The 225,329-nt window shown below is 44.2% G+C and overlaps 3 protein-coding genes and 1 long non-coding RNA gene across 4 annotated transcripts; 2 read left to right on the top strand and 2 right to left on the bottom strand.

The window, feature by feature from the left end:
* Positions 1 to 6,757: 6,757 nt before the first annotated feature.
* On the top strand, positions 6,758 to 65,023 carry LCOR (ligand dependent nuclear receptor corepressor). The gene is made up of 7 exons (XM_081192256.1): positions 6,758 to 6,901; positions 31,263 to 31,328; positions 31,739 to 31,818; positions 44,507 to 44,639; positions 47,013 to 47,300; positions 52,125 to 52,218; positions 55,240 to 65,023. The coding sequence occupies exons 1-7, from the start codon at positions 6,805 to 6,807 to the stop codon at positions 56,207 to 56,209; spliced, it is 1,728 nt and encodes a 575-aa protein (XP_081048382.1). The 5' UTR covers positions 6,758 to 6,804; the 3' UTR covers positions 56,210 to 65,023.
* Positions 41,042 to 44,094, bottom strand: LOC308584822. The gene is made up of 3 exons (XR_014007037.1): positions 43,520 to 44,094; positions 42,618 to 43,188; positions 41,042 to 41,155 (listed from the first exon to the last, which is right to left on the bottom strand). It is a non-coding gene; the product is annotated as an uncharacterized lncRNA (long non-coding RNA).
* A 7,957-nt stretch (positions 65,024 to 72,980) lies between the features above and the next one.
* On the top strand, positions 72,981 to 91,042 carry LOC308586017 (uncharacterized protein). The gene is made up of 2 exons (XM_081192216.1): positions 72,981 to 73,046; positions 78,213 to 91,042. The coding sequence occupies exon 2, from the start codon at positions 78,265 to 78,267 to the stop codon at positions 82,873 to 82,875; it is 4,611 nt and encodes a 1,536-aa protein (XP_081048342.1). The 5' UTR covers positions 72,981 to 73,046; positions 78,213 to 78,264; the 3' UTR covers positions 82,876 to 91,042.
* Positions 91,043 to 92,857: 1,815 nt separating this feature from the next.
* Positions 92,858 to 210,099, bottom strand: SLIT1 (slit guidance ligand 1). The gene is made up of 37 exons (XM_081192217.1): positions 209,562 to 210,099; positions 185,755 to 185,826; positions 185,255 to 185,326; positions 183,577 to 183,648; positions 127,328 to 127,399; positions 126,820 to 126,891; positions 125,415 to 125,486; positions 124,255 to 124,418; positions 123,356 to 123,503; positions 122,398 to 122,469; positions 122,018 to 122,089; positions 121,225 to 121,296; positions 120,152 to 120,295; positions 119,454 to 119,617; positions 118,969 to 118,992; positions 118,162 to 118,306; positions 116,731 to 116,805; positions 115,872 to 116,015; positions 115,548 to 115,691; positions 114,918 to 115,084; positions 113,382 to 113,514; positions 112,705 to 112,773; positions 110,762 to 110,833; positions 109,277 to 109,348; positions 108,724 to 108,795; positions 107,374 to 107,537; positions 106,214 to 106,338; positions 105,481 to 105,578; positions 102,746 to 102,885; positions 101,736 to 101,829; positions 101,445 to 101,582; positions 99,339 to 99,576; positions 99,061 to 99,191; positions 98,636 to 98,790; positions 97,920 to 98,208; positions 96,958 to 97,169; positions 92,858 to 95,943 (listed from the first exon to the last, which is right to left on the bottom strand). The coding sequence occupies exons 1-37, from the start codon at positions 209,756 to 209,758 to the stop codon at positions 95,705 to 95,707; spliced, it is 4,605 nt and encodes a 1,534-aa protein (XP_081048343.1). The 5' UTR covers positions 209,759 to 210,099; the 3' UTR covers positions 92,858 to 95,704.
* Between the last annotated feature and the right edge of the window lie 15,230 nt (positions 210,100 to 225,329).

The raw sequence follows: 225,329 nt of genomic DNA, 5'->3' as shown, positions 1-225,329 counted from the left end.
TCAAGCCTCTCATTTACATGTCATCACAAATGCTGATTGAATAACCTGCATTTGAGCACTCAAGCTTTAAATAGGTTTTAGGCGATCCCTTGTTGCATGCTCTGTTGTGAAGCCGGCGTGGGCTCACCCTTTCTCACCCCACTCAGTGTTGGGCCCACTTCACCCTTGCTGCCATTATCACCAGCTGCTCCCTTGCCACAGAGAGGGCTGCCAAACAAGAAGGCGGCAGCTGCATCCTTCCGTCTAAGACAGAAGGAAAGGGCAAGACAGTGAGCCAGAGGCAGCAGTAGGTGCAGCAGGTGGCTTGGTAAGCCCTGCACCTCATAATCAATTACACGATGAAGTGTATGCACACTATCTGAATAGCAATGCCCAACAACTTTTTTGGGGGGATGGCAGCCCTCTCAAAGATTTTACTGGGGGGCAACGCCCCCTCAGCCCCTAGGGGTTGGCTCCTATGTTGACAGGTGCCCAACCATGCTAACCTGGGATGCTGAATTTAGCCACCCCAAATTGTATATTCATATCACTAGAAGGTTGCCCTGTGTGAAGTACATTCATACCTTGGGTTACAGACGCTTCAGGTTGCGTTGTTGTTTTTTTGGGTTACGGACTGCCGAAACCCAGAAGTACCAGAATGGGTTGCTTCCAGGTTTCAGTGGTCGTGCATGTGCAGAAGCGCTAAATCGTGCTTTGCGCATGCGCAGAAGCGCCGGATCGCAACCTGCACGTGCACAGACACGCCGCTGTGGGTTGCAGACACTGTGGGTTTCAAATGTGCATCCCGCACAGATCACATTTGCAACCCGAGCGTCCACTGTATATTAGACTGAAGCAATGTCTAGAATATCACTTTGGTTCAACATATTTTCATGTGTTGTATCCCTGTGCTCTTCAGTTCACAGCTCAGTACTTCCAAATAACTCAAGTGATCCCAAACCATAACATAAATACCAAAAGAATGACTTTATCTTTTCTGCTTTTAACAGTATTGAGGTCTGGTTGGGAAGTTTGGTTTGGGCATAACACTCTCCCAATATGGTGCCCAAGGAGTGTTTGTGTGTTCAGCATGAGCACTGCAAGCTGAAAATGAGCCTGTGGAACTCACTGCTACTGTTCCAACCATGATTGAGTGTATTCTGCTATTCTTACACTCATTGTTTTATTTATTTATTTATTTAAAACATTTTTATATCGCCTCCCATGAAGTTTTGAGGCGATGTTCAACAATATTAACATATCCATTCCAATACAGGACAAAAATGCAACTGAAGAACCAGAGCAGAGTTAAAATTATTCAAAAGACACCTAACATAATTGATGTGCACACTCATCTAAGCTCAGCGACAAAGTGGCTTCATGGTGCTACCTATGTGCTTATGTTTTAGAACTGCAGTACGGGCAACTCCCATTGATGCACATTCAATACATGTGCAACGGCACATGCATGCATCGCTGTGAACTTGGAAATGGCACAAAAGGGCAAAAATGGCCCTAAAAAGCATGTAAACTGCAAAACTGCACAAAACCAGTGCTTAGCAATCCCACAAGCCATTGCAAGTGCAGGAGCCCTTGCACCAACCTTTTGAGGCCTGTGGAGAGTTGGAGTTTGAGCAAGAAGGTTTGATGGGAGCGATTGTGGTGTTTGCATTGTTTTTCAATGGTGCTCCCAATATATGTGATTTCACTTAAATGTGCAGTGCCTCAAAACATAACCCTCGCGTAAATGGGGAGTTGCCAATACTCAGGTTTGCAGCAAAATTGTCCTCTGTTTGCTGTCATGGGGCACCACACTGAGGTGGTTATGCTCTTGAACTCAAATGTCAAAACCTTTGCTCACTTCTCCATTACTGGCTTTTTTGCTATGCTATTGGTATTTAATGAGGAGCAACAGATACCTTCAGCATGGTGTCCTAGATCTAGGGCACATGGGGAAGATGCTTTGATATTGCTGCCATTGGCCAGAGAACACAAGGCTATTGGAAGGTTATATCTTGTCCCTTCTGGGAAGACTAGTGGCAAGAAGGAAGACCTGACTGACCATGGTCACTTGGCAGAGAACAGAAGGGAGCTCGCTTCTTTCCTTTCTGCCAGAAGGAACTCTGCTCCATTTGTCCTTGAATGGCACAAGCAAGAGAATAGCATATTCAGCATGCCAATCATAGGAGCCCCAAACATCTAGTGAGCAACTTGGCTGGAGATGCCATTAAATATGAAGAGGAAGCAGAAGAAATTGGAGCTATAATACTGATGTGTATTTCTCACTTCCCCAGCTGTCAAAGGGTAATGTTATCAGGGTTTTAGCTTTCTTTTGCAGGGGAGACTGATGGTATTATTGTAATATTTGATATAGTTATGCAAGCAGTTACATGTGGAGGTAAGCAGTCTATATTCATAGAAGGCAGTAGATTCACTGTCCCACATCAACACCCCAGAGAGATGTGCCTCTACCCCCAAGGTGCTTTCCAGCCTCCAGTTAATCTCTCTTTCTTTGATTCCATCACTGTCTCATGCTCTGCCTCTTTCTTGCTGCTCTTTAAACCACAGCTTTCCCACCCACAAACTTTAAGACCCATGCTTAGCTGGGGAGGGATTAGTCATCCTCCAAAAACTGCTTTTAAAAAAATATATTGAGGGATGATCAAGAAACCATCCTCTAACCATTAGTTCTCCTTAGGGAAACATTGGTCACCATGCCTGAGCCATTAGTCAACAATCTACTTCACGAAATATATGTGTGGCATTGCTTTGCTGAAAATACGAAATACAATACTAAAATACAAAATAGAAATTAAAAAAATAAATAATAAATAAACAAACAACATCATTGTGGCACCTTGAAGACAAATTTATTATCACATAAAGTTTTGTGGACTAAAATCCACTTCATACAAAAATGTTCATATGGGTGAAATACTTAATATGGGTGCTGCCACTCTTTCTGGGTGACTGATAGCCACTGGATAAAGAAATGCAGACTACCTCAAGTATATTATTTGATATGAACTCTCTGCTCTCTTTAAACAGAGAGCATGTGAAAACCTGAAAAGCAAGTTTGGACATTACATTAATTTATTGAGTCTACAACACTGACCAAATTAAGGATGTTCATCTTAGGAGGGGCTCTACTTTGTCAGATTTGATGATGGAACAAATTTGGAAAGAGGTTTGAAGTAGTTCTCGGGCAGAGATCTTTCCTAACCCTTGATATATAATTTCGTTTATATTTGTAATTTCGTTGTCCCCGAAGGGGGCAATGACAATAAAGATATTATTATTATTATTATTATTATTATTATTATTATTATTATTATTATTAGAATGTGGGTTTTTAAAATGGAAGATGCCAATGATTAAACCTGGGATGTTCTACATACAAAAATGTCTTCAATCACTGAGATATGTCCCCTTTGCAATGGGGAAAGCCTATGTCATCTGATATGAAGTTAACAGATGCATTAACAATCCTAACCAATAATACAATCCTATGCATGCTTATGTGAAAGTAAGTTGCACTATGTTGAATGGGGGCTTCCTCCCTTGTGTGACTGCAGCCCTATTTTTTTTCTAGAACAGGGATCTGGGTTTTTTAATATGAAAGTTTATATTTTATCTTATGGTTATGAGGTACAATTTCAATTTGTGCAAAACAAAAATTGTTGCATCACCCTAACCATGACTGGGGAAGCTATGCTTCCCCGGGTATTGCTAAACTCAGACTTCCATCAGCCCCAGCCAGCACAGCCAATGTTCATAGGAGTTTTAGTCCAGCAGGATCTGGAGGGCCATAGCTTTCCCGTCCCTGCCCTACAACTTGCTTCTCAGAATTATGTGGTGATGTTGGTGGGGCAACCCAGCTAGATGGGTGGGGTATAAATAACAACAACAACAACAACAACAATAAATTATAGCAAATGATACTGTTCCTTCTGATACAAGTGTGCCAAAAATGGCAACTATCTTTATGGAAACTGAGATCAGGAGATGAAGGGAATTTGTATGCCACCTTTCAGGAAAACCCTCCTAAGGTTGTTCACATTAAAACAGAAAATAAAAACAGAAATACTGAATCAGTGCAGGACAAACTTGGTGAAACTGGATCTCCGTGTGTGGGTCCTTAAATACTTTAACTATACATTGTATGCACACAATTGGCCTCAGCTGCAAAGCCTTTCATGAACAGCAAGAGAAGCGTATTTCTACAACCTCAGCATAGAATACTAGAATTGAAGAGGGTGCTCTAGTCCAACCTCCTGCAGTGCAGGAATCTTTTAGCCCAACATGGAACCCACAACCCTGCAATTAAGAGCCTCATGATCTACTGAGTTATCTCAGCAGCCATCAACTTTCACGTAGCTTATGGCAGTATTATACAGTATTTGCTGGCTGACCAGTTTATTTGTTCAGTGGATTGTGAGTTCATAGGATGGGTAGGTAGGTAGTTAAAGTTAGGAGATGGTTGATAGTTGACTTGAGAACCTAGGTTTTTGCATGAGTAATCCACTGTCAGCACTTGGGAGAAGATGGCACTCCTCCAGCTAAGAAGACAGATATTTGTGCTTGAGTAAGTGAAAGAGATGCAGCAGAAAAATTAGCTTGGGGCTGCAATGCAATTGCTGCCTCAGGGGTTTCTCTGCTCTATGGGGAATCTTCTGCCTTATGTGTGTCTGTCTGCTACTTATGCTCTGCTTGTGTATTTGTAATTAAAGCACTATTTTGAAAACACCTTAGGTTTTTTTAGCTCTCTCTCTTCAAAAGGAACTAAATATGTTAGTGCTGTTCCTGGAATTCCTCACTACTCAGGAAAGTGGGAAATGTTTAAACAACAGGCTTTTGAACAAATGTATAGTGTGCAGACCAATATAAAAGGAGTGGGGCTAAAAATGTGAATGTGGTTCCTACATATCAGCTTTCTCAGTGGTGGGGAACCTCCAGCCCATGGACCTAATTATGCCTTCCAGGCCTCTATATTTGGTCCGAGTTGGTGACAGCAGTCACGAAATTAAAAGACGCCTGCTCCTTGGGAGAAAGGCGATGGCAAACCTAGACAACATCTTAAAAAGCAGAGACATCACCTTGCCAACAAAGGTCCGTATAGTAAAAGCCATGGTTTTCCCAGTAGTGATGTATGGAAGTGAGAGCTGGACCATAAAGAAGGCTGATCGCCGAAGAATTGATGCTTTTGAATTATGGTGCTGGAGGAGACTCTTGAGAGTCCCATGGACTGCAAGGAGATCAAACCTCTCCATTCTGAAGGAAATCAGCCCTGAGCGCTCACTGGAAGGACAGATCGTGAAGCTGAGGCTCCAATACTTTGGCCACCTCATGAGAAGAGAAGACTCCCTGGAAAAGACCCTGATGTTGGGAAAGATGGAGGGCACAAGGAGAAGGGGACGACAGAGAATGAGATGGTTGGATGGTGTTCTTGAAGCTACCAGCATGAGTTTGATCAAACTGCGGGAGGCAGTGGAGGACAGGAGTGCCTGGCGTGCTCTGGTCCATGGGGTCACGAAGAGTCGGACACGACTAAACGACTAAACAACAACATTTGGCCCAAACCATGCCCACCTGTCCATTTTCTGGTGTCCTATGTGGCTCAGGTAAACTTGGGGGGGGGGTCAAATTCAAAATGATTTTTTCTTTCCAGCTATTAGTAGTTTGGTGGGTGTGTGGCCTTTTCTGTTGCTGCAAAAAGAGCAGAATTATAGCTGGAAAGGAGGAAGCAGGATTACGAGTTTATTGGGTTTAAATGCGCAATGTCAGCATGGCATCGGTATGGTGAGTTTGTTGCCACAATAAACATGGTTCACAATGGTTAACGCTTTGAGAGATCGCTGCCGCAAGGGGATGTGAGAATATGAAAGACATTGTTGCTAAACCTGATGAAGACACCATGACAGACATCCGTGATATCCAAGAGAGATGTGATTTCCAGAGGCATCCTGCACCTAGCCATGACAGTTATGCTCCAACAACACTGGCACAGGCAGCATGCCTCTTTGTACCAGTTGCTGGGCATTGCAACTGGTGAGGATGCTGTGGGACTTAGGTCCCACTTGCAAGCTTATCATCAACATCTGGGAGAACAGGCTGCTGGGGTGGTAGGTTGGCCTTTGGTATGATCCAGCAGAGCTTTTTACACCATGGTTTTTGTTTTTACTAGGAATGCTGACTTTTACAGCTTTTTATAAAGGTGCTTGATATAAAACACAAATTCTTCTCATGTCAGATTTCTCTCTTTTAATAGCAGAACCACCGCCAGATTTACTCGGCGGCGGCGGCAAGTCTCTCCCCGGGTTTCACTAGGACGGACTCCCTGTGTTAAGTGCGATTAGGACGGCAGCCTAGATGTTGCCAACCCAAGCATTACTGCACGGAGGGCTGGATCCCGTGTTACTCATGCGTAGGGCAGACTCGCTGGCATCAGTGGGGTTGAAGACACAGCCATGGATACCCTGGATTCGCCCCGTGAACTAGGCTCCACGCGCACCTCCGCTCTCTGCTTCTCCTCGTTTCCTCTCTGCGCCCCCGGAGCCCAGGGGTCCCTCAGAGGATCTGGCGCGCGGACCAGGAGGAGCCCTTTCCCCCGGTTCCTGCTGCGCCTTCCACCGTTGCCATGGCCAACCGTCGGCGCCTCCCTGCCCCCCCCCCCCGCCGCATTTCCGCGCGCGGCCAGGTTTGGGCGGTAGCTGCGCCCGCGGTGGCCCCCCGCCTCCGCGTGGCCGTGCGCGATGACGTGCGCGTGACGCAAACGACGGGCGTGCCGGCGGCGGCGGCGGAGGCTCGGGGCCCCTCCCCCAGAAGATGGCGAGTCCGTGCGGGAGGCAGGAGTGCTCCATCGAGAGGCGCGGCTTCCGCCACCAGCTCGACTCGTGGCGACACCGGCTGCTGCGCTGTGTGGGTGAGGGACCATGGGGGGGCGGAGAGGGGAGCGGAGCCCGGGCGGGCGGGCGGACAGGCGGGCGGAGGGGAAGCGGACCGCTTGTGTGGAGACAACCCCCCCCCTTTTCACCTCCGCCCCACTTCCCCTCATCTCTCTCCACACAGTGAGGGGAAAGAGAGCGCTGAGCCCCTCCCCCACCCACTCCTCGGTTCGCCCGCCGGCTGGCCGCGCGCGCGCCCTCGCTCGCTCCCTCCCGCGCGGATTAGCCGCTCCACGCGCGCCTCACACCCCTCCCCCTTCCTCGCGCCTCACGGAGCAACCGCGGCCTAGGCTCCGCCCCGCCCACTCCGGCCTGGTCTCTCCTCTCCCTCCCTCCCCCGCCCCCTCTCGGGAAGGTGGGAGGACGGGGGAGAGAAGAGGGCCCTTTGTTTGGGGGAAGGGGGTGAGCTGGGCTGTGTCCGCCCGAATGGGTCAGGGAAGGAAGTGCTTCGGGTGGCCTCCTCCCCAACCCCCCTCGCCCGACTATATATTTATTTATATATATATTACGCCCCCCCCCTCTCCCGCCCCCGGTCAGAGGCTGATTCGGCTTGGGAAAGTTACCCTTGCTGGGGATGATGGCAGAGCAGGATTGTTCCGGGGTGACCACGCCCCTCTCCCATTTCCAGAATTTTGCACACAGGTCATTCTTGCTTCCCCGTCCGCCTAATCGGTTTGCTCCTTGCTTTCCTATGTTCAGCCACATTGTGTCCGTGTGGCCAAGGAGCTAGGATCCTGCTCCGTTTATCCCCTGGTGCTGAATTGTGTATAAGGATGTGTGTGTGTGTCGAAATATTATAGTCACCAATTTACCTTGCAGAATGTTCTCATATGTTAGGAAAAATATACCCTATTGCCATGATACCTCTTGTTGAAAAGGTAGTATTCCCCTAAATCTTTTGGATTGTGAAGATGACAGAATAACTTGCCTTGGAATCTTCATAAGCTGCTAGGGTTGAGAACCACTGTGCTAGGGAAAGCACATTTACTTTTTATAAAATATAGAAGCAGGTGAAAAGGTGCAGTTATGTGGAAGGGGATATTATTTATAATTCAGTCTTCACGTTGAACTGACAAAGCTCCTTTCATGTGAAATACAGGTTTATTTCAACATGTAAGAGTGTTTTCTGCTCATTTAAATGTTTTAAAAATCCCATGTGCTTTCTCCTTTGATTTATTTAGATAATAATACATCATTCCAACATGTTAAGACAGTAGCTTTGTTAATACACAGATATAGACTACATAATATTAAACTTACGATGCAGTCATGCATTCTTACTAGGAATTAATACCACCGTTTTCACTGAGGTTTATCCCTTAAATGTAACTTAGGGATAGCAGCTTTACTATTCTGAAACACTGAGTATTTACTGAGTAAAAAAGCAAGGGCAGTAGAAGCAGATCATTTTAAGTTGAACTCTAGTTTCCTAGACAGCAAAAGAAGGATGCTGATCATGTTAACTGTAATCCAGCAAGTCACCTTAAAATTCTGTAGCAGTGCCTGCTTTTCTTAATTGTAATTTAGCTTCCTTTACAACTCTTGCTTAAACAGTAGCCCCTTTTTAACTGTAGTTAGTAATTTCTCAATATTAACCTGTATAATAGAAAACACTGAAATTGTCTTTTTTAAAAAATAGAAACACTTTTTGTTGCACTAGTGCATGTATTAAATGGCATTCAGTACATTGTCATATTTGTTTAACTGTATCAAAAAATAGACCAGGGCTTGGGAGAGAACCACAAGCACATCTGAATGATGTCACTGGTTAGAAGGTGGTTCAGAGTTAACTGGTTGACTAAAAGAAGGAATGGCTTCTTGCCTTTTGGAAAAGCTTCAGCAGGTAATGCATTAGAATATTTCTTCAGGAGAAATATGTGCTGTGAGTGTGCTTGTTTGTATTAGCATCTATCAGTTAGGTGCCTGTCTCTGGAAGATCATTTTACTACTTCCTCTGCCTGATGGAACTGAACACAAATTTATTTTTCATTCTAGTATCTTTTTTATGTACTTGAATGGTGGTGTTAGTGTCCGAGTGTTAAAGTATACTAGAAGGTTAAAGGCTAGCAATCGTTGCACATATCTGCTCCAATTATTTCAGGTCATCAGTAACTTGAGTTGTTATGTATCCCTGTTAGTACTTGTGGACATTTGTTTGAAATTCTGTGATTTGCAGGGGAGATTGCTACTGATGTTTTACTCAAGATTGGTCAGAAATACTAAGGATATCTGCAAACTCAAAAAAATAATATCCAGTGGTAGTCATACTCAGAGTAGACCACTTAAGTATTTATTTCAGTGGGTCTACTCTGAGTATGACTTAATCAGATATCACAAAAAGGAAACATGTTGGAGCACTTCTGATATGTTGGAGCACTTCTGTTGCCGATTTGGAAAAAATGAGCATAGCATCTAGGGGGAACAATTCTTTTTGCTTCTCTCTCCACCCCTGTAGTCTTGGTATCTATGTGGGTGCACTTTCCCCCCTTTTGTGTAAACAGAAGATATGAAGGAAATGACTAAGCTGTGAAGGTTAATCACCTAGTTATCCAGATTATTTTTTGAGGTAAAGTACAAAAACATTTTAGAAGGTCCAAAGTATAATTGTGTTTGTAGCATTTTATCTTGATAGCATTGCACCTAACAGTTTGAACTTCAAATTGATCAGTTTTATGAGGTCTTAGCTTCATAAACTTCCAGGGTGCAATAAGTATTGGTGATATTTTCCCCTGATCTTTCTCTGGGAAAGTAAAATATTTGAGTTTATGAGTCCATTCCAAATAAAACTTTAGTGGGTGGGAGGATTGGTTTGGTTTGCATACAGGACTTTAGGTTTTGTCTCAGGTAACAGTACTGGGAAAGAGAACTACCTGTGGCTTCAGAGGCAAGGTTCCAGTTCCAATGGAAGACAGGTTGATTATGTGTGGCAGCTATAATTGGTCTGATCTGGGCCAATAAGTCCATAAGAAAACTGTTAATTTTATCTTGTGTTCATGGTCTTTGGTTAGGCCATATTGCAGTAACAACATTTTTAATAGAAGTCTTGGAGGAAGTATGGTGAAAGTCCAACTGGGATTTTTAAACATCTAAATCAGTGTTTGTGAACCAGGGCGGGAGGGAGGCATATGATGATCTTGAGTGGGGACAGAAGTGTTCCCAAAATATGTACAGTGTAAGTAAAAAAACAAAAACAAAATTTCAATCCATTTGACAATTAAAAAATAACAATGTAGGAGCCAGGTTTGAAGGGGGAGAGTGGGATTTTTATATTACTAAAAGGGGGCATGAGTTAAAAAAAGATTGAGAAACACTGATTTAAAGGCTTTGAATTTTACTAGAACAGAGTTGTTAAAAGTTAGCAAGTCAGTTGTTTTGATAGAACTATACTCTAATGAAGTTTAGCTGAGAGTATTAAAAATTGGAATGGAAATCTTTAGTTCTATTCTTACCAAAATATGCTTTAATTAAGTGAGCTCTCCTTATTGCTCAGGATGTGGAAGCAAATATATATTTTGCATTGTTAAAAATGAGGTCATTTGCCTGGATGCCAGGCCAGCGAGTTTAAGTTTGAAATGATAACCACTTGTCATTTTACAAGTTATCAGATATCTGTGCTCTATGTATTGTAATAAAAAGTGCTATAATTGGTGCCATGAAGGTTACATGCTAAGATAGCCAGATTTTCATCTTCATGTTGAAAGCTACACATCTGTGAAGTGATATGACTATTAGAGAGGATCACATACAAATAGTGTAGTGCTGAGTTGTAGTTTTGATTTGCATGTTTTAGAAATTAGGAGTGTGTTTTTCAGGGTTTGATATGAATCTCATTAATTTGGAATGCTCTGAGGGAATAATGGAAGTTTCAGATAGAGGCTTGATACTTAGGTCTACTTTCTAACACAGGGAACAAAGTCGACAAGCTTTATTTTTATGGTTGCTTTTGGTATTGATAAAAAGTAATTCACAAGATACCTTTGGTTACCTAATACCTGAATGTCCCTATAAGTGCTCCTTTGGAATTTATATGCACTAGACCTTCATGCAGGCATCATAGTGACACTCACACTTACCTGGCTCCAGATTCCAAAAGATGTAATTCTGTGAAGCTGAAGTATGATACTTAAAATTAGAAGCACAGTGAAGACAAGGAAAGATGTTCTGTCACTATTCTGGTAAATTTTAATAATCTGTCAGAAAAATAAAATCACGATTTTCTTCTGAATCTTAATGAAAGTGCATTATAATGTATGTTTTGTTTCCTGTCAATAGTGTACATGCCAATATTTTGTTCAACCTTCTCCCTTTCATAGGAGCGCCACTAATATACCCCTGAACCTACTTCATACACTTTCCTGAATAGTGAAGGAAAAATGACCCCATAAACCTTCAATGTTCCCATACGTTTCCTTTTTTGTAAATGCTATACCCTGCTGGATTTGGCTCTAAGCCTTTTAAAAATCATGAACATCATAGGAAACTAAAATTCATCATTATGTATGGCCTACATAATAGTAGCATTGTAGATTGTAAATCAAGTACCTCTGAACTTGGGAACATTGTGAGTGGGTGTGCAAGTATAGGTTGTTCAGTATTACATCTAGTTATCATTTTACAGTGTTAGATACTGTATAAAAGTTAAAATAAGGAATTGGTATTACTATAGATGCATACACTTACAAACCTTGAATAGCCTGATGGTTATTCTTCCCAAGATGTAAAACAGTCGTGCTTATTTCTTTGATCGTGACTAGAGAGGCTGTTTTCATTGACTTCTGTTTGTAGGCTTTTCTGGTTGTTCAGCATTAAATATGCAGGTAACTTGGGACTTGCAGAGCAGTGGAAAATGTTAAAACAACAAATCTTCAACAAAATGCACAACATTTAGAGGCCAACACATGCTCTAGCTACGGAGACCAGCGTTCTGTTCTCAAAATGTCTATGTGAAGGATCTATAAGTGATAACTGAGAAACAATTGAGCTCAGCTTTCATGTGTTATAAAAATAGAATATGCTTTTCATACACGACATACATATAACTGTTCTGTTCAGCCATCTCTACCTGTGTACAAAATACCTTCTAACACTGTCCTCTGATCTAAGATAGCCATGGTTAAGTAGCATATACAGATATTGAAATGTTTTCTTCTCATTGGGATCTTCTTTGACTAAAGAAGGAAACCCCTTTCTTTTGCATCTTTTGTGGTTTCTCAGACATGTGCTAAGAAGATATGGTATATGTTGCATTGTGCTTTGAACTTTGTCTAAATTATATAAAGTTAGTTACAGGATTTGTGTCTGTTATGAGAGCTCAGTGGGTGTTAAAAGTATGAAACCTAACTCTGAGGACCTTGCCATTATTAGTTCATACACTTATTCCAATTTTTCTTGGCCCAGAAAAAAAAGCTATGCACATTTAATAATGAGATTTTATAAACTATTCAGATTATGTACAAAAAGGTCCAAAACATGGTCAATGGTGCTTCTGGTTAATTCTTGCTTAATTCTTGACATTCTAGTATAGTAATAAGGCTTGGTTATTGTTTGTTTGTGTGTGTGTGTGCAGTTCTCTTTGGGAGAGAAAGAGCTGGGAGGGACTGTAGCATAGGGAAGATAAATTGCATAAATGTTCTGTTTCCTGATCATTGGAAATAAATTGAAGCTCTTCTTACTATTGCAATTATTCTGAAAATGCTTATTCAAAAATTTTCATCTTGAATCCCATGAGATTATATTGAGTGAAACAGTTACATTTCATTTTTCTTGTATTTAAGTACTGAACTTAATTTCTTATCTACATTAAGACCAACTTGGAAAAGTTGGTCCAATACTAATTGGCCAGAGTTCTGGGGGGGGGGAGGCAGCCAACCCTAATATAAATTGACCCTTTTGTTTCCTCCTTCAGTAATGTTCAAAGGAATAAACAACTGTAGAAATTCATTTTCGGGTTACGTTTTTAAAGGGGAATGTGCATCTCTTGCTTCCTTGCCACTGTTTTTGGGTATTTCCTTCCTAATCCCATTTCCTCCTTTAGACATCTAACTATTTCCCCTGCTTCATCTTCCATTCTCAGTTCTGAATCCTTTATTTCAATACTACATCATATGACTCTTTCCACCACCACATCTTCATGCCTAGCTTGCTGCATGCTGACCACTGGCAAAATCTCCCTCCTTCAGTGACTTTTAAAAATATATATAAGTGAAATTCTGGATTGACCTGAGGGTCAATCTTAAGGTCAAATTTACCACATAAACTTCTAAGTTCCTGGAATATGCTTTGCTGAGAATTAAACAATTGAAGTACAGTGGTGCCCCGCAAGACGAATGCCTCGCAAGACGAAAAACTCGCTAGACGAAAGGGTTTTGCATTTTTTGAGCTGCTTCGCAAGACGAATTTCCCTATGGGATTGCTTCGCAAGACGAAAACGTCTTGCAAGTTTGTTTCCTTTTTCTTAACACCGTTAATACAGTTGCGACTTGACTTCGAGGAGCAACTCATAGAACGCGGTGTGGTAGCCTTTTTTGAGGTTTTTGAAGACTTTGGTGATTTTTGAAGCTTTTCCAGAACTTTCCCGACACCGTGCTTCGCAAGACGAAAAATTCGCTAGACGAAAAAACTCGCGGAACGAATTAATTTCATCTTGCGAGGCACCACTGTATAGAATTTTATTTATTTCCTGTTGAAGCCAAACTTTCTTAAAAAAAGAAAAAGAAAAAAAGTTCCAGGGAAACAAAATAAATCAATATGTAGTACTGTATCATTGTCTAAGCTGGGGTAGACAGACGGTAATTCAGGATCTCTGGATGATTTTTGGTAGATCAGCAAGTATTTCTGACTCCCAGTTATTAAACAATGGCAACAAAACAACTTTCCCTACCAAAATTAGTCTGCTGAAATGAAGATTAATCAGGCTTGGACTGTTGTGTGAAAAGACACTAAACTCAATTTGTTGTGATCCTGAAAATGCTCAGAATATGCTCAAAGGCACTTTGTTCTTTAATTTTGTGTGCCTTGCACACGGCTCTGGTTGGTAGATCTCAGGACTCTAGTGAAAAAACACCAGTTGATAAGATCTGCCCACCCTGTTCTAATCTACTAGTCAGATAAGCAGTGTGTAAGAGTGAAGAAAGCTGATTGGTACAATGGCTTACAGCAAGTGACTCTAGCACAATGAGACAAGAGTGTCTTTAGTGTGGCTTGAAGGCACAGTGTTGTATCCAACAAAGTCCTTGCATGAGTAGAACAACTTCTGCCTTTGCAACAGAACTTCTCTCTCCCCTGCTTTCCACAAAGCAGATAAGGGTTGCATGGGGGGAGGTGAGGGAAGGGATTTTCTGTTGTGCCAGTGTTAGTCCTGCTTGCACACTGACTTCAGATACAGCACATCACTTTTTCTAACTTCTTGATCTCTTGCAGTCCCCTTTATCTACTTTTCATCCATTACAACTAATCCTCTGTTTCCTTTGAACATTTTTGTTGTGTGCTAGAATTTCATTACATGTCATTAGCACACTTTCCTGAAATGTGATGTGTTTTCCTTTGTATGTTCCTAAATTCATTTATATTTTTGTTCCTGCTAATGTTTGCAACATTACCCAGTGTAGTACCATCTGTGAATTTAACTAACATGCTGTTTACCCTTTCTTCCAGATCCCGTTTCTGATCCTACTTCCACATTTGGGAGTATGCAAGGGACAAAAACACCTCTTTGCGTAGCTTGACTGGATGCCCCAAGACTAGGATGTTAGTATATTTAAACCATTTTCCTTCCTTTGTTATGTTGCCAATAACTATTTGTACGTTGGTTGTTTGGCTATGATTGGCTATTGTGGCACTTTATAAATAGCAGTAGTAAAATAAGTTAACTTACAGAGCTTCTGTAAAGTTTGGCCAAGATGTTGAAAATGTGTGCCAAAAGCCTAGTGCCTAATTAATCCCAATATGATAGGTTCTTGGAAGCACTGACTACTGTCTGTTCCCTTTATCAAATGAGAGTTGAGAAAGCTCAGTATTTTTAACTAAAATAAAACCAAATGTACTTGGGGGTCTGATTTTAGGTGTCTGTTTCCCCAAAATGGAATAAAAACTTTGTGATTATGGTATTATAAGATAGTTTGCATTCAGGTGTTTTGTGCAAGATAATTTTAAATAGTGGCTATATGTTGAGCTGATTCTAGTCTGTAGAGACTTTAATATCTAAAACACAAAAATAATGGCATTGGTTTTTCCCATTATTTTTATTTGGTTCAGAATAGTCTGTGCTCCACAGTTTAATACCAGTCTTTCTCAGTAAAGTCTCCATCTTGAGTAGGAGAGCTGCAAATTGCATGAAATACATGACTTTGGTGTCTGCTTTATTTCTTTTTATTTTGTAATGTGAGGGATTGACTGAAAACTTAATAATTTGATGGGCATAGCTGAATCAGCCTAAGATGAAAACATGCTTCCCCTACCATATTCTAAATGCTATGCAAAGCAGTTTGTAAATGGTCAGATCCCTAGAACTTTCTCTTAACAGTAATGTTAGCTTTGTCAATAACTTTTCAGAAATATCTTTTGCTTCCCTTTGTTCAGTCTCCACATAAAGCATGAAATGAAAGAGAAAGCAAACATACATACAGGAAAACATAATAGAGGTGTCCTGCTATAACTGGAATCATAAGGGGCAGTGATAAGAATAAGTGAACAGGCAATGCAGTCAAAGGGGAAGTTCATTGGAGTGGGAGGGTGAAGGGGAAGCATGGGATGTGGTCCTTTTTGCCATTTGGCTGCTTGTCCAGGGGCAATTGCTACTTACCAACTTCCTATTCTTTGACACACCACTGGTCCATCTAGTTACCGGCAGAGGTTCTCCAACATCAAGCACTGATAGTTTTTCCTGTCTCTGCTGCCTGATATCTCTTAAGTGGAAATGACACGAATCTCTCATATATTTTGTTTGGAAGTGTTTAACAGGAGTGAATGAAATATTGTATGGGGTGAGTGGAAAAATGGTTAAGTTCAAGATGCAGAAATCTGTGGTGAGGAGGAATGAATGAACCAGTGGAGTATTTGAAAGTGGTTGAAAAAAGCAGAGAGTTGTGAATGGGTAAAGGAAAGAAGGAGATGGAAGGGTGATTGGGGAACAGTAGCATTGCAGTAAGATTGTGCATATCACTGCAGCAGATGAGAGGGGCTGTACGCTAAGGGAATAGAACCAGAAAGCAGTTTAGAGAAGATAGTTTTATAAAATGCCACACCATGCATAGAATAGTATTAATTAATGAATGAATTAATTAATTATATTTATATCCTACCTTTCCTCCAAAGAACACAAGGTGATGTACATGATTGTCTTCTTCCTTGTTTTATCCCCACAGCGACCATAGAAGGTAGGGAAGGATGAGAGACTGATTGGCCCAAGGTCACCCAGTGAGTTTATTGTAAATAAAGAGCAATGTGCAGTGATTAACTTGTGGTTTCAGTGGCAATTCTGGGGCACTTGGCATTCCTTCTCTGGAGCTCTGTGCCCTTTTCTGGTCAAAGCTGGAGCCACCAAGCCTAGATGGATTTAAAGGAGCAAGGCAGATCAGGTCCAGCCAAGGAGCAGAGTAGAATAGGATCTGAGGCAAATATCAGGGACAAAAGGGCTGAGAAAGTGAAGCCTCTTATACTTTGTGTGCCACAACAGTTTGGCCCCAATGAGCAGGGATAAGAGTGGGCTAGAATGATTTCTAGCATAATGCTCATGCAATTCACAGTTGTATTTGGCCTTGATTACAGAAGGGCTCCAAGCCCTTTCCAGAGCTGGCTCCATGCCTCAGTAACATTAATTTGGTTTGAATAGACACAATGCTTTCCTATATTGTGCCTGTTTAACATACATCTAAGCTCTGGTTGAATTACCACTGATTGTATTTTTTGCACCACATTGCCATTTAGCTCCCACTTTATATATTTATTTTCCCTAACCTTTGTGTATACACTAATATTTGCCAACTCAGATCTCACAATTATTCTTTTTAAGGTGCCACAGGACTCTGTTCTTCTTGGTGCAACAGACTAACACAGCTACCTCTCTGGAAAAATTAGTCCCTGGCATGTCTGTCAGTGAGGGTTTTGGGGTGGAAAGTTAGAGGAGGGGGGAAATCCTCTTATTTGCCTTGCTTTCTCCCTGCCCCCCCCCCCGTTTTCTTAGTAAATTAAGGTTTTAAATTATGTATGTGTGCTTGGGATAGGGCAGTAGGACAAGACAAGAGATGGCCACATCAGAATTTTCAGATCTCCTACCTTTGTGGAAAAAGCATTAGGATGCAAATGACCCTCCATCTCTTCCTCAACCCCCCAAACAAGTGGAAGCTGATGGTTTTCTTTGCAGGCTGCCAGGGAATGTTGGCAGCAGGGAGCAGCATGTATGCAAGAGCCCTTAGCCAGCTGGTGCTGGGAGTTAGGCTAAAGAGTTTTGGCAAATGGCCAGCTGCCTAGGGACCAAATATAGGGGAAATTGGATGTATACTCTCTGAGGCCAAGCTACCCTTCCAAACAAAGTGGGGCTGCTTCCTTGCAGCTTGAAGGATCACAAGATGGGGAAAGTAAATTAGCCTCCCAGAGCAAACTTTACTTGACCCCCCTCCCTTTCACATGTGATATGTTCATAGGTCTCTTCTTTTTTATATGAGTATTGAAGATTACTAATGTGAAGATAATACACAGGGCTGTGCAGGGGTAACTCTGGCTCAAAATTCATGTTGAGAATCTTGCCTTCCATTGTTTTGGGCTTTAAATTTTGGGCTTGAAAATAGATGTGCTTAGAAGTTGGTATGAAGTCCGGAGCCCTGTTTACGAACAGAGTTATACATTCTATTGTTGCAGCTTCACCCCATTTTTTCACATTTTAATACAAGATACTTTTATCTGGAGCTTCATTATATGTTAAGCAGGGCTGATGTGAGTAAAAAACTCAGGGGTAATAGTCAACTAAGTTTTACTTAAGAGTAGACACACTGAAATGAATGTACCTAATGAAGTAATGTTCATTAATATCGGTGGGTCTACTCAGAGTAGTTCAGGGTTCTTGTTCCCATGGGACAAGTATGAGAGCTCATCTCATACTGGGGTGCAAAGTACAACCAATCAAGCAGTGGGAATTATAATGTATAACCTCTTCCTGGATGTTGATTTACACTACTGACAAGAATGGCACATGCTAGATATTTTAAACTTCTCACTACACTGCATGCTGTGCCATCAGGCCAGAGTTCCTCTTTTTGTGTGTGTGTTATATTTTGCTACCCAGGGAAGGGAAGCCCTATATTTGTCTAGCGCAGGGATGATTTCTATGGATTAATAAATCCTTCCATGTGTGTGATTCCTTTGTTCCTGTTAAAATCACCATGTGTTAATAAGCTTTTAATTTGCACTTATCCTTGCTGACCATAAGAATGTCAGCAATATAAATGCATGTAAAGGCGTTCATTCTGGTAACTACACAAGAAAGTCCTGAATGACAAATTGCTGGCTGACTGAGAGAGATGCGCCCATTTGCTCTTTCATCCAATGCCACCAACTGTTTCCTATTCTTTTGCTGAGGCAGGTAGGGAGAAATGGTATCTGCTGCTTCAAGCAGAGCAGGATTCAGCTATTACTCTTGCATTGGCAAGTGTGGCACCACCCTCTAGCAAGCATGAGGAGTGGCCAGCTTTCCTCCCAACTTTGAAAACCAGGGAATGGGGAAGGATCATCCCAGAAATGTCCAGGCAATCTTTGCCCCCTTCACCTCTCTAAAGTTGGGAGGAAGGCTAGGGATGGTATTGAAGTTGTGTGATTCAAGCCTGTGCTAGAAATTCACCAGGCGCATTTTGTGACTGGTGCAGGTCCAATTGCGACCATGTGGAGATCTGTGGATGCCAGGTTGGCAACTTACATCTCCATCTGGCTTGCTCCTCCAGTTTTCTTGAGCAGGTAAGCAGAAGAGCTTATTTACTGCATTTATATCCCACCCTTTTCTCCAAAGACTACATGGTTCACCCTCCTCCTCAGTCAATCCCTACAATGACCCTGTGAGGTTAGGTTAAGAGGCTGTGACTTGTCCAAGGTCACCCAGTGAGCTTCATGACTGAGTGGGGATTTGAACTCTAATCTCCCAGGTCCACACTCTGACCGCTATACCATACTGGCTTCCTAGAGTACTTCTGCTATTGGGCTGCTGTATAAATTAAATTGGTAAATAAATATTGGGAAAGCAAAACAATTCTTAGAGAAGGATATTAAATATTTTCCTTGGATCTTGAATTTGTTTTATTCTGGATTGTTTTATTTGATGTTTTAATGAGTTGTAAACCACTTTGAGATTTTAAAAAAAAATCTCATATGTGTGGTATAGTGGTATAGAAATGTAGTATAGAAATGTGGTATAGAAATGAAGTTAACAACAACAAACACACGACCATAACCTAGGTTTAAAGTGCCTTTTGTCAATTGGCTTATATATCTGAGTTTCTAACACTTATCCAAGCCCCCTGGAGTTCTTGGTCCCAGAGGGACAAACCAGCAATACCTCTCCCTTCCTGCTTATGGACGTCTTGGGTGCTATTTGAAAGCAAGTGCTGTTGCCTTCACCAGCTGAATCCCACACATTCCTGCCTCTCTTTCCCACAAGATAAAGAGGCCTTTACAGTTGTTGCTTGGGAGACAGACCCGGAGCTCAGCTTCTGAGCAGCTGATAAAGCTGACATGATCCTAAGCACTCTTTTCTGCAAGAAAGAGGTGGTAGGGGTTCCAGCCACTGCTTGATGATGGTGGTCCCCTGCTGAGTAGTTTGCATGTTCCCTGAAGGAGAGGAAGGTGGGGATGTTTCTTGAGCCTTTGCTTGGTGGAAGGCCCAGAGCTCTCTCACTAAGCATTGGCTGAAATTCACAAGCTTCTGGCTTGCAGGAAAGGTTGGGCAGGGGGAGAACTTCTGTTGGTGTTGGGCAGAGGTACTTGCTTCTAACAAGCCAGCAGTGGGGAAGACCCTCACAATCACAATTTTTGGATTGGCTGACAGTACCAGCCCAGACAATTTAGAAGCCATTAGTCCTAAAAAGGCTGCTGTTACTTCTAGGAATGGATTTCACTGGTCAGTTCTTGCTATGGCTGTGCAGGAAGAAATTAGATTTCATTCTATTGGACCACTCTTAACTAATTTTAAATGAGAAGTAAAACTGTTATTATCCAGTGTAAAGAATATGCAGACTGCCAGCAGGGGTCTTAGGCAGAACAGCGCAGAACTAGTAAAAGAACTCTGCTGTGCATGGTGCTTTAGAAATTCTGGCTTCCATATTGTTGAATTCATAAGACTGCATTTGCTGTTGCATGTAAAGAGAATCAGACACTTGTAATAAAAAAAGTAAAATCCTTGACTGTGGCCTGTGAAGTTGTGTCTGGGCAGCAGAATAATCTCTTATTTAAGAATCTTTGTTTCTAGTCTAAATATTATTAAAGCAAATGGAGAAAAATGCAATATTCCTCTAATAATCCATTATGCTTTTTCTGTGAGCATGATGAAGGGACAGTAGTTATATCTTGTATGCTGAGTAGAAGAGGTTGTTGATTGGGTGTAGAAAGTGAGAGAAAAGCGTTTACAGTTAGGTAGATTAAAAGTCAAAAGTACATAAAGCCAAAGGATGTGTTGGTTTTTTGCTCCCCACCCCCTTCAAATCTAGAAGATTAAGACACAGTCTGCCAAAGCAATTACCACTTCATGTGAAGGTAAAGGCAACGATTACCTAGGATCTGCAGATTTGTTTCATCCATGTCAATTAGGTTTTTGCATAGGGATGTGCGGGTGATTACATGATGTCAGCAGAGAGCTGGGGTGGTATAGCGACTAAGAGACTGAGCTACAAATTAGGAAGCCCTTTATTCAAATCTTGAATTTTGATGGCTTTAGGCAAGTCACATTCTCTCAGCCTTAGCACCTAACCACAACATGGGGTAATAATGCTGTTTTACTATAAAAAATATCTGTATTCAAGGTGTGTATATAAAGATGAAACACTTTGAATGCTTTGCTATATAATATATTTTTAGAAGAGACTGAATGTTTTCAGTAAGAGGCTGAATGTGTTTCGCTTTTCTCATTCTCTCTTTCTTGTAATAAGGGAAGCTGAATTCTACAACTTCTATAAATTCTGAATATTCAGCAGATATGCATGATTCCTCTTACTGCACTTTGCATAATTCTGCAATTTTTACTCTCCTGCATAACTTACATTGTTTTTTGTTTGTCATGGAGAAGGCACAAAGCTTTACAGTGTGCTGAAGTGCTGTTCTCTTAACTACTGGAAATCATATTCTGCAATTCCTCTAGCTTACGACATTTCAACAAGCAACACCCACACATTTCCAAGCATATCTTTGCAACATTAATGCTTCTTTTTAAATAAAAAAAACTGTGTACATGTTCATCACATATGATTATTAATATGTATAACTTATGTTGCATATACTGAAGTGTGTGCATTTGGCACATGTAGCTGTGTACATAGGATTTATGTGCAATTTATGTGAAGGATGTTCTTAAAGTGAGAAGTCGATATGATCCTTAGAGGCTATACAACATCTATATTAGATGTTTGTCATTAATAGGATCTTAGTGAAGGTGGAAGTGATGCTGATGTGAATCTCTTGGAAGAATTCAAAGACACTCATGGAGTTAATGTAACTCATGTCCTGCCCTGAGGCCGAATGAATTAATTTACACAATTCCTGATAAACATCTATCCTGTTTTCACACAATCATTTATATGAAATCTTACCACTTGCTAAGGTCACATTCCTACATGTATTTATAATATATATGCATTACATATATACATTTTGGTGTTAAGTTCTTCATTTTGAATAATCTCTACAGAAATAACAAAGGCAGTTTATCTCTTGATGAACAGAGCCAAAAGTTACAAAATTGCTTTACCCAAAGGAGCCAACATATCTACATACTAAATTTGCAAGAACAGTGAAGTCAGACTTCAACAACTGTGGAACTATTAGATTTAAAAGATAGGCGCACTCTCATGTCAGGATTGTGTGTATCTGGGGCTGTGAGCACCCTTTCAAAGCGCTGTCTTTATTCACACTTGTATTCTGCTTTTGTTCCAAGGAACTCAGGATGACATACATGGTGGAATTATCCCAAACAACACTGTAAATGAGGTTAGGTTGCGAGTGAGCTTTATGACAGTGGGACCCATGTCTTTGGTCCAAAGCCAACCTGTGTCCACTACACTATGTTGGCAAGGCCCTGTCTCCCCCCATGTAATCAGTTGTTTTGATAATTACTGTATTTTTCCATTTATAAGATGCTCCCATGTATAAGATTCCCCCTATTTTGGGGGACCCCAAATTTAGAAAATGGACACCTGCACTATCCGTGTACAGTGGTGCCTCGCAAGACGAAATTAATTGGTTCCGCAAGTTTTTTCTTCTTGCGAGTTTTTCGTCTTGCGAAGCACGGTTTCCCATAGGAATGCATTGAAAATCAATTAATGCGTTCCTAGGGAAACCGCTTGCCAGGCTGGTGGTGCGGAGAAGGGCTTTTCTCCGCACCGCAAGCCTTCAGGACAGGTACGGGAACAGAGGGGAAGGCGCGCAGCGCTTTCCCTCTGTTCCCGGGGCTTGCGTGGGAGGAGGGTTTTTCCTCCCCATCGCAAACATTCAGAACAGCATTCTGAATGTTGGCGGTGGGAAGGAAAACCCTCCTCCCACCCCAAGTCTTCAGGAAAGCCATCCGATGCCGTGCGGCAGCATCGGAGCTTCGTTCCGATGCCGCGCGGCGGGAGGAGGCGTTCCCCCCCCGCCGCCCGGCATCGGAGCTTCGTTCCGATGCCGCGCTGCGGGAGGAGGCGTTCCCCCCCCCGCCGCCCGGCATCGGAGCTTCGTTCCGATGCCGCGCGGCGGGAGGAGGCGTTCCCCCCCCGCCGCCCGGCATCGGAGCTTCGTTCCGATGCCGCGCTGCGGGAGGAGGCGTTCCCCCCCCCCGCCGCCCGGCATCGGAGCTTCGTTCCGATGCCGCGCTGCGGGAGGAGGCGTTCCCCCCCCGCCGCCCGGCATCGGAGCTTCGTTCCGATGCCGCGCTGCGGGAGGAGGCGTTCCCCCCCCCGCCGCCCGGCATCGGAGCTTCGTTCCGATGCCGCGCGGCGGGAGGAGGCGTTCCCCCCCGCCGCCCGGCATCGGAGCTTCGTTCCGATGCCGCGCTGCGGGAGGAGGCGTTCCCCCCCCGCCGCCCGGCATCGGAGCTTCGTTCCGATGCCGCGCGGCGGGAGGAGGCGTTCCCCCCCCGCCGCCCGGCATCGGAGCTTCGTTCCGATGCCGCGCGGCGGGAGGAGGCGTTCCCCCCCCCGCCGCCCGGCATCGGAGCTTCGTTCCGATGCCGCGCAGCGGGCGGAGGTCCGAGGACAGTGGGGAAGACGCGCTGCGCTTCCCCGCTGTCCCGGAGATTTCCCTATGGGCTGTCGTCTTGCGAGGCAAGCCCATAGAGAAATTCGTTTTGCGAAGCGCCTCCAAAACGGAAAACCCTTTCGTCTAGCGGGTTTTCCGTCTTGCGAGGCGTTCGTCTTGCGGGGTACCACTGTATAAGACGCCCCCAGATTTTTAACCTTATTTTAAAGTAAAAAAACCCTACTTTTATACACGGAAAAGTACGGTACCTATGTGTGCTGGATTAGAATGTTGATTCCCTTGTATCCTATTTGCTAATACTGAAGTAAAAACTGAGGCCCCACCTCTTATACATGTCTTGTAGTGTACTTGCTGCTCCTAAGCAGCAAAGGAGAGTGGGAGTTGGTGCCAGCTGCAGGTGTTCTGTAGCTTTGTTGTTTTACCTCTTTCTTAGGTGTAGCATCTTTATATGTATGAAGTTGTGACTGGTATCCCACTTTATACATACTGTAAATCTTTTTGAAGCATACAACACAAACTTTGTAATAGTTTCTTATTGAGAATAACTAGAGTTTGACTACATATCCTGTCTAGATGCTTTGTTGGGCAGTAGTCATTGGAACATGTTTTGCAATTTCCCTTTAGATTAAAAGTTAGCAAGAGTATGCTTGGTCAGCTGGAGATAAATCCGTCTGCCGAAGGGAAAGCTTGCCACATTGACTGACTCCTCATTCCCCTAGCAAGCCTATGGTATCTCTCAATGCACCCTGACGCACTGCCGCCATCTATTAATGAGTGAAGTCTTGGCCTTTGGTTTGGTGAGTGCGTTGGACTGCCTGTGGAGTTGTTACTGGGTGGATTGTATTAAATTGCCTAAAGTACTGGGGAAGAACCACATGGCCTGTGTGGAGAATGCTTCACATACGCTCTACCCACTCAGTGCCACAGCTTTCTGTAACTTCATATATATGCAGTGATGGAGACCGAGCTGCTAGTAAATGATGAGAAACAGGATCTTGGGGTTGTGATGGAGAGCTTTGGGACCATCCAGTGTACTGCAGCTGTGAAAAAGGCAAATTCCGTGTTGGAGATCAGCAGGAAAGAGACAAAAATTAAAACCCCTTGTGATCTCGACGTGTCTGTACAAATCTATGGTGCAGCCATAGAGCTAGAACAACTCTTATGAGGACAAGTTTGAACGTTAGGTTCTGTTTAGTTTAGAAAAAAGGTGAGTTAGTGGGGGATGATAGAAGTGCATAATGTTATGCATGGTGTGGAAATTTTCTCTCTCATCATACTAGTACGAATTGCTACTAGTCCTGGTGGCTAAACATTACTTCCAGGATCAGAGGTGGCATGCCTTTGAATCCTAGTTGCTGAGAAATAACAATGAGAATGGGAATTGCTCTCACGTCCTGCTTTTGGCCTTCCCACAGGCACCTGGTTGGCCACCTTGGGAAACACTGTGGTAGCCTAGAAATACAGTTGATGTGGTCCAGCAGTGTTCTTATTTTCATGGTCTTCAGAAAATACATGAAAGGAAAGAACCTTTTCTACCCATTTGCATGTTAGTTCTTTGAATGTGAGTGTGTAAGTATATCAAAAATTTGTGAGTTTATTCCACTTGATACAGAAGACTGAGTAATCTGAGGCAAGTGAGAAGCAAGAATAGTAGCACAAAGCTCTTACTGCAACTTTGTAAGAACAATATTATAGCAGATTACTAGTTTGAGTCATATACCTAAAGGTGTTCTGTATTCTGTACAGTTTGAAAGAACCAATGATAAGTCCATTAATTTCTTGCAGCTGCCTTTGCCATCTACTCCACATCACTGAGAACACATTATGACACAACACGTTCTGAGAAGCAAACCTAGGCTCATATTCCCTGGCTTGGCTAGCATTCCAATCTTCACTTTTCTGGAAAGGAAACAGGCTGGCTTGGCTCACATGCAGTCTCTCATGTGAAACCCAGCGAAAAACAGTGTTTCTTGACAGACATTTGAGACTTCTTATATGAAGTTTGGAAGGAAAGGACTAAGCTGCTTGGTTTCTGCTCTTCGGTGGCTAGGGAACACTCCAGGAGGAGTAGAAGGGGTTCTAGGACTCAGAGAGAGGGCTTTCTGTCTAGTCTCTAAAGGGCTGTAATAGAGCATTTTATTCTGTGCCACAAAGTAATCCTATTTCCATTGTGAACTTGTGTAGGTACCCAGTCTCCCTCTTTTTATAGTGTTTGCTCATTACAGGTGACTAGACAAATGGCTATGTAAAGCCAGGGTATGCAATAAGAGATAACTGGCTAAGTAAAGCAATTGAGAGATATTTTAGGGTTTATGAGTCTTCAGTGTGATGAATTGGACTCAAAAGACCAGTGCCAGCCTAGATTCTGTGCTGAACTGTGTTGAGCTTAGAAGATGATAATGCAACACATTACACTAGGAAAAGCTAAAGGAACTGTGTTTGTTTTAGCCTACATGATGCAATGTGTGTGTGCATGTGTACATCAAAATTTTCCAAAAGATTTAATTATCAAAGAAGGGAAACAGGTCATTAAACCATTAGCCTAAAATACAAGGTTAGATAATAGGGGAAATGGCCAGTTTTCATATTCTAGGTGCATATATGCGCGCGCGCACCCCCACACCCCACAGTGAAATTTATTTACTACCAAATTTAACTATGCAAATTGTTTTAAGTTGTTTTTCAAAAACCAAGATCAATTTAGTTTGAAAAAAGAGCTGCTTAATGGGCTACCTTTGAAGGTGACCCGGAAACTACAACTAATCCAGAATGCGGCAGCTAGATTGGTGACTGGGAGTGGCTTCCAAGACCATATAACACCAGTCCTGAAAGACCTACATTGGCTCCCATTACATTTCTGAGCACAATTCAAAGTGTTGGTGCTGACCTTTAAAGCCCTAAACGGCTTTGGCCCAGTATACCTGAAGGAGCTTCTCTACCCCCATTGTTCTGCCCGGACACTGAGGTCCAGCGCCAAGGGCCTTCTGAGGGTTCCCTCACTGCAAGAAGCAAAGCTACAGGGAACCAGGCAGAGAGCCTTCTTGGTAGTGGTGCCCACCCTGTGGAACACCTTCCCATCGGATGTCAAAGAGATAAACAACTACCTGACATTTAGAAGACATCTGAAGGCAGCCCTGTTTAGGGAAGTTTTTAATTTGTGACATTTTAATGTATTTTTAGTCTTTGTTGGAAGCCGCCCAGAGTGGCTGGGTACAAATAAATTATTATTATTATTATTATTATTATCATTATCATCATTATTATTATTATTATTATTATTATTATTATTATTATATCCAAAGTGCAAGAAAATGTGTGTAGATGCATGTATCAAGATACAGTTTCCTTTCAAGCAACTCTTACAATAATCAATCCTTCTACAGTAGATAATCGCTAATTTCTTGTAGAGGAAACTTTTAGAAAATCCAGATACCCTTACTCATTTTTGTAGAAGGAAAACACCAGCAAGCCTGTTTTTCATTGTAAATGGCCTTCTCTTATTGCCAAGTCTTTTTACGTAAAATCAGTTGTGAAATGTTGTGAAAAATATCAAAATTGAAACATCCTGAGTCTCTTACAATTCCTGTGCTCTTATGCTTGTCACTGTTGTACAACTGCTTCTCTTCAGCAGCTGTAAATGATCAAACATGCATGTGAATGATGAAGGTATGAATCCAGGAATTTAACAGACAGCCATGTTAATTCTTTTCCTTTGAAATATAGAGAAAACATAATCTGTCAAATAGGGAAGGAAGGAAAATATCATTGGAGAAAGGAATGTTCTCTCCTATCTCCTAAGAGTGATTGAGACAAATCCTAGTAAAAACTAGCCAGGATCTCATTATTCAAGATCTTTTCAGGGTATTTGTTGCCGATACGTGCACATGCTTTTTCTGGACTCTTAAGTGATTGAAAGTAACAGGCAGGTCATATCCCTTCATTTCTGTGTTGCTTCTTGCTGCATGTTGTTTGCTGCTGCATTATGCCAAGTCCTTTAAAATAATTTTTGAATATATTCATTCTTGCCTTATTTGGCGTTTTTGGTGACAAGTGTTACATATAAGCTCTTCTACTGTTGCTATGCAACTGTTAAATCTAATATTTAATATTAATAAAAATCAAGTGGCATTACCATTGGTGAGAACAGTGAACAAGGTAGGATTCTATACTGTCCAGGCTGTGTAACCCACTTGGCAGACATTGTGAATTTTCTATTGCATTCATAGCAAACTCCATGGGACATGAATCATTGGTAATTACTATTACAGATATTGTAAGAGGTTTGGGTGTTTTTTTTAAAGCATTCGGCCTTGCACAGAACTAAACTGACTGTAATCTTAAGTAGTAACATTTAGATACTAACTACACATTACATGCTTTTGTATCCAAGCTTTCTGTCTACCCCACCCAGTTTTTCCAGTTTATATTCTTGAGAAATTAAAAACCTAGCAAAAGCTGCGGATTTCATGTATACATTTTCGAGGGGAGGGGAGTGCATGGATTTAGAAGAAAAACAAACATAAAGTGATATAGGAATATCTAATTTTCGATGGTCTGATACAGCATACCAACTAAAGCTTCTGATAGCAATGGTACAGAAAGAGATGTAGGAAAACAATAGATATCCCAGATAACGGATAAAATAACATCAGCAGAATACATTATCCATTTATCCTGTTAACATTACAATTATGGGGAAGGGAATGGTTTTAAAAAATATCCCTGGGTATATTTCAGCTTATCCCATTTTTATATTGCCTGCTATTCTATCAGGAAAAGAATCAGCAATATGAAGATAGAGAGGTTAAGGACCTATACAGGTTAGGAAACTAATATACCTGAACAAACAAAAAACCAGGATAGCCATTTAAATAACAATTGTAAAATATAAAGTAGCTGACTACAAATTAGTTTTACCTCTGACATTAAAGTAAGAGCAGATGCAATCAGACTTGTAATAGAATATTAACAACTACTAAGTATATAGGGATGGTTTCATATATAGAAGAATAGTAAAATAATCTACGACACAACAGAAGGTATAGTGGCTATAGGGAGAAAAGACATGGGGGATGAACTACAAGGAGAACAATGGGAATCTATGGACTAAAAGACCCTTTAAATCTGTGTCAACGAAGATTAGAATGCAGTCAAAATCACAGATGATATTTAACACCATTAGAAATACGCCACATATACAGTTTGCCAAGCCCTCAGTGTTACAGAGGATGCCTAGAAGTGGCAATGTTCTAACACATGTGATGGAAAAAAACAATTTCTGGCAATTTGAAAAACAATTTCTGGCATTTTTTTCCCTGTGTGTAAAAATATTAGGGCAATGCATAGATGTATGCCCAAACTACCATGTGATTTGAAGGGCAGAACAAAACTATGCGATACAAAGAAATGCTACTGTTTATCTCACCAGCAAGTTGTATATCATTGTGAGAAACTGGAAGACATAAGTAAATCTTGCTAGAACAATGGTATTGCAAGCTTTGGAAAGCAGGCTATTGGCAAAGCTAACAAAACCGTTGATTGAGGCAGGAAAATAAACAAAAATGATTTTATTGAATAGTGGAAGTATTTTATACTTTAGAGTAACATAGGACGTCACCATGGAATAATGAACAGGAACAAAATTACATGCGTGTATAAGTAGAACTTAATAATATTTGGCCTGCTTTGCATATAATGTAAAGCAATGCTTTGTTTAGCCTAGGTATGGTTTGTTGACATGGATGGCGCTGTGGTCTAAACCACTGAGCCTAGGGCTTGCTGATTGGAAGGTCGGCAGTTCAAATCCCCGCGATGGGTGAACGCTCATTGCTTGGTCCCAGCTCCTGCCAACCTAGCAGTTCGAAAGCACGTCAAAGTGCAAGTAGATAAATAGGTACCGTTCCGGCGGGAAGGTAAATGGCATTTCCATGCACTGCTCTGGTTTCGCCAGAAGCGGTTTAGTCATGCTAGCCACATGACCAGGAAAAACTGTCTGCGGACAAGCGTCAGCTCCCTCGGCCAGTAAAGTGAGTTGAGCGCCGCAACCCCAGAGTTGTTCGCGACTGGACTTAACTGTCAGGGGTCCTTTACCTTTACCTTTATGGTTTGCTGAACTTGCAGACCCAACCCAAGAGACTAACCATGGTTTCTTTTCGGGCTATGCTTTCATATTATGTCCATACTCTATAGCCTCACTTAACAATGCTTTGTTTTGCCACCCCACCTCACTCACCAAGTTACAAAGGCATGAGGCAAGAGCAGGTGGAGAAACAGGCCATGACTTGTTTGTTTATTGAGTTACAAATATTTATATAACATCTACATGTTACATGCATATGTGCAAGAGTGCCCCAACACTTTTTTCTTTAAAAATAAATAATTAGTTGCCATTTGCAGGAAGGGACGTTTCTCTGCTTGCCATTTCTGCATTTCACAGATTCTTCTCTGGCTTTTATTTTTTATAATAATAAAGCAAACGGTTCTCTGTTGCAAACATGTGCATAAGTCTTTTAGAATTGTATTTTAGAATTTTAACTTTTTCTTAGTAATGATGTTTCCCCAGACTTGACTGTGACTTATATTTCTGTCAGTTTTGCTTTGTAACTTTTAAAAGTTAGCAGAGTAACTGTAAGATAATGATGTCCAGCTGCATCCATTGTATTTTGGCTTATTGTGTGCTCATTGCATTACACACATGTATATTTATTACACTCCCTCCTTCTTTTCTCTGTATTTTTGTCTCTTCTGTGTTTGTGCTTCACCCTGGTAGATTTGTTGTTAGCTGATCAACATTGATCAAGAGATGTTTCTGTTAGCAGTTTCAATCCACAGTAGCAATTTTAACCTCTTACTAACGTTAAACGATAGAAGTATGTTTTAAGTTTTACATCTGATAGCTAATGACTGTAACACATCCAAATTTGCAATATGGTTCTTGTGTATACTTTATAAATGAAAGTACAACCACTGGGTTGTGAAGCTTGTTGGAGAGAGAGAGAGAGTCATGCATCTCTAAAGCAATTGCCCTATATTGCACTCTATTGTGGCTACAAAAATAGCTGTTGCATTGCTTTTTTCCAAGGCTTTCTTGAAAAAAAATCATTTTCTTTCTTGACTTCAAATATTGTAGGAAAAGTAGAAATTATACAAGTACAATACTGTTAAGTATATGTGGAGATTGTACTATAAAATCCCAAAAATGTGTCTTATTTTTCAGAGCAAACTCTGGCAGAATTAACAAATGTCTCCTAAAATGTCCCTGGTATATTTTCTAGAATGTGCCCCTTTCCTTATGGTATGGGTAACGGGTAGCTAGTTTGGCTATCTCTTTAGCTGCAAGCCATGATTTAGATTAACACTGAATTTACATTTACAAATAGTGGCAATAATTGGGTGGTGGTGGTAGAACCTTTTAGAACACAAACACTCTGCACTCTTTAAAAAGGCATAGAAAATTTTCTCTGTAATAAACAAGCTCATACACAATGCATGCACACTGTATTTTGCTGTTTCCTTTGCACCTTAGTGGCTTTCCTTTTTCTAAGAAATTCTAAGGCTTCAAGTTCAAAATCTTTGCTTAAAAATGTGATCTATAAGATGAGGCAAAAATACATATTTTTTATAACCTAAAAAGAGTGGTAGATTTTTGTGGAAAAATTAATTGCATTGATACACAATCATTTCCATTTTTTCTACCATATACTTCTTAATTATTAATATAGTTATTTAGTGTAACTGTTAAAGATAATATACATAAAGGCTCATTTCTCCTCCCCCAGTTTATTTGTCATGATTGACCAGGAGGCCTTGAGTTCATTGCATAAAAGAATGCTAGGAACGGATGAATAAAGAACCATTTTCAATATTCTGACAGTAACATATATTATAGAGAGCTAACTATTCTTTCTTTGCTTTTAGGATTTGAAAGTATTCTAGAAGGGCTGTTTGGACCTGAATTATTAAAAGATCTGAGTTTGTTTAAAGGTATTACATCTCCCCCCCCTTTTTTGCCTTGATCTGCATTTCTAATGACAAAATCAACCTCTGCTCTGCCTCTAGAAAATGTATGTTACCTTGGTGATTTGTGCTTTTTCCCTCCCCCCAGGCAATGCTCACAGTTAGTTTCATATTGGCTAAAATTACTAATGAGCATGCCTTCATCTCTGTATAACTGGCAGTGGTTTTGGTGTTGCTTAGGAAAATCAGCTTTGTGTGTAGGCAAATATTATACTTTTGTAACATTGTGGAATTAAAAGCATGACAAAATTCAAATTTATGTTTTCTGAATTTCACCAAGTGTCTTCTAAATCATGTAGTGAATTGGGAATGAGCTTTAGCCATAAGCAAGTTGTGGTCTTTATAGATATGAAGTAACGGCTTCTTCTTCTTCACAGACTTTGAGCCTGAAGGTGTTTCTGATTGGTCTTTTGATGAAAATTGTCTTTTCTGCTGTTTGAGACGAGAGAAAGTGAAGGTAACAATGCAAATATGCTCAGTCTTTTTAAAAAAAGGATTTGGGTTTTTATCTGGCTTTAGTTTGGCAAAATAGTAATGGGTAGAGGAACCTACACTTGCTTCCTTAAAGTAAAAGGACATCGAACAAAGGAAAAAGAAAAAGAAAATTGGGCAGTGGAGGTCTTTTTCTTTTACTCATTTCCTATTTAGAGGAATCTGTATTGTCAAGGGGTGCTTAAATTCTATGTTGTATGTGAAGGCAAATGGTACTCAATTCCTTCAGTGGTTGCCAACTGTGAGGTTCAGTCTATAGGAGCTACCTAGCATGTCACTTTGTCTGTGATTGCAATATAGAGTCATTTTTCCTATGTGCACTCTGTGGAGATCTATTGCTTCACTGCAATGAAGTTGTGCCATAAGAACAACAGAAAGCTATATCTGCCAGAATCTAACTTCATTGCTTGGTTGTGGTTCTTGTATAAGTATCTAGCATGCGGGTAGAGTTCAGTCTGATGGCAGCTGTTTCATTCTCCGCACACATTAATCCACAATTACCAATAGATATTATTAGCTTTGCACCTTCTTTTCTTGGCATAGTGGACTGTGTACTACATTCAGAAGCGTTTCTACTAATCTTTAAATAAGCTATGCACCTTTGTCAGTAAACTCAGGAGATACTGCAGTTACTTGCGGAGTCCAGTGTCTAGAGGAGCGACAAGTGCCTTGCTGTTTTTGGAAATATCTTCACGCTGTACACACCACCACTGTCCTTTTTTGTATCATTATTAAAGCGAGGAGAAGAAAGTATTTTGTAATCTAGGCAGATCAGAATGTGGACTGCTTGGAAAGCAGATGATAGTGACCCTAATTTTAAGTGTAGGAACAGCACTATGCTTATGGCCCTTCTCACCTCACTGCAAGTTCTCTACCTAATTCATTCTTGTTTCCATTCTGAATCCATATATGGCTATTATAGGATTAGGCGGCGCTTGAGCTGATGCATGTAGGGTACATATCCTTAAGCCTAGGGTCCAAAGTGTGCGGACTGTGGTGCCCTCAGACACTTCCTTGGTGCCTGCCAAGACCCGCTGCCCTGCCTAATATTTAATTTTAAAAAAACTGATAATTGTTTTGTTTGGGGGAAAGTTGCCTGCTTTTTCTTTGGCCTGCATTTTGTTTGTTTTGGTGTGTGTGTGTGTGTGTGTGTGTGTTTCTGTGTCCATGTAGGTGTGTTTGGCCTGTTTTTGGAGGGTCCTGGCCATTGCCTGTTCTTCTGTGAAATGGTCTTGGGGCTCATAAAGTTTGGAGACCCCTGATTTATGTCCTTATGCAGTGAATATTAATCTGTTTTCAGGACGATGGATATGAATTTGCAGTGTCCCTGTGGGTGGCGCTGTGGTGTAAACCACAAAGCCTAGGGCTTGCCGATCAGAAGGTCAGCAGCTCGAATCCCCGCGATGGGGTGAGCTCCCGTTGCTCGGTCCCTGCTCCTGCCAACCTAGCAGTTCAAAAGCATGTGCAATTAGATAAATAGTTACCGCTCTGGTGGGAAGGTAAACGGTGTTTCCGTGTGCTGCTCTGGTTTGCCAGAAGCGGCTTAGTCATGCTGGCCACATGACCCGGAAGCTGTACGCCGGTTCCCTCGGCCAGTAAAGCAAGATGAGCGCCGCAACCCCAGAGTCATCCGCAACTGAACCTAACAGTCAGGGGTCCCTTTACCTTTATCTTTACTCAGTCATGCTGATGGTATTGAACATTTTGCCTGTTAGCTCAGTTCTAAAGTTGCAGATTGTTTTTGTCCTGTGAAAAATGAATGCTAGATAAAATAAATTTAAGCTGGGTTGATATGTTACATGGCTAGTGTTACTATGCAGTTGCCATCCTAAGTTATGATTGCAATTCTCTTTTGAGCTTTGTTAAATGTATTTTCTCTCAGGTGATGGAGAGACAATTCAACAAGGCACTTAGAGACAAAAGCTCTAACAAGCATAACTTTAGGACAACATCCAATATATTCATCTGCTTGCAGAATAGGATTTCTGATTTCTTTTCTCCCCCTACTGCCTCTGTGTGCCCCCAGTATTTGCTCTGGAGAGTGTCTCAATCCTCTGAAACAGATTGGAGGTTTATAAGAGGTTGCAGGGGGAGGAGAGAAAGGAGAAGCCCTCTTGTGTGAGCACTGCATTGGATATCACTGTTAGATAATAAGACATTTGAGGAAAATCTGGAGGGATGAATGTCCTGATAAGAAAGGTGTTTCCCCCCCCAGAATATACATAAAAGAGTTTTAAAAATAGAAATATATTTGGTAGGAGCTCTATAATTAGTTTTGTATTTTAGATGAGCACAGAACACTTATTTTAAGGTAAACTGTCAGTGTAAATGTAACATTAAATATAATATGACTTTTGTTTTTCAAAAAGAAAACTTTTCCAATCTGCTTTATCCCATTTTTGGGCAAGGTTCTAGAGTGTGTGATGGCACCTCAGTTTGAGTGGAGGAGACAGATTAGCGATGCAACACTGGAAAAGGTACTATGATACATATATGGTGGAATTGTTTAAACATCAAACAGTTTTGGGAAACACTACATAACGAAATGAAAAAAATGTTCAGATATTCATTTAGGAAAACACCAGAAGGTTTTCTATTGGGAATAGTACCAGGAAGCCTAAAGGAAGAAGACAAGACCTTATATTTATAAGCAACAGTAGCCGCAAGGCTATTGATTGCGAAAAATTGGAAAAGTGGTATTGTACCGACAAAAATAGAGTGGCTTGCCAAATTATTGGAGTACTACAATATATCCTAAACAATGGGAGAAATTGGGAAGATCTCAAAAGAGAAGATAGACAGGGATTGGAAGGTGTTTAAAAGATACTTGCAAAACCATATCGAAAAATCAGAACTCCTATTAGAATAAACAAGTTCCGTTTCAAATACTGAAATATGGTAGATAACAATGTGTAATAGAAAAAGAAATATGAAATTAGGTTAAAGGTGTGTGAAAGAAAGTAATAGAAGTGGGAAGAAATTGCAACTGAGTAGATTGGAAGTCTAACACAAAGGTGGGGTGAGGGGTAGTGGATGGTGATGGGAAAAGGAATTATCTGTGGGAATGAGTGTAGGTATGTTTGAACGCTTTTAAGGATTGTATGAAATATATGCTTGTATATTTGTAATATATGTGTATTATTTTAACAATAAAATATAATTAAAAAAAAAAAAAGATCTGCCTTGCTGGGATGGGACTTGGAGGAACTCTTTAACAGCGGGTCCCTTCCTGGAGGGACAAACACAGAAGGTGGTGCTGGGGGACTTCTGTTTGATGTCTTGGCTGTTGACCTGCGGGGTTCCTCAGGGTTCTATCCTGTTATTTAACATTTACATGAAACTGCTGGGAGAGGTTTCTAGAGTTTGGGGGCTCGGTGTCACTAGTATGCTGACGACACCCAGGTCTATTTCTCCTTTCCATCTAAATCCAAGAAAGCTGCCTTGGTTCTCAAATGGTGCCTGTCATCAGTAATGGACTGGGTAACAGTGAACAAATTGAAACTGAAGACAGTAGTGGTCATTCAGAAGGCAGAACAGGGAATAGGGATTCAGGCTGTGCTGAATGGGGGTAACACTTCCTTGAAGACACAGGTTTGCAGTTTGGGTGTGCTCTTGAACTTAGCCCTGGGCCTGGATGCCCATGTCTCTGTGGGGGCAAGAAGTGCATTTGCACAGTTAAAGATTGTGTGCCAACTGTACCCCTTGATCACTGGCCACAGTGACATACTCCTTAGTTACATCCCATTTGGATTCCTGTAACACACTCTACACTTTGCAAAGTGCTCAGAAACTTCAACTGGCTCAAAGAGCTGCAGCCAGATTGGGGCCCAGGGTTGGTTATAGGAAGCATATGTCTCCCTTGCTATAACAGCTTTGCTGGCTACCAGTCTGTTTCCAGGCACAATTCAAAGTGCTGGTTACAACCTATAAAGCCCTACAGGGCCTAGGTCCAAGCTATCTGAAAGACCGTATTCCCTCATATGAACCTTCCTGGGTTCATATGAGAACTTCAGAGGAGGCTCTTCTCTCAGTTCTGCCAGCCTCACAGGTGCGCTTGGTAGGGAGCCTTCTCAGTGGCTGTTCCCAGAGTTTGGAATTCCCTCCTTAGAGAAGCTACATTGGCTCGCTCCTTGTTGTATTTCTGCCTGCAGGTGAAGAGTTCCTTGCTTCAACATGTTTTTGTGAACTGACTGTTTTAATGAAAGAGCTGATGCTGTGTTGTAATTATTGATATGATTTTAACAGATTCTATATATGTATATAGTTTTAATTCTATTGATGTTTCATTTTTTTAATGATTGTTATGTTTTTAGCAGTTCTTACTTTTATCTGTAAGCTGCCTTGAGTTCCGTCAGAGAAAAAGGCAGGGGATAAATCAATAAATACTAACATCAAGGTATCATTCTTTCTCTTTGTCAGATACAAAATATCAAAACTCTCAAAAATTTCTATTTGGCCTTAATTCCTTTTTATTATCTATATTCCTTTTACATATTTTATGGGGAAACTTGGTTTTTTTAAATTGGAATTTTATTTACAACATAACACAACCCCCCCCACCCCCACCCCACAGTGAACATAACATACAACAATACAAACAACCAAATAAAAGACTTTCTTTATCCTGTATCTGACCTCCTTATTTACTTCTTATAAATTGTGTCCTTTATGAATAATTATAAAGATTTTTCTAATTATAACTTAAATATCCACCAAGTCTCCTGCAGACATTAATCGAAACAAGTCCAGGTATGTATTTTAGGGCACTGTTTTGTGAAGTATTCTCTGCATTCCCCCCCCCCCATGCTTTTTGAAACTTGTCTAGTGTGATCTCTAATTGCCTCTGTTAATCTAGCCAGTTCAATATATTCTAAGTTTAACTTGCCATTCCTTTTTTGTTGGCACAGTTTCTTTTTTCCAGTTTTTAGCAATTAGGAACCTTGCCACTCCTGTGGCATCAAGGAATATTTTCTGATCATCTCTTGCTATGCCTGTGTCCGTTATCCCTAGTAGAAAATCTTCTGTATTTTTCATAAACATTTTGTTACGCTTATCATACACTGTGTTCCAGAAGCTTTTGATTTTTTTCACAGGTCCACCACACATGTATAAGTGTCCCCTCTGTTTTACCACACCTCCAGCACAGATTTGTTTTTGTCTTATACATTTTAGCTATTTTGGTAGGTGTTAAGAAACTTTGATGGCATGCATGAACTTGTGGTCTGTACTCCATGACCCTTTGTGCAGTTATGCCTGAGTCCACTGAGGGAAGTAGATCAGTCCCATGTCATTTTTAAGAAGCTGGATAGGGATCTGTGTGGAGTGCTCATTTTGATCCACAAGTGTCCAAGCTTAGCAGAAGTTTCCTTATTGCATATGTGGAACCTTTTTTGTACTCTTCCCTTCTCTTAGACAAGAGGCAATGATGATGCCTGTTTCACAGAGATTCTGTCATAGATCAGTGATAGGGTGTTAAGATTGTAACCAAAGTATCTGCATTGCAGATGGCTATGTTGTGCAATAATGGTGTTGCTTTGCATTGCTTTTATCATTTTTATTTATAGAAATATTTATATACTGCCAACTCATAAAATATCAAGGTGATGTACAACAGTATATACAATAAAACATAACATGCCATGAAAACTAACCCCCCCAATAGTAATTGTTAAAATGACTGGCTAATTAGGAAAGTTTAAATAACTTCATAAACCTGTCAGCATAAAAAGTTCTTCATGAGACACCCGAAAGTCATTAGCGTGGATACCTCATGAATCTGTGGTGGAAGAATATTCTACAGCATGGGCCTGGCAACACTAAATGCCCAACCTCTGGTTGAAGCCAGTTGGACCTCTGTAACTCAGGGAACAACTAATTGCTCCTCTGGATTATCTTTATGATTGAGTTTGGCTATAAGGGCTCAGGTGGTCCTTAAGGTATCCTGGACTCGAGTTGTTCATGGTTTTATATATTACCACAAGAGCCTGGAACCTGGTCCCAGTAGCAAATGGACAGCCAGTGCAGATAGTTTAGCAGAGTTCTTACATGCCATTGGCAGTTTGCCTGCACCAGCAGTCTAGCCAGTTAGTCATCCATGCCTTGTAGAATGGCATATTAGGTGTAGCTTCTGTGTATTACACTTGAGACTCTAGGATATTTAGGCTGTTCCTGGGAGTATATGGGTATGGTTTGCATAAGCTCATTCTTAGATGATGCTGGTGCCACTGATAATGTTTTTGTACAAGGTGCAGTATGCTGAATAGATTTCTTGCTGGCAACAGTTTCAGATGGTAAAGGATAGAGGTAGCAGAAAGGCAGTTTATTTGAGACAGTGGGGCAAGAGCAACATCCCAACCTCAACTCCTGAGCTTTGTCTTGTTGGCCCTGTTCCACTAATCATACAAGTGGACCACAAAATTTGGGTGCAATATTTTGTTTGTTCATGAGTTCATTGCCCAATAACATAGTTTCCAAGTGCAGTTATTGGTGTCCCCAACTGTGAAGTCCCACAGCGGATGGGGAAACTAGTTGGAGTGGTTGACAGTTCAGTGACCATTGTGGATGGAATGCGTCAGTGAATGCTCATATTCCCAGGTCATCTCTCGCTTTGTGTTCATTTTCCACCTCCCCCTGTATTTTCACTGTTGGCCATTCATTCTGTATTTTATGAGCCTACGATTTTAAGGTGTTTTAATGATTTAACTGCACACCACCATATTTTTAATGAGTTGGTAGATTATAAATAAAAATAATTATTTGGCTACATTCTAGAAGTTGGCACTTCTAGGTGAGGCGGGAATGAGGGGCCTGCCAGATCATCATGGCTGATGAGGAATGACTACTCATTGGGAAGATGTTAAACCCCATTATGGTGGCTATTGCAGCAAGGCAGTTAGTGCCTCAGATATCCCTTTGTGGGCACTGTTGCATACACATGATATGTGTGAAGTCTGCGGTGGTGCGCAGGAGAGGTGTTCCTGCGCTTGAACCACCTCCAATAGTGTCAAGTAAATGGATTAACTGCTTCAGCTCTCTCAGTTCTTCTGGTGGTTTCAAGTAGTGTGCAAAGGATTGCTTCTTCTCCAGGCTATCTTAGCTGTTTGTGTAGTACCAAGTAGGGAAGCATCCTAGCTATTGAACTATGTATGTTTTATTGTTCATTGATTGCTTGATTTTTAATTCATTTTATTGTGTTATACTCTGGTTTCAGATTATTTTATAAAGACCCATACATGCTCCTCTTGTCATTGTGGTCACCTTTTATTCTCCATCATTGAGGTGGGGTTTAGATGTTGGGAAATTTAATATTAGGGACTGTATGCATCTTTCCAGAGGAGCATATTGCACTGAAGTTACTTTTTATTTATTTAACATTTATTTTCAGTTTACTACAACAAAAGACTTCTAAGTGGTTTACAGTAGGCAGTCATAGTTTACTTTAGTCATGATTATTCTGCCGTGTATTTTCTGGTTGTGCTTATTATGCAAGAAAGGATAGTATAGAGTTGTTAGATCAAGCACTGCTAGTGCGCAGAGTGCTTGAAATCCAAGGCCTTGGTTGTTTGTGCTTGGCATTCCTTTAGTAGCTTCTCTTGGGGGCTTACCTGGGTATAAACATTTCTTGATCTTGGTGATGATCATTGGCCCATCCCTGTTCTGGGTGTATGTTAACACTTTGGTGTTAAACTGCCCTCCCCCTCCCTTGGTTACCAGTGCTGGTGCTTCGTGTTGCATCTTGTGTTTCAGCTTAAGAGTTGAAATTTCTGTTTGGCATTTGTGTCCAGAATCCTAATGCAAATCCTAGCATGGCTTGAGGGCACATGTTGCAACAGCCTTGCTGAAGCTAAAGTAGGATTGGTTCTGGCCAGTGCCTGATTGGGAAAGCACTTGGGAACCCTATCTATGCACTGTTGAATTGCCTTGTGGAAGAAAGTATGACATGAATAAATACTGTAGAATTCCTTCAGAAAGTCAGAACTCACAAATGTTCTATTTTTCTTTGTTTTCTGTAGCACTTTTTATCAGCACCCTGTTATCCTTGGGTTTGTGTACAGTACATTTTCACTAAAGTTTCGCATCGCCAAGTTCTTTCTTGTGATCCTACGTATTGTGGTTCTATAGGTCAAGAGTGGTGTAAGCCCTTGCTGTCATCTGGATACATGAGATATCCTTCACTGTTGTTTTTTTGTACCAAGGTTTGCTGGGGCTACATAATACCCTACCTAGCCTTAGTCTGAGGGTGGTTGATGTTTTAGAACTGCTGAGCATATTGTGTTTTGTGTTATTAGCCTATGTTTGACAGTGTGCTATACACCAGCACACAGGGTGGTTCATTCCTTGAAGACATTTGCTGCCTAACTGTAATTGATCCACTTCTTTATTCCTTCCTTACAATTGCTTTTCGATCCATTTTTGTCCTTCACCGCTATAACACCATATTCAGTTGGCATATGTGGACAGCAGCAACCCTATTCAATGAAGCCAGTGTTACTGAAAGTATTTTTTTAAAAGTGCCATGAGTTCTTTACTGATATATACTAACATTAGATACCTTGTTCTATGCAAGGTATTTTTTTACCTGTAAGGAAAGGATGGATTTTCAGACAAAGCAGAATAAAGTAGGGTCTTAAAATTCATGTGTTTCAAAAATTGAATCAAACAGGCAGCAAGGTAAACTAAATTGTGCCAAGAAAAAAATAAAATTATTTCGCCTTTATAAATTATGCATAGGTTGAAGAGCTTAAGCCATGCTGCTTATTTTGCATAATTCTGGCAAGGACTTATGTGGGATATTAAGGGTATAAGTTGCCTGAAGCACTTGGGAGAGTGCTTCTTAAGACATGCTAGACACTTTACCTCATACCCAACCTCTTAACGGGCACTGATCATATATTTTAAAGTCCTTTCTTTTTCTTTGTTCCCATTGTGTGTGTGTGTGTGTTTTGAAGGGCAATGTTTTGATGACTTTTTGGATTAAGAACCTAAAAATGGATCTGTCCATTCAGTTGTGCTCAGCATTCTGTTTCCAACAGTGGTGAATAATAACTAGAAAGCTCAGGAACAGAACAGAATGATAATGGGTGTCTCCTGTTGTTTCAGTTCTAGACTTTAATTCTGAAGGGTATGTTGCTTCTTGAACATGAGCATAACATTTAAGTACTGTGTCTAATACTCATTGATAGGTTTATATTTACTAGAATCCATCTTGTCTTATAGAAATTTCATGTTATTTATATATTGTGTGGGGTGAAATAATTATTTATGACAACCTACAAATGGAAAGAGGTGTTTTTCCCCCTCCACTTACCGTATTTTTCGCCCCATAAGACGCACCGGCCCATAAGACGCACCTAGATTTTAGGGGGGGAAATGAAGGAAAAAAATTTTATTTCCCCCCCAGGTGCGCTGCGCTACACCAGGAGCTTGGGGCGTGCGGAGCTCAGCGCGCCCCAAGCTTCTGCGTGCCGGCAAGGTCTCCGCTAGCGTGGGAGAGCCGGCGCCTCTCCCAGGGCTAGCGGACCCCTGCGCTAATCCAGAAGCTTGGGGCGTGCTGAGGTCAGCGCGCCCCAAGCTTCTGCATGCCGGCAAGCAGTCCGCTGCCGCCCCAAGCCTCCCGCACCCGGCGGGACCTCCTGCCGGGTGCGGGAGGCTTGGGGCGGCAGCGGACTGCTTGCCGGCATGCAGAAGCTTGGGGCGCGCTGACCTCAGCACGCCCCAAGCTTCTAGGTGCGCGCAAGCAGTCCGCTGCCGCCCCAAGCCTCCCGCACCCGGCGGGACCTCCTGCCGGGTGCGGGAGGCTTGGGGCGGCAGCGGACTGCTTGCCGGCATGCAGAAGCTTGGGGCGCGCTGACCTCAGCACGCCCCAAGCTTCTAGGTGCGCGCAAGCAGTCCGCTGCCGCCCCAAGCCTTGCGCACCCTGCCTTCAGGGCGCCCGACGCTCCGAGAAGCAGGCTGCTATCCGCAGCCTAGGCAACCCTGTGGGACCTCCCACAGGGCTGCCTGGGCTGCGGAATGGTTCCCGAAGCGTCGGGCGCTCTGCCTTCAGGGCGCTCGACGCTGCGAGAAGCAGGCTGCTATCCGCAGCCTAGGCAGCCCTGTGGGACCTCCCACAGGGCTGCCTGGGCTGCGGAATGGTTCCCGAAGCGTCGGGCGCTCTGCCTTCAGGGCGCTCGACGCTGCGAGAAGCAGGCTGCTATCCGCAGCCTAGGCAGCCCTGTGGGACCTCCCACAGGGCTGCCTGGGCGGCGGAATGGTTCCCGAAGCGTCGGGCGCTCTGCCTTCAGGGCGCTCGACGCTGCGAGAAGCAGGCTGCTATCCGCAGCCTAGGCAGCCCTGTGGGACCTCCCACAGGGCTGCCTGGGCGGCGGAATTGTTCCCGAAGCGTCGGGCGCTCTGCCTTCAGGGCGCCCGACGCTCCGAGAAGCAGGCTGCTATCCGCAGCCTAGGCAACCCTGCGGGACCTCCCACAGGGCTGCCTGGGCGGCGGAATTGTTCCCGAAGCGTCGGGCGCTCTGCCTTCAGGGCGCCCGACGCTCCGAGAAGCAGGCTGCTATCCGCAGCCTAGGCAACCCTGTGGGACCTCCCACAGGGCTTCCTGGGCGGCGGATATTTTCCTGAAGCCTGGAGAGCGAGAGGGGTCGGTGCGCACCGACCCCTCTCGCTCTTCAAGCTTCAGCGAAAGTCTGCATTCGCCCCATAAGACGCACCCAGATTTTCCCTTCATTTTTGGAGGGGAAAAAGTGCGTCTTATGGGGCGAAAAATACGGTATTTTGTTACATCAAACCTAGGGTGAGCACACCATCTTGTCATTCTCTTCACTATAGTACAAGAGAGACTACCGAGCATTTATTTTCATTTCCATCTATAACATTCAGAACTTTAGGAACTACTTACATGTGCTCCCATAGTTAAAGCAATATTTTAAAGGCTGTGACCTTCATTATCATTTTTGCACCTTTACTACTTCTGTGATACCTTTTGGAGATACTCACTTGCCAGTATGGTTTAACAGCTGCATAATGTCACTGGGTTGAGATGGTTAGACTATTGGAAAGAGTTGCGTATGGATAACATCAAACTACAATTTTTCTTTATTTTGGATCCAGCAGCAGATGTCCTCATCCTGCATAAATACCTACTGACTATTTTGGATAAGAATTAATCAACAGGGATTTAATGGAGACAGGGTGAAATTCCTGTTGAATGTAATCACACTCTTAAAGAACCTGGTTTGCTGCTTGGCAATATCTTTTGAATCCAGGTTTCTTCTTGGAAAGGCCAGGTGGCAACCATGGCCAGGAGTGCTATCTAGTGGTTGCATATGGAAAGTAGGAACTTTGTACAGTGGTGCCCCGCAAGACGAATGCCTCGCAAGACAAAAAACCCGCTAGACGAAAGGGTTTTCCATTTTTCAATGCGCTTCGCAAGACGAATTTCCCTATGGGCTTGCTTCGCAAGACGAAAACGTCTTGCGAGTCTTGCGATTTCTCCCCCCCCTTTCTAAGCCGCTAATAGCCTTTTAGCCACTAAGCCGCTAAGCCTTTAATAGCTGCTAAACCGCTAATAGCGCTAATTCGCTATTTCGCTAATAGGGTTGCTTCGCAAGACGAAAAAACCGCTAGACGAAGAGACTCGCGGAACGGATTATTTTCGTATTGCGAGGCACCACTGTAACTGTTTCCTGTATTAATGATTTTACAGACGGCTGTGCTTGATGTGGGATTTCTTTTAAGGAGGTCTATTTCAGATGTAAAGTTCCCAATTTCTTAAATAGGGGTAAGAGTATTAACAAACTGAATTTCATTGTGTGCTGATGACTGGGTTCTCAGACAGTCATTTTTTCATAAAATCTTGACTCTGGAGATTTAAGTTCAACTTTGACAGAAAATGGATAGGTTACCTACATGCCTAACTGGGCGTGTGATTTGACCTCAGTGTTGATCAGTTTCCTTAGCTACTTTGCATGTACTCTCCCTAAATATAGCTTATGAGTAGTGTGGTAGAGATTTTGATGGAAAGGGACTTTTAGGTGGGTGGGAGGAGAAAAATGAAGTAGTTTTTTTGGAGGGCATGAAAAAGTGGTAAAATTTTCAAGACTGGGGCGCAGAACTTAGTAGTAAAAGCAGCAGTGGCAACATAATCCCCCCACATATTTTCCTTGAACCAATTTTCCCCTGCCCCTTCACATAATGTAGAGTTGCAATCAGCAGCCAGGCAGGTTGCCATTCCTCCACACCCCCCCCCCCATGGCCTTGGTTGGAACAACCCTGTGTTTGATCAGTTTGGAGTGAAAATTTTGAGTACTTTTCCTTATATGGTAAATTTTATTAAATAATGAAAAGATGGTTCTGCCTTTCTTGTTTTGTATTTAATATTGTGACTTTGTAGTTGCATTCATCATTTAAGATGAATTAAGATCCTGAATATTTTTACTCAGATGTAGCTGCCACTGAGTTTAGTGGAAACTGCTTCTTAATAAATGTGCAGCCCTAAATGTTAAGCAGTGAGAGATGGCTGACAAATTCCGACATATATTCCAAATTGTATCAGATCAAACTGTATCACTGTCTTTACAGTGAGCAGTTTTTTTAAAGTCAGCATAAAAAAGAAGAGGTGTTTATATTTTTACATTTGTGTTAAATATTTTTCATAGGAACACTTAGTCAGTCTGGATGAGCCAGCTTTGGAAGTTGGGCACCAAGCTCTGCTTAGACAAGAGCAAGCGAAAATCATTCGGTTCGAGAGGCAAGCGGAAGAATTTATCCATGCAGTCTTTTATCGAAAAGGTTGGTCATGATGAAAGAATGAAATCAATACTCTAACTGGCTTGCATGCTTGGCTAACTGATCTTTTTAAAATACTTTTTTTGAGATAGCCATGTATTATTTCCATAGAATCTCAAGGTTTTTTGTCTGTACAAAGAATCTATAAAAGGACACTGGTTGACACCTTTAAATACAGTGGTACCCCGCAAGACGAACGCCTCGCAAGACAGAAAACCCGCTAGACGAAAGGGTTTTCCGTTTTGGAGGCGCTTCGCAAAACGAATTTCCCTATGGGCTTGCCTCGCAAGACGACAGCCCATAGGGAAATCTCCGGGACAGCGGGGAAGCGCAGCGCGTCTTCCCCACTGTCCTCGGACCTCCTCCCTCCGCGCGGCATCGGAACGAAGCTCCGATGCCGGGCGGGGGGGGGCGCCTCCTCCCGCCGCGCGGCATCGGAACAAAGCTCCGATGCCGGGCGGGGGGAACGCCTCCTCCCGCCGCGCGGCATCGGAACAAAGCTCCGATGCCGGGCGGGGGGGGGCGCCTCCTCCTCCCCCCCGCGCGGCATCGGAACGAAGCTCCGATGCCGGGCGGGGGGGGGAAGCCTCCTCCCCCCCCGCGCGGCATCGGAACGAAGCTCCGATGCCGGGCGGGGGGGGGGGGAAGCCTCCTCCCCCCCGCGCGGCATCGGAACGAAGCTCCGATGCCGGGCGGGGGGGGGGAACGCCTCCTCCCGGCGCGCGGCATCGGAACGAAGCTCCGATGCCGGGCGGGGGGGGAACGCCTCCTCCCGCCGCGCGGCATCGGATGGCTTTCCTGAAGACTTGGGGTGGGAGGAGGGTTTTCCTTCCCACCGCCAACATTCAGAATGCTGTTCTGAATGTTGGCGGTGGGGAGGAAAAACCCTCCTCCCACGCAAGCCCCGGGAACAGAGGGAAAGCGCTGCGCGCCTTCCCCTCTGTTCCCGTACCTGTCCTGAAGGCTTGTGGTGCGGAGAAAAGCCCTTCTCTGCACCGCCAGCCTGGCAAGCGGTTTCCCTAGGAACGCATTAATTGATTTTCAATGCATTCCTATGGGAAACCGTGCATCGCAAGACGAAAAAACCGCAAGACGAAGAGACTTGCGGAACGAATTAATTTCGTCTTGCGAGGCACCACTGTATATCTTGCACCCGACATGCTTCCCCAGCACTTCCCAGAGGCCCAACAATTACCTGGTTTTCAGGCATTCGTGAAGTGCTGCATACAGGGAAGAACAAGACTTTTGAACTATCTCCTGAGTGCTCTGACTCCTGTGGCCCAGTGTTGATGTATCAATCCGCTGGTGTTATTGTGATGTTAAATGATTGACATTTGGGCAATCCTACCCACCTGTTAGAAGTTGGCTCACAGAGTTGAGGGAAGATAAAGTTCTGTCCCACTGGGCCCGAAAGGCTCACCACCCTCTGGGTAGTTTGTGCTCTAAATTTTGTCTCCATGCAGCGGTGCCATGTGCTTTTTTTCTAGAAAAAGAGGTGCCATGAACACTTCTCTTTTTCTCTTATAATGGCAGACACACCCACCTGGAACTGAGTTCTGGTGCGTTCTAGCTGAAAAAAAAGCCCTGGTAGTGCCCAGCTGGACTGGTGGGAAGAGAAGAATTTTGGGGAGTTACTAATAATAGCATTTACACAGCAGAGTTTGTGTTCAAAGTACTGCACATATATTATCTCAGAACCAGTAAATAGGCAAATATTATATCCATGTGGTTGTGGGGAAGGTAAGAGGAATTGTGGATTTAAGATGGCGTGTCTAATTCTACCTAGAGACTTTTGACTAAGATGAGATTCACATTGATAATTTATTAGTTCGTTCTCTTTAGCTCAGCTTATTTTGGTTGGCAGATTATTGTAGACCTAGAATTCTATCTGGGGACATACATAGGGTCTCTGTCTTATGTTGGCAAAGGGCTGTTATACTGGAGGTGATTCTTTAAACCTCTGTACAAAGAAATACATGCTTAATTTGCCTCCCTCTTCCCATTTCAGCATTGAAGAAATTATTTCATTCTTGTGAATGTATTATATCATTTTTAATTCTCTGTGTTAAAAATTGGGCATTGTGATCTTAAGGAGCTGGTGCAGACATAGTGGCTCTTTTAAATGCAGTTAAGAGAGGGAGCTGTAGGGAATGGGTGCACAATTCTGTAAGTTGCTTCAGATTTTGAAGATGCAATTAAGAGAGCCCCTGATGTAAGATCTGTGCCTTTTTATTGTCTTGCACTTGCACGTTAAAATATTGTAGCTTTTTTTAATTAAAAAAACACACAACCCTCACTATCGGAAGTTGTCTTGCTTTAAAATTTGTTCTACATAAAACTTCCTTCTTATTTATTTTATTTTATTTTACCATTTAGACAGTCATAGGGTCTCTGACCCCAACATTCCCCTAGTGGCCCGTGAGATCATGCAGCGGATGATTCGACAGTTTGCTGCTGAATATACCTCAAAAACTAGCTCTACTCAGGACTCCAGCTCGCCCAATAGCACAAAGAACCAAAGCCTGCTGAAAGCATCTCTGGTAGCCTCATCCCCTGTGGGTGCAACGGCTCAAAATCCTGTGCTCAGCAAACTTCTCATGGCTGACCAGGACTCGCCCTTGGACCTCACTGTCAGAAAGTCTCAGTTGGATCCTAGCGAACAAGGTATGCCACATTTCTGTTCATAGCCCCTTGCAACCATTTGCAATTTGCTGGCCATTAATGACTAAGTAAATCATAGAACGGAAAGAAGAGAGGCATGGATTGATTAGTAGTGCATAAGGGAATGGAGAAAAGCTGTGCTGAAAATGGTGCGAAAGTGCTAACAGCTATATGCCCTCATTTTATTAAGCATATTCCAGATGGATGCTGGGTCTGCCAGAAAAGAAACTTACTCTCTGGGAAATTTACTTATGCTGAATTAATGGGTTTGATAGTGTACTTCCAGCCTCCATGTAGTGAATTGTGCCTGTAATCACACTTGGCAAGTATTTTGGCAATTTGCTCATAAGCAGAATGCCTGTAATTGGAGCTGAATACTCAAATTGTCTTACAGCAGCCGCTTAGTAAAGGCTGTTTTATTTACTTAAAATATAGTCCTTCATGTCAATTGTAACTTTCTTTGTGTGTTTATTTCTTTGTGTGTGACATCTTTTAAGTATGTGGTATCCTACATGTTGGGACGCGGGTGGCGCTATGGGTTAAACCACAGAGCCTAGGACTTGCCAATCAGAAAGTCGGCAGTTCGAATCCCCGCGATGGGGTGAGCTCCCGTTGCTCGGTCCCTGCTCCTGCCAACCTAGCAGTTCAAAAGCACGTCAAAGTGCAAGTAGATAATAGGTACTGCTCTGACGGGAAGGTAAACGGCATTTCCGTGCGCTGCTCTGGTTCGCCAGAAGCGGCTTAGTCATGCTGGCCACATGACCCGTAAGCTGTACGCCGGCTCCCTCGGCCAATAAAGCGAGATGAGGGCCGCAACCCCAGAGTTGGTCATGACTGGGCCTAATGGTCAGGGGTCCCTTTACCTTTACCCTACACATAAGAGTGTGTCTTCTGGTGAAGGGCTTTAAACAAGATCCACAGATTTTGACTGACCTTGGTAGCCAGGAACCAGTTGTGGTTATCACTGACCCTGTTCTCCACCTGTTCTTCTGACATGCAAAGGAGATTTGGTGCAGGGTCAGGACCTTGTGGCTTGTGTCATTCTGAGCCCCAGAAGCATTAGCACTTCTCACTGGTTCCAGGTGATTCTGAAGTCTAGGGCAAAGTCAAACAATAGACTTCACCTTTCCCCCAAGTTTCAGCCTTAGTTAAATTACTGTAACCGCCTCACCAGACTTTGGAAATACTGATGCTCCGTCCAGTGTCAGGTGAAATCAACGCTTTTTGGGTGTTCTAGAAGAAAGATGGAATTTTGTTCCTGACCTTCTGGAACACTTGGAAGCAGAGGAACTTCTCATTGATTCCAGATGTAGGTTTCCCACAGGCATCAGATTAGCCACTGTGAGAACAGGATGCTTGACTTAATGGGTCATTGACCTGATCCAGGAGGCTCTTACATTCTTCCAAAGTCCCGAACATCATCAGAGATGAGCCCCACCTTTCTCATCTTATGCTGGAGGTAGCAGGTGGTTGCCAGCATCTTAAGATATGGTAACTGCATTTGTCAACCTCTGATTGTGGTGCTTATGTTAAAAGAAAACCTTGGTGTTGACCAAGTGCTTTTGAAAGAGCAAATGCAAGGTTGAAGCAGTTGAATATTTTGTTCTTTTCCCTTGGAAGTGAACATATACACAGTACTTTTAATGGACCTGAAGAATTTTGCCCTTCATCTTACATTATAATGTATGTTTATTTTAATGCATTCTAGAGACAAGAGAAATCCATAAGCTATTGAAAGCAGTTGCCTGCCCTAAAGTTGGATTATTTTGTATGCCACTTGGACTTTGCTGAAAAGTCAATACATATGTGTTAGAAAATAAAGCACTTTAAAATATTATTGTCTAGCATTTTCTTTTTAGCTTTCTTAAAAACCTTAAGAAATTTTCACATACAGCTTAAGCAACTTGTCCATTTTCTAAATCATTACAGTTAGGTAATCTACAGTGGAATCTGATACATGTTTACTAAATAAAATCCCACTGTGTTCGATTGTGCTTTCTCCTAAGGGAGTGTGCATCCAATTCCCACTTTAAACCTGTAACTGCTTTGTTTTCATAGAAAGCTGAAAAATCCATTCATTCTTTCCATTCTGGTATTTCTTGAAAACGTAATTTGTTTGCCCACTTGCCTTTCTGGTCTCAAGGCTACATATACCTATTCCTGTAGCATTTCCTCATATAATTTACCAGAGAGAGTTCCACATATATACAGAATCCACTAGCTTTTAAACACTTTCTTAAGATATTGAACCAAAAACTTGACCCACTAGAAATAATGTCTAACCGACAAATACTGTTATTACTTAAGTCTTAATGTAATGCAAATTAGAATTAATCTTTGTCACAGGTTGATGTTGTTGAGTCACACTTAATTTCGTTAGCTACTGTAAGCCTCAAATCCTTGTAAGCATGCATAGCTGGCTATTCTCCACTTCTGCATGTTATTTCATATGTGTAAAACTTCACCTACACCAGACACAGATGAAAAGTGATAGTGAAAAGGATTGTGAATCTCTACCTTGGAAGTATAACATGGGTCTTCTAGTTGGTTTTCTCGCAGAACCAAAGAAGTATTTAATTGGACAAGGTGTAACGAAGTACTGCCCCATCTCTCTATTAATAAGTAGACCTTTTTCAGACCTTACTCTGGCCCCTTAAATTGCAAAAATACATGTTGAAAAACTAAATATTCTTTATTGTTAAACAGTATAGATGATCTTGAAATTTAGGTTTGCTTTAAATAACATTGCTTTGAATAATTGTGAACTTTTCCATTTCTGTGAGCCAAATAGTACATTTTACCATATAAAGGCATGGACAGCAAATATTAACAAACCTCATTAACTGTACTAATAATGTAGTTACAAACAGACTTGAAACAGTTCCAAAACTGTTTTGATGGAGGAGAGAACAGAAAGATTTAGATTCATAATAAAGTTCTGGATAAGAGTCTTAAAGGTGGTCTGTACAACCATAGCTTGTTACTTGTTTGCTAGAAAAGGAGACACTGTTTCACTGAGCTGCAGTTGCTAAAAAGTGAGTTCCTGTGTGCATTAGAAGTTGCTGTATACTCCATATGCTGGGAATGGAGTTGGATCCCTTGAGAGTTTAGGTGTTATATGAAACACAGCAATAATTCATTGAGAATCTACCCAGCTTATTAAGAAAAAGAAGAGAGAATCTATCCTGCTTGTAGGATGCGGGCATCTGTAAATTTACACGTTGGCAAATTGTCTGGTAACTACACTTTCCACCACTTACCCTTCCTCTTTCCCACTGGCTACCTCTTAAAAGTTGTTAGTAATAACAAGTAATAATAATAATAATAATAATAATAATAATAATAATAATAATAATAATAATAATAATTTATTATTCATACCCCGCCCATCTGGCTGGGCTTCCCCAGCCACTCTGGGCGGCGTCCAAAAGAATATTAAAATACTATAATACATCAAACATTAAAAGCTTCCCGAAACAGGGCTGCCTTCAGATGTCTTCTAAAAGCCTGGTAGTTGTTGTTCTCTTTGACATCTGGTGGGAGGGTGTTCCACAGGGAAGGCGCCACTACCGAGAAGGCCCTCTGCCTGGTTCCCTGTAACTTGGCTTCTCGCAGTGAGGGAACTGCCAGAAGGCCCTCGGTGCTGGACCTCAGTGTCCAGGTAGAACGATGGGGGTGGAGACGCTTGTTACCTTCCAGAATTGTGCAGCTTTTAAGAATGTTTATACTTAAGCTTCATGGGAGATAGGCAGTAAGTAGTCTTTGTGTAGAAAAAATGATTGCATCAAGCTTACTAGTTAGTCTTCCACTAATGGCTAACAATTAACTTATAAATGCAAAATATATTATTACATGACTTTTAAAAAATCCAGTCACATAACTTTCTAGCATCTTCTTTACTGCCTTGGAACATGCAAGGCTAGCATTGCTGAACTAGTTATCTCTGTTCTAACTGAATAGCTCATGGACTGAGTATCTGGACTGCAGCACTTTTTAAAAAGCAAGAATAGTGGTAGCCAAAGTGGTGCACTCCAGATATTGTGGGGTACAACTCTCATTACCCCAGCCAACATGGCCAGTGGTCAGGGATAATAGAAGTTGTAGTCTACAGCATTTGGAGAGTGCCCTGTAAGCTATCCCATTAAATTGTATTGTTTTTGCTAAATTTAAAGATGGAATATAAATATATTAAATAAAATGAAGTGTACCCAGAAAATACTTAATATGAAAGCTGCAGTTTGTTTGCAATAATAATTGTAAGGCAATAAATTCTCCACTCTTGCTCCTATTTGTAGTACCTGAATTAAACACTTGTTGAGTTTTCTTTTATGGGTACATGAACTTCGGTTCTGCTTGTTAAGATGTTTTTTTCTTTCCTGTTCTCCTTTGTGTCTTACTTGAAACTATCAATACATTGACTACATCTTAATGAATGTATGGTGGATAACAAGAAGTATACATGCTCAAAAAGAAGTAACTTGATCCACTTTTCAGACATTATGAAGTATATACAGAGAACTATGTTTTGAAATTAACTTGCATTCTATGCTCTCAGATATAATGTGTTCATACTGTTTAATCTACCATTAATATTTTATTGAATGAAAGTCATCATATCGATATGTCCTTAACAAAACAAAATAAAGAAAATAAAATAATGGCTGATATGTCAAGAGACTTTGGTTGAGGTTCAGTAGGAAGTTCCAAAGCAACCCAGGATTAACTGAGACAGCGTTTCAGCCATAAAAACTTACCAAGTTGTATGTTTGTGTGTGTTTAGTTTTATTAATTTCTTCCTATTCTCAAGTAATTCTCATGTCTCTGCAGACGGAGTACTTGATCTGTCCACTAAGAAAAGTCCATGTGCAGGCAGCGCCTCCTTGAGCCATTCACCTGGCTGCTCCGCTACTCCTGGGAATGGGTAAGGGAAATTATTAGTATTTTTAAGCTAAAACCCCCCTCAAGTTATTTGCATAACAACAAACTGAGGGTCAAATTCTTCCTTATTGCTTCCACAGACAGGGTTGATTTAACCCTTCAGAGTATAATTACATCTTGTTAAAACACCTTCTTCCAATCCTTAAATATGAAGTCAACTGAAAAATTAATTCCATTTCAGGAATACTTTGGTTTTGTACCTGATATATGAAATGTAGAGCTATGATCTTTCAACCTTTTAAAAATTTGACTATTTTGACTTTGTTCACATGCTCAGCCACACCTGTGCATTTGACTATGGGAGCATTGGGCCTATGAGGGGGCTAACAACTTGGCAGGGGTTATGTTGGGTGCCAGTTGTATGAACAACCATTTCCCCTTGAAGCTTATACAAATGACTACTGCAGTTTTCATGATTGTAGAGAGTCAAAAAGTTTTATCACAATGCAGTTTCAGTGGCTTCATGTATGGGGGTATCAGGTCATACAACCAGTGGCTGCACATGATCTTTGTTGGGTTGTGAACCTTTGGTAGTTCCATGCACATCCCACAGGTGATCACATGAGGCTTGATAAGTATCTGAACCCGATCTCAGCCTTTGATAGGATGGGATGATGGCTGCCTAGTTTGAATAGATCAGCAAACCAAACAGTGTTTCCTTTAGTAGTCAGAATGACTAGACAAGGCCACTAAAGTAAAGATAGTGGTTGAGCAAGAATTGTAAAATATTTGTTAGGATTTTTTTTTTTTTTTGTATAACCTACTATTATAGTACAGTGCTATAATTCCATTTGTTTTCTAATGGCTCATTAGATATATGACAGATTTGTAATTACTTACCTTGGAGCTGTTTCCAAGATGAATACTCAATAATTCAAACATTCCAAATACTATACTATTATTAGACTAGTAGACAGTTTCTGGGTGCAAATTTTTTTGGGTGAAGGTTATACAATCCCATCAACTTTGTATTTTTGTTGCATGTGCTGATAGGGAGAAGATACATGAGAATAAAGAAATTTGGGGTGATACTTTAAAATGCTGCGATAGAATACATTTTTTGTATAATTTTAAAGCTAATCAGCCTTTAGAATATTAAGCGGCTGAATATAGATGTGGAATTACATAATCTTCAAGTTGCTGGACTTCTAGTGATATAAAAATAACCATTGTTGACAGTCACTGACTTATAACTGCAAAAGAGACATTTAAATTCCTCACAACATGGATATATTACTTAACCCTGTATGTCAGAACTCTAAATACTGTCTTGTGAAGGAGAATATCAATTTCTGTTCCCTTTCTGAATATTCTAACAGGTTCTGTGCATTTAAAACAAAAAAGTGTTCCTACATGGCTGACTGAAAGCATCTTCAAGAGATCAGCATGTGTTTCTGCTTTGTACTGTTAAGTTAAATGCCAGTTAACTATTGCCCTTTGTCTTTCAAAGTGCTAGTTCAGGCTTCCTCAAACTCTGCCCTTCAGATGTTTTTGACCTACAACTCCCATGATCCCTAGCTAGCAGGACCAGTGTTCAGGGATGATAGGAATTGTAGTCTCAAAACATCTGGAGGGCCGAGTTTGAAGAAGCCTGCGCTAGTTAATCTTTATATCTGGACAGCGATTCACTGTTTTAGAACTAGCTGAAATATTCAATGCATGTTTAAAGTTCTGGTAGAAATTTATTATTTCCCTTGACACTGGGGTGGTTCTTGTTCAGAATTCATGTGGACTGTTCGTTACCAAATTAAGAATCTTCAAATTCTGAGCAATGTTTAATAGGCATTTGCTAAAGAATTAGGAAGTCCAAACTTGAATGTAAGTTCTTCCTTCTGCCTTGCTATGCATCCAAATCTTCTGTACGTTGTTGTTGTTGTCGTTGTCGTTATTGTTGTTGTTGATTAGATTTCTTACCTGCCCTTCATCATGAGGTCCTAGGGCAGGTTACAAAAATGTAAAAATACAATATTGAAATACAAATTACAGTAGAGAGAGTAAGGTGGGTCCTAAAATACATATCTCAGATGGCTAGGTTAAAGGGGTCTGTGAATATATAAAGGCTGTTTGCTAGATAGGATATACACAGTAATCATCTTAATGAGCAAAGTACCAAGAATGCATTGCATACTTTTTGTTCATATTATTTACAGGAATTGAAATAATTGTGTGCATAAAACAAGATTGATAGTCTGATTAGACTGTATATCATACTCTTTTTAAAAAATAGATTTAACCTGGATCTGTTTAATCAGTAAAGTTGGAAAGAGCGTAATAAATAATACATATGTGGCAAGAAAATATCCTGCTTCTTTACCTAGGCATGTGAAAAACAGAATCAAATTGATATTTATGTGACTTATGATTAATTTTAAAAGGAACTGGAGTCTGAATTTGTGCAACATTTTTATTTGAGAACCATTCCGTTTTTCTGTTCTAATGTTTAATGCAAAATAAGCAAACACCTTTGAGTTCTGCTGAGCGCTCTTGATGCTGAGCAGCAACTTTAGCATATATAGTGTTAATCCATGCCCTCCAGAGCTTTCAGCATTTTATAAAAAGTGCAGGTGGCTGGTGTGTGAGAGTATGCGTGTTGAATTTGCTGCATTTTGTCACTTGGCTTACTCTTTTATTACTGTACTTGTTTAGTGGTAACGTCACACTAGTAATACAGTCGTGAATAGACTCTAGCAAATGATTATTCCTTTCTAATCTATAATTAAGATGCTATTTTCAGACACTTGCGCGAAGCCTTTTCTGCTCCAAGATTTTGTGAACCCAACCAAAGACCAGCTGACAGGTTTCGTTTTTCTTTGCCCAAAAAGCTTCTCTTTATTTTTGAACAATTTTTTAAAAAACTGACTGCTGAGACTTAAAAAAATAAAAATAAAAACCCACAAAAGTGATGTTACCCAAGCAAGGTCTTCTAATAAAGGAGTGGCCCCCTCACCCATTCCTCCCTACCTGTGCAAGTCCTGCTCACATCAGTTTCCTTCCATCCAATTAGGCGACCTGGGAGACCCAGCCAGCACCATGCAGAGGGACTTCGGAGTGGTGATGGGGTGCCCCCGAGAAGTTGGCAGGATGGAACGAGGGAAGGGTCTGGCCACTCCACATCTCTCAAAGTTCCATTGGCTCGATCACTGCAGATAAGCGAAGAACTGCTGAGCAGAAACCAGCATGCTACAGCTGCCAGCCATGGGCCGTCTGGGCTGCAGAATCACGGACAGCACATGATACTATCCAGGGAGGCTTCTTGGGCAAAACCACACTACGAATTCAACTTCACCCGAATGAAATTCAGGGGAAACGGTGCACTCAGCAACATCAGTGACCTTCCTTTTCTTACAGAAAATTCAGCCTTTCAAAAAATGGCACTTCAAACTAAACAGGATGGGAAAAAGGACATGAGCCATTCAACTCCTGTGGATTTAAAGATACCACAAGTTCGAGGCATGGACCTTTCATGGGAGTCACGTTCTGGCGACCAGTATAGCTATAGCTCTTTGGTGATGGGTTCACAAACGGAGAGCGCGCTTAGTAAAAAGTTAAGGGCTATCCTTCCGAAACAAAACAGAAGGAGCTTGCTGGATCCCGGACCAGACTCCTGGGGCTCAGATGCTGAGCAATCTACCTCTGGACAGCCATATCCCACCTCTGATCAAGAGGGAGATCCTGGCTCTAAGCAACCTCGGAAGAAAAGAGGCAGATACAGACAGTACAACAGTGAGATATTGGAAGAAGCGATCTCTGTGGTGATGAGTGGGAAAATGAGCGTCTCCAAAGCTCAGAGTATTTATGGGATTCCCCATAGCACCCTGGAATATAAAGTGAAAGAGAGGCTGGGCACTTTGAAAAACCCTCCAAAGAAAAAAATGAAATTAATGCGGCCGGAGGGACAGGATGTCTCTGTAAAGCTTGAGATAGATCCCCAGGGAGAGGCAGCACAGAGTGCGAATGAGTCAAAGGATGATTAGGGATGTTGTAGAGTGCCAATTACATTATAAACTGGGTGAGCACTATGGCATTGTTCAACTCCTGCTGTATGTACCCAACTCCTCTTCAGTCACTGGGTGCAGGACATGCTCCTTTGCAGTTCAGCAAAGACTTGTGTGGACACAGGGGGAAAAGGGTGCTCTGAATGTTGCATATTTGTAAATTTTCTGGCCCGGAATGGCTTAGAGCCCTCTTTTGTGTTTTTGTTTTGTTTTGTTGTTGGGGGATATTTTTTTTTGGCCTTTTGCATGTTTCTCTAATATTCTATAGAGAATTGAGTTACCTCACAAAGAATGCAGACATGGAAGTGGACTGTTTGCCTCTTGAGCCTGCATGGACTTTCAGTTATTTTATTGGGTTTGCTTTCTTCATATGGCCTTTTAAAAAAAATCACTTTCTTGAGCTCTAGTACCAGACTTGTGAAACAAAAACTGGATAATTGCTTATAATTAGGCTTTCACAGTTTTTTTCTTCTTCGATCCAGTTGGCTTGAAAGAGAGTTTAACCTTTTTAAGTATGGCTAGTCATTTTGAATTCAGTGATTAGTGATTGGATTCCTAGTCAATTGGGTCTAATCGGAGCCATTTTGTTTTAAATTCAACTCCTCCTTTACTATTTGCAATCTGCTTAGTGCTCACCCGGCGGGGCGGGTGGGAGTGGGATGGGGGAACCTTACATACACTACCTTCAGAATGCTTTGGTTCATTCCTTTGGAACACTACCTTCACTGTAATTGTGTTTGCTCTTTTGCAAAGGCGAGAGAGTTCAGCTTGCCTGCTTGAGGATGTAGCCTTATCTCAACACTCCATTCAGGAGCATCAGGGTACATTGAATGATATACTAGGGTATTCCTCACTTTAACAAAATAATGGCTTTTTTGTGACCTACGTGCTTTTTAACAGACTGGATTCTGAGTTTGCTAAACTGTGCGTTTCCAACATCTCGTTTAAAGAACTCTCTTCTGGGAGTCAGGAATACATATAACAGCTTACTGTAATTTTGGGCAAAAAACAAACAAAAATCCTCATCAAACCAACTGATCTCTAAACATACAACCTCAATAGTCTGCCTAAATAGTCATGTAAATGAAGGATCTATGTTAATGTTCAGGGAAGAAATTTTTACAAATTTTAATAAAACCCATTATCAGATCACTCTGGTCTGACTTAGGCTGAGCATCTTATCTAGTTGTAACACTGTCAGGGTTGAACACCCAATGGGTGTTTCCTTTTTAAATACTACAGTTGCCAGTAGCAGGAAATGTGCTTGCATATCCTGAATTTCTGTTTTTATTTCATCCACTATTGATTTTAATAGGGGACTAGCACACACTCGCATAGGCAGATCACCACTAGCACTCCTAAATCCACAGTTCAGTCTTGTTAGTTGCAGAGGCATCTGAACACTCTTACATGTTAAGCTTTAAATAAAGCTTTCTGGACTTGCAGCTTCACTGAATCAGACTTAATGGTTCTTTGGGTAGAGAAACAATTTAATCTTAGCTGTGCAAAAGATTGGTAAGACTCCACTCTACTGCTTTGCACAACCAAAAGAGGCAATGGAATTTGTATGTGAGACATCATTTGAGCACTGTTCTTAATTAGTTATCCTGTGTTAATGACTGAAAGTGGATGCTAAGATTCATAGGAAGAAGGCCTAGATAGCCCCAGGGCTGCTGCTTGAATTTGGGGGCAATTAATTGAGTTGGCCTTCTTGATTGGTTGATTGCTTCCCAGTAACCCACTGTATTCAAAGGTTAGGCACACCATTGCTGTCGTGTTAAATATGCACTTCTCATTCTTGAGAGAGACTGGGCTTTTGGCCCAGATATGCTTTGTACTACTGTTCTTAGACTTTTCTTTTTGTTTTGGTAGCTTAATGTGTTTCCATACTCAAAAGCAGAGTTCCTTTAGCTATCTAGGTGTCATCTCAGTACAGAAACCTGTTTGAAGCTCCATAGTGGTGTAGAAACTCTGCAATATACTCCAGTTTTTCTGGAAATTGCAATAAAAATGCACTGTTTTAAATTTGTGGTTTCATCTGCTATTGAAAGTGTGGGAGAAGATTTGCTGCAAGCTAGAAGTGTAACACTTGCATAGAGTTTTACTGTCAGAGGTTTAACCTTTTGTGGCTGTTTTTATTTAAGTGATGTATGAGTTGAGTTCCGTAAAACCTTGTCATAGTGTATGTGGAGTGCTCATTTTACTTACCTAAATATTTTCTATGTGTATCATTAAGTGGATGACAATCGTGCAGCAGAAAAATGGTGTGCCTACCCTTTAATGCTGCAGTTTAGAAAGAGAACTACTTGTACGTCATTTCAGACCATAGGTTGAGAACTGTAAATAGATAGTGATAGTTGCGTATTCTTATTGCTTTGGTTAGAAAATGAATTAAACAACCAAACACTTAATTTTCTCAGATAAAAGTCCTGGGACCTGACGATTGTAAGATTCCTATCTGCAAAGCTTTGAAATATAACACTTAATATCTGTGATCACTTCCTATTCAGGTAAAAAAAAAATCCCAGAAGCTTTGGAACAACCATATTTCCTCAAAAGGTCTCTGCTTAAAAAAAGAAAAGGAAAAAGTAGGTTATTTTTAAAGCACTAATTGCATTACTTTCGTAATTGCAATATAAAATAGCCATTATTGTTTTGTGAAGCATGGTTGAAATTAGTTAGTTGTCCCTTTCTAAAATTTCAGAAGCCTCTCAAAAATAAACAAAAAGCTGCTGAATATTCAAAAGATATAAATATATCTATATTTTACCTTATTGTAGGTTTTGTAAACTTAGTCTGTAATATTCAGGTGCACCTTTTTAATGTTTAACTTTTGTTTAAGACTTCATCTCACCTGTTTTTGCCCAGGTGGCTCATCCTGTGACTGTATCTCACTCTAGATCCTAAGTGATTCACTGAAGTAAGACTGCTCTGACAGACGCCTTTGGTGCAGCTTTGAGTAGCATTTGGAAGCATCTTTGCTGTTAGGAAAAAATGAAATCAGTGTTTATCCATTAGCATGCTTAATTTTCTGCTGAACAGAAGTTTGCATGGCCAAAATCCTCAACTGACCATAGTTTGATGTGGGAAGATGTGGTTCGCTGCTGTCTTTGTAAGAGAAGCCTTGTTTTCTCCTGTTTTCCAGTAAATGGATGCTCATGTAACTTGCGCAAGACATAGGGCTTAGGCCTTGTTTTCCCTGTCGTTTTTGAGAGCATATTAAGGGGACAAGCCAAGTGCAATGCTCCAGAGATGGTGAAGTCTTTGGGAGGAAGAACTGGACATTTTGATCACATGTGTGTTAGATCCAGAACCAAAATTTGGTGGAATTATTGTGTATCTGTTGATGGTGTCATGTGCACCTGGATGACAGAATGAAACTGTGAACAGTATTTGTGGCAGCCTCTGCTTATACAGACCAGGTATCATGAAGGATAGGTTCTCCCTCTACTCCCAGCCTAGAAGACTAATGTTAGAGTGTGTTTGTGTAACGTTTAAAATCAAGTTCACTATTGTACTGGAATTTAGATGTTGCTTGGTGACCTTTTGCTACAGCAGGTTATACAGATGAGTAAGGCTTAGTGTTGTAGGGGTACAAGTGTGGAGTTAATTATTGTGCAGTTCTGTGGAGCGAGCCCAGTGTGTAGAAAATGTATCAGTTTTTACTTGGATCTGTAAAATATAAAAGCTCTTTCCTGGCGATCTGATACACTATTACCTCTGTCAGCCATTCTAGAACCTCATTTTCTGTGCCCCAGGCCTTTTTGTTTTCACTACAGCTATAAAGAATGGAAGTTGTAGGGTTTGGACTGTTGCCCTTACTATATATATATATACATATATATAATCTCCAAACTCCTGAGTTTATTAAAAGAATTGAAAGATAACTCCTCCAGGGGCACGAAGATCCTCTTCTTGCATTAGCCAAATGCCCCAAGAATATGCCCTTGCTTCTGTATGGCCCTAGGACTGCTCCATACTGCCTGCTGCTCTGCCTCCAAAGGAAAGGCCTAGTCTGAATGTTTTCTTAAATATTTTCTAATGCAAATCTGAAATAAATTTTCATTATCCTTTAAGAATGAGATGTACCTTATAAACATGGTAGTGGTTCAGGTCTGCTTTGTTTCCTGTGGCTTACCCCAAAGCATATTGACAAATGATGAGGCAGTTTGAACTATGATCTCAGATGACACCATGATTGCTCAGAAACTGTCAGGAATTATTTATGCATTTTTTTTAAAAAAAAATGTTTTCCCATGAAAACCTCCACACATTGGCTGTATTTGTGATCTCATTGACATCATGCTATTGATGTCTCATGGTAAGCTCCTTAGCAAGCCAAAAAAATGGAAAGGGAGTCAAATTTAATTGAGGTGTTGACAGGGAAAAGCAGATTCCACCCTCCATGTATAATAAATTTAGGATGAAATCTTCCTAAAGTCTCTGAGTGTCTCAGAGGTGATAAAGAGGATAAAGGCATGGGACCTGAGTGGGTTGGGGAAGCATTCCTAGCATCCCCCTTTCTTATCCAAAAGCACTTTGCTAGAACTCTAAAACAGAAACTTTTAAAAGTCTAGCTTTCAGCCCCATAGTGGAATGGTTCACATATTAGCCAAGGCTGCTTGAAGGACTTGGGCAGTCTTGAAAAGATAAACTTGACATAAAAATATTTTTTTCCATATGTTTTCAGGCAAAAAAATAGGTGCTTCTAGGAAGTTATAGGGTGTCCATTCTTTGTGGATCAGGCATGTTTTGCATTTCTCCCTCGCAGTTTCAGAAATGTAATTAAAAAAATCAACTTCCCTGCTGTCTGCAAATTACACATTTTGCAGTTGGCTTTTATAACACATGGGTGTCTAATGGCTTTCATAGTTGAATTTTAAAACACTGTGATTTAGCACCATTTTAACAAGTCTAGTCTCCTTCTAAATTCGCATGTTCTCTCCTTCTCTCCACACTTTCTACAGAAGGAGCTCAGAAACATTTGCTTTTGGTTTTAGTTAACTGTGGTATGTTTCATTCAAGCTAGGGTTTGTGGTTCAACACAGACTGGTTAGTTTAAAAATAAGCCACTTTCAAACCATGAGTTAAGTACCTGGCTTCGTGACGTTAGCCAAAGTTAGTGTTAGACAACAATCCCCAGTTAGGATGAAGCGGCACACCCTACTTAACTAAAAGCAAACCAAAGCTTTTAAATTCTTCCCTGCTGTGCAGCAGGAATGAGGAGAGGAAATACATGAGCCCGACAGGAGGTGAGGCTCATTCGCATAATACTAAACCATAGTTTAACATTATGCCCAAATATGGTCATTATATCTGTGCTTTCCAAGTTTTTTTGATAAGTGAACAGTTTGTTAAATTGTCGTGATATATACCAGGGTTGGCCAAATCTGGGCAGTTCAAGATTGTGAACAGAAAATCACTGATGGAGAATTTGGTGTACTAGAGATAGAGATTTTCTGTTCACTCCTTCCATCAAAAGCTTGCAGCTTCGCATTAGGTCCAAAGGAGACAAAGAGAAGAATGCAGTTGTAGATATTTGGGCCTCTGACATCGTGGGCTGATAGGCAGAAGGAAGGAGCTGCAGACTGACCAGGGTCTGGGCCTGATCTAGGGCTTGGAAGAGAGGGAAGGATTTAGAGATGTGCGTCTTTTGGCCCTTTAGCCTTATGGAGTTCTCAAATGTAGAACTTGGCAACTTCCTTGGAAATACACCATAGAATATCTAGTCATAAACTGAAATTTTGCAAGTGAGCAAGCTTTTGTTGAAGTCTAAAATTATGCAGATGCAGTTTAATTGGATGTAACAAGTATTGTAATGTTACTTTTTGCAAATTTGTGGATGAATCTATGTAGGCACCTAAAATAATCCACAGATGCACTCAAAATTCCAGAGAAATAAAAACTCAAGTTGTTGGCCACTGCAGCATCTTTCTGACAGATATCTAGATTTGATTTAGTCAGTTTGTATAAGTCAGTAATATTTTCAAGCCTGCAAAATTACCTGCAATTAGGTAATGGCCTGAAAACATTCATTATAAAATTCTCAAATTATTAACCTGATTGCACAATCCGTTTTTATTAATACAAAGTTTTTTTTAAAAAAGATCCTTAGAAGATTAGATGTTCCATCTCTCTATACAATAAATACATTGCGTCTTTGGTCGCTAGTTTATAAAAATCTGACTTAAGTATTTCCTCTCCCACTCTAAAATTGTGGACATGCCACTTCAGCCTCTAATGTACCTCACATTTGGTGCTACACTCATCAGACCTTTACAGACTTGATAGAAAGATAGATAGACCATTAAAGCACTTGTCTGACCTGTTGTTGTTGTTTTTTAAAAAAAAGACAGAAAAGGGACCTTTCAGCACTTTTACTGTTACAACTAGAGTCTTAATTTATCTGGTCTTCAGAGTCTAAGGTACTGTAAAAGTTTCAGTCCAGGAATTTTATAATGTTCAGGCAGCTTCTGGGTGTACTCACATGATATTTTAATTAAACATTTCAGTAGACCATTTCAGGGCTTTAAGGTTTGGGATCTAAATGGGGGAGGCTAGGTAAAGTTTCCCAAATGAAGAATAGTTTTAGACCATTGTGTAGTGCTCAGTTTGAAAGTATATCACTAGGAAAATGGGTAGGGATTCTCTCTCTCCCTTTTGTCTTCAGGGAATGAGCAGTATTTAGAATCTTTGGCTGAAATTCAAGCCTTTTTACCATGTAAATTTTTAATATAAATTCACTGACATGCTTTTTACATCAGAGGACTGAAAATGGATCTTAATGTTTAAGTTGTCGAATGGTATATTTCTTAAATGAAGGGGGAAATTAAAAAAAAAAAACTAACTAGATTAGCATACCAGCATTAGTGATCTTAAGGGATTTTAGTATGTAATAGGAAAGTCTTTGATTAAAAATCTAATCTTGAATTGCTAGTCTGTAACTAGGTGCATTCTACATTAGCAGGTGAAACTTCTTTACTTGTTGAGAGAGGGTAGATGGCGGCTGTCATATGCCCTAGCATCAGAAAAACAGATTACAGACTGCAGCCTCTCAGAGTCCCATTGGGTGGTTATATCCATGGGATTTTTGCTTACAGCAGCTTACTGCTGCTTAAACATGTATAAATATGTTTTGAGTGTTTGCTCATAACTCTTTCTAACCTCCACTTGTTAAATTGTCAAATGTTGGTATTTTATCAGTCCGCAGTGTAAGTTATAAACTAACGTGCTTAGGATTCCAGCTTGTACACACACTGTTTGAAAACCCTCAGGGACAGTTTACACACTACCCTCACTCAATTCAGGTACTTGTACACTATTCTTAAACCTAGCAGTGACTTGTATTTTGTTTTTGCTTTTCTTTTGATGTGCTAATAGCACATCCTTGATGAATGTCAACTTAAACTCAGTTCAGGTATCCAGGTATAACTCAGCCAAACGGATTTTAAAGCTGCATATTACTCTCCAGCACGCAGTGCCTCAGACACGTAGTGGCATTCTGTATATTCAGTTATTACTACTGAGCAAGATCGCATGGGGGTTCCTGATAATTATGTATTGTAAGAAATTTCTATCTATAGTATGTGTATTATGTTATATACATATATATTATATATGTAATCTTAAACGTATATATTTAAAAATGCCACTACCAAGCCAGCACAGCTAATGTCAAATACATTCCTGGCTGTCCCTGTAAATGGAACAGGGGCAGCTTCTCAGTACGGCTGTGGTTTCTCCTTCATCCCAGGTACTTCTAAACTTGAGCCCTGGCCCTTGGGTGTCTGACCTCTACATTCTAGTTATGCAATGTCTCTAGGAATTCTGTGCACTGGCCACTGTGATGGAAGCCAATGGGCCAGATGGGCTTGAGTTTATTAGTAACCCTTCTGCCAAAGTTGGTGTTTTATGGCAAGAGTGTAAAACTTTCAAATAATCAGCAGCAGCACATAGATTGTGGGAGCACATGATTGCGCCTACCTTTATGCTCCTTGTCGGGCGTGTCACCTCTTGTGCCGCGCACTAATTGTGAGTGTGTTGGCATTTCACGCCTGTAGTGGTGGGTCTGTTTGCTGAGCATGTGTGTAACACATTAAAATAAAGCCTGCTGCTCGCACCAGCATTAATTTCACCGTAACTGTGCGTCAGCAATGCCTCTGCTTTATTATTTGATGCTTTACACCTTAGAAAGTTCTATTTATGTAGAGTATGGAAAAATGGCATTTTTCACAGACCTCTAAAAGTACAAGTGTCATGGAAAAATAAAGCAGGAACCCCCTTTTTAATCTATGGACCTCATTTCAATATACTGTTTACAGTTTGACGGAATTGTATAATTTAATATTTCTCTTGTACTGTAGTTTGTATTTATTTACAGATTTTTTTTGTACTGTGTGATTTGAACTTTTTTGTTCCTTGCTATGATCAACATTTTATGTAGTAGAGCACTTATGATCACAAATTAAGGTTTTGGTTTGATTGCACTACATTTAATTTTTAATGCAGTTCTGATTTTTTGACTGGACTAAATAAGCTGTGTCTTAATGTATGTGATAAGTACTTATAAATTTTTAATTCACGTGGTCCACTTTTTTTTTTTTTTTGCATTGTATGTCAAAAGCGCTGATTCTCTCGTTGTGCATGTGTAAGGGTTTAACAGCCCTGTTGTATTCTTTGGCCATGTCATTTTGAAAACACATTCCCAGCTGTAACGTGTATGGTAGTTTTCACTGGATGCTAGACTTTTCAGAACCACTATTCTTCTAATAAATTTTGTTGTGAAAACTTGAATGGTTCAAAGCGCTGGTTTCTAAAGTGTCTTTTTAAAATATCTATGGTTCTGTTTCCTTGTGATGCTTTCTTTCAGTGGAGTACCAGGGTGGGTCGATATATGTTTATATATACAAATAAAGCTGTGTTTTGTATTTGAGTAGCAGAGCAGATGCTCATGAATGTAAAAATGTACTCTTGTCATGCAGTAACTACCTCTCAGCCACATTTTCAGTTCCCTCCTTTGGCCACCTTTTAATGATTAGCTGATGTGTAGGTTTATTATCTAGCAATATAGCACTATCCAATGACATAGTCCACTATTATGGTTTTGATTCATCTAAACTGTTATTGTATCAGTTTTAGTAGTTGAGTTAACTTTTTACATGAATTGATTAAATTGAATTGTTTTATCTTTTTTATTCTTAGCTCTTTTGAAGCTCCTATATAGAACTGGGATGCAAGATTTAAAAATAAATTGTACCAAATGAGGAAATGTCACCACAAGGTGTCTTTTACCTTTCACTTCCTTGTGGTTCTTCCGAATGCTCTTTTCAGTGTAGTGAGGTATCATTACTAGATACAGTATGTTTTCATTTTATCCGAGGTATGCTAAATCTCAGGCCTGCCACATGGGAGCATGTTCAGAAGAAATTAACACCATATGAAAATAATGTGTGAACTTGTGTTTGCTACATTCTTTCAAAAATGAATATCTGAATCTAACCACAGACACTGTGAAATATTGTAATTGTAATTGCTAAGAGCCTTTATATGGGCAAGACAAAAGTCTTGAGCAACACAGTACATGTCTGGATAAAAGGTTAATCCCTTTTGCATATGGCTTACGTGTAGCACAATGCTGCCACTAGGCATTGATTTGAAATCAGTGTTATAGGGCCTTTCTACATAGTCTGGTCTCCCCCAAGTCAGTCAAAGAAGTAGATCTATGGTTTTCGGCAGCTGCTGGTTAGAAGGCCATATTAGTGATGCCTGTACTTTTTATAAACAACCTTTCCACCATCCTATATTTCACTCACAATGATTCATTTACAGCACTTTCCTTCTAATCTCATATTCCTATTAATATGCACTCTTAACTACCTCAGCTGTGTAGTTTGCTGAGTTCTCAAGTCATTACATATGTGCAAGTTTTTGGGATCCTCCTTTGTCACACACTTTCCATCAGCAACAAACACAACCAAGGGCAAGGCTATGTGGACAGAAAAAGGCTTCATTTTCAACAACTCTCTTTAAATTCTATGGGCCATCATAAGTGGACTTTTAATCGACTAGTCCATTGTGAGAGGAGGGGAATTGCTTCCTCTGAGAAACTTAAGGCTGCAGTCCTAAGATTACTCCCTGAGAGTCAGCCCTGTTGAATTCAATAGGACCTACTCCTGATTAGACATGGTCAGTTGTACACTGTTATAGGGTCAAAAAGACTTGCCTCTGCCGGGTATCACATTTTCCATAGTGTAGCTGCATAGAGGCATAATGTTTCTGCATAACAATATTACTTATCCCAGCTTCCTACAGTTTCTTCTGTCTGTCCCTAATAGACACTTTGCAAATTATGAATTACTTGCAGAATGTTCATCATTATAGTGTGTTCTCTTGTACGTAGGCAGCAGCTGTATATTGCAACCCAGTGTCACCCACAATTCTGTATCAGTAGACACTAGGTTATTATTGTCAGGGGTGAAAGGTTTTGCCTGCACTGCAAAAGCTGGCTAGAAGTCTTAATGTTTTATTTCCCTCCTTCTCAATGAACATCCAATATTTACTTATATAGGAGAAATTAAAGGGAACTACTTGGGGCCCAATAGTGGCATGAGAGCTAAGCCTGCTGTTGCCTATCTATTCTTGACGGTGTTCCAGACTGTAGACCATTTAGTTTGTCTCACAAAATACAATGAAAGTCTTTTGAGAACTAAAGCTACCCCTCCTTCCCTTTGCCTGTCCCCATCCAGAGTTTTGTTCTCAATGTGACATTAGAATGCCACAGAATCTTGGGAATTGTGGTTTATATATAGGTGTTAAAGATCTGTCAAGTTGGAGTACAGTTCTTTCGCCGATATATTCCCCATATGCATTTACTACACACAGTCCTTTACTAATTCACCTCTCTCTCAAACCTTCGGTCCATCACAGATCCAATGTGGCGGTGTAAGTTGCTTTTGAAATTGTGCGGTCTGCCCTATTGCCCTAACTAAACATGGTGGCACCCCATGAATTTTTTTGGGGGGGAGGGGGAGTAAGGACATTCTTCCTTTTACCTAAACATTGCTCTTAACACCTTGAAGCATAGTATTCTTTTCTTCCCTTCCCAAACTTTGTTTTAGGAGAGGGATTGGAAACCTATTGATTCCTCTCTCACAGCCTTAGACTCTTTTCAGGAGGGTTGTCTGGGTAGGTTGTTTCCCAGATGCACAAGAACAAATGCACAAGAACTGGCAACAGCTCTACCTTTCAGCTAAATAACATGGGGTGCACTTGCTTCCTGGGAAGTTCTGACCAATTAGTGTTCAAGTAGGCTGACCTACTTTGGCAACAATCTGTGCTCTCAATTGCTGGATGAAATTCTGATCTTCTACCCATCTTTACTGCAGGAATAGTCTGAATTTTGGAAGCAAAAATATGCCAGTATGTGCTTTTGTATACACATCTGGGGAATGCCAGGCTTTCCATGTATATGGGCATCCATATAGGTAAAAGCTACTACAGTACAATTAAAGCCTTGGTGGGCCAGGTGTAATTAATTATCTATACACTGTATTTTAGCTAAGTAATCCATACTAGGAATAGGCAAATTTGTCTTTAATTTCTGTTGACAGAGAGACTGACTCAATCCATGGAAGGGTTTTGATTCAGCAGAGGGATCTTGCTGGTGGATGGGATGAACCAACTTTGCAGATTTCTCCATCACCTGGAGCTCCCAGTACCACTTCCCATGTTGTTCTGGAGTACCCACCAATACTCCGGCAGAGTGTAGGCAGTGGCACTGGGGGCTGCAGAGGGAGAGGGAATCTGCAGAAGTTACTCTGCTAGAGAAAGTGTTCTCTGATGTGGGACTCTGCTCAGAGGATGTGCATGTCAACAGGAGTGAAGTCTGGATTCATCCCTGTGTTAATTAGGCTGTTTTCTTTCAAGCTTATCGAATCGGCAGTGAACCCAGTTAGGAAGTGCGACTGAACCAAGAGATGTGGTGTACAATTCATCCTTTCTGTTTTGGTCAGTATAAGCAAGAAACATGTTTGCCTGCACAAACATCCTCCAACGTCCTTGGATCACCAAACAATTCATTTTTTAAAATTATTATTTGCAAATCAAATGGGATTTTGGAAAAAAAATAATCTTTGCCCAGTGGATTTCTGTTTGAATGACAACCTTCCAGTCCTTTCAATGTGGCAGCCCTCACGATAGGTTTAGCTGGAGGCGCTGACTGTAGCAGCCTGAATCTAAACACCTTTACTGGGAAGGAAGTCTGACTGAGTTTAGTGGGGTTTCACTTCCCAATATGTGTGCTGTTATTAGTGAGTCATGCGTGGGAGCAGTTGGTGCTGCTGGCTGCAGAACAAGCAGAGGAGCCATTTTCTTTAGTGATTCATATGCCACATAGGCTGAAGATTTGATGTTAGTATTAATAACTAGCCTGACAGCAGGCCTAGTACTACCTATGCCTGAAATGCCTGTATACGAGCCCAAATAATGTGATTTTGTTAAAAATGCTACTTATTTCTGCATAACAAGAGTAACTGGCAGCACTTCATTCTGTTCACTGTATTGCTAAGCTCTGTGTTTGCCTGTAGACTCCAGATATTTGATTCAACTAATTGGAAATATTTTAAGACCCAACAACAGCTCATTTCACTAGCAAAGCTTCCTGTGCTGTGGGTGAGGAGGGGGAAGAGCAATACAGGCAGTAGAAAATTCAGGTGGCTGTTATTTCAGGTAGCAAAATCCTTCCATCTGCTGCAAGGAGCATAATTTGCATTCAATTCATCGCACAGCAGTAGAGAAACTCTATATACTTCTTTCAACATAACATAATACAGGTGGTAAGTCAAGGCTGGATTTCCCTTCCTCACTGCCCTGTCAACTGAGGAGGGAGGGCTCTGCATGATTTTCATGCCATGCTGTTACCTTTGGCTAAGGCACCTTGCTGTGACTTTTCCCTTTCATTATATCTTTGTCTTTAATCCTTTAGTTTTACTCACATGCACACACACACAATCCTTTTGAAATAGCATTGTGAGGTTTCAGGCATGTAAATAAACTTTAACATCAAATTTACTCAGCAGCACAACACTGAAAATGGTGCTAATTTCCAGGCTGAGATTTGAATAGTGCATTTTTCTCTGAGAGAATTCAGTCAACTCTAGCATAGTCCTAGTAATAAGGATTCCATTAGCCCCTATTGGCACTGGTTTCAATTTGTGAAAGAAAGCAGAACTCTGTCCTGTTTGGTTCTGCTGCAGTCATGTCTACTGGTACTCTCATGGATGGATGGATGGATTCTTGCACTTCATCTAAGGTCCCAGGGTGAGTTAAAACATTTAAAACATATTAAAAACGGTTTAAGACAACTTAAAATGACAAAATAAGGTCCATCTTAAGATATACACCTCAAGTGTCAAAGGTCAGGGTAAAGAGGTGCCAGACACACCTCTGTGGGGAAGAAGTACTTAGGGGCCACCACAGAGAAGGTCCTTTCTGAGGCTGCTACACCGCCCACAAGTTGCTGCACCTGAGATGGTTTATAGCAGGGGTCAGCAAACTTTTTCAGCAGGGGGCCAGTCCACTGTCCCTCAGACTTGATGGGGGAATGATGCAAGAGCACCACGAGCCCCGGTGGCTGCTTACTTGTGTCTTGTGAGCGGCAGGGGCTGGCAGCGACGGGGGGACGATGAGCAGCGTGCCAAAGGGCTCCGGAGAGGGGCTGCTTAAAATGGCGGCTGCTCAAGCGCTGCTGCTGCTGGCACCAACAAAGCCCAAGCCCTTTTCTCCTCTAGGCAGGGTGGGGAGAAGCCAGGAGAAGGGAGGGAGGAGGCGCTGCCGGCGCTGCCCTGTGAGGGAGAGGGAAAGAACGCACGTGCTGGCAATCCATGCGGCGATTCCCAGACCATCTGCGGGCCGGATCCAGAAGGCAGTTGGGCCTGATCTGGCCCGCAGGCTTTAGTTGGCCTACCCATGGTCTATAGGGAATGAGGCAGTCTTTCAGAAAATTGGGGCCTGTGTCATTTACAGTTTTAAGCACGAACACATTGAATTGGGCCCAGAAATGAACTGGCAACCATGGTAGTGGTCTTAAGATCCTATTCTATGCAGAAGTAAGTAGATACTGGGGTTTGGGGGGGGGCTGTGGCTGTGTACAGTACAGGCAGCCCCCATTTACACACGTTCAATATGTGCACGACTGAGCATTGCGGCACACCCAGTAGTGACCCAGAAACACATATTTTTGCCACTTTGTCACCCCCTCAGTGATGACACTCAGGGCGGGCCACACCCACTGCACCCCCTTCCTGTGCCACTGCACTGATGGTGCCTTTTGTCTAGTGTGGGTAGCCTTAATCATGAGAGATAACTCAAGGCATTTGTAGGAGTCCTCAACTTTTATTTGTCAAAGGGCACATTTGGAAATTGAATAAACTGTTGTAGCCACTATAAAGTGCCAGTTTCACACAAGAAAAAACTGGAGATGCTGTGAATCCCCCTCCCAAAAACACAGACATAACACTGTACACCCCAAGCAAATAAAACACAGAAAAAAACACAGTCAACATTCTCCAAGAAGCTAAAAAACTAAATTTAAAAAAATTAAGAGGGCAGGAGGATTGGGGGGCACCAAGTCAGGTGCCTGAGAGTGCTGTATTGCCCATTGTTTTGCACTGAGAACCCCAGATTATACCCTTAGCTACTGTATAATTTTATTTATTTGTATTTCTTATCCGCTTTGTTTGCCATAGTTCTAGGCTGGGTTATAATAAGTAATATGAGGCTAGCATATAAATCTATATAAATAACAAATGCTTTACTCACATAACAGCAATTAATTGTTATCCATATATTTATCTTCTCTTAAAAACTTCTGTTTGCATAGGATACGGGCATCATGTGATGTTTTAAAGATGCTCATCCATTTTCTAATGATTGGTTGACATCCTCATCTGAAGTTTTTAAGATAACTCGTGGATTTGATGTATGAACTTGTGCTAAGCGAATGAATGGTATCTTCTGTTCATAGAGTGTAGTAAAATCGAGACTTATATAAATCTGTACAGTACTAACCTTTTAATGTAGTAGAGTTGGCCTTGGGTCAGCTAGCCCTCTGTAGCTTGTGGCTTCTATTCCTAGCTAGGGAGATCATTCTCAAAGCCCTGGAATTGTTAGATTAGAAGATTTTTGTTCTGGGCTTGAGTTTCATGTTTAAAGCCTTTCATCAGTTCATAAGTTTGCACGCTTTTATTTGTGTTTTTATTTATAAAGGTGGCCGTGGTGGCTGCCACGACGCCCAGCTGTTAAGTGAGTGAGTGATGTTTGTACTATCAGCGGCAGGAACACCATGCATTCACCCGGGGGGGGGGGGTGGAGAGGAAGAAAAGCTCCCCAATGTCCTTGATAATCAGAAAAATTAGCAAGGACCATTGTGAAAAGCCCTTGAAATGAAAGCAGTACGTGGGTTAATGTTTCAGCATGATAAATCTCCCCTGGTTTAAAAGGGATGGACTGAATGATAACGTTTTTCAATTAGCCACAAGAAGGTTGTTAGATGCGTCACAGCTGGTGATTAAAATGTTGTATGGGGGAAAGTGGGTGGGTGAGGGTGGGTGGGTGGGAAGGAGAGCAGAACGCTCTGGAAAGAAATAAAATGCACAGATCAGGTACCCTTGATATAGGTTGCAGAGGCTTCCTTACCTAACTTGATTGGATTCAGATAGTGAAGAAGGTTGCTTTAAAAAAATGTATAGTACTTCCAAAATTCCATACTCTGAAGGGCTAAAATTCTGCCTTGCTCTCCCATATAAAGTATATTAATCCAAAAGACATAATCAAAAACAAAGAAAATCAAGGGACTTGTAGGTTTGATTGCCTATGTATTTTGCTTTTTTTAGAATTGTGTACAAAATCTACCCCTCCTCTTTACAGGCCCCTTAATTCATAAACTATTTTTTTCTGGCTCAGATTTCCCTGTGTGTTCAGAGTAGACTAATTTCTGCCAACCACCCTGCATTTGGGTGACAAATGGGGGAAGCACGAGACTTGTTCCAGGTTATGGCCAATGCTTTTGTTGTTCTGATTCATAAACTAGCCAGCCTGAAACAACACAGGCAACACAAACTGGCCTTAGTTTTGTTTGTTTGTTGCATTTTCTACATGAAAAAAACACATTGATGGAAAATTTTATTCAGTTTGAAGTGGGTCTCCCCCTTTTTAAAAAATCATCAGCAAGAGATTCATTCAGGAATAAAGGACATTATTGGTGTTCTGAAAATGCATTTAAGGGTGAAACTAGTGTGTTTTTCTTCTTCTTCAGCCCATCCAGGTGTGGGCTGCAGTTTTTCAAACTAACCACCTGTGTTTTTTGGGTTGCTATGAGGAGGTCTGGACCACTGTTCATAAGGGGTGTTTCTGCACAGAGGCGATGTGTCACTTCTTCACTGACCTTTCTAAAGCCTCTGCAGCCCAGGCTCAAAACCATGCCCATCTTGTGACAAATTCAATCTGTTTCATGTTCTGACTGAGGTTTCTGTTGCCCTCTCAGTCTGAAGGGGAGAGGAAGTTCTGCTACAGCTGGGTGCTGGGACTTCTGCTGCTGATAATCTGTTTTGTGAGTTGGCTGCTGAAAAGCATAAGGGAGAGGGAGAGAACTGTCTCCCTCTTGATGTATAAAAAAAACCACAGGGCTGGGTTTTATAAGTTTATAGCTATGTCTTGTTTTTTTTACAGAGCTATAATCGTGGTGCTTAGAGTGATCTGAAAGGAACAGAAACACTTAGCCTTGAACTTTTGTTCTGCTGCTTCTTCTTGTGCCTTTGAGGTACAAAACATACCTGTAAACATATACTCTGTCAGACTGATTTACCAGGGGGCTAAATGGAGATGGAAAGGAAACTTGGGAGGCAGTGGGTGATTAATTGGGTCACACGCACCCCTCTTATTTGGATATACAGCAGCTCAGTTAGATGGATTCCAAACAGTCTGTTCTGTAGCTGGGGAAGATGCATCCGTTTTGGTCATATTAAGGAAGTGGGAAATAGGGGGGTGTTTTGTGTGTTAAGTTGAAGATTTTGGTGGTTATACAAATAGGGGCCAAACTGAATGGCCTGAACTTCAAAAACTACATTTCTCAGGTAAACCCTCCAAATCCCTACAAACTGAAGATTACTGTTGTTTGCTATTGTAGCTAATCTCCTGCCCCCACCCTAAAAATCACCAGCATTGCTCAGAAATTTTAAAATGTTTTTAGCAGCCTGTGCACATCCTTCAGAAGAAAACAAAACAACAACAACAAAAAAACAGACTGCATATGTGCATGTAGGGATTTGTGCACACATACTAATTGAGAACAGAACACCAGCCAGTGACAGCTCTGTGCAAATAGACATGTTTCAGCATCCAGCTATGCAAATAGCTGCACTGCAGAGCAAAATCTGAAAAGCATTAATTGTGGCACTGTGACTGTTGCATGGCAACAGTTGTGTTTGAACAAATGACAGCTACTGCCCCTTGATTTCTCTCTCTCGTACTTAGTGACAAACTGGAATAAGAAGCAATGATGGCTGCCCTGGGGAAAGCTGTGGCAGGTGCTATAAGAGCCCCAAAGTCAGGAGGCAGAGAGGTGAAATCTGTTGCGGGTGACCTCTAGGCTCTTAAAATTATGTGCACAACAGAAGAGGAACAGAGCTCCTTGATGAATTGGGGGGAGGGGGCTTTATAGGGGCTAAGATGTGTCAGATCAACAAGGTAAAGTAATAGAAAAGGATAGCAAAAATAAACCACCCTCAATTTCCAATGAAAGATGTGTTTATACTGGGATTTTTAAAAGTTAGTATTTTTAAAAATGTGCAGGAAAATCTATGCAAGCTGGAGGGTCTCAAGAGTTTTGGAAAAGTGGATCCTGCAAAGAGTTACTGGTACTTTATCTGCAAACAAGCATATGCAACAACCACCATTTTGGATGTTCTTTTGTTCTTACACAAATGGGAGTTCTTCTGCAGTGTGTGAGCTTAGCTGATCAAGATCCAGATTCGACATCCCTACATGCATCAAGGCTTGCCAGGCGACAACCATGTGAATCCTTTTGTTACTTTAATATTGCTGCAGCTCTGAAGGAGGATGCAGCTTCAGTTTCCACACTCACACTTCCCCCACCTGCTGCAGCCACAGAAACTCTTGTTTTGACACACAGCAGCTGGGGGTGGAGGGTGCGTAAGAGGCCCAGGAGGAGAAACAGGAAAAGCCACAGCTGAATCCTGTTTAATGGCTGTGGCTCTACCCAAGAGATGAGAAGGTTCTGCAGGTTGTGACCTAGCGGGGAACCCTACCTGTATCCTAATTGTTGCTAAGAAACCTTTTGACTGCAGTGTCTGGACCAGACTCAGTGAAATGTCATGAGTACATCCCTTGTTCATTTTAAAAACTAACTATTAAATGATCTTGAGGTGCTGTTAGACTGTTGCTATTTTCAGGTGGGGTTCAGTCACATACTGCCAAATCAAGGAGCACAAATGTGGTTGATTTGATGCTCTTGTACATCAAATTACTTAATCTTGTTTTTAAGTTGTATTTTAATCAATTGTTTTTACCTGGTGTTAACCACCCTGAATCTGGTCTTGGCTGGGGAGGGCAGGGTATAAATAAAATTTATTATTATTACATTATTATTATTATTATTATTATTATTATTATTATTATTATTATTATTAAATGTGTTTCCCATAAAACTAGACCTTTTGTGATGAGGAAAGTATTGTGAAAATGGGGGGGGGGTAACAATTGCTTGATGCAATATTGTGTAAACTCCCTTCAAACAAATCAGAATGATGTTGTCTAACCTCCTTGCAAGCCTTTTGCTAACAAAAAATAGGATGAATGCTCAATAAACAGGTCTAAGAAGTGACCTTAATAATAAGCACAGTTCACCTTTTATTTGGCCTCTTGAGACTGCAATCCTAAGCATACTTACTTGGAAGCAAGTTCCATTAAAATCAATGTGACTCAGTTAAATATGCTGGTGTGTTGGTCCTTTAAGTTTCCAGTATTCTTCTAGTTAATTTAACAAACGAAAGAAAGCCCAACAGTGATTGAACAGAACCCAGGGGAATGCTGTTGAGAAGCCATACTCTATCCAGGATCTTTATAGCCCAGTTTAAGTACTAAAATATGGCTGCTGTCCTGACAACTGCTCATGCTGGCTGAAGTTGATGGGAGTTATAGTTCAACAACAGGTACCACGTTGGCTACCCCTGCTTTGAACTGTGACAGGGTTTCAGTTAGGCCAAGGTTCTATCATTTTAGCTTACTGACGATAGTTGTTAAGTTTGCCCGACTTTCTCAAGGATAGTCAAATAACCGAATGGAAAGCTTGGTTTACATCATTAGTTCGGTCACTTTTTCCATTGATTCTTTCTCCAGTTTCTGTGGAACTGCTTGATTGACATTGTAATTGAATGTTGATTTGACATCTCAGTATAATTAGTAAACTAGATTGAAAAAAACCTGTTTTCTAGGATGATGTCCTATGCATGCATTTGAATATGTATTGGACTGAACAATTATATATTTACTTAAGATACTTCATACCATTCTGATTCAGAGATTGGCAAACACTGTTTATGAATGAGCTGGAAAGGAAGTTTCCATGGATTATGTGGGCTTGCAAATATTCAGATATGAGGTTTATGTACCCAACAATTAGAGCTCAGGTAAAGAGAAGCTACAAAATAAGAGTATAAGTTTCCACTTCAGGCAATCTGAGCTCTAGTTGTCTCATGTGGCAAACCTGTGTTTGGACTGTACCACTTCAGTAAATGGTTAGAGATTTAAAGTGATTGAATGTTTCTCCATTCAAAAGAAATACACATAGAAAACTAACATGTTAGAGAGAAAGGCAAGGATCCTTCTCCTAGCCATCTAGTTTTCTATGCATTTTTTTTAATGGAAGAGCATTCAATCTTGTTGAGCCCCTAACAGAAATCTGCAATGGTACAGCTGAGAAACAGGAGTATTCACTCATTTGTGAGAGATAGGCCTGAGCAATCCTGATAAGAAACTAATGTGAATGCTTTTTTGTTGGAATCAGTAGCCAGCTTCTAATAGTGGCTCCATTCAGACATGGTTTGGTACTATAGTCAAACCTCGGATCCTGAACACCTCCGTTTTGGAACGTTTTGGCTCCTGAACACCGAAAACCCAGAGGTAAATGCTCTGGGTTTTGAACATTTTTCGGAAGCCAAACATCTGATGTGGCTTCCGCTTGAGTGCAGGAAGCTCCTGCAACCAATCGGAAGCTGTGCCTTGGTTGTCGAATATTTCAGAAGCCAAATGGGCTTCTGGAACGGATTACATTCGACAAACGGGGTTTGACTGTATTTGAACAAGCTTTGTGTTCACACACAACTCTATTCCCTCCCATACTCAGGTTCAGTTAGTTTCCTTCTCTTTAGCACACACGATAGTCCATAGCTCTCCTCTGTTCAGATGCCATTTCATCAGAGCACAAACTATGGCTTCTGTGCTTGCTCTCCAAGATTGCACACTATGCTTCAAAACTTGTTTGTATTCCTGCTTGGAGAATAGGTGTGAACCACAGTTTGCCAGATTAGATGTGATGGCAAACTGTGATTTGTCCTAAAGAGGAAGTAACTAACTGAAGTGGGGCACAAGGAGGAGGAAAACATGAGCACAAGGCCTTGTCACCTAGCTTGCCATTAACATATGAACCGCTTCAGTAGTGCAGCTCCTGAGTTCAATAATGAGTGAGAGTGAATAATTTTTCATGCACTTCCCAAAGACGGAAAGGTTGATAGTTTTATTCAGTAGCTGTCAAGAGATAATGCTGCTCACTCTCTAGGATGATGTATCTTCTCTACCCGCAGCCTAGCCACTGGATTATATGTTATATATAAATCAGAACCTGGCTACCTACTTTAGGGGCAGGAGGGAAAAGATTGATAGGGATGTTTATTGATGCTTTGCTGTTCTCAAACACTCCAGCTGCCATCCCCCAGCCCCTTGCTGTCCTCAGGGCTGCCACATCCTTCCACACCTGTTGAGTTAATTATTATTCAAAACAGCTCTTTCAAATCTTCATGTTTATGGAATTGTGGTGGCTGATGCGGAGAGGGCAAATGCTATTGTCTATAGGTTGGCTATTCAGTCTAAGTATGCTAAGGATCTCATGTATATAGCTGTTATAAAGACTATTTATTGTTGGGTGTCTGTGTCTTCCTAAACTCCTGCCCCTGTGAAGCTGTTGAGGACTTTGGGAAGAGAATATTTATTTTACTTACAGAGATATTTGGCCTTCCCTTCGGCCAGATTCCCAGAGCAGTGATGGCAGTCTGTTCATTGCCTGAAATGGGGAAATGTCTGCAGGGAAATGGGGAATCTGGTACAGTCGTACCTTGGAAATCAAACGGAATCTCTTCTGGAAGTTTGTTCAACTTCCAAAACATTCAAAAACCAAAGTGTGGCTTCTGATTGGCTGCAGGAAGCTCCTGCAGCCAATCAGAAGCCGTGGAAGCCTCGTCGGACATTCAGGTTCCAAAAATAGTTTGCAAACCGGAACAGTCACTTCTGGGTTTGCGACATTCGGGAGCCGAAAACGTTTGACTCACAAGACGTTTGAAAGCCAAGGTATGACTGTAGTTGTTTTCCAGCTAGTTCAGATTAGTTTCCCCTAGAACCAATCTTTCTAAGGGACAAATGTGAAGGGATAAAGCAAGGTTTGTCCCAATAACTTTTCAGTGTTTAATGTATTGAGGACATAGGTGAGCCATGAGGAGGCAAGGGAGAAATGACAAACATAATCTTGAGCTTTTGCTTTAGTTGCCTGCTCATTTTAGGTAGACAATTGGAGCTGCCATCTTCGTAGAGCATGCAATGTAGGGGAGCAGAAAGGAGAGAGAGAGTTGTGAAGATTTGCAGTGTAAAGTGATTTGCTACCCAACTTTACTGATTCTTTCTCTCTCCCTCTCTCTAGTGAGGATGCTGCAGATTGTCTTGGCCAGCCGAAATCTCCGTTGGAAAAATTTATGGTCAGACTGTGCACGTACCATCAGAAGCACTTCGTCCGTGTCCTAAACGACATTTGCACTGAAGTACAGACAGGCTGTGAGGGACAGCAGTTACCTGGAGCAGAAAACATGGATGTGTCCACTTGTAGCTCTGGCTGCAGCCAGTATCGCACTGAGAACCAGGAGCTTGGAACTTCTTGCTCTGAATCAAAGCTCCCTTCTACCCTGGACACAGAGCAATCAGGATCTCATGGCTCTCTGCGCAAACTTTGCCATGCCCTGAAGCAGGCTGTGGATCTGAAATCTACAGATAGAAGGGAAAACTGCAGCCCAGTTGTCCGAAGAGACTTCCCTGAGCTTCCTAGCGTTAGAACAAGTTCTGCAAGTCCCAGGGACAGTCCCTCTCAAGGATACCTCACTGCCTCCAATTCCCATCACTCTGCTAAAAGTCTGGAAGGCCAAGCCCTTGGTAGTGACCAAGAGATGGGGGGTAGGAAAGGTGAGGATGACAAAGACCAGGTGCAAAATAGAGCTTTGCTGGGAGGCTACAATGCTGTGAAAGCAACAAACATACACATGAGTGAAGACGGTCTGGTGGGCTCCCAGAAGAACACTTTTAAAGCTTTCCCAGAGGAAACACGAGAGCCAGGCTTCACCACCAACTCCCCTAGGAGAGCAGACAAAGAGAATGCCTTGCAGTGCAGCTCCAAAGCCTCTTTGCACCCAGATACTGAAATGAATGACCAAGAAGCAAGACTGAAGGCAGAGAACCACCTCCAGGCTTCAGGGAAAAGCAAGGGGAGCTATAACATGCAACCTGTTGACAAGACCCATGTGGAGAATGCCAAGGACGGCTGGCTATCCAATAGCCCTGTGCCAGTGGTTCACCACAAAACCACCAATGGACACTCCAGGACCAAGAGTAACTCATCCTCCACCAAAAGCACACGTAAGAGCAAAAGGCCTTCAGGGTTGAGAATTAATGACTATGACAACCAATGCGATGTTGTTTATATCAGCCAGCCCATTACAGAGTGCCACTTTGAGAGCAAGAGGGTGGTCTCCTCTAGGAAGACGGCAAGGAAGAGCACTCGTGGATACTACTACAACGGTGAGTGCTGTGAGATTCCCACAGTTCGCACCTTGGCCAAGACTTCCCATGTACAGGAGAGTGAGAACACACTGGCGCCAAGGCCTGAGGTGCTGACAAGCCCTGGCCAGGGAGCTTCTCTTCCGAGTGATAGCTGCTTAGCAGCAGCCCAGGCCATGAGTGGCGATGGTGACAAAAGACCTGCTGTGGCCGTCCCACAAGGAGATGCCTCCAACAACAGTACTCAGGAGAGAGATGAGATGCGTCCGGCTGAGAAGGCCGCTCCTGAGGTAAGTTTTGTGAAGGAGAGAGAAGACAGTTCTGCTGAAGCATCCACAATTGCTCTCTCCCCGCCACCCAGCCTTGTTTTGCGTGTAGAGAAAGGCAGCCTGTCCAATTCTTCACTGCAGACCACTCTTCTCTCTCCCTGCCAACTGAGCAAAGGGGAGCCACAGGACGAGATGGACATGGACACTGTGCAGAAGGCTGGCAATGGCACAGACTCTTGTAAGAGTAGCAGACCCAATGAAGACAGTGGCAACACAGGAGAATCTGTGGTGTTGTCTGCTTCAGAGGTTGCCAGTGGTGAGGAAAGTGCCATGTTCTCAGAGACCGAGGCTACCCCTGAGCCTTCCATTCTTCCAGACCACTTGCCTCCTGACAGCATGGCCCTTCAGCCCCCTGAAGACCTTTCCCCTGGAATGGACTTGATGCCTCCACTGGAGGAGCCTGCCCCTGTTGAACACTTGCCACCATTTGTAGAACTACCTTCCGATGTGGAACCTCCACTTCTTTCCCCTATAGACCTGGCAGAACCTCCCGCCCTTGTCCGTCTGGAGCCTTCCATAGCCCTCCCTGGAGAACTCCCTCCTATCCCAGAGCGTATGTGTCCAGGGGAGCCTGTTGCCAGTTCAAGGTCAGTGTCTCCTGGCATTGTGGTGTCTGAGCCTCCTGCCCATATTGACCTAGAAGCTCCTTCAGGGGCTCCTTCTATAGAATCTCCAGTGGTGGGACCTGGCAAGTTAGATATGGAGCTCTCACAGCCACTTTCTGACTTGGATGCTGCAGAGCTCCCTGGCAGCTTGCAGGGTGCAGATGCACATGAAAGTATTAATACTCAAAATAGCATTGAAGGGATTCTGGACTCAGGTGGAATCCACTCTGGGGAAAGTGAGACTGTGTTGCCTGTTGCAGATAATGATGAAGATTGGGGAGAGGGAACAGTAAAAGATACAAGTGAAACAAGCAAGGTGGATGATGGAAAGGAACTTGATAGCGAAGCTCCAGCAGTGCCCCAAACATCAGAAGTGGACAACAAGGAGGGAGCTTTTTCCAAAACAAGCCCGGACAAAAAACGAAAGCGGGAGAAAAAACCTCAGGTTGTATCCGATCGCTGTCTTCGAAGCCAGCAATCCCTGTCATCTGCAGAGGATAGTCCTGAGCAATCAACTTCTTCCATGTCTCTACAGCTTCCTCAAGTTCAGATCAAGCTTTCTAAGAGCCCTGCTAAGCGTTTCAAGAGGGAGGTGCAACTTGATGGTACAGCATCGCTGTGTTTCCCAAATGACGGGTTCCATGAAACACTGCTAAACAACGTTGGGAATTCTTCTGAGCAGCAGCCAGGTGACAGAAATGACATCACAATGGGACAGGCCTCTCAGACACTGTTAGCGAAAAAGACCATAGTAGAGGAAGACCAGAATGGAGAAGGAAACAAGGAAAAGGCAGGGGCAATGCTTGAAATTTGCTTAGAGGGTGATTCTGCTAGGAGAAGTGTTCGTGTCTCAGCAGAGACCTATGACAAGGGTGAAAAGCAGTCAGATTTGACATCAGGCACTCCAGATAACTTTGACAGTATAATGGAGGTTACAGAGGAGTTTCACACCCAGCATGGGCCCAGTTCTGTTAGCAGGAGTGAAAGCAAGCTTGTACCACCAGAGAGATCGGTAAAATCTAAGAAGCCAGCTCTCCAGTTCTACAACCTGAGGCACACCCCTGCCCCAACCCCTGTGGCCACTGCCTCCAAAAACACTTCTGGAAAAGAAACCGTACAAGGAGATTCTAATGCTGTGACTATACAAGCAGGCTCTAATGTCACAGACCAAGAAAATGCACAGAGTGAAGACACCATTGGCTTCAGTAGCATGGAAGTGCTCTCTGACAACAAGCCCAGTTTTGTGGAATGGTGTGCTGAGGAAGAGAACCAAGAACTCATCACTAACTTTAACACTCAGTACATGAAGGTCCAGAAAGGGTGGATTCAGCTGGAGAAAGAGGCTCAGCCAGCTCCAAAGGTCAAGAATAAATCCGACAAACTGAAAGAGATCTGGAAAAGCAAGAAGAGGACCCGCAAATTAAAAGGGCCCACGGAAGGCCAGAAGCTCTCCCCAGTTCAGATGCTGTTCATGAAGGGGTTTGACATGTCCAACATCTGCAAGTGGTTTATGGAGACCACTGAAACCAAGTCTCTGGTCATTGTGAAGAAGATGAACACACGTCTCCCAGGGGACATCCCCCTCATCAAGCTTCCACTCCAGAAGGGCTGTTATTCCGGCAGCTACCCTAGCTCCCTTCAAGCTGAGCGCCTGAAGAAACACTTGAAGAAGTTTGCTGCTATGACCCCGGCCAAAAACACCATCAAGATTCAGAGGCTGTGGGCTAAGCTTCGAGAGGGCTCTGAGGACAAAGAGCCCGAGCAGGCTGCCAGTTCGAAGCAGACGCCTCCCTCCGAAGTAAGCGTGGAGCACAAAGCCGAAGCCAAGAGCGCCCAGCCTCCCAGCACGCCTGTGCAAACCAGCTCTCGCATCCTGAGGAAGTACTCCAACTTGCGAGGCAAACTCAACACCATACGCAAGGTGGCCAAGCAGGACAAGAACGACAGCGTGACCAAGCACCCCTCTGCTGAAAGCAAGCCGAGCGGCAAGAGCCTGTGCATTAAGCCCCTGGTGTCTCCGAAACTGGCCCAGCAGGTCCAAGCACCCCCACTTGCGACTAAGACAAGCCTGGTTGAAAGAGGAGGGAAGGGGCGAAAGGCGAAAGGCAAGGTACAGGAGGACACCTCATCCAAAGGCCACCTTCAGCAAACCAAGAAGAAGTCGCCGACCGAGAGCAGCAGGTCACAGAGGCTGTTGAGCACCTCGAGCAAAGAAAGGCTTCCTCTTAAGAAAGCCAGTAAACCGAAGCCTGCAGGGCCTCCTGCTACCAGGAAGCAGGCGGCTGCCGACAAGAGTCATAAGCCTGCGTCTGGGAACGAGAAGGCAAAGAAGCTGAATGACTTGCGACCTGGGAAAAGGAAGCCCCCCGTCCAGAAGGGGAAAGCCAAGGCCGGTCAAAAGGCAAGTCTGCCTCCCAAGCAGAAAGTGGTGCGAGACTCCAGCAGCCGGCCTCCCAAAGTGGCTGCCCAAAAGGCAAGCAGTGGCAAAGCCTTGACTAGGTCAATGAAGCGAATTCAGGAGAGCAGCACAGCCCAGGGCAAGAGGAAGCTGAGGGCAAGCAAAGACTCTTCACCCAGCAAACGCAGGTGTCTGGATGCAAAGTAACCGGCTGGGGTTGGGGGTGGGTAGGAGGTGGGTCATGGAAATCCTTCCTAATGCATTAAACAGACCCACTTCTGAACGTTGTGGGGAGGGATGCAAGTGTTTAGCCGAAGGCCAACCCCCCGCTCTCAGATGATGAGGAGCCCCCTAGCTGTCTTGCAGCCAGAAGGGGAAGCTATTATTCTCTGCCCTTGAGAAGGAAAGTTGCTGCTTCTGAAAGCTCCTGGAGTGGAACTAGGAGTTTGGCAGTTTCAGTTCGGAGTACAGTGCCTTATTTATCCTTTTAGGAACTGAATAAATTAATCTGTGTGATTTAAAGGCTGGCAGTTTATAGTTAACGCACAAGCACTTGAACTGTGATGGAAAGAGAACCAGCTTTCATGCACATCCCCTAGACCTTGGCAGCCCACCTGCTGGGGTTCACACAGGAGCATTTTCTTCCTTTTGTGCATTGTAGCATCCTGGCACTGTTTAAACCAAGCAGGGCATTATAAAGCCAAAACCCAAAGCATTTGCATCCTTTAATCCTGTCAGTCAGTCAGTCAGAATGGTGTGTGTTGTTGTTAAGGTATGAACAGTTGGACTGTCTTGTGTAACTGGGGCTTGGCTGTAATGTAGCCTTGCTCTCGTGTCAAAAAGATTCTGATTCCGAAGCGTCAGTGATTGGCAGCCATGCTAGGCCAACTTTGTACTTAGCCAAGAAAGGAACTGGACCGCTTGTTTGGATGGAGAGCCCTTCCCTATTAAGTACATGCACACTGCCTGCCACTTCTGACATGGTTGTTTACAGGCGGGCGCCTTCGGGCCCGTGTCCTCAAATGCAGCCTGGATGCATTTCAGAATGGTGGTCTTCTTGTCCATTTTATTGTGAGGCCTGAACACCCCTGAAATATGGGTACTTGAAAGCACATCTTAGCAGTGAAATAGACGGACAAAAAACCATTCCAAAGTGAAGCTTCCATGCATCTTGTGGGTCTGTAAAAAGTAATGTTGGAAAGCGCCCGTAGTCAGAGGTTCTTCTCTGCTGTAAACTTACATGATTTCTATGCAGTTGCTGCAAGTTCTTTTTTCATCTTTCCCTGTTTGCCGTATGTCAAAAAGATTTTTAAAATTATTGTTATTAAAATAAGAAGGAGGCAATGCTGGCTGCAGACAAGGAAGCAACTAGAAATATCTGGTCCTTTTGCAAGTGTGGTTTGGTTCCAGCTTAAGAGTAAGCAAGCTTCTCTCTCCCTTGCAAGGCCTCACCTTGCAAGTTTAATCAATGCATTATGTAAAGGTCAAGAAGTATCTGTCTTCAGACAAGGTATTTCTACGAACACCTATTAGAAAGGCAAACAGTCCCCTTCTCAGTGCAAACATTTGTTTTGGATCTGACAGCATTTGGAAGCAGCCTTTTTCTCAGAGGAAACTCCCTGCCCCTTGTACTTTGTGCTACCCATCTGCTGGGTGACAGACAGTGGTTGCTGCTACTCTGGGCTTGGAGAGAAAAGCAGCCTTTTATTTATTTCCATAGTTTTCCTTTAAATCACAACAAAGGCAGAGGTATTTGCTTAGAAACTTGTGCAAACTTCCTCTCGCTTGCTGTGCGTGGCACCCAGGAGCTTCCCGCGAAGGCCTTCGAATGGCTTGACCTTTCAGAATAGCTTTCCATGGATACCATCTGAGATCGACGTACTCAAACACATCTTTACACATTATTATATTAACTGGCTGGAACCAGTCTTTCCAGTTGGTGAGGGATTTGTAGAATAAAAGGAAAGGCAAACTCTTTAGGGAGCAAGAACAAGGCTTAGGTGCAAGGAAATTGGTTTTATTTCGTTTTTTTAAAGGAGGGAGGGTGCGTTAGCATTGGCACTCCTATACCAAAGCTCATTACTGCAGGCAGAACACAAATAACTAGCTGTATAATTTGTTCCATTGATCAAAGAGATTTGGGAGGCAGCGCCTGGAACTGCAAAGCCCTCCTGCTCACCTGCTTACCCAAGTCTGTGTCTTGAGAGGGTGCACTAAAGCTATAAGACACATCAGGGTGGACTCTTTTTGTATGAATACTTTTGAATCATTGATTTTTAACTTCTGTCTTTTGATGTAAATCATGCTGTATAAAATGAATTGTTGTAAGCATTAAGTCAGGCCTAGCATTCTCTGTAAAGATTGATACGTATTTGTCTGATTGCTATTTGAACTGCACATATAAAATGTGCTAGACATTCCACCAGGAGTATTAAAAGGTATTTAAGGAAGTGTGGTGCGTGAGTATGTATGTGTGAGTGAGAGGAAAGAGTGAGCGTGTCAGGTTTTTCACCTCTACTTTTCTCCAACTTCAAACGCCTCCATCCAGATAGGTGTAAAATCTTCCTGCTCCCTCAACCCAGGGCTGCTTCCTAACACACTGCTGGGTGGCCGAGCACCTTGTGGTACTTTTGGCTACTGATTCTGATCCCAACACTGCTAATAAAATATTTCTACACCTTTCTGCTTTCCCATTTCTTGTGTGGTCTGTAACTTAAGAGAATCCCTTTGTAAGCCCTCTGTAGCATTTGAGAGCTTCACAGTTGCCCCTCCCACCTTTTCTGCAAGGTTGCCTATGAGAAGTTGGAATACAGTGACCAGGCCTTGCAGTGTTTTGGTGAGGTCTGGAGAGAGTTTGGTCCAGTGGTTGATTTATCCCAGGTTCTAGCACCAGTGGCTTCTGGCAAGGCAAGGCAAGCCTTTGCCATGTAGACAATAGACTAGTGTAAGCTTGGGGGGGGGGGGGAGGAGAGAAGAGAAGTGAGCAAAGTAGTTTAAAGCAATTTAGAGTTGTTTTTTTAAAATAAATTCTGATGGTGATAGCTTAGTATGATTTATATTGAAGCAAAGCTACCTTCTGGTTGGGAGGCATTCTTCAGACTGTGCTCTGTGCATCAGTCCTTACGTCATGCAAGTGACACTATGTCACCAACATGCCAGGCTGGTATGCTGTCCACTAAGTAAGTTGCAAAGAGGCCATTTCCTCTCCCTTTGATGCCCTGTAACCCACTTTTGTGATAGTGAGAACTTGACTCTTAATTCTTCCAGTAGATATAACTTTGGAAACCAGCCTTCTTGGGTTGGGCTCTTCTCTTTGCAGGGGCTTAATTCCTGCACACTGTTTCCCATCCATCCACTTCTTCAGCATTTGTCTTTCTTTCTCTTTTCTTCTTTTGCAAGGAGTGTGTGTCATCTGTTAAATGCAATCTTGCTTTGTTGGTTTCTGCAGCAAAAATAGGTGCTCTTTCCAGAATCAATGGTTATCTGCAGTAGTACAGTTGCTATGGCCTGGTGATGTTATAAACTTGGTCTAACCTGTTACTGCTCTCTAGCAAAAGAATTGCGAGAGTAAGGGGAGAAGCCCTGGGTTGTGACTGTAATAGGCTTACTCAGTATAGTGACAACCTCTAACTGTGGCTCTGGTTCTGCTCCTCTCTACATGCTTGGCAGGTTCTACTGCTTAAGCATCTTGGGCCCCATTGCCAAAATGGTCTAAAGGCAGTGCTTTTTGTGGGGGTTAAAAATGAAGTATCATGTCTTGATAAAGGTGGGGTGGGTGTCAGCACAAGATGGCTGCCATGGGCAGCAAAAAAGAGGTGATACCAGTGAGTACTGTCGCAAAACCCCTGTTCACAAGTATAGTCAAAGTGGGATGGTTTGCACCTTCTTGTTTCCATGCTACCTGGGCATTCCTAGAAGCGAGTGGATGGCTTTGCTTATTGGATAAAACCAGCCTCTGTACTGTTTCTTTCCATCAGATGCAATGGACCATCATGAATCCTAGCCTCTCCTGTAGCACACACCGTGTTTGAAAAGAGACCCTCTTCCCCCCGATGGTATGGTGGAGAATTCCCCATAACTTGCCCTGTTGCTCATCTCTTTATATCTCATCTCCTTAAATCTGGCCCTTTGCCGTCCCTTCTTGTTGAGACAAACTAGACGTTCTTCACAAAAAGATCTTCCATTAGTTGTCTTCCATTTTCTCTCAACAGCCTTTTTCTTGGTCAAGTGTGCAGTGCTTTTCTTTCCCTGTGGTTGAGAGTATTACTACTTTCAGTAATTTTCAATGAAGGCTGTTATCTTGTATTTAAGGGAAAGCCCCAACTTCTGTGCACATTATTAAGGATTGATGGTGCAGGGCACACAATGCTTAGAGAAACTTTTGTAGCAACTTTAGCTCTGGACAGTTCCTCTGTCATAGCTTCTGGGTGGCTCCTGCAGGAATGCTATTTATGGCTCTTTCCTCCTGACATAATTACTGTCACTATGCATAGGGTTTTGCTTTGTAGTAGTAAGAATAATGATGATATCTCCCTTTTCCCATTCTATGTCTGGGGAATATTTAAGCTGCACAAAACTGTTACTGAGGCTTATCACTAATCATTTATTATTATTATTATTATTATTATGAGCTGCAACATCCTGGACAATTATTCCTATTCATCTTCTAAATCAGAAGCTGCTGAAAAGATCTTTTTCTCTCCAGAGTCATTTCCTTGTTCCATTTGTAGCCTCATGTGATAAGGCAGCCTTTGCCAGCCTGCTGCCCACCCAATTTTTTGGACTGCAGCTCCTATCTGCCCTAGCCAAAACATCTAGATGACACTAGCTTGGCAGAGGCTTTGATAAGACAGTCTTCTGCCTTTGTCCTCTTTAAAGGTGGTAGCCAGTACCTTGCTTCTCTTTTTGTTGCAGAAATCAGTGTTGGTACCACTCTTCCTCATCACCAGGAAGCACAGCAGAGCAATGGGGAATTAACTTGCGCCAAAGGGAAATGTAAAGTATTGGGCTGGATTCAACTATTGAGTCCCACAGCAGGAGCCAGCACAAGGTCTTCTGTGAGTGCAACAGGGCTTTTAGCCCCTCTCCTCCCTGCCTCCCAAATTGGCTCAGGGCTGTGTGTCAGGGTAATTGACAGCAAGCGGAGGAGGGAGAAGGGAGATTGTTCCTTCTGGAAAACTGAAATGCTTGTGTTGACAGAATAATCTCCTTAGTGCTACGTTGAATTCCTCCACAAATTGAAAAAGGACTTCATTAAATCTGTGAGTGCCTCTGAAAATGTTGCTATAAATATAACTCTCTTCACTCAGTTCCCACATGCCCACCAAATAGAAACAAATATGCAGATACGAGATATTTGATGATGCTATGCAATGGCCTACAAACCAGTGCCTCCCTAGTCTTTCACACATCCCACCTCTGTCCTTGCTTGGACTTCATCTGCCACTGCTCCCTTCCCTGCTACATGCACACCTGATCTAGCTCTGCCTAGCTCTTGAATTTCATGGAATGGCCCTATCTGGGCGAGGTCCCTGTGTTTCTGAAAGGTCCCATATATGATCATAGGGGGTTTTGAGGGGTTAAACTGCCTTGGGCCACTTCATGCATGCTATTTTCCTGCACAGAGATAATCTCCATGCGGCATCTTCCTGGCACAGATAATCTCAATGAAGAGACACTTGTATGTTCTTCCCTAAGCCTTCTTCTTGCTCTCCTGTTGCCAGTTAGTTTCTTTTGTATTTCCCCCCCCCCCCCAGCATTTAGCTAGGTTGCTGAAAAATTTCCTATCTAGTCTAAGATGAACTCAGGAGCTTTGGTTTGCAGGTATAGGAGACTCTGGCCTCTTCTTAAAAACCCTTCCCTCTTGAAGTGTCGCCCTAAGAATTGTTTCTCACAGAAATAGTGGAAATGAGTGGAGTCTGAATGGGTTTTGTTACCCGTGTGTGACCTTTTACCTAAGTGGGTCTTTTTACACTGTAATGCTTATCAAAGGTTTTTTAAGGATCTGCTTTTTGTGTGTGATTTTAAAATGCAATGTGAATATATACATATATGTATATGTGTGTTTATATATAAATATATATAGTAGGTGCTGTGTTAACATAGCATCCAGCTAGCGGTTGTAATGCTTTCCTAGGTGCAGGGTAATTGCTGCCTTTTCTTCCTGGGTGGTCACAAAAACTAGAAGAATACTGTAAATAGTTTTAAAATATTTATTTCCTGTACTTTGTGCTAATAAGTCTTGGGTGTGCTGTTGGTTTGCAATGTACCGGTTGTATGGTTTTTTGGGTGGGTGGGGGGTTCCTGCTGCAAAAATAATTGGACATTGGGGGGGCGGGGGAGAAGGACTGGCATCTGGCCTGGAGTTTATGCTGCAAAATCAAGGACTTAATTCCCATTGAAGCTGCATTTGGGCTATACCCAGAATAGACAAATGAATATTAATGACACTTACATAATTGAATACTCCATATTTAAAAGCCCTTTCACATAGAAAGCAAGCGGTCGGAGTGAATTGTTTTAGCCTGTCCTCCCCGATATGCTAGCTTTTGCATGTGGGAGAATGTTTTCATATGATAGAGTGTTCAATCATGTGAGCTCTCGCCTGCAATCCGAAGTGAAGCAGCCCAGGCCCTGGCTGATGACATTACTTAGAACACCGAGTAAAAGCATTACATGGGTTATCTAAAATCTCATTTTCTGTGGAAGCGAGTCAAAGTACAGTTCTGGGCAGCCCGCCTTGTCACGTGCATCTTTGGAGACAGTACATGTGAGCAATAAGAATTTTTAGTAATAATGTTTTCAGTGACAAATTAATATTTAAGTCCTTATGGGGATATTTGTGTAAATGTGTGTGCACATCTCATTGAAGACTGCCCTTCTTCACTGGCCTTGCCACATAGAGAAAGAGACATATTTTGCTTCAACATCTCTGCATGCTTATTCACCTGGGCAGGTGGACTCAGGGATACTGAATTAAGGGGAGCTCTTGCTGGGGATAGGATGGGAGAAATGCCAGTGGCATACATGGAGGAAGTGATGGTGCCCTCTAAGCATCATTTATAGCTAACTCTTGTAATCTAACCAGCACCTCTTGTGTTGTGTGTTTGATGTTTCCTGTGCTCACCCCCCCTTTTTTTAGATTAAGCCAATCATTCATCACTTCCCATGTTTCCAGCTGCTGTAAGAGTCCAGGGCCCCATTTTTTACTCTCTGTCTCCCTGAATTTATTTTATTATATTACTTTGGACCATTAAGTATTTCTATGCTCTCTGCTCCCTCCTGTGTTGTATTAGTCTTATTTTGAATGTCTCTTTTGTGATTATCTCATATTTTTTAAAGTTAGGCTTGTGTGGAAGTTCCTAAGGGTTTGTTTTTTCTTGTTTGTCTTGGCCATTCAGAATTCCCACCCATCACCCCTCTCTTCTTTCTATGGAAAACATGGCAATGCAGCTTCCTAATGTAGCTCCAGAAAACTTGTTGCTTTGCTTGCACCCTCCTTCTGCCATCTGAAAAGCTTCAGCCCTGCCTATATCCATTGTAAAAGTCCTCAATTCTCAGATGAAGTTGTTAAACGAGGTGGGGGGGGGTAGACTTGCAACCTTTCCACAAGGGCATTCTTGAAGTTTAGGATAACCTCCTGCCCAGTTGAATGAACCTCTATCAGTGTGTTGCACAGCACTCAACAAGACTGCAGGTGTGTTCTGCACTTCCTGTGTTGATTTATAGTCAGTTCATTTTTCACTCTGTGTTGCACAGATATTTTTACTTGCTGTGTCTAAGAGACTCCTACCTTCCCCATATGATGAACCAAATGTGTGTGTTGGGGGGGTCTGTTCTCTCTATTCCCCTTCCCTCAGGTCTGGTACTGTGCACATCACCCAAACCCAGTGTGTGATCATGAGTTGGGTATTTGAAGGCTTAAGTTGGAGCCTCATTCCCTTCAGGGCCCTGGGAAATGCTGTGACTTTAGAAGAAGAGCGTGTCTGCTGTGAATTGTTGGTAAAATGTGTCATTAGGTAATATTTATATACCTCACCTGAGTAACATTTGAAAATGTATATAAGAATAAAGGTTCTGTTCAGTGGCTTCCTACCCGTTTGACACACCTACAATACTTAGGGCTACTTTACCATGGAAATTGTATTAAATCTTTGCCATTACTTTTGTGACAGCTCCATGATTTTTCTGTGTGCTTTATTAACTCACCAGTGGAAGAGAACACATTCTTGTTACAGACTGTGGGGCTGCAGGTGAGGCTTAGACCTCTGCCTCTTTCCATGTTTCTTCTTCCTCTTTATGCATTGTGTATGTACTCTGCGTGCCCTAAGGAGTCTTACTTTATTGCCGCTTATTAAACATTTCTTTTATATCAGTATTGGTGTGGTGTGATATAGTTTGATGTGCAAAGACGAGACATGTTGATGAGCCATCTCAATTGCTGCTTTTTATCAGGACATATACACAATTGTGAAGGATGTCACCAAGCAATGAACTGTTGGAAGATGGAAAGATTGCCTTGTTAGCTACCACTCCCATGTGGGTGTTGTCTTTGACCTGGTCTACAGCAGGCTGGCTCTCCAAAAGAAACCAGAAAGTTTGGGTAGGCACTTCAGAGCCTGGTCATTGCCCCTAGCTTCAGCAGAGGTAGGCACTGCACTGCTTTTGACACCAGTCTTCCTCTCCTAGTTGACCCATTTCTCTGTGCTTGGCTCTTCGTGCTTAGGCTGGGTTTGATACCACATTGTCGGTGTGTGTGAGGAGGCGCTATTTTGGCACTATTGCCAGCCAGGTGTGGTTGCACCTAATTGCCACATAGTGGCTCTACAAGAGCAAAGGTGTAGCTCAATGTGTCCCACTTCTCCTGAGCAAGCTACTACCCAGCCTCTCATTTGTGAGGTACGGGAGAATTTGGATAAAATCAGTTGTTGGTGGCAGCAGCACCTAGAAGCTCAAGTACAAGTCTGAAACAGGTCCAGCTACCTCAGAAATAGAATACCAATCCCATGTCAGTGCCACACTTCCTCTTACATGCCCAAGGTCCAAGGGTTGTTTAAGCCTGTCAGAAGTGGGGCTTTAAAAACCCAGTCCTAATTTTTGCAAGTTAGTGGTTTGTTTTATGTCCAAGTGCTGCTTAAGGAGCAAAATTTGGTGTGTTTAAGCTGTGGACCAAGTACTTTCCTCGAGTACAGAACTGAAGGAGATGACTGCCCCCTTCTCAAGTGTGATTGTTGAAAAAAAGGAAAGTGCCATGACCTGTATTGAAGTGACCCTCTAATTTTCTTTTCTGAGAAAACTGAATAACAGCAGGTTTAATCTGGGCCATTGTTCTGGGAGAGGGAGACAAGCCTATTATATTTTTCTATGGGGAAAGAAAAGACCAGCCACGTGGCTAAATTAATGTCATGTTCACATGGATGACAACACTGGTAGTTTAAAAAAAAAACACAACTAAATCAATTCTGCTGTTTTTGTCCTTTAGGAGGGACAATTTTGAGTTCCCTCACTTGAGTCATCATAAACTCGGATCGTTAAAAGCGTGGCAAGAATCACAAACCTCAGTTACTAAAACCAATGATGCCGGTTTTCATCTGACAGAGAAGCACCTGCCAAGAACAGAGAAATGCTGTCTGACATCCTTACAGCATAGAAAAATACTATACCAAATACAAATATATTAATATATGTAAGAATCTAAGTATTATGTATAAAGACCTACTTCAGCTGTTAGCTTACAACAGGTGACAAAAGACATCATTTCACACAATTGCTGAGTACCCTTTCCATGAGCTGCCCCTGAAGGTTGCACCAATTGGGTTTTTGATGCTACCCTCCCTGTAGGCATCAAAACACTTTGTTCTGGTCACTGGGAGGTTCAAAGCCAGCAGTGAACAAGCAAAAGCTTGGTACAATCTTCATTCAAGTATGGTGATAAGTGGAAGGTGTTGCCACTTGGTTGAGATAACATTGCAAGTGTAAACTTACTTTGGTACATGACGGACAAAATGAACAGTGAACATCAAGCATTGCCCTCTGCAGCATATGGCTACCAAACAATACCCAATATAATCTACTTTATTACCAAAGTATGGACTGCAGTGGCAGGCACAGTTTTAAAAAAATCTGACATAAGATACTTTCCGTTTGATACGTGTAATGGCTATAATCGGAAATGTGAAGTCATAAGAAATTCCAAAAACCCTAATTAGTTTATTTTGTGTAATTGAACTTGTTTAGGAACCTTACAAATGGAAGTTTAAAAGCTGCACATTCTCAGTGTGAAGAAAAATACATTTAACATTCTTGAGGTTTCTATAATAAATAGAAATGAAAAATACTTAAGATGGCAAAACCAGAATATGAAAGAATGGCTGCAGATTTAAATGGCCCCACAGATCCTGTTATGTTAACAGAGTTTCATGCTGTACCTGTCTGCAAAAGTCACCAGTCAAGGCTTTTAGTACTAGCAAGGCAACTTATGCCCTGCTGTCATGTAGTTTCTGTCTCTTAACCTGCAGCAATGGAAGAGTTAGCAGGTTCTGCATGACTAGCACACGCAGAGATACAAGGTGGGAGCCCCTGTAGAAGCCCCTGCAACTAGCCATCCATTTGATTCTCTGCAGAAGCAAAGGATAGCCTCCTTGCTGCTGGTTTTACCCATAATATAGTGTATAGTTGAAAACCTGTGCTTCTAATAACCAATTGTTTTATACTAGGGGGTATCCCGAGATGCTACCCTTTTATTTCTCCCATATCCAATGTACCTCCTAGAAACCTGCAACCTTGAGATTACATATACCAGATGCTTCTAGGCAAGTAGCTCTACCTTTTAGGAGGGAAACTTCCCCCCACCATAGGAAACATGATCCATAAGTTTCAGGGAACAATCATCTGGCTGAGGTTGCCCTGGAAACAAGAACACATGTACAGCCAAGGCCTCCAGGCTTGTACCAGAGAGCACGTTGTTTCTCAGCAACTGGATTCTGGCATGACTACTGGGTGAAAATTCTGCATCCTGAGAATATCATCTCAAATTTTTTTTTGAACAAAGTTGTTTCAAGCCTTCAAGTGTCTCCTACACACTTTAAAGCCTCTGTCTGATGGAAATCTCAACAACCCAGGCTGGGTAAGTAGCATTTCCAGTGGTTGGGACATGGCAGCTTCTGTGTGCTATTTCTTTTCTCCTCCCAACCAAGAGAAGAAGAGCAAACTCTGTAAATAATATTCAGATTTGCTTAATTAACATAGTGCATATAGATCAGAGATATTAACTTTTCATGTGCAGAATTTGAAGGAATCTGGCTTGGTGTTTCTCACCCCACCCCACCCCACCCCCCAACTCTAATGGTTTTACTTCTAATTATTGGTCAGTAGCTAGTGGTGATAAGTGCAAACTACTTTTTCTCTGCAAGAATAAGTTAGATCAAAAGTGTCTTTGACCAATTTGCAGCTCTATTGTCCAGGGTCTAGCATAAAAACTCTATCAAACAGGGATTTGGAAACATAGCAAGAGAAGGTACTGTCAGCTTAGTTTATTTTAACTGCCTAGATCTTAAAGAGCCATCTTATTTCTTCTGTTGCTGTGGCCCAGGCCTAACCCCACCTGAGCAAATAATCTATAGCACTTGCTTTGGAAGCCTGTGCTTCAGCTTTTATTGCAGGCGGTGGCTGATATACCCAACCCCACAACCCATTACAAGAGGACAATGGTACTTTGTGGGTGGGCCTGGTGTATGAAGAGTAATGCTACAGTAAACTGAGTGCAAGAGACACATGCAATTCATTCCCCCCTCCCGTTCTAAAAGGCAGGTGAAAGTGAGCATGATGGGTATGAAAATGATTATTCTCAAGTTCACAGACGTTGGGTTGCAGAACAGGCACCACTCTGAAAATATCTAGACTTTTCATTACAGCAAACCAGATGGCATTTGGGCAGAAGACAGATTTTGTGGTGTAGAAAGGCAGTGATATAGGCAGAATCAGAGAAAACTACGTCTGTCCCTGTTGCTGCCCTCAAATCATGGAGATGGCTGGCTTTATAACTGGGGACATGAAAGTCTCCCTGTCCCATCCATCAGAGGTACAACAGGAAGACTGCTAGCCAAGGTTTCTCCAGCCCTCATGCAACAAGATCCTACACATGCTTATTTGGCAGTTAAGTCTCATTGTGTTCAATGGTGCTTACTCCCAGCTAAGTGAGTATAGGATTTCAAAATTAGGGAAGTGGCGGTAAGTCCTGTTAATGCTGGTGGATCATTCTACGTGGAGCAAGTGTGGCTCCTTTCTGCTATTAGTTGAGACCAGACTGCAGCTCCAAGGTTAAGCTGTTTTTAAATACCTTTACCTTGCAACCATCCGGTATAGGAGGCAACTGTTCATACAAACGCTTCCCATTCACCTAAGGGATTTTATCTTTGCTAATTCTGCAGCACACAATCCTCCTGCCTTTGCCCCGGGTGCTGCCTCTGCATTACTTGCAATTTAGTCCTATAAGCAGAAGATGAGGTTGCAATGAGCAGCCAGTAGGAATAGGAAAGGTGGGTATTCAACAAGAGAAAAAGCAAAACTGCCAAAAGAAAAGGGGGAAAAAAGACAGACATGGTGCAGGATAGCAGGGTCTAACACCAGGTAAAATGACAAGATATGAAATGGCAGGATCCCGTGTCTAGGCATGAGCTGTGGACATGGCCTCTCAGGGCACCACACTGGGCAAAACAAACAGGCATGGCCAGGCTTGCTAAGAATCCGTATTGTGCACAAGTAGTGGCCCCAGATAGAGTCTGTGCTGGATATAAATACATCTGTTGGGCTGGATTTCCCAGCAAAAGTCTTCTATCTACACCTTTGTCTGGTCCATCCAGAAGAGCCATTGTCACCATGCCGAAGGAGATGCTCCGTTGCCAAACTGAGAGCCCTGCCCCACCCCTCTTCCAAGCAGCAACAGGGGCAAGAGGAGATGGCAAGGGTGTTCCCAAGGCCTCTGTCAGGGCAGGCCTGGCCCACTTGTCTCTGGCTCCGGCCTGTCCCTTGCTGGAGGCTACATGCACTGGGAACAGCCGCATTTGCTGGGTTTTTCCACCTCCTCCACAAAGGAAGAGCCGTCGCTGCACTCAAAGGTGTATTTCCTGCGCTTGAGGCGCAGTCCTGCACAGCATCCTGGCCCTGGGCACGATCCCCGGCACTCCACCCAGGAGACAGGCCGGGTTGTCTGGCAAATGGCATAGCCTCGCTGGACCTGGTGGAAGTCTCGCACGGCCTCACCCCGACACTCCGACTCTAGGGAAAACATTAGGAAGAGGGAAGTCAGGCAAGGAGGCTCCTCTGAGAAAGCCTTCATTACACATTATGCTTGGGGTTCTGGTGAAGGTCAACTCAAAAAGCTGGGCATTATAGTATGTATAAGCATACTATGACGAATGATCTTGCCTTTTGAATGGTTAGCGACAGGTAGAAAAAATCTTATCTGTCCCTTATCTTGTTGGCTGGGGGTCCTGCAAAACTGGTCTTGCTTTTTGTCAATGGAAGGGGAGGACAGAGAGGCAGAACGGGGTGGGGGTGGGGAATCAAGAATTTGTGGCTCAGTTGCTCATGCTCCCTTACCAAAGTTGTGCCCATAGTGTCTGGAAGAAGAGTGCAACGGTATTGTACTGGGATGTACAACACTGGCTGTTCTGTGGAACCACGGAATTCCAAATTCCCATTTATAGCCGGTGCAACAGAAGGGATGGGGGTCTACAGTTGCTAGAAAACTTACTAGGGGAAGAGGCTAGGCAAGAAATAGCATCTAAGTACGCCCTGGCTGCGATGCGGGTGGTGCTGTGGGTTAAACCACAGAGCCTAGGACTTGCCGATCAGAAGGTCAGCGGTTCGAATTCCCGCGGCGGGGTGAGCTCCCGTTGCTCAGTCCCTGCTCCTGCCAACCTAGCAGTTCGAAAGCACGTCACTTCTGGCGGGAAGGTAAATGGCGTTTCCGTGCACTGCTCTGGTTCGCCAGAAGCGGCTTAGTCATGCTGGTCACATGACCTGGAACCTGTACACCGGTTCCCTCGGCCAATAAAGCGAGATGAGAGCCGCAACCCCAGAGTCGGTCACGACTGGACCTAATGGTCAGGGGTCCCTTTACCTTTACGCCCTGGCTGGGGTTTCCTCTGCCCACGGTGGGCATACCTAGCTTAACACAATACTGGCAGCTTAGGTAGAGGCCCAAGCGTCTTATCAGGCGAGGGCCCTCAGGGGTCCTTAGCTATGGAGCACGTGGGAATGTAAGGAAGAAAGGGAGATGTGCCTGACCTTGGTCACAGAGGTCGCCATCAAATCCCCCGTTGCATTCACAGAAGGCCTCGCCTGTGTCTGAGATCTGGCACTGACCATGAACACACTGCAAGCTCTTGCATGGGTTGTGGAGTTCCCCTTGCTGGTTGCACAAGGCTCCCTTGTAGCCATCCTGACACTGGCAACTATAGGAAAGGGCATCAAGGGGCATGCAGATTCCATGGATGCACCTGTAGAATGAGTGAAACATAAAGCTAAATATAGGTGAATTCAAAAGGTTGCAGTTAGGCCACCATCTTCTAGAAGCATCATTTAACATAGGAAGGACCTGCAAGATTCTCTGTGCACCTTGGCTTCTCCAACGTCATCTTAGGAATACAAAGAAGTGAGAGGGGAGAAGCGTTCTCACTGACTCCCCAACTTCCCTTATCCTCCATATATACAAATACAGCTTTATTGATGCTCCTTTAAAGGTGAAGGAGGAGTTGGTATATGGTATGTGCTGTTGTTCTTGAACGCTGTTCCCAAACCTATGCCCCTGTGCTGGGCTTTAGAGGCAACTAATTTCTGCTTTTGTTGCTACAATCATAAATGCCCTGCCTGCCCCGCCTCATCAGAGATGAATAGACAGGAGAGGCAAAATACTGCCCATCAGAGCCCACAAGATATGGATGCAATTCCAGTCACACTTAGGAACACAGGTCAGACTATGGGTGCATCTAGCCCAAAATTGTCTGCTCTGACAGGCAGTGGCTCTGTAGGGTCTCAGGCAGAGGTCGTTCCTGATCCTTTCAAAGTGGAAATGCTAGGGATTATGTGTGAAATGCTAGGGATTCTGTGTGCTTCTGTGTGAAAAGCACATGCTCCACCACTGAGCTGCAATCCCTCCCCACACGTTCTCCATCTTGCACACAGCACTGCAGTGAGAGAAGAAGCCCACAAGGAAAGGGTGGAGGGGGATTCTGCTGCTGTGTACTCACTTGTGGCCCTGGCAGGGGTTGCTAACGGGCTGGTCACAATGGGGCCCGACCCAGCCTGGATCACAGTGGCAAATGGGGCCATGAGGGGTGTTGGGTTGGCAAATGCCATGCAGGCAGTAGAGCTTGCGGCAAGGCTCACAGCCGGGCACCACCCCCGGCTTCATCTGCGTCTTAGTGAAGTCCTGCAGCTCGTTGTTGATGTAGAGGTTGCGGATGCAGCCATGGAAGCTGGAGCCATTCAGGATCTGCCAGAGGCGGAAGGCGGCAGAGTTCACATCCACGGGCATCCCTGCGGAGGGGAGAGCCAGAACAGCAAGGTAAGGGGCAGGAAGAGGAGGGAAGAGCAAGGTCCTGGGGGAAAGAGAGATGGTGCTGGTGGAAGGAAAAGAGCATTCCTTATTCTGGAATGCTGTGTGGAATGTTAAGAGCCACCTTCTTCCATTTCTCTCCCCTCTCCCACAGCGCCCGTCACTCCTCCTTAGTTTGGCACTTGGCTCTTAGTGCCCTGCAGTATCAGCTCAGACACCCCACCCTGGAGAGGAGAACAGAAACGTTCCTCTTGCATCATTATTATCCAATGGACGTGAGCTAAGAAGAGTGAAGGAGTTCTCCATTCAGTTAGTGCCCTCCAGGTGCAAGCATGCCTGATGACAGAGATACCAGCCTCTCTCACCCCCCTTCTCCCCAACTGGAATGGGCCCAAGTCACAGTCCTACCCCCAACATAGAGTGGAGCCTCAGAGTTCAGCGTGTGGGCCTTGCCAAAGCCGTCCATGGTCATGGGGTCTCCTCCATCGATGGAGAGGTTTACCATCCGCTCAAAGGTCACCAGCTCTACAGTGTGGAACTGCCCGTCATTGATGGTCTCTGCACTAGGGAGAGAAGGGAGGTGTGGGATGGGAAAGGCTGGTGGCACCCAACCTTTGGCCTGATATCGGGCATCCACAGCCATCTGCACCCATCCAGCATGGAAGTGCAGCACCCGCATCCGCTTTGCCTTGTGTTCCCTGTCACTTCTGCACTAACTCCCCACGATCCAGACCCCCAAACCCTTCCTTTTGCCTTCATGGTCAATGTGCAGCTTTGCTCAATGACTGAGGGTCACTCTGAGCTGGAAGGAGAAGCCAAAGGCAGAGGGCTACCTGTAAATGGCAGAGCTGGGGTAGGTGCCTGGATCATAGCTGACGCGCACATGGCCTTGGTACAGCTCCACCGCCATGTGGTCAGTGTCTCCATTATATAAGAGGATCCCATTGTCTTCAGCCGTGGAGACCTGCAGAGAACGAGGGAATGAACAAGCAAGGGGCAGAAACATTAATTCTACAATCCAACCAGTCCCACAAATGGCACGGATGAAGAGTGTGGGCAGATGCCCGCTCTTGGGGTGGCGGAGGAGGCAGCCTTGCTAATCAACACTTACCTGCAAAGTGATGTTGGCGCTGGGCCAGTTTTGCAGGTCAGTGAACTGGAGGTACGTGTCCCTGTCCACAAAGTTGACACTCAGCAGCTTCTCGCATTTGGGCCCCCCAAAGCCAGGAAGGCACTGGCATAAGGCACGACTGCCTAGCTCCACACAGTTGGCACCATTCTGGCATTCTGCCCTCTCGCATGGGCTGGGTTGGAGGGAGCCATGGGGTGGAATCTCACAGAGCTGGCCACTATGATAAGAGTGAGAACACAACAAGGCACAAATTGCAGGAGGCAACTTGGAGACAACACCACAGAGTCTTAGCAGGACCACAGCTGGACCCTGTGGCACTCATACAGTTTTAAGGCAGTGTGCCCTCTCCTCTGATTTTCCTCTTCCCAGAGGGTGAGTAAAATGTGCCTGGAATCACATGCATGTGTGTTGACCCATGATCTTTCCTGGTCCCTGTTTGTGCCTGCAGTAAAAGCACTCCAGTTCACTGCACTGGGGCATCAAGTGAATGGGCAAGGCAAGTACTCAAGTGACATACAAGTCACCACACCGCCCTGAATCCTAAGAGAAGACTGACACACTTTACTCAGTTTGCTTCTTCTGCTTCTTCATCAATAAAGACAACCAGAATATCTTTGGCCAGGGGTGTCGTTATGGGGTGGTCCAGGAGACAGGGCCAGCCCAATACATTTTAGCATCTGAGGTGAACCACAAAATGGTGTGCTCCCCCCGCAACCAGGGAAGAAAGGGTGAGTGAAGATCTACACCAGGAACATAGAGTCAACCTTACTGGACGGCTGAAGTGGGAATCAAAGGCCATTGGGGGGGCTCACTCTGAATCATGCCCAGAGGGCAGCCCCCACCATTTTCTCCCTAGTCACTGTAGAGGTGACATGGGGGGGGGCTGTTGAGGAAGTGGCAGATCTGCCCTCCAAGGAGTACACCACAGCTGTTGCTGCCACCACAGCATCCCTTTGAGGCTGAATCCACTGCCCTGTGGATCCTGCCACCTGAGGCATTTGCCTCATTTTGTCTCATGGGCAAGCTGGCCCTGCCACCCTCTTAATTTGCCCAGAGGCATTCTACATTTATGCAGGTTTATGTCATGGGCATGTGCCCCAAGTCTTTTAAGCTGACCTCAGCTGCAGGACACAGCTATGTTGCATATCTCTGTACATTACTTCCCTGTATACAGGAACTACTTTTGCCAGGATGTTCAGAACAACTTGTCTCAACTCCTTGGTGGGCAGAGCAATGCACACTAGGCATGTAACTCCTTGTGTGGTACAAAGTCCCAGCAAATGTGAGATGCATTCTTTTAATCTCATAAGCACAGTCAAACAACTCTGGAAACAGCCAGGCTCTTAAAACTACCGTATTTTTCGCCCTATAGGGCGCACCGGCCCATAGGGTGCACTTATTTTTTTGGGGGGGGGGAAATAAAGGGGGGAAAATATTTTTTTCCCCGAGCCCCAAAGAGCAAAGAAGCCATGACAGCGAGCGGGATGGCTCCCGCTAGCTGTCCTGGCTTTATTTTTAGCCTCGGGGCTAGGGGTCCGGGAGCAAAGGCGAGGTTGCGCAACCTCGCCATCGCTCCTGGAGCTTGCCGGGCTGGGGGTGGGGGAAGCCCGAGCTTCCCCCAACCCCAGCCCCCAGAACGGGTCCGGGAGTGACGGCGAGGTTGTGCTCAACCTTGCCATCGCTCCCGGAGCTTGCTGTCCGCAAGCCTTGGGAGCCCGGCGGGAACTCGCCGGGCTCCCAAGGCTTGTGGATAGCTTCCTGAAGCCTGGAGAGTGAGAGGGGTCAGTGCGCACCGACCCCTCTCACGCTCCAGGCTTCAGCGAAAGCCTGCATTCGCCCCATAGGACGCGCACATATTTCCCCTTCGTTTTTGGAGGGGGGAAAGTGCATCCTATAGGGAGAAAAATACGGTAATCATTCTTTGACACTTCGGGTAACAACTGATCACTCTTTTTGTTGTACCTCTTTCTCCCAGCCACCCTTGTGGAACTCTTCCAGTAGAGGGCAATCCCAGGTGTTGAGGTTTGCAGGTAGCTTAGAATGAGTTGAACTGGTAATATACTCCTGCCCATCTCACCACCTTACCTGTAGCCTCCAGTACAAAGGCAGGAATATCCATTTGGCTCATCAAAGCACTTGGCGTTGTTCTGGCAGCGATGGTCTAGGCAGTCGTCATAGTCTACACTGCAATTATCTCCCACAAAGCCGGGCATGCATTCACACCTGTAGGCAGGGACAGGAAGAAGCCACTCACTGGATGTAGCTGCATCCCTTTCCTATCCACTTTAGAAGTCTGTTGCAATTCCCCTGGTTTGCTGTAGGTTTAAATCTTCTGCTTCCCCCCATGCCACCAATGGTAGCTGCTAAATCACTCACTTGGGCCCATCAGGGGTAACCCTGCACACGGCATCATGCTGGCAGGGGCTAAGCTCCAGGGAGCAGACATCCATTAGCTGCTCACAGTAAGTCCCTGCAGGAAGGAGAGAAAAGTCGAGAGAAGCAGGCTCAGGCCTCATGTCCCATTCGGGCCCAGTCTGCATTTGGCTGAACCAGCTCCCCCAAGGAAAGGGCAGGGAAGGGAAGGGAATGAGGAAGAACAACCTTTGCTGTCCCATCACTTGCATCCGTGCAACAGAACCAACAACTTATGGGAGGGTTTCCATATCTGGACCCACAAAGTTATTGAGCTTTTCTTAGTTTGCCCAAAGTTGTTGAGCTTTTTGGGCAGATTCACATGACGTTTTTAAGCTAGTTTTTAAGAAAATCAGCAAAAACGTCCAGATTTTCCCAGACATCTTAGCAGGATGTACTACAATATTCCGGATATGTCCAGAAAATTCCAGACGTATGGCAACCCTATCTCATGGGCAGCCCGCTAGAAGCACTGTGAGATAAGGTATGGCAACCTTCCATTCATACAATAGATGCCAAACTACTTTGAGGGGTGGTTTTTCTTTTAACAATAAATTTTATGAAATAATTTAAAATAAAATATTTATAGTCTCATGCTTCAGCCCAGAATGCTGTTATTTGTATCTAACTCCCAAACCCATGACTCAATATTCAACCAGGGTATAGGTGGATCTCCTTCTGTTGTTCAGGGAAAGACACTATTGTTCACGGGCTAGATACTAACCTGGCAGGGAAGGGGAAACTACTACTTGGGAAGCTAGAGTTAGTTTAAAAAAATGCATTGGGTTATCTTCAGGTACTGGTGGAGGAGAGGTGCTACCACTAAACTAAAAAAAGTAAATCTTGGGCACTGGAGTCAGATCCTTAGGATAAACCTGCCTCTGGCACTGACCAGCTTAGAAGTTTGTGCTTTGCTACCTTAGCTCTCTTCTTCTCTTCAAGTGCATCCGCTTCCATTACAAGCCTGGCCCTACCTGTGAACAACGGAAGGCATAAGCATGTGTAATTGCTGGATCCATTAATGCATGTGGCACCGTTCTTGCAATTGTTATTGTTGCAGTTGTTGGTCCTTAGACTGCAGGTTGGACCTTCAAATCCATCCACACAGGAACACCTGTCAAAAGGGAAATGAGGGTTGTTTAACAAACGGAGAGGTTAGAAGCTGCTCACTTTGGGGCATTTCAGGGGTTTTGTGGGTGGTTTTTCTTTATCATTCTCAAAAAGAGCTCAAAGAAGAGTGAAAGGAAGTCAGGGCTTTGCCAGAAGAACATTCAATGCTTCACCAATGGTTCTGAATATTGCACTGTCTTGAACCTGAGGCACTTTCATCTCTGGTTGGTAGGATGTAGATGGATCCACTTTGGAGGCCACTCGGCATAGAAGGGGTTAAAGAGATTATTGTTTCCAGGAGAGTTCTGGGGCAGACACCCTTGGAGCATAGCTGTCAATGTTTCCCTTTTTAAAAGGGAAGTTCCCTTATTCCGAATAGGATTCCTCGCAAGAAAAGGGAAAAGTTGACAGCTATGACTTGGAGGGGCTTTAAGTTGAGTAGTGGAACAGGCAGGGGAAGGGAGGGGTTAAAGAAGAAGAAGAAAAGGGGACCCTTGGGATGGGCAAGAAAAAGACACAGATGTGAGAAGTCAGAGGATATTGCACTCAACATTAAATGTGCCTAAATGTTTAAGTATTGTCACTTAACTGTTTCTTGCTACTCAGCAGTGGTTTCGGGTGTGTTTACTGTATTTTTCTCTGGTTGTTGAATTTTTTTACATAAACCACCCTGAAATCCATTTTCATGAAGGGCAGTATACAACTATCTTAAATAAAAACGTAAACCAGCAAACAGGCAAATAAAATCAATTTTCAAAGCTATACCTATGGCTGCATTTGCATGCCCAAGCTAGATGAGTGTGTGTGCTGTATCTACAGTTCTATGTACATAATGCATGTGGTGCTGTGTATGCATGCATGTGCCTGGTTGTGTACTGCGTGGGTCTGAACTTGAGATTCATTTACGTGCACCATGTCACATCTGTGCACACATCAGGAAAGGGACGCATTGCATTCACATATATTTGCGTGTTGGGGGGGGTCTGTTGTACTAAAAGCACAGGTGAGTGTGTGCTGCATATGCTGTCATTTCCATTTATACTGCCTGTAGCCTATTTAGCTGGAAGAGGAAGCAGAGGTGGAAGAACTGATGACCTTTCGTCTCTGGCATACTGAATGGCTCTGCAGGCTGAGGGTCTTGATATCCTTTCCTAGAGGGCTCATCTCCCTGCCTACTACCTTTCCCCAAAGGCAGAATCTAGTCTGGCATGTGCAGGCAAACAGCTTTGTCAACCCCCAAAGGACATTATGTGCTGGCTTTGAAGATGCTGGGTTGTTATGGTGACGGGATGAGAGGCCATTTAGCATCTTGGCAATTTGGGTACACAGAAAGGGCTAGGGCCCCATTCTCTCTCTACTGCCTGTGGTTTATTTTCAGCCACTAATTATGGTCTGTTTCCCAGAAAGCCACCCACACTGTACTCTGGAGAGTGAAGTGGGGAGGAGCCCTGTGCGTTGAGGTCCAACTGCAAACCAGAGCTACAGCTCCCCAAGAGGCTGCATACGTCTTAAAAGGTTCCCCCTGCCGGGTCCCAACCCATTTTTACAGAAAGAAACTGACTACGGCTTCCAGGATTAGTGATTGTGGTGGTGGACAATCTTGGTGGAGGGTAAAGAGTGCCTTTTTGCACAGTATCAACAGAATGCTTCCCAAATCTTTTCCCCAAATCTGTTACAAAGCACCCCTAAAAACATCCAGCTTTTGTTATGATGGCCTGCACCTCAGAAGGACGTTGGTTTTAGTCTGGAGAGGCCTCAAGAGAGTCTCCATTACAGAAAGCCAAGCTCACATGTTCCAAGCAAGCTGAGCTGCAAAAGCCCCTGGCAAATTCATTGTCTCCTTTCACTGTAAATCTCTGCCATTCCTCCCTTATAATTTGTAAATTTAGAAGTAAACGAAAGAGCACCATAAACAAGGATATGGCCACCAAAATATCACTCTCACGATTACTAATCAAGAAGTTTTGATCGCCTGAGGCTCTTGTCTGCAGAGTCCAAAAGACACGTTAATCTCTTTTCTCCAACTCACATAAACAGCAGATTAAGATGCATTTGTAAGAAGCCATTTTGCAAACATCTTAGACACCATTTTAATTTCTTTACACTCATTCACTGCCAGGAAGACAGGTTTTGCCTTCTTTGCTTTTATGCTAATTTTTAAGCCCAAGGTAAGCATAAAAGGTGATGCTTTTTGCCTTACCAATTAGGAATCCCTTGGATATCAAAGAGACCTCATCTCTCTCTGCCCAGTAACATCCCTGTGGACTCCCACTTCTCCTCCTCCTCCTCCTCGCCCCTTTTTTTACTGCTGAAGAGGTGCTCTCATCTCCACCACATACCACCAAAGCCTCACAGAACAAGGTATGAAACTCTCTCAAGCCCATCAGCCGGTCAACCCCCACTCCCCTTCCCCCTATTTTCTCCTTTCAAGCCCCACCAGGTTCCTCTTTCTTAGGGAGACCTGCTGTCTTTATTCTCCTTGTCATGCCCCAAACTTTTCCTTTTGCTTTCTTCTAATTCTTGCCCTAAACTCTTCCCCAAAGTCGCTACCGAAATCTCTACCATTTCCCCCCATTTGAGAACCTGAGCAGCCACTCACGTGAAGCTGGCTTCACTGCCCTCGTGAGACAGGCAGGTCCCACCATTCTCACAGGGCCTGCTGGAGCAGCCATCCACAGAGAGTTCACAGTTTTGGCCCTGGAATAAGACAAGGAGAAGTAGCAGCCACAATACAAAGAACAAATGATAAAGCTCTGGCCAGGACGTGAGGTTTCTCAGTCTCAGGTCCTTGCTCATCAGCCATAAAAGAACAACAAAATAATAATAATAGGAATTTCTGCCTATAAATAATGCAGGCTGTCCTTTTTGGGATTGCTTGTTTTCGCCACCAGGATTTCCTTTATAGCTATTAGTCAAGAGTTGCCTTCCCAACCAAGCGTCCTCTGTAAGTTTTGAAGTTCAGTTTCCATCATGATCAGGGACAATGGACGCTCTAGATCAAAACATCTGGCGAACATTCAGATGAAACAGACAGTTCCACATTCCCCACTCCCACCCCCAGAAATAGTGGCAGCTCTAGGTCCAATCAGTAGGGACTGAGAGTGTATCTCGCCCATTCCTGATGGCAGTGATAAACTAGGCTGGTTGTCAAACTGGAGAATGGGTTCCTTCCACCATGTCTTGGTCCTTCTCTGAGCCTTTTTCTTTTGGTCGACACAAGCTGTCAGAAGCTATGGTCCCCAAAGCAGGGAGAAAGCCCAATCCTTCCCTTTGTCAATGATCCCTACACCCTCCCTAGTCACCCCTCTCCTCCCCCCCATCCCTCTTCTCACCTTGTAGCCACTGGGGCAGATACAGCGGTAGGAGTCCAAAGGGTCTTGTTGACAGGTGCCCCTATTTTGACAGGGACTGGAGAGGCAGGGGTTACACTTGGCCTGGATGATGAGGGGAGGAGGCCCTGCATAGATGAAAGAAACCAGACAACTAGGAATTGGGGTCAGAGCCAAATAATCACTGAACGGGAGGGAGGATTTCCACACATCCTCCTGTGAAGACTGTTCCCCTTCTTGGCCAGAATCTTTTGCAAGGCACTTGCCAGAAACATAGAGGAGATCGCAAACGGATTAATGGTGGAGCTGAATATATATTAACAGATGGAGGAGTTCTGAAAGGAGAGCCTGCCCACCCCACTCTGTGGCACAAAGCCAGGTTGTGCTTACTTATTTTTCTTCTTTAAATAGGAGGCCCTGTAGCTCAGCGCTGGGACACATGCGTTGCATGCAGAATTTCCTAGGTTCAATCCCTGGCTCCTCCAGTTTTTAAAAAGGGAGGGCTGGGTGGCAACTGATGGGAAAGACCTTTGGACGATGAACAAACAGCCCAATGGGGTTTGCCATATAGAGAGGCCCGGAACAGGCTGGAAGATGCGAACAGTTGGAGTGCTCCTATATAGACACTCTTACCACGTCAGCTAGGCTGGATTTGTCTCTAGTGACTTAGCTGGATGAGAAGGCTATGGAAGGAGGAGGCAACATAGCCTCCAGCCTGTGTCCTTCCTCCAGGTCTTCCTTCACCAAGACACTCATCTTACCTTCTCAACACTATGGACCAAACATGATAGGAGTAGCACATGTGTGGGCCAATGTGGTGAGACACAGAAGTTGCACAAGCCTCGCCACAGTTCCAATTACTAGCATAAAACCCTTCCTTTCATCTCCCCCCTCCTCACACATTAACAGCCCTCATGCTCCCTCACTATGTGCCTCATGCTCAACCAACAGGCCCAAGCCCTATAGTACTTGGAGTTACCCAAACTGTTTACCTGACCTGCCTTGGAGCTAAGGTGCCCCAACCTCGGTCCCAGTTTGGTTGGGAAAGGGAAGAGGGCCAAAGAGCAACTGGGCAGGGTAGGGTGGACTAGAAAGAGCCATTGTTTGGACAAAGCTGCTCTACAAAATGAATAAAGTATCCTATAAAGTATTTATTCACTTACCTAGGCACTCAAACTTCTTGGCAGGAGTGGTGAGCAGCAGTTTGCCCTCCATATCCGCAGGGCCAGCACAGCGGGCAATGCCAGGCTCCTTGTAGCCAGTTTTGACCCAGCCTGAGAGCCAGCGCATGTGGCAATCACAGTGCAGTGGGTTGGCACCGATGGCTCTGTAAAGCAGGGAGAACCAGAATCTCTACATAACTCCTTAAGGTCTGGAGGGGGGGGGCTGTCATTCATTGCATTTGATCTCTTTGGCTGCCTCTAGTGGCTGTGGAACTGATTAATAAGTAAGGTTTCTATTTTCAGACTCTGAAACTGCCCTCATAGAGCAACATAGCTGCAATCTGAGGTAGTCTCTCTCTTTCTTCATACTGTTCTTAAAGGTATGATTCACACATGCTGGCTTGCAACTTGCTATCTCAGTTCCTGACAACATCACTCAATAAGATGCAGCTAAATGTGCAAATTGCGGCCACCGTAATGCATGGTGTTGGTACCACTCATCACTTCAGGGTGCGGGTGCTGAGTGATGAACACACATAGAGGGAGTCCCTAGGGTTGCCGCCTTGCCTAGAGGTGCTGCTTATTAGCATATCTAAAATCTTTTCAGATGTATGTAAATTGAGAAACAATGAAGGCTGAAATTGCTCTGCAGGCTGAGGGTACTGCTAGGGGGAAAAACCCCAAACAAAAAACACACCCCAGTCTTCCCCTAAATGTACCTTTCCCCATCCTTCTCCTTAGACCCTAACCCAGGTAGAGTCTGTTGCAGTGCTTTATAGTTCTGAGCATTGGGGTGCTGGTCTACGTTGGTTTCTCCTGCATTATTCTGAAGTGCAGTAGAAGACAAGAGGCACAACACAACTTCCTCCCCAACTTCCTTCCCCCACCCCACCCACAGTCAACTGGGCATTAAGAGCCAGTACAGCCTGGTGTGTGTGTGTGTGCGCGCGCGCGCGCGCGCACACACATGCTAACTCCTTTGCCTTACTTAAGAGGTGCAAACTACAGGACTGCAAGCTTGGTTGCTGTCTCCTGATAAAAGGTGCCAGGAGGAACTTCAGCAACATTGCAAGAAAGCAGAACCAGACCAGTTCCTGCTGCTGTTCAGCATGCAGAGCACACAACGTCTGCCATCATGTCAGCCAAGGCAGCCATCACACCAAAATGAAAATAAGCTTTACCGCTGCCTAGCATCATTCTCTGACCTGGTGGATAAACAACGGGAAACAAAGGATGCTTTCTAGCTTTTGCCTTCCAAGTACTGTCCCACAGAGCATCATGTAGTAGTGCCAAGCTGGGATTCTCATGCAAGAGGAAAGAATGGGTGTTCAAACTGATGCAAATACTCACAGGTGAGATAGGGAGATGACATCAGCAAATATCCCCTCAGGAAGTGTAGCAATATCATTTCCATGGAGGGACCTGTGCACAAAACACAAGTAGCATTCTCAGTGTCCTGGACTGTGGGACCCACCTGTCTTACCTGTTTTGATGGACCCTTTAAGAAGGTTAGGGGAGCATGATCTGCCTAAAACCAGGGAAGTCAGTAATTGGGGTTTTTAGACTCCTCCCCCCTATACCATCTGCATCATATGTCAAGCACTGAATTATGAACACGCGGTCTTATGATACGACTGCCTCCTCTGTGCCCAGATGATGTGTAGCTGAGCCCTAACTAGCCAAACAAACAAGGAGAGCAAAGTGGATGTCCATATGACACATAACACACACAAACTAAGCAAATGGAGGGTCCCTCAGCCCATTGTTCTCCCTCCCCAACAATTGCCTGGCTGCTCACTTCTTAAAGTAACAGTTTCCCAGGAATTAGGCCAAAGTCAGACTCCAGTGAGGGGATTCTCCTTGAACTGGGGCAGAGGGGAATACAGGAATACAAGGCACCTACAGCAGCCGTAGTGAACGGAGACCCTCAAAGGCCAAGGGAGGGATACACTGCAGGGCATTGTAGCTGAGGATCCTGAGGGATGGTGGAGAAAAGGAAGAGTTTGAATCATCACACATTCCTAAAAAAACCCCAGCCCACATACTGTCTGATATCCCTCCCCCAGCCCCATATTAGTTAAAGGAAGGAAAGTTTATTCCCTCCTGCTCCCTGTGCCCATCAAAAACACTTCTCCTGCAGGTGGGGTGGGGGGTCTCCCTAAAATTGGACTCAGATCCTAAGGTAAGCTAATGCAAGAAAATTCACAGAAGGAAACCCTCCTGGCCTTTCCTCCTCCAGCAAACCTCTGTGCCCAAACCCCCATTGTTCAGGAGCCACCCCCACCAAGCCTACTGACAGGCTTTTTGCAGGGCACGGGGGAGGGGGGGGACGGACAGGAAATTTTCCTTCTGTGAAGTTCCCTAAGTTAGCACACCTTAGGAGCCAAGCCATTGTTTCTTTCAAGAGTCTCTAATGGGCAACTCACATAAACTGGGGCACAGTGTGTTCTTGGGGTATGGCTGGATTCCACTCAATGACGATGCTAACAACCCATGAAGTTCATACTCTCTCCAGATTGGTCAAGTAGTTGGCACGAGTCTAAAATTGCAACTTTGATGGCAACACAGAAAATAATAGGGTCTGCTGGCCAATGAAGGATTTTTACTTTCTACATTACTTCTATTCAACTCAGTTCAACTTTTTTTTTTTTTAAAAGGATAGGTGTCTTTCAGTTAAATAGCAGTGGCATTCTATTTACTGCTAAGATGATTTTAAATATATTACTCAAGAGATCAATCAACAATATGTGTCACCAGCTCCCTTTCAATTGGGATGACTGAAATCCCACTAAAATCCTGTAATTTCAAGGCTCTGGCTGCTAGAAAACAATTTAATTGTATTTATTGACTGAGGCGTTCAATCCTACATTTGTCTTTTAAATGAAAATAAGTTTCCAGCCTTTCTGGTTGACCCTTAAGCTTGGAACTCAGAAACTGAACACCACAGTCAATAGAACAGAAAGAAACCTCCTAACCTAACGTTAATGATGATGTAGCAGCTTTAGGATTTATAAGCTAATATCAGGATAGGAACAGACGAGTACATGTGTACGGGTCACATGGATTTAAGCAAATTCCAGATTATAAGTAGTTGTTGTCACAGAACACTTTGTAGACAAGAATGAACTGCAGTAGGCATGCATTCCTGTTTAGTTAGTTGGAACCAGCAACTGCCACCCCATCAATTGATGTTCTCTTTGGCTAGGCAGTAGACCCCAGGGATCAATGGCATTTCTACCCTGCTTTGCACAGTATAAGCCAGTATACTGTAACATCAGTCATTTAAAAAGGCATTTCTCTCCCTGTAGAGGAGGCCTCTTTTTGCTTGGAGGCAGTAGGACATCCTCCCTTTCTGATCTGCTATTCAAATGCTGTATTGGGCACTCACAGAGTGGTGAGCTGGCTCATATTGGTGAAGGATGAGTTGCTGAGAGAGCTGATCTTGTTGTTGCTCAGATCCCTGTAAGACAAAAGCACTGTGCAAGCTCACGTCACATTTAACTCTCTCTTCCTATAGAACAGACCCCCCAAGTATCCCTATTTTCCAGGGAAGTCCCTGATTTAGAGAAGCCATCCTGGTTTCTGATTTGATCCCAGAATGTCCTGCTTTTCCTTAGGATATCCCTATTTTCATTGGAGAAATGTTGGAGGGTATATGGAGTTATCCAACTCCCAAGCCACAGGAAGGCAATCCTGTACAGGGAAGATTTTTTTAAAAAATAATAATAATGTTTTATTATGATTTTATGTATGTTGGAAGCTGCCCAGAGTGCTGGGGCAACCCAATAAGATGTGTGGAGTAAAAATAGTAAAATAATCATTATGGAATGGGATGTCCTTATTTCCATTTGAGAAAATAGGGATGGAACAATTCTGTCCTTCCCAGATTTCTGCATTCAAACTCTACAGTCTTTTGCATATCTAAGGACACTCTCATGTGAACAGTGGCTCCACAGATTGAACATCCAGCAGATGCAGCACTGGTGGCACCTTCAAATCTGCCTTCTCCTTTGGCAACAGCTCTGGGCCGATGACTGCATGATGTCAGCTAATTCTTCTAAACTCTTCTCTGTCTGGTGCTGCTAGAAAGGAATCTTGATAAACTGTATCATGTAGGAAGAAGGAAATCTAGCAGTGCACATGCTCTGAAGGCCAGGGAAAGCCACAAGATGACCTGCAGAGCATGGAGTCAGTGTGCTTAAGACTTAGACTCAACTGCATTTCAACAGCCAGCAAATAAAATAAACTGTGAAGTTCCTTTGGAATTCCTTAGGCAGGCAATAAACAAACATTTGAGATGAAAAGTCAGTGAGGTGCGGTCAATGGGGAAGGGGAAAAGGCTATCATTCAGAAAATTCCAGGAACCACATATGAGAGAGATGCCAGAAGGGTAATCTACCTCTTTCGGAACTGAAATCAGTTCCTAAAGGACTCACAGTGCCTTAGCAGAAAAGCAAAGCTATTCTAATGCCCAGGGAAACCAAAGTAAATAGAGAGATGGATGAACTCCAAATCCCAAGTCAGATGGACTAGATGGTGTTTTTAGAATTATTTACTTCACCCAATAGCCTGAGCTGAGTTAACTGCATCTTGCTCAAGAGAATCCAGCTTTTTTAATTGTACAGCATTTGCATTTTAGCCTCTTTTGGGAATCTGACCCCATAACCAAGGTGGCTAAAATCTAAAAACATTTAATAGTTAATTTTCTTGCCTTACACCTCTCACCTCCTCTTCAGCTGTACAAGCTAATATGTTAAGCATAATTTTATGTAATTCAGAATGGGTCCTATGCCTCCCCTCAAATTCTCCCTTAGGCAAAAATTATTTCTTATCCTTCATGCTAGCCTCTTTGACCACCCTCTTGTTGTTGTTTTTCAGAAGCTTCTCTACTTCCATATCGCTCTATGGTATATGTGTGTTTTAACGAAAAGGCTTTTTTTTGCATTTTGATGGAAGAACCAGGTGGGAGATACAACATCTGGGTGCCACTCGGCCTTTCTGCACCTGCTTTATTCTCTTTATTCTGAAAACAGAATGGTCACCTGATTCCACAAAGATCTCCTGTGCCCCCAACCAGCTCCTCTGTACTAGTCAAAGGCTGATACCATGTAAGCCAAATCAATTGATCAGCGTTCACTGAGGTATGAGTTGCACCACTCCCCACCTAGGCCTGGTCTAAAAATTTCCACAGACATGCTGCACAAATGTCTGAGAAAAGGCCACAGCCCACAGCCCATCTCCTGCCTCTCTGAAAAAAGACTATGTCTCTGAAAAAAGACTATGGCAAGCTCTCGGGGACCCACGCGAGGCCACTTCTTCTCAGATACTTACACCAGCTGTAGGTAACGGAAGGTGGAGAGCTGTCCAGGAACCAGGGTGAATTGGTTGCCATCCAAGTAGCTGCAAGGACAATGAAGGATGCATCAGAGGTCACAGCAGCAATACAGGAGAGGACTGTTAAACTTCCAACAATGGTCTTCAAAGGACTCTAAACCTAGAAGCTATAACTAGTAATAAGCACTGTCCCTGCTCCTCTGTTAATGGTGCCTGCTAAGGGAGAACCATCTGAGTTATCTTGTACTTGCAAATGCCTGTGTTTCACACCCGTATTTCTAACAGGGTGGCATACGTGCTCTCCTAAATCTGAAACTATGTTTGTCTCAGGCTGCCTTGCTGTTTGATTCTAGGGTATCAACGCTGGATTCATTAACGCTGCAGAGTAATATAACAGCACTACAGGCCCCTTCCACCTGCCACAGAACTCATTCCCCTAAATAAAAAATCCCTTCAGAGTTCAGTGGCATCCAGTTTTGAACCCACAGAGAATGTGGCATGCACTGGATCAGTGTTTAGCTTTTGGGGATGATCTGCAGAACAGTGCAAGGTATAAAGCTGCATGCCCCTCACTAGGCTGTTCCCAGCCCCTTCATCCATGGGTGCGACTTGCCAGTTCCCACATTGCCCCTTCTTCCCGGATGCAGCGTCAGCAGAAGGGCAGCATTACTCACAGCTCTGTGACATTCTTGGGGATCCCTTTGGGGAGGGATTTCAGGTGCTTGTTGCTGCAGCGAACAACAGTGTCTAGGCAAGTGCACTCCTGGGGACACTGAGGGCGTGGGAAGCAGCTTGTCTCCTCCTGACCTGCCAAGGCACAAGCCAAAGGGTTCACAGTGGAAAGAGACGGCATGGTGATGGAATAGGAGATCTTGAAAGCAGACATTATCCTATGTTTCTCCAGGGAAATCTAGATTTCAGTCTGCCCTTATATCACCATTATAAAGTGTCCCACTTTATCAAAGGGCCAAAGGCATCAGCAGCAATTAGAACTGAGAATATTAATCAACTGGTGTGATTAATTCATTGCAAATAAAACGCAGCTCTTAATTGGAAAGGGTGTGAAAGGTCCCTTTGACATCTATGTCCTCCTATTGATTTACACAAGGGTTTCAATTCTCAGAAGCACATGGGAAAAGCTATGGAGCTGTTAATTCCCCCCCCCCCCGAACAGCAGCCACCCCTCCACACCCTGCATAGATGCACCATATCAGAAGCTGCTGTTTGGGCCAGGGCCAACGGCTTAAGATGATTTGCTAGACAGTTAATGATTTACCTATTTAGTAAAGTGACGCTGTGTTAAACATCTCCAAAAATATTTCCTGCATTAAGATACTGTACTTATTTATACTGAGTGGTTAAATAGCTGATTAAATTGCCTTGCTTTTAACCAATTAATTGACTTGGGGGGGGGAAGGAACCTTGAGACCACTCCTAACCACGGCGGCACAGCCCCTTACATAAGTGGGGACCTGCTGCATCCCTGACAAGATTTGTGCTATGTTTCAGTTTATGTCTAGTTTGAAGCTACCATGCAATACAAAAACTGCTAGGCATGTCCATGTAATTGCTGCTGAGCTTGACCATTGCCCATGCTGGGACAACAAAAAAGGCCATCCCAACTGAGGAAATAGTTTGAGAAGAAGAAGATTGCAAGGCATACATGCATGCATGCATACACACACACACAGCCCTAAATCTCCCACAACTTTTCAGAATGGGGCGACCACATCATTTCATTAGTGGCTGCAGCCTTCTTTGCCCTTTACAACAGCCTTTGGGTTCTTCCCACTTCAACTGATCTGTGTGAGGAAACTCATTTCCATGTGTGAACTGCCACTGCAAGATTTGAGGGCTGAGGCAGTTTACACACACTGTGCTGCCTGGGCTAATGGACATTCAGTGTTTTCAAAATCTGGCTTAATACATGGCACTCCCATTTTCCGTAATGACTTCCTGTGTGCCCTCTGTTGGTTTAAATTCATATTGCAACAACTCTGGACAGGGAAAAGGGATGGACATTTATGGCTTAATGGGAGTATCAACCTCGTTCAACCACAACAGCCTTCACAACTGGTCTGCTAGTGGAAACTCAAATAGGGCCTTATGCGGGTCTGTGGGAAGATACACCTGCTATACAATCATAGCCTCAGTTTGCTTAATTGCTCCCTCCCCATCCTCCTCATCCCCACCGAGAGCCTGTGAGTTACCTTCCTCACACCTGAAGTCGGGGAAGGCCACATCCTGCAGTGGGATTTGGCGTAGGAAATCCGGATTATTGCAGCGGGGGTTCCCAGTCACAATCTTCCTCCTACGAAGCCAGTCGCCTAACCAGGCCAGGCGGCAATTGCAGTTGAAGGGGTTAGCCAGCAGGTTCCTGGGCGGGAGGGGTACAGGAGGGAGATAAATAAACTGGGCAAACACAGGATAATCTAGCAAAGGCTTGTAGGCAGGTAGGGCTCAATCACCTTCTCCCTTTCAAGACCTAAAACATAGGCCAGACAGTCAATGTTTGCAGGAAGCTGATTTATTCTAAGCCAAACCCTCTGGTCTGCTTAGCTCAGTTTTGTCTACAATACTGGTAGCACCCCTCCAAAGTCTTAGGGACAGATTTTTCCCAATACTGCTACATAGGAGCGCTTTTGAGAGGCCAAGGATTAAAGTAGGGACCTGCTGTATAGAAAGTGTGGGTTCTACTCCTGAGCTATGGATCCTCCCTACAATCAAGGTGGGGTAGCAGAGTGGCCTACACCGTGCAGACAGCTCTCACCAAGGAATAGAGGACTGAACGTGTTCAGAGGTTAGTTAATAGGTTAGAATTTCCCTGCCTCGCAACTCACAGTGTGGAGAGTGACTGCAACGTGTCAAAAGCCCCAGGTGCGATGGTGCTGATCTGATTGTCGTACAGCGAGAGGAGGCGCACATTGCGCAGTCCCGTGAAGCTGTCGTTGTGGATGCAGTTGATGCGGTTGTTCCTCAGCATCCTGGAAGGAAGACAGAGAATGGGAAGAAGCCCGTTCTACAAACTACCCCTTGAAAGCCAAAGGAGCCTGACAGCATTCTCCACCCTGCTACTCCTCCTGCATACTGACAACCCACCGCTGCCCCTCTCTCCTATCTTCCCTACCCCAGTTAGGTCAACAACCCCAGTTAGGCCAACTTACAGGGTCCGCAGCCCATCGAGGCCCCGGAACATGGCGCTGCGCACTGACTCCAGCTGGTTAACCGTCAGGTGTAGCTCACTGACTGAAGCTGCCCCTTCAAAGGCCCCATCCTCAATCTCTGACACCTTGTTGTTGCTCAGGTTTCTGGGAAAGCAAGGAACATGAAGTGATAGTAGAACACAGGAGCAGGCAGAAAGTTTTCTCAACTCAGTGCGCAGCCTACAAGGAGCATTTCTCTCCAACAGAGACAAATGAAGAATATTTGTAGTAGTTCCAACAGCGCTGGTTTTATTTTGCTGTCTTTAATTCTTCTGCAACCTGCGCCTGCTGAACCCACTTTGAATGTATGCCATATGTTTAGTTTTAAGCCTTTGACTTCCTCTAAAAAAATATTTGTGCTTCTGAAGGCCCATTGAGTAGCCCCTGGCAGCCTTGATCAGAATCTTCTCCATCCTGTGCCTGCACTGAAAGGAAAGCTCCCACTGATGTCAATGGAAGCTTTATTCTCCTTGTAAACAGCAGTTGAGGTGGTGGTGGGGGGCAATTCCAGCACTGGGTCAAAGCTCCCCTCACTCCACACCATTGTCCTGATCTGGCTGGCCCCCCTATGGCAGCTGTTCAACTTTTAAAAATCAACTATGCAACACCACGCAATGTGACAAAGGTCATCTCTAGTTTGACCTTTCCATTCTAGCCATACATGTCAGCCTCTTGCATTAGAAATATCTGGCTCCTGTTGGAATACTGCTGCACTCTAAGCCCTGTTCATATTGCCGCCTCCTTTCCCCCAGATCTTGTGTGCACAAGAGGTCTTTGGAGTATCTCCTCTGCTATGAGAACCCCTTACCCACATACTCACATTTTCTTTAAGTGTGGGAGCTTCTTAAAGATGCCTGTGGCCTCCAGCACTGTGATCTCATTGTTGTTCAGCCGCCTGCAACAGAAATAAAGGATTGCAAACATACAGCTCGGAAAGCAAAGCCATGAATAAAATAAAATATATGTGTATTCTAGGCCCATCTCTGAAAACTAACTTTGCATTGCTTAACACATTCTTTCCACTCTGTACTGAGTTAATCCCTGTGTATAAAAATGTGCATATATATATATCAGAATATAAAGCATAATGCAAATGGATTGTTCTGCCAGGAGTAAGTATATGGCTTTGAAAGCCAATACACACCAGCTTTCTAAATCAAGCATCTGCAGCAGAAAGCCACTTGTCCACATGAACAATGTGCCCTTTTCCTACACACAGATAATTTCAAAGAATTTAATATAGAATAGAAATAGAAGGTGAAATGGCCCAATGAAAGACTCAGTACTGGATAGGGCCAAGGGCCATTCCACTGTGCTTGCATGGAGAATAAATGCTTCATATAAAAGGCTTCAGATACCTGTTTAGTACACAATATGGGATGCTGGGTGCAATGCAGTGCACTACAGAAGGCAGAGGCACTGGAGTGAAAAATGCACCAGAAATAGAAGTTCTAAGCTTTGTCAGTGTGTAAGATGAACACTGGGTACAGAAGTTAGGAATCTTAGATGAGTGGCTGAGGCAACCCAGTCAGATGGGTGGGGAATAATAATAATAATAATAATAATAATAATAATAATAATAATAATAATAAAAAAAAAGAATTGGACATACTGCAGTGATTCAAAGTATGAATTAAGTATGAGAAGGAAAAAAAACCCTTAGACAACAAGGAGTTTCCCCCTCACTTCTATTTTCACCTTAAGAAAAAGAACTGCAAGTTTCATAGATTCATGGTTAGCAGCAAGTATGTAGGGAACTGTCAGAGGCAGCATTCTTCCAAATACCAGTCACTGGGAATTACAAGTGGGAAGAGCACTGTTGTGTCAGATCCTGCTTGCAAGCTTCCCATAGGCCACTGTGAGAACAGAATGCTGGACTAAATGGACATTTGGCCTGATCCAACAGGGCTCTTCTTATGTTTGTTGGGCTCTATAGAGTTAAAATAAAATCCTGCTTCACAGATGGCAGGCAGACCCAGTCAGGTGTGCCTCAGCAGGGGGAGCCAATCAGCAAGCAGGTCCTTCCATCTCAATACATGATGGGGGAGGGCAAACCCCAAAACCATAGAGAATGCCTCCATGTCCCTGCCACAGAGATCAGTCCTCAAAACACTAGCAACCCTACAATAGCAACATTTGCTATCCACAACTGTGTAAATAAAGCCACACGGAAAGCAAATAAGAGTACTTGGTTTTTGATAGTGAGGAAGGAAGTATGGTTCTTAGATATGGCCAAAGCATGCTGACTTACAGTTCAGCTGTGGCTTGAGGGAGGCGCTCTGGGATCTTTGTCAGCTTCAGGTTGGAACACTCGACCACGTTGGCTTCGCAGCGGCACTTGGGGGGGCAGACGACGTCACTGTGACATTCACTGTTCAACTGGTAATCTTCCGTACCTGCCACCAAGAGAAAGAAATGAGAAAGTGTGCACACAGAGGTGTGTGTGAATACTTGGCACTGTTGCATAAGCATAATATTCTGGAAGGGGATTCCTTCTGTTTGAGGGCATGAGGCCTCACATGCTGACTCTGCCCCAGGAAGCTTCTACCATGGCTGCTTGAATGTGAGTAGAACTGTAGAAGCCACCAGGCATCTGGGAGCTCTGCTTTATCAGGGATCCCAGTTAAATGCAGAACTCATAAATAAAAATATATAAATCCTCTGGCCAGCATAATTAAGCATAATTTCTGCACATAGAGTAAGGCTCCAATAAGTGGCACCACCACCGAGTAGCCAGCAGCAGTGGAGACTTGACAAATTGAAACTGGCTGTGGACCACTTGTGGTCTATTGAGTTTGCCACTCCTGTGCTACAGCAAACGGAGAAGGCAGATATAAAAGACAGAGACTGATTGATCTTGTTCTGAGCCTCTGGAAGGACACAGTGCCTGCAAACAGTCCATGCCACCACTGCTGGATCTAATGCAAGCCACTAAAAATACATCATAACAGCAATCCTGCAAGGCTGCAACCTCATTCTTCCAGTAGTGCAAACATACCACAAACATATGCATGCAACTCACGTGCAAATTCTAGCATCTCCATACTGGCTCCCTTACCTGGAATGAAATACTGTTCTTTGGCTGTGAACAGAAATATGCAGAGTGTTAATCTGAATGCAGCAAATTTAAGATATTAAAGGCCGTGCTGCTCATAACTTCCTCAAACATGTATGAACGAGTATATATACTGCAGTGTGTGAAATGAAAACAGAATGCATATTTCTATCCAGATACATATGTTTGAAATGACATCATGCATATTAACTTAATATATATTTCTGATGAAAAATAGACAAATACACCACCAGCCATCAAAGTGTGCACAAGATGAAAGAGTTAATTTTTAAAATAAGAGAACAGAAACACTGCAGTTTTTCAGTTGGGGGGCCATGTTTCTACAATATCTTCCCCTAGATTTCACTGAGGTGCTAATGTCAGGATCCCTGAATAAGTATGCAATGAAGTGCAGGGGGACATCCAATATCTGCTCTGTCCTGATCCCCAAAACTATACGCAGCCCTACAGAAGAAGATCATTCATACGGGAGCAGCGGAATTTCTTGCTCTTGATCTGTCCGATGCGCTTGTTGGCGAGGCGGCGGGGGCTGGCACAGCGAGCACCACTTGTTTCAATAGGATTGGCACGCAAGAAGTCTGCCAGCCACTTCAGGTTGCAGTCGCAAATAAAGGGGTTCTGGGCCAGATGGCTGTAGAGGGAAAGAAACAAGAGCAGCTTGAATTTCAGAGTTCTTCTGGTGGCTGCTGTCAGAGCAACCTTAAATCTAGCAACCAAGATGCTGCTTCTAGCTGGCATAATGCTGAATGCTCTTGTAGGCACCCCAAAGGCAAAGTGGTCCATTTCCTTGTGACCTCACTTTGGTGCCAGGATGTTGGGCTCTGCCAATGGCCCTGGGCCAGCCTCTACACCCTACGGAAGTCTTCCCCAACTTGATGCCCTTCAGATATTTTTGGAACAACTTCCATCCTTCCATCAGCTCCAGCCAAGTTATGGGAAGACACCCAATTAGGGAAGGCTGGTCTTGAACATGGTTGCAAAAGCATGACCTTGCAATGCTTTTTGCTCTCTTTCTAGAGCTCTGCCCCTGTGGTAATCTCCTGCCTTGGCCACAGAATCTTCCCTGCCTTCTCAGTGGGACCCCAATGTTCCAAGGGCATTTCCTCCCTTCCTCCCACAGAACCCTGTTCTCATTGGACATATCTTCAGAGAAGCCAGCACTCACAGAGTCTGGATGGCTCGTAAGGTGGCAAAGGTGCCCTTGGCCAAGGTCTGGATCTTGTTGTCGTACAGTGAGAGCAGCGACAGGTTCTGCAGGTCAGCAAAGGCATCTGCCCGGATGCAGTTGATCTTGTTGGCATTCAGGAGCCTGGAGTGAAGGAGCACAAAACACCATATCAGAGTGTGTGATGGTCATAGTGGTAGTGGCTATCACACACACACACACACACACACACACACACACACACACACACACAATATTCTTAGCCATTGCTCACAGCAGGGGAATCTGCAGATCCCACCCACTCAACTAACACCCAGCATGTTACTCACACAGCCTAGACCAAGTGATAGTAGGTCAGAGAACAAAATGGCCACAAAGAAGACAGGTGAGGAGACAGGATATCCACAACCCTTCCCTGAATCTGAGGTGGACAGAAGGAAGGGATAGTATAGATCAGGGGTCGGCAAGGTTTACCTCACCTGGGATGCTTCACTCCCACGGAGATCGCTCCGTGGGCCGGATCGCGCCTGTGCAGATGCAATTTTCAGCGTCTGCATCTGTGCAGACGCGATTTCCGGTGCTGCAGAAGCGAGTTCCCGCTCCACACTGCTCCAGTTTAGCTCAGCGCACAGGGACTCACTGAGCGGGCGGCTTGTGGGTTGTTTAAATGACCCCTGTGGGCCACTTGTGGCCCATGGGTCGCAGGTTGCTGACCCCTGGTATAGATGAGGAATATAGGCAGATGAGGAGGAAAGCAAAGATTAAAGCTGGGGAGAAGACAGTAACTCTAGATGGGATTGTGGAGTAGAAACAGGGGACAGTGAAGCAGCCTGTGTGGAAGATGAAGGCAGGGAAGAAGAAAAGGCTTGTTAAGTAGTAAGGAGAGTTGCAGATTCCAGGGAAGAGATAAAGGGCTGTCAGGTTTGTACAGAACTATGCTGAAATTGTATAGGAGCCAGATGTGAGGTCTGGAGCCCCTTTGCCATCTGGAACAAGGTTTCCACACTGACACTCGCCCCCTGCTATAGTGATGTCCAAATGGCCCTCTAGCCATCCCTCTCACTTGTGCTTACAGTAGTTGCAGTGCATACAAGCCCCCGAATACCCCTTTGGGCAGCTCTGTGATCTTGTTCCCGTACAAGACTCTGGAAAAGAAACAAAACCAGTGCTTGAATTAGTAGTGTCTCTCGGTGGTTACGTCCTGATGTATCTTGAGGAAAGAGGCCATCTTGAACAACTGAACCCAGGTTCACCCTTCATACATAACGGACGTAACGATAATGAGACTGTGAGGTGCCAGCTGGCTTATGATGCCAGCATCAGGGAATCTGGATTCAAATGTGATTTAAGTCCCCACTGAGGCCCAGTTCGTATATGCAAATGGCCATATGCAGCAACTTGAAACAGCTAGGTTGCAGCAGTTTCGCTCGTTCCATTGCAAACCTTCGAAAGAGAAGGGTTGAAACGGTGTGGCTGAAATTGCCATAGGACCATGGAGAGCTGCTTCATGCAAACACTCGCCACCTGGAGCTGTGCCTGCAAAATTGCATTTCAAGAGACAACTATGACACAGATTGCTCTTTGGAATGGAGCCACATTAACTTGCTGGTGCAGTGGGTGGTGGGGGAGTGTGGTGGGTGGGGCAACTCACATGCTAACATTATCGGCAGCAACTGGGAATTAGAAAGGCCAAGCAATATGTTGGCCAAGGGGGCTGTGAGTTGGAATTGGCATATTCAGGAAGCCACAGCGCATAGCCTGTGCGTGGAGCTTGTGCAAGAACATTCTCATGCTGCATACAAGTGGCATTTCACTTCCCCACCTAAACTAATATCTGCCATGCTTGTTCCCACTGAGGCTACTCACAGAGAGTTGAGTGAGCGCAGGCCTTGGAAGGCATCAGGCGCAATCTCCAAGATCTGGTTGTTGCTCAGGTCTCTGAAAGGCAAAGGCAAAGTTAACGCTCCCACGCATGTAGTCACTGCTCCTTCCTTCTCTGAAGGTGCCTCTCCCACCTTGTGTTCTTTACAGAGTATAATAAAGGCTTCACTCCTGTTCCTTAGCAGGACGGAGATGGAGGTGCACACCAGCCAATACAGCTCTGTGCTCCCTCGAGTACACCTTACAATGCAACACCTGCTTCCCCTCTGCCCATATCATGTCTGGACAGAAGGTATTGCCTTAGGCCTGCACAGACTATTTGTCCATCAAGCCCAGCACTGTTCACTCTGGCTGAAGACACTCACATCCTTCGTAGCTTCTTATATGACGAGAAGGCTCCAGGTGGGATAGACTTGATGCCATTCAGTTCTAAGCGTCTGCATGGGAAACAGAACACAAGGAAGCAAATCAGCTTGACTGCACCATGGGAGCCACATGAAGTGCCATCTCTTCCAACAAGGATGCCACAGAGATCAGACAGGAGGTAGTCCCCAAGAGTAGGCAGACAGCTGTATTCCTGGATAGTTCACTTTGACACATCTCCCCCAGTTCTCTGGAAGCAGAAATCTCTGATCCTGGTACAGCTTTTAGCCACAAAAGGGACTGGCAAAAACTAGAGTCATCTCTGCATAAGGGAGGAGTGGTGAAGCTTTATGGACCAGTGGACCACATCTTTATCTCCCCCTACCCTTGTGGGCCAACTTCAACAGTCAGTAGGGCCACCCATATGCCAGTCACCTGACACATAATGGCATCAGGTGATCGACACCTGTCAAAGCTTTGTACAGCACTTCCCAAATGCCCAGCAAACCAGGTGATTGCCAGATGTTTGGGAAAGCACTGTGCAGAGTGCTTTGCTAGTCACATGCTTGGTGCTTGGGAAATGCTGGACACACGCCTCTCAAAGTGCTTTGTGCTTCGTTTCCCAGACACATGGCAACTGGCTGATTGTGGGGTGTTTGGAAAGCCCCTTTCAGTCATGCCCTGTCCTCACATCATGCATATGGCTTGAGTGAAATGGCCTGGCAGGCCAAATCTGGTCCATGGGCCAGAGGTTCCCCACCCCTGACATAAGGTCACAGTTGAGAATTGCCCTACGGTGCTCCTTAGGCAACAATATATTCTCTGTTCCAATACCAGCTGAATCAATACTAGCCAAAGGAGACAGGAGCACCCAAGCAGAGTAGATGTGATTAGGAAGGGTGCTAGTGCTCAGGTCCCACCATCCCCTGCCTACCCACCATGTTCCTAGTATCCACTCACATCTCAGTCATGGTCTCAGGCAAGTTGGCAGGGATGGCTGTCAGCCCCTTGCCGCGACAGTCCACAATGCCATTGCTGCAGGTGCACATGGCGGGACAGGAACCTGATGAAAAGCTGCAGATTTGGGTCCTGGTAGCATCCATCTGGCCTGCAGAGAAGAATGCAGAAGCTTAGTGCATCCTCTTTGCATAGGGCTTGCAACCCACAGCACTGCAGGGCATCCCTAGCCCTGCCTACCTGTTCTTTGCTTGTGGTCTGCTGGGGTTTTGGAATGTGTTCTTTCTTCAGGGCAGCTAGAGAGCCTTTGGGCCACTAGCACACCCTCCTCTCAGCCCCTCTCCACAGATGTTGACATGTAGAGATGAATACATATGCAGGCATATACATTTGCAGAACTGCTGCACAGGTTGATAGTTCAAATCAGCAGAGACAAGAAATGGACAGGGGAGGGCAAGTGCACAAATGAGCATGAGATAGAAAGGGCAGCATGGTGCACCATTTCACAACGCTGAGGAGGAAAACTACATAAAGAGCACAGGGAGCAAGCGGGCATCTTTCAAGATGGCAGCTTCCAGCACTAATGGTTTGATAGCTTCACACTGTCAGAAATAGAAAAATGCAGGATAAAAGGAGACGATGCTTTTAAAAGAATTTCTGCAGTCCAAGCTGCAGTCATGCGACCACCATGGCCTGCACACGAGACACAAGAGCTCCTGAAACTAACGTGTCATGGTAAGAGCGTCTGTGTTAATTTGAGAGACCAATGGTCTCCTGTGGCGGGTTTCACTAACTCTTTGGTTCCAGGGCTGATATGCCTTGAATCTGAGGGCAGAAGGGGCCTCTCTCTGGTGATTTTGGGGGTCTGCAAAGCTCTCTGGAACCCCATAGATGCCACTGACCTGAACAGCTGAATTCATTCTTCTGAATCTCTGCAACGTTGAGGCCACGGAGGGCAGCAGGGCCGGCACACTGTGTGAAGAGCCCAATTGTGGGGCGCTGGCGCAGCCACTGGGAAAGCCAACCCAAATGGCAATCGCAGAAGAGCTGGTTGGAGTGCAAGCGGCTGTAGGGACCCAGGGGAGGAAAGGTTGGGGCAGGGGAAGAAACATCAATCACTTTCTTTCCACAGCTACCTCTTGAGACACCTGCATAGATACTGTAGGTAAAGCCATTTCTAGAGAGACAGACTTGGGTTTACAGAGCTGGAATGAAAATGTGGGGACATTTCCTGGGAAGGAGAGTCCAGTCCAACAGGGATCTGAAGCTGTGGGATTTGGGCCTTAGTACTTTGCATTCTGGGATGCGGGTGGCACTGTGGTGTAAACCACTGAGCCTTGGGCTTGCCGATCAGAAGGTTGGCGGTTCGAATCCCTGCGACGGGGAGAGCTCCAGTTGCTCGATCCCTGCTCCTGCCAACCCAGCAGTTCAAAAGCATGTCAAAGTGCAAGTAGATAAATAGGTACCGCTCCGGTGGGAAAGTTAACGGGATTTCCGTGCACTGCTCTGGTTTCACCAGAAGCGGCTTAGTCATGCTGGCCACATGACCCGGAAAAACTGTCTACGGACAAATGCCAGCTCCCTCGGCCAGTAAAGCAAGATGAGCGCCGCAACCTCAGAGTTGTTCGCGACTGGACTTAACTGTCTGGGGTCCTTTACCTTTACCTCTTTTTTTACTCTGCATTCCATGGACTGGATTGCTGTCACCCAGTGTCCACATTAATGCCACCCCTTTCTGTCCCATGATACACCTTGTCATTAAAGGAGCCAACAACTCCATGAACAGAGCTGTGACTTTTTCTGCCATTGGGGGGCAGCATCCCACATCTTCGTAGGGCCCCAAGTTCTTGGGATCCAGGGCACAGGGTTAGGCATTACCTACTATGAAAACATCAGTGCCAAGACGGGAGATCTGCAGGACCTAAAACTGAAAAGTTGCCACCAGGATTCCTTGTATGGACTGGTAGCTCCCAGCCCACCATGCTTTATGAAATGTCTAGTCTGCAGTCTTCCACCCCACCCCCAATCCCTCCGCCCTTGGGCTGCTTCATCATGTGCTCACAAGGTGCGCAGTTTGGGCATATGGTTGAAGCTGGAGATGGGGATGGTGCTGATGTTGTTGTTGTTCAAAGTCCTGCAGGAAGGAGGAAGAGGAAGAGCATCAGTGAACGCTGGAGAGAAACATCTTGTCCTTTCATCTGGCTGTGTGTGCAGTGTACACACAAACAAACAACGCTCACAGAGTGGCATGTGACACTTCTCAGATTGACAGCACATCTTATTTTCAAAATCACTTTCAGCATGGGAGAAGCAAGGGCCAGTTCTAACACACCCCTACAACAGAGGATCTTAGAATGACAGAGCAACAGGTGAATTTTAGGGCTCATCTTAGCAAGAAAAGTTACATTGACTAATAGATCAGCTTCCCTGGGATTGCATGCAATCCCTTCATCTGACCCAACACTCCCCTCAAGCTTGGGAGGAAGGCCCTGCTGACATTAGTAAGATCAGGACCAGGCTCCAGTGGTTTGCACAAGGGGAGCTACTGGGCTTTGGGTTGTCACTTGATCACTTTTGAAACCAGCCCAGGTATAATGTTATTTGTTTTCCTTTGTTTTCACCACTGGGATTTAAAAAACCCTCTTAAGCTACAATCCTATGCACAATTGCATAGTAATATAATAGGATGATTATTACCAATTATTACTATTGTTGTTGTATTGATTTATCACCCGCCCTTTGAAAACAATTTAAAATTCAACATTAAAAATAGTTCAAAACAAATTAAATACTGAAGCTAAAGTGAACACTTCTCTAGGGAGGTTATCCCATAGAGTAGGGGCCACCACTGAGAAGGCTCTGGTTCCTGGTTCCCACCAATCTAAATGATCTCAAATGCAGGCCAACAAGTAGGGCTTCTGATATCCACCTTAAAGCAAAGGTAGGTTCATACAGGCACAGCTTCTCCTTCTAATAACTTAGCCCCAAACCAATGAGGGCTCTAAAGGTGGAAAATAGCACTTTCAGTTCTGCTGGGAAGCACTGCAACTGATACAGAATCGGTGTAATACCAGAAGACCTCCATCCTTCTGGGGAGATGGAATGCTACCTGGACCCTGTATGTTACCAGCATGGGTGGGAATCTCAGGATATACACTCTAAGTTAAAAACATTTCTGATGTGGCCAGGAGTGGAGTGGGACTTGAAGGGGATAAGGCTATGGCCACCTGAGCCTGCAAATCGTACACCAGTGATAAAGCTATATAGAAAAACAGACTCTTTGCCCAAATTTAGGGATGGGCACTGTTTCGTGTGAAGAGTTAGCCCTAACCCCAGGATGCTTCCAGACCACCCTCCCATCAACTGAGCTGAATTCTACCACAGTCATGCTTCTCTAGGCAGGCTCTCCATCCAGCCTGATGGGACAAACCTTCTACAGAGCCCCCCCCCCCCCCCGAGACACTTACAAAACTTCCAGGCCACGGAGAGCACGGAAGGCCCCTTCCTCAATGCAGCTGATGTGGTTCTTGTCCAGTTGTCTGAGTGATGAAAGAGGAGATTAATATACCTGTTCTCAATAGCTGTGCTGGCAGACCAATACCTAGGATGCTCGACACAAAGACCAATCTGCTGCACTCAATGAAAGGAGAAGAAATGCTGGAGGACTTTGTGGTATGCATAAGAAGCACTGAAGAACTGCAAGTAGCCAAGAGGTGGAGAAGTATAGGTATGGGTGGGTGGGAAATACGATTTGGGGCACAACAGGCACTTCATTATATCTGTGGGACACGTTCCCACTGCTGTTATCCTATTAGTATTTGCTGTTGTAGAAGGAATTTTTGAGATCTTCCTCTACACAGTTGCTAGCCCTATGACCTCAATATGTGCATGCATAAAACATAATGTCAATCTCTCCAGGGCAATGTGGCATGCTGTGCTTCCCTATCCGCTGCCCTGCAGGGCCAGGTCACTCACAGGTTCTTGAGATCAGTAGCTCCACGAAACGCCTTCCTGGGAACAGCCAGAAGGAGGTTCTCACTCAAGTCCCTGCAGATGATAATTTTAAGAGAGCCATCTGTCAGTGGAGAAACAATGAAGTATGGGGGGTTGGCAAGGTAGTGAGGCATCAGGTTATGAGGACTAGCAGGGGAATACTAAGCAGCAATGAAGAAATATTCTGCACATGCTCAGATGCATGACCATCCTTATTGTTTTATATGCACCAGAGTGAGCTCTGGCACTGAAGAGGTGCTGTGTGTGGCCTGAAATGCTGCTCTTTTCACCAAACACCCCCCAGGACACTGGCACAGCAAACAGCATTGTATTATGTGCCCCGTTCATATAATGAATGGTTCATCTCATGCCACTTCTGTCATGACAGCAAGATGAGATGACTGATGGTGGTTTGAATACCTTAAGCAATTTAAATAAGAATGCACGTTTTCAAACATCCACTGTCCACCTGATTTATGGCAAGGTACAAAAGCAACCCAGTCAGTCCATTTTAAAAATAGCAAAACAAGCATGAACAGTCCATTTTAAAAATAGCAAAGGAGGTGACCTAATGGACAATGAAGATGCATATTCCAGTCTCTGGCATCTGCATGCAAGAAACAAGGTGAGTCACACCACGGTCTTCTCTTAAAAGAGCACAAGCTGTGATGGTTTATAATTGCCTTGCTGCCATTTCCTGACTTCCAAATTGTTTCGTGCAAGCCTATAATGGCTGATGCTTATCAGTGAGGTGCCTTCTGATAAGTTTCTGTATCATGAGACTAACACACACACATGTGCACACATGCTATTGTGGACACAAACATACAGCCTGCTCCACCACCCCTGCAAACCTTTTTTGAAAATAAGTACTGCAATCTAAGAGCAGGAAGAAAGTAGGATTGCCACAGTACAGCTCAATCCTAACCAGGAGAGGGCAGCAGAAGCTCTTTCATTGCCGACTGATGTCACCTCTTCAGTCTGTTACCTTTGAGACAGAACAGCAGCTCCTCAGACTTGGCACATAGCATTGAGGAAAGGAAGTGTGCATGACATCCTGGTTTCTTCTCCACACTTCTGCTAACAACCAACCTCTCCAGCTAAGTGGCATCATTAAAAAGCCTCCACTGTTTATAGTGAGTGTCCAACACTCCTTTAGATTGGACCCTCATGTCACTACTGGCAGCGGCTGTGCACCTTTTGCCCACAGGGCCATGTTTCTCTCAGAGGACGCATTTTGGAAGCAACTTACTTCAGCCTCCCTCCCTCTGGTCCACACCCCAAGATCCCACTACAGTGGTACCTCTGGTTGTGAACAAGATCCGTTCTGGAGCCCCGTTCGCAACCCGAGCAGAATGCAACCCGCGTCTGCACGTGTGCGGGTCGCGATTTGCTGCTTCTGCGCATGCACGTGACGTCGTTTTGAGTGTCTGCACATGCGCGAGTGGCGAAACCCAGAAGTTACCCTTTCCGGTACTTCCGGGTCGCCGCGGGGCGCAACCTGAAAGCAAACGCAACGCAACCTGAAGCAAACGCAACGCGAGGTATTTTTTAAAAAAAATTATTTAATCATTTTTTTGATACAAGCAACAACCGCAAAAAACACTACAACAAAAACCATGATAACAATAATAGCACAATTTGACAATTCAGATTTAAATACACTGATATACCTATGACTGCCCCCTTTTAACAATATTTTCCCACCTCTCTCTCCGCCCCCCACTTCCCCCCACTATCCACCTTATCGCTTAAATATTCATTCCAGATTTCTTCATATTTATCCATTCTTAATTTGCGTCAACATACAATTCGTTCATATGTAGCTAATCTGTCCATATTATCAATCCATGTGCTCAATGGAATCTTTTTCTGGCTCTTCCAATTCATCAAAACAAGGTGTGTGTTTTTGCTTGTAATATAGCACGGTACATCCATTTAAATTTTTTTTTTCAATGACTGTACTCCTTTTCTAAGGAGCATGAGATGAAAAGGCTTAGAGCTGAGAATATGTTCATCTTCGTATTCCTCTCCAATTCATCTCTGAAACATCTCTCTAACCCAGGCACTGTGGGGTTATCAGAGGCTTGACAACTTCCTGGTAATATGTGAATGTTGGGGGCGACCAAAACACTTCCAAAGATTGACACATTTATTTATCTATTCATTCAGTTTATTCCACATGTGAATGGTATATGCTATAAAGAGGCAATTTACTATTAGGAGGTGCTAAAAATAGCACTAGGGTTTTCATGTGATGGGATCCCTCACCAATCTCTATGTAGCAGTAGCAGCAGCAGCAGAGACCATGGTGGGGCCTTCCGACAGTTCAATTGCTGCTGCCAACTGGGAGGGGTGAGGCAGTGAGGAGGCTGACATGGTGCAATCACATCAGCAGAACCGACCTGGTGCTACTGCTTTGGAGCCAATCTAGGGTTTGGACCACACCACCTGGTAAGCAGCAACAACAATTCAGCTGTTGGGAGGTGAGCATCACTGCCCCACCACACCACGTGCCTTTGATATATAGATCTATTTACCTAGGCAATTTAAAAAAGAAAAGAAAATCCAGCCTCCACTATTACTTTTCTCAATTTCTTCCAGGATCACCAAGACCTTAATGGCAATTTTTGACAACTAGCTAGTGAGAAGTGTTTGCTAACCTTATTCCCATATATTCCCTAAGGGGAATTGTTTCTAGGGTCTCATAGGTCTCGTTCACATGTGATGTTTAACATTAACCATAGTTAAAAAACAAACCATAGTTAAAGCTGTGGTGCCTGTCAGGCTTTCACTTAAGCCTTAGCTTATTATGCCACAGAATATTAAAAAGCATCAGCAAGAGCAATTTAACAGCAGTTAAATTTTAACAGCAGTTTCAATTTTTTTGCCACTTTTCAACAGCAGATCTGTAGCTTTTGGGACACAATAGATCCTTAACCATATTTAAGACAGAGGTCTAAGTTCACATACAGGACTAAGCTGTGGATAATTTTAACTAAGGTAAATTTAACTAAGATTTAACTACAAATCTTGGTTAACAAGTGACCTTAAACCATCAATGAAGCAGCTGGACTAGGTTCACACATAACACTAAGCCATGGCTTAATAAACCATTGTCTAATAAATCATGAATTAGCATTGTATATGAACTGGACCCCATTCACACAATCCTATAAAACATCCATTGGGCGCATTTGGCCAGAGGCACTTGAAAATCCAAGGAAAGAACCTTTGGGAACAGGGAGCCAACATTTCTCCTCTGAAAGAATGCATGATCACAAAACCGTTAGAACAACCAGGCCCTTGCGAAAATGCCAAAGCACAAATAACATTCCCATCTAATGAGGACTTTCAGAGTTCTAGACAACTCAACATTCTGTGTCGTATTGAAAGTTTTTAAAACCATAGTTCTTCTGAAAGTAGGAGTTCCAATCGCTTCATCCTCAGAATTAAAAATCTGGGAATATTAGAGATTATTAGGAACTTCAAATCTTTCTATAACATTGTTACCACAAATGACTTGGTTGGAGTCCACCAGCTTTTCACAGTGACTGATTCTATCACTATTTTTATTCACTTTTGGTTCTTTTCGTCTCCATGGTCTGGTCTGTCCCCAATCAATAGGACTAGCAACCTGCTGCACAGATGTTGAGCCAGAGCATAGTTTGGAGTAATGTAACCTTCCACTCTCCCTGCCTTTGAAGAGTTCATATTCACACTCCTCTCTTCAGGGAGGCAGCTGCCCTAGAGGTGAGTGGAAATAATGGAGAAAATCACCCTGTTCTCTCCCTCTTGTACATGTATGGACCTGTTTTCATTCAGTGTCACAGTAACTCCAAGGAACATTAAGCTGCCAGTTTCCCAGACACAAATTGCTCCAGTCTTGATGAATGACAGCTTGTAGCAACAGCTTTGTCTAGCTTTAGAGGAACGTTTTGACCAATACTTGCACCATCCTGCCATCCATTTATGCTGAGTCAGATAAATCAAAACCCCCAAGAAAAGCAGCCTTATGAAGGATCATCTCTTAGTGAGTGAAAACTAGGGGACCCCATAACCAGTATGCATACAACAAAGTATGTTTCAAGCAATGCAAATTCTGGTAGGACTACAGAGCAGGGCAAATATCTCCCAGGCTCTTCATCTGACTTTGAACTAAATGCCCTTTAATAGCAACACAAATAGAATATGAGCTTCATAAAACTAAAGTGCTTATGTTACTTTTTACTGCTCAATGTTAAATAGGCAATAAACAGGGGTGGGGGGTGGGGGGTTCCACATGTGATGGGAATGCTCAGTTTGGACAAGGGTGTTTCAAGACATCTCTTCCATTCTACTGCAAATAATTCCAACAGACCCCCAAGTCACCCTTTTGTTTATATTTCCTAATACAACGTGATGTGCAAAGACTTAAACCACTTTGTCCAGAAAACATGCTGATTTCCTTTAATTACCTCTGCATTTAGTTTAGAAAAGGTTAGCTCATCTCTTTCACCCAATGACTCCTTTAAAACAGGCATGACCACCAGCCTCTCCAGGGCAATCTGACCCAATTTCCAGTTTCAGCTGTGGTCGCATCCCATCACTAAACAAATCATGACACCGAGAGAGTTTTCCCGGCTAGTCTGCACCCTTAACATTGCACCCTCTCTTTTGTCTTTGCCTCAGCCATCCCTCCTCCCCTGTGTGCCTTGGACATGAGCCACTTGGAGGGATCCCTCGCTGGGATTGGTGCCTCGATTATGGGAGCAAGCGAGGCCTCCCAGTGCGAGATCCTGGCCAGCACTCAGCAAGTAACTAAAGCCAAACTGTCTGACATCCATAGGACACAGCTTTCCCAGTGGGGAGCCCACTCAGGCAGACAAGACAAGCACTTAATCTCCTGCCCTATGGGCCAGGCTGAGCCTGGTGCAAGCAGGGGGTGCAATGGTATTATGAGGCTCTCATTCTCTTGGCTAATCCCAACTTCACACTTTAACCTGATTGAGGCGTGTTTGGCTTGCCAGCCCCTCGTGCTGTTTGAGGGGATTAGGGTTCAGCTCAGCGGGATGGTAATTGCTTCCTACTGCTCCAGACCATCTTGCCCAGCCTTTAGCCATGCCATGGAAAAGCCTGTCTTCATTGCCCAGTCACCAGTGGGGAGATAATGAACCTGCAGTGCAGAATTTGCTCCCCAGACTCCCCGCTTCCATCCATACCATAAGGAGGTATGAGGCACATATATATTGCACCCACAGAGGAAGGATCTGCCAGTTTGTCATGCCTGGATTGTGTCTGCTGCATGCTGTATGTTGGTGACACTCAACTCTATCACTCTTTTCCATCTTCCAATCCAAGAGAGGTTCCTTAGCTTGTCACACTGGGAAGGAGGAGGTCAAGCAAACTGAGGCTGAATCAGAGAAATACGGAGGTCCTGTGGGATGGAAGACTGACTGCTCTTGAAGGAGGTTTGGAGCTGGTTCTCAATGGGGTGGTGCTCCCCTGAAAGACTAAATACACAGTTCAGAAGCACTCCTGGACTTGGTGTGACCTATGTATGCTTAGGTGGTACTGGTAGATAGGGGTGCATTCTTTGGCTGATATGCCAACTGCAGCCTTATCTGGATAGGTCTAACTCAGCCAAAACGTTTTGTGCCCGCTCACATCCAGGCTGGACAAGTGTATTATGCTCTTTGTGGGACTGCCCTTTGAAACTTAAGTTTTGATAGGGATAAGAATGTCAGCTTCAGTAATATATTTACCATACCAGCCACACTGGCTTCTGTGACATTTCTGAGTTGAATTTAAATGGCTAGCTTTCATCTTTTAAGTCTTAAATGGTTTGAGGGACCACCTGCACCCATCATGAGGCTGCCCACACACCAAGATGTGCAGTGGCGGCTCTCATCATGCACCTACCTCCTACATCAGTGAGGTTGGTGGCCGTGAGAGGGAGGACCTTTTCCGTAGTGGCCCCACAGCTTTGCAATGCCCTTCCAGAGGGGGCTGCCATTCATTAAGCTATCTGGAAGTCTTTAAATACATATCACCTGCTTAGCCTGTTATTGATCAATGCCTTCTGGCTTGGATTGTGGGTTGCTAGTGCTGTGAAAAATGTTTTAACTGACAGTCTGAGTATGTTGATTGATTTTTAACAAGGATTGAAGGTTGCAAATTTTTTGTTTTGTTGATATTTTGCAAACTTTGATTTGTATGCCACCTTGTCCAGAAATAGCAGCTAGGATGCATATAAATAAAATCATGCCCAGCCCATTCTCTGTGGAAACATTGAATTCAGAAGAGATAAGCAACCTTACAGATATACAGGGATGGCATGGAAGTTTTAAAACACAAAACTTTTGCCCCCTTACACCAGCCTTTCTAAACAGCCACTACAGTGCCTGGACACAGTTTTCTTGCTAACAAGCGAGGAGATACCAACAACCGCATTCCTGATGTTCAGCCTCTAAAAATTTCCAGACTGCCAAAGTGATTGCCTGTGTGCACGTGACTGCGTCTTTCTCTCTCACTCCCACCTCCATTTCCACCTCTCTTTATCGCCTTCTAGTTATCTCCTTTGCTCCGTTCAGAACTGCTTCTCCTAGAAGACAGAATTCTGATTCCTTATTAGAGTCTACTGTCGGCCTCATTTTCCTCTGGAGACTACATAGCTAAGTGCTGGGCTCTCACACGCCACCATGCTATAAGTTAAATGGCATTAAGCCTTCAGCCAAGTGCAGGTTCTACAGATGAAAGGTTGTTGGTGTGACATTCACTAGGCAGGCTTCCTGAGGAGTGTTTTTGCTTTAATTTATCCATGTCACATAAGTCCTGAGCCAGTTGCGATCAACTCCTGGTGCTAAGCCTAAGCCTTTCCCGGCAAACAGAGGTTTTCTGGGACTAAACATGGTGGCTCCCAGACCTATGGTGTACTGGGCCCAGCTTGAAAGCTGCTCTGACATCTGCTGCCACACCTCCAGCGCCTTCCAGATCTGTCTCTATCCCAGCCACCCCTGACCTGGCAGTCTGTGATGTCCTGTGGTGCACTAGACTCCAGCTGCATCTTGCCAGGGTTGGGAGCAGAAGAAACTCCTGTGGGGCCAAGAAGCCCCACTAGATTTTAAATGGCACCACAGCCACTCCCACCAAGCTGGTCACCAGCACCACCAACACAGCGTGCATCCTTCAAACACCTCGCCCCCATCCGTCCCTGTTGCTTGTGGGCAGTAATTAGCACCAAAGTGGCCTTGGATCCAGCCCATGGGAGTGACGCTTCCACAGCTGCTGGCCTTGCTGTGCCTGCTGGAGGCATGCAGACAACAGCCAGGAGACAGGTAGGATCAGCCGACAGCCAGCGGGTGGTGAAAATGGATCGCATTTCCCAGGGGAATACCCTGCACTTGCGCCAAAGGGAAGCACACTTGCAACGCCGCTCCCCTTTGACACACTTATTTAGATTCAAAGCAGGAATCTACACCTGTGGGTTAAGAACATTGCACAAAGCACACTGGATAGCATAGAATCAACACCAGTTGTTTTGTTCTGGCCAGCCATGGGATGGCAGGCTCTTAGAGGGCATGTTAAGAATGCCACCCATTATATCGGACTGACAACACAGACTCCGGAGGTGACATGGCAACACTTTAAAGGTAGAAAGAAACACCCCCCCCCCAGGATTTTAAGCATCACAGTGTTCTGAATGGGCCTTAAAAAAAAAGTAATCTCCCTCTGTCTCCCCCCAAAACACATTCAAAACTGCAGGCCAGCAGGCAGGTACTTGTAAATTCAAATGCAATTTACTGAGCAGCAGTTGCCTCCTTCCTCTCCCGCTGTGACTGGAAAGCTGAAATGTATTTAGCCCCCTGCATGCAAATGAGATACTCTGGCCAATTCAATCTCTGTGGGATGGAATATCAGGGAAGGATCCTCAGACCTTCACCCATGTATCCCCCCTCCCCCTCCCCCCGCCATCACTGCTCCATCTAGAAATTAGATGAGAGAGCCTGAGAGTCACAGACAATAAGGGTTCAAATCTGTTTAATGTCTTAAAGAGAAGGGTGCAATGGAATTAGTGCATTGGCAGATACCTTCCCAGGGAGAAGAAATTGAGCACTAAAGAGCGAAGGAAGCACAACAAGAACTGACAGCTGGGAGGTGAAGCATGACACATCCCACTTGGGAACAACAATGGTTATGAATTGGATTAAGCACTGGAATAAGCTGCCCAGGGAAGGGATGCATTTACCATCACTCCTAGGTTGCAAAGCAAAACCAGGAGCTTTCCTAGAGGTGACACGTGTAGCCAAAGACAAGGTTTTTTAAAATAATAATAATAATAATAGAATGGGCTTAGTGTTAACAAGAGGAAATTCCCTGGCCTGTGCCAGGAGGGTGGGTGAGAGAAACCCTTCACATCTTGCAATTCTGTCTTTGTGTTTTGAGACAGTGTTTTGTATATTAATTTGGTTTGTTGTTGCTGTTTTCCGACCCAAGGACAGCTGCGTTTTACAGTGTCAGGCTTAGAGGCAAACTTCAAACGTCCAGACTGAGCATAGACAATACTGGCTCTGGAATTTGTAGAGGAAGACATTCACAACAAGCCCTTTGATCATGATTCTAATCAATTCAGGGCTTCCTGGCAGACAGGATACTGCAAGGAATTTGATGGGTTTCACATATTCTCCCATTTCCTGGTTCCCAGATTTGATAAAACCCTACGTATTAAGTTTTCTCTGTAATTTGAAATGGTGCAGAAACACACTTGATTTGCTTCCAAAATAACAGGACTCAAGAGATCACTAACTATATACAACACCACCCCCACCCCGCCATGTGTTCCGTGAAGGAACAGCAAATAGGGCGACTGGATCGCACAATACCAGAAGCTGTACAGAGCAGCTTCAGATGTGACAGAGATGCAAAGAAAATAGGAAGCCTCTGCACCTTGTGCTTCTGAGGCAAGACCAAGATGTGTTTGCATGCTGCTTATTGTACCAAGGTCTTAAGAACACCCACTACAATGGGTGGGGGGGAAGTCCAATACCAGCTGCAGGGAAAAGAAGCAGCACTTTAGGTTCTGTGACCCAGAAGAAATGTCACAGCTAGGCAGTGCTGCATGACAGGTTTAATCCAATATAAGGAATGTCTGAAATTCTTTGCAGGAACTTTATCCACCTCCCTGACCCTGACTGCACGTACAGCCACTAACTAAATTCCAGGTGAATAAACAATGAGTTTCACTTCTCCAAACACAGTACTGCTGTTAGGGACTATGGTTATTGACCATATTATGAAGGAGCAGGAGCTGTCAGAATGGTAAATGTGAGGCCTAAGAAGAGTGCCATGTTCTAATGGAAATCAAAAGGGCAATTAGCACCTTCATTAGGGATGAAAACCTCAGAGGGGATAACTTGCTTTCAAAATTTCTGTGTTACTTCTCAACATGGATTTTCAGAAATTCACAGGCCTGCTCAACTATGTGCGGTGTGAAACGTGAAGCATAGGCTGTGGATGTGGCTGCCACCAGGTCTTTCAGGGATGTTTGCATGAAGTGTACCTAAAGTCTGCCCTCTTGCTCACCAGGATCTCATTTTTCATTAAGGATAACATTTAAACCATTGGCTTCTCATGACCTGCCACAGTGCCAAGAAGTTTTCTCACTACATTCTCAACAAAGCCCAATGCACCTTGTCCCTCTGTTTTTTCATCTTGCCAAGAGAGGCAATGTGAGTGGACATGTCCTACCAGGGCCATTGAGACAGGTGACACGTTGCAAACTGTCTGGATCACAAGATTTATAAAATTAGCACACAGAGCAGTTCCTGGTTTCAATCATTTCTTGTTTTCTCCCCAGGGCACAAGTGAGAGCTACTTACAGAAATCAATGGAGAAATCCAGAATTTCAGTGCAGCTGTGACAGAAGACCAACGTGCCACCTCCTAAACAAAAGAGGCACTGCTAACGTACTGCTCTTTATTGTCGTGTTTGTAGGGAGCCATCCTTGCACTTGGGGCCAGGGTAACAGAGGTGACACCTACAGTGGTACATGAACTATCCTGCAGTGGATCTGCCCCATCCAAATTCCATCTGCCATGTATCCTTCCTCATGCATCCAAATCTAGAACAAAAAGTGTCACTGGTGAGTGATTGAGAGAGAGTAAGTAGTGAGCCCATTTGATGCACCTGAAAAAACCCCCTAATTTTCCTTTCCATCTACTGCTCCCCTTGCAGTATTTCTTAACATAAGCTGTTACCAGCATAAGACTTCCACCACTGCTACCACTTTGCTCCCCATAGGTTACCGTAGCTTATTATATATTTATATCTTGCGTTTACACCCCCACCTTCCTCCAAGGAGCTCAAGGTGGTGTACATGGTTTCTTCCTCCCCAATTTACCCTCACAACAGTCCTGCGAGGTGGGCTGCCTAAGATACTGTGAATAGTCCAAGGTTACCCAAAGAGTTTCATGGGGACTGGGGGATTGAACCCTGGCCTCCCAGGTCCTAGTCCAACACTCGAACTACTGTGCCACACGGGCACATGTGAAACAGTCTTATCCTGAGTCAGACCATTGGTCTGCCTAGCTCAGCATTTCATACTCTTGGCTAGCAGCACTCTTCAGGATCTCAGAAAGAGGTCGTTCCCAGCCTGCTTCCTGAAATCCTTTAGCCGATTCTGTGTTCAGGACCTTCTGTATGCAAAGCATGCGCTTGAGCCATGGCCCCTCAAAAATTCAGCACTGTCTTTCCTGACTCCTCACTGCCAATAATCACAGCCATCCATTACTGGGCAGCTGCTGCCACTGCCAATTATGTGCTGAGTAAATCAATGGGCTGTAATTGCACTATTAAGATCTCATTACGCCCCTGACTCTGCAGCCCCAGCAGCTTGCACTACGCTGTGACAATTTGGCTCCCACTGCCAAGCGGCCACAGCTGCTGACTCAATTGTTTTTTTTTGTGGGGGTTTTTTTTTTTTACCCACTTCTGGCCACCACATTATAAAGATACAAACAAACTGGAAAGGATTCGTACTAAAGAAACAAGGACAAATAAAGGGTTTACAGAATGCACAACATATAAAGGGGAAATAGGACCAACCACATTTAGCTTATGGAAGTGATGGGGACAAGAGGCACTGTCAAATATCTTAAAAGGTTTCTTTTTAAAAGAAATATGATTTACCAGGGACTGGTTTCATCTTGCTCACGTGATGCAAGGTTAGCATGAACGACAAGGGAAATATGACTCTGGAGACAGATTCATAGAACTGTTGCCTTCTCTTCCGCACCACCATCCCACTAAATTGTATTCTTCTAATCATGAAGATCTACTTGGAATAAGGTTTTTTGAAGGACACGCTCCTGTTGGGATCCCAGGCAATGCAGCTCCAAAGCCCAGCGCTTGGTGGTCACTTGGCACAACCAAGTCCTAGGTGGACCACCACCACCAAGGGCCTGAAAAAGGCTTCCACTCTGGGAAGTGCTCACTATGGGAAAAAGGGGGCGGGTGATTCCCAGAGTTGCTGTGCTTTCTGCCTCTGATTGGTGTTGTTGCTAATTAACTAATTACCCCCTTATCTAAATATCTTGGGAACAGCCATTTAATTATGGTTCTGAGTCATCATGGATATCAAGATCTCTCTCACTCTCTTTGTTTGGGTGTAAATGACTTTCTACATATCTCAATCCATCCATGTGTTTCTCTCTATCCATTTCTAGTGCAGGAGAGGTGAACACAGCACCTCCCATTGGAGATAAGCAGATCGCTTGTTGTAGTGAAGCCTGTTTGGCAATACAGCTTCCAGACAGGAGTTTATTGTGAAATGGGTGCTGTCATGCATACAAGTCTTTTTTGTGTGGTGTCCACATAATGTTGTAATCATTAAAATACCAACTCATACTTTATTTTTTTTACACTTAATCTAGATTTCCCCTTATCACATAAAATCCTACAAGTAAAAAAATAACCTGTTCTATATCTTCCATCATTGTTGCTGGTGGTTGCTGGGAATCGCAAGTGGGGAAAGTCCTGTTTTGAGCTTCCCTTTGGCATCTGGCTGGTCACTGTAAGAAAAGGCTCCTGGATTGGATGGACTATTGATCTGATCCAGCAGGCTATTCACTGGTGTGTAAGCTCATTCATGCGTTTGTTGTTGTTTAGGTGGACAGTTTGTCACATTAACGGTGCTGTTTTTGTAAGCAGACTTTAGCACTACACTCCCTTACTTCCATCTGCTCTTCACCTGAACTTAAAGTCATTTTGTTTCTGGTGGCCCAAATGATATTTCCATCAGTTGCTGCATGCTGGAAGCATTCTCGAATGTTAACAACCCAGTTAGAGGAGCCATTCTCTCATGATCCCCACACAGTACATGTGGGGAATTACCTTGGAGGCTAGAATGGCAGTACATACATTCGGCTTTCAATAATAATGATGATGATGATGATGATAAGTCTTTAGCAACAATCCCCCTTTGTCAGTCTTGTGCAAGCTTTAGTCAGGTAATTTTCACTCTTGCATAAGACCGCAGTATTAAAAATTAATAAACAAACACAGGGAAATTGATATTGCCCTCCCTCACTTCATTTTGCCCATTGTGAAACGTGGTAGCTAAAGTTTTGGCTGTTGTGCTCTTGCACAACTTCCTGCAGAATTTTTTTTTAAAGGGACACATGCAGGGATTCAGAAATACCTATGTGCATGCCCAAAACAGAAAAAATCTGTAGAGGGTGTGGTGGGGTAATGGAGAGGGACAAAAACGCATAAGAGACCAGATATATCCCATGAAGCACCACCCACTGGTATAGACAGCAACAGCAGAATATCAATTGCTATCCATGACTTTGGGACAAAAAGAGGAATGTGTGGAAGCTACAGTGCCAAACATGCACAAATGGAATCTGAACCACCCACTTTTGATAGAAGGCTCCCATCTGGAAGCACCCCTAGATTCAGTGCTATGGATCATGCCTTAGGCCTGGAAGGCTTTGCACCTAACAGAATCCTCATTTGCCTGACCTTCGCCACCAAAGGGGAATTGATAACCTGCACTGCTCCAGAATGGACTCCAGGAGGCACTGTGCCTCAAGAAGACCAAATAACTTTACACTCTGTGGTTATGCATAATAAGTTTCATCATTGTCTCTTCTTCCAGCCGGATAGGATGGCTGGCACTAGGCATGTCCCTGTCAGCATGGAGCTCCTTGTTTTTATAGACACTCATCCAAGGTGAAAATGAGAAAGCTATGGTCTCTTTCTTCCGTGCTGGTGCTAGTTCCCACAGGGGGCTTTTCAGGGATGGTGTTGTGCTCAGAGTTCATTTTACTCCCACTGTGATGGCTTTACTTTGCTAATAAGTGTGAAGTGGGCATTCTCACCTGTGCAGATCTGAGAAAGGTGAAGATAAAGCTAAGCCAAGCTGAGAATTGAGTCCTGTTTGTACTGGGATTCTGCAGTCAGCCCACTAAGAGGCAGAGAGGCACAGGCCTGCAACACTCACTTTATAATCTATTCAGTGTGTTATACAGGCTTGGCTGAATCCTATGGTTTGCAAAAGTACCCCCCCCCAATATCTTCAAGGAAAAAACCCTGTGGTGGGGGGAATCCTTCCCCCACAAAAGCCCAATAAGTAACGAGAGTGCTCAGTAACCGCAGAATGCTGACTTATTATTAAGCAGGTGAAATGGAGGGTGGGAAACTGGGTGGGAGGGGGAATGGATTGGGTTATTGTGGCACTGGCTGGCTGGAAGAGTGAACAGAAGGAGCAGGGTACAGGTCCCGCTCATGCAATTCTGTGACTACACTTGCAACATCAGATCACACAGCAACAGAAGACCACAATATCTTTCACTGCAAGCCTATGTCATTCTTATCTTACAATATGTTATTACGGACTGAGCACAAAGCTCAGGATTTTTCAGGGCATTAATAAAAATTACCAGAATGCATACAGTATTTTGTACAAATAAGTTCAGAAACTGTGAATTCTGTCCATAAATTGCTAATTTAGTCACATAAATTAAACATGAGAAATTTTGAACATGTTTAAATTCTCATGTATACAATGGCCCCGGCGTTTGAAAATGCCTCCTTTTCAAACTATTGAATTGTTAAGACTGTAGACGACAACTGCATTTTCAAGTACACCCAAGTAGGAAATAAGTGGGGCCTGTGGGATGGCTGGGTCAGTGGAATCAGGTTTCTCAACATCATGGAAGCAGAATTTAAATTTGGCTAGGAAGATGGGGAGGGGGAGTTAATGGGTGTTATAATTAGGAATTTGTGGCTTTCGGACATTGCCAGCCATGTATGTGTGTGTGTGTGTGACAGGTGCAGGGCGTTGCAGGGTGGGGGGAATTGAGTGCAGGATGCAACACAATACAGTTTCTTATCAGCAACAACAAAGATTGGTGGGTAGCTCTATTTGTAGCCTGAATCAGCTGTATGGTGTGCAGCAACCTGACAATGTAACCTGAGAACAAGAAGACTTGCATCAGATAACTTTGTCCTCCTTCACCTTGCGGGGACAGTTCCTTTTATGATCCCTCATATCATACAATGGTTGGGACAGTGACACTTTAAAGAGAGAGAACTGAAATGCACTATAAATGTGAAAGAGAGGCCTTGCTATTAAAATGGTAATCTTCATTGCTTTACTCATATCCCACCTCTGATTAAAACACTCCAGACAAATGTTTTACATGTGATGTGTTTCTGATTAGCACACAATCTATGTATCTCATACAGTTTAAGGAAAGATTCCATTCACCTTCTGCATTCCCACCAATGGAAGTCAGCTCAAATTTTTTTTAAAGGAAGTCTTCATTTGCACAAAAACCATAGATTGCACTGAGAATCTTGAGGACCCAATGGAAGAGACACCTTCTCACAATAAATATCCTGAGAAATAAAAGCCTGGTGGGTTTATTTTTATCAGTTTTGACTGAAGCTGGTTTTCTGTTGACATTTATACTCCTTCCTCATTATCGGCTCCCTGCCTTCCCACAGCCAAGATGAAAGTGAGGAATGAGATTTCTGAATGGTGGGGCCCTGGGTGCAAAAACCTGCATGGAGAAAATGTGTGCCAAATCAACCACACTTACTTACACACACACACACACACACACACACACACACACACAGGAGTTAAGTGTCTAGGTAATTGCTTGGGTGCAGAGAGGGGTTGCAGGGGACAGTGCTTAGAACTTCTGAAATCAGTGTTAAGAGGTCAGGTATCAAAAGAAACAAAAGTGTGTCCTCCTGCAGAAAGTGTCTCCTACAATGCCTTTATTCTCCATGTGTTTCTCGTCTTCAGAGTCCTGAGGGACTGTTCTGGAGTGAGTGTCAGAGGACAGGAGCAATTAGACAGTTGGACACAAGAGTTCCTTCCTTCACTATAAACATCTCCCAAAGTTCCTTCCTTTTCTATTATCAGCCCAGGTACGTAAAGAAATGGGGACAATAAAAGATTAAGAGGACACAAGCACATCAGGGCCAACTCTCTACTTTCACAACCAGCCTGTCAGCCAGTTCCTGTACTAACAAAAGGGCAAATTATACATTACATGCAAATGCACGTAACAACTGCTTTATTAAATGCACAGTAGCAATTTTGAGCAAAGGCATCAGGGTGCTTATATTCTTCTCTGCTTGGCAGCTTTCATGATCTGGAAACTCTACAGGGGGAAAAGGAAGCTAAGGGAAGGAAATTTTTAGTGGAAAAATTAAGCACTCCTTCCCAACTGCTGCTCAAAAACTGCAGCTTCCCAAATGCAGTCACGTGAAACATGAATGGCTTCCTAGAAAGAGAGGAGGCCAGCCATGTCTTTCTCCAAATAATTGTAGCGCATGTTACCAGCATCCCAAGGAACTGGCACTAGGCATTTGAATAAGAGCTGGCATTGCATCTCCTGCCAAGCAGACAGTAGTTGGCAGGCACAGCACCATTTCTTTGAGACTAGTATCATAGCCTCCAGTCATAGGGTAGGTGGCAGCAGTTCAGACCTTGGTATTAGCATGTCCAGTCAGTGCCCGGGTCTCTGCCACCCAGACAGCCAGACAGCGACCAGCCTTTAGTTAAGCAAACAATGATCAAAACACTTCCATGTAAGCCCTTACTCTGCTTTCCCCACTACGGCTTGCTATGAGACACACATCACTTTGGACATTTCCTGAGCTACAATAACCACACAAAAATGCCTTGCTCATGATCCCTTCTTATTCCTTTGCAATAATCATTCTACAGGTAGCTCCAGTGAAGAGCAGCAGGAAAAGACCAGTAAGCTAGATGAGCCCATTTCATAGTAACATTTAGTGGCTGCTTCAACAGGGGCTGCCCAGTTCCCCATGTGTGCAAGACACCACTGGAACTAATAGAGGACATCTCTATTCTGTACTCTGTATTCTGTTCCATGCCTGTTGGGATATCAAACATCCCAACAGGCATGGAAGTAAAGAAGAACTCTGCATTGAACATGGGAGCAATGGAAAAAGCAGGCAGGCAGCTAACAAATATATGGCAAGCAATGCAAATCCATGACACAGAAGAAAGGTCATCTGCAGCACAGATATTATCTGAATATCTGAAGGACTCTGATGAATCCAACACTCGGGGGGGGGGGTAGGATTGCTTCAAACATGAAACAATTTCAGCACCAACAGCACTTCCATCTAGGAAAAAGCATGCAACCCTTGTAAAGACATGTGATGACTGCATATATGTGGCAATAAGAGGCAACAAGTCAGTGAGTATCAGTGGCCGGGAGGGAAGAGCAATGTAGACTGTTGCCCTCACATGTTGTCTGTGGCTTCCTAGAGGCATCTAGTTGGTTGCTGTGGAAATTTATTTATTTATATTTTTCCTCACCAAATCAACTTACATATAAGTGCCATAAGAAATCAACAAGAATGTCAAGGCAGTAGCAGTGGAGCAGAACGCTGGATTAAATAGATCTGTGGTATGTTCTTAGGGTACGTGCAACGTGTGCTTTCAATGTAGAGAAACATTTTTGTTTGAAACAGGCCTCAGATCAGGGATAGGCCATTCTGTGGGCATTCAGTAGCTGTGGAATTCCCAACTCCCATCAGCCCCAGCCAGGATGACCAGGGTACATGGATTATGGTGCAACTATATCTGGAGGACTATAGGTTCATGATTCCAGCACCCTACAGCCAATGCACATAAGTTGTGAAAATGTGTGTGGGGGGGGTTGCAGTGTGAAAACAAAAAGACTAAGGACACACACACCCTACGTCAACCAAACTGGTGTAAGTTATCATTTTATCAAGGGAACTCTGGGAATTGTAGTTTTAGTTGAGTTCTCTTTATAGATCACTCACTCCGTCACAGAACAAGCTGATGTTGTAACTGGAGAGATGCCCTGATTCATAGGCAAAATTTCTCATTTCTTTTAACTCCTTTAAATATTGATGCGTATGCATTGTACACTTTTGCCACTTTAATTCTCTCTCATTAAGAGTTCATTTCTTAGTGTCCACTTTGGGTGAGAAGAAGGGAAGTTCCACCTCACGACCTAGGAATACTTGGTGTTCTCGCATCACCATAAGATGCTGCTATAAGGCGCCCAGTGTGAATGCACACCAGCCCCACAGACATGCAAGACCCAGCTGGTAGGAAGTGGAATACATGCATAGAAATGAGGAAGGGATTCTGCTTTGGGCACCCGCCAGGCATTCATTATGTTCCTGGGTATGAAATCAACAATGTCTAATTAGCAAACACATTTCCTGCCTGGCGCTCAGAGAGCTGTATGCTAATTAAATATTGCAAGGATCTCAAGGCATTTCTGACACTGCGTTAGATACGGCAGGCTAGAGCAAACTAGCCCCTTGTCCACTGACACTGCGGCAAGGAAAGCGTGTCTTTTTGGCTGGGTGAGCAATCTTCATACATCTCTCTTTTCAGACAGGAAGCAGGGCCCCATCTGCCTTCATGCAGCCATTTATTAGGGTTGGAGATTCATCAAGGGGCAGAAAGTGATCAGCTTGAAATACTACCAACACATCACATTGCGCGCGCGCGCACACACACACGCGCGCACACACAAACACACACACACACACACACACACACACACACACACACACACACACAGAGTGTTGTAGCCCTAACACAGCCCAGTGAGCTAAGCAAACACAGTGAACTGCTTGGAGTTTGATTCCTGGCCTCAAGCACTGCATGACTATTCTCTGAGGCACAGCAAGGAAGGAGCTGTGAGTGCACCTCAGGGAGCACAGGCGGTTGTCTTTTAGCCTAGCAAGACAGAGGTGCCACATGAAACCACTGCAGGTATACTGTTGTCTGGTACACAAAAGGACCTCTTGGGTTATCACTCACCTCATAGTTCAGACATGCAAACAGGCAATATACGCACATGTGGCGATGCTTTTGACCACTCTAGTTCCAAAGTTTTGTAGCAGAAAACTGCACTGAGGGAAGCAAGGCAGAAGCATCAGTGAGGTTGGTGGGGGAGTGGGAGGTAGGAGAGGTACCCCCTCCTTATTACCCTTCTAGCCTGGCTTTTCAGCAGGGAGCAGAGAATCAGTGCTGAGAAAGAATGCAGTGTAATTGCCTGCAAAGTGATAGGGCTGTGGAAGTGAACCTGGAAGTGGCAGCCTTTGAAAAGCTAAGCTGTTTCATCTCTCGGCACTTCTTCGCTCTCCTTGTCAGGCCCAGGCGAGATAATAAAAAGGCCATGAGGGTTTGAAATTCACACTTCAAAGTCAATATTGGAATAGTCTTGCCCTGTGCTGCCTGCCAGATTTGAGGCAGAGTGAGACTGAAGAAAAGGGGGGGGGTGATGGCGGATGGGGACCAGGAAAGAATTAGGCTCTCTGGCCTTTGTGCTGCAATCAATCCCTTGCAGTTTTCCTTCTTTTTGCTGCCAGAGATTTCAGTTTGCTCTGGGCTCCAGCTGGCCCCTCACCCCACCACACACTGCAATTAATGGCTATCCAGGCCAATCTCCTGTATAAGATTTTTAATAGGAAATGCACCATTAAATTCAACAGCATTGCATGTAGTCAAAGCCTGCAGTCACCTTTGCTCCAGCACAGCAAAGCAGAAGCGAGCGGTGGAATAGCCCCAGGGAGCAATTGTCACAGTCGTTAACTATAACTACTTTTATACATTTATCAATGGTGCCCTGAGTATTGTACGGAACGGTGTGTACGACATGGTCTTTATCCATAAGGGTCATATAATATCAGCAATAGACCAAAAGGGCAGGAATGGAGGAAGGCCAAGACTATCCATGAGAATGGTCTAAGGGTGGCTCAGATGGTGGGGAAAGAGCAAACGCAGCTCCCCTTCCCAGGTTGTACAGGCAACAGGGACTAAAATCCTCAAACTTCTGACCATGCAGATACATTCACAAAAGCACAGCAATATTAGTACTGCACTTAGCGATAAAGACAAACATGTCCAAACCAATTCAGAATAGGCACCTCCATTTACACTTGCGTCTTGCTTATTCAAAGTAGCAAGTTGGCTCCAGTCACATCAAAGCTGAACCATGAAAACACCAACATTAGTTAGGCCATGGCTTCAGTGGCATCAGGGAGGGGGGAATCTGACACCAGATCTCACTTCAGAGCACTGCCAGAGAGGATATCCAGTCTATGACTCCTGGGATGCCCTCCCAGGGTCATAGGGTTGTGCCACTCAGTTCCATTGTGTGACATCTGAAAGTGGCTGGGTCATGTCTTTTTTACTACTGTACATCGCCTTGAGATGATTGCATAGAAGGCAATTAACAAAGCAATAATAAATTATGTCTTTTTTCCTTTCATGCCTTTGTCCAGATAATATACATAAGCAAGGTTATTTTTCCCCACAAAGCTGGAGTATACCATCCTACCTCCAATTACCATTGTGTAACTCTATATAGCATAACTCATGGGTAGGCAAACTAAGGCCCGGGAGCCGGATCTGGCCCAATCGCCTTCTAAATCCAGCCCGCTGACAGTCTGGGAATCAGTGTGTTTTTAGATGAGTAGAATGTGTGCTTTTTTAAAAAATGCATCTCTGGGTTATTTGTGGGGCATAGGAATTTGTTCTTCCCCTCCCAAAAAACATATAGTCCGCCCCCCCCCCACAAGGTCTGAGGGACAGTGGACCGGCCCCCTGCTGAAAAAGTTTGCTGACCATAACTGATCATGGAAGAATGCTCAAAATATTCTGGTAGGCATTTCACAAAGCTGCTACACTACCCTGCAGTGAAAACATGGCACACAATACCTTTCCCCCAATGCTCACATCCCATTTCAGACATGCAAATATATTGTCACTTCGAAAATAATATTCTAATGAGGCCTGTCTTCAGGGCCAACCTCAATTCTCCCGCTGCCTCCAGAACACACATGTCTCCTTTGCTTATCTACATATTGCTGAGTTTAGGGAGGCAGAACGGCTTTCAGCTACCAGTTTCTACACACTTTGGGGAACCAGGGACGCTTCACGTTTAAATATTTACCATCTACTGCATTTTTAAACAACCATAACATTTACACACATTTCAAGAACCACAAAGGCTGGTTTAGATTCTGGAATTCATGGTTATGTACAGAGCAGAGCTGTGAGATTTTGAGCACAGCCTGCTGGAAACATGGTCAGCGCATGAGTGTGCACTGAGGACAAGTCCAACTCCTTTCCCTCTATCCAAAATGTATCAGAAATGAAACAAACGCCCCAATGCCGTCCTGGTACTCACCAGGAAGTTAATAACTCAGCAATTCAGGGGCCTCACACTGGTGGTGGGAACCTGGAAACTAAAAGCTCTGCCTCTGGTGGCTGATAAGAATCCATAGGCCAGGCGTGGGGGACCTTTGGTCCTCCAGCTGTGGCTAAACCACAACTTCCATCAGCCCCAGCAAGCATAGCCAATGGCCAGGGATGATGGAGAGTTGCAGTTCAGCAACAGCTGGAGGGCCAAAGATTCTGCAGGCTTTTGGACTGCCCTTGGGAAGTTTTCAGAATTAAGACTCAGAAAGGGAACAAGGAATGACAGGCTTTCGGCTAGCACGAGTCCACAATGGGCTTGATATTGGTACATTGAAGGCAGAGCCAGTGAAAGTATCTTTGCACTTGCAGTCTGGGACTTATTTTCATCTGTGTGGTGCTCCCTACCACTTGTGGGGGGAAAGGATTTAATTACATTGTAATAGTCACTGTACTTGTAAGGTCATTGTAATAATTCATCCAGGGTTGCTTTCTGAGTTGTGCAGTCTCCAGAGTCATATTACAGGAACTAGTAGAGTTTACCTCTTCCAGAAGCACATACATCAGTGTAGAGAAGGTAGCTCAGGCAATGGAGCATGAAGCTCTTAATCTCAGGATCGTGGATTCAATCCCCATGTTGGGCAAAAGATTCCTGCATTGCAGGGGGTTGGACTAGATAACCTTTGTGGTCCCTTCCAACTTTACAATTCTATGATTATATATGTACAAAAGCAGCACATTAACAGATTCCCTGAGGAATTGCTCCTTCAGACTAGGGAAAAGGCATTTCCACTAGTTGCTGGCTTTTCCTTGGATTCTGAGCCAAATGTGGGCCAACCCAAACACGGATGATTGGAATGCCTGCTGGATCTGCGCCTTCTTCAAGGCCAGTGGTTGGTCAATACAACCCTTGTATGGGTGTGTGTGTGTGTGTGTGTGTGTGTGTGTAGGGGATGGACTGCCCAGACGTCAAACCAGACACCTAGCATCATCCACGAGAAAGAAACAGCAAGTAGATCTACATATTCCAAGCTTTGTGAATTCCTGAACTGACATGCAAAGGCCTACTATTTCATCCCCTCCTTTTTTTTCTTTTTTTTAAAAGCCAGACAGCGCCCACGGGGTATCAAACCCTCCACTGAGGATTGAGGAATCCTGCAAGATTGAAGTAACCGCTAAGCTAAGCTAGCTCTACTATTCCATTTTTCAATTTTTTTACCAGGAGTTGAGGGTTTTATCCACACAACGCCCCCTTTTATCCTCACAACAGCCCTGTGGGGTAGGTTAGAGGTGACAAACGTCCAAAGTCATCATTTCAAACTGGGCCTAATTTACAAAGAAGAGACAGACCACAAACCAGACATAGCCTTCTGCTAGGAAATGGCTTTTACTAATAATGAACTCCACCCACCAACACATCTCCAGAAGGCAAGGTGTTGACCCTTAGCTACTGCAGACAGGCGATCTGAACCCAGGCCTGCCCACTCCTAGCCTGGCACACTAATCACCACGCCATGTTGGTGTTCATCCTATGGAAGTGCTTATTCTGACCAAGCCCTGTATTATGACACCACACTCAAGTGAGACACCTGATCCAAACACAGGGATACTGTGTTACAATAGCTTTTGTTGCAGCTGAGCACCAGTGAGAGGAAATCTTCCCTTGGACCACTCTCCCCCCCCCCACACACACACATACAGCAGAGGGGCAGCCCAGCACCTTTACCATCCAAGCAGTCTGTCTCTTCCAAGACCTGGGTTGTCTGATAGCTTATCAATAATTCACAGGTACAAATGATAGCTTGAGCTGTCAGGGTCCGGGAGCCACATGCTGTCCCGAGGAGGGGCATTTAACAACTAATGTGCTTCTGAGTTGCGGGAGGGGGGAGGAACAGCGAGGGGATAAATATTTAACCAAGTGTCGCTAAGCAAATACACTATGACTGAGTCCTGGACATTACCTTACCCTGAGACGCTCCTGGAGAACTGTTAGTGCAAGTGGCAATGGGGACTCTGCTTCAGATACAGGCAGTGGGGGAGAAAATCAGGTTTTCCTGGTCTATGTAGTTTTGTAGCATATTCTGTTTAAGTGCAAGCAGCTCCCCAGGATGCTGAGTTAAGACGTAAGGTTAGGATGATTTAAATGCCAAGAGCCAAAGAAAGGAAATACTGAACGTTAGCAGCCTGTACTCTGAACAGTGAAAAAGGCACTAAAAGCAATATTAAGATCTCCATAATTATCAATATAAATCGTTCATTAACTGGATGCCACTTTTAAGGTTTGCAGATGATAGCATAAAACTATGAAACAAAGTTATACAATTTGTCCCCTGCGCCCCCCCCCCACAATTGCATGGATTTTAGCTAAATTAAGTATAATACTCTTATTTCCATGTTTCCATTTCAGCAGCTGCCCTCTCTTAATTTGATACAAACCTTAATTTCTTTTATCCCACATTTCATCAATCAGTCGCCCTCTAGTTCCACAATAGGAGATATTCTCATGAGAAAATGCCAGAATAAAATTGGTTTAGTGCTAAAATACATCTGGGACATGAAACCAAATGGCTGTATATTATATGAAAGAACACCTGGCATACTTTCTAGTAAGCACATTGATTTGACATGAAAGAATGCTCTCTGCAAGAAGACTGCTGGGCAAGAGGATTGTTTGACGCCAAGCAACTCTGTTATGCAAAGTGGACAAATGCCATTCTCCCTCTCCTTAGCCTTGACTGCAGCCTGTTTGTTGATGGGAAACAATGCATAGTAATGGGCAACTGAATACAGCTAGAAACCCTTTGTTCCAAGCATCTGTAACATGCATTGGATGGGGAATCACACCCATCCCTAAAAAGCAGGTTCCCTAGTCTGAATGTATGCTGGGATAGCTGGAAAATAAACATCTGGGGCTGCATGAAACCAAATGACAATTAAAAGAAACTGTAAGGTAAAGAGCTAGTTTGGATTTGGGAATGCTGAACTGAAATAGCGAAAGAGCCAGTACTGCCAATATACTTGCTTACCATATATCTCCTTCAACCCTTGAATGCTGAATGCATTTATATAATTTTACTTTCACTGCACTTGAACTTTTATACAGTTAGACTGACAATCCAAGGTGAACTCGCAAACCAGCCAGCAAAGCACTGTAGCCAGTTCAGCAAAAAGTTCTGCAGGTGCCCAGTCTTAAGAGGCTGGGCAAAACAGGGTTGTAATTTGCCAGGTTTAGGGGTTCGAGTGTGTGAACGGTTCATTATATCTATGGGATGGCAGAACTGGTGATAGCCTGCCTGAGACAGCTTGGTGCTTAGAGGTTCTGTGGATGAGAGAGTCACAAGCTTGTGACCCCATTGGTTGACAGCAGGACCACCTACATTAAGGGCTGCAGAAGGGGGATTAAATTAAATGGAGATAGAAACAAGCTGGGATATTTCAGCTGAAACCTTCACTTCCTTGAGACTCACATTTAAAGACTTGGGTCTGGTGACAGGCAGAATGATGACAAGTGAGCTCAGTAGCAAAAGAGTGAAGCACTCGTGCCAAAGAGGTGGGGGCTAATAATGACAGACCGCTCCTGTCACCGAGGCCTATGCACTTTAACTTGGGTGGGCAGCCAGGGGCAGTTCATTGTGACAAAGAATTACAAAAGGGACACAAAGGAGCCGCATGCTTCACTTCCTGTGACCTTCCCTGCAGACCGGGTGAGGTCTAATTCTTCTCATGAGCGTAGAGGCTGGGCTTTCTGTGCAAATCCCTTAACCCAGCAGCAGAATAGGTGTATTTGTTAGTGGCAGCCTGAGGGGAAATGCCTATCATCAAATGCAAAGGTTTTTGGGAAGAGGCAATGAGGAGTGTGTGTGAGTGTGAGTGTGTGTGTGTGTGTGTGTGTGTGTGTGTGTGTGTGTGTGTGTCTGCACACAAATATATGCCCATGAGGACAAATATACATGAGGACTTCTCAGCTTTCAGAAGCAGGTGTTGGGATAGCTTAGTCAGTAGAGCATGAGGCTCTTTGTCTTAAGGCTGTGGGTTTGAGCCCCATGTTGGGCAAAAAGATTCCTGCATTGGACTAGATGACTCTCACGGTCCTGTCCAACACTACAGTTTTATGATTCTACTATGCCAAGTGCTGACCCTAAAAAGTCAGCAGAGGAAAATGAATACCTCAAACATCAAATTTTGAGAAATAGCAGCAAACTGTCAATTTAAATATTTGCACTGTATTTGGGGAGAGGGTGCCACTTTTTCCCTAAGGAGAAGAAATACTTGTGCGCATGTCCAGAACAGGAAAAGGTAAGTGGATGACAAGGGAGTAGTTATATAGATGGGGAGCCAGACCACCGAGCATAGGAACATTCCCCTCAAGGACGGCCCATTGGTGTAAATGGGAAACTGCTGTATAGCTGTGGAAAGTATAGGACTTAAACTGTGCCTATGTTGAACCTCATATGACAATAGCACAAACAGAAAAACTGGATCAGAATGACTAGCTGCAAGTTATTGCTTTGCCTAGAAGCCCCTTACCACAGACGAACATGGGTAGTACTAGAAGTTGTCACCTGACAACAACTATTAAAACCGCCTGAGAAAGATCCAACTAGCCTACCATAGTTTGCACACATAGCAGTATACAGTGGTACCTCGGGTTGAGAACTTAATTCGTTCTGGAGGTCCGTTCTTAACCTGAAACTGTTCTTAACCTGAGGTACCACTTTAGCTAATGGGGCCTCCCACTGATGCCACGCCGCCGGAGCATGATTTCTGTTCTCATCTTGAAGCAAAGTTCTTAACTTGAGGTACTATTTCTGGGTTAGCGGAGTCTGTAACCTGAAGCGTCTGTAACCCGAGGTACCCCTGTATATTAGTTATTATAGCTAAGAATGCAAACCTCACATTCATCTGTTTACCAGACATTAGTGATGCTCACCACAACTGTGGATGACCAGCTGTACCCTGCCCTAGTTGTGGGTTTCTCAGGTGCATGGAATGGCCGATGCCAGGGCCAGACCAAGACATTTTGGCACCTGAGGTGAACCACAAAATGGCACTCCACTCTCTGCCATGGAAGGAGTGGCGATCTATGTCAGGTAACAAGGTGGAGGGTGGAGAATAATGTTCTGCATTGGGAACAAGGGTGGGAGGAGAGCAGCAGCTCCTCCTATTCACCAAGAGGCCACTGTAGAAGTGGCATGGAAACGGTTGCCCAAGAAAATGGCAGATCCGGCTTCCAAGGAGTGTGCCGCAGTTGTTGCTGTTACCGCAGTGGGCAATGCATTCCTTGGAAGCAGGATCTGCTGTCCCTGTGGACACTGGAGACGGTCGCCTCACCTTGCCCCATGGGTAGGTCAGCCCTGGCTGCTGCAAAAGACAGAATCTTGAATTAGATTGGCCTATGGACCTGGCCAAACACTGCTTTTCCTGGGGAGCCCTTCTGAAAAGGGTTTGAGGAGCGATGAGATAATGCCACACAGCCCAGCCCTTCAAAGCTGCCTGACAGCAAATCCGGTTACTCCTGTCACATCTTTTACAACTCCCTTTCATCTGGATTGAATGCTTCCTTCTGAAAGCCTGAGCCAAAGGGCTTCCTGTTTCCGATCCTAATCTATGGCCTTATTTAGCAAGGCAGCACTTATGCTCTTCTTCACAACCATGTGATGCTCCCTGCCACAGTTTCCCAGTCATGTACGCATGCACCACCTTATTATAATTCTGAATCTATAGAGAACGTTGGAAAAGGGGACAGAGCTTGTCATTGTTTTAAAAGTTTCTTAGAGGATGTAACAAGAGGAGTTCCGTCAAATCTGGGTGGTCGAAGCCTCAGGTCTCCGATGCAGTCCCCACATCCTCCCCCCGCCCCACATATATATGGGGTGAGACAGCCAGTGTAAAATCTGAGGAGGCCAATCCAAAGTCATTCACTCTGTGTGGGTGATTACATTTCACTATTACATATACTCAAGGGTTAGATTTAAGTTGGTTTAGTAAGCTGAGATAGGTTTGCATTTCCTCTCCTCAGCTGCCCCCGTAATATCTCAGTAAATCCCCTATTTATGTCAGGAAAATCTGTTTCGCTTCTGCTTATCCAGAAAGCGCAGCTTTTTCAGGCAGTCCTTTGACCCTGAGCATCAGGAGCTCAAACCTTCACTGGCACCGACAGTCTGTTCAGCTGAGTAGCATACTGGCAGTGGGGGGTGGGGGGTGGGAGAGCCACAAGGGCAAGGCAAAGTAGCGACTATGCCAAGAGAACAAGACTATAAAAATGTGGAGATGGGCATATTCATGATGTGTTCTGCTAGGAAGGCTCCATGCAGGGCCAGCTGGAGGCCTTGTATATATCCTTTGCTCTTTGTCACAGATTTCCTGCCTGACTTGAGCATTGCCCCAAAGTAGCCAAGCACCTTCACCAGCCACTGTTGCCTCTCCTAGTCAAAATATTCACCACCCTGACCCCCCCTTGCAGCACCAGGTGGCTCAGTCCTACATCTGCTATACATTACAATCCCGAAGCCAAGAGGCAATTATGTGCACACTATAAAACTGAGCTGGTGTGAGGTCCTGTTCCAACTAGAGTACTGTTTAAGCCCCTTATGGAGTCCTCTTACTTGTCTTTAGTTCTGAGTCAAAGCATACAGTTTTCAAAATCCTGGGGAATCTCAAGACCCACAAGTGAGATTTGGGCAGTAACCCATTAGGGACTGTTCCCTACCCAAGGGACTCCTATGAAAAATGTTCGGGAGTATTTTTTCCAGATGCCCTGTGTCTGAGCAGGTATCCTATTGTTTATCCATTAATCCAGGATGTCACCACTCTATAGAACAAAATAGGTTCAATTTGGATCTGACAACCCTGTCAGTTGATTAAGGCATGCCTGAGGCACTCCCAACAATACTAAAAGACATACGTAGTTTAAGCAAAGTATTATGCTCAGTGTAGACTCCTTTATCTGAAAACACTGCTTTCTCCCACTGCCTCACCATCACTGACGACAGCCACCACCCACAAGGCAAACCTCCAGCTACACCACTATGGAACAAGCCATTATCAGGAGCTGAGCAAATCAGAAAGGTTTGCCTCTCTGGTTAAGGGTGGGATAACTCTTTCTGTGAAGACCACCCATCCTGCAGCCACAAGGCCAGTGCAAGTGCTGGCTAGGAGCGGAGACTCCACCGCCAAAGCGTAGAGGAGAGCGAATGTTTGCTTTTTCTCAGGTTAAGGCCTCCAAGCTGCCATGGAATGTCAGGGGTCAGCACCTGTGTAAAGGAAAATGGGCCGAATGAGGCCGGTAATCTATCTCCTGCTTCACCCCCTCCCCCTAGTCCTCTGCAGCCCTGCCTCTTCATTCTGCACTATTTATTTTTTTATCATTTATGGAAGGAAATGAGAGAAAGTAGGAAACATGAATCCGTGCAACCAGGCAGGCAGCCCAGCAGCAGAATGTCTGGAGAAAGCCAACAGGTGGGCCTCCCTCCAGCCTCAATTCCACCGGCTAAACCAGCCTTCCCCCAACCTAGTTCCTCCAGAAGCAGAGGCAGACCTAGGGGTTGGCGAAACCACCTGGGGGCGTAGGCTGGGGAGGACGCACAAATGTCACCTATCATGCATCCTGTATACCTGAAGGAGTGTCTCCACCCCTATCGCTCAGCTCTCACTGAGATCCAGCGCCGAGGGCCTTCTGGCGGTTCCCTCATTGCGAGAAGTAAGGTTACAGGGAACCAGACAGAGGGCCTTCTTGGTAGTGGCGCCCACCCTGTGGAACACCCTCCCAACAGATGCCAAGGAAATAAGCAGCTATCCTATTTTTAAAAGACATCTGAAGGCAGCCCTGTTTAGGGAAGTTTTTAATATTTAATGCTGTATTGTTTTTAACACTCGATTGGGAGCTGCCCAGAGTGGCTTGGGAAACTCAGCCAGATGGGCGGGGTATAAATAATAAATTATTGTATTATTATTATCATCGTCAACATCCTCCCATGACACCTGGAGCACATGCAACCTCAGCTCAGCGCTACAGCACCTTGCTTCACCCACAGAAGGAATCCGCCAGGATCTCCATTAGGAGAAGCTGCTGCTGCTGCAGGAGGGGACAGAAAGAGGTCCTTGGAGCAGCTTCCAGGCAGGGAGCAGTGTGGGCACTCCATCCAACCCTGAAGAGTCATGTTCCTCCTGTCCAGGCAACCTTGCCTGCATTTTAGATTTGGGGAGGGGCAGCACAGATATAGCTCCTTATCAGAGGGTGCAAGGGACCCTAGGTATGTCTCTATCCGGAGGTTTTGGACTACAACTCCCAACAGCTTCAGCCAACACATGTGTTGGCTGAAGCTGACGGAAGTTGCAATCTGAATCATCTGAAGGGCACCAGGATAGAGAAGGCTGGGCAAGAGTGAGCGAGAACCAACAGATGCTCCAAACTGCCCATTTGTGGTGCTATTTTCTCAGCTAAAAGGCAGAGCCCTGTAGCATCCAAATCAGCCTCTCCAAGAAGGTGGCATTAGCTTTTTCCTTCCACTATATGCTCAGCTGTGCACTGGCCTAGTACCGTGTACAACACTCTGGAATCTGGCACAGGTTTGGCTCCCTGAGATGTTCCGCTTTTATTTAAGTTGGGTGTGTGGGGAGAAAGCATCCGGAGCTCAGGATGAGAAGAGCAAGGCATCTGAAATAGAAGGCAGATTCTAAAAAGATGCTCTTTGATGAGCCTTCTATGCATCAAGAAACCATGCAGTGATGCAGTGCTCTATTTCTCCTCATATGCAAACCAACAGCAGCCTAAATCCCTAGGTATCAGCGCAGTGGTCACAGAACAATTCAGTTTGTACACACCCACAGACACACAAGTTCTGGCTTATGGCACCAGAATGTGAAAACTTTATTCTTCTGCACATTTCAGATTTTGGATTTCCTTGCAGACACAGATTCTGAACAGTCTTGGGCACTGGACCATAAAAGGCTCCCCTTCCCCCCAAAAAATGGGGTGGTGGTGCCCTCTACCAATTGGACTGAGATAGCCAATGTGAAGAAGAAGAAGAAGAAGAGGAGGAGGAGGAGGAGGAGGAGGAGGAGGAGTAGTTTGGATTTGATATCCCACTTTATCACTACCCGAAGGAGTCTCAAAGTGGCTAACATTCTCCTTTCCCTTCCTCCCCCGCAACAAACACTCTGTGAGGTGAGTGGGGCTGAGAGACTTCAGAGAAGTGTGACTGGCCCAAGGTCACCCAGCAGCTGCATGTGGAGGAGCGGAGACACGAACCCTGTTCACCAGATTACGAGTCTACCGCTCTTAACCACTACACCACACTGTGCAGAATGAGGAAGACGTTCAATGACACACTTTGTATAACCTGGTACTTTCCAACTGGATACATACAAATATGTTCAGCTTGTAGGATTATGTTTATGTGATTCACTAGCAAACATGACTTTATGAGTTGAACACTTCAAAAATACATAAGCAGCAGTTGCCAAGGCAATGTGGACAGCTAATGATTAATACATGAACCTGTGAGATCAGGTGGTAAGATAGGTGGTAATGGGGTGGTAGGCAGAAAACAAACCAAATGGTGAGCAGCAGAAGAAACAACCAAGGCAGAGGAGACGCAACAGGGGGCTCCTGAGTGCCACTGTTTTGGGGTAGGAATCAATCACATACAGTACTGGCAACCCCTGTTTTAGGTGTGACTGATATGTATGCAATTGCACACATGTGCACAGCGCCAAACCCAGAAGTAACCCATAAACTTCATAAAAGACATCACTAAAAGGGTGGGGCAAGGGCAGTGGCAAGAGCGGAACAGAGTGTTTCAATTGTATGTGATTTCACGCAAGCGCACAATGACCCAGAACGCAACCCCTGCACAAATCGGGGGTTGCCTATAATCGATTGGATGGGCTTGAGCCAAAACCCACTTCCTCCCAAATATATATGTTTTCCAAGGTCTCAGGCAGAGGTCTTTCAGATCTGCTACCTGACAGCCTTTTCTCTAGGGAACATGGACCATGCATGAGCATATGACTGGCTTTGCCTATGAAAGGAAGACAAAATAATGCATCGGATGCAGGTTGAATTGCCCCCCCCCCCGCCCCTTTCTAGTAAAGAGGCAGAGGGAGGGAAAAGGACTTTGGTTTTTATTCTGTGGCTGCTTTAAATTTGTTTTAGATTTTATGGTAAGTTTTATTGTTATAGTCTTGTATTTTATAGCTTTAATCTCTTATCTTGTGCACCACCCAGAGAGCTTTGGCTGTTGGGCACTAGAGAAAAATAATAAGCAAGGAGTTTGCTTTTCTAGTAGAGGAAAACCATTTCGGGGGCAGGGACTAGGAAGCTGCCAGATGTGTGCCGAAGGTGGGGGTGGAGAGCCCTTTTCAGCACGAAGGCTGCGTAAATTCTGGGGACACGTGGCAGTCAGTTGTGATGCCGGGGCAAAGGCAAAAGTGGCCGGAGCAATGAATGCGAATCTTAACTTTGTAAAGCAGGCCAGTTTCTGCACATATGGTACATACACAAACGACAGGCATTATCAGAGTTCAAGGATACATTTCAGTCAGGCAGAAATACTCTGTATGTGATGTTCTCAGGGCCCTGGAGTACCTCATCCAGCCCCCAGGCCTGATGTTTCCCTATGCTGGCCTAGGTGACCCCAGAAGTCTACAGGATACAAGCCAGATACTTGTTTCAGATGAAACAATGGGTCAATGCACCTGGCTGTTAATCAAAAGGCTGGTGGTTTGAGCCCACCAAGGGATGGCTGTGAGCAGGATTCCTGCATTGCAGGGGGTGGACTAGATGACCCTTGGGGTCCCATCTCTACAATTCTATGATTCCATGATAGGATATCAACAGCAAGGGGAAAGGATGCCCAGCAGTGCTTTTGCCATGTGGCCAAAGTGAGCCCAGGCAAATAACACACTGCTCAGGGAGATGTCAGGTGCGTTACCAAACTGGCATAGGTCCCAGACTGGCAGGCAGTCTGCCCAGTCTTTCTCTCTTGAACACACACACACACAAACACACACACACACACACAGAGAGAGAGAGAGAGAGAGAGAGAGAGAGTGTATTACATGCACAGGGAAAGAGGAGCAGCTGACAAATGACAGAGGAGGACCCAGGACGCCCAGGCAGTTCTGTCGCCTTTATTGCGGCTGACCTAAAACCAAATACCCAGGCCCTTGTCTCCCGGGCGACACCTGAAGGGCCCTGTTCCTTAGCAACCAGGAACAATAGCCCATGGGAAAAACACATGCAGCTGTTTCTTGGCAAACTGCTGGGTCCTGTTCTGGCTCCAGGTCCCTGCTGGCAAAGAATGGGATCCTGAGGACCCGGAACTGTCCTGAGATGAACAAACTAGTCCAGAGAGGCCCTCTTAGGAATGATACCCTCCCGACTCCTGTGGGACATGCTAATCCACTCTTAGGGGCCATTGAAAAGAGTCAGATACGTTCATTAGTCTTTTCTCGCAACCAAGTGTGCCAAGCATCTGTGGGTGCAATGCAATTCTCACGCATAGATGTTTCAGGCACTCCTCAGAGGAGTCACGCAATGCATTTGCAATGTGTACGAGAACAGGCAGAAAGCCAGGACTCCCATGTTTCATTCATTCCCATATCTGCGAGAGGAGTAGGAAGGCGGGGGGCATCAGTTGTGCAAGAAGAGCGGGCTAATATAATGGATTGGGGAGTGGGGAGGATCAGAAGTAGGAGTCACAACTCCTGCACTGACTTGTTTCTTACAGTTAATACACCTTTGAAGAGAAGCTGCACATTTACTGAGTGTGTAACTAGTCCACCTATGACCTCAATAGCTTAATAAATTCCATCCCCTTTTCTAGATTCCAAGTAAAGGGGATGGAAAAATTTGTGTCTGCCAGTCAGCTAGGTTTAATCACGATTCTGAGCCTACTAACAAGGTGTTAGCATTTCTGCTCCTCCATGTCCAAGGAAGTATCAGAAATGCAACAGAATCCTCCACGCAAATATGCACACATAAAGCTTCAGGAATGTGTTGCAGAACTGAAAGAACAGTGCACTATTTTTCACAGCAGCCATTCTCTTTATTAGCACTACTGTTTATCTCGTTCCCAGTGCAAGAACGCTGTACATCCAGCAGCAATTGCTTGGGACTTAGGGATTTAGTTTACTACCCAGATTTTAAGAGATTCATCCTTATCCAGAGCTGTCTATAATCTACACCTCTCTCCCCAAAATCCAAACCCCCTCCCACGAAAGAAACTCACATTTGTACCAGGGGGAACTCAAATTCAGCACACAGAATAAATTATGAAAATGGGTAAATATGTAAAATATTTTACCTATGTGCATACACTGTCGAGCTCACGGTTTGAATGGTAGGAGTTGATTGGCAGTGGAAAAGACGCTCACAAGAGGAGGTGGACTCTGCTTCCTGGGAGGTTTTTAAGCAGAGGCCGGATGGCCATCTGTCATGGATGATCTAGTTGAGATTCCTGCATTGCAGGCAGTTGGACTAGATGACCCACCAGGGTCTCTATGGTTCTATGAATATGAATATGAATATATATATGGTTCAATTTCTTTCTTGATGGGAATGATGTAACAGCAGGAGATTTATGTTTAACTGAGGGAAAGCTATTGGTAGAGGCAAACTTGCAGGTCACAGGTTCCTGGATACTACAGCCTTTTAGAAGTACAGCGTTGACGTTTCAGATGTCTCACCATGACCCCAAGGCATTGAAACATGCTACTTTTTTAACATGAAAAATGAGGTTTTGTCACAAGCACCAAATTTTGTATCACATCCTAGATTTCATGATAAATACTACACATATTGAAAGTACAGATGTTAAACAAGTATATTAAAGGTAAAGGGACCCCTGACCATTAGGTTCAGTCGTGACCGACTCTGGGGTTGTGGCGCTCATCTTGCTTTACTGGCCGAGGGAGCCGGCGTACAGCTTCCGGGTCATGTGGCCAGCATTACTAAACCGCTTCTGGAGAACCAGAGTAGCGTACGGAAATGCCGTTTACCTTCCTGCTGGAGCGGTACCTATTTATCTACTTGCACTCTGACGTGCTTTCGAACTGCTAGGTTGGCAGGAGCAGGGACTGAGCAACGGGAGCTCACCCCGTTGCAGGGATTCGAACCGCCGACCTTCTGATCGGCAAGTCCTAGGCTCTGTGGTTTAACCCACAGTGCCACCTGCGTCCCAAAACAAGTATATTATCTGGTGGTTATTCCAAGACAGGTATATATATCCATCACTTAGGTCCTGAGAATCCTCAGCTACCCCATCTGCCTGAAACAGAAATGAGCAAGTCCCATTTGCACTTACCTGTGTAACCTGCAGCTGTTTAGGGGTAACCACCAGTTCTGCCCATGTTTCCCTGGATCAAACAACAGATATATTCCAAGGATCCAAAAATCACTTGGAATCCATCAGAATGACCACAGATGTGACTGCAACAATTCCCATGATACCGTGCATTTCTTCTTCTGCTGCAATTACACGAATTGCTGTCAGCCATATCCTTGATGACATGGCTGCACACACATGACATTTGTCCATACAACTGCATACCCAGAGACAACTGGGACTATTTATGTGGATAAAAACAGCGGTTTGTGTGTGAAACTGCCCTTAAAATCCAAAATAAAATCCAAAATAGCTACTGGAAGGATTTTTTTTTATTTTGTTTCGACTACGGCAGACCAACACAGCTACCTACCTGTAACTTAGAATCCAATTCACGGTTAAGGAGGAGATATTACTGAGCAACATGCAAGGAACAGTAGATGCACTTTAGTCCAAACAGGTGCAAAAGGGCTACACCAACATCAACAGCACACTTTCTTACCCATGCCCACGCCTATATAATTTTGGAACCTTCCTTGTTTACAAGATTTTTTTAAAGCTGTATGCTTTCCTCCTGTACAAGCCTTGTACAGCAGTGTTCATTTTGTGTGTTATCACCACCACCATCCCGAATGGCAAGTAACAGCAAGATTGTCAGCAATGCCCTGCCATTTTGTTTCAGGGTGTTTTTTGTTTTGCTTTTTCATTTTCTGAAGACTGCGTGCTCCTCACTTTCTTGAGCTGGAGCACAGATGGCCAGATTTTTAAAAGCAGTACTGGGGTGACAAAAAGTCTCCATGTGAGGACCAGGTATCATACCACAATAAACGTTAGAAAGTTCCATGTACAGTGGAACCTCGTGTTACGTACCATCCTCCTTACGCACACTTTGGGTTACGAGCTCCACTAACCCGGAAGTAGATGCTCCCGGTTGCGAACTTGGCCCCGGGATGCGAGCGGAAGTTGCGCACTGGTGGCACGGCAGCAGCATAAGGCGCCATTAGCGAAAGCGCGCCTCAGGATAAGAACGGTTTTGGGTTACAAACGGACCTCCAGAATGAATTAAGTTCATAACCGGAGGTACCACTGTATATGGTTTATCACACTGTTTTACATAGAGCAGAATAGGTTTGCGTTCTGCACACTGTGGTATTAGAAACTCCTCATATTCTGTTCATAAATAGATTAGGTAGAAAAGCTTTACTATGTGTCGCATGTAGTTAAGATATTGTGCTGCCATTGTAAAGAGATGTGCAAGTCTATCATGAAAAGATTAAAATTTGCATGGGGAGACCCCTTCACTGATAATTTGGAAAGGCCCTTAGATTCCTAATCCTGCAGCTAAACCCAGCTCAGTGTGCTAAGCCCAGGACCTGCCTTGGAATCCTCTTAGGAATCATGCCACTGGCTTCTGCAGCAGTCTGCCTCCCATCTGAAGTACTAAGAACCCCCTTCCAATGCAATCACTTTTTTTTTTTTACATGGTCCCTTTTGGATTATCTCAACCCTAGAAAAGTCCATGTGACTCTCTGCTTCTCTGTACGTCTGCAAAAAGTTTCTAACGCCAGATCTCTCTCAGACTTTCTCCACTGCCTCCTGCCCTACCATAGGGCTACCAAAGGGCAAAGCCACTTTGTCTCCTTAAAAGCTTCTCCATTAAAAAATACTTTGGGGGGGTAGTGACTAGTGGTCAGCAAGAAGAAGAGTTTGGATTTGATATCCCGCTTTATCACTACCCGAAGGAGTCTCAAAGCGGCTAACATTCTCATTTCCTTCCTCCCCCACAACAAACACTCTGTGAGGTGAGTGGGGCTGAGAACCTTCACAGAAGTGTGACTGGACCAAGGTCACCCAGCAGCTGCATGTGGAGGAGCGGAGACATTAACCCGGTTCCCCAGATTACGAGTCTACTGCTCTTAACCACTACACCACACTGGCAATGGCACCTTTCCTCCTGTGCCAAATATTCTTTTCAGGTGGCAACTTTCCTTGGGACTACATCACAGGGCAAAAGTTAAACCTCTTCCCTATGCTTCATGGTCCTGCTACACTTAAAAGAAAAAAAAGCCATGTAAGGACAAGTTATGTGATTAATTATGTAGCATGGAGTTTGGCCTTGAGAGAAAATTGGGTCAATTTTAAGCGAGAAAGAAACAGCCAAAGTGAAGCTGTAGTATGAAAATGAACAGAACTCTCAATATGCTTTCCCCCCTGCCCAAACACAGGCACATTCGGCCCCATATAACACAGCATGAAAAAACATGCACATGGAGCTCCCCCCTTTTAAATAACTTTTTGGGATCTTACAAACAAGGATCATAGCAATAATAAATGACACAAATAAAGAGACCAAGTCTTTTCATGTCATTTGCACATCACAAAAATAGCTATTAGTGGGCAATGTATAAGTTCCTGGTTTGTGAATTGGTTTAAACAAAAACAAAGGGGAAACAGGATAGAACAGAGTTATCTGTTAACATTCAATATCACATAGCTAAACACCTAATTAGGAGCCCTTGTGATTCTGCTTAGATTAAGTATGAGTAATAGTCATTTTTCCTCTTACGTTACCAATGAAACAGTATATACACATGGAGCTTTCTAAAGCCTATCCTATTCTGGTGTAACACTTGATTCTCACATGGTAACTTTCTGAAACACTCATGAGCATATATACACATGGGAAATCCATGTAAATTTTCTCTGAGTAGGACTCATGGGGAACCTGAGATCCTGTTTATGGAACAATAACCACAGAATTATGTAAACCAGAACAAAACATAATTCTTCTACATGGGCTCACCTAAAAAAAAAATCACATTGCAGACAACAAACATTAATTTAGTATCATATTTTTGTTCCCTTATAAATTTGCACCTGTGTAAAACTACTGTACAAACAGGCATGATGCCAACCTCCTTGCTTAGAGAAACTGAGATGAAGACAGACAGTTTAAGGTGTGGTGGAAGTAGTCTGAATAAACATGGATACCTGGAGTTAGGGGAGGAAAGATATCACAGCAGGCAGCAGCTTTGCCCCCTCTCATTTAAAAAGCCAAGCACTGCCTTGACTGTCAGCTCTCTTCCTGGCAAAGTCCAGAGTCAGATGTGAGACAAGGACAGGGAGGGGGTGGGGATGGAGATTCAGAGCTATATATTGCAAGCCATCTCTACTGCTGCTTCCTACCACCCAGTGCACAGACAGTGAGACATCTTTAGTTACAAATGGCTCCCTTGGGCACAGTAAAAATTAATCCAGCTTTTCTTGTCTTTAAGAAAAACATGGGCGTAAAATGAGATTGAAGCCTCTAAAGGGGGGGGGGGAGAGGCAGCCGGTGATGAGACATGCTAATCCAAAGACTGTTTAATTGCTCAAGCACTCTAGTAGACTTTAGGCAAGGGGTGGGGAAGTTAACCACAGACGTCTCAGTCTAGGTGCCTAAGAGCAGATAAGCATGGAATGGTAATTAGCTTAACAGAGGCGAGAGGAATGAACCCCCCCCCCTTTTCTTCCTAAATAACTGTGGCCCATGCTGTTAATGACAGGGTGTGTGTCTTTCACACACATGTGCATGTACCCATTGTGGACAACTCGTCCAGGAATGAGACACTTCTTAAGAGGCACTTATCCCCCCCCCCCCATTTATTGATAGCCAGAGCGATTCTATGTTCTTATCCTCCTGGGATCCCTCGCACTGCCACCAGCAAAGACAGAAACACGGCAATAGCATGAGAAGCAAACGCTCATGCAGCGAGGCCAGCAGTCACTCCACAGCATCCTGACAACTCTTGGAGGCAAGTAGCTCACGGAGAGCTATATAACTCCTGGTATTTGCAGGAAGGGCTGGGAAAGGCCACCGTATGGAATCTTTTAAAGCTGCTGCCAGCCTGTGGAGACAATACAGAGCTAAATGAACCCACAGTCTGGCCCAGCATAAGGCAGTTTCTTTTTGCCACCATCAACTGCCAATTGTGACAATGCTTGCCAATGGTGCCCCAATATTAGCCATGACAGAAGACAAGAATGCAATGGTTGCTTCCTGGAGCAAGCACATCCCTCCTTCCAGAGGCAATGCACACAGCCGTGCCCACAGGAATAGAGGGCAATGCTTCCCATATAATGCAGAGGATTCCCAGAAGTCCTGCTGGGGTACCAATGATTCCACACAGCCAATACCAACAATACTGCACATAACACATTTGTACTGGACCTGAGTGAGAGGGGAAATCTTTACTGAAGGGAGGAAGGACAGTGCTGCGTAATGGTTAGAGAGATGGCCTGTGACCTGGGAGGCCAGGGTTTGAACGCCCGCTCAGCCATGAAGCTCACTGAGTGACCTTGGACCAGTCACCATCTCTCAGCCTTAGCTACTTCACAGGGTTGTTGTGAGGATAGAACGGAAGGGGGAAAGAACCAAATGCACCACCTTGAGCTCCTTGGAAGAAAAGGTGGTATATAAATGTAATAAATAAGCCATGATGGACAGTAACAAAAGCAGGGTCACGGGAGGTAATATATTGCCTGGTAACTCAGTGGGAAAGAGCAATGCAATAGGAAACAGAGATGTGGGTGCAACTTTAGGGAGAAAAAAATGTGTCCATCGCAGGACAAAGCTTAACTTCCCAGGGCTCTAATGGCAACAATAATTTTAGGTGGAAACATGGAGAAGGAGCAGGACAAAAACTCAAAGAGCAACAGCTTAGCCATATAACCAACCGCTAACATCTTTGTGCTTGTCCAGAGGCCACGTCCATGAGTACACACCACCTGTCACCCGCCAGCTTACCTGTGCATGGAACCAAGAGATTCCAGACCTGTAGTCCAACTCCAAAGGAACCCTAACTGGAGCCATGGATAAGTGGAAAAACACAGTGGAAAAGCACAATCTTCTTCTACATGAAGATTGGGTTTCAACCTTTGGTTAAAATTTCACAGGACAAAGTTCTGGGACATGTATTCACACCAAAAAGAGTGAAATGTGATAGCCAACCAAAGTGTCTGGAACATAAACAAATACCCCAAGGTAACCATCTGACTTGTCTCTGTCACAGGAAACCTTTCACTTTGCTAGCCTCCTTCATTCTATTCTGCAACATGCACTTGTTGAGATGACTGCCTGCGCCTGCCTTTTATTTTCCTAGGACATATTGTTATCCACCCAACATTCCTCATCCAACCAGCTGCATTGTTCATTTTCACCTGAACAGTATCTGGAGGCAGGGGGTGAGAGATGTCAGCACTGTGCTACTAAGACCTCCATTTTCCCTTGCTAGTGTCCCACTATAGGCAGGCTCCTGATCCCTGGTGAAATGTTGTGGTAGAAGATTAAAGATACTGTTTCCCATTAGTGCGTCCCATCCTGAGGAGAGAAACATGCAGGTTCCCCATCAGCTAATGAGAACAGAGGCACAGCTAAAGTGGTCACAAGTTTTATTGAAGAACATTGGTTCTGTAGTCTGATCTGGCATCATCACAGAATAATGGAGGGTTGGCATCCTTCTTTATCTTGCAAGGCCCCAATGCCTTGCATACCTTGCCTGACATACCTCTCTCCATCACAGCATATCTACCCTGGGTAATGCAGCAGTTTATACATTACTGTGCATTGTACACTCTGGAAAGGCACAGGGGCCCTACTAGAACTAAAAATATGGTAGCCCCACAGAGAAATTTCTTGCTGGTACTGCTACTGTAGGCTTTGTCTGCCTAGCACAGGGAATCTGCCTCTTGAGTGTGTTGAATAGCTGCCTTGTCGCCTGCAGAGAGACAAGAGACTTGAGGATGGTAACAGGCATTAAATTCAAGTAACCATGTGCTACTTTGGGACTGTCAGATGAATAAAGGAGGGGAAAATATCTCCCTAGGTACTGGTCATGCCTCACTCTGGTCTCCGCAATTTTCCACTGGCAATCCACCTGTTCACTGCATCTGGATGTTCACTTCTCACGGCAGACAACATTCAACCATCCGCTGCAGGGAGATGCAATGAAGTGCCACCTGTAATTTCTGTTTGCTGTGCTCATGTGCCCTGCAAAGAAAAACAAGCTGTGTTTGGCCAGCAGTAGCAAGAGGCCAAGCAAGAGTGCCTTGTATTCACCAGCAGAGGTAACTATATTTCCCATTGCCCTCTCCAGAGCACGGAAGGCATCCCCTTGCATTTGGGGAATTTAGGAGGAGGGATGGAGGAGATGCAGGTGTCAAGCTTTAAAGCAAGGACCCTGCCCTCCAGGTGAGTCCTCCCTCACTTGCTTACCTGCATGGGGTGCCTTGTCCCTTTAGGCCCAAATGCTGGGGTGGAGGGAAGGATCTTGGTGGATGTTTGTGTGCAGATTCCCAAGAGACAGAGTACCTGTAAGGGCTCTGAGAAGACAAGCATTATTCATCTGACCTTCCTATATCTGTTGCTAGCCTCAAGGTCTGTGCAAGTACCCATCTGGTAAAGCTTTGTGAGAACAGTACTGTACTGTACTATAGACACAAGGACACAGTGGTGTATCCCTGTGCTGCCTTAATGTATCAGCTCTGCTTCCTTGCTAGAGTTTTTCTACTCCTGCTAATATGCCACAATTGTTTGCAGAGTTACTTAGAATCCTCCCCTCCGTTATGGCTAAGGTGGTGGAGGAGCAACTGCTTGGAGCTCTTAAGTGACTTGGGTGTTTTTAAATTCACAACACCACTTTCACAGGTATTGTGCTTCACTGTCATCAGGTGTAGCATCAACCCTTGTGAGCACATGATCCTAATTAACTTCTACTTGACTTCATAGCTCAGAGGTGAGAGCACTGGTCTTGTAAACCAGGGGTCACAAGTTTGATCCTTGGCTGGGGGCTCCATGTTTCTCCCCAAAACAGCCACTACAGGAGCACCTTGCCCTGAGGAGGGGAGAAGAAGCGGTAACAGCTCCTTCTGCACAAACATGTTGTCTTGCCCACTCTATTGTGACTTTTTAAAAGCATTGCTTATTGTTTTAATAATCTTTTATAAACCATTTTGTGAGGTCTGCCTGAAAAGTGATATATAAATACTGCAAATAAATACTTCTGCAAAGGCCCCCAACTCCACTCAGTTTCCTTCAGCTAATAGTCTTATGGGGTCAATGCAGATTCCTTATTTGTGCATCTGTGGCCTCTGCCAATGCTAAGAGACTTTAGAGTGACCTTATTCACATCTGTCTATCTGAAGAAGTGTGCATGCACACGAAAGCTCATACCAAAAACTAACTTAGTTGGTCTTTAAGGTGCTACAGGAAGGAATTTTTTTATTTTGACTATGGCAGACCAACACGGCTACCTATCTGTAACTTATTCACATCTAGCTACTGTAAACTGGAAACAGGACCACATACTTTATCAGGTATTTCTAGCAGTGTGTGAATCAAAACCAGACTGCCTTTAATGATCCCCACCCCATATCTTTCATCATAATTGTTTAACTACATTAAGAACACATATCACATACACAATAATAACGTAATGTTAGACTGACATGAAGCTAAATCTCTTCCTTTCTCAATATTCAACCATATTCAGTTTTCTAAAATGTGAGGTGTTGTGGGACACAAACCTGCTGCCATGACCACTTGCAATGAGCCCAGACTTGAGCAGATACCCTTGAGCAGTGGAATGCCAGTGATTAAGCAAGCACAATTGACAGGGATTTGCCTAGACACTGACATGAGTCCCATTGCAAACACAGGCAGGCATAATTGGAAATGTCACCGCATGTTCAAGACTACAGGCAGCACAAACAGGGTGGGAAAGAATAGTACAAGCAGGGTATGAACAAAAAGAGACAGCAAAATCAACAAAAAGAAAGGGTTCTTATTAAGGGGCTGCTGGAACAAAGAAGCCACAGGTTTTGCTCATCAGAAGTGGATCCAACCGAGATAAATCAATGGACAAAAAGCAACTAGGGCAAATGTGCTCAGTATTAACGCATAGCTATAGGGCAGCCTGTCATCTCCACAAGCTTCCTACCTACCAGCCATTCCTAATAATCCCCACTTAAAAGCATCCAGTAATAGCCTTTACTTCTCTATTTTCCACAAATCGAATTATCCCAGATTGATTTGCTTAGTAAACCATTGGCAATTTTATTTACTTCTGTTAATTGCTTTGACTTATTTTTATTATATGGATTGAGCTAAACCACATTAGGAGGATGGTCTTTTTAATTCTGCTAATAGCATCTAAACCCTCAAAAGGATTATTTTCTGTGGCTCTGCTGGTGAAATAACATTGACCAGCTGGATAGATGGAATTCTCAGCAGTGTCCAAGGGTAGTACTCAGAGCTCCAAACTTTTGCTTAAAAAAAGATGAATTTTGGAAACTGATAAATGGTGGGCTATTTGCACTGACACAAGAAAAGGGCGGGGGGGAGGAGAAGGTGCCTTTTTCTATGCAATGAAAAACAATAAAAGTTACCTTATCAATATCTGGGAGAATTGCTAGGATCCCTGCCCCTCTTCCAAGGAGCTTAGCGTGGTGGCAAATGGGTATTGTCCAATTTTATCCATTTTGAGATGAGTGAAGCTGAGAGGTGGGCTGCCCAGTGAGCTTCCTGAATTAAGTAGGCATGTCTACTCGGAAGTAAGTGCTAGGTGTGTACAGGATTGCACCATGAATGGGAATTTGAACCCATTCATGCTCAGCACTCCATGCACTACAACATATGGGCCATACCCTAGGCCAGGAAGTGTAACACCAGCAGTCTCAGTCCTGGAAAATGTTTCTGCATTCTGTGCTCAGTGGGAGAGTGTCTGACTCGCATGCAGAAGGGCCCAGGTTCAATCCCTGGCACCTCCAGGTAGGGCTGTGAGAGCCCCCTCCCTGCAACACCGGAGAGCTGCTGCCAGTCAGTGTAGAAAATACCAAATGAGATGGACCATGGTGTGGCTCATAATAAAGTTGCTCCCTCTGTTCCATTCGTTGATTGGCTATTCATGCAGAAAATTAATTTCATCATGCACGAGGACACAGTTGAAACTTTTATGCACATAAAGCAGGGGTGCAGATTGAAGCCTCTTCCACCACACAGCCAAGTATAGCTGTCTATTTCATGCCAACTCCTTTTGGACTAAGAACTCTGGTGATCCTCCTCACCCATTAGCACCTCATTTGTTATCACTGTCACCCAGCCACACTGACTCTTTGTTGCTTTGAGCTCACCCCCCCCATCCCATCCCATTTTCCTGTTGATCACTGTTGACATTAACCCTGCATCCACAACTCTCCCCCTCCTTCCAGGCTGAGTTGCACAGACCCAGACACACACCTCCCCCCACCCCACCCCACCCCAACCATTTTGGCAAAGCAAATTTCTCCTCCTTATTGGTATTCGGCAAATCACTCTCAGCACCGAGCCTCTTGCCTTCTTCCCACAGAAGGGTCTTTTGTCAGTTATGCCATTTAAGCACACACACTCAACCTCCCCAGCGCTATGGGATTGTGGTAGAGAATTGCAAATGGTAAACCCTGACATGTCGGGTGACAAGAGTTGCCCCCTCACCAGTGGGGGGAAGCATAAAGGCAGGAAAACTCTCACCTCACAGGAAGCACTTTGCAGGAATGTTACATCCAAGAAAAAGAAAACAGGTCAGGTCCAAACCAGCACCAAATCAACAGGTTGTCACTGTTCCACTGGGGGCTGAAATGCCTATTCACTGCATTCCTGATGGCATGAGATAGGTCAGCTGGTTAAAGAGTGGTAGCAGATTCCATACGGAAAGCTGCATATTCCTGCACTGCAGGGGGTTAGACTAGATCAGCAGTTCTCAACCTGTGGGTCCCCAGATGTTGTTGGACTACAACTCCCATCATCCCTGAGCTCTGGCCTTGCTAGCTAGGGGTGATGGGAGTTGTAGTTCAACAACATCTGGGGACCCACAGGTTGAGAAAGGCTGGACTAGACGATCCTCAATATCCCTTCCAACTTTACAATTCTGTGATTCTACGGTTCTAAAAGTAGACATTTAGTCATTGGTCTTATGAGGAGCAGTTGAGGGAGCTGGGTATATTTAGCCTGTAAACATGAGACTGAGAGGAGACATGATAGCCACCTTCAGAAATCTAAAGGGCTGTCACATGGAAGATGGAGCAAACTTGGATTCAAGTTACAGGAAAGGGGATTCCGACTAAACACCCGGAAGAAACTTTCTGATGGTAAGGGATGCTTAACAGTGGAGCAGACATCCTCAGAAGGTGGTGACCTCTTCTTCCTTGGAGGCTTTTAAGCAGAGTTTGGATGCTTTAGGTAAGATCTCTGCATTGCTGGGGACTTGACTAGAAGATCCTCAGGGTCTCTTCCAACTCCACACTTCCATGATTCTATTACAGTGGTACCTCGGGTTACAGACGTTTCAGGTTACAGACTCCGATAACCCAGAAATAGTACCTCGAGTTAAGAACTTTGCTTCAGGATGAGAACAGAAATTGTGCGGTGGTGGCAGCAGTTGGCCCCATTAGCTAAAGTGGTACCTCAGGGTTAAGAACAGTGTCAGATTAAGAACGGACCTCCGGAACGAATTAAGTTCTTAACCCGAGTTACCACTGTATTCATTTATCTCTAAGAGCTCACAAAGAACATAGCTATGATAGCATGCTTATATATTATATTATTTATTATATCCTACTTTCTGCCTTAATTCAAAGTATCTTGGACCCAATGGGTTGTATTGCTGTTGTTGTTTAGAAAAAGGAAACTTGGTGTAGATCTGATTGCTCCGACAACACATAAAATGACTGACACCTGCTGCTTCCACAGATGGTCCTGATTTGCGGCACTACATGGAACACACTGCTGAGGGTCTGTTCCAAGTTTGGAAGATGTTCATTGCCTCATCAAACATACATATTTGCAACCAGGAGAGAAACTATGCATCTCCAGCAAGTAGTCAAAGCACTGAAGGGTGTGGGGGGACTGGACGGACATGCACTGCATCTATCCTAAGGCAATAAGTCAAAATCTGCAAATTAGGTCAGTTTGTACGCCACTGTAGAAAGCCCTAAACATGCATTGTCAAAATGCAAATAGCCTTTGTTGATAACTTCTTTAATAACCAGCAAGATACCGTCTCTTCATCTATTACCTCTTTATTGCCTAGAAGACATTTCATATGTGTGCTATGGAAACTGTATGCCAAAAGAGGATTTGTTATGAAAAGTGATGGAACTGGAGATTAATGGAAAGAGATTCTTAGACTGCTGCCTGAATGAAAGTTGGCAAGAGAACCATCACCATATATCCCATGCTGTTGTTTTTAGTTGAAAGCAGTTGTGGTATTTGGGGGTGGGGGGGGCATCAACAGGTATAAGATACCTGCCTATTTTTTCCTGCAGAAATGGGGAGATGGGGTTCGAGGCAATCTGCCATTCAGGAACTGACCAGACCTGCTTAGCTTCAGAAAAGTGCCTATATTGCCATGTGTCCCCAATTCTACAATAAAACTATATCCTCTTAATGGAACTGGAGGTTCAGACATTTGGTATTCATAATACTGTTGAGCGGCTATAGGCTAAACCAATTGAAATGGCAGCCCAGTGACATTTATAGGCTTAGTTAACCAGGTTTCCTATTTGCTTCCTTTAAAAGGAACTCATTCTGATCATGATAGTGACAAACTGTATGGATTCCTGAACAATAATCTTAGAAGTCACACAGCAGACTGGGTTTCTTTGTTTTTAAAGTAAAAGAATAAAAAGGAGCCACAGGCGGCTGCAATCTTCAGTGAAGATACAGCAAGGGGAGGGAATGCTTCACCCTTTGCCCTCCAGTCCCCATTCAAAATTGCCTCTCCTGTGATGAAAAGAGGTATCTATGTCCTTTCTCCATAGGTGGCAAAGCTGCTGAGGAAGGGTGAATCTTGAGCAGAGGGAGAAAAGATTAAGCAGACCCCGCCTTGCCAGTCCTTTGCTCGAAAATGAAGTCTCCATGGTTGATATATCTATAGCTATATCCATTCTGTCTACCTATCTGAGAGAAAGTGACTGTTACGCAAGTCTGTGGTATAATGTCTGGTTTGATCCTTATTTGGAAGACTGTGAATGTGGACAGGAGTGCTGTGAGTGTCCACAGAGATGGAGGCACGGCATTGTCATTCACATGGTGTGGAGGAAAACAGTAATGCTGCCTTGTATAGAGTAGCTGGATAAAACAGCTGTAGAGTCAAGAGAGCAGGGAGACAGACGATCATACTCTGTGGCCAGGCCGGCAAGGAATAACAAGCAACTTGTATCTTGAAACCTACATTGTTTTATCCCCACAATTTTCTCTCCCTGTCACCACTTTTGCCTATCTTTCGGACATCACTGTGGGTCACCAACTATATGCATAGCAAGAACGAGAGCGATGGAAATGTATTTGGCTGCATGATTGCCAAGGTCACCTTCCCGCCTTGGTAATTTTCCTTGATGGGAAACAAGATTCATTTTTAACAGCTCTTCATTTTCACAGTGACACTGCCCTCCTGCTAGTGTGAGACTGGGGAGAAGTGGGGGAGGCCTGGCCCTTTGTTCCTCCGTCCAGTGCTGACAGTTTAATTAAACCCCATTTGAGGCAGGGTCAGCAAGGTCAGGTGCTCTCCAGCAAAATATCAACTAAGCACCATTTTCAGGCACCAAGGCTACTTAATGAGATACTCTCCAGAGGACAAAGAGCATAGGTTTAAGGACACCTTTGGTAAATCACCACCTCTCAGCCTAACCTATCTCACAGGTTTCCTGCGGGGACAAAATACCGTAGACCTATATATGCCATCTTAAAGGGAATGAGGGACCTAAATCAAAACAACTACACCACACATAAACCATGAAGATAGTCAGTGATGCAACAGCAGTTAGGAAAGAGCAACTTCAGGAGAGGCAGCCATGATAGCCTGAGGCATGGAAAACGACAAGTCTTTATACTGCTATAGGACTCTCTAGCAGTGTCCGCACAACAGTTTAAAGTGGATTTGATGCACCCCAAGTGTCCAAATCTTTTGCGTCATCCATACAACGTTGCTCTTATTCAAGTAGTAGTCCATACTCTCCCCACCCCATTTAATTTGGATTTTCCTAAGGAGAGAAATCCAACATAAAATTGCATGTTACCCAACTGTGAATGTATGGAAGCACATTGTGTGGGTAGGGTGTTTTCCGTCACCTATCATCACACCCCCTGTTGGTGAGTCACTCCTTTGTAAGCTGTTGGTGGGGCTGGTCAGGACACACACATAATTACTTTGTATTCTTTAACCCACTATTTTGTACCCATGATACCTGTGTGCATGCCCACAATGGACCTCAGCTTTCCAGAACTCAGAGAGGGTGGGTTACTGGTGGGGCCAGGTCAGGCTGAACATACACATGCATACAAAACAAAACAAAACAAAACAAAACAAAACAAAACAGTAACCCAGTATTTTGGGCAAGTCTGGTATGTTGGAAAACCTGTATCTCAAAAAAAAAAGTATAGATGAAAACACATAAACAAATGCCTTCATGCATTCCCACAATGGACCTCAGGTTTTCAGAACTTAGGGAGGGTAGGGAAATACTAATTGAGGGGAGGGAACGGCAACATGGGGTAAATACACCTCATCAAGCACAGTCCACTAGCGCTGATGGGAACAGAGTTCAATTCAAAGCATTCATGCGTATGCGTAGATGAATGTACACAAAAGTTCACATGGAAAAATCTGTGCAACCCACATGGGCATTACACTCTGCTGTATGCACAGCCTTTGTTGTTCAGTTAAGATGAAATATACCTTGTAGAAAGAATGCCCAAAGAGACATGTCCATATCCAAATCCACACATGCAGAAATCTGAGTTCAAATGCAGGTTACTGATCAACATTAGCAGGTACCCTTCCTTGGAGCTGATGACTTGAGTCCTGCCTCAGGTCAATTCCCCCAAACACCATCTTCTCTCCACACTGTGCTTTTCCCACTGAAACTTTCCCTTTAATCTAAACATACCACTGTCTTGCCCATTAGCTGACACAGCCTGCTCCCCCACAGTGGTACAGCCTTATACAGGGTGAGTCCTTTAAAAGAGGCCCTGTGGATACAGAGTACACATGTTCCACAGGGCCTCTTTTAAAAGACTCACCCTGTATATGCCCCCTTGGAAGGAAGTCCCATTGAGTTCTGGTAAGTGGGTAGTTGACTGAAGTCTTAGTCCTTTTACACAAAGGTCCATGAGGTGGAGAGAGAGAAATTCCCCACTGCCACAACACGCCCTCTCAACCTGCCTACCTAGCCACAGCTAACAATCACAATTACAGGCCAAAGGCTTAGAGCAGACTTCAACTAATGGGAGCCACATACCTAGGACCAGTGCTTTTTTTCTTTAAAAAATATGTTTAGGGGTACTCTCATTTTCCTACTCAATATGATTATCCTACTCATATTGAGGCCAAACTTAGATTCACAAAATGTTTAGGGGTATGCGTTCCCCTGCATCCCCCCAGAAAAAAGCATTTCCTAGGACTGATATTTTTTTAAAAAATGTCATTTGCAAAAGTGATCATTGGGATTACATTACAAATCTCAACAGGTTTTGAACTATCATGATTTCTCCTAAGTGAAATGTAATTTTGTATAGATGCTGGGAATTCTTCGCCTCCCATCAAAGAACACCCCGAAGGCTTCTTGAGGGAAACTGTTACAGCCAAACCAGCTTGTTTGTCACTTAATAATAGCCTTGAGAAACATTCATAACTGAAAAAGGGGGCATCCTTTGTATTCAAAGAGACTGTGAGGAATAAAGGGCCATCCTCTAAAACGAGACTCGTAAAGGGCATGGGAGGACAGCTGGCTTGTAGGGTGACACCACTTCCAGCTGTGCGACCAAGATTTCCCATGCAAGGCATGGTAACCGCAGTTTAAGGCTGTCATTCCTGCTAGTGCTCAGAGTTGATTTAAATGCACCAGACTCGGTTTCACCCTAACCGAATTCATCATCGTCATGGTGGGAAAATACTATTTGTGTTATAGGAGAAAACAATAAACTGCAGAGGGCATTTTATGACTAGTACAGGATATTAAGGCTGGAATGATCCATAGGAGAGGAGACAGGAGTAAACATCAGAGGAGAACTCCATGCACAACTCACTGAAAGTCAGAACACAAGGAGTCACCCCAGGCTTTGAGTCTGGCAGCACACTGGGGTCAGTATTATCCTCCTCATATTATAAATGTGAGTTGGGGGACAGTAGTGTTTCAAACTTGGAATATTGTAGTGGCCTGCTTAACATCACCCAATATATTCATAGTTGGGTTGTGTGCTAAACTAATGAATTTCTGGGCTTACTGCTCATTTTCTTTACCACGGTCTATGTAGGATGTTGCTTTTCTCCCTGCCCAGCTCTAATATGTTGGACAGTTTGTCCTTATGACCGTCCCAATTCCAAGGAGAATTTCCACACCAACAGCAAATACTTGCAGAAACATTCAGTTAAAGGCATGGATACTCTCCATGTAGTCAGGAGAAGTCAATATAGAAGTTCCAAGCACTGTACATAGTTGTTCTCTGTAAAAGAACAACACAAAGCTTAAAATGTGACAAGGAACTAAAGGTGATGTGGGAAATGGTCAGAAACTGTGAAGACCCAGATCTTCTAAGACTAGGATCCCTCCCCTACCATCCACTCCCCCTTGCCTCTGTCTAGCTGTTTTACCTCTTGGCCAACAAAGGAAGGAAATATGAGGGAGTCTCCTAAACATTCCTCCCTCCCACATCCATCTTCTGTTGATGAGATTTGGGTTTACAAGGATGGCATTAAAGACAGAGCCGATTAAGGGAGGGGCAGAATTCTGCTCTACAATAATTATCTTAATTCTTTTATTTCTAATGTAAAAGTCAGAGGTGACCTTGATGCAGCATTAGTTCCAGTCAGCATATACTTGTTTGCCATTTCCACACACATCTATGACCCCAGACCTATAGCAATGTCTGTAACATAATTTTAAAGAGGTGCCATTACCAGACTGTGGGCATGCTGTTGCACAGCTTATGCATTTGGTTTCTCTGACTGGTTCAGCCTACGTCCTGAAAGTTGGAAGACGAGGTGTGATAGTTGTGGGGAAGCTACTCTGTGCCCAGCCAGCGAACTGGGCAGTGTTTCTCCACAGGCCACTGCCTACAGCATCCCTGGCATCCTTCTTTCCAAAGTGACTCACAAAGTGACTCACGCAAGTTCAGCGAATGAACTTAAATATCCCACAGCACCTAAGACACAGGGCCCAGCTAAATATACATCAGCTAATGCACTGGTGTTGCCACCAGGCCTGAAATGCCAAAAGGCAAATAATGCACCACACATGAAGACACACATACTCAAAGCCTTTTCTACATTTGAACATATATCATCATTAATCTCTCAAGACTGGATGTTTTTCCATCTGCGGTACTTGAGGGTCGATTACAAAAGATCCCACCCGAGAAATGCCTTTGCCCCTGTGGAGATCATAGCACCGAAACAGCGGCAGACGTCCTCCTGTCTTGTACTCTCTACAAAGACCTCAGGAACGAGATCATCACTCCACTCATACTAACCATCCCAGGGCGCTCAACCACTGCCACAATGTCCTTTCTTCTATCAGATCAAAATGAGCAGATAACAGCAAAGGTTGCTAGGTTCATAGCAGGGGCAATCAGAATAAGGGCCACTAACTGACAGTTGATTTAGGACTTTAAATTGTGCTCTTATATCAAATTTCCGTTTCTGCGTACACTGTAATGTTTTACTGTTGCTATGGCCATTGGCTAATGCGAATAAAGTTTTATCTTACCTATCATTAATCTCATTTGGGGATCTAGTTGGACTGTTTATATTAATGTTTAAAGCAGGACTGACGACTTATTATTTTTTGCTAATGTGAGCTAATGGTGTTGGTTTTTCTTTTTCTATTTGCATTTTTTAAAAGAGAGATGGGGACATAATTACAAGTCTGTTCTGTGACATCCTTAATATCTGAGACTGAAGCATATACAAGGATATCCTAATTTTTTTAACAACTCGCCTCAGTTTGGTAAGATTTTGTATTCCAGAGATACCTGAAACACAATAAATACAGTGGTGCCCCGCAAGACGAATGCCTCGCAAGACGAAAAACCCGCTAGACGAAAGGGTTTTCTGTTTTTCAATGTGCTTCGCAAGACGAATTTCCCTATGGGCTTGCTTCGCAAGACGAAAACGTCTTGGGAGTCTTGCCATTTTTTTTTGCTTTCCCCCCCTTTTTCTAAGCCGCTAAGCCGCTAATAGCCTTTTAGCCGCTAAGCCGCTAAGACTTTAATAGCCGTTAAACTGCTAATAGCGCTAATCCGCTAAGCCGCTAACAGGGTGCTTCGCAAGACAAAAAAACTGCTAGATGAAGAGACTCGCGGAACGGATTATTTTCGTCTTGTGAGGCACCACTGTACGGAAGAAATACAACAACCAAGGGAGTCCTTCCAGGGGAGGGAGCATCGTGGCCGAATGAACGAAGGTTCTCAAAGAGCTATGAATACCCGAAACACCTAAAGAAAAGTACCCATATTTCTGAAAGACACACTTCTGGCAGCCTCAGTTCTTGTACACCACTTCCTAGTGTGATCTGTGTGTCTTTTTGGAAAATTATCAGACTGTGGAATATGAATGTTGAGTTCTACAGTTGTTCCATGGCAGCAAACATTACAAAGTCCTCCAATACTGAATTTGAGTGGCCCTGTGCCAATGACTATGAAAGGATAATGCTTCTTCCTACCAACAAATCAAAGGTTACAGCGTACCCAAGGGAAACTTAGGTATGTGGAAGCTCATGATACTTAACATTTGTCCCCCCCAACAGGGACAACCCCCCCCCCCCAAGTTGTATATGCAATTCTCAGCTTATTTGACCACTTGCATTCCTTCATTCTAGACCAAGGGCTTATGAATGCACATCATTTTTTAAAAACTCAGAACCAGGCAGACATGGCTGGCCCACCCCAAGAATAAGGGAGGGAATCCTCTACCTCCCCCATCACCATTTCCTTGACACGGGGCACCATAGCCACCATCTCTTCTATTTCATCCCAAGTTTTTCAGAGCTTTGTAAATTAATACAAGAACACTGAACCTGGCTAGGTAGCAGATAGGCAGCTTCTGCAGAGATTTTAACAACAGTGTAACATGCTGCCACCTATCTGCCCCCACCAGTAGTTTAGCCACCACAGACGAGGCCCAAGGGTAGCCCCACGTACACCATATTTAGTAATTCAGACTTGAGGTTACCAACATATGAACTACAGAATTCAGCTGTCCCTGACCAGGAATGGCCATAGCTGGTGAACCAGATGAAGCTGGTAGAAGGCACTCCTAGCCAGAGAGGACACTTGAGCCTCTAGGGACAAAGATACATCCAGGGGTACCAAAAGAGCCTCCATCTTCTCAGGATTCAAACACAATTCATTAGCCCTCCTGCAGGTCCACCACTGCATCCAGACACTGGCCCAGAGCTTGCACAGCCTCATATCTGATTCAGATGTCACCAAGAAATAGGGTTGTGTGCCATTGCCTTTCTCCGAAATGCCTTATGATATAATATAATGAAATAATATAAATATTGTGTGTATCTGCTGCATCTAACATAAGGTTGAAAATTAATCACATCCAGGCCAGGTCAGGTAGGGAAGAAGTAGCTTTGCACTGCAGGGCTTAATCCATCCAGAACTTCATAGTTAGCGTGACACCCTGGTTTTATGTGTGGGTTTGTGAGTGTGCACTTGTGTGCACATATGCTCTGGAGCCCCTCAGGCAAACTCACAAATGTCTACATTTTTATTTATGGAAATTTGCATCCAACTAAGCCATTCTCAGAGTTGATCCACTGAAATCAATACACTTGCCTTAGTCAAGGACAATGATTTCAATGGGTCTGTTCTGAGTATGACTTGGGGATACATCGTTCTGGGAGGGGGCGATACACAGTTGTGGGGGCACACTGTCCAACAACAGTGAATAACTGTTTAACAGCTTGAAGAAGCAAAGTCGACAGTCAATGGCAATGAGCTAGATCAAGCCATCAGCTGCCATGGTAACGGCTGCCTCAGAAACCGTGCCTTTTAGGGGGCTTGGCACAGGCCTATCCCCTCTCTTGTCCTTTTATAATCACATATAAAACAGAGGAAACCATCTCCTTGGTACTTCCTTTCACACTCATTCCTAAGGTCTTGCATCTGGATGAGAAGCATGTCCCGGAGAGCAGTGGGAAATATCTGCACATGCCTCCTATCCTTGTTCTTGGGATTGGAGCCCCAAACAAACCAGGCCAAGCTGACATTCCTCAGGAATCAACCTGGCACTCCTTAAAATGTTGGGAGAGGGAAGGGGAGCAAACACTTATTCTCTGAAACCTCTTCTTCCCTTACATACATGGCTGTGCTCTTTTTCTAGTCACAGAATGCCACCCACTGGCTGAGGATACTGTGCTATGATCATGTGGGCTTCTTCAACTGGGCTTTTTACCTCTTCCCAATATAATTCCAGGCACTCTGCAGAGTCTGGTTTGCATGGGTAAAAATGCAATGACAACATTACGGTGTTAAGTCTAATGGCTTGTCTTCCTTAGCTCTGACAGGGGTCCATTTCAGACACTTGTTCGGAAGAATATGGCTTTAGACATCTGTACCCTGCCACATATTCATAGCCTTCAGCAAGGAACAATGTAAGTAAGCATTTGAAGCTAATACATGTTGATTTTCTGATCTTCATGAGTTTTTAATCTCTCTAAGAAACTCATATGTCATTAGAAAGGCAATTCGTAAGTGAAGGATACAAAATGAAGATAAAAATTAACTACTCTCTGATGCACTGCAGCCCATCCCTTCCCCTTATAAATGGCGCCTTCTCAATGTTATCACACTCCAACTTCCACCAGCCCCAGCCAGTGTAGCCAATAGTCAGGAATGATGGGAGCTGTAGGTCAGAAATATCTGCAAGGCTTCACATTGGCTACCTCTGACACAGTAAGGTCCCTCATTCTCTCTGTGTGTAAGGAGAATGTATACCAACATATAATTTTTACAAGGACACTTGTGATGATTTAAAATCTTTTAATTGTGGTTGTATGAACTTCTGTTCTTAAATGAGATCTGAAAGTCCTTCCACCAGCCTCTAGAAATTGGTCTTTAAAAATCAGGCAAGCCTGGATAAGTGAAGATGTGGAAGGGAAATAAGACAGGAAAAATGAAATGACTCATGGTTATCCACCAACCTCTACAAAAGCTAAAAACCAAAAAGTATTCCAAGCCAAAAACTCAGCTTAAGTAATTCATTTGTTTCTACTAGTAGCTCTCCTATTGCAAGCTGTCATCTCTGCTAATGCTTCTACCTTCTGTGTTTGTGCCCACACACAAATACACACACACACACACACACACACACACACACACACACTTTAACAATGCAATTGGCTTTTTCTGACTCAAAAGCTTTGCCAGAAGCCCTTTTTGAATCCCTCCAACATGTGATAATGAGCCTTGGCAGGTGCCCACCCCCTATGATTTTGATAATGTTTTGTTAGCAGCTGCCGGTGCACAGAGAAGAAAACATGTTACGCAAGTCATTGTTACTTTTGTATTTATAGAAGCCATAAAGAAATACATAATTATAAACACGTTTTATGGGCAACTGCATATTTCAAATTATTAGCACGAGCTTTTAAGGAGGCTGGTCTACAAAGGAAATGTTATTTTATACTTCCTTTTATTAATTATTTTACATGAACATTTTATCAATAATCTTTATTTTTAAAAGACACAGTTGTTCATTTTCTGTCTTTCCTAGCTCTTGGTAATTAGCAAGGGAGGATAGAAGTGATTATATATTGTCTGTTCAACTAGGGAGACAAAATGTTTAGATTCACAATCAACTCAGCAAAGCAAAAATCTAAAGAGTCCTTTTGCATCACTCATCACAGCCCTTTTTTGTGGGGTATACAGGTATACACAGATACAAATGGATGCTTAATGGTACCTATGCAATTTGGGGCGTAGAAACCTCTGACTTCTGCATGTCTGGAATGAAGCCCACTGTATACAAAGGGAACAGTCACATCCGCTTGCCCACCCACTTTTTGCCTCTGGCCCTGTCCAGCACCAGCAAGCAGCCCCTGTTGAACATGGCGCTCAAGCTGAAAAATATCCCCCACCTCTGTTTTACAGGAAGGCTTTCTAGATAAATGATCAATGATCAACTTCCATATCTTTGCTGCTATTCTATGTAGGCATTCAGCAGGATTCAGTCCACCTAAAATCTGCAGTTCATGGTGGATTGTGGTCATCTGTGTGCAACACATGACCTTTGAAATGTCCAATACACATAATGTCCTCAGCTTCCAAGTGATATGTATGGAGATCTCAAGAACCCACTGGTCTCTCCATACCCAGGTGGCAATAATACCAGGCTGTGTACACACAACATTTTATTCTAGAATCAATGGAGACTGAGTACTTGTTTCTTCTATGTAGTTCGCATGCAATCTAGAGCTACTGCGTATTCCACCTTCCTTAAAAAACATTGCTTGAGAAGCTGGTTTAATTCAGAGGGGACTGGGACCTCATTGCAGATTGTTTCCATTTGAAATGCAGTGTGTCCATTTGAAGAGAAATGTAAGCAGACCCATGAATGGGGGAATGTATCAACACCTGCCCAATAACACTGTGGGTGGGTGTATACCAAGACTGCAGTCACCACTTCCTACTTTATTTACCTGGGGCATGTGCAGGAAGGAAAAGGCATAGATAACCTAATCAAGGTGAGGGTTTTCAAATGTGGACCGAGTAACCACACACCTCTTGAGAATGGCAGGTTCTAGAATCAAAGACTGAAAGCAGCATGTTGATGATGAGGATGAATGATTCTGGACTGAGAAAAACTACATTTTTGTTCTACGAACCGGTCAGGGTGCATGCAGCCTCAATTTGTACCATGCCTTAAAACTCTTGTGACCTGGATCTCAAGATGTGGCAGTTGTGGACTGGACAAAGGTGACCCACTTCTCATTCTACACATTCAGGGCACACCACAGATCCACCCCTTGATGTTCTGGTACCCCCATCAGCCAATTCCAGTACACAGCAATTGGTGCACCACACCAAAAACCGTTTTCTTGCTGCTTTCCCATTCAATATAGAAAAAACAAAAGCAATATGAAAGATATTTCTAGGTACTTACAACCGAGACAATGCTTGGTTATTCTGGAATAGGAGCTCTGGCAAAGTGTGCAGCTGGTTCCGATTCAGACGTCTAGGAAAACAGAGGGGAAGGAAGTTTCATAAGCATTCACAGACTCCCATCATCCCTGATCACTGGTCATGGTAGCCTGGGTTGATGGGAGTTGGGCGTCCACAGGTTCTGCACCTTATTATATGTCCTACAACAATAGCAGCTGGGCTTAAAGGTCACTTGGTACTGTTGCTGCCACTAGTAGTCTTTGTGCCCCAATGATCTCACAGCTTAACTAGAATACCTCCCTAAAACCTTTGCCGATATTTTTCAGCCAACTATTCCATTTGCTTCAGCACACCCTTACAGATTAAGAACATAAAAATACTTGTGATAAAAGGTACAAGTGTGTATTTTCAAGAGAAAAGAGGGGTACAAATTCTGTCAAAGGTACGTAGGAATGTACAGGTAATCTATACAGATGTGTCAAAATAAAAATGTCCAGTAGCACCTTAGAGACCAACTAAGTTTGTTCTGAGTATAAGCTTTTGTGTGCATGCACACTTCAGATGCACGCAAAAGCTTATACCCAGAACAAACTTAGTTGCTCTCTAAGGAGCTAGTGGACATTTTTATTATTATTATTTCGACTGCGTCAGACCAACACAGCTACCTATCTGTATACAGATGTGTGCAGTTTTAGTGGGGGGTTTTAAATTCAGATTGCAAACTACATGTGTTTTAAAATATAATTTAGTATTGTTTTTAAGGGAGGGGGAGAACAAAGAATCTGAATGGGCAACTAATACAAAGGTAGTATAGGACCAAGTATCAAGACACAACTAGATAGAGGTCCAATTGTGGTGTTTGCAGATTTGTACAGGACATGGATAATGGTCAGAGAGTGGCCACAGATTAATGAAAAGGCAATGCAGCCTAAACTTCCAATAATAAATTACCCATGATGCTTTATGGATGAAGATTGGGGTTTCTGTATGATATCTCTATACTGATGAAAGCCTGGCATTTGCCAATTAAAGGGGTAGCATGTTCTGCACAATGCTAGGCATGCCAGTCTCATCCAGGACTGCACTGGAACAACTCTTTCCCCCTGGCAGTGGCAGGACAAGGGAAGGATATATTCAGAGACAATAGAAGCACGTTTCGCAGGTGACAATTTACAGCTGTTGTGTGGAAAAGAGGCAGACACAGCTTGGGTTGATTTGAACACTGCCCCTCGTTGAACGCACACTGCTGAGAATTATTTTAGATTTGAAAGAAATGGTGAACAGACTGGGAAGCATCTGGGTGTAAATGCCAGCCAGGCTGTTCAGGGCTGGGTGTAAAAACACTTAGTGTTCACACCATCTGCCTGTGTCAGCAGGAGGGTGGGGGTGGAGAAGCACTGGTTCTTGGTGTAGGTACTGGAGCTGACTGCTTTTGAGCTGTTCTTTCCACCCCTGGCCCAGTCCCACCTCTGAACTTCCTAGGACCAAGAAACCCACCAAGTGCATGATCCTAGGCCTGTGAATGGCCTGCATGGAGGGGAGAGAGAAAACAGGGTTTCTGCTGGGAAATCTCTACACGCCCCCCCCCACCGTGTGCCACACACACATCTTTTCCCTCTGTGTGTATACTTCCCCCACCCCCAGCTTCTGTAGTTTGATCAGTTCCCTGAGACACTCACAGTCGCTCCAGCTCTTTCATGTCGTCGAACACCCCTCGCTCCACCACGCTGATCTGGTTTTCCATCAGCTGCCTGAAAAAGGAATAAGAGCATCAGAGCTGGGATAGCAGAAGGGAAAAACAAGAGGAAGAGGACAAAGGGAGCCCAGCATCCTAGCAGATGGGAGTTCCTCTTTGTTGGGCTGACTATGTACAGGATAGAGAAGGGTGTGTGAGTGTTTGTTGAAGGCAAGTTACTGTACAAAGGCATAAATTTGCCCCCTTGGCTCCTGGCCCTGCCCACTACTACTGGCATGTGGCCCTCAGAAGGTTGCCCAGAAAGAAATGCAGTCCTTGGGATGGAAAAGGTCCCCCACCTCTGAATTAAAGGGAACACATGCACACACACACACACACACACACACACACACACACACAGCAGCCCCACTTGGCTTCAGTAATAACAGGGGTGGAGACATGAGGATAATATCACTTTGGAGGCAGCAGGGAGAGGCCACTCACAGAACTCGCAGCTGCTTCAGCCCAGCAAAGTCATTTTTGTGGATGCGGGTGATATTGTTCCCATTCAGCTCCCTGTGAAGTGAAGGACAGAAACACTATAAGTTAGGAAGTAGACACATGGTGCTAGGCTTCAGCCAGGACCAGTTAAAACACATTCAGCTGCCTGAGGCAGAGGACAAAATGGCGCCTGCCCACTGCCATGCCATGTAGAGGCTATGACTGGACTAGCAGTAGAATCTTATTCCAAGACTCGTGATGGGACAGTATGCTCAAATGCACCTGAGGACAGCAACCTAGCTTAGAGGCTGCAGGGCAGGTTATGTGCGCAATGAGGAGCTCTCTCTCCTCCACTCACTACCTCCACCTGAGGTGGTCGCCGCACTTTACCTAATGGTAGGACCAGCCCAGTGCCAGATCCGTAGTCCCTAACGCAAGAGTGCTAGCCTCATATGTACTATTTCCACACAAGCAAAACAGAGTTCACCTGTCCTGGACACCTTACTATGCTTTCCACATAGTTAGCACCATATTTCACAAGAGTTCATCTATTGAGCAGCAGGGGGTTGTGAGCCTTTCGCGCACGCACATACAGGTACGCATAGATAGGCAGGACCCACCTTATTCTTCTGACTGTAAATTATTTTAACTAATTTTAATCCTGTATGTTATAGCGCTGTAACCCATGCTGGAATCTTGTGGTGAAGGGCAGGTAAGAAGTGAAATGAATGGAATAAAAAAACAAAATAGCAGCTTTTTCACAAACTTGAGATGGGTCTGAATTCTGACATTTCAACAGCATCTCTTTTCCCTGCCTGCTTCACTGCAGAAAACATGGGGGGGGGTATATATTCCTCCTCAATCCTTTGCCTCTTCACTGGTATGAAAAACTAGCTCCATGGCCGGCAGTTGTCGTGCATTGATGCCCCTCTCTGACCTTCAGGTCTCTGTGCTACAGCTATTCAGTTTCAAGTTTCATTCTACAATTACTGAGGATGAGAAACAAACTACTCCCCCCCTTTCCTCCCCCCTTTTTTAATTGAGCCCCCAAATCAGAACCAAAAGTAGCCAGTGGGAGGACTGGTAAGGTTCACCGACAGAAGAGAGGAAAGGAAAAACCTGACTGGTTTGAGCAGGAGTGAAAACCAGAGCCTGGATAGACCAGGGAGAGATTTTAGATGGGATCTGGGATATACAAAGAGTCTGTGTTGAGACAGCGTTAAATATGTGAAACTTTAGGTATGTAATGTAGAGTGTGGAAGTGATGGCTATATGGTATGTATTTAGGGTTCTGGGTGTTCAAAGATATATTTTCTAGCCCAGTGCGGTGGCAAAGGAGACTGACACACAGGGAACCACTAATTACTTGCCATGGCTGGAGGAAGCGCCTTTGTGTGCAATGCCAACTCTCTGTCCTTCCAACTGTGATGAATGTGGAGTTTTGGATGCGTCAGAGCAAACATACACAGCACCAGCTTTTCTTCCCACTCTCAGCTTCAACCCACTGCCTACTGATAGGAGGGTCCTGGGACAATTTCTTTGCAATTCCACCTCAGCCAGACTGTTCCACAAACGGATAATTTGTATGCTTGGCTTGCGTAGGGTCAAGACTATGGATATGGCTTCGCCCATGAAACAAGCAAGCATCATCCCTCGGAGAGACCTCATTGTCCAGCTGAAACGGCAGCTAATTGCATCCATTCGATCACAAAGATTGCTAGCCTCCTTTCATTATGAGACTGCTTGGTGCGGGTGGAACGGGGAAGCACGTTTCCAAGACACCAGGAAGGACCACCCTGAATGGATGGGGTGAACAAGCATTGCTCCCTGCCCTTTTGTGTCAGGCTGAAACCTACACCCATTCCTGCTGCAATTATGCAAGCTACAATGACAAACATGCATGGCATAATAAGAACCTGAGGCAGCTAAAAGGCTAATCGCACACCCACCAATACATAGTGGCTCCAATCCAGGACACCATCTTCCAGGAGTGCACTTCTGAGCAAGTCACATGACCCACATGACATCACCCCCCCAAAAAAACTTTTTCCAGGCACGGCACCCAAAAATGCACATTTTGGGGTGCCACACAAAAGCACTGCCCCCAAAAAACGCCTTTGCAGGGTGAGAGTGTGGCCCGAAATTGTGCAAAATCATGGCGGCTAAAATGGCTGCCGTACTTTCGTGAGAAAATATGGGATGTCCCATTTTTTTCCAGGACAGTTGATGGGAATGTAACTGCTCAGCAACCTGAATGATTTGGAGCTCGGTCTTCTCCACAGAAATAGAGAGCAAGAGGCAAAAACTTGCATTTTACAACCATTTTTCCTTTCAGTTCCTGAAATAGGGAGCAGCTAAAGGTAAAGGTATCCAAAACAGGGATATTCAACGTGGTGTCTTCCAGATGTTTTTAGACTACATTTCCCATCTTCCATAGCCAGCATGGCCAGTGATCGGGGCTGATGGGAGTTGTAGTCCATCAACATCTGGGAAACACCCCCGTTAGCTACCCCTGCTCCAAAAGGGGAAAGACTTCTGTTCCTTTAAAAGTCCGACAGGTGCAACTTCTCCCATCATTGGTGGGGAAAACTACACCTACTGAATTGTTGCCTCTTGTTTTTAATGGGGAAGAACTCCCAGTTCTTTTAGGGATATTGTCAGTCTAGTGAAGGATGAAAACATACAAGCTGAACATAGATCACCAAAGAAAAGAACAGCCTATGGTTTTTAAGGCCATGTTAAAAATCTAGCTAGCCGTCATCGTCCCGCCCCCCCCCCCCAACATTTATAAGGCAGGGGAAACTGCCAAGGTAATCTTGTCCTCAAGCGCACAGGATCATAATAACAGTGTTTTGCTGCTTGCTGGCATGTTGTGAAGAGAAATTTAAACCGTGCCAATAAAAGGCTCAGAACCTCCAGAGACAGGGAAATCGAAAAGGCCATTCAAGAGAACATCACAGCAGTCAAGACAACTGCCAGAAAGAGAGAGAGAAAGAGTTTGCTGCAGCTGTTGAAACTGTTCTAATGTTTATGCGCCTCAGTGGGTGCCCCGACGCACAGCCCTATGCTCAATCACATATGGAAGGAGGAAGAGCAGTTAGAAATCAGGGTCATGTGTTCAAGGGCTTTCTGGGGTAAACCAGCCACTCCAAACAAAATGACTTCATCAGGAAATTACCATTTATATTGCTTGTGGTGTCTAGGGGCCATCTAGGAGATGTGCCTATTGTCTTGGGTGCCACATGTGAACTCAGCTGCAGGTGTGCAGGCAGAAGCATAGTCATGTACACACACACAAATGCCAGAGTAGATCATAAGCCGCAACGTTAAGAAATTTACATTTTCAATTACAAAAGCGCAACCTTTTGGCTCGGGGCTCCTAGCTCGGGGCAGCCAGTCCTAGAAGGGAATCAAGTGCTTCCTGGTATAGCTGAATCTTTTTGTTTTACCCCCTCAGTGCAGGCTACCCCCACCCCTCTGCTCCAGTTTCCTATCTCAATGTGACTATTAAGTTACTGGTGTCAGAGTGCATTTCTCTGAAAAGCACCTGATTGTCAATTCAGTAAGGATGCCAAGTGAATCCAGCATAACTCCTTAGTTTTAGCACACTAAGGGGGAAGCATCCCATCCTACAGCTCAAAAGGGAGAGGGGGTTGTATTCAATGTCACACTAAAGCACGCTAAGGCATTCTGTCACTAAAAGCATTTCTGACCCTCCAGAGCAGATTTGGGGATGACATAGGGATGCAGGGTCCAATTGCACTCGCATCATTGTGCTGGTTTTCACTAATGAAACAATCTGGTTTAATACAGCCCTGGGTGTTTTGCTTGTCACTTTCCTTGCACACTGAAATGTCAAAATGAACACCTTTGACAATAGATTACATTTTGCCAATGATTAATTAGCTATTTCCCGGCTTCCTGATACGCTAAGGACATACAATCGTATACTGGGATAACCATCTTGCAAAAACAACACAAATCTTCATAGTAACAGGGTCCCCATCCACACCAAACATGTAAAGCACTTTTGTGCCATTTTGACCATTGTGGCTTTCCCTAAAGAATCCTGGGAACTGGGGTTGGTTAAGGTTTTCCTAGCAACTCTCAGCACCCTTAACCAGTTCCCAGGATTCTTTGAGGAAAGTCATGACTTAAAATGACGTCAGAGTGCATTAAATGCTTGGAGTGGATGAGTCTCCCAGGCCTGTAGCCATGAGAGGCACATCAAATATATTTGCCTCTCTATATAGAAGGCACCTGAATACATTTAAACATTATTACCTCTACAGGCATACAAGAGGGATATAGACTGTGGATTCACTGGCTTATTCCTCCCCATCAGCAAAGAGCGTAGATGGATTAATGATATATTTTAGGCTTCCTCCCCATTTTGTGAGCTCAGAACAGGTTACAGTATTTTCAGTTATGAATAGATAGTACCTGCACTGCTCCATGAATATATCTTTAGACCAGATGTTTCTGTTCAGATCAAATCCATTAGAAGGGACAGACTCTCCAACCTGTGTACAAGACACAGTTTGCCCTTGAGCTGGCCAGTGTTCCCCCAGCTCATTCACAATTCTGTGTCCCTCATATGTGCCCATGACTGCCCTAGATCTGCAGCTCCCATAGCTTCTTTGTTCCACTGAATTATGGCCTTGAGAACACGGAAGGGAGTTAGCAGCAGGTGAAAGCTTATTTGCAATGATGTTACAACAACAGGGCTATTTAACTCAATAGTGGTTCTTCCACCTCCAGGTCCCCATCAATCTCTCAGATATTAATTATAGTCTGTCAAAGTCATACCTCTACCACATCACAAATTCTCTGCCTTGACCAAAGGTGTGGGGGGGGGGCAAAGGAAAGGGTGGGTGGAGGAAGCCTTTTCTCAAAAACATGTAATGAGATTCAGGAAGCTCATGGACACATCAAGAGCATGGCAATGTTGGTCTTTGGCTATGAAACGAAACAAATATATATACAGTCTTTGAGAGTTGAAAATGTGGTCTGCATAGTTTTGCCTACTTCTGTGACACAAGCATTTTGTTTAATCCAGGGGTCAGCAAACTTTTTCAGCCGTGGGCCAGTCCACTGTCCCTCAGACCATGTGGTGGGCTGGACTATATTTTGGGAAAAAATAATGAACGAATTCCTATGCCCCACAAATAACCCAGAGATGCATTTAAAATAAAATGACACATTCTACTCATGTAAAAACACGCTGATTTCCAGACCATCCGCGGGCCTTAGGTTGCCAACCCCTGGTTTAATCCTTTGTAGGTTTGATGGAGTTTGCCAGTTCTCCTTAGGGCTGCAGCTCTTGAGCTGGAGACTATGATTAATGACATATTAACATATCCAGGTCAGATAGGCAGGATTTGGGTATGCTGTCTTCTGTCTCCATGTTACAGGATACCATTGTCCTCCCTGCTTGCTGTTGTGAGCAGGACTACTGTTTTCGCCCCAGAATTAGCTGGCGAGGCATAATGGCAGAAGATGCCTTTTCCTAAATGTGGCCTGTGAAACCTGGTACTAAAGCAAGAAGTGTAGCCTCCTGGGCAAGAGCTGGCAATCCTATTAAGGGTGTCTGAAGTCTGAGAGGTGATACATTCAGCAGAACCACAATGTTTTTGGAAAAGAAAATCCAACAGTTCTGGCTAAATATAGTCAAGGATAATTTAAAGAATCGAACTGATTCAGAAAACCACCTCTCAATATGCTGGCACTGGCTTGGCTCCAAAGGGAAATTGAGAATGAGAAGGGGTTGCAGGCTGTAAAAGGAACTTGCCCTTTAGCATAGGTAAGTCCATTTCAAAATGCTTTTTGTAGTGGCAGCATCATTGCTAGCCTTATCAAACCCTTGTGTATAACTCAGGAGTCTTCTTATAACAACCATTATTCTTGATATTTCTCAAGAATACCAAAGCAGCCACCAGTCAGCTGCTTCCTAAAATATAGATGAGCTCTCCCAAAGGGCACCGAGAATTTTCCCATGGATCAATTCCCTCATTATTATTTTTCTCTGATGACGGGGCTGGTTCTTCCTCTCTAATTAACCATCAAGACCATCTTTCTAGCTGATTTTGATGTAGCCCAATTTGCTATCATCCAGAATATTAATAATTAATAACAATAAATGGTTTTATTTACAGAACAGCCTTCTATTCATGGCACTTTAAAAACCCCAACATAGACAAGTTGAAAACTTTTCAATGCCATTTAAAAAAAAACATTTAAATAAGAGAAGGGCACGTGGCACAGAAACCAGTGGCAGTCACAGCAAAATTACCTGATTATCGAGTAATCAGGAAGCGCTGCAAGCATTTCTTGCGAGAGAGAAATAAATGAGGCAGGATGGTGGTGAAAACGTGCTTCTCCCAAATAAAACAATATTCACAACATTTGCTCTTGCATTAAGACCATTAGTCCTATAAGGCAGTGTATGGTTAATATCAAAAGCAAAGGCTTCATGATCCAGGGCAGGAGCTTGCAGGAATTTAAGCCCCAGACAGAAAAAGCAAAGATAATAAGGATGAACGTGTGTAAGGAATGAATGCGATGCCGTGAAAAAACTGCAAGAAGGGGGTTACTGGTTTTAGGGGGCTCACCTTTGCCTGCAGTTCACTCACTTGTCAGGGAAGTATCCCTAGTTACAGTGTCCCACCGTCCCACCCCCGTATATTACCAAATTCACAACCTTCACTAGCTGCAAAGTGACAATGGGCAAGCAAATGGTAACTGGCAACCACTGAGTACGAGCACACAACACTCCATTAGGTTTTATGAGGTTATTAAACTGTTCCAGCTCTGCCATAAAACATTAAGCCTCAAAAACTGCACCAAACTGTGAGAGCCATAATGGGAGGCAGGCAAGACTTTCTGGTCTCTACAGCTTTTACTACCGGGTTTTCCCACTGTGACGGCAATGCTCTCTGGTGTATAAAGTGACTGAATTAATGACTCTGGCAATTGAGAAAGAGGGGATGTTGGGGCACAAAAAGGGGGAGTTACTGTCAGACTGATGTTGGCTAGAATTTGTGCACCTGACAAGCCCTGGCAATTGTGGCAGCTCTGAATTCTCCTGCAGGTCCTCCCAAACTCTTGCATTCAAATAGAGACAAGCAGTGATAAGCACAGCACAGACCTTTGCATACACGCTTTAAATAAATCATGAAATTAGCATATTCCAGTTACCCAAACCCATTTAAAATGCACCCTAAGACATGGATGATTAATGAGGAAGGCCTGCAAACCCGGCGACTAACATTACACCTAATATGCAATGAAGCAAAGATCATTCAGAAGTGATAGGTATGAAAAATAGTATAGAGCAAAGTAAGATGAAGTGGAGTGTATAACTACAGGAGAGGGAGAAAGGTGACAGAAATTGTCACCACTCTGAGTGACAGGGAGCCAACTTCACCCCCCAAATTCAAGCTTTTCCAACTCTGAATTATAACTGTGCAGCTTTTCGTGTGCATGCTTTCTATTGTTGCTCTTTTCATCTTAAATTTTTGTAATCTGCCGTCGACTCTTTGGCTATATGGTGGCATAATAATCTTTTCAATTAATAAGCTTCATAGACTCCTCTGGTTACATTGTACAGCTTTCTGCAAACTGAATAATGTAGTCTAATATCCTTATATCATTCACAGTACTTCTCCCGAAACCACATTAGGATCTGTAAAAAGACTAACATTTGTATCAGTCCATGTCATCCTTTGAATGTGGCAGAGAACAATAAGGATTATCAAGTACACGTCTACAATATCATTCCTGGCAATGAAGTTCTTGCCTTTAGCCTTTCTTTGACTTCAGGGCTAAATTAGACACTATGGTGGACTATCCATGATTGGATGGGTGGTTATATGTCCTACTTTCCACAAGAGAGCCCACTATTTAAAGAGTTGTCAGAGGATAGGGCTCAATTTGAAGGAGTGTCTGGCCGAAAATCGGGTTTGAAGATAATGAGCCATAAGAAGAGAGAGCAAAAGATTCAAAGTGGCCCATCAGCAGTTAGCATCTGGACAGCAGATTGAGCAACAAATGAGAACCCAACAGTGCTATGCAGTATCCATTCCCACATAATGCTTGGGAAGGTAATCTTTCTGTAGGAGGATTCCACACTACACTAACTACAGCAAATTGATGCATTGGCTGGAGAGAAGAATCCCGATACTGTGGTTTGAAAACTCATAAGTGAATACTCAGAAAAGAAGCACTTGATGTCTGGATTCCACAACAACTGTGAAATGATAGGGGGTGTGGGACCTGGTAAGGCTCCCAGATAATTCTGCATGACTGATCAATGTGCACTAGGACAGGCTTATTTGATCCTCTAGATGAGGGAAACACAATGTGATGCCTTCCAGATGTTGGACACCAGATCCCATCAACCCCTGCCAGCATGGTCAATGATAAAGAATGATGGGAATTGGAGGGCACAACATTGGCTGTCCTTACTATAGACATTCCAACATCCAGCACACCAACTCTTAGGCATGTCACTAAGCATCAAACTTTTCTAAAATGTCATACCAAGAATTGGCCAAACTAAACATGATTCAGGAGATTCACTATTTTTTTATTAATTCAAGGCAGCTGAACATGCTTTGTTTTCAGAGGTAGTGACTGGCTCAAGATCTCCAATGAGCTTCATGGCTGTGAGGTTCTGAACCACTGCACCACAGTGGCTCCCATTTGCCTGGTGCAGAGGGAGGCGGTGTTATGTCTTCAGTCTCCAAAGAGCAGCAAGCATAATAATCTCTGTCTCTCTCTCTTACACACACATTGCTGTCCTATGCTGTACAAGGGAGGCATGCTTTGAAATAGCTACCCTTCCCTTACAGCCCACTGCCATTCTCCCCCAACAAACCCGGGGATTAAACCAAAGGTGTTAACAAAAGCCATTGTTCCTGCTCCCTTACCAAGAGATGTTACATTCCAGGAAGTAGATTAAGCAAGATTATATCAGATTTGGTTGTCTTCTTGATCTCCCTACCATTAAGTAACTGCAGAAATGTTTGAACAAGTATCATTCACAAAATGCAAGGAATTTTCAAGACGGCAGGTTGTGAACCATTTTTTTTAAAAAAATGGATGCAGTTCATAGATTCATCTCGCCAGGATCGCTTCTGCAAACTCACTGAGCACTGGTGCCTCTGAAGGAAATTGCATTTGCAGAATACGTAATTTCTACACACATACGCGTGCACACACACAACCTCCCTAGCCTCCATCCACACATGCAAGAGTTACTATCAGAGCTCAAAGATACAGACCTTGTGGGCATTTGCAGAATCAGAGTTCACAGACCTCTGCTGAAGCTGAACGTTGGAAAATTTGGGGCAGATAAAAGAAATAACTTCTTCCTGCAGTACTAGGGAACTTGCTCCCACAAGAGGTGGCTTTATAAGAGGATTAGGCAAAGTTGTGGAGGACAAGACAATCAATAGCTACTAGCCATGATGGCTCTGCTCTGCTTCCAGGGACAGATGTCTGATACCTCTGAGCCACTTGCTGGCAACTGCAAGTGGGCAGAGTGCTGCTGCTGAGCTCCATTACTTGCTTGTGGGCTTCACACAGGCATCTGGCTGACCAGGGGACTCTTCTTACATTACACTTCAACCACGTCAAAGCACTTGGGGAGTCAAGCAGGGCCTGTGAGGTAGCCTGGGGAGAGTTCCAAGGGCCAGATAGACATGCCTGGAGGGCCACATTTCACTCCTGGGCCTGAGGTTCCCGGCTCCTAGTTTAAGAGAACAGCAGCTCTACCCTTGTCTCCTGAGGACTGAATGACCCTGTCCCTATGGCAACGAGGCCCTAAGAAGAGAAGACCCTTAGGACCCTTGTATGTTTTGCCCTGCATGGGAAATGGCAGGTTCTGTTCCTTTCTCTCCACCTCAGCACATTTTGATGAGCAAAATGGTTCCGGGAGGGCATTTTTAAGGAAAAAAACAACCCTTCTAGAGCACCATGATTTCAGTCCCCTCCCCAAAACAAACATGCAGAGCGTCTTTGATTTTTTTTTCTTTTGAAACCCTCTCAAGAGATCCTGTTCACATATTTCCTGCTTCACTTCTCCTTTGGCCCTCTATCTCTGTCCATATCATGAGAAAGTGGCAGAGTTAACCCATCAAGGAAGCCTAAAACTATCCTTCCAGAGCTCTCTTTGTTCTTCCTTCATCTCACACATCTTCACAAGGAAAACTAATGCTCTGGTTAGCTTTTGTTTCAGAGCTGGAGTCATCCACATGCAATGGGGATGCCATCAGTTGAGCCCAGACACACAAATGCTATAAGGTATAATGGGTCTCACAGCTATGCCTCTTTCCTCTGTTGCTCACCTCTGGCAGTTCTCCAGGGAACAGAGAAGCCTCCAGTAAACTCTGCATCTGTTCCTGTCTCCTGCCTAGTGACACCAGATGCTTAAAAGCCATTTGCACTTCCCCATCTGGCCAATGAACTTGTCTTCCCCTTGACTGCTCGAAAAGATTCCACCTCTCCTTCTGATTTTGGCAATTGAGACTGAGTCACTCTCTACGCTACTGCTCTGTTTAACTGGGGTTGCTCTTCTGAAGTGCTCGCTCCACTACCAGAATCCCTAATAGAAAAAAGCCACTGCATGTGACAAGTGTCTGGAGTTGCCTCTTTTATGCTCAGGGCATGACTGAGCAGCGAGGACTTCAGACACTATGTTCAGTTTTTGGTGGTGTTTGACACCAGACGGAGAACCACCCACATGCACCTGGGCCTTCTTATAGAAGCTAGTAGTTGATATCTTTCTGACCAGTGATTTTGTCCTTAAGTTCAAGTAGAAACCACTGCTCTAAACCACACTGCAGCAGACCTGCTCTCAGCCCAATAATTTTTCACTTCAAAACAGAGAAACTAAAGGTTGCTATGCTTCAGGTTTGTTGGTCTTCTCAATCTAGACTGAAGCTCCTTTCTACGGCTGGCTGCCTTTTTGTCTGTCTGCTCTGGGCTAACAGCTACAAGTACAGTCTCTAGATGAGAAGAAGAGGAGTTTGGATTTGATATCTCGCTTTATCACTACCCGAAGGAGTCTCAAAGCGGCTAACATTCTCCTTTCCCTTCCTCCCCCACAACAAACACTCTGTGAGGTGAGTGGGGCTGAGAGACTTCAGAGAAGTGTGACTAGCCCAAGGTCACCCAGCAGCTGCATGTGGAGGAGGGGAGATGTGAACCTGGTTCACCAGATTACGAGTCTACCGCTCTTAACCACTACACCACACTGGCTCTCTAGCTTTGTCCAAGGGCCTGCGCCAACCAGCAAGTGTCAGAACCCAGAGTTATTAAGAATGACTCCATCAAAGGTAGCTGGTGTGAGGAGTAAAAAGTAGGGAACAGATCACATCCAGTGTGGGAGGGCAAGGGAACACTCTCCTTGACTTTGGAGATATTGTTGTCACCATTCCGACCTAAACTTCTGCCCTTTTTAGAATGTTACCTGGAACTCAATGTCTGTAGGTAAGGAGGGAGCAACACTGCCATGGCAGGCACCAGACCTGTGTGCGTAGCGAGCTCTGCACATTCAGCTGCACATGTGAGGCTCTCTGCACATGTTACAATGAACTTATAACAGAGAGCCTTGTGTATACAGCTGCACTCTCAGGAAGCACATTATAATGAACACACCTAGGTTGGGAGAGCTGCCTGCTTCAGCCAGTCATTGTCTCACACTAACCTACTTCACAGGGTTGTTCAGAAGATAGCATGGGGAGAACCACCATTTACACTGCCCAGAGATCTTCTGAGGATGGACGGACTATAGATAAAATATACTAAATAAATGTCAGAAAGGGGCTTTTGTAAAGCAGAGAGATAAATACATACAGTCATACCTCGGAAGTCGAACGCCTTGTGAGTCGAACGTTTTGGCTCCCAAATGTTGCAAACCCGGAAGTGACTATTCTGGTTTTCAACCCGAATGTCCGACGTGGCTTCTGTGCAGCCAATCAGAAGCCATGCCTTGGTTCCTGATCATTTTGAAAGTCAAATGGACTTCCGGAACAGATTCTGTTCGACTTCCGAGGTACGACTGTATAGGGATTCTACGCACTCCACTCCCTCAACATCGAATAATTATATTGTATATTATAATATATTATAATTATTGCCCCTGTACTGGGAAGTTTCTAATATTTGATGTTTTATTATGTTTTTATATGTGTTGGAAGCCACCCAGAGTCTCTGGGGCAGCCCAGATATATAGAAGTAGGGAGTATGGTAGGGATAATTGCTTTTCTTTCAACTTGTTATTCCTGCCTCAAGTAGCAACTAAAGTCCCATTCACTGAGAAGCTCAGAATCATTGGAGAAATGCCTGGTAGTGTTGCTGTAAGAAATGGTGTAGCAAACGCACTCTGCAGCAGAGTCACAAACTGCCACGTCTGGGGACCACAGTATCTGCTTTGTAGGTAGAACAGCAGACAATAGGCCCGCAATATTCGTTACGAAATCACCAAGGGCTAATTTGGATGAATTAAATGTTTACTGGAGCCATAGGTGTAATAAAATCCATTACTGATACAAATAAAAGTTTTATTATTTGGTAATGGTTCCATACATACATGCGAGCATACACATGCACATGCACTGAGAGACAGAGATTATGACCATCCACCCACACCCACAGAAAGCTCCTTCTCTGTTGGCTCTCCCATCACAGCTGCTTCCCCTTGGCAATCCCTCCCTGGAAAGTGATCACTGTTTCCACCCCTCCACTCAAAATCCATCCAGATCCTCTCTCTGTGCAAAACACACACACACACACACACACACACAAAAAACCAGGCTAAGTAGCAGCATTCCCTCTGCCAACATGTGCTTTGACTAGCTGTCTTGAATGGCGCAGCATGGCCGGTATAGAACTAACAGATTTTCTCAGTTTGGGGGATGCAAATGGAGCTGAAACAGGCAGTTTCAAGAACCAAGCTCCTGCTTCGGGAAGTTGAGCTGGGGCAGGTTGTGTGTTTATTTACCTGCCTATGTTGATTTTCTTGTATGTTTTCAGGAAAACTGACAAAACACATTTCAAAGAAGAAGAAGTTGGGGGAAGGCTTGTTGATCTATTCTACAAGCGACTTTTTTTTTTGCTGAAATGGAAAGAGCACTGAAAAAACATTTAAGAAACAATGTGCAGTTCAGTGACTAAGAATTCTGTTGGCTCATCACTTTGCTCAGCTATAAAACCCAGTGGGCAACCTTCAGTCTATAATCCCTATTTATCAGCCCAGCCTAGGCCAGAGGGTTGTTTGTGCGCTAAGAAAAATCCTGTTCTGAATTCCCTAAAGAATGAAATACAAATAATAACTAAACCCCTTTCACACTTACTCAAAGTACTTGCAGCTAAGCTACATTTACAAGGGCCACTGTGGCACACTTAAGGCAAGTATATATCTATATTTTAAAATGTGCCATAAAACAGAGGGCAGAATTGTATTTGTAGGGAGCCTCTCGACCTGCTGCTGGGAAGTGTCCCCTGGAGGCAAATCCTGCTGCTTTACTGCCCATTATTGGGGCTTCCTTCATGCCTGGGATGATCCATCCCTGCTAACAACCTCGGCTTCCATCAATACAAACACTGCATAGTTTTTAAACTAATATTTTTCCAGCATGCAATTCCATGGAGAGGCGAACACAGCGTTGCCATGGCAATGCATAGACAGCATCTGCCTGGGAAGTAGCTGAAGGGAGAAACTGGAATAGAATTGCAAATTCCCCACAACCCAGGGAAGGATCTGAAGGAAAGGAAATGCAACATGACTGCCAGTGTGATCCACCACAAGCCTACCACGCTGTTTCAACACGGGAGCACCTTCTGCCAAGCTAGGAAGCTCCCTGGTGGGATCTGAACTCCCATTTCAGCTAGATAAGCTAGATGTACTTGCCTGCCTGCCTTGTCCGTCTGTCTCACTCACTCACTCACTCACTCACTCACTCACTCACTCATTCACTCACTCACATAAAGTCCAATAGGAAACCAGAGGGCCTGTTATTCATTTGCTACTTGCGATGCCTAGCTTACTGCAATACATCAATGTGAACATATGTGAGCGAATACCGGGAAAGGGGACTTTCTCTTGGCTCCTAACCATTGCAATACAAACTCTCCCCCTCCCCAGTAGTACCACAAAGCAACAGAAGGGAAAAATGAGGAAAGATTTCCCTTGAAATCTGATCCATTTACCTAGGCGCACAATACTAACAAGCACAGAAATTCAGAACTTGCGGGCTGTGGCAGTGCTAGCAAAGCGGGAGCCCAATGCACCTCAACCAACTCTTGCCCCCAAGCGGCTTGTTTAGAATTGATGCCAGCTTAATCCCTAGGCGGCTGGCATGCCATTGGCAATCCTGTGCCCAGTTCCAAAGCAATATGAGGAAAGGGCCAGAAACCTCAATCATCTGGGAGGCTAAATGCTATCCAAGCATGCTCAGCCTTCACACTCCCCTCTCTCTATACACACACACACAAAAAAACCACCTTATTTCTATATTTTAGGTTGCAGGCTGGAGTCTGATAGCTGCCAAAGCTGCGAAACACTTCTGGGTTTGTTCCAGCGCCACACCTGCCATTCTGCTCTGTACAGCACGGCTGGCATTAAATGTGGGCAGAAGGCAGTTTTTTACCATTCCAATTTTACTTCCCATGCTTCCCTTTTGAGCAGCATCCTACACTCTGTGGATTTCTTGCCTAATCCATCCAGAGATGCTGGATTAAGGAGACACTCAACCCTCAAAGTCTCTGCAGCAGCCTTTCACTATTCAAACAGCAAGCAACTTGGAATGGAACATACGGGGATCGGTGAAGCTGCACGGTAAGAGACAGCTTTACTCTGACAAAAAGGGAGAGCGGGAACATACTGCAACTGTTGCCTAGATCAGGGGATGGCTGTGGCAGCGCACATATTGCACAAGCAGCATGCCATGAAGCAGGGATACAAGACAAGAGGAAAGGGTAGGAAAGAGAGCTTCGCTAGACTATGGAAGTGACAGGTGTGAATCTTGGGGAAGAGGCTGCTCAGTTTTAAACTCTTGAGAAAACATGAAGTGAGATCATAAGAAGGTCCCTGCTGGATCAGGCCAAAGGCCTGTCGAGTCCAGCATTCTGTGCTGATGGTGGCCAACGAGGTGCCTGTGGTAAGCTTAGCAGCATCATGGCACTTCCAAAGGGCCATCCCTTCCATTAGGCAGACTGGGGCAATTGCCCTGGTCAGCAGTCATTTTTCATCCCTCGGATGCTTGCCTTGCTACCTGCCCATCACTGCCACCCGCTTTTCTTTTGGGGGGCTCTACAGAGTGCCCACCGCATCCCTGGACTTTGCACTGAGGCCACGTGCTCCAGAGGGATACATTCAGTGTAACACAGGACAGAATGGGGATGAGTTCAGAAGATACATAACACAGATATGTGGACAGGGCAGAAGAACCTACGTGCTTAATTGTCTATGGCAGTGGTTCCCAACTAAGTACAGAGAACCCCCCGTTTTTCATAAGCCAAGCCATGGAACCCCTACTTTTGAAAATGCTGATCTCTCTGTGATAGTTTCTGTAATGTGAATGGTGCCACCATACCCTCCAAGACATCCTAACGCAAAACCGGATCGTGGGTCTTCCAGACTACATTCCCACATGAGTCATGTGAGCCATACAAGAGCATGGTGCCCCAAAATGGGATATCCTGGCCAGTTGATGGGTATGTGCCACAGACTTATTGGGGTCCTCAGACCGCCAATTGGGAATCACTGGTTGATGGCATAAGGTAGCTTTAGGAGAGAATTGTTGTGTATTTTTATTCTTGCATTATATAAAGAACATCTATATTTGATGTATCCCAAAAAGGTATCCTTTGGTATGCCTGGCCGATTTCAAATGAGAGTCTTTGTTCTGACAAGGCCATCTCTTCTACATGAGGTTTAATTTCCGGAATGTACAAAACCTAATTTACACATGTGGGCCATTTCAACATTTAAATATTCAAGTCCTCTCAGCAGGCTGCCATGATTTAGAGAACAATAGTTCTAAGGCATCAAGAACAGGCCTCAGTTAGACAAACACCTTCCGTGTGAATCACAGTGAAATTTGAAGAATTTCTTATCTTGAAAAGCTTTTGAAGTACACACAGCACGATGATTTACATGAACAAAGACAGTCCAGGGCTGAATAATGGTTCAATGTATATTCCTGTCCTAACAGTATGGGGACATAGGAGTCACTGTAGCCTGGTCATTTCCCACACCTTTCTGGCAACATGCAAAGAGAAGAAATGCATGCACAGGCCGCCTGAAACATGGCCACTTCCCATTCTGACATTGCTCTGCTGGTGATGCCGCAGAGGAAAGCTATCATGCCCATTGGCCTGGTTGTTTCCTTTCCACCACTGCCAAAGCAGCATGGGGAGCACCACAGCACAGTGGGTCTGCCTCCTGTCCATTTAGGTTTTAAAAGAATTGGGCCTTTCACAATGTTTGGGTTTTGTTTCGAACAAGGGTTCATTTTTCACTTGATAAGTTGTCAACTGACCATGTGTCATGCATGCCATACCTCTAAGACCAAAAATACTGTGTCACAGGCTCTGCTTCTGACCAGAACATCTAGACTGAGTAACTTCCCACACCATCTGTGTCCTGCCATTGTGCCTGCCAGTGGTGGCTAAGGCTGCACTCCTAGGTCCACTCACTGGGGATTAAGCCCCACTGAACTCAAAGGGACTTACTTCTGAGTAGACATGGATAGCTTTGCACTGCTAAGTCAAAGCTTAGGGTGGCATTCAATGCTACTCTTACTCAGAAAAGACCCACTGAAGTCAATGAACATGACTTTCTTAAATACAACCTAAGAGGGAAGAATTCAACATTGCACTAAACCAATTTCAACCGCACAAGTATTTTTGCTTGCCCAGCAGAAGAACCTCACCTCTCCTCCCCCTGCACACTGTTCAATGGATTATCCTGACCCCCGCAGGACTGATTTGATGGAGTTGGCACACAGGGAGAGAGTGGAAAGCCCTACTGCTCTAGGGGGAGCCCTTGCGAGGGCTCCTGCTAGCAAAACTACTCATTTGAATCTGGTCCTTAGTGTTTAGCCAATAGCATATGTTTGCATTATTTTATTTTCTGTGCCTGGTTCGATGCATGTCAATCTGTGTGGGTACTGGGTACTAAATTTAATTTGGTTTTAGTATCTTGCAGAATGTAGTTTGTTCCGAACGGCATGACAACATCCTGAGATTGTTGTTGCTTCTCACATGCATTGCTTTCCTGCCAAAATATTGACCTACACACACCTTTACAAGATTGAGATTTATTTATTTCTAAAGACAGACAACATGATGGCACACAGTTTTAAAGAGTGGACCCCATATATTTTCATCACTGGGAAACAGTCAAAGAGAAACAAAAAATTGTATATGTAAGCGGCACCTAGAGATCTAGCTTCAGTGATCAGAAGCCATTTCTCTCAAAAATAAAAATAAAACGTGCACAATGCAACATTTTAGCTGCCCAGCAATATCCAAGGCAGGACAACAGTGGCAACTGCCCAAAGAACTCAAGAAATATAGGATTTCAAATCAGGCAAAAGCAGGGTGGGGTAGAGAGGAAGTGAATATTATCTCATAGATGGCCAAAATTAGGAAGTGTTTGCTCAAGGCTCAGCAGCTTTCTAAATGGTGAAGAGCCATTTTTAGTCAAACTTTCAGTTTGTCACCATTTAGGGAAGATTGTTCCTCCGCTGCAAAAATGCAAAACTTGGACCAAGGGAAACCAACTTAAGAGTTATTGGTTCCGTTCAGATATCACTCCAAACCATTGATTGTGCTTACCATAGTTTAGAACTCAAACTGCAGTTCAAGCTTCAAAATGTACAACAAGCAAATCATGATGTAGAAATGCTTGTCTCCTTTTGTTATCCCCACACACACACCCCGACACATACACACAGCTTCATAAATTCCTAAGTTCACTCCTGTCTCCACAGTGCAGCAAACTCTCTATAGACAGACTGTTGACCGTAACTATGGTTTGTAAATATAAATATGCCAGGCCATGGTTTAACAGCCCACTTCAAATCATTGTTTCTGATTCTGGTTGCTGGCAGATCACAAGCCATGGTTTGTCCAGTAGCCGAGTACATGCTGAGGTGGAGCTTTGAAGCCACCATCTAACACTAGTGCTGTTGCTTTTTGCCAGGACAGAGAGGCAGTGAGATTGGGAATGTGTGGCTGCAGCTGAAGCAGTCTGAGATGGGTGGCAGTAGTCCCACTGATGCAACCACATGTCCTCAACCTCACTGCCAACCCACACCAAACCAAATAAAGCAGTAGCAATGCCATCATCAAGAGGATGGTTCTTCCCCACCACACAAGCTGCTACCGAGTTTGTAAATTCAGACATCAAGGCAAACCATGGTTAAACTTCATTAAGCATGGCCTGGCATGATGTCTGAATTGTGCCACCATACCTTGAGCCTTGAGCCATCTTTTCATCGCATCAGACTAAGGGCTGATTTCTACAACACATTTCCTTCTCAGAATAAACACCTGCATTCTTTTTCAAAGTATGAATCTGCATGGGCATTATAGCATGTTAACAGGCCTTTGCAGATTCAACCAGCAGCAATTACAGCAACTGGGGAAAGTGCCACTGTGATCACAGGAATTGCTTCCAGCTGTATCCATTATTACCAAATTTATACTTTACATCTGCCCACGTGGTGGTGCTTTTTGTTTCTGTTTGAGAAGAAAAAAATCATTTATTTCATAAGCATATTACAATAAATTACGATGCATTTAACAGTTAAATATTAGATTTAGCATATATTAAGAATCTTTGGATGGATTGTATAAATATATAATAAAGTGAATAAAGAAGCCATCATTTTTCATCCAAACCTTTCATGGATTATGAACACCTAATTAACTAAATAAATGCATAAAATGTACACCTTGCCCTGAAATGTGTAATTTTCTCTTCAGATATTGAATTACCAGATATCATTTGTCCAAAATTGTGTGACAAAATGATTTCTCTGCACATACATCATTCCACATTGTTCAGTTAACTGTGTTGTGTTTCAATCCTCTGTCTTGACAAAGGATCCTTGGAAGTTTGAACATTTACAGCAAATCAGAACAACCAACTATAATCCTCTCTTCTATGGTTGTGTACACACACGTAGCCTTTGAAGTGCACAGGGATTCCACCCCCCACCGCCCACCCCACACAGTGGGCTTTTGTACATTACGGTTCGCAATTGTACAAACCTTCACACAACAAATGTTATCTAAAGTGGCAGTTATCATCTGTGCTATTTGTACAGTGTTAGAAACTCAAATATATAAGCTAGGTGGCAAATGGCTCCTTAAACCAGGGTTACAGTCACCAAAACAGAACGCCTAGTTGTTGTTTAGGGCTAGACAACTCAAAAGTTGTATTTTTCAATACGACTTTTGGTTCCTGAAATTCATTCTGATTGTGTGGATAAAATATAACAGATAGAATTCTACAGGAAATGTTGCTAGTGTATGAAAATAGTCATGACCCAAGGATTCCCAGGCATGCGCCTCCAGATGGTGGAGACGTCTAGAGACATCCTAGCGCCCAGGCACCTTCACTTCGTCACAAGTGGCTGATACCCAGGTGCAAAATGAGCTTGGTGCCTGGCAAATTTTGAGTGCAGGTGGGCACGTTTTCAGACTAGTGCTCAATAGTGTTCTCTACACCCCTCCTGTCAATTAAGTGTTTCCACAGACCTTTTTTCAAAGAATAAATATTTTTAACCGCCTTTTGAAAGAGAGGGGCTGAACGCTGGTATGATGATATTCAGAAGAAATATAAGAGTATAAAGAGACAGCTAGGTTGCTGTCCTGTTTCCTATTTGCTTCTTTCATTCATAGACAAGGTGAGCTTGATGAGGGGGAGGCAGCCCTGCAACAGCAAGTAGGCCTGTCCCAACAGGTGACCTGAGAAAGCGCTCTCTTGTGCACACATGCATGCTGCAAGCACTTGAGAAGCGCATTCTTGGTACAAAACTGTTTATAGCCATTCCGGTAGAATGTGCTTTAGGTTGCCATATAGTGTGGGACAGGGATGGCATTGTAATGTGCAGCATTACGAAAAGGCACTGGCATCCATCATTGAATGCACATTATTGTACAGTGTGTACACACCCAAATCTTTCATTGGCTAGGATCAACAGGGCAAGGTAACGCCTCTGGATTAGAACCATAGACTCTTGAGTATCATCTAGTTCAACCGCCTGCAGTCCAGGAGGATGCAGCTGCTACATATGGGGACCGAGCCTGCAACCTTGGCGTTATCAGCACCACACTCTAACCTGCCAAGTTAGAGATATCTAATGGTCAGATTTCTCATCAGATGGTGGAAGGAAGTTTTCAGTGCTTTTGTAATCCTAACACCGTTCCCCATCCCATTTCTTTCTCAAGGAGAGATGTCGGTAAAACTTCTGGGGCCAGTCTATGTGTGGGGTACAGGGAAGATGTATTCCTCTTTATGTCCATACAGAGTGGGTAGGTCTTACCCTCTCAATGGGCTGTCCTGCCCACCTGTCAAAGTTAGTCCATGGAAGACTGAGACAGATAAAGAATCTGGCCCCCTTGGCCAAAAAAGATTCCCCACCTCTGAAGTAGGATGACCATGAGAAGTAGTGCTCCAACTGTGAGTGGCAATTGAGGTCCCTCTTGTCAAAACAGGAATGGTAGCCCTTCCTGGTGTTCTGGCATTTCAGATCTGAGCCAAGTTTCGTGCTTGTGGGCAGCACACTCATTCTGTACTCACAAAGCAGCTCCCCATGTCTGTGCCATGATAACAACTTCAATGAAGGTAATTAAGGTGCCAGAGAAGGAAATGCCATTAAAGAAGGTGCCCTTTTAAAGAAGGTGTCCCGCGGTGCTACTAACTGAGTTCACCAAGCTTGCTTTGTTGTGCATAGAAGCATCTACAGGGCCCTGACCTAATTAGGCTCACTCTGAGGGGACTAATTGGTTTGTAGAAGAAATGATAATAGGAATGGGTGGATTGCCTTGTAGGAGATCCTCATGACACACAACGGACCAGGCCTGCCTTAGCACCTGGAATATGGCTTCTGAAACTCTTAGAATCTGCAGGACTTCAAGGGGAGGGAGGACTGTTGTGCTCCCACTGCACTGCCACACTTAGAACTGGGTAGATGGATCATATCCCCATGCCTGGCCCAATAATGAGCTCAGACGAGAGCAAAGAAGATGATACCCAGAAGCAGGAAAGCTTTGGTGCCTTGGTGTGGACTTGTCTTGAACCATGCTGACCAGAGACAAGATGCTACCCTCACAAGAGACCAGGAAAAGGGCTGCATCTAAATAAAACTGCTATAATTACCCGCTGCGAGAATATTCATGGTATTGCCTTTTATGCAAAGTTGCTTAACTTCAGGTTTAGCATCTCTCTGGGTAGCTAGGGGAGCACCCCCTGCCCACCAAGTTTCTGCTGCACCTGATGCTCATAGGAATCTTCCACATTCACATTTTACACCACATGCCACCCCCATTCTTTTCTAGGTTACCCTGCAGTCAAGCATAAATCTGAAAGAGTATCCTACACATGAAGCCCCGTCCCAGCCTGTCTGGCGACAGAGGGAGACATTCCTCAGAGGAGATCAAGAGACAGCAAATTGGGTGGTGGGGAGAGCAGTAGGTCAGCCTTCCTCCCCCTCCAGATGTTTGGGACCGCAACAAGCTGTACTTGTCCGGGTCTGACGTGAGTTGTCGTCCAAGCCATCTGGAGAGCGCCAGGTTGGGGGAGGCTGGAGGGAGGCTAGGAACAGAGACTAAGGGGCTTGAGCAGAGGCTCTGGGGGAGCCCAGACAGCAATTGCACAGGAGCTGCAAGGCAGGCTCAAGGGTCCTGACTCTCTCCTACAGACTTTGTCCGTTCCGTTTCAAGCGTAAAAGCAGAAAAGAAACGGAAAGAATCGCAAGGCCTTAAGAGGTGCAAGGAGGGAATATCCTGCTTGACTGCAATAAATCCAACCACTCAGCCCCCTTGTTTCCCCCCAGCCTAAACAGCACGTTCCAGTGCTGCATTCTGGTGAATTATTTAGCATCCCCTCCAGCTTTTTACTTCCCTTTGCACCCCCAACCAAAGCAATGGACACCGTCAGGCTGCTGCTGCTGCGAAGGAATGAGGAGCATTCCAGCCAGCATTAAGTACGGTAAGTGTGTAATGAGGAGGGGTCTGTGTGTGCGTTAATGATCAGCCCCTGTTCCAGTTGAGCTCCCATTCCCTCCCCTCCCCTCCTGCCTTTATTCTGGATAATTCAGAACCTCACATGCAGAGATGAAAGGCACACACAGTGCCTGGGCTGCCATTCCCTTGTCTGTCTCTTCCACCCCATGTTCAAACCCCTCCCCAATTGATCTCCCCTTTATCTGCCTGGTATTCTGCTTTTGCCATGGATATTGCCTGAGTGGGAAGGGTTGATCATGGGGAGAGGATTTCCCCCCCCCCCCATGGATCCTCTTTCTTCACCCCTCATTAAACTGTCGAAAGAGGGAGCAAAGGGAGAGATGGGAAAGGACAGTCACCAGGGCTGCAGCCTTGGCTAGAGACAGCAAGCCCCCTCCTGTAGGGGTTTGGAAGAGGCAGCAAGGGACACTCAAGACTCCACGGTCCAGATTCCATCCTCCACACACACCTCCTCCTGCTCCACAGAGCTCCTCTGTCTCAAAGGTCGCACCCACAGTTCAAGCCCATTTCTTCCCTCAAAGAATCCTGGGAGCTGTAGTTTGCTAAGGGTGCTGGGAATTGTAGCTCGGGGCATGCAATTTGCAGTTCCCAGGATTGTTTGAGGAAAATAAATGTATAGTGTGGGTGCAGCCTTATCGTGTCAGATACACTTATGTGGTGTGGCCAGTTACACAAGGGGTAGGAAAGGGGGCTACGCTCCTAAAGAGGACTTGACCCTCTCACTCGTAAGCTCCCATTTCCAAGGAAGGGCCCCCAAAAGGCATCCATCTAGCTCCACAGAAGAGGGAGGCAGTTTCCCCAGAGAGTCTTACTAGAGCAGACAGAACACGAACAAACATACACACACTGCATGCAGATAAGTGGAGAAAATAAGCAGCCCCCGCCAGCCGGCCCACAGGAGATTCACACCCGCGTGAACGCGCCAGCACACACATACGCGTCCACGGTGCGTGCTCCCCGTTTCCGGAACCTCGCCGAGCAGCCAGCTCGTGCAGCTAAAGTTAGCCTGGTCCCGGGCATCTCACGCGCTGCAAGGAGGCGCAGCGCAACGGCCGGATCGCGCCCAGCAGGAATCCCCCCCCCCGACCCGCGCTGCTCTAAACCTGACCCGGACCTGCAGGCCACCGGACTCTGGCGCACGTGTGAGAGGCGGGGTGGATTGGGAAGACGTTACACACCCACCCAATGGTTTGGGAGGGGGGCACACCCGCACGGGCGCGCGCCGCAGTTCCCTAACAAAGGCAATCGAGTGATTGTTCCCGGAGACTCCGAAGGGATCTGCGGCGGCCGCCTCAGCCCGACCCAACTCCCTCCCGACGTCCCCCAGATGGATCATTGTCTGCCCCCCATCTCGGACCGTCTGAGCGCGTCTCGCAGCTGCACATCCTAAGCGGCGGGGCTCCATTGTGAGGGCGGGAGAGGGGGTGTGGCGGCCGGCACCGGCGGAGCCCCTACCCGAGAGAGGGGCCACCCCCAGGACCCCCCGGGGTCGCAAACGTCTCCCCCTCCGAGGCCCGCGATCCGCCCCGCCCCCCAGCACTTACAGCCTTTCTGCGCTCCTCGGGATGTTCTTGGGGACGCTGCGGAGCCCCAGCCCGTGACAGTCGACGGTGGTGCCGCTGCAGGCGCACGGCGCGGGACAGGCGCTCGCCCGGACCCGGCAAAAGGCCGCCCAGGCCAAGAGGCAGGCTCCCGCCCGCAGCCACACGCCGCCCGACGCCGCTCGCTTCGCGGGAGCCATGCTGCCTGCGCTGGCTAGCGAGGGGCTGCCCCGCACATGATCGCACGGCGCGCTCGCCGAGGCGGCGTGGAGAGGCTGCCTTCTGGCGAAGGCGGGCGACCCCGGCTGCTGCTGCTTCCACTTCGTCGCCTGTCCGGGTCGCAGGAAGAAGCAGCTCCGGCCGCCCGGGAGGGTTAAGCACAGGAACACGCGCTGCCTTCGCGTCTCGCTGCCTCGCTCTCAAAGACACACATCGGGAGCCCCCGTCTCATCCATCAAGCCCAGACAGCAGGAGCAGCCTTGGCTCCGCCCCCGTCCCCCCTTCAGTCTCCTCACCCGCCTCGGGCGCACAGATCTCTCCCCGCCACCGCCACCCACCCACCCTCTTCTCCGACAGAGGGCCGGGAGAAAGGCGCGCACTGTCTGCCCAGGGAGCAGAGAGGAGGCTCCCACATAACGCACTCGCGGAATCACCAGCCAAGAGGCAAGACACCTCCGTGGAAGAGAGAGCTATACACGCGCGTGTACACACACGTACGTGTGTATACACACACACGCAGCGAAGCACACGCTCTGAGAGTCTGTCGTGGAGAGACGCAGTAAAGATGCACATAGAGGAAAAATAGGCGAAGAGCGTCCGAAAGTAGCAGGACAGACACACAGGCCCAGAGAAGAAGAGTCGCCCTTCGTACTCGGACACACACACACAATGGGACTGTGGTGTCCTTTGTGATAAACAGGGTTTTTTGTGTATGATTTCTGTCGATAGGTTGTGTTTTGATGTAAACTCTTTGAGGTCACAATCCGATCTATACAAGAACACAAAACAAACCATATTGGCTTTTTCCACCATCTCACCCGATCAATGAGTCCACCCAACTCCCCTTGAATAAATGCATGTTTTTTAGTTCAATTGCCAGGGTGATGTAAGTTTCAAAGGAAGACTCTTCTAAAGTGAATTGGCAAGCTATGGTGCCATGCCCTTTGGGGAACACAAGGGAATCTGCGAACACCCTGAGCTTTCAGTATCAATGGGGCTGAAAAACAAAGGGATGTAACCTTAAGATACCTGGAATCGCATCAGCTTCTCAGGTGTAGTAGGGGGTGTGGGTGTGGGGGTGTTTAATCTACAGGAAACTAGACTATCCATAGCTGCTGGGGTTTGGAATTTAACTTGAAGGTGGTCAAACTGATGATGAGAGAATGGGGTCCACATATGTCCTTATCATACCTTACCTTACCCTACCTATATATGACACTACCATTTGGATATTCACATGCAGATGATTGCCCAAGCCCAATATCAGACCACCACTGATTATCTCTCGTCTACTCCTATATTGACTGTTGATGTCTATTACAGACAGGTAACACACCCACCTGGGCATGCTGGTGTCCCCCCAGTAAGAGTTTCCAAGCACCATTCTAACATCTCAACCTCCTCTCCAGATTCAAATGGACTAGAATCTGGGTGCCATCTGCTTATTGATGGCACTTCACCAAAAATCTCCTAATGACAGCTCCCAGAAGCCTCATATAAATGTTAAATAGCATCGGGGCAAGATGAAATCCAGTGGGACAGACACTACAGGACACCTCCCATCATGCCAGACTGTAGCCCCCCATATCTACTTTCTGGAAACCATTCTAGAGGTAGGAGTGCAACCAGTGAAGCACAGTGCCTTCAAGCCCCACCTCCTCCCTGAGATGCTACAGAAGGAAACCATGGTTAACAGTATCAAAAGCCACTGGGAGATTGAGGAGAATGAGCAGGGTCATACTGCCCACACATCTCTCTCCTGACAAATGTAATAAACCAGGGTGATTAAGGCAGCTTAAGTGCCACAAGCAGACCTAAAGCCAGACTTGAATGTCTCCGAGTAATCAGTTTCCTCCAAGCAGGCCTGAAAGTAGACTGTCAACTCTCTATTCTCCACGGCAATAACTGTTAACACTTCTGGGTCCAGGGAGGTCTCCTTAAGGATGGGACAAACCACTGCCTCCATCTACCCCTTCTCCAGTGAAGTTCCTGAACCCACCCAGTCTACTCCCTACGACTAGCTCCAATAAACCAAGATGGGCAAGGCACAAGGAGGCAGGTGGTTGGCTGTACTTCTTGAAGCAACTTATCCACATTATCAGGCTGCAATAATGTAAGCTAATCCAGTATAGATGGAACAGACAGTACTCTAGACATCCTCATTGGACTTGCTCAAATTGTGGTATCCAATTTTGTCCAAATCTGAGCAATTCTGCCTCTAAACAGCAACAATAACTCTTCAAATGCTGCTGATTGATCCTATCTCCAAAGATCCTGCTTGTTTGCCACAAATGTTGGTCTCCACAACCAATCCATGGGTAGCATTCTGCTTACTATTTAGGGTCATTCTGCTTACTATTTAGGGTAGCCCACAATTTATTTGTCTGTTTAGGTGTATATTACATCCCACATACCTATTCGTTATGTCAAAAGGCAGACTCATTCATTAGGCAGTCTTAGATTCTGACTGGTGGTAAATCTGGAGCATATGGTACCAGATTTGGCAATCTTTTGGTACATTTTCCTTACTAGAAGCAGGTGCAAATTTGGCAGCAAGGAGGAAACACCTATTTGCATTCAATGCAGATACAGCACCAACTTGGAAGTCTTCCTTAATGACAGCTAAAGAGAGAGGCTAACCATATGCACATGGGTAGGGTTGAGAAAGACACAGCCAACTTGGCATTATCACCTCAGTCAACAAAAAAGCAAATTCTAGATTAAACTACTGAGTTCTTATTTTGTTGAATATGACTGCCTGTTAAGGCTAGTGCCATTTTTAAGGTGTTCAAAATACAAATAGTGAAGCCGTTCTACCCATACAACAATATATAGCTTTCTCCGCTTTTTATTCTGTTTACTCTAAATTGCTAAGGGCTGTCCATTTATCTTACGTACAATTAAGGTGTATTCAGCATGCATAAAGACATGCATCATTTGAGCAGTAGGCTCACTGTAGAAACACACTCAGTAATTTTTGTTCTGCGAAAGGTACCATTTTCACTCCCAGATCAAGCTCAAAGAAAACTCATCATTGTTACACTCTCCCAGGTTCAGGGAGGTCTTCTTGAGGAAGGAGTACAGCACTGCCTCTTCCAAAGCAGTTGGCACATTCCCTTCCTGAAAGGTGGAATTAGCCACCCACAGTCATTCCCCCTTGACTAGCTCTTACAAGCCAAGTGCAAAGGTTGAGATTTCAGGTGGTAGGCCAAATGCTTTAAAGTATCTTGTCTACAACCTTGAGCCTCATCAAGAGAAACTCATCCCAAACCAGATAAGAGCAATCTAGACCAGTAGTCTAGACCTTTTCAGGCCCAGGACCCACTTTTAAACCCAACATGCATTTGGGGACCCATTTCGTAATCTTGTACCATGCATGGTGGTAGAGTGCTCCTGCTGCAAACCACCTTGGATTAGGTTGAAGACCAGTGCTCTAGACACCCCACTAGACCTGTCATAAGCTTAGCCCAGATGTGAGCAACTTTGCCACCAAAGTGCCTAGCAAACCTGTCTCAACAGGAGTCAAAGGGTTCTAGTCTATTGCCCTCCAGGGAAGTTCCCACCAACCCCATCATCTCTAAGAAAAGTTCTGCTGGACAACTTCTCAAGGCCTCCTTCACTGCTATGTGGTAGGCATGATTATGCAATCTTGACTATGTTTGGTTGCATTTGATACAACATTTGTACCACCTTAGCCACCATCCTGCCTGTTTCATCCGTCAGAGCTCCTCCACACTGCTGGAGAGTGCACCCTCATGAGTAACTATGTTAATGTTTCTCTTACCATTACACAGCAAGACCAGGGCCAGTCATGGAGAATCCTCCCATAGCATCCAGCAATCCCTTGGCTTCCCCAAGTTTCTGGGAGCAGCCAATCTCCACACTGCAAGGCGGGGGGGGGGAGGACTATTGCCATCAGTCCAGACCTTACTAGGAAATAGTCGGTCTATGACACCAAGGTAAAACTTGTGGTAGAGCAACCAACAGCAACAAAAGTGAAATACAGTATATAACTCCCTGCCCACCTGTTCCTCTGAACCTCAGGTGAGGATGATTTTCAAGGCTATGAGTAATTACTTTGAGTTATGGGAGGAGAGGATGCATCAGGCCTACACCTGCCCTTCCCAGGGAGCAGTGGAATTGGCTTCCTCCACAGTTCTCCTGTGACAGGTGTGCAAAGCTTGAGACCAAAGTGATCTAGGCACAGTGAAGGGAGAAAACCATCGAAACAACGAAACATAATTATAACATGCAAAATTATCAACAATTTTAACTATTCAGCTCTTCTTTGACTTACCACCTAGCACTTCCACCTTTCCAAACTAGTTAAGAGCTTTGCTATGCTATGGCTCTACAGTAACTCCCCCAAATAGTAAGGAAAGAATTTAAAAAGAATATTAAGGCTACCAACCAAGCAGAGGTTCAAAGGAACAGGTTTCTGTGGACTCGGAGGAGTGTTAAGAGATAAATTCTAGATACTTTGGTAGGATCTAGATGAATTTTTTTTGGAGGGAAAAGGCTGAATAATAAAATGTTTATGTTTAAACCTCACCAGTCAATAAGTGAAAATAAAATAAGAAAATTGTGTATATAAAACTTAAGATTGTTCATAAACCAAAGCCCCAGTCTCAAAGGACTAGTCAAGAAGGAAAATGGCCACAAGCAGCTCCGAACATGAAGAAGGGACAAATTTAAAGCAAGAAATCCCTTTTCTTAAAGAGAAGGCAAAATAGTAAATGAAAGGTCATGGGGCAGACACCTGCAGAAACAGGTTTCCATTGTTCTGAGGAACTGGCATGTCTTTGAGCCTTATCAGGGCACAAAGAGACTTGTGAAGGTCACTCAGAGCTGCCAGCTGCAATTGAGTAAAAATATTGTAACTTCTTCACAATGGTGTATTTTCTTAATTTGACTAAGGCCTTGTCAGCAATTTCTGTTTCTTAACATTGCAGAAAACAGGCAGAGGACATTTCTGCCCTCAAGACAAAAAATTAGGCCTGCTTAAACCATGACCAAGTTTTGCCTCTACTCCACAGCTTTTGGGAAAATGTTGGGATAGGGTCTGACTGGAATCCTAAAGAGATAAACCACAGCATTTTAAAAAGAGGTCCCACTACTTATTTAGGAACTTCATAGAACAGAATGAACACTGTAAAGGAAAAATTAGTGTTATATATCATAGAACATCAAATATTATGCTAAATATAAGATTTTTAATTGGACTTGTAGACTATATTATGTTTTAAAGAAATGTAATCTGAATCCTGATATCCTCATGGGGGAGGGGCAATTTATATTTAATATTTATATTTACATTTACATTTATACAATAATCAATATTACTTTTGTAACACAGTTTGGTTGGGAGAATTAAACAAATTATTAAATAAAAAATATTTAGGAACTTCTGTCAGTCAGAATTGTATCACCACAACTGTAAAACATGAGGCATGGGACGAGGGAAAGAGCTTGACTTGTTAATTAATTAATTAATTAATTAATTAAATTTTATCCTGCCTTTCCTCCAAGGAGCTCAGGATGGTGTCTGTGTCCCCCTACTCCACTCATGTAATCTTTACAACAATCCTGTGAGGTGGGTCACCCAATGATGGCTTCATGAGTTCTTCCACAGTTAGGTGAGAAGCAAGAGAACATTATTAGCCCCTTTCAGCAATGGCAGATCCAGAAAGAGACAGCAGGAGTTAGCCAGGATCTCACCCTCTAATTGCTGGAGAAGGGTCAATGGGGTTTGTGCACTATCTGGTTCCATAGAGACTTTTAGAGGCCTTGCTGCTGTGGAAAATGTAATTCTTAATCATGGAAGTCAGTAACTCTGCACAAGTTCAGTTAGGGTGGGCTAGACTCTTTTTTTTTTTTGTCCTGAAGGCAACACAGAGTGACAGCATGAAGAAATACAGCAGGCAGTTTTGGCAGCAGCAAGTAGAAAGCTAGTCTATTAATCAGTAAAATAACCCTGCAAGGCTTCTTTGTTGGAGAGAACCCAACAGTACAAGCAATATAGAGAGAAAGGGACCTGGGAGGCAAGTGGGACTGAAATGGCTGAAGTCTGAACCATCAGCTTATAGTGGCTCCAGCCCCAAACCTCTCCATGGGCCCTTAGTTTGAATTATTTTCATGGCAAAAGAAAATATTAGAAAGTGTGCACAGGAGTTTGCTGTGTTGGATTTCAGTGCACAAGGGAAGGAACTCTGTTAACTCCTGAAAAGGCTTCTGTTTAGAATATGCTATCTTTGTTAAAAGATGCTAAATATTCAGTACTTACCTTCCTCTCTTGGGTGCACAATCTCCTATCTCAGACTCTGGGGCAGCTCTTCTAACATTAGGCAATTAACTAAGCAACACCTTCCCACCCCTTTCATTGGTGAGTAGCCGTGCTATTTTGCTTTCCCTCTTCCATAAAAACGCTGGAACGATATGGAAGGAAAGGTGTATGAGGAAAGGCTGGAATGATAATTAATCCTCATGCACAATGTTCACAAGCACTGCAGGCAAAGAGAAAACTGTTTGGGCCTTGTTGAACCATGTAACTACAACTACAACTACAACACAAAGGTAACACAACTGGCATTCTTTGCTCTTGGCCCCTGGGGCCATCGACAGAAATTTGGGAGTCTAGCTAGTCTATCTTCATATTTCACTGCTTCCTCAACCTTGGGCTTCCTACTTAGATTTCTGCACCCCAAAACTTTCCTTGATAAGGAAAACATCTCAATTCCTACAAGCCAGTTTAATGCTGTTTCTTCCTTACCTGGTACAGTGGTACCTCGGGTTAAGAACTTAATTCATTCTTGAGGTCTGTTCTTAACTTGAAACTGTTCTTAACCTGAGGCACCACTTTAGCTAATGGGGCCTCCCACTGCCGCCGTGCCGCCGCCATGCAATTTCTGTTCTCATCCTGAAGCAAAGTTCTTAACCCGAGGTACTATTTCTGGGTTAGCGGAGTCTGTAACCTGAAGCGTCTGTAACCCCAGGTACCACTGTATATATACACAAGCACACACCATTCACTCTGAAGGGAGCTAGTTTGCAGGAATATTCACACTATACATTTAAAGCACATGGCTTCCACCAAAGAATTCTGAGAACTGTAGTTTACTTCTTCATACAGCTACAGTTCCCCAGCAGCCTTAACAAACTACCATTCCCAAGATTTTTTGGATGAAGCTATGTGCTATAAATGTGTGGTGTGGTTGTGACCCGGAAAATGGTGGTGGTGCTGGGGATACAGTAACAGTGGACATTATAGAGAAGAGGGAACCAATTGCATTATCATTACATAATCAGCTGTAGGCTGGACAATAGGTTTGGGCATAAACACAAATACTATGCACCTTGAATGGGTTGCTAGATAGGAACAGATCTCTTTCTCTCTCTCTCTCTCTCTCTCTCTCTCTCTCTCTCTCTCTCACACACACACACACACACAAACATCTCTGAATAACTATTTGTATCTGCAGATTAAGCTTCCTCATGCAGTTTGGCATTTTGCAACAGTCCTCCATCTCATTTATCCTACCCAACCATCTCTCTTCCTATCTGATTTGTTATAATTGGACATGGAGTGCTGTGCGGTTAAGGGGGAGGGAGCTGAGGCAGATTGGTCAAGTTTGTGGGGTACCATCTCCATGGAGACTGCATTCTTTGTTTAATGCTTCTGACACACTTCAAAGGGCTTTGGGTTTGGAGCAGGCCCTGCTATGGCTCTCGAGATGTGGGAGGGGAAGCCGTTCATGTGCATATCGGTGCAGCTGGAGTCAGAATAGCAACATGTGGGACAGGCCCCACGGAAGCTCGCTGGTGCTAACTTTGAGAAACAGGGAGTCTGACCTAACCTGGGATACCAGAGGGGCTGGGGCATGTATACCCCCACCCACGCTTAACCAGATCCTTGAGGACTGAGCTTTGCAGTTACCTAGCAACTGTGAAACACATTCCCTTGCTGGGCAGCACAGCTTCAGAAGTCAGTGACAGTCAGGACAAGGAGTGTGTGTGTGTGTGTGTGTGTGTGTGTGTGTGTGTGTGTGTGTGTGTGTAGAACTGGGAAAAGTAGAGACCCAAAGCTGAGGATGGGTGCAGAGCTATTTTTCCTCCAGGGCATATAATCCTCTCAGGCCAGCCCTGCCAGATGCTCAGGACTCCTAGACTCCCCACAGTGGATCTATGAACTATTCCTGCCTTACCGATTATGGTGGGTGTCCCTGTCTGTTCCCACCAGAGTAAGAGAAGAAGGGGGGGGGGTGTCACTGAGGATTTCAGGGTTGAAAGTAGGAATGTCGAGGAAGCAAAAAGCATGCTGAAAATAAGAGGCTACTCTACCCTCCACTTTCAATCAGAACAACAAGCTGCTCATATTGAGATGCGGCCAATGAATTTTCATTTATGTATTTTTAAATTTTACATCCCGCTCTTGGTCAGAAGACCTCAGAGCAGGTTACAACACTAACAAATAAGAACTATCAGAAAACTATAGACCAACAATTTATTAACGACTTTAATAAGCTTTTGGGTTAGTAAGTGAAATTGAGCTTTTTGTCTATCAGTTACCAATTTTGGATTGGATTATTACAATGTAATTGGAAAGCATTCTGTAGAAAAGCCAGCAAGTCCTGCCAGAAGCTCAGAGAGAGGTCTGGCTACCATTCACTGCACATACTGCACATTTTTCCACTAGGCTAATCCATCATTGCTTCCTCATGTTCAACTTTCAACATGCATAACAAGTGGGTCACAAAACCTCTGCTTGTGATGCTTCATCTGGAGATAATGAAGACCAAGATTCAAAAGTTGTTGAATAACAGTATTAGTATCAAATAGCTTGCATGCAGATAGATTAGACACAAGTAGAACTGAAAGTCACACAACACAGCACATGTTTTCTGCAGTAATGTACTTGGCTGTAGATCACCAAGTCTTGATTGTAGCTATAGACAAGTGGCTTGTTACTGATTTTTTAAACTCATGATTGAAATGCCTTTGCCACTAGATGGTCTTTGTGAAAGAATTAAGATTTGCTAACCAAATCATTGAGTATTTAGTTGACATGGGATGGTGGAATAGTTTGAGTGCTGGACTTGGTCTGGGAAGATCCAGTTTCAAATTCCCATTCACCCAAAAAGCAGATTGGGTGACCCTGGACAAATGTATTGTGTACTGTGCCTTGCCTTGCTTTTTCATTTGCTTCACACAAGACCAGGTATTGGATCTGTATTGATCGATCAAATCCTTTATTCTCCCACAAGACTAACATAATTCAAAGAGATCATCTAAAGCTCTGAGCCCATTTTTCCCGTCCCACCAGTCATTATCCACACATTTACCCCTTAGTGAAACCGGGCACCTCCTCAATTGCTTTTTACGACAGAAGCAGAACCTTGCTTTCATATTCAACTAGGGCAGTTCATTATTCCTCTCTCATGTTCCTGGCGGAGGCAGAACAATTAAAATTTTCACAAATTCTAGTTCTCTTCATAATTTATTATAGAAATCTCTTCCCACCATTCCTTTCCTACAAAGTCTTTTTATAGAAGTTTGAGATGTGTCATTACATGACTATAATTTGATTGCTGCCTTAATGGAATACATCAGGTTCTACATTATATGCCATTAGGAAAGTAATTTCAACAATCATTACCGCTATTCATTTTTTGTCTTGTCACACCAGCACCCTCTTGAGGCTGGCAAAATTATTGCACACAGCGTCCTCTATAAAGCAGCGGGAGCCCTCCAGGTGTTGTTGGACTATGACTCCCATCAGCCCCTACCAGCAGAGGCAATGATCAAGAATCATGGGAGCTGTAGAAAGCATTTGACAACATTTCTTGGATGTTCATGAAGAAAAACTTGAAAGGGATGGGAGTGGGACGGGGGTTTGAAAATGGACTAGAAGCAATTTATTCAGAGCAAAAAGCTAAGCTGATAGTGAACAATGTGGTATCGGAGGAACTCCAAATTGAAAAAGGGACACGACAGGGGTGCCCTCTATCCCCTCTGCTATTTATTTCTGTTCTGGAGGTATTGCTGAATATGATCAGGGAGGACCAGTTGGTGCAGGGTATAGTGGTCGGAGCGAAACAATACAAACTGAAAGCTTTCGCAGATGACTTAGTCTTGACAGTACAGGAGCCAGAATCTAGCACAAAAAGAGTTCTGGAACTTATCTTGGAGTTTGGTCGGGTGGCGGGATTTAAGCTAAACAAACAAAAAACTAAGGTTTTGGTCAAAAATCTGACACCTACAGAGATAGAAGGGTACCAGAAAGAGACAGAGCTAAGTGTGGTTAAAAAAGTGAAATACCTGGGGGTATCCTTGTCCACTAAAAATTTAAACCTTTTTAAAGATAATTATGAAAAATGTTGGTTGGAAATTAAAAAAGACTTGGATATTTGGTCAAGATTGAAACTTACCTTGTCAGGCCGAATCGCAGCTATAAAGATGTGTGTTCTGCCAAAAATGTTATTCTTATTTCAAACCCTTCAGGTCGTGGACAGAATGGAATGTTTTGGAAAATGGCAGAAGGATATCTCTAAGTTTGTCTGGCAGGGCAAAAAGCCCCGAATAAAATTTAAAATACTAACTGACTCAAAAGAAAGAGGGGGGTTTGCCCTGCCGGATTTAAGGTTGTACTACGAAGCTGCAGCCTTCTGCTGGTTGAAGGATTGGTTTTTGTTGGAAAACACCGATGTCCTAGATCTGGAAGGGTTTGATAATGTGTATGGTTGGCATGCATACTTGTGGTATGACAAGGCGAAGGTTCACAAACTGTTTAGAAACCGTATTGTCAGAAAATCAATCTTTGCCGTCTGGATGAAGTACAAGGACTTATTAGAAAGCAAGACCCCGAGGTGGTTATCACCAGTGGAAGCCAAGATTTCTAAAAAAAGGCCCAATATGGAGGCCTACTGGCCAAAATATTGGGAATTGATTGAAAGAGTTGGAGATAATTGGAAGCTCCAAAGCCAGGACAAACTAAAAAATAAGGTGCGAGATTGGTTACATTATGCTCAAATTCAAGAGGTATTTAAAATGGATAAAAAAGTGGGTTTTCAGTTGGAGAAATCGAAACTGGAGACGGAGTTACTAGAACCAAAGACTAAGGTACTTTCGAGGATGTATGACTTGCTGCTTAAATGGAACACACAGGATGAGACAGTTAAATCTGCTATGATAAAATGGGCACAGGATGTAGGACACAACATTATGTCTGAGGACTGGGAAAGGTTATGGAACACCGGTATGAAATTCACGGCATGTAGTGCCTTGAAAGAGAACATTATGAAAATGGTATACCGGTGGTACATGACCCCAGTCAAGTTGGCTAAAATATATCATCTTTCTGATAATAAGTGTTGGAAATGTAAGGAGGCAGAAGGGACATTCTTTCACCTCTGGTGGACCTGCCCGAAAGTAAAGGCCTTTTGGGAAATGATACATAATGAGCTGAAAAAGGTATTCAGATATACCTTTTCTAAGAAACCAGAGGCCTTTCTTCTGGGCATGGTGGACCGGAAGGTGCCAAAGAAGGATAGAACTTTGTTTATGTATGCAACCACAGCAGCAAGGATCCTTATTGCAAAGTTCTGGAAGACACCAGATTTACCCATACTGGAGGATTGGCAGACGCAGCTGATGGACTACATGGAGTTGGCAGAAATGACTGGCAGAATCCGAGATCTGAGCGAAGAAACAATGGAGGAAGACTGGAAAAAATTTAAGGACTATTTGCAAAAATACTATAAGTTGTTTGAATGTTAAGATTTGCACGATTAAGAAACGTCACGCTTCTGCAAATTATCTAAGTAAATGATAAAGTAAGTAATGACGAAAAAAACGAGATAAATTAGAAACAAAATATTATGTTTATTAAAAGTCTTGAAAACAAACTACAAATTTCTGAAATTGGTAACATAATAAACTCAAAGGTACAATAAGATGTGAAACAAGATAATAAATTGCTGAACTGGTTAGAATAATGAAAGCAATGCTGAGAGGATGCGAGGAGGTCCAAAAGAAAGTGAATTTGATGATATTTAACTTTTGTCTTCTTTTTTCTACTTTTCTTCATATATATATAAAAAAAATGTTTCTTGTATGTTGCTATGTAAATTAACTTGTTAACCTATGGAAAGAAACGCAATAAAAAATTTTACAAAAAAAAAAAAAAAAGAATCATGGGAGCTGTAGTCCAACAACATAATGAGAACCACCCCTGCCATAAAGAGATACGGAGATGGAATTTTAGCCATAGCATCCAAGATGGACTCTGAAAGTCTCTCTCCTGATGAAACAACAATGACTGAGAAAATGCAATGAAAGGTGTGGCTCAAAGTCCTCTGTTTATTTGCAAGGCCCCCTATCATGAGCTCTTTGTGTAAAAGGTTATCTCCAACAACTTTGACTTACAGCTACTAACACAGAGAACCATAAGATGTCAGGGAAAAACATCTCTGAGCACTTGTGAGCAGCATGGTATGTGCAAGAAGACAGACCAAATAAAAGGGGCTAGAAAAAGCAGGACTTACCTGAGACAGGGATCAGTTCTGGAGTCTTTTTTCCAGTCCTAGGCTGAGCCTTGGAACATGTGGCTAAAACACAAAATGAGTGCTGTACCTGCAGGATAATTTCTCTCATCACCCTGAGCTCAGATATAAACAAGACTTCCAGCTCAGAATATCCAGCTTCCACAGCTCTTGTTCACACTAACAAACATGTTTTAGCTACCGCATGAACCACTTTGCTTTATAGCTATAAGGTGCGGCATATTGCGTACCCATGAGAAATGCAGAGGAAGAAAAGTAGGTAATAAATAGCAGAAAGGCTCTGGGCGGCCCTAGAATTTGGAACTCCCTTCCAAGTGAGACCCATCTTGCCTCCTTTCCAGTGGCCTCTAACCACTAGGGGAAGACTTCCTTTCTAGCATTTGGCCTGCTGTGCTCTTCATTTCCAGGTTAACTGGGCTCAAAGCCTGTATGGTTGCCACATCTCCAGAACAACTTCTAGAAGTAATTGTTGTCAAAAACGGGCAGATCCAGCGTCAGACTAGTAATATTTGAGAACACCAGTTAGTCAAGTCACCTGAAGGCCACTCCTGCCATTTCCTTAACTTACAGGGGTCTATCCAAGACTTATTGCCTTGATATAAGAGCAGCCCTCGTGCAAGTGGGCCGTGACAATTATTGCACTCCTGTTTTGGGGACAATGTTGCTACCAATGCTGATTATTAATGTTTACATGGCAATACAAGCAGAAAAGGCATGGATTTGCTCGTGTCCTGCTGGGTTTAGAAAGACAGAGAGTACATTTTTCAAAATATGACTCAATTCCAGCCATTGGTTGCTGATTCGACATGGTGGCCAACAACATGTGCAAGTGTGGAGGTGGAATTTACATATGCCCTCAAAAGATAGGTTAAAAGCAATCATAGTAGCTGCTAAATACTTGGATTTCCGCCACCTTTAGTTCTGATATTGTCAAGTCAGAGGACACACAACACCTCCCCCTTCCAATATGGCTTTATTCCAGCCTTTAAAGCCATCCAGAGTTCCATAATGCAGCACATTATTGGTTACAACAGAAGCCTATTTTGGTCGTAGCTTCTGGGATTTGTTATTCGGTCCTACCAAGGGCCTTCACGGTTGTTTGGGTAATTGACTGTAGCAGTCTCCCAGCCCAGAGAAAGTATTTATTTGTAATCTTGATTCTTAGTCTATTTCCTACGGGCAAAAGGAAAGATCCCACCACTTGGGTGGCTCAGGAAACTGGCTTCAACTGCAGGTACGTGGACTTGAGATGGTTATTGTCCTGGAACCCTCAGAGACTCTTATTACAATAGCTTTCCTAACAGATGCTGCAGAATGTGCCAGCTATTCCCCCACCGCATTCTAGCCATCGTTTACACAAAATGGATCAAATTCCACACACATGTGACAAATTTGTGGGAATTTGGTTACTGTTCCATGTAGAATCTCTAAGCCAGAGACCCTGTTTGTACTCACTGTTACACTTTCTTCCTCTCTCTCCCTCTCTGTTCCTTTACTTGGAGAAATTCATTATCCCTCCTCGGGGAAAGAGTGGGATAATTTACTGCTTATTAGGCTAACTTTCCACTTGCTGTTGCCAAGTATGTCTGGCATATTTCTCCATCGTGTCAAACACTGCAGTTTTACTGCAATAAACTCATGCCTCTTTGGAGAGGACTTGGTTCCCAAGGGTTTTTCCTGATTGCCTTGGCTCCCGGAAGGGGGCAGGAAGGATTCAAAAGGAAGTACACTGGGCATCGCATTGCTTCTCTTCAACTCCATTTGATTTTCCTTTGCATGGAGCCCACCAAACCCTTTCCCTGGCCCGACAAGAGAGGGAGGCATAATAGTCCTGTCCTGCTTTATTGATAGAGATGCCAAGGAGTTGTCTTCTCTGTATTTATGGCTAGCTAGAAGGTGGTCTTGGGATGGGAGTCATTAATAACTGCTACAGGACTGTTGCGTTTCATCTGCATTAGGAACTGCATTACAGCATGTCATCGGGTTGGTGTGTGGGCCCCATTTTGCTTGGCTTAAGGAATCTGGAGCAGTTTGCATCAAGTGAAGGCAATAGAGAAAATAAATCACAGGGCCCCATCTGCTAAAACTGGCCAAACCAAGAATGAGAATAGCAATCCTTTGCTCCATCACCTCTCATGTCACAATCCCTTTCACCTACCAGCTGATCATGCTAAGGTGTGTAGACAGGAAATCACAAGGCATGGATGAGCAAATAGCTCCCTCTTGTGGCTCTGTAGCAGAAGTTTTTTTCCTCTCGTTCCCAAGAATAAAGTACCGTTTGCTTAGATTTTAATATCGGAGAAAGGAAATTGGCAGACGAGTATCAGGTCCTTCCACCCAGTTATAGACAGACACTTGCATGCATGGGAAGGCAACCAGGTTTCACATCCTATCATCACTGTTGCCGTGACTTTTCAAACTGTCACGAAATTTCATTTTCCAGGGAAAATAGCTTTGGGAGCTTTCCCAAGGTCAGTCTCCAGGGAAGTAGTTTTGAGTTCAGGATCTCTCTGATTCCCTCAGTTTTGACTGTCAGCACATGGCAACAAATAACTTCTCTGGGTTTTAGCAATGCTAATGCTTCAGAAGTAGCATTGCCTACATGGGTTGGCAGAAGGTAGTTATTGGTAGCTTGCTGGATGATTGCAAGGTATAGCCTCTTCCCAATCACTTTGTTCTGAAATAACTTGGATGTAGAGCTGCCTTGAGCCAGAGAAATGGTGCAGCTAGTCCAGCATTGTCTAGGCTGACTGGCAGTGGCTCCCCAGGGGTTTTCAACAGGGGTCAATGCCAGCAGGAAGCCTAACGATGCCTTCCCCTCAAATTAAGCCTTGTGGAGAAGTGGGGTGGATTCTGACTGCATTGTTGTCTTGGTTCTCTACTCCATTAACTCAGTCCATGGGAAGAACCTTCTTTTCATAGTGATCATCTAACACAGGCTCCCTCTTTCCCCAAATGTCTTTTCAGAAGCCCTACAGCAGAGATGGGGAACCAG

This window comes from Podarcis bocagei, assembly GCF_964188305.1.
Source record: "Podarcis bocagei genome assembly, chromosome: 4".
Classification (NCBI taxonomy): Eukaryota; Metazoa; Chordata; class Lepidosauria; order Squamata; family Lacertidae; genus Podarcis; species Podarcis bocagei.
The sequence above is the reverse complement of the archived record's forward strand: the minus strand, read 5'-3'. Positions and strand labels throughout refer to the sequence as shown.

Coding starts and splice junctions, on each gene's coding strand:
- LCOR (XM_081192256.1), top strand. CDS start 6,805: ATGGCGAGTCCGTGCGGGAGGCAGGAGTGCTCCATCGAGAGGCGCGGC. Junction 31,329..31,738: donor AGATCTGAGTTTGTTTAAAG/GTATTACATCTC, acceptor TCTTCTTCACAG/ACTTTGAGCCTGAAGGTGTT. Junction 47,301..52,124: donor GTTGGATCCTAGCGAACAAG/GTATGCCACATT, acceptor ATGTCTCTGCAG/ACGGAGTACTTGATCTGTCC.
- LOC308586017 (XM_081192216.1), top strand. CDS start 78,265: ATGGTCAGACTGTGCACGTACCATCAGAAGCACTTCGTCCGTGTCCTA.
- SLIT1 (XM_081192217.1), bottom strand. CDS start 209,758: ATGGCTCCCGCGAAGCGAGCGGCGTCGGGCGGCGTGTGGCTGCGGGCG. Junction 108,796..109,276: donor CTCCGTTCACTACGGCTGCT/GTAGGTGCCTTG, acceptor TTTTGTGCACAG/GTCCCTCCATGGAAATGATA. Junction 101,583..101,735: donor GTTACCCCTGATGGGCCCAA/GTGAGTGATTTA, acceptor CCCTGCCTACAG/GTGTGAATGCATGCCCGGCT.